This window comes from Strix uralensis, chromosome 5 (genome assembly GCF_047716275.1).
Source record: "Strix uralensis isolate ZFMK-TIS-50842 chromosome 5, bStrUra1, whole genome shotgun sequence".
NCBI classification, from domain to species: Eukaryota; Metazoa; Chordata; class Aves; order Strigiformes; family Strigidae; genus Strix; species Strix uralensis.
The window spans coordinates 84,458,695-84,747,052 of NC_133976.1; the positions used below are offsets into that span (position 1 = coordinate 84,458,695).

Here is a 288,358-nt window from a genome sequence, read left to right on the forward strand (position 1 = left end):
ACCTATTTGATACAAGAAATATGAAATTGTCAGCCAGTTGAAGAAGCCTTGTGAATGAAGAGGCAGCAATCCTTTGCCCATGGTCATAAGGGACAAGAGAGCAAACCTTACCGTGCACAGATGCCAGCAGAAAACGTCTTCACACGAGCTTTACTTGAGCTGTTCTTCACATGACAGTTTTGCAACAAAAGCTAGTGGCAGTGTGTGCTATTCAGTTGATGTATGTTGTTTATTCCGTGGATTAGTGAGAAAGTTTTTATGATTTTTAATTTATTATTTTTAATTTTTAAGTTCTGGAAGGGTACTGCACGTAAGGGGCCTGTGCTAATAGAAGAGTATTCTTCACAGACATGAATCTAATAGCTTCGTGTTACAGAGCAAAGTAACAATTTGGGGATGTATTCCAGAAGAACACCCTCTTCTTCTCAGCTCTAGAAAAACAATACCACCGCCGTGATGCACCAGCACCAACCTACATGATCACAGCAGCAGTGACGTGATCTTCACCTACTCATAGGCTTGGAAAGGAGAATCTGTAGTTACACATTCTCTCTTGTGTTCCAAGCCATATCTGGGCTTCTTCTCTCTTTAGTTCATGGATCATGCCTCCTGGGATGAGTATTTTTAAATACCAGTCATTTCCTTTTTCTCCCCCTCCTACTTCTGACTTGGCACTTCACTGCTTCCCTCCCCAGGAATGTCCCTGCTGGGAGCTGGCTGGTTTGAGCACTGATGGCGATGAAGGTGAAGCATCAAGAGTTTCAGAGCCTGAGGAATTTCAGGATCTTCTCAGGTTACATTTCTTGAGAAAGGAATTCACCCTTTCTTCACAGGCATTAGTGGCTCTGTACACATTGAGGTGGATGATGCAGTTGAAACCCACAGTTACATTAACATTAGCAGCTACATCAAATATTAGCCAAATAAAAGCAAGTGCCTGAGGCTTAGGGCAGGATGTGGCTGCCCTAAGGCAAACTCTGAATGCTTTCACACCAACCTCTGTGCTCAGAATAGGCCCGAGACATAACATCACTCTTGACCATGCCAGGTAACCCCTTAGATTTCAAGGGTCCAAGAAGTACCATCATGTTTTGCCAACTTCTTTCACCATTCTAAGAATGTGACGACTTGTGTTCTGTGATTTTAATTCTCTCTCTAGACACAAGGAAAAATGTTTTGTCCCACCCCTCTGCCCCTTGCATTCCCATTGCTGCTTCCTTTCTTCTGATAATTGTTAAAAGATCTTTTTTTTTTTTTTTTATAATAAAGCTGCTTGTGGTTCCTGTTTGACCCTAGGTTCACAAAAAGGTTTGATTAAATGTCAATTAATTGGGAAGATGTCTGCAGTCTCTCTAATGCATACTATATGCAAACTCTGTTTTTCCTGTTTTGCTTGAAGGCATAGAGAGAAATCAAAGGTCAACTGTTAAAGAAATCAGGCAAGAAAAGAAAGCAGTTGCCCAGCAAAGAGGCATCTTCTTAAGCACAACAGCCAGGTGCAGAGCTGTCAAAGCAACTTCTCAGACCCTATCCTAGAAAAGAAGATCTGCTAAGGCTGGGAAAAGGCAGCTCAAATGACATAGGTCTGTCAAAAGCTCTGCCTTCTGTAAAGGCACGTTATATGTGCTCTGGGGTGATTTGGGGCAAGCAAGGAGAGACTGCTCTTTTGTGAGGGGAAACACTGACAGAACAGGGACTGACGCAGAGAAGCCTCCTCTGTGGCTCTGTGCTTAAAGATGGGAAAGCACACCCACCTGAACCATAGCTAGGTAGAGTTCAGCAGTATTTTGGTGAAGGTCAGCTTGAGGTAGAGACGTAGCAGGCAATGGCCCAAAGCAATGTATGACCAGCAGCAGGAGAATTGCAAAAGCTCTGGAAAGCAAGAAAACCAAAAGAAGTCCAGATATGAGGGAGCAACTACTCGGGGTGTCTGGAGAATGGTGACCCTCTCCCAAGCAGCTGTTACCACCTCATCCTCCCAGCAGCCTCAGGAAATCCAACTCCCCAGTGTTTCCTCCTAGCTGTTCATCCCATTTTAATCTCTCCTGCTTATGCTTTCCCTCAAATTGTGGCCTGGTTCAACCATTCACCTTTGTGATGGCAAAATGTCTTGTGCCAGTTTTACTTTGGCTGTGTTGTCCTTCTTAATATTGCCATGCCGTTACCCTTACCCACGCCCAGGGCAGGGAGATAGGCTTGTACAGGCCAGTTGTGCTTGCACTATTACCGGAGAAACCTTTCTGAGGAAGCTTTGTCAGGGGTCAGGCCAGCTGCATTTCCAAGCAGCTTACTTGGTCTGGCCTCCTGAGACTTACTGCGAGTTCTGTGAGTGGATTTGCTTTTTTGGATGAAGGTTCCTTTGGTCAGTTCCTCGAGGCTGTGCAGCCAAGGTTTGCTGTGGCATGGTAGAGTTATTTTGAACTGCCTGTCCATATGGCTGCTCAGACAAGTCTCTTCTAAGCAACGCCAACATTTACACCCAACAGAGCTGTGCTTTGCACAGAGAGTGCCAAAGGGAAGGGTACAGAGGAGTTCACACATCTTGGCACTCTCTGCATCTGCGAGGATGTTTGTGGCCTGCTTTAATCGATGGGTGATTTTACTTACCCCTGGACAGGTTACTGTGCTCTGACCTTGCTGTCCCACCCATCCCAGTGTCTGCCCCAGGCACAGAGTCAGCTATCTGCAGTTACAGATACCTCCATAAAAAGCCTCAGGAAGAAAAAGGAAAATTCTTCCCCTGAGAAGTCTCTGGCTCCTATGCGCTCTGGTTCCTAGGCTCTCCCATCTGTTCACGTGAATGAATGTCCCAAACGGGCCAGGCCTGTGAGAAGAAAACCAGACAGCTGTCCAAGTCCAGCAGGACTGCAAAAACAGTGTTATCAGGTAGATTCATGCATTTCCCATTCAGAAAGCCAGCAAGCACTTGAATGAGAGAGGGGAGGGGACAGTTGAGAGGTACAGCAGCTGATTTACGAGATGTATCAGGTTTGGCATGGAAAAGCTAAAGGCCCTTCAGAGCTTGGGACACAAGGGCAAAGGCAGCAAAGCAGACTACCCCAGCAATGCCTCTTTTGGCCCCTGTGAGCTCCATCTCCTTGAAATATCCTATATTTTCCTTTTTTTTCAGAGATGGGGGTTCTGTTGTTGTGTCTCTGGCTATTCAGAGCAGTGTTGTTGAGGTAAAGAGAAAACAGGGCCACAAAGAAGTTTGCTGTGCATGCAAGGGCAGTTCTGTTTGTTTGATCTATCTCAAAAATTGCTTTAGAGATCACTCTTAAAATATTTCTTAAAATTTATTAAACACGCAAAACACACCTCTTGTTCAAGATCAGAAGAAATCTGTTTTCCCAGTCATAAACAACGAAGCAAAGAGGAATGTAAAAGAAGTTGTATTTCAGTCATCACTATTACATACGCTTTGTCAGTAGGGGACTGGAAAACTGGGTCCCATACAACCCAGGTGACAGAACGGGGGAAGATAATCTCCTCAGAGCAGCTGCAGCTCTGCTAGAACCAGACTTATCTACTAGCAGAATGGTGTGTCACTGCAGAATAAGTCTCTGCCACTTTCCCTCATAAAGGAATGGTGAGCACTGTATGCCATCCTCTGGCTTTTCAGATTCATGCAGAGATGTTAGATGAAAATGAAAACCAATTCTAAGAATACCCTTCACCTCTGGATTCTTAACTGCATTGCACAGCAGCTCTGCTAAGTAACAGTCATCCTTTTGTGAAGGATGACACATGTATTTCCAAATCTGGTCCTGCCAGGGGCCAAAAACTGTGATGCTCAGGTCACTCTGAGGAGAAAGTAAGAAAAAAAGATGGGATAACAAAGAAGACTAGGGTGAAAAATTTTATTTCAGAGATGTCATTCATCCGTTTGCCTATCTTAGGTATTTCTAAAGTGCCATAGTCTCACTGTAGTATCTAAGCACCATTAGCACGACAGGAATTTACAGTATTCTACAGAGTTCCCTCAGCTGGCAGGAGGATCTGGGCACCAGCTGGTGACCATGGGTTTGGGATGGAGTGTGCCAGGGATGGTCTGCCGAAATGATGGTAGCTAATTACCTTTTGCTTTTTTTCCAGTAGTCTCCCACTATGATCCTGAGGGAGGAGACAGCTGGTAGAGAAGCCAGTGAGCTAGCTGCTGTGAAAGTAAACCTTCTGGTTCCTGACTTGTTGCACATGCTCTGTCTTCTGAATTTGGCTCGTGAGTTGGTGCTGCCCACAAAGCAACTAAATCCCTGGAAGAAGAGGAACATACCCTGTCACTTCTGCAACAGCAAAGGAAGGGTGGCGCCCAGATTCTCCTCTCCAGCTAGATGATCACAAACAGTGAAGGGCAGACAGGCTAGGGGAAGTGAATTATTTCAGCCAAGTGACACTGAACAGCGAAAACTAACAGTGGCTGTGGAAAGGAACTCCAGAAATGTGCTTACACTGGTGAGCAATCCAATCCTAGCCGCTAAGACTACTGCACTGGCAATGTGCTGTGAACCCTAAGGCCACTTTGATTTGGCATACAGTTTTAAATAAGTCCATAAAGATCTCAGAAATAAACGCACGTCAATCCTTTTAATTTATAGAGCACTGTTAACTATACACAGCACTTCACAAGGCATGTAGAAAGGAAAAGAAATGCTCTGAGGACTGCTGCGAAGGCATATTCAGGGCCAGCTGGCTTCTCAAACCAGAATCTCGATGTGAGGGTTTCCCTTTGAGTTGAGCTCAGCTATGTGCAGACCTGGGTTTGATTTTATTGATCTGCTACAGCGACTCCGTTCAGATTGCCAATAGAAAAGCTGCATTCACAAGATGCCTTTCCCTGGCAAACAGGGCTTCGCAGCCAGACAGACAGTTTTAGTGCTGTAGATTTCCTTTAGGAAACAAACTGGAATGGGACAGACCCACACAAATCGATCAGTTCTACAGCTGGACCACAAAATAACCTTTCAGTTCAGTTAAAAATGAATCTACCAACTGAGAGCTGTAGTATCCTTTCCGAAAGTCTGCTAGCAAATTAAAATCTTGACGCTTCTGGAACCAATTAGATGACCATTAGTCACATTTCCGAACCACTTTCCAGAAGTGGAACAGAAATCAAGAAGTCATTGGTTTGAAGCTGTTCATTAAAAAAAAAAAAACAAACCCAAACACAAAACTAAAAGCAAAAATGTGCATTTGCAAATGAAGGCTTTGGTTCCTGTGTAAACAAAGCCCACCCCATTTCTGAAAGCTCCTTCTACTTCCCTGAGCAGCTGCACATAAAGGTGCCTTGTTCCTCTAGGAGCTGCAAACAATTTCATGCTCCTCCCACAGCTCCTTTTTATTAAGCTATATGAAAATAACATTTTATCAGCAGTTGAGTGTCAAGAAGTGGCTTGGGGCTTGCAGAAAGGATGCCTGCAATCCCTTGAAGAGCAGCAAGTTCTGTAGAGCAAGCCATTCACAAGCATCCTTGGCCAGCAGCTGCTCAAACCCATGGATCTTCTTGGCATCTTTATTTCCTTCATCTCTTCCCCACCACAGCTCCAGTCCTTTCACCGGCTTCAGTCTGCATTCCTTTTTCTAGAGACCTACTGAAGCCATGGAGCCAGCTGCAGGATTAGTAAGGTACATTGCAAAACCAGAAATCTTTTTTAAGCTCCAGCAGTGCTGGATAAGCACATCAGTCGGTATCGTCACTAAAATGAGCAGCAGCAAAACAGTCTAAAAATATAAAACAATGTAAAGTGTTGCACTGCAATTCATTGTAGTTAAAACCATGGGGGGCGGGGGGGGTTACATCTTACAACTGCCACTGATATGTACCTGTGTAAAACGAGGGGGAGTGACATTTAAAAGTCATTCCTTGCAACCATAGGGGCCACACATTTTTTATAGATATATAAATAAAGCAACTCAATTCCAGATCTTATACACACACACACACACACAAAGTAATCAGTGTAAAACTGAATGTCCTGGTATGAAAATTCAGATGTTTTGGTACAAATCCCATTTTTCCCAGCTTCTTATTGAGAAATGCAAGTATATACAGTATGTTTATCATTCTGAGAAGTACTGATATGGTGTAGTGTCCTACAGCTGCCCCTTTTGACCACTGCCATGGTGTGTGCACGCATGATTGTTCACATATGAGTGTCAAGATACACTTAGTATAAAAGCTAGTTCATATATATGTGAATACATACACAGATGGTATTTACACACACACTGGTCAAAATGGGGCTTGAAAAATACTGGTATGGAATCAGGTCAGTCCTAGTACACCATTGATCTGTCCTATTTTGCAACGCAGCTTACACCAGCCCACCTGAACCGTATCTGTGAATCCGAATTCTGCAGAAGGAGGAGGCTACCAGTACAAACTCACTGGCAACCTCCATACATCCGTCAAGTTGCGTACCATAGTCTTAGCAGCAGCAAGTATAACTCTGATTATTCTTTTTTTTAAGCCTCCAGGTATGATAGTTTTTCTGCATCAGTTACCCACCAGTTCTGAGATCCCAGAACACGTCCCTACGCCGCAGCTCCCTCGTTCCGACCGACCTAGCAGCATTTGCAGGACACCTTTGCAGGCATGCCTTCTTTCTCTGCTTCAGGGTATGCCTACACGTTCCTTTCATAAGCAGACTGAAGTGGTCTTTGCCGGTGCTTCAAGCTGGCCCACAGGCTGTATGCGCATAACACAGTCTCCAGCTTCTCAGCAGGACTTACTTAGCTTTGACCTTCCTGACTGCTGTACAAGACATGGAGCAGGCTTAGACCACAAGCAGGCTGAGCTTCCACAGACCTGTGCAATATCATATAGGTCACAGCATTTCAGCTGCGAGTGGAAAAAAGCCCCTTAAGGACCCCATCTCCCATCTTATTTCCCTCAACACAACCACACGTACACATGTTGCATGACCAAGCAGCTTCTCATCATGTGACCCGGCGCTGCACGATCCCTTCTCAGGCTCTCACAGGGGGGTGGGAGAAAATATCTGTACCTTGGCCACGAGGCAGATGGCATCAAATTCTAGTGCTGGGGAAAGAGGATGACAGGGCCTTGGGATGCCAAACTACCCACCACAACCACTGCTCACTTTCTGTCCATGCCCGAGGTGCACTGGGAAGAGGAGGTGACTGAGAAGGGCAGCGTGGACCAAAGGAATTACTCTGGTCAGCTGCCTATAATCCAGGGGCCCTGGTGTAGTCACACCTGTGTCAACCCCCTTGTCTCTTAGGCACATTTTGGACAGGCCTGGATCAGAAGCTGCACCCTAGATCACCCCCAGGCCACACCTAGTGATGCTGCCTACCACACGTGCACCCGCTGGTGTGAGACTAAGTAGGAGTTGCGACTGAAGCTCTTCCCACAGTGGGAACACTTGAAAGGTTTCTCCCCAGTGTGGGTCCGACGATGACGGATGAGGGTAGAGTTGTCACTGAAGCAGGTCCCACACTCGGCACACTTGTAGGGCTTCTCCCCAGTGTGGGTGCGACGGTGCTGGACAAGGTGCGAGCGCTGGCTGAAGCTTTTCCCGCAGTCAGGGCACAAGTATGGCTTCTCACCTGTGTGGACGCGCCGGTGGATGACGAGCTTCGAGCTCTCGCTGAAGCACTTGTTGCAGTCAGCACACTTGTAGGGCTTCTCGCCCGTGTGGAGCCGCTGGTGGGCAATGAGGTTGGAGCTGTCGCTGAAGCGCTTCCCGCACTGGGGGCACTTGTAAGGTTTCTCGCCCGTGTGAAAGTTGGCGTGGCGGAGCAGGCCCGAGTTCTGGTAGAAGTTCCTCCCGCACTTGGCACAGACATAAGGCCTCTCGCCGGTGTGGTTGCGCTGGTGCTGCACCAGGTGGGTGCTCTGGCTGAAGCTCTTCCCGCAGTCCTTGCACCGGTACGGCCGCTCGCCCGTGTGGACGCGCTGGTGCTGGATGAGGTGGGAGCGGCGGCTGAAGCTCTTGCCGCAGTCGGCACACCCGTACGGCTTCTCCCCGGTGTGGATCCTCTGGTGACGGATCAGGTCGGAGCTGCGGTTGAAGCTCTGCCCGCACTCGATGCAGATGTAGGGCTTCTCTCCCATGAAGGCTCGCTGGGGAACCACCGTCTCTTTACGCTTACGGAAGCCGCAGCGAGAGGTCTTCTCCGGCCCCGTCTCTGGAGAGAGAAGGTCCGGCCTCGGACGGGACGCTCCCTGGTCACAGCCCGGAGGAGATGCTTCCCTCATGAAAAAGTCTGAAATGGCCCCACGGGGTTCGGCTGCCTCTGGCCCATCTGGCTGGAGATCCCCCTCATTTTCACTCATGCTCCCATCACCTGCTGGGACAGAAGGAGGGTCCAGACACAACCACAGAATCAGAGAATCATCAAGGTTGGAAAAGACCTTGAAGATCCTCCAGTCCAACCATTAACCTCACACTGACTGTCTCAACTCCACCAGATCCCTCAGCGCTGGGTCAACCCGACTCTTCAACCCCTCCAGGGATGGGGACTCCACCACCACCCTGGGCAGCCTATTCCAACGCCCAACAACCCCTTCTGCAAAGAAATACTTCCTAAGAGCCAGTCTGACCCTGCCCTGGCGCAAAACCAACGCGTTTAGTCACGGCCCTCAGCCCCTTCTTTCCCCCGCCCAGCCTGGCCACCGCAGCCGCCCCACACGGCCCCCGGCCAGGTGCTGCGTCCTCCCGCCCGCTCCGTCCCGGCTCCGCCGCTTCCAGGGGAGAGGCGAAGGCGTCGGGACCGGCTCCATCCTCCCTCGCTGTCACCCGCCTGCGCGGCCACCCCCGCCGAGGGGGCCGGGCCGGGCCGGGGGAAGGAGCTGCCGGGAGCGGCGGGGCCTGGCGGCGGCACCCGACCGGCCCTCCCGAGCCCCCGCCGCCCTCCCGCGGGGGCAGCACCGGCGGCGGCGACGCTGCGGGAAAACCACCCCGCGCCCCCGCAGCCCGGCGCCCCATCTCCCCCCGCCTCCCCGAGCCGTGCCCGCCTCACCTCGGCACGGCCCCGGCCCGGCCCCGGCGGGGCGGAGGGGGCGCCGGGCGCAGCCCCGGCTGGGCGCGGCGCGGCCAGCGGCCGCGGGGAGGGGCAGTTCCCCCGACCGGGGCCCGCCCCGCCGGCACTTCCTGCGGCTCCCGGGAGGCGGCCGGCCGGCCTCTATGGCTGTAACCCTTGCGGCCCCGGCCCCGCTGCCGCGGCGGGCCGAGCTTCCCCCCCCACCCGGCCGGGCGCGGGGCTGCGGGAGGCCCCGGCGGGCGAGGCCCGGCCGGGCCCGACCGCCGGTGGAGGCACCTCCCCGCCCGCCGCGTCCCCTCCCGAGCCGGGGCGCGCCTCGCAGCCTCTCCCGCTGCCCGAGGGGTGGCCGCCGGCCTCGCCCTGCCCGCGGGCTGCGGGCCCTGCCCCGTGGCCTGGCCCCGTTCGGGGGCTCGGAAGGAAGGAGGAGCGGCTGGAGCGGGCCCCTGGCCCGGCCCCGTGCCCACACCGGGCACAGAGCGCGGTCTGGCCGTAGGGCTGCTGGAAGCTCGGCATCTGCGCTCGCTCGGGGACCACGGGGCAGTAGGAAACGAAAAGGACGGAGATTCCGTCCTGCTGCCCTGCCCTGCCCTGCCAGGCTGGCAGTGCTGCCCCGCAGCCTCCCCTCTGCTGTGCAGCCCTCGCAGGCTTCCTTCCACTGCCACATTTTTCTGCCGCCTCAGTTGTTCTCGTCACCGAACACTCCCCGGTGTGCCTTAGTGTCACAACTGCCTCCGTTTCCTCCCTCACATTTCTTTATTACGGCTCCAGAATAAAGAGAATGCTCTGGGGAGACCTTACTGTGGCCTTTGCATGTATAAAGGGTGCTTATAGCAAAGATTTGTTACCGAGGCCAGTAGTGACAGGACAAGGGACAATAGCTTTAAACTGACAGATTAGATAAAAGGAATAAATTCTTCCCTGTGAGGGTGGTGAGACACTGGCACAGGTTGCCCAGAGAAGCTGTGGCTGCCCCCTCCCTGGAAGGGTTCAAGGCCAGGTTGGACGGGGCTTTGGGCAACCTGGGCTAAGTGGAAGATGCTCCTGCCCATGGCAGGACTAGATGATCATTGAAGGTCCCTTCCAACCCAAATCATTCTACGATTCCCAAATTCCAACACCTGACACGTTCCCAAACTGCTGTATAAATGAGGAACGGTGGCTGTTTTGATGAAAGGAAACTCAGAGTGCATGGGGAAAAAAAAAAAGAGTTTTGGATTTACCAAAAGGTAAGAAAGAAGCCTAGATTTTCATGAGACTTTCAAGCAGTTGAGTGACATCATTTGAAGTATTGAGTCAACCAAGAGGACAGCACACACCTATTTTTGGCTGGGAATGCAAAGGTTTGCAAAACCTGAACTGACACTATGCTTAAATCCTGACATGAATATTCATTAAAAAATTCACTATGATTGTTAAATAATTGGAGTTAAATGCTAGTGTTTTCTGCAGGTATCCAGGAGAAACAAAATACTGTTTTATACTTTGGTGCCCTTGAACAAACTTACCACAACTTTTCTTTCTGACCTGATACGGTGGGAAAACAGTTCTGTTGTCCCCACTGTGCATGCTGAATTGTTTTCTGATTTATTCCCAGTCCCTTTTAAATGGCTCTGTCTGTTCTGCAGACCTCGTACCCAAATGTTGCTTCATTGAGATAAGTGTTGTTGACCATTGCAAGAGAGAAATTAATTTGTGTAACTAAGAAAATGTGTTCCATGAGATGGAAAAACAAGGGGAAGGATCTGTGAACCATACACCCGCAGAGTGCCTGGTATAGTCAGCTGGAGGAGGAGAAAGCCTTTGCTAAAGTCTTTCACAGGGGCTGTGAGGGAGCACGGTTTACAATCTTGAAAAATAAATTTTAAGGAGCAAGTGGTAAATGGGAAAAACATGGTAGCGATTGTGTTCAGCCTGTTCTTTGCAAGCTGGAGATCTGGTACTTGGGACGTATACCTGGAAAATAATCACAGGTAGGGAAGATGGAAGCTGGGATCAAACTGTCGGGCAGCTGTAGGAGTACAGCACAGAGGAAGGTGACGTTAATACATGCCAATGCAAAAGAAGATGCTGATTCTAGGACAGGACAACATCAACCTCACAGAGGGTGGAGGCACAAAGGAAGTGGGTGTGGAAAAGGCAGAGGACCTATAGTTGTTTGGGAATGTGTTTTTTCTGTCGCTCAGAAGTACTTCCATATCTTCGGAGTGGCATGGCTGAAGGAAATGGTAACGAAGCCAGTCATTCCCTGGGTAAGGAGAAGCTGGGAAAGTGGCCACGGATGCATTGCTAAAAGCTTTGGAACGTAATACTCATCAGAATAACAGCAATAAAAGGCTGGAGGATGTCAGCAGGATGGTTTGTTGTGAATAATTTATAGTAGTTTAATTCATACCAAAATAATTTCTAATAAGGATTTTAATCATAGTTTAAATCACCAAGTGAGCAAATTTGAATTAAGTGATGTTAATCACATTCTGCAGGCATCATTTTTAAGGGTTTTCTTCCCTAAAGGAAAGACTGATTCTCATTGTTTGCTGAACATTCAGAAACCTTAAACTAAGGGTAATCTTTTCACAAAATAACCCTTTTTTTTTGTTAGCAAGGAGACTACATATACACACAAGTAGTTCTCTAAGTTAACATGCATTTAATTATTTATTTAAACCACATAAATTTTCAGTGTCATGATTTTGTAAACTGTTGAATTACACGTCCTATTTAGTAAATAATTTGTTTATTCCAGTCTTGACAAAATGTTTGTGGAACTGGACTAGTGGAAAACAAAAAAATAGATTTTCAATTTGTCTTGTAAGTAAAATATGATGAACAGATCTAAGAAATGCTTTATGTTTCAAGTTGGGATATTTATTAAACAAAGCTTAAGAAACTGAGATGATAATTGTAATAAATCTCACACCTAATGATTATTCAGGTTGGAAGGGGAAATGAAGCTTTCTGGCTTTAATATTGTCTAAGCTTGTGGTTGATTTTCTTTAAGGCCTTGGCAACAGGTATACTGTGCTTCAGTTTATTTTTTAATGTAATATAAGCCAAATTATTTTTATAGATTACCGTAAATCTGGACTTTAAAATGGATGGCCATCTTTTCATGTGTAATTTAAATAGATTTAACTGGGGAAAAAAATACACTCAGGCTTTAAAAAAAAAATATTTCCAGTTAAAAAAACAGAACCTCAGAGAAAATATTTGTTAACAGTTTGGCTGACTGCTTGTGCTTTCACGCTGTTCCCTTCCTGACTCTCCCATTTCAAGTGCTCTATGTCCTCTGATATGTTGACAAATAACATGCAGCCTTCTAGTTTCCAAACCGAACTGTCTTGTTTTTAAGGTAAAGTCTTACAGAAGGACTGGGTCACAGACACTGTGATAGCTCCCCAAGTTCTTCCTTCCTCTCCTCCTCCTTTGAAATGCTGTGCAGATTCCTCCGTCTTCCCTTTTAGCAATTCATACCGTGTCATGTGTACTAGTCCGTGGTGGCTTGCCATGGTTCCCATGGTACAATCCATCACAGGTTTATGGCCACCAACTACATTCAGCTGTGGCTCTCCAGGTCTCACAGACTGTGGAGAATAATGGTCTTCAAACCAGTTTCCCTTTTTTGTGTTAATGGAGAATTTCCTTCTGCCCACTGCAGTTCTCCTGGTTGTAATGGAAGGTGTCCTGTTGGTTCCCTGTAGACTTACACGCCTCATCTCCTTTGGGTCTTTGAGGTGAGGTGAGGGTTGAGGCTTTTTCAGCACTCTTTTTATTTTGGCATGGCCCTATCTCTCCAGAGGTATTAGCTGGTTACTGGGACGACTTTTGCCATTGCCTCCAGTTTTGTCCTGGATTTATACCCACCTCTTGCTCTGTGTTGATTTGCTGAAACTGCTGGTTACTGCTGTGCCTATTTCATGGTTATATACAGATGTTGCTCATCTGTGCGTAGCGTTTTGGGTCTGTTGCTGCAGAATGCACCTTAGATGAGAAACCTCTATCCACCTTGTGATATTGGCCTTTAAATCTGTTTGGATTAATCATTACTCTTTAAACAAAACCATGTGTCGGACACATAATTTGTACATCACACAGAGGAGCAGGAACACTTGCTGCTTACCATAAGGTGGAATGAAAAAATGTGTAATTTTAGTCAGCATCATCCCATGCTGTTTGAGATGTGGAGTCTCCCACATGATAATAATCTTGTCGTCTACAATCTTGATGACTGAGAGTCTTTCTTGTGTCTGGGTTTAGTTTTCACATCCAGAGTTTAGCTGATACCATTATGGACAGATGTAGCTAGTAAATGATTGCCAGCTGTGTAGATGTCTTATGTAGCTTAGGATGACATTTTGATGAGATTTTTGATCTCACAGGCAATGAACACTTTGCACTGGATACATTAGGTCATTTTTTTTGTCGGTCCTTGTCCTTTTTCTTGCTCTGCTCCACTCTGCTCCTGGAACACTCCAGTCTTAGACGTGTTATATTCACAATCTTAGACAAGTTACCTCTTCCCTGGGTGGTAAGGAAATATGATTTTTACTAATATCTGCCTGTGAAACAGAGACTAAGGTCTAGTTGCACCAGTCAGCAAATGGGAGACAGTTAAATAGGAGTGGCTCTGGCACTACACAGCTTATGCAAGGTACCACTAGCAGGGCAGGGAAATGAAGCTGGCACTGCAGAGCCTGGAGGGAGCATCCCAAAACACCTCATTTGTGGATACGAATGTTATTATTAGTGTATCAGTCTGTGCCTTTTCTGTGTGTGAGACCTGAAGCATCTATCAATAGTGCTGTAGTCCTGGAGAGCGAGCCCCCGAGCAGCAATGCTGACATTTGCCCATCAGTAGGGACTGCTAAATGCCTCAGCTGATTTCTGATCCAAACTGCGGAGCAGATCCTAATGCAGCTGAGCAGAGGTGGATGCTGTACTGATCGTTCTGTGAGCAGGCCAAATGTGTGTTCAAATGCGTTTGCACCTAACTACTGTAGTGTTGGATTTATGGGCTTCTGTCTTCATTGGAGAACCCGGGACTGAATCCTACTCTCCCTTTTTGTTGAATAAGTAAAGAGAAGGAATGGGTGGTGAAAGTCAGGCTTCGTGTAGTGTCTCTAAATACCTGTTTAGTGCAGGAACTCCCTCTCTCTCTGTATTTTGGTCCCAATTCAGCCAGATGAAACGGATTATTTAGGAATGAGCAAACTTTGGGAAACATTATCTGGAGAAGCAGGCCTTCTTAGGACTTCAGACCTGAAATGGGGATGCATCTGTTGGATTAATGCTAACAGCACAAAGCTATTTTTTAAATATATATATGTGTGTGTCACAACACATCTTTGCAAATAAGTTACATGCTCCAGTATGCAGGTTCAAATGAAGATGTGTCACTACTTCAGGTGAAGGCTTTGCTGGGCCAGACTGTGGCTTCAAGACTGCATTATCACCTACTCCATCTATGATTCTGTCACCTAAGTCATGACATTGGCTACATCAAAATCAGTGGTAGTTTCAAATAATTCTCCTTTCATTCATTTTCTTTAAGCACAAAAGAAGAAGCTCTTTTGCTTACTCTGACTCTAAATCCATTTATTGGCTTCTTAACTGGGAGTCTGTCAAAGGAGTCATTTTCTGGTCTTCACACTCCTTTTACTCATGTAGCTTATAAATGAAATTACACCCTGGTCTCAGGACATACGGGGTAAGCGTGGGATGCGAGTGCATCCCTGATGAGAAGCCGAGGGATTCTAAAGGCTTTAGATTCCCAGGTCCCACTGAGATTTACCTGGGACATGGGACGACATCTAGATTCCTCTAAAGTGTCTGACAATGCTTTCAACATAAGGGAAATCTTACCCGGCTTTTCAGAATTTACCAGTGTTTTCAGAACCCTCTGGCTTTTCAGGTGGGACATTTCAAAATTATCCCATGGCTTCGGCGGGTTTTTATCTGCCAGCCCTGGCAAGACTGAGAGGGATGTCTGCCTGCGTTTGACTGAAACGCAGTTTCCTAGATTGCCCAGGTGGTGGCAGATTTGGAAGATACTAAATCAGCCCTTTCAACCGGTTTTGTGATGGAACGCAATTGTTTCCTACGTGGGTTAAAGATGCCCTCTTCTGAAATTGTTACTCTTTTATACCTCTGAAGCCATTTAAATGGCTTCCATTTAAAATGGAAAATCTCTGCTTTCAAGTATAATTAGTCCTTAATACAAGTGTTATCTGCTGCTATATTTCTTGTTAAATTTCTAATAAATCAAAGTTTAATGACTAGACTTGTTGGGGAGGGTCTTTTTATTAATTTGTCTACTTATTTAAACTAATGAAATGGTACTGATTTACAGAGAGTGTGTGTGGAGTTAACTCCTGCCTCTGTTGTACCACGCAGAAAACCTGCAGATTGTCTGTCTCAAAGTTTCTGGTGGATCAGGACTTGTTCCTAGAAGGAAGAATCTGTCCATTGGTGTTGGGAATGCTCCCTGAGGCTTTTAAATGAGAACCTCCCATGTGGCCACACAATCTCCCAGCCTCACTTCTTGTTTCTTGAAGGCAGATCTTTCATCTTTCTGCATTTTTACCCTCTTCCTGCTACTAAAGTTTATTCAAGCCTGAAGTGTTCTGATATCCTTTATTTATTAGTGTTTCCATAGATTTTAGGGGGGTACCAGCAAATTAAGTGCCACAGGCCTTGGGGAGGGGTTGGGTGGGCAGAGAGGATGACTGTGATTGTTTGACTTCTTGCTTAATATGTGCCAAGGAAATTCTTTGTATTAGTTCTTTCTTCAAACCCAGTAGCTAATCTGTTACTGCTGTAGTAATTGCCTGAGTAACAAATACGGGGTGAATATTTTGAGTATCTCTGGTTTTATGCAGCGTTCCCTGGTTTATGCTTCTGTGGGTTATGTTAGCCATTTCACTCCAGCATCGCCACCAGAGCTTGTGTTCTGCCGATACTCACCATGGCTTTGAAGTCTTTTCCCCAGTCTGTGCTTCCCATGATAGATTCTTCTATCCTGTAAGCGTGGTTTACAGTCGCCAAAACCCAAATCCTTTGCATTTGAGAAATTCACTTCATTATTCTTCCTTGAAAAACAAGAAAATCCTCAAAACAAGGGAGCCTGCCAAACTCCAAAATGCATCTACAATATACGACCAAAACCAAAATGCATGGAGTAAAAATAAATGTGGTAAATCGTGCTTTAATCCTAATCTTAAACTCCTCTGATGCTTTTCCAATTATTCGCACATTACAATTTTTCAAGCAATTTTAAGTAGCGTTCTTGGCATCCCCAGTTATTCAAATAGCCATACTGTGTATAGCCATGCTTGTGTAATTTCTTAGTTTCCTTGGGAATGTGATGAGCCTTTTTTATCCCGGATGATTTTTGAAAACTGGAATTTAGGCCATATTCCATTATAAAATGGTGAAAACGTGCAATAAATCATGCTAGAGTTTATTACATATGAAAGTGCTTTCCATTTGAGGGAATTGTGTTAATGAGACTGTGGACTGCAAGTTGTTTGTGGCAGAAAACACCTTTTTTTTTTTTTTTGTATTTGTACAATACCAAAGTACAGTCATGTCTTGGTCCAGTACAAGGTCACCAGGAAGCTATTGTAATATAAATATAGTACAATAGTAGATCTCCACCTGCTGGGTTTTTTTGTACATTACAGCTAAAATTAGAGAACCACTGAATTTTAAGAGAGGAAAAAATGATTTGGGCCATAACTTCTGCTTCTTCATTTAAGGAAAGAAAGGACTGCAAATAATACTCAAACTGATGAATTTGTTATCCTCTGGTGACCTGACAGATGCCACTGAGATCCCGGGCGCCTGCACATTCCAAATAGCTCTGCACTGCTGAGATGGAAAAGCAACCAGTTTGACTTTTCATCGGGGAAGATGATGAGTTGCAACACAGTTTTGTCTCTGTTCTCTACTTCAGCTCTGTGTAAGCAAAGAGCAAATACACGGGTCTTTCCCTTGCCATTGTTTTAAGCTTTATGTGGGTAGAAATATAACTGTAGGTTACAGCAGGAGAGCCTGTGGTGGTTGTACTTGGAGAATTATTATGGCCATAATTGTTGGCAGGTCACTCTTGGATCGGTTCTCTGGCAGGGCAGTCATGATCTCTACTTACATGCTGGCTGCTTTATTTCTCCCCTAGTAGGTGTTCACCTTTCAGAAAGAAAGAAGGAGGAACTGCAAGGGAAGAAAAGGCTCCTCTGGAGGAAAGAAGGATTGTCAGCAAGATTAATCTTCCTCTGAACCTCTGCCTTGAGAGTAAGGTGAGCTGGCACCTCCTGGGAGAATTCCTTAATTTTTTCACTGAAGATGAGGGGCGTAAGAGATGTGGTAGGAAGGGTGTGGCATTTAACTCTTGTGGCCTTTGCAAGCAAAACCAATGATATTTCATGTTTTAACTTAAGTTTTGGAGTTACATGATTATATTTGACTCTCAGGTATAATTACGAAGAGTTTGTACAGCATCTATTTTTCTAAAAACTGTTTTAACAAAACCGAAATACTTTTTTGGAATATATCAGCATTGACAAACTTCAGCCGTCTTTTGAAAAGGAACAGCCGTCGAAAGCAAACAGAATATTCTGTTATAACGTGCATGTGGAGAATATTTTGTTTCCACATTCGAATGGAAAGATGCAGCCCCCTTGTTCACTGAGCTCTTGATCTGTGTGCCCATGGTATGGAAATGAAGGTCAGGGAAAGAGAGCTGTGGATATCCCTGGATAAAATGGAGAAGCAGAACTGTGAGGCAATTTAAGCCATGGAAAAGGCCAGCTTGTGGAAAAACTGCGAGTGAAGCTCAGTACCCAGAGAACCCGGGCAAGGAAGGAGAAGAGCCACAGAGTCGCTTCTCCTGCCCTTTGCTGCCGCGAGCCTCCAGCATTACATTCGCAGCGCATGCAAGTCTGTGAAACACCACCCATCATCCGGGCATGATTTGGAGGAAGCGTGTGCTGTTGGGGAGGTATGACTAATTCTCGGAGCTCGCAGGAGGGGTGCGGAGCACAGCACCCAGTGCGGGGCCGTGGTGCCTTCCAACACATTTCCTCACCCACAGCTCTGAGGGATCCTGAGGGCTGGGGAGAGGCATGGGGGTGCCCCAGGAGAGGAGCTGCTGGGTGCTTAGTTCCTGAAGCTCCATGTGAAAGCGTGACCACCTCACAGAATCACAGAATCCTCTAGGTTGGAAAAGACCTTGAAGATCATCCAGGCCAACCATGAACCTCACACTGACCGTTCTCAACTCCACCAGATCCCTCAGCGCTGGGTCAACCCGACTCTTCAACCCCTCCAGGGATGGGGACTCGCCCACTGCCCTGGGCAGCCCATTCCAACGCCCAGCAACCCCTTCTGCAAAGAAATACTTCCTAAGAGCCAGTCTGACCCTGCCCTGGCGCAGCGTGAGGCCATTCCCTCTTGTCCTGACGCTTGTTCCTTGGGTCAAGAGACTCATCCCCAGCTCTCTGCACCCTCCTTTCAGGGAGTTGTAGAGGGCCATGAGGTCTCCCCTCAGCCTCCTCTTCTCCAGACTAAACCCCCCCAGTTCCCTCAGCTGCTCCTCATCAGACCTGTGCTCCAGACCCTGCACCAGCTCCATTGCCCTTCTCTGGACACACTCGAGTCATTCAATGGCCTTTTTGGAGTGAGGGGCCCAAAACTGAACCCAGCCCATCCATCCATCTGTCCGTCATTTCTGAGCTCTCGAGTTTCAGGGCCCTCTCTTTGCCACGGTGGCTGCCGCGTGTTCTCCGTTGCGACAGGGCAGGTTTTCCTCTTTGCCTTCCTGGCTTTCGGACCGTGCCAAGCTGCACCCCACCAGGCACCAAAGCCCGTGGAGAAAAGCTCTGCTTTTACCAGGGCAACCCTGCCCAACCTGGACGGGCTGCAGAGCCCCGCTTGTGCTCCTGCCGTGCCGGCGATGAGTTCAACAGTCCCCCCTCACAGGGGAGGGCTGGAGCAACCCAAGGAGCGAACATGGCCAGAGGACAAGGTGATGGACCCGCAGAGTCACCACGGAGCCCTCAGCTCCCACCGTGTTTTGAGGGGGGTGCCGATACCGAAGGGCAAACCCGAGGAGCACCCGGCGCTCAGGCGGCTCCTGGGGCGCCAGCCCCGCTGCGCCGGCCCTTAATCCCGCCTGGGGGGACGGCGGCTCCCGGGGGGGCCCAGCAGGCGCAGGGTGGGCGATCGGCAGCCCTGGCCGGGCGACCAGCGCGGCCCCAAGGCCGGGCAGCGGCCCTGATGGCCTGAGCCCCGGGGCCGGGTCCGCCGCCCCGCGTCTCCCCCACCTCCCCCGGCCTCTCGGCCCCACGCAGGAGGGGTGGGGTGGGGTGGGGTGGGGTGGGGCGCACCGCTGCCCCGGTGCCAGTTGGTGCCTTCCCCTCAGCGGGGAGAGCCGGCGGCAGCCCCGGGGAGGAGCGGAGCCCGCGCCCCGGGCGCAGCAGCCGGCCTGGCAGCCCGCGGGAGGGAAGGTACCGGTACGGGCCCGGGCCCGGGGCAGCTGCCGGGAGGGGGTCGGGCTCACCCCGCGGCCCAAAAGCAGGCCTGGGCCAGGCTGAGGTGCTGCTCGGAGGGTCTGAGAGAGGGGTGGAGCGGCCCTGGAGGGAAGGGGGGAGCTGTGAGCTGGCGGGGCTGTGCTCACGGTTGGGGAGAAGCACGAGGTGTTGAGGCTGAGGGCAGCGGGGCCCTGTGCCAGGAGCCCAGGGAGCCCTCCGAGAGGGCTCGTTGGTGTTACAAGGGCGATTAAGGTTAGATAACGTCGCTTTTTAGCACGCCGGTCGCCCGATTAAGCTCTCCAGCTTGCAAATCACCAAACTTTAGGTCTTCCTAGCAGACTCGTCTCTCTATTTAAGGGTGGTGATCAACAGCTTGCGCAGGTTTGCCCCTTCCAGGCAGCCTGTGGGTACTGCCGAGATGCACCGCAGCTGTGCCAGCCTCCTCCCATCTGGGTGGGAATGGTTTTACACTCTGGGTCTCCTTTCCTCTTCTAGATGGAGCCAGTAGTAGACTCCGTATTGTTTCTTCTCCAGGAGCCTGGGAAAACTGATATTACAGAATATACAGGTGAGATGTAAACTCAGCTTGTTAAATCCCAGAGAGAAGCTTGAGGTTCCACCAAGTGGGGCTGGGGACATAGTGTTCCTTCTTCTCAGCTGGCTGCTCTGGCCTAGGTTTCTTAGGCTGGGGCAGGGTGGTCAGTGGTATTTTGTGCTTCTTTCTGCTGTGGGTTTCTAGCAGCTGTTTTAAAATAATGCAGTTCATTTGGAAAGCCTGTTTTCCAGGCTTTTTCACAGGTGAGGAATATCTGAGAGGGTTGCGCAGCTGCACCTGAAATGTGTGACTCCCCAGCACTAGCTCTGAATGGGAACGGGGGCTTGTTTGGTTCCCATTTCACTGTTAGAGACCTGAGGTCTCTGCATGGGCCTCTGGGAATAATCAGCTGCTTGGTTGTAGAGCGAGGGAGTGACTGCTCCTATCCTTCTGGGAGAAAGCTACTTCTCAGTAGTAATTCCTTAATGTAAGAGATGAGCCTCCTCCCTCTGTAGGTTTTCTTTTTTGTTTTATCTCTGTTATTTAGATCTTGGCAGTTGTGGCCATGTAAACAGAGTGCATTCTGTCCCTTCAAGGGCACATTACTTGATAATTCGTTTGTGTTACAGACATAATACTGAAATTGCACTGCAGAGTTTTACCTTGAATGTAGAAAGCCTGTTTTTTTTTGTTAGTGGAATAATCAAACTTGATGTGTTAAATGGAAGTATATGTAGTGTAAGTAACTGAATATTTTAATGCTAGATCAGAGATGCTAATGGCTAAGTTCTCTATTTGAATTAATAGTAAACATTTTAAGATGCTTGCAAAAATCAAGCTTGGATAAGTGCACATCAGGTGATACTTATAATTCCGTTGATATTGAACTGATGTAAATATAAAATTTAGTCAGCAGAGTAAGATAATCAAAGCTTACTGCGGGGTGCATGATCATACGTACTCCTTTGTGAAAAGCACAGGTTGCATTCTGTAGGAGAGAAAGGGCTGTGTTTGAATGTTTCCTGTGAGCGTCCTTGGAATGCGATTTATTTAGCTTGTCACTACAAGAAAAGTAGGTGTCATGCTAGTAGGTATGAAAGGGATAGTAATGGTTAATTAGCAATTAGTTTTTGGCAATTTTTAATCAATATTTAACTCCTTTTGACTTCTGATGCATGAATATACAGTATTACTATAATAATTACAACTGTTCTTGTGTTATTTAGGGAAAAAACCTGATGTGCTGACCTGTAAAAGAAGTAATTTAAAAATTTTCACTACATATTAACTAATACAAGTGAGAAACAACCTAAACCTCCCTGTTGATTTTTGCCTAATGAAGGTTAAGGGGACTTTTTTTTTGTGTTAAACCATCCCCACCCAAACAGCTTTAAACCAGAGTTTTAATACTAATTCAGCAGGCTGGAAGGCTTTTGAGCAAAGTCTGTAGGAACAAATAGCTAAAAGTAGATGTTTGTGATGGGTAAGATGTTTCAGCATGTTCCTTCTTCCTTCATTTCGCCAGTCTTCCTTTGCCATTCCCTGAGGGGAGAAAGAACAAGGAAATGGGGAGGGGAAGGAAAAGAAGAGGTAGGTTTCTTACCTCTCTATTCTTTCCAGTGTCACTTTTTCTTTTACTTGTCTTTTTGTCTCTATCATTTATTTCCCTTCCTCTTTGGAAAAGGGGAATCTGGTGCAAGTTGATGCTAGGCCTGAGAAATTCAGTTCCTTTGCAAGGAGCAGTTTAACCTGTTTTGGGGAAGGAGGAATGGCAGCTTGCTCTCTTACTCCATCAGGGGTCTGCGTTTTGAGTGACAACGAGGAAGAGAGAGGCATCCCTGAAGGTCTTAAGGAAGATGCACTGCCTCAGGTACCTGAAGCTCGCAGCCCAGACCGGGGTGCAGCCAGTCTCCAAAAGCAGCAGAGGGGAGCTTATAATAAGCCCCCACACAAAAAAAGAGGCTCCAGAAAACTCGCCCTCATCGCAGATGACCAGAAAGTGCACACAGAAGAGAAACCCTGCAAGTGTACAGAATGCGGGAAGGGCTTCAAGGGGCGCTCCAGGCTCCTGAACCACCTGCAAACCCACACGAGAGCAAATACGTTTGAGTGTGTTGAATGTGGGAAGAGCTTTAGCAGGAAGGCCAACCTGGTGGTGCATCAGAGAATCCATACAGGGGAGAGGCCGTACAAGTGCAAGGAATGTGAGAAAACCTTTAGCCGCACCTCAAACCTTATCGCTCACCGCAAAACCCATGCGAAAAAGAAAGCCTTTTCCTGCACTACCTGCAGGAAAAGCTTCAGTGGAAGCGCAGCTCTCTTCCAACATCAGAGAGTCCACATCGATGAGAAGCCCTATAGGTGTACCGAGTGTGGAAATAGCTTCCGTCTGTGCTCAAACTTCATCAAACATCAACGGATTCATTTGAGAGAGACATCCAGTGAACACACAGCAGGTAACTGAATGAAAATCTGTTGGGTTTTATTTCAAGCTGTACAGATTCGCAGGGGGTGTATTAGATACTGTGGTTTCCATTTGTTCCTAAACACTTCCCCCTCCTTGCTGTGGATATGAGTGTGTTTTGTTTGTTTGTTTTTCCCCTTCCTATGTAATATATTTATCTCTGTCATTTGAAGAAGTGTCTTGAAAATGCCGAAGTTGAAATAGACTTTGCCATGAAGGCTGCCTGGGACCTTACACTCTCTGCAAAGTTCTCAGATCCCGCTAATTATTTCTTCATAGTTTTCCCTGATGTCTAGCCCTAGATCTTCAGAAGTGCTTAGCCAACAAAATCCTGAATTTAGGGAAGTGGAAGGGATTTAGACTGTGCATCAGGGCCTTGGTAATCTCTAGCAGCTAATTTTTGTTACATGTGGATATTAAATGAGCAGCTTTTTGCTGTCTGTAGTGGGAGGTCTCTCCTGGCCATCCCTCTGTAATACTCTGGGCACAGCATAAGCTGTCAGACAAGCTGATCGTTTAAAGTAGGGAGTTTTCTGGATTTCGCAATATCCCATGTTCTAGTAATGACCAGAAACTCTGGGATAAAAACTGTCATTGTGGTTTTTTTCTGTTGTTGTACCTTTACATGGGCAGGCCCTTTATACTTGATCAAAAATGTTTTTAATTTTTAAACTTGGGTCTTGCCCATAGAATTGTTCTGGGTGTTGGTCTTGGCCTCCAGATCATGTAACAGCAGGGCAATTAAGACATGATGCCATATGAGAAGAGGTTTTCTGTGTGTGAGGTTCTTCCATTAAATAGTTTTATTTTGGTTTTCCTCCTGAAAAAAATTTCTGAGCAGGAGAGCCTTTTGTCTTAACAGTGGGAATGATAATGAAGTTATAATGAATAATAATGAGGTTATAATGAAATGTCAGAACTGAATTCCTAAGGTAGGGTTTGAACCACTCAGTCCACAGATACAGAGGTGGCCTAGTAACTCTGCTAATGAGCCCTAAAGATGAGACTCTGCACTCTTAATGCTATTTTTTTTTCCTTGAGGGCTTTTAATAGGTTTTTTTTAGATGTAAGAGTTTATAATTCATAAGAAAAAAAAAAAGTCTCATTTTTACCCTGGCAGTTGGCTGATAGTTAATGTCAGATCAGCCTAATGCTATACCTGCCTCAAAAGAAAGTGTGCAAACTTATTCTGGAGGTTTTTTTTCAAACTTATTAGCTACTGCATCATTGTAATTGAAGCTCCATAATAAAATTGTTTTTATGATCAAACATATGCCACATTGGCCTTGCAGTGTGTGGATTAGGAATGAAACTTGATTTCTGTATCTGATATGATCTCAAGAGGTTTACATATTCATAACTGAAGTACATTTTTACTAAATCTCAGCTGTACTATTGCTTAACAGCTCCCTTGCTCCAGCTTTGCTTCCACCTCACCCCCCCCCCTCACCCCCCCCCCCAAAAAAAGGTATGGGGGAAGCAAGAGGAGGGGGCTATTTCTGCCTAGCCTTTGTTCTGGTTTGGCTTAGTTTGGGCCGACATGTGACTTGAATGAAGTTTTAAGTTTAAAATGTGGGTGAGAGGAAGGGTTGTTGCTGAGCTGCCTTTTCCTTGTGTGAAAGCATATTTAAAATGCCCACCTAGCAATTGGTGATAAAGTGGGCTCTTGACTTACACTGTCTTTCTTTTAGATGCAAACCATTCTGAATTCACCTCTCTGCATCATAAAGAGCAGCAAAGGTGTGCTGCAGAGAAACGTGAGACCGATCACTTGAATCTTGTTCTTGAAGAGTGTAAGTATAAAAAGGCTTCTAAATTGCCATGCGAACCAAGTATTTTTACACAGCAAGCATTAACATTCCCTTCTCTTTGTGCAGTGAAGAAAATGAGGGAAAACATGGATATGCTGCTTCTGAATCAGCAAAGTCAGCTGCAGGTCCTGCAAGAAATTCAGAAACAACTGAATATACTCCTCCCAGGCAATGATCTCATTAATTCAAACGTCTATAGTTTAGGACTTCTGCTAGGACGGCAGGCAGCTGCAGCGGCTTCTCTTTCTTTTCCCCTTCTTAATCCCAGCAGTCTCCTCTCTGAAAATACCAGTCTCCTGTCCCAGTCGTCTGCTCCTGGAGCTCTACCTACCGCTCAGCTCCCAGTCTCTCAATATCCTTCACCTTCTACAACTTGATCAGCTTTGTGCTGTGAATGTATCCAACGTAAACAAACGTGACTCCTGTTTTGTACTGTTTTTTCACTCAAACGTGTGATCTCGATGTTGTAACGTTGAAATTGTAGTAGCCACGAAGATGCTGACTCTAGACTTAGAAAGATACATGCTTCGGATGCTTCAGCAAACAGCAGTTGATCAAATCCACTGCCCATTCATTCCTTGCAGCACGCAGATGTTTTGTAATGTATTTTGTCAAGGCAGCTCAAGAGATCTTTATCACCACGGTGTAGTTAAGTGCAGCATCTATATATAAGATAACGCATAAAACTTAAGCATATTTTTCTACCTGATATGTCTGTAATATCTACTTGGGCAACCAGTCCTCTCCTAATGAGCTGAAGCTAATGATAAAATCATCAGGGATAATTTAAGCAATTCCTGTTAAGTCTGATTTGTATAGAGGTAAGCAACGTGCTTATGTAAAGATGTTCAATTTAACTGCACCTCTATTCCCAGCATTCATTTGCAAAAGCTTCCTTCATTCAGGAAGGCTTTAAATTAGGTGACTGTAGCTGATTCTTAGGTCAGCATCACTACTAAAACTACAAAAAATGTTTTCTGTTTTTTGTTTAAAACAAACAACTCCTTTTTCACCCTACACCCCTGCCCCCCAGTGAAATACCACCATTCAGGTCTACTTTGCTTAATAAGAGTTACGAAGAGTTTGTGAAGAAAAGCTGAACTGGTTTATAGGACTCTTGTTTTTTTTGTTTAAAGGTAAACTCACTTAAGTCTGTTTTTTAGATACCCTGTTATATCCTATTTGGATTATTACATGTTGTTGACTGTTACGTATTAGTTCATTGGGGGTAGGACTGGGGTAGATAATTACTCTGTGGGGAGGAACACTGAGCAGCTCAGGTGCACCATCTTGCGAAGTCTTGAGGGGAGGGAAAATTAATTTTATTTTTCCCCCTGTTCCTGCAGAACTCTGACATGGGATCTTTTAAAGCTAGTAAATGCAGAGTTTTAAGAAGTGTTAATTCCTTCTACCTCCTTGTTTGTATCAGTGACACAGGCTAGTAGCAGTGTCAGAGCCTTTGAGTTTCACAAGTGCAAAAAATCCAGCTGTGATTTACCTTTGAAGGGCTGCTGGGATAAAGAAACTTTGGGGCTTGTACCAGTGCTAAACAGTCTTTCTCTTGAACTGATGTTGTGTTTGTGGGTTGTTTGGTTTTGTGAGGTTTTATGATGTCTTGTTAAAAGGATGCACTGTTAGTAATTAATAAAATATGATGTAGATTTTAAGAATGGGAAACGCTACTTCCCTTAACAAGTTGTCTTGTTGGTGACAGTGCAATGATGTCAGATTCTGGTCCAAAGGTAAAACTCTGTGGGTCAGGGATGACTCTTTATGTGCATGTGAATACAGACTGTGAAAATCACACACTGGTTCTTACTATGTAGGATTTTGTATTAGTCTTAAGTCAGTGGGATATTCATTTAAGCCAAACTGGGAGACTTTAAAGGGTATTCCTTCAATGTGAACTTGTACTGAAATGTTTGGGGTTTGTTTTCCATCGGCTGAGTGTGTCAGAGTCATGTGGCTCTAGACTTAGGAGCTCCAATAAGAGTTGCTAACATTCTAAGGAAACTCTGGGGTACTGTTCATAATTTCTTGGATGTTTAATTTCATTTTGTTTAGAAGCAGAATCCTTTCTTCAAAGCAACGGTTAAACTTTGTATTTTAATGTTTCTTTTAATATGTTCAGTATTAAAATGTTGCATTTTTGTTAGAAATAAATCTTTGAGCTTCTGTTCTTTATAAAAGAGTACCAGTGCTTACACTTTGGTACCTGAACTGGAGTTCAGTTACTCTAATGTTAGTGCTTTCCCTGTCTCCTTCTGCTTTTCTCCCTCTTTTCTCTTCCCCTTTCCCTGCATCTAGGCATGCCCTTACATTTCTGCCTCTGGAAGCTCCCGAAAAAGAAAACACAGCTAAGTCTGCTACTTCTGCAACTTAGACCAGGTAGGAGGAATCTCTTATTTGAGGGCTTAGATAGGATTTTTGCCTGTCAGGAGGGAGTTTCGTAGCTGGCAGGCTCAGGAGCAGTTTGTAGCAAGCCTAAGGTGAGCTACCTCCTTTTGCATTGGTGTTCTCTAAAGTGTTTGTTGGGTCCCATCTGAACTTGAGGATAAAGTCCTGAAACAGCTCTGAACTACAGGTGTGCTGGGGACTGGAGGAAGTATTGATACAGAGGAGCACAAGAAACCATCATACTTCCTATTTTTGGGTTACCTCTCTCTCCTCCTGTGTAGGTGAGAGTGGAAGCCAGAAGTCTTTCTCCTTCAATCCTCCCAAGCACTGAAGTGGTTCTGAAAAGCACCTCTGATGTTTAAAAATATGGGGTGGGGCTTGGGGGCTTCTTGCCCATGTTGGGAGGTATCTAGAATGCTTCTTGCCTCCTTTTCTTCCTTGCAGTACTCTGGCAATGGTGTAGAAGGGTGTGTGGGGCAATATTTGATAACTTGAGATCTCCAGGGATACTGGAGTGCTTTGCATTGTCCTGGAATATGTAAGAGGATGCCACAGGATGCTCTCCTGGTGAACTTCGAGTCTGTGCTCTGTGCAGGTGTTTGGTGTTGGGGACTGGACAGTGCAGACAAGTGGAAGGTCATCTGGAGGAGATGCAAGCTTCTCTGACAGCTGTCAGGTCCTAGGATTGGAGATTTAGTATCTTAAATCATGTTCGTCTGCTCTAAGGCATGTTTAAAAAAAAATAAAATCAAGTATCTGTATGCAAGGAGAGGGCTGGAATTCATTCCGTGCTCAAAATGTTGAAGTTCTGCAGGCAGGAGAACACAGGCCTTTTTACAGTCTGATTTCTGAAGGAAAAGTCTATTAAAACATCCTGGTTTTAGCCATGTGAAGGAAGTGGGAGGCTAACCTCATGTTTATCTTATTTCCATTCCATTTTAAGTTACAGTAGCTCAGGAGCTTGGCACCAGTGAGAAACATATTTGTAAATACAAGTGCTCTCACTGCTCTAGCACTGTTCTGACAAACTGTAAACAGCTTCCTCAAGGCCTGGTAGAGGTGGAGACTTGATATTTTCCTCCACCTTAATCTTCTGTAAGTGACTTGTGTGACTCTGATCAGATCTTACTGCTTCAGTCCTGCAATGATTTTTTTCATCTTTCCTTAAGCTTTTTTCTTTTTCTTTTGTAAAAAATATCTGGTAGTCACATGACATCAAGCAATAAATGAGTACAAATCAAAATTCAGTGCCTAGAAGGGTACAGTGCTGTTTCCAGTAAAGCACCAGAGCAGAGCTGCCACTGGCAGTGTGAATACTGTTGTTGGTGCAGTAGAGAGCAGTACCTAGCTGACCTAAATGTGTATCTGGCCCTGTTTTGTGCAGGAAAGTATAAAATAGGTAGAGGAGTGTCAAGAAGAATGAGAGACTGTGGGTAGGGCCGTAACAGATGCAGAGATATAAGGACAAGAAAAGTACCAAATACTGATACTTTTAAAAAAATCCAGCTAATTACAGGAAAGTGTCTTTCTATTCATCTGGTCATCTGGCAGCTTTCTTCGCTGCAGGACAGCTCAAGAACAATCTCTGCTCTCTGATGCTTATTCTGGACAACTTTGGCACTATTGTTGGCATTTCCTTTATTAAGTCCCATTTGTAGAGTACTAGTAAGGTATTAATACTTCAATCCCATATCACTTTCCCTACCAGCAAGTGGACTTGCCAGCAATCTTAGCATGTTGTCCTCCTCCAGACTGCTTGGAAGTTGCAGTCTTGGGTAAGTAAAGGTGACAGCAAGATCCTCAAACGTGCTAGGTTTTCTCTAGATGCAGAGTTATCTAACAAGGGAAAAAAAAGTAGTAGGTTTAGCCCAAATTGTAAGAGTTTTCTGTGATGGATATTAAGATTTTTTTCTCCACAATTTATTAATGGCACTCTCACTGATTTCATTCCTATAATCTGTTATTAAGAGCTGTGGATAACTTTCACCAGCATTATATAATCCCTTGGTAAATTATCTGGAAATCAGAAATAATGTTAACACTAACCTCACATTATTTCATGTCTACATTTTATTTGTGTTGTTCAGACTGGATATTTTTCACCATACTTAGTGTCATGCTCAGTAATAGTTTTCTGATGAAAGCAAATGTTTTAGATTTTTGTGTCATCTGAAGAAGACGGCTTTTTAGTCCACGTGAACTTGGATGTGAATCCCATCTCCAAGAAAGATGTGCCAAAGTAGGTATTGGATAATCTTGAGGGCTGCCTTCAGTCTTATTTTGTCTAAGATTCGCTGAGAACTGCAACACCTTTTTCTTCAGCAGTGTCTGTCTTTAGGGGTTCTTAGGGGGGTTTTGCTGCTGTCCTTTGTTTTGTTTTTTCTTGAGTTACAAGACTTGATTTCACCTTTATGAATGGCATGCAGGATATGCATAAAAACTCAACTAAATTGGGCAAAATCTTACCAGCATTAAAGTATTGTAGGAGGAAGGTGATGCCTGTCTTATGTTATTATGGAATTTATTCTTTATACATAGTCTAGCTAGGTGTTACAGTGCTTTACTGCTGTTCCTACTACAACAAAACTAGCAACTGGTTTGCCCCCTTTTTCTAAACTCTACAATTACTTGATAAAAATAGTAGCTCTTGTTTGGAAGAGAAAGGCATTCACTATGGGTTTGTAAAAAATCATGACGAAGCAAATCTGGGAAAATGTGTGTGTGTTCATTGTGTGCACAACAAGGCAAAGAAAGGAAGTGAGGGAAGAAATAGGAGAAGGCAGCATAGGAAGAGGAGCCTCAAGAAGCCTCAGCTGTATTGGGAGAAACAGAAGAGGAGATGTACTTGCATTCAGACAGCTGAAGAAGGAAAATATAATGACTATAAAATACTTGGGGTCCTACCAGTCCTCCCACAGTTCACTTGCCCCTTGTGTCCTTCCCCCATGGCATTGCAGCCTGGCTGGTAGCCCACAGGTCCCTCTTCCTACGTTGGGGCTGGCTTGGAAACAGGCTTCAGTGGGCAAAGCTCTTGATTATGAGAACAGGATCAGCTGGGAACAGAAATCATCTGTGTGGGTGCTGAGCTCTGTGGTTTAACCCTGTCTCAGCCTGGGTATTAAAAATCATGCAGAAAACACTTGCAGTGCAGGATGAGTAATCCCAGCTTTCAGCGTTGAAAATCGCATCCTTTCTTCCTCCAGACTGTACAGGAAATCCTGAGGATCTAACTTGTGGAGGGCTCTAGGCAAGAAGCACGCAGAGCTGGAAGTTACATTAAAAAAAAAAAAAAAGGTGTTATAGTAGGCTGTTGGCAGGATTTTATGCATTTAGTTAGTGCTTGGATGCATCTGTTTTTGTTTTCCTGCTGACTTTGTTTCTGTACTTGGAGACTTACTGTTCTCTGAATAGAATTCTCTGGCAGCTGAAGAATTGTTATTTGTAAATACCAATATAGTAGAGACATCTTGTTTGTCTGCTTTTTCCTCCAGGTGTGTAGATCTTGTTAAAAATGCTCCGCAGCTCCTCTTTCAATAATAAGGTTTAATTATTATTACTGAAGTCTTTGAATGCAGACTTTTAAAATTCTAATTTCACTACTCTGAGGGCAAATATTGAAGGGCTATTTAAAAGACTTCCAAACAGACATCTTTTTTTTTTTTTAACTTTTTGTTGAAGTTTACATATTCATAGAAATCAAAACTGTTAGAAACAGTTTAATTTTGATGAATTCCTGTGGGAATGCCAAGAGGTTTCAAAATCTGACTGATTTCTACCAGCGTGTCTCCCTCATGGCTCAGCAATTGTCCAGGGATGTTAAGGCCCATTAGCTCAGAGATGCATATTCTGATGTTCTTGTGTCTTATGTCAGTCTCTTCAGGTCTGTCCAAATTTATTTTCAGATCTTTCTTCCCTGATTATATCATCTCTCTTCCCACATCACTCAGATTCCCTTCTTGGCTCCCTGTCTTGTTCCAAAGCTCTGGGGTCCTTATCTTCGCTTACAAGGTAATGTGGAATGAAATACTCCTATTATTATTTCTCCTTTTTATATACTGATGTGAATCCATGCATGATGAAATCTTTAAAAAGTAATAAGAACTGCAAGATAAAAACTTGTTAATTTATAGTAGTCTTTTGGAACCAGGCACAACTGAAAGAAGCAGGAACAAATAAATCAATAATCCAATAGCAAGGATTGTCCCTTGCAGTATCACCCCGAAAGCAAATAGATCTTTGGGAAAAGACCAATTACTATTTTAGAAACTGGATTTAGCATAGAAGCAGAGCTGAAACAACTCCAAGCTTCAGTTAGGGAAGCTTGGATAGTCATTGGGAATCTAGAACCTTAAAACAGGCAGAGTAAATACTATACCTGATGATAATATTTCATCTGTATGATGTTCCTCTTGTGTGGGGGAGGAGGGTGTGTGTTGGATTTCTGTGTTTGGTTTGTGGTTGGTTTTTTTAAAATAGGTGGACCTTAGGAGTTTTAAGTAGGTCAAATAAAAATCTAATTATCTATTACAGTCAGGTTTCATTTCCTGCAGTTCTTTCATCTCTGAAGCCCAGCTGTTTAGCAACATCAGAAAAAAAAAAAAAGAAAAAAAATCCTTACTTTCAGGCCTTTTCTTAACGATAAAAAAACCAAAACAGCACACAAATCCTGGTTTTATTCTTTTTCTGATTATCTTTAAAGATATTTGCAATTTTTACCACATCATTTACTTCACATAAGTATCATCTTTCAAGAGATTCTTATGCTCTACTTCTGTAATTCTGTTTTGTCACCTTTCCTGTGCATTAATGTTGCTATTTAAATGATCCCAGTACACATTCCTGGTCAGTGGAGTGTCTGTATACTTAGGACTTGGCTATTTCAAAAAGCAAAGCTGTTTGAAAAACACATTGTTTTGCCCATGTTTTAACAAGGGCAAATTCTCAAGAATTTTTCCTTGACTATTTCCAGTGTTCCCATGTTGTGGAGCAGGAGCCTCCAATATCTCCTGTTCAGGTCTGTGTCCCTGTCTCTTTGTCTTAACGCAACTGATCTTGGTTTCCTTCCCTATCTACTTGGGGTTTTTTTGTCGTCATTGCCCTCTTTCCTTGTGTCTTGGTCACCCCGTTTCCCTCACAGGTTCTGAATTTCAGATGTTTTGTCTGAGTGCTATCAGTTGCTCAACTTTCTACCACAGTTTATTTCCTTCTTGTCTGAGCTTCACCACACCAATACTGCCACCTCCAAAGGCTTAAACTGAGAGGTAAGACATGGGCCTTTTGGGAAAGACAGCAGCCTAACTAGGCAGAGTCTAACTAGACTCAGCTGCAGCAGTGGATAGCCTAGAGGACAGGTTATGATATGGTTATGCTCACCAGCAGCATCTTCAGCCTGAAGGACTGATGGCACGTGCTGGTAGTGTGGTGGAATTCCCTCATCAAGTCCCCAAAATGACACTGATTGGGGACGGGGAGGTGGGAGCTTATTTGCTCAAGTGGGAGGCTGCAATTCAGAAGGACTTAGTGAAGCTAGAGTAATGGGTTAACAGGAGCAGTTAAATGAAAAAATAAAAAATGCAGTTTTTCACCTGGGGTGGAGTAACCCCATGAAACAGCAGCAGTGTGACTGGCTGTGTAGAGCTCTGATAAGGGCTTTGCTAGCCCTGGCAGCAATAAAGGATAACAGCTTTCTGGGCCCTTTCAACACAAACGTAGCCAGTAGATGCGGGGAAGTCATTTATACCTTTTTTACTTGGCACTTGTAAGACTGCATCTAGCATGCTGCATGCAGTTTGGGGGCCCCTAGTGCAAGTAATATATTAATGAACTTCTGTGAGTACAAGGGAGGCCCAAAAAAGTGCTCAGCAAGTGATATGTGAGAAGAGTTGAAGGGAACTGGCCTTGGTGAATTGGGGGCAGGGATGGCTTTGGGAAAGACATAGGAGAGACCTAATAGCATCCTTCCACTACCTACAGGGTATTGGGAAGATGAAGCAAGAGGCAATGGTCCTAAGTTGATACAGGGGACATGCCTACTGTATGCAATGAAAATAATATCTCACCAGGATGATAACAAAGTGTAGGAACAGATTGCCCAGAGAAGTAGTGAATTCTCCATCATTTGAGGAGACCTCACTGGGAAAAACTCTGAGCAACCTTCTCTAAATTCAGTGTTGGCCCTGCTTTGAGTCAGAGTTTGGACTAGAAACCTCTTGAGATTCCTTCAACCTGAATGATTCTGAGTCTGTGAAACAGAATGGGAACTCTTCACCTGATAGCTATGGTGTATTCATTATCATAGTATCTTGAGAACCTCTGTAAAATAAACTTAGAGTTTGGACAACATCTTCTCCAGGAGAGGAGCTGCTGCTGACCTATTAAGCTAGTATTGGTGCAGCCATTACTGGTACTGCAATCCTTATCCCAGAGGGTCATTGCCCAGACCCTCTGGGGTCTGGGATGGGCAGGGATGTAATAATTCTGAGGCTATTGCTGGAGAGGCTGTGGGCTACAGAAAATTCCTGACTGATCCAGCCACCCCAAGGAGGAGCACGCCCCTTCTCTCTTCTGCCATGTTAGGGGATGGTGCGCTGCTAGCCCCAGAGACTGAGCATGTTTAGGGAACATTAAGTGTCTGGGTAATTCAATAACGCAGATCCTTGGGACGCACCTGCTCTTAGAGGTAAGAAACTCCTAAGCTGTTCTGAAACTCAATTCAAAAAGACCTCTGGGACAGTACTAGCTGGGTCCTGGTGGCTCATTGCATTTTTGAATAAAGGAGGGAGTCACAGTCCTTATTTTTCAGTCCCACAAGCCCATGTTTGCTGTGAGAGCCTTTTTCTGCCCTGTGGAATCATGTCTGATTCTTACAGACTTTCTCGCTGTTTATGTACAAAACAGGAGCATGATACAGCTCTATGATGGGTATATCCTGCAGCTGAGTGAGTGGTGTTAAGTCCCTTCTGCTTTTAGTAGTAGCCACTCCTTGGTGTTGCTCTCAGCTAAGGTTATTGTTTTGTCCAACTTCTGGTTTCCAGGGCATTTTCCTTTATTTGTCAGGATTAAGTTTGACCTGTGGAGGATGTGGCTTGTTTTATGGCAGTCTTTGGTGCTGCTCATTGTTCCAGCTTTTCCAGGTCCCATTCTGCAGTGGCTAATTCTCTGTGTGCTTTAGAGGATCTAGGTATCCCATTCAGGGCTGCAGATACTAATTTGCAATACGACTGGATTATTTTCCCTAGACTTCATAGTCTACAATATAGATGTTAACGAGCTTGTTACTTTGGACACTATTGTCAGTAGACCTTATGCAGCTTCCCAGTGTAGACTCTTAGAGCAGCTCAAATAAATCACATTCTAGAAAGGTCTGTTCTTCCTTGCAGGAAAAAAGGGAAGCCTAGATTAACTAGCTTCAACATGTCTGAAGTAGGTGAAATGATTAATATTCCCAATAACTAAATTAATCTAGCCTATAGGTATTGCAGTAATGAGTGTATAGAAGAATGAATAAAGAAATTATTTTGTTGGCTTGGCGGAATTTGAACTGTGTGGCACGGTCGCTTTTAAGACCACATGTAGGTGATAAAGATGCAAAAAAGATCTTCAAGAATTTTCTCATTCATCAAGTTCACTGAAGAAACCAGGGGTTCTTCATGGAGAAATGGTATGCAAGTAATTAAAGAGCCTGTCATAATACATCGGTTGGATAGAAAACTTTGATATGGCATTTTATAATTTTGAATTCCTGAGTTTGGAAAATCAACAACGTTCTTTTATATAAAAATCTTTCAGAACTATCTCTGAAATTTGCCTAGTGGGTCCATATTAGGTATCCATGCAAGTATTTTTAATTTGAAACACATAATTTTCACTCAAATAGGACTCCGTGTTCCAATTGAACAGGAATATTCTGAGTTCTAACCTTGCCCTCCGCAGTTCTTGCAGCCTTCCCACCTTGTGGTCAGCTGCAGTTCTGAAGAACATACTCTGTATCCCATCATCCAAATCATTAATGAATCTGTCAATTCCTTCTGGTCTGGGGTATGACCTAATATAATTTCTTAGATAAGTATTGTGATTTTTCTGATGGGTTTGGCATTCATTTTATAGTGTTCTCACCTTAGCTTATTCATGAAAATAATCATGTGAGATAGTATCAAAAATCTTCTAAAGCATAGACTATCTGCCATCTTCAACTCCTCTGTTTTTTAACAATGCCTCTCTGTTGTAAGGGAAAATTTGATGTGACATAATTTGGCCTTGGAAATCTATACTGTCTATTACTCTTTTCCTTTTTAACTTCGATGTGACTGCTAAGTCTTGTTTCAGTATTATTCTTTTTGATGGATGCACTCAAGCCCCCCTTAACCAAACTAGCAGCAGTTTGGTCCAGGCTCCAAAGGAGGTAAAGGCCTGAACTGTAGCTGGGCCAAGATTTCCTCTAGGAAACCCACAGAGAAGCAGAGCAACACTGAGCACCAATCCTGCAATTCCAAGACTCACTTGGAACAAAGTTAGTTGTGAGTACAGGAAGTCTCGTGCATCCCTCTCCCGCTGTATGCAATTTGACTACGAGCCAACTGCTTTATCCCATAAATACGACAGCCTAAGCGAGCCTTCTCTGAGCTCTTGCTGCCAGGCAGCATGGCTGCACAGCAGTGATGTCCCCTTGAGCTGGGATGCCTCTCAAGGTTGCTCCTTGAAGCAATGAGATCTTTTACCAATGACAGGTTGTTGGATGAGCCCAATTTGAGTTCTCCTGGATGGCAACTGGACTGCGAGCCAGGCAACTCTCCCCTTGAGCAGGGATGCCTCTCAACATTAAGAGATATTAGTCATTCATCTTAAATAAGTCAGTTTTAAGTAGAATTAATCACTTAGACTTATAGTGTTGTGTGATTTAGTGTTTGCTTAGCTTTACTTAGCATGAGTAGCTAGATTTGCTGAAGCCTTAGGCTGCAAGCTGTAAACTTTCAGTTAGATTTACTGAACTTGTACTTAGTCAAAAAAGGGGCCTCCAGAGCCACTGTAAACGAGAAGATAAGGAGTCTTCAAGGCTACCACTGTCAACAGCACCTGCAACTCGACAAGATCCCAGATGGCCTGTCTGGAGGCAGTGAAGGAATCCCATCAGGTGTCAGAAGAAGCTCAGACCAGAATCACTATTGGACTGAAGGGTGTGGGAAGAGTGTGTGAGGGGAGGGGGAATAGTCTGTAAGGGTATAACTGCCAGGGATTTCTTTGTTGGAATCCCTCTCCTGGGGACTCAGCTTAAGCTGATCCTGCTGCTGTACCACTCTATTAAATTATTTATTTTATAAGATTTGCTGCCTGAGACTCTGCTTTGGGAAACTTAGAGTTAAAACCTACAGAGTGAACTAGCACCAGACACCCAGGTGGAAGGTGCTTCTTTAACATCAAGTTTTGAGATTCCTTACCCAAGACTAAGAGATCCTTCCTTTACCCAAGGCAGAGATTGGTTTGAATTCCCAAGGTCTAGAATTTTGAGTAAGGAAATTACAGTTTTAGGAAATGTTTCATGCTTCACCTTCCAACCTCACTTCATAGATTTTTTTTTTTAATGTTGAAAACTTCTAAGTCCTTAGAGATATAAAATGGTGTTTCTCATTCTTTAAAAAGTGCTATTTTTTATTTTATTTTTTTTTTTACACAGTGACACAAAGCTTCTGACCTTTAAAAATATCAGAACTAATACTTTTGTAGCAGAAATATGTGGTCTTATTTTATTAAATAAAGCATTTAAGACTAGGGAGTTCAGTGTCTAATCACTACTATACAAGGTAGCATTAAGTTAGGAATCACATCTAAATCAGACAAAATGTGAAATATTGTCAGTACATTTCTATAATTCTGCAAGCTAAGTAATACATTAACTTATCCAGTAATAAATACACATTTCTTTTTGAAAAGCAGCTAGATCTTTAAATGATGATAATTGACTGTTGTCATTGTGCACGTTTTTGTGACAATGATGATTTTGATTTTGTTCACGGAAAACATTTTTGAAAAGCTCTTTCCCACCAGCTATGCATAGCTCTTAAAAAGAAGAAAAAGAGAAGAAGAAGAAAAAACAAAAGCACAATCAGCAAACAAGCCTTGTCATAGGCCAAAGAAGTCATGCCAAATTTTAAGATTCCGGAAGGCATAAATGACTGTCGCATCAAGGACTTGATTCAGTTAATTCTCCTCTGCAGTACGAAGAGGACGGTGAGCAGCCTTTGCTTTGGTGGATATGCATTTTGTATAGCACAGAAACCTAATCCATCCACTGCTGAAGTCGGTGGGAATTCTGCCATTAAAGTGTAACTGCATTAAGTGTACGTGGGCTTCTGATTACTTAGCTGCAATCTGGAGGAAAAAAAAAATCTATCTGACTACCTTTCACTGTTTGTGCTCTTTAAAAGTCCTTTCATTATGAAGTTTGAAAGATCACTTTATATATCTGCTTTTTATAGCAATCCTCTTTTCTGCTGAGCAAGAGAATCTTATTACTGGGATTAAAATAGGACTCTTGTTTAACTCATCTTGTAAGGATGATATCCTGTATTCCTTATCCCTCAGTAGTGCTCTGTATTGCTAATACTCATCAACCATTCTGTGTGTCAGCTGCTGCCCCTTTTCTACCTTATCACGGGAAGAAACAACACGGCATTTTCCTTTTCCGTGGCTTTTCTTGGCACCAATTCAGCCGTGTTGTCCGTTTGCTGTAAAGATGAGATCTAATGTAGGAAATGAGCGTAACTTGATGTGAAAATTTATGGAAATGGGAAGGTGTTTTTCTGTTGGTTTTGTTGTTTTAATTTCAAGCAACTCTCTAAGCAATTTGCTTTTACCTATTCACATTAATTCATGCATGGATTTAACTCATACTCTCACACACATGTACTCACAAACACCAAAATACTCACATGCAAGTGTGACCTGACCCCGAATGTGTGTGTGTGGCTTGGAGGCGAAGGGATGGTGGATATCAAGTTCTCATTGTCTCTTGGGTTCTTGAGCAGAATTGAGGAATGCACTTTTGACTTGCCTTTTGTGCTCTGTGGCAGTGGATGTTGTTTGGGATCTTCTCTCATTATTTTGTCTCAGTTCTCATAAGTAATGGAAAAAATTCTTGAATTTCCTATGAGGAGCGATTGAAGGAGCTGGGACTGTTTAGTGTGAGGAGGAGAAGGCTGAGGGGAGACCTCATCACTCTCTACAGCTCCCTGAAAGGACATTGTAGAGAGGTTGGTGCTGGTCTCTTCTCACAGGTGATTAGTGACAGAACAAGAGGGAACGGCTTTAAACTGCAACAGGGGAGGTTCAGACTGGACATTAGGAAAAAATTTTTCCCAGAAAGAGTGGTCAGAGAGTGGAATAGGCTGCCCAGGGAGGGGGTGGAGTCACCATCCCTGGGTGTGTTTAAGGGTCGTTTAGATGAGATGTTGGGGGATATGGTGTAGGGGAGAGCTTTGTAGAGTACGGCTGGTGGTTGGACCAGCCCTAGGGTCTTTTGATCCCAAGGGTCTTTTCCAACCTGAATGATTCTGTGATTCTGTCTTGAGCTCCTGTAATCTCCTGGTTTATTTATGTGGACATCTGACGGATCCAGCCCTGTTCTCTGTTTTCTTGTTACTTTATCTATAGGTAAATTTGTTCCTCTTTTTTTTTTTTTTTTGCCATCTGTCATTTGCATGAAAGCACGCAGATGGCGCTCTTTATCAAAACACACTAAATGTAAAAGAAGGAGTTTTAAGGACCTAAAATTAAACAAATGCACACAGTTTTTAAACTAATTTTTTTCTAGAAGTGGCTTCACGGCTTGTTACCATTTACATTTCTTTCTCTTCATGATACAGTGGCAGTATTGGCATGTAGCCTCAGGAGTGATGTCAGCACAGAGAATTAAATCTACTACAGGGAATGACAGGTTTTGATGTAGTGATGAGGTGTGCATACTCTTATCTGTTTATCTACATCATGTTGGTCTTCTCTGAACCTGACTGGTTCCAACAAGTTCTTTCTTGCAGCTGCTTTGTGGACAGTACAATATGATGGTGACTAGACAAGAATATCATCATGTCAAAGCAGGTGGATTTCTTTCTCAATACCATTAAATGGCTTGGTGCTGGAGGCAGGAGAATTGGGGTGAGTCCTAAGATGTGGGATGACTCCTGGTACATGATCTGTTAAAATCTTACAGGTGATGGACAAGATAAACATCTACTGTTGTCTTTTCTCTGGTAACCAAGAAGCTGAGAAAAGCCATTATGTCCTGGCATGTAGAAAGAGCCTTGTTAGTGAGGGACTCCTTAAATTATGGTCATAATATTCTAGTTGATGTTCTGGACAGTTAAACTGTGCAGTCTAGGTTCAGCCTCCTGAACTGTGGCCTTCTCAGTCAGCTTTCTCAGCGCAGGGCCATGTTCATAATCAGGTCCATTTTTCTTCCAAGGCTTTTCCCTGCCCTGAAGTGTTTGCCAGTTATAAAGTAGACTGACCCCTTTCCCCTTCCATGAGCAAGTTGGGTGTCATTTGGATAACTGGAACAGAGCAGAGCATGGAAGTGTTCCCACTCCCCTCTGTCACCTTCCATTCATCATGATAAGTGTTTCTGGAGGAGGATAAGAAGATGCAGGTGTCCTGTCTCTGCTACACAGCAATGGCATAAGCCAAGCTGGTGAAAATAGCTGCTTATTCAGGACCGTTATCTGAGACCTGGTCTGACCAGAATTTACTGTCTGGTGGAGTAAGTCAGTTACCAAGATGATCTTCAAGACAAAACCTACTGAGAACTCCACACAGAAAACCTGGACCCTTTGCTGAACCCCTGGCAGCAGAAAATGACAGCAGTAGCTGCACTGTCATGTGTGTCAGGACAGCCAGAAGAGATTGTTGTGGTGGGTTTACCCTCCACACAAGTTGCTGTGGTCACAAATGGAGGTTAAGTGGCTCTGTGGCATAGATGCTTGAAGAGGAGACCTGGGAATTCATGCGCTGCAGTGTCTCAGCTTCCATTCGAGTCTGATGTCTTGACAGGTCACTATAGGGCTTGAAGTGGGTGATTTTTAGACATGCTGAAATGTAGACATGCAACCGCCAATCTCACATCCCTACTCAGCAAATGCCTCATCTGGAAAATGCCTAAACTCTGTAAGAAATCCATTAAGCAGTTATTGAAAAGAATGAGTAACAACACAGTCTCCTCACTCTGAGGTATCTGAAGCACTGAACCACCATGTTTTGAACAATACCTCCATTCTTCCTACTTTCCTTCCCTGCTTTTCCTGTGAAAAGCCTTTCTTTAGGAGTGAAATCCTATCCCATCTCTCACTGAGATGAGTTGAGAGGAGGTCGTGTAAAGTGAGGTCGTTCTTGAAATGTCATTACAGCATCTTTTTTGGGGATTAATTCAGTCTTTAAAATAAATAATGACATTGGGTGGTCCTCAGCATTGGTGAACTCTGTCAGTTGCCTCTAATGTGCTTTATCAGTCCACGACGCGTGAAGTAGAAGCAGCAGAGCAAAAGATGACAGCATCTTCTAAGAACAATTAAAACATTGCAGATTTTTCGCCTAGGGGAAGGATGATAAATTATGTACATCCACTTACCATATTTGCCGTAATTCAGTTCATAATAATTCAGCTTTTTATTAGTGATTAGAGAAGAAGAGATGGGCTTTGCCCTGGAGCAGTGTTCTTCTGGCAGTGAAGTCGTGTTCTTCCTGAGGTTTCCACCTGCAGGTAATAAAAGACTCTGTTTTCCATTCACCTTCACTGATATATGGGCAAGGTCTAACCCCAGCTGGCTATTTATTACCATTTTAAAAAAATTTCTGCATTCAGACTGACATTTTTTTTCCTGGTTTCATTATAACATTAAACTATATCTATATTTTTTTCATGCAATATTTTTATTACATTATTTTGACCTTTCTAGTTAATAATTAATATTTGTAAGTCATATTGTTTAAAGCTTAGTTCTTTGGAATACTTTTGTGTTTGTTTTTTTTTTTTTTTTCCACTAGAACTTTTTCCTCAAACATCTATGGTTCTGAATTTGTGTCAGTAAATTAATAGAACTAGTGCCCAGGTAAGGAACATTTTCTTTCAGCTTTGCTAAGGCCAGGGCTTTAAGGATTGTTCCCTCTTGTTTAGCTGAATAAGAAATTGTGGATTTCATGGAAAAATCATTTAGCCGATTCTCTTTGCCAGGAGGAACAGGTAAATATTCTTCATGATGTATCAAAATGAATTTATGTTGTCTTCATGTGAGATGGAATAAATGTAATTTATGTAAATGTAATTAATGAAAAAATACAAGTGAAACTATGTATATGTGGACGCTTTAGGCAGGAAAAGAAGGGAATGTAAGAATCTGTTATATAGAAAGTTCTGCATGTAAAAAAAGGATCCGAGGCATATGACTTTGATGACATTTTTATAGTGGTGACTGAACTAAGAGTAGTCTTACACTTTCCATAAGTTTTACCAGAGAAATGTGGGGTTAGAATGGGTAATTTGTGCCAGGGATATTTGATTTTTTTATTTGGAATGCTGCAGGCTAAATGATATTGTAGAAAGTCATTAATGTACAAAGATCTTGCAGTTGTGCCATATGAAAAAACAGAAAAGACTTAGGTTGCCAAAATCAGTGTGCTGAAGTGAATTCCACTGTTATTTAGGGATAAATAATTAATTGTTTCATTTTATAATGACAGATGCAGACATTGATGAAAATATATAACCGCACTGCTGAAAGATGTGATTCTGACAACGACAAAATGTCTGTAGGACATGAGATTTAACGCCTGGTTCCCTGGAGCTGTGTCATTCAACCAGGGCAAGTTTTGTGCACCTAGCCAGGGCTAGCCTTGCAGAAAAGGGAACATTCGGTTGTTCCATCCTCCATCAGTCCTGAGTGTGCGGTTCTGTGCTGTCTTGGGTTTGGAGATTGTCCAAGCCATGTTAGCCTGTAATCTCATGTTACTTAGGAAATTCTATCTCATAAGAATGGTACTTAAATATGCACTCCCAATGTGCTGAGAGAAGTATTGTTCAGTTGGTTTTTGCTAATGACAGTGATGACTGGATCTTGCAATATTTGTACTTCTCAGAGCCTGGTTAGGAAAATCTGATCCATCTTCCCATAAAAATGTTATTTCTGTCTCTCTCTGAATTTGCCATGAGATCTAAAACTTTGCTCTGATATTTTAAGTGTAACTGGTGTAAAAAAGGTGTGGGTAGTGAGTATCTTGACCTCTAACTTATGTTCCTGAATTTTTTTTTGGTGTAACTATCTTGGTTCTTTACTTGATCGTGGAAGACTGCCAGTGCGCACAGAGTCAGAGGGTTCATGGCCATTTTTGTTACTGAAGTAAGTAAAAATTATATATGTGTCTCATTTAGTAAAACTTTTCAACGCTTCAGTTCCATATTTATCATAGAACATAGCACTTCCAAATAAAATGCCAATTGCTATAATAAAACAAATCCTGACAAACAGCTTATCAGCAGAGAATTCTTGCTTTACATACCAAAACGTATTTGCTATTTTGTATTGCTCACTGGCTGACTTTATACTGCTTTCTAAGGCTAAAAAATATCTTAGTTAGAAGAAATACTAATAGAAGTTTTAATTTAATGCATGTTAGATTGAGTTAATTCTTTTGCTTTCTTTCATGTTCTTTATTTCGAGTCAGTAATCATGCAAATGAAGCCTCAGAAAAATATTTTTTAACAAATTCTTTCTAGAAATATTAGACTCGCCTTAATGCCAAAGATTAAAAAATAAATAACAATAATAATGTAGCTATTACTTTTATAATCCCACCACTGGGATTGTCTCTCATCAAACATGTAAACTCACATTCTCTCTCCCAGCTTTCTCCTTCCTTTTGTTATTATTTATTAAAGCTTTCCAGAATCTTGAAGATGGAGGGATTGCTTGGTCATGAATCAGGAAAATACTATCATTTTCTTAGTTACATCTTGTTCTCTCTCACTTTCACTTTCTTCAAAATAAATCTTAATTTACAGAACTTTAAGAATTCACTTTCTTATGGTTTGATTTTTTAAACATCGGCTTCTTCCATCCTAATCTTCAGCATCTTTCCATCCTCTTTTGCTCACTGATACACAGACCATCTGATCACTTTTAGCCCTAACAGGGTATATTTTGGGCTGTTACCACTTACCCCTCAGAAGCAGTATTCATAACTGGAACCTAGTAATGGCAATACTGTAGTAACAACAAAAAATAAGTAGGATGTTGCTTCTGATGAAGTTCTGATTGGAATAAATTAAAACAAAACAATGAGAAGTTGTACTACGTTTGGACAAAGCAACTGGAGTTATTTCTGATAAAATGACTTGCTTTACCTAATGGCATTGTACCTATTACATGTTTGGCTGATAATTCCACAGTTCTCATTTATCTGCTGGACCTAAACTTTCACTAACTATTTATTGTTTCATATTTTTTGTAGTGTTAGGCTACCAATCTAGATCTAAGCTTGTTGTAGCTTGGATTTTTTTTCCCCCCTTTTGTTTATTTGTTTGTATCCTTCTCGCCCCAGTGGTGAGCCAAAAACTATGTAAATCGACATAGAGCAAACAGATTTAAGCAAAATCCAGACTGGCACTTCACTTCCTTATTGATGAGTGTTCTCCCAGAGCCTTTAGTCTTGGATAGTTTTGATCATAGGCTAGAAATCCTAGCTTGGGGTTCAGTTTTACTTTGTCCATCTCCATCTCTGCAAACAGTATCTCAGAGCAGGTAAGACTGCAGCCAGTGTGACACCAGAGAAGTTCTCAGAACTTCTGACGCGCAGGCTCCATCCACTAAGGAACTAAGCACAGTGTGATATATTGATTTACAGGCTCTCTGATGAGAAAGCGTTTTGATCCCTCAAACATTGTAGCGAGATACTAGTTTATAGCAATAATTGTCCTGGTAAGGGAGGTATTGGATCACAAAAAGATAGGTAATAATACACAGCCCCACGCCGGTGAGCTCAGGCAGCGTTGCTTTGGGAAGAGGCTCGATGCTTGTAGGGTGAGTGGTGGCAGGAGGGCCAAGGAGGGACGCGAGGTGGGATGGTGCATGTGTAGCTGTGCTGCATCGGAGTGGGGGCGCTGCTTGCACCCACAAACAGCTTTGCAGGGCACCGTCATCTCCTATGGAAGAGAGCAAGGCTTTGTGCTTGGCCCATAGCGTTGGCTATCGGTAGCAGCTGAGCACAAGCTTCCCCATGAAGGACGTGAGGGTAAAAGGGGGAGGATAAAGGAGAAAAGGAGTGTGCGGGGAAATGAGAGGGTTTGGCACTGCCTAGGAGTTTAATTTATGATCTAAATGTTGGAGTACAGTGTGTGCTTTTCAACTTTGTAGATGACATCAGGCTGGCAGCGAGAGCCGAAACATCAGAGGATATGATTTGAATTTGAAATGACCTTCATGAATTGGAAAGAATGCCCTGAAGACCTCAGAGATAATTCAATACAGAGATGCTCAGGCTCGGTGCTGAGGTGGAAATAACGAGCTGCACAGTTCCAGGAGGGGAGCTGAGGTAAGGAGGCCTTGCAGTGGCTCATGGGGGAGAAAGAGTAAGTGTCAAAGCTGGAAAGTGAGTGGTGGAAGGAGAGAAAAAAAACCTGGAAAGGTGATTGCACTGTTTGGTGACTCAGGGTAACCTGAACTGAACTGAAGCTAACTGCTGTGCTTAGCTTTCATCCTATTTTCAACATGTTGTGACCCTGCAAGCTTTATTATGAACGCAAGTGGGGTGGTAGATAAACTGAACATAAACTAAATCTGTAGTTGTTGTTGCACTGTGGATCAGGTTGTGCCACAGAACTCTGTTTCATCAGGGTCTGTTAATTCTCACTATATAAAAATTTGACTGGTTTTACAAAACACAAACAAATATTTCCCTCACAGCAAAGGAGAATCTTTAAGCCTCTGATTTTTTTTCTCCATGGTAATGTAGTTAAAAATATGAATCAAAAACTCAACAAATACAAAAACAATGCAAGATTACAACATATTTTTCAAGACAGTGTACTGGGAATGTGTGTCTCGGACTGCCCCAGAAGCAGCCATTTGACTGACTTGTTGGACTAGATACAAATAGATGTCATTTTCTTTAAAGCTGCTGCCTGGCTAGTTATTATGCACATGAGTGTCTGCTAGGTCCCAAAATTGGCTTGTGAGGTTTGTCTAAGGAGCTTACTATCAGAGGATGCAGCCATATCTTTGGAAAGTCACTTGCAATGTGATGGCTAACCTTGAGTGCTTTTGTACAGGGGACTGTGGTATTTGGGAAATGCTGCCCTGGCTACTTCCCAGGCTGCAGGTCGGTGATGTGGGGTTGGGTCACAAATCAAAAGGGTTGCATGTCCTGCAGAGCTGGAGATTCTTCCTTTCTGCTGCTGAGGCAGGCAGCTGGTTTTCTAAGACCCCAAGAAATCAAAGAAGGTAATGGCTGGAGGGGTAGGCTCCAGGAGCAGAGCAAGGGGTTTGGAGGATGTCTCTTCTTCTTGTCCCTCTCTGTGGCACTGCAGGATACAAAGGTATCTGGGCCCAAAGGAGAAACACGTGTTTTCTAGCTGCCCTTCCTTCACTCGGTCAGCTTGGATGGAGTAACACATCCAAGTTCCCCGGTAGTTCTGGAAGGAGCTGTTCAGCTGTGTTTGGGACATAATGATGCACAAAATTACAAATTGTCCTGTTGCTCTGACTTGCTTATAAATGAGTTGGCTTTCATTTGAAAGCATTATATTTGGGTTAGTGCTCTGCCAAGCCAAGCCAAGGATTTGCTGCCAACAGGGCTGAAGGCTCTTAGCACTGGGCAGTATAGCCAGAATCACACAGCGGGGTGGCCCCGTCTCCCATGGGGACTGTGCTTTCTTAATTAACTTGTGTGGGAGCAGAGCTGTGCTTGCTCAGCTGCTAGACTCAGGGTGGCTCATGTGAAGCGTCGGCAGTGTGACTGTGGAACAAACTCTGTGTATGGAGGTGCACGATGGGTGGCTTCCCAAATTAGTTGTTACTTACCATTACAAAACCCAGAACCTTAAGTGTTTTGTTTGTGACACCTTGCTTACAAGTGTCACAGCTAATAAAAGCTCTGTCGCCTGGCTGGGGTTATAAACTGGCACGTGAAGTCAATCTGTGTTACTTGAGTTTAATAATAAATGGAACTGTAAGTCATAAGTAGTATGGTTGTGTGTATCTGCTTTCTTTCACTAGAACAAGATGAAAACTTTGTTTATTTCTCTCTTTTACTTTGTAACTTATAATTGTTCTCCTGACCTGCAGAGTGTCAAATCCCTGACTTAAGCCTCACTTGCCTTTTCAAGCTGGTTTACCTTATTAGTCTCTTCCCTGCTAAATTTGCCCTCGCTGACTAGATTTTAGTATTTTTCTTGGCATAATCTGACAGCCCTTTGTTTATGAACAAAGTTTCCCCAGAGGTGTTAAGTGGTAGCAAACTTTCCAGAGACCTCCATAGGCAACTGAGGCTTCTCTTTTCCCAGACCAATTGTCACATCAACGTCTGCTGGGAGGGGAGTGCTAAAATGATCGATAATCATGGATTATGAAGACAAGATTAACTCGAGGAAAAATTTCCCCTTAAACTCAGTGTTGCATAAACACAGTCATTGTCGAATAAGTTACTGCCATTCACACTTCCAAGGAGCCAAACTTTTATTTATTACTCTACAATTAAAAATTCTAGTTTTTACTATCTATAGTTGTAATTTTTTCTTTAGTTTCTCAAGTTCCAAAATATCTTAATTTTTGAAGGCCTGAGGCAATGAGAAAGAATTAAATCCACCTTTCTCTGCAAGATTGTGCCATATTACAGCTTTCTATTTTTTGTTAAGATGCAACTGGCGCAGTCACTGGGGTATTCGCCCATTCTTTTGGGGGCCTTTCAGTGTCTTGTACAGCAAATGCTGTCAGAAACAGTGACCAATGACAGTGGCAAAGGTCCAGCATTATAACTAGCAAAACATTTGCCTTGTGTACCCCAAAGCTTGCCTGTTCTCTGATTACATTTACTGATCTAAATACAGGCAAAACCTCTTCCTACAAACCTTTTTACTGGTTTTGCTGGCGTTTTCACCAGCCCTGATTTCTCTAACCAGCTTATATACATTTAGTCCAATTAATTATTTTGCACTTTGGCAGCAGCTTTCCCCAAGTGGTTCTCAAGGGGTTGTGCTCTCGGTAGTGGTTATGAGCCCAAACAGCTCAGTTGGAGAGGAGAAGCTTACAGTGAGAAATGAATCAGAAATACAGAAATCGGGTCACCAGCAGAGGTGGGAATTTCTGTTGAAAGTCCTCAGCAAAGCTCTCTGCATACCCTGTTCAGGGAAAATTGAGGAAGGGTAGATTTTGTTGAGCAGAGGTTTTAAATGTTACTTTCTGCCCTGGCCCTGCATTATGTGCAGACCAATCTCTGTGCAGGTAAGCTGTCACTTGTATCTGTGTGCCTGCAACCCCTGTCAGCAGACCTTCATCTATGATCTTTTTTCACACCGTTCATTGATGATATTCATGATTTGGTGTGTTTTCCCCTTGTGTTTTGTTTTGGCAGCCTATGGAAATCACTACTAGGTAGCTTTTCAAAGGCAGCTTCAGCTTGATGCTGTCTTGCCTAATCTTCATCCTGGGTCATTTTTGTAGAAGATGCATTTCTTTGATGTGTGCTTTTGACGTGGTTTTTACATCTGGGTCTCTGGGTGAAGCTCACATGATTAGCAGCGTAGTGTGTGCTGTTTCCCTGCAAGGAAAAAGTTGCCTCTGAGACTGCAGTGCAGGGAGCTACAGGAATTTGTATCATCAGGTCGCTTCTGTCATGAGAACAGGGGAGGTTCAGACTGGACATTAGGAAAAAATTTTTCACAGAAAGAGTGGTCAGACAGTGGAATAGGCTGCCCAGGGAGGGGGTGGAGTCACCATCCCTGGGTGTGTTTAAGGGTCGTTTGGATGAGATGTTGGGGGATGTGGTGTAGGGGAGAACTTGTAGAGTCGGGCTGATGGTTGGACTCGATGATCCCAAGGGTCTTTTCCAACCTGAATGATTCTGCTGAGAAGTAGTTGAATGTGTGCCCCTCTGATGGCTCTGAATGGGATATGGGTTAATTCAACTGACCTGAAGGCAGCCATTGCTTCCTTCACTTTGGAATCCCGTCCAATAGGTAGGGTGTGAATGCTGGGTCCAGAAATCTGTTTTATCACTGTGCCACTGCACTTTTCAGAGTCAAATAATCCTGATTCAGGCAGTTATGAAGTGAGACTTGCGGGGTCTGTTCTTAATGAACAACAGTAACCTCTGGCTGTCCTTAGTTAAGGGAGACGGGGACGATTGTCTGGGATCCCTTCCCTTGAGACCTGGTGCTTATTCTGTCATCTAAGCCATGATGTATCAGCTAAGGATTAGTTGTCCTACATTAATTACATCATTTTCCTCCTCCCTGTTTTGCTTCACTTAAAAGATGAATACAATTTCCTTAGTTTATTTAATTGATTATTTGGCTTGATAATACCACATCATCAGAATGTCAGAAGAAAATCTTTAAATATTGAAGTCTGCAGGTTGACCTTTAAATCTTTAGAATGAATTTGAGCTTTCTTGCTGATGGCTTTAATTCATTGATGCATCTTGATGGAAAATTGATTTTTTTTTTCCTCCCTAAATATCACATTTACATAAAAAAATGGAAAATGATATTTTAAGAAATGATTTGCTAACAAAATGAATACGATGTCTTTGATGTATGCCCTGGGTTTCACGATTTGAAATAATTTTCATTAAGGAAAGGTTCATGATAATGCTGTGACTTTTTCTTTCATTAAACTCTGCTGCATTGCAAGGAAGTGAGAGTTCATTACTAGACATTATCTATTCTTGATTTACAGAAGACCAACATCATGAGATACGCTCTTTGTCCTTTATTTTCAAAACTAGTAGGGCTGAAAGGCTTAGCCTCTGTTCTCTAAAAACAAACAAGCCCCAGAAACTAACAAGCAAAAAGCCCTCAATGTCATTGTCTTTTCTTACTGGATTAGGACACGTAGTATAAATCTTACAAAGCCTAGAGCGAGACTGGCAAAATGCCATTCTGATGAAAGAGCATCATTATAAAGTCAATACCAAATGCCACTAAAAGTGTCATTAACTTGAAAAGAAGAATGAAAAAATATTTCTGTTGAATAGCATGGGTCAGATTTTGTTTTTCATGCTAAATTCTATTAGGAAAGACTGGAATAAAGTTGTGGTGGCCATACAGTAGCAGGAAGTTTATGCAAAGGTTGAGACAAAGCCACTCCTTTTATCTGGAGTCCTTCAGTGCAAACTGGGGCAGCTCCTTTCTTTCTCTCCTTACCCCTACTTTTGCTTTAGCCTACATCGAACAGTTGTGGACCATCAAGTGGATATTCTGGAGACTGAGAAACATCAAGCTCAGCCCTTTTCCTTCTCCTCTCACCATGAAGCTGTGATGAGCCAGTTTCCTTCTAATCCTGGCCCACAGACACGCCTTCTGGACCCTCCTCTGGGCCTCTCTGGACCCTCCTCTCTTTCTTCCTCATCTCTGATACAGAAGATGTTCTTATCATAAAGGAATTATAATCAGAACATTCAAGGAGATGTGTGTGGGGTGGGGAAAGAGAACAGATTGTGAGGAGAGAGGAAATCTGGGAGCTGCGTGACTTCTAGAAGAATGTGAAAAATGTGACGTTGGGGTAGCAGAAGTATTATTGGGGTTGGGGACAACAGAATGAGAGATGAACTGGCTGTCTTTTGGCAAAGAGTTGCCTCTCAGGAATGTAAGGGTGTGGATTTGGCCCTGCTGGTGGTGTGAGTCAAGTTCCCTTGCCTGCAGCAGTGGATTAGACCTGCAGAATTTGTGGCACCCACACTTTTTATATATACACACGCATATCCAGTCACATACGCACACACATATATATATACACACAGACACAAGTGGTTTTATGTCTATTTAGCCTGTGTCGTTGAAAAGAGGTCGCTATCTATATTTGCCAGCACTCTACATGCTGTACATTCATTCTCCAGGACCACTTCTGCCACGGTGTTTAGGAGAAATCGGCCAACTGATGATGAGTAACAGGCTACTTGCATGATTATTTACATGGCAGGAAGAAAGATTTCTCATCCAGAATTAGTCATATGTGCTAAATACCGCCTCAGTCTTCATGCCTTTTTTTCAGAGTCGGTCTGGTTGTTTCTTGTTTTGCTTTTATCAAGGTATTCTTAGTTTTTCAATAAAAAAAAAAAAAAAAAGAAAAGCCTTTTGGAGAAATTTAAAGGAAAAGATAGGTGTGATTTGGTGAAATGAGTTCAAGATGCCAAACTTTCTACAACAAATATGATTTTTTGGGAAGGAGTTAGTAAAATAATTTCTGACTCTTGACAAAAACATTTTATCAATAATACATGATGGAAATATTTCCTAGTGTGGTTTTTGGTAAACAATTATTTTGAAAACTAACAAATTTGTAAGGTTTTAAAAAATTTTATGATAATGCAATACTTTTTTCTTGAATAGTGTTGGACAGAAGCTGAAAAGTACCAGTCCCTCCACATTTACCACATCCAAGTCTTTGTCACCCATAGCCCCCTTAGAATTTAACAACAGACATTTCTGAAATGCATTTAACTTCTAGCATCCAAAATAATGTCTGGAAAAAAAAAGCTAAAGTTTTGGTCACTAACTATGTATGATTTTAAAAATTAGGTAAGACACAGGTTACTTTTGTACTGAAATTGAGGCAGTTCTGGCTACATATTATGTTGAATTAGTTTCCAATTACATTCCATTGGCAGTGCATAGCATGCCACTATTTATAGCATGCTTTCACCTTGCTACCCTCCTGCTACACTTAATTGTAACAAGCAACATTAAAACTTCATTTCCCTTTCCAGAAATCCAGCTATGCGGGTATTTGCCTCTACTCAGATAGATCTGACCTCTTTCCCTGCTTTCCAAAATTTTGTGTGTGTGTGTCTATGTGCACTCGTATGTTCATCCATAGATGTATATAAATGCCAAATATTTTGACCAGTCCTCTCTTGAGATATATGTGGAAAAAATATATTATTATGGACATATGTATCTAGGAATATACACACAAGATTCAAAGTTTCTGAAAATGAGATTATTGCAAGGCATTGCAGTCACTAGAATTAAAATGGAACTACTGAAACACAGAACAATTACAGTTTGTGCTCAGCACTCGGGGTGTCTGATCGTGCTGTGCTCCCACAGAGCACTGGAAGAAGGTCAGATAATATACTTATGAATCTTTGTGAAGAGCGGTGGAATGAGCCAAGATCCTGCAAGCCAGCTAGAGGAGAGGTGAGTGGACTGGTGGTAGGCTGTGCTGTGCCTGGGCTTTTGGAAACAGAATTGCTACAGCAGCCAAAGGAATGGAGGTGTTTTGATTTCAGGCTCTTCCAATGCCGATAGCTGGAAACATTTACTAGACTAAAGCTTTAATGTTAAAATATAAATACTTTTTTTTTTTCCTCCCCCTGATGACTTGATAGTGGAGACCTTTGAGGGATGTGACATTCTCTTTGGCTACAAATACTCCGACAGAGTGCCTGAACTCAGACCTTGAGACAGTGTCTTTGCTTTGGGCAGCTGGAGATTATTTACTTTTGAAGTTCACAACTGTGAAAAATTTATTTCAGCAAGAAAGATAATTTTTTTTTTAGTAAGAACTGTTCTACTTATAAAACAAACAACTTCCTAGTTAGTCCTGCTCTTTGTCAAGGTGATTTCATTATCTTACTGTGCCACTCCTTCCACATGGCCTTGGTGACATCATTTGAAGTACAGTGAAATGATTTGTCATAGAGTCAGAATGTTTTTGGCAATCCTGAGAATTGCTAGATTAAGAGCTTACCCAACATCCTGGACCATTATTGTGTACACTTCTTGGAAGCACATATAAACGATGATTATTTCCCACCCCCCCATGCATGCCTGTGCAATAACATCCTTAAACATTTTTTGATGTATGGTAGAGTCTTGAAATAAAAGCATACCTTATTCCTCTGGACTTTAAAAGCTCTTCATGCCAGAAGAGAGTTATGGTGTTAATGCCAAGTGTAAATTAAAGTCCTTACCTCATAAAATTAAGAATTTGGGGTAATATTCTCAGGTGCAAATGGTATGTTTTTCAACAGGTTGGTTGCGTTATTACCAATCTGTTCTTGCCGAAGACCTGTCCCTATCACTTTCTGGAGGACCCTTATCAGAGAAGGACCCTTCCAGGATGTACAGTCTCAGTTATTCCTTTTAAAATTTGGGATTTCCCCCTCTGTTTTCCCTCTCCTTGCCCATGCAGCGGGTCCTTGTGCTGGCAGCTGCCTGTAGGTGGGGCTGCCGTTCCACGCAATTCCACGCCAGCAGCTGTGGTACATGTGTACAGATGGGGTACAGATGTGGTACAGAGGTGGTGCAGAAGCTGCCTGTGCTGAACTGCAACGGCCAGCAGGTAACCATCTCCTTTAGCAACTTGAGCGATGCAAAGTGACCGTAGTTTTAAAATATTTTATTGTATGTTTAAAATAACATAAACATATTAACAATTTTATGGCTGAGGTTCTCATAATTTGGGACTTCACCATTTTATCTGATTTGAGAGCTCAAAAGATTACACCTTAACATTAGAAACTTTGTAATTAAGATTTTATAACAGTAAGTCGTCTCATAGCTAACAAGAGAATAGAAATAGCGGGTAGAACTGTATAAATTTGGACAGTGGGAGAGTATATATTTTACTATAAACTGGGATCTGCCAAGATTATGTAAGGACAAGAAACCTTTTATAAGCAGTTTCATGTTAATCTGAACAAACCAACTCAATTCATAGTTGACTTTTAAGCAATAGAGAAAAGTGGGACAGTACATTTTTAATTATTCCCCAAATATGCTTTTTTAAAGTTTTAAAATCCTCTTAAGTAAGTCTGTACCACCTTCACACTGATATTTAGCACCATGTAATGGGATATTCACCACTTATCTTCTGGGGAATGTACAGTATATTATTTACTCTGCGCTAGAATAAAGGGTCCAATTGTAATAAAAGTTCATCCTTGCTTTCTGCAGTAGAACGTCAACGCTGGAAGAGCAACAGCATGCGTTTGACCATGAAGCTGTAGCTTATTTACAAACAAAAGAATGCCCCCCTCCCTCTTTTCCCAGTTGCTTATTCATGATGATGATTTCATTAGTAGTACTACACGTTAGGTTTCCTTTACAGTGGAAATTAGGGTAGGTTTTAATCACTTTGTCTTAAACTGAATTGGAACAGTGCATACCAAACAAGCACAGCCTGGCATTTCAATATAAGCTCCACTGCTTTCACCATCTCTCTTGTATGAGAAGACTGGTGCTGATAGATGTAACTATACACACAGGCATATATAATCGTGTTTTCTTAGAAAAGGTAAAATAACAAATTTCTTGAGGAGGTGGGTAATGGGCCAACAACCTGTAATATAACAGTATGTCTGTTACCCTCCCTCTCTACCAAGGAAGAATTGTATTTTCTTAACAAAAGAAATGGGATGGGGGGGGGTTAAGAAATTTTATTTTTTTGGTAACAGACATGCTGGAGATAAACAGCTTTGGTTGTCAGTCAAAAGGCAGTTTCAACTCAGATTAATTTTAGGGATTTGCGTTTGTTATCGCAATTTAATAAAAAAAAAGATACTTCTTAATTGCAAGCTTCCGCTCATTGCTCTTTGACAGTGAAATGATACTCAGTGTTTCATTGCTTTCGCACAGCAGCTCACAGCGATAGCCTACAGACTAGTGTATATGCATAGTATTAACAAAACATTAGTACGTTGGGTTCAGCGGGGTTCCATGTTATTTCTGTAGCAGCACTGCAGGCTTCTGACGCTGTGAGGGGGTAGATACACTGCAAGTTCATAGGGTACAAACAAATAATCCCATTATCCTGTCGTGTGGCAGACAGTTTCTCTTGTGGCTGTGAAGAATGACTGCCAATATTGTTCTCTATGCTGCCTGTTGGAAGCTGGGGGAAGGATGGAGGAGCCTTTAAGTTCATATGCTTTATTACAAGAAACCAAACTGATAACAAAATGCTGATGGAGCTCTTCCCCCACTCCTTGGGAGGCAGAGTCCTCTGAGTTTGGCAGCTCCAATTTCTCTGATCCCTCGAGTCTCTCTTGCCTTATTGTGCTGGATGCTCTGTGCCCAGCAATGCTGCTGCTGTCTATGAGCAGAGGCTGCAGGAATGCTCCTCGTACTCCTCTCTCCTCCCCATAGCACTGACCGTGCTACCTCTGTAGGGGAGAAAAAGGAGCTTGAGTCCTGCTTCAACCTTACAGGAATTAAAAGCTCTATCCTTTAGCCGTGAGTAATATCCACTCCCGAGTTGTTAGCATTAATTTGTGCACAGTCACCACAGGACCTCAGATTTAACTTGGTAACAACTGTATTTGGTTTTTCTTTCATCAAAAGCTTGTGAGTATACATGAAAGAGCAAGAGAGAGAATAGGGAAGAAAAGAAGTGGCTGTCATTCGGTGTTTTCTTTTAGCTATTTTCCCCAAGGCTTGGGTTTCTTCAGAGCACATACAAAGACACCGAGGAGCACACAGTAAAACATCAAAGATAAAGTCACTGCTTGAGGTGAGAACAAGTTCTTATGCCAGGTCCAGCTCTCCATGACGACAGTCATGACTGGCACCAAAAAGGCCTTTGCCACGCGTCAGTCTCTGCATTGACATTTTTCTGAAATATTTCTGTGGTTCAGACAATCACCTGAAAACATCTCGAGCCACAAGACAATGGATTAAAGATTCAAGTTTCACTGCATGTTATGTCTATGTTAAGAAAAGCCAACAGCTTGATTCCCCCCAGGCAAGGCCAGAGCTCTGGAGCCAGCCGCTGGCGATGCTGCGTGAGCTATGAGAGGTCTCCAGAAGAGCATACACCACCTGCACCTGCTATGTTTCTGCAACATCCCAACATCCCCTCCTGCTGTTTATTCAGGGCTGAGTAGTAGCTTTGGTGTGGCTGCTACCTTCAGCAAAATGCTGAAGAGCTTTAAAACGAAATACCACCATTGTTCTGAGTGAAACCTGAAGCATCTTTTTGTATGTGCAGAAAACAAGTCCGGATATGCTCAGGTGAGCCAAGATACATCTCAGACTTGTTGGGACAATACAGCCTGTGCAAATAACTGTGAATGCCTACAGGCATATGTGAGGAATGCATGGCATGACTAACTTTGGGGAAGAAAAGGCAGGACACTTTACCCATGGTAGAGCTGACTGATGTAGACCAAACATTGTAGGTGTAGCAGGTCTGCAGTATCTGACTTTTCTGAGATTCAAGTTTTTGTCTGTCGTGTGCACTGCATAAAACTTATGATCCCCTTAGCTGTTGCTTCTCTTTGTACATAAGGCAGGCACTTAAAAAGACTTTTAGGATACGAGTTAAAATTCTTTCCTACTTTTTTAATGGAAATTTGTTTCAAAACAATCTGCAATTTTGTTTTTTCAGCCTTTCATATGAGAAGATTGGAAGCTGGCTGTTAACCTGATTATGTACTTGAGGGAACGCAGTCTTTCTAGAGGAATCCTTACAGCAACCTGCCTCACCCTGCCAAGGCAGCCAGTCTCTGCATAGCCACATTAAGCAAGGTATACTGCAGCCGACCTTCACCATATAGACTGCTACAGAAGCACTGTACACCAACTGTCCGGTCCCCAGAGCTCCAGCCCATAGCTCCTGGCTTCCCAGGCAGCGACTCCTTGCTAATGTGCAATGCACAGCTAGCACTGCCCCGCTTTCTGAAGTTGGAAAACACATAGCTAACAACCAGCCTGGTTTCATTTCGAAAGGATGTTTTCAAGGCAAGAGCTTAAATAATTTGCATGTACGTAGACTGGGTGCTTGACCTAATTAAGACATAGATCAGAAGTAATGTGTGAGAAACACAGGGGCCTTTGCTAGGGAATACCACTCTGCACACCATGTTTCTGGTCAGGTTCTGCTGCAGGCATCCTTTGGCAATGGCTTGAAACTAGACCTCTGGGGCATACGGGGGAAGATTAATTCCCTTCACCTTTAGAAAGACTTTTGAACTAGCTTGGAGGCCTAAGATATAAATATACTGTGTCATCATAACTTGCTCTTGCCTTCACTGCCAAAAACAAGTATAATTTTTGAAGAATGCCAGCTCTGTAAATGCTATTCTCAGCTCTCAAAAGAGCAACTCTGTCATTTTTTCTTGTGAACTAGCATTACTTTTTCAGACAGCTAGCATGACACAAGACTAGAGAAATTGGATGCTGCATTGTTTCAAAAACTATCTGCTTTAAAGTCTGATAATCCTGAAGTGCTTATTCAGTGTTATCTGAATAAAAAATATTCCAGTATTAGATTTGATTTTGAAAATATGATAGCATGATAAATTTATTCTTGTTGCACTAAGGCCGTTGTTGCACCAGCTACTTTGAAGAAGGCTCTCCCTTTCTGTCTCCCCTCGCAGGAATTCATATTTCACTAGGTGATACAAGTATCTCCAATAGCCATGAGCGTTAGGAAGATCCTTGGGTTCCTTTCTAAACTGCAATGTAGGACAAAATGCATTGCCTTCACAGTGCATGATTGTTTTAACACAGAAGTCAACGAACCCTTTCCTATCCTCAACAAAAACAAGTTTCAGACTTTTTAATTCCTGCTGACAGGAGAGGCAGCAGAACTGGCCTGATGGGATTTCCTCCATACAGGTCTTTACACTTTCTTTGCCAGTGGAAGTGATCAACTGCAAAGTGATTTAGCTGTAATGAAAGCGTGAAGGGCAGTATCAGGCTGTTTTTGAGCTACAGGGAGAGAAGTTTTCAGCAGACAAATGGAATAGGGAAAAGGTCTATTCCTCAAAAATAATAAAGAGTTTCTGAATTCTTCTTCAGTCTTTTAAGAAGCGTTCTCTTCATTCTCAGAGTAAATACAGCATTTTTCAAGCCAAAAAAATATTCCAAGCAAATATGATAAATGTAAGAACAGGGCTTTTTAACAGACTGCAACCTTAACCACGGAGAGAAAAAATACCGCTCCACAGGAAAGCAGCTTGTGAGTGAGCAGAGTTAACACAGGTACATGAATTCTATGTGTCTTCGGTTATGGCTTGAAAGTATCAGTCCTCAGTAGCAATATAAGACAAGATCTGAAAACTGTTCAGTGTGTTTGTTGGTCTAGTGTAACTGATCTTTATTCCCCCTCTAAGTTTTGAAAAACTGAAAATGTTAAATCATGTTTTTCAATAGGGTACCATTTCACTGAATAAGAATGAAGGAATAGCCTCTTTAGGAAGACCTCTTACAGGTTAATTTCCTTGGCTGGGTCTTCTCTGATGGCATCCTTTTCTTCCAAGGTTGTATGCTTTAAACTTGCTTCTTTTGAGGAAGAAGATGGGATTAAGATAGCCTAGGTAGTGCATGGGAAGACAATGACTTTGGTTAATCCTCACTTTTGCACATCAGACTCTAGATGAATGGTTCCGGCTTGAGTTATGGCTTTAAAAATTGGCCTGGTCCTATGGAAGAAAGACCACCATATATTAAAGCATTAGTTAAAATTAAAAAGGTGAACATATAACAGTGCACAATAAATGCAGGCTGCTGTTGGAGGGAGTGGATTTTTCTGCTACTTTCAGACCCCGATGCCCATAGTTGCTGATTAGAGGAGATGGAGGTCCTTCTGGAAGAGACTGGTTGCTGATGGACGGCTTCAGTGCCTGAGGGTGCTGGATGCCCTGAAGTAGGAAAGGAACTTGTAGCAGAGGCTCACCACAAAGTACCAGATGTTTCGAGCCATCTGTGACCTTGCAATGAAAATACGCCAGATGATCACAAAGAGGGTGATGTTGAATGCATATCGGATGTTCCTCTGACTGTGAAAGAGAAAGAGGCATCTTACGGAGGAAGACAAAAACAACAAAAAGCTTACAGCCTGCTTCATTTACTACAGGTAATTTTGTAAGAAATCCTGTTTACAAGTGGCCCTTGGGCTTCTTGCCATCCTATTTTAATGAAGACACTGTGCCTAAGATGTGCCTACCATCTTGCCAAGGACTGTTGAAGTTAGGGTATAGCAAATAGTTAATGGGATAGGTGGAAGACCTCTATTGCAAGTCTCTCTTGTTCTGTGTACTCTCATTTCAAACCAGAATAGAAGTCATACTGAGAGTTTTTTCTTTATGATAGTCTAGGTCCAATACTTTCTGCTTTGATTTGGTATATTGGCTATTTTTTACTTTGCAGGATTGGTGGCAGGCTAGAGGACCTTTGCGGGAGCTAATGAATAAGGTTCTCCTATTTGGGTAAAACCTTGCCTTTAATGTTGGGAAATCACTCAATAATCATAAACGGTCTTCACTTTTGCAGTACTGCAGCACTGAGGTTTTGGGGGTGGGTGGGTGGTATACACCCTATATTTAAATGCTATTATTGGGTATTTAAGATGCTCATTACCTTGTCCGCTTTCTGTCAAGCAAAAGTTTCTGCAGTTCTCTAATTCTCCCTTTCCCCGTGTCTGACCAAGGGAAGAAGGCTTTGTACCTAATGTCCCCAAGACTGCTTTAATTTTTGTAAGAGTACATCTTTTTTGTAAACTTATCACTGCACTATACCACACTGCCTATTTGGACTGTGAGGCAGTTACTGGCTTGTTAGAGAGGATCTTATAAATCCCCTAAAAATGACCCATGAAAACGAAGAACTTATTTAGGATTCCTTGCTATGGCAACAGACTGTTCTATGCTTCTACCATTTACAGTGCACAAGAATGGTTTTCTTAAAGTAAACAACCAGGTTCTTACTCCAAGAGAGCTGCTCCTTCTCCTTTTGCCTGCAATTCTCAGCAAAAGGGTTGGAGAAGACAGGAAGAGCACAATCTTTAACTGAATAGAATGACAATCTCAAATTGCTCATTCAGACTCTCTTAAACTGACACCAGGGACTGAATGCATAAGCTCTCCACTGATTTTGGAGAATTTTTGCCCATTTCCCCCAAGGAATTAGAAACTTCAACTTTAAAATGAAATATAAAATCATACAAATGCTTAAAGTATTTATGCAATGTCTTTGAATTGCTAAAAACTTCTAGGAGCTTCACAAAATCTAAATATGACCCTTACTTTTCTATTGTAATTCTAAATGACCAAGATCATCTCCATTCATGTATTCCTCTTACACATTTTAATTTCATTACTTGGTCATTTGCTGGGAAGGCATAATATCTAGCCTCTCATCGTTAGTGTAATCAAAAGTCCTCTTTTTCTTACAGGATAGAAAAATGAAATACTGACAACCCTGTGCCATAAGAAATAAGCTATGCTATGTTTATCTCCATATTATAGAACAATAATTATGGCAATATAACTAGAATAATTTTCCTCAAAAGCCATTCAAGGTACCCAGAAGCTCTTGCCCTGGTCACTGGGTATGACTTACTTTCGTAAGTGCTGCTTTGCTGCTGGAATGCCAGACATGTCCTCATTTAGCAAGTACTTCTTAGCACCTAGGCAGTAGCTTTCAATATATTCTGACCAGTGCAGCTGACGAACATCAAAGTTGTATAACTAGGATTTAAAGACAAAGAGCAGAAGTTAAACGCCAGAGTTCAAAACAAGTTCCCTTTAAGCAACAATTCTTCATTGACCTCCATTCCTGACAAGGCCCTCTCTCTAGAGTTCTTAAAGCCACCAAGTTTCCAAGAAGACATGGGCGCTAACAGACTATATTTCACAGCTGTCGATTAATGTCTTACCCAGCTGGGAATCTGGGCAAAGCAAGCAGAAATTTAGGGCTAACTGGCAGAAAGTAAAGAGAAGTTTGTCTTTCGGGTGACAATTTTTGCATAAATACATGTATTTGTACACACACACAAAATCGTGGAAGAAAATGGCATTCCACTCAGGTAAATGGATTCATATGAAAACCTCCATGTGGTTTTTAATGTGTCACTAGAATCATGTGTAAATAAATGAATTGGACATTGAGTCAACAGGTGCCTCTGCATCAGTATTACTCTGCTGTGCTGCATTCTCTCTCAGCAGCTAGAACAACAGAAGTCCAAGAAATGGGTTACTCTGGTGTTTAACATCAAAAAATCTCATTGCAGAGCTAATTACCCCAGTGAATTTCAGATGCTTATACTGGAAAAACTGTAAGCAAGTTCTCAGGCAGTTGTCTGTCTACTAGAGCAAAGAGGAAGAGGTTTTGTTGTAGAGAATTTTTTTTTTTTTAAACAAATGAGTGAACTGCATTTCCTATTTGCAGGTCTCAAAAGGAAATATACTCAGAAAAATACCTTTCTTTCACCCCCATGCCAATCCAGGCCATTTGCTTTGATGCAAGAGCTTTGGTATCAGACCAGCAGTAACCTGAGCAGAGAGGGGTTAGCTAACTGTCAAATACAGTGGGTTAGCTCCCGTGCAGATCCTGGTGTGTCTGTTAGACATGTGTGCTGCCCATAAACTATCTAGCTTGAATACTGCTCGCAATGCAGCAGTGGCAACACTGGATGTTGTGCATCTCACAAAGTTCTCACAAACAGTTTAGTAAGCCTGAAACTCTGTCTAGCTTGCACTAAGTCCTTGATGCTGTAAATTTTTGTTAATCTGCCTTGGATCTAGTTCCTATCATACCATTTAGGTTCCTCCTACATCTGCTGTAGTCACTGCAGTGCCACTGCCCTTAGAAGTTAGAATTTGCTGCATGCACTCCCTCTGCAGACTAGGGAAGAAAACTCTTGATTCTACTACAGGGAGTCTGCAAAACTTTCATGATGTGAGACCAGTTTGATGTGAATCCCTAAGTGTCTCTTTGCAAGGAGATACTGACCAAAGGTGCACTCAAGCTTATCACAAATCTACTCTTTGCATTCCTTCAGTCTTTTGGTTATAATCCCATTCCTAAGCAGTAGTATTTCGAACCTATAAAGACTACAACAGAGCTTAACGTCCTGCAAATTAATTGCTCTTTGGGGATGTGAATAAAACAGGAACTTTCTTCATATTATTCAGGGTAAGACATTATGTGCTAACTAAATTTCCCCATGCAGTACCCATTAAAACCAATGTGGATGAAAATGTCAAAATTGTTCAAGTAATTTCCATCTAGATCACCCACCACAGCTGCCATGCTAGCTGGAAAGACTTCAGTGATTGACCTGTCCCAGAAGAAAGAGCAACACACCTCAGGAGAAAACATTCTCCTGTAATAAATGAAAGGCTCCTGATTATTCAATAAAACAAGGATGAAATAAATTATTTCAGGTTAAAGTCAATTCCAGTCATCTGGATGTCATTGAAAGCTCAACAATGCACCAAAAATAATTGCAGCAATGAACAGAACTGGAGATTAGCAATCCATATTCAGGACATACTTACCTTTTTGTCCTCTGTGTTAAGATGACTCATTAACATATTCATGTTGTCTGAAGACCAATTCCAGGACTGGGTGGAGAAATACTGCAAGAGCATCATAGACTTGTGCAGTCGCTTGACAATCTTCATCATTCTGAAACAGAGGAGGAACGTCAGAGGTGGACAGGAAGTGTGACCTTGTGCAAAAGCTGTTGGTTTGCTCTGTAGGTGTTTTCACCAATCCGGGTGAATAGGCATTGCAATTCCCGATGAGCACTGCACTGGTGCTCATCAAGCTGACAACTTGCTCAGCAAGTCTAACTGCTCCAGCTGAGGTCTTGAGCCTACAGCTAACCAGCTTTTATTGGTGGCTTGAACATGGATGCAAAAATGCATTTCTCAGGGTAGGACCGATGCCTACTTTACTGGCCTGAGCTAAACAAGTGATGGAGGCTATATCCAGGTGAAGAGCCCATCTGAACTAGTACAAACTCTGCACAGCAGATTGCAAAACCACAAAGGTATGTTGCTTGCCTCTCAAGGTGGATACTTCCCTTTCTACCACACAAATTCTCTTCTGTTCTCAAGGCCAAGTTGGATCCTGAAGCAAGGCTCTGAGTTTTGGAGTTAGCTCCAGTACAGAGGTGACTGCATCTGCAGCCTGGACAAGCTTGGAAGTCAATTGCTCAACTTCAGTTTTCAGATAGAATCATAGACTCACAGAATGGTTTGGGTTGGAAGGGACCTTGAAGATCATCTAGTCCAACCCCCCTGCCACAGGCAGGGACACCTTCCACTAGACCAGGTTGCTCAAAGCCCCGTCCAACCTGGCCTTGAACCCTTACAGGGAGGGGGCAGCCACAGCTTCTCTGGGCAACCTGTGCCAGTGTCTCACCACACTCACAGTAAAGTTTCTTCCTTATATCTAATCTAAATCTACCCTCTTTCAGTTTAAAACTGTTACCCCTTGTCCTATCCCTGATAAAGAGTCCCTCACCATCTTTCCTGCAGCCCACTTTAAGTACTGGAAGGCTGCTATACCATCTCTCTGGAGCCTTCTCCAGGGTGAACAACCCCAACTCTTTCAGCCTGTCCTCATAGAAGAGGTTCTTAAGCACCCTGATCATCTTTGTGGCCTCCTCTGGACCTGCTCCAACAGATCCGTGTCTGTTTTATGCTGGAGGCTTTAGAGCTGAATTCAGTACTGTGGAGGGGGGGGTCTCATGAGAGCAGAGTAGAAGGGCAGAATCCCCTCCCTTGACCTGCTAGCCACTTTTCTTTTGATGCAGCCCAGGTTGGCTTTCTGGGCTCCAAGCACACATTGCCAGCTTGTATTCAGTTTTCCAACCACTACTACCCCCAAGTCCTTCTCCGTAGGGCTGTTCTCAATCCACTCATCGCCCAGCCTGTATCCATGTTTGGGATTATCCTGACCCAGGTGCATGACCTTACACTTAGACTTGATGAGGTTCACATGGATCCACTTCTCAAGTCTGTCAAGGTCCCTCCCTCTAGACAGCATCCCTTCCATCTAGAGTATCAGCCACACCACTCAGCTTGGTGGCATGCTTTTCATGTCTTTGGGCTTCTTTGATCTCTTTCTCTCTCTCAAAAAAAATTGTTTTTCTTAAAGGTCATACCTCTCCCTGTATAATATAGTGGCAGTCTGGAGCGTTTTTTCTGTCCTTCCTTATACAGGAAGGGTCTGATAGCATGTGCTCCTGGTGGATGACCTTGAAAATCATCCAAGTCCATTGGCTTTTTTTCTGGGGGGTGGGGAACTGTTTGAATGTCTTCCTGGAGTGTGAATGTCTTGGTAAAGAAGAAAGCTGCTTCAGGGGCACGGCTGCTTAACAGGGACTTTGGAAATGTAGGTTCAGGTCTCTCATGTGTCTTGGCCTTTTTTTATTATTCATTTTTATTAAAACGGGGATGACAGTAATGCTGTCCTACCTTGCAGGATTATTTTACAGTTGTCCCAGTGGTCATGAGTACAAAAGGCCTCTGGGAGGCAGTTGTTTTAAAGCGTGATGTATAATGCTTGGTCAATTTTGCGAGAACACCATGTTCTCTCAGACTGGATAAGGGCAAGAGAAAGCATTAAAAGGCTGATTTCTGTGGAAAACAGAGCTGTTTTCATGAGAAATTTTGAGCTGCCCAGAGGGTAGCACAGTTGCCGTGACAAATAAAAGGAGGCAGTCTGGGGAAGAATGGTGCCAGGCTGGCCTCTCCCCATGCAGATGTGACTGCCACCACGATAAGAACTAAGCACAGCAGAAAGAAAAGAAAAGACACAATGAGTACATCAATTCAGAGGAGAACCGTGCAGCTTACCCAAAGCGAATTGAAAGAGTACTAAAACGTTACACAGGCACTCCTACTCAGAATTAAAATGGCTTTCTTTTTAGAAACAAAGCACGCCATCAGATTAAGGGAACCTTCATTCTGAATAATTACGCACACATTGATTGAATGAAGTTTATCTAAACTACTTTAAAATTACTTCAGATTAAACTTCCTGATTGTGCCTGTGTAGGCAAGTACTATAGGGCAAAGCTTTGTGAATATTTTAATACCTTTTAGGAACTTGGAAAACAAAGCATATGGCTAGATTGCAAAGATCTGAAGTTGCCCCTCAAACTCGCTTCCCAAAAGCCATCAATATCTTTAAAGTGCTTAGGGCTAATGGAATCTGTCAGAAAAAAATGATAAGAGAATCAACTGTGGGTCCCTACTTACGTTTAGAAAATAGGTTATCCATGTGGCCTAATGTCAATGTGGGCAGAATAAGCTCTGACTGTAGATCTACCCAAAGAAACAGTGGCTAAAAGTAAGGGTCAAAAAGAGAAATAAAGCACCTGAAGAGGTATGTTTGAAAACTGTGTTTCATGTTAACTGACTGAGCTCAAATGTTGTGACCACATTCAAAATATTGACTAATTTGGATGAAGGAATGGTTACTGAAAAACATCAGCTGAGAAGAAATATGCTTTTCTTCAGCCTCCGAGAGGCTATGGCAAAGATTTCTTATAGAAAATCTCTTTCTCCACTGTGGAGGAACTGAGAGGAATAAAGCAAGTATTAGCTGTCACTGATAGACTTATTAGTTACACTTCAGAAATGCATCTTGTCTTCTAGAAAACTGTTTACAGCAATGATTTCTTTATTTGCTTTCATACTGAGCCTTGCATCAGCAGATTCCCAGGTGCGACAGATTGCCCCAGGAGACTACTCATGATATAAACCACATTATTTTCTAAGTCATGGATAGATGGATGTGCAGCAATAACAGTAAGCCATTTAGGGCAGTTTTACTAGACATCTGGCAATTTATGTGAAATGAGCTGACACTTAAAGTAAACTTCTCAGTAGAGGCAGTATATAAAAGTCTAAAGCTGAAGGAAATGACTCTTGTACCTGCCCTTTGGCAGATGGGGTACTGCATGTGATAACTACAGGAGGAACTGCAACCTCTGAACTACCCTGAAATTCAAATTAGTGAAGGTCTTAGGCTGGTCCTGAATAAACAGGAGACTTGCAAAACCACAACCAGCTCTCAGTTGAACTATTCCATATGATAACCCATCACCTTATGATGAGTTGAGTATGGATACAGCAGAGAATTGAAGCCTGAGTCTTGGTCCTGGCAAAGAACTTTCTCCTTTCTGCTTGCAAATCTGACATAGGGTCATGGGGAGAATTCACGAAACTGTCATGAAGATGGATTGTACTTCAATAGATGAGGGTGACAAGTGGGAAAAAAGTTAAGCCTAGGTGCTCTCTTTGAAGCAGAGGGAAAAATTAAAGGGAAACAATAAAGCAGGTTCAGTGACACGTTCAATTTTTTTTAATTTGATGTGGTTTACTGCCCTTAGACCATAAAGAGCTGATATTTAGGTAGGTGTGAAAAAAATGAAAGAACAAACTGCTACTGTGTTTTCTACCACATTGCACCAATACCTGGATGAGCTTAAGTAGCATGTAAAAAGAAAATGGGAATGATATTTAAAAAAAAAAAAAAGACTTGGTGAACTCACACGTTCATTGCTGAGCCATGTTTGCTTAGGTTGCAAATCTTAACGTTGAGAAGAAGAAGATATCTTTCTCAGCATGAGTTCATGCTGAGTTCTATTTGAAATTTAAATGCAGTATTGTGGCCAAAGTTCATTGGCTGCTTATGTCAATCAACTTTATGAAAAGAAATGTCAATTGTAATGGCAATGCCAAGATCTTACTGCTGCCTCTTTCAACAGTTTGGAGATTCCAGCCTATTTTTGCTCACATTCAGTTTACCTCCATTTCTAGGGTAATTCTTACCCTAGAAGTCTTTTTATGGACCAATTTCCCTCTGTAGCAGAATGTCAGAGAGAAATCAGAGCAATACATCATCCAGGGATTTCTCTGCAAACAGCTGAAGCCAGTTTTCTAGCTAGCAGAGGAGCACAGAGCAGCTGACATCAACACAGCGCTGGCACACTGTTCTTGTGTAGCACACTAAATTCTCCTCTGCGGTGGCAGGGAGTTAAGGAGGACATTGGCAGAGTTATGTTACTTACACCAGCATTCCTTCCACGTGGGACATGCATGTCACGTGTTCCTCCTAGCCATGACGCTGCTAAGGCTCAAATATCAATCGTAATGGTAAACTGTCCTAGTAAATACCATTCAGAATTTATTCATACTCAGAAACAACTGCTTCCTAGATTTCAGGGTGCTGAGCCAGCGCAACTGCTAATTATGCGTCTGATTTATGGGAAAAAAAATATTAGCCGGAATGTTCTAAACCTTGCCAGTCTCAAGTCCTTAGGACAGATAGAGGCAATCACATCAGAAAGTTGCAATGGTGGAAATCTTGCTATACAGAGGACAGTGTAACTACCGGTCCTCTTCTTCTGTCTTGAGAACCTCTGAAGCGTGTAAAACTGAGTTTAAAAAATGTGCTGTCCCCCAGGTACTGGAAAGGGTGAGAACCCTAGGCTACACTTAGCTATGGCCATGCAGTTCCTTTTCTTTTTGAGCAATCTCCTCAAGACAAGGAGATGGGAAGAAGACCGTGGACTCCCGGCTGAGGCAGCCAGTTCTCAGAACTTGTTAGACATCCGCCCTCCATAACAGTGGCAGGCATGCAGGGGGCTGAAGTCCTGCGGTTTCTTACCTGGGCTTTCTCCCTGTGAGCCTCATGTACAGGTCGTAGAGTATGGCCCATGCCTTGTCAGTGAGATATACCCAGTACTGGTTTATCAAGTAGCTGGACGTTATTTGAGCGCCGGGTGTTCGGAAGGCCTTCTCCAGCGGGTTCCTTTTGAACGTGGACATGGCATATTGCCCTGTAAGGGAACAGGCATTTAACTTAAAATCAGGCACTTAATTTCAGTTGAGTTGGGCACAACCATACCAACCTGCTACAATAAAGCCCAGGTTACAGCGCTCAACATGTTTAACCTACAGTTCTGCGGGTTGGACAAGATCATCTCATGGTCCCTTCTGGCATTAAAATTGATGATTCCATCTATTGCCTATTTGAAACACAGTGTGACTGTGGACTTAATAGTGGCAGACAAAAACTTCCATATCAAACCACCAAAAAGTAACGGAGGAGAAGCAGGCAGTTGTAGCCTGAAACGCTTCAAACCAAGGAACTGCAGTTCTGCTTTCACCTGCAGTAGGTGTAAAAGAAATCGGTAAGTGTTAACATATCTTCAGATCACTGAAAGCAAACTTTGATCTGCTAGCATAAAACAAAAATGACATTTCTAATTTCTAATCAAATTTTCAGAAGGACTGATGTCAGTATTAGTCTGAGTCAGGGACAGGTTGCTTACGCACACTGGGTGCTGCTTCTAGAAAGACTTCATTATATCCTTTCAAATCACACGTGAGCCACAACACTAAATACCTCAGCCTGTTTTCAGAGGAGCTCTGAATGCACTACAGCAGCAAATTGTCTTGCATTCTTAACTGGAAAACTATTGAGAGGGTGGTAATCTTTCATTCCTTTTGTATGTTAAGGCACAAAGTATGTTGGGTCTGATTCTGAGCTCTTGCAATGGCACAGTGCCACATAAGTGCCATCTAGACATGCGTATCTGGGGCATTTGCATATTGCAGAGGCTTAATAGAACTGCAGTAGTTGAATAGAAGACTATCATCCTAGGGACTGATAAACAGATGGTGCTCCTATTCCTGAGTACCAGTGAGCTCAACAAAGAAGAATATGTGGGCTTTTTTTTACTTTTTTAAAAATTAATTTGAGAGTTACAACATCAATCTGTGCTCATATTATAGTTTACTCTCTAAGCTTATGTTACAAATAGAAAATCAGATGAGAATTTGCAAGTCGCAAGAGACATCCAGATCATCCTCAGATAAGCAGACACCAGTCACAATATTCAGACAGTACTCCCATGTATCTGTGGTCAGCTCATTCCTGCACTTCAAGTAGTGACTTTTGCTGTACTCGTTCTAAGTAACAGCAACTAGAGGAGACTTGTTAGCCACTTAGCTGCTACATTTAGAAAACAAAGACTTTTAAAATAGTACAATTTACTTTTAGTGCAAGCTCATTGTAAATTTGTGTGTGTCATACACTGAAGACCAGTTCTCCTGAAACTCATCTTGCATCTGAATAGCTAGAACTGACTGTCATCCTTTTTGTTTCATGTAGCCACACTGCAATTATGTGGTTATCTTGTGGTCATCTTGTGGGCTGTGGTATGGAAATCTTATCCTTTGCAGCACATTCTCTCAAATATCATAGAATCATAGAATGGTTTGGGTTGGAAGGGACCTCAAAGATCGTCTAGTTCCAAGCCCCCTGCTACAGCAGGGACACCTCCCACTAGATCAGGTTGCTGAAGGCTCCATCCAACCTGGCTCTGAACACTTCCAGGGATGGAGCATCCACAACCTTCTTGGGCAACCTGTTCCAGTGCCTCACCACCCTCACAGCAAAAAACTTCTCCCTTATATTTAGTCTAAACCTCCCCTCCCTCAGCTTCCACCCATTACCCCTCATCCTATCATTACAGTCCCTTGTAAAAAGTCCCTCCCCAGCCTTCTTGTAGGTGCCCTTCAGGTACTGGAAGGTCACTATAATGTCTCCCTGGAGCCTTCTCTTTTTCAGGCTGAACAAGCCCAACTCTCTCAGTCTGTCCTCATAGGAGAGGTGATCCACCCCTCTGATCGTCTTGGTAGCCCTCCTCTGGTCTCGTTCTACCAGTTCTATATAATATATATAAAATGGCAAGGATTAGCAAAAAACTCCTATTTAAACTTTCCCAGGTAGTTGGGCCTGACAGGGAGTGCTTGCTGGAGTGGTTTTACTGAGGATTTGGAAAGGTGTTTACTCCTGGCAGGGGAGTGGTGATAAGCAGTTTGGAAGGACGCTGCTGTCCTGGCCCAGCTCTTGGCAGCATTGGTGTCTAAGCAGTGCGTGAGGAGTTTCTTTCCTCTGTGTTAGCAGCATGGCCATTTACTACAATTCTACTTCAACAAAGTCATAGCTGGCTTAAACATAAAGAGAACTGCTCCCAGTTTGGAGGGGGCTGTATATCTGTATCCATTCAAGTAGTCCATGGATCAGGAGAGCAATCCCAAGAACTCTGCTGCTTCTCCCCTTAAGGAAGTTTTCCTCCAAGAGGCACTTTAAATCCCAGTTTATTTACAAATTCTTATCTGCTTAGCAATATTTAAGTTCATTTAATTTCATTTGGTCACTTCATTTCCTAATGGAAACCTATCAGTTTAACTGGGAACCACTGATATTTTGGAATTGTGATAGTTTTGATATTGTCTGCAGCATATATTTATAGCTCTGTTTATTCAAATCCTGATGTTAATATACAGCAGATCTAGTATTCAGCTGTAAACTGGTTGAGAAGGTTTCCCTTTGGAAACATGTTAAAGACATTACTGCCTTCCTTTTCTCTTTGAATTTTTGGCATCTTTGGCCAGGACAGCAAGCAAAAACTAATGGGTAAGTGGAAAATGCAGCCCTTGTCATTTCAGATCATTGGCCATACACCAAATTCACACAAACCAGCAACACCCTTATCATCTTGGTTACTGAAAATGCAGCTGTAGTGAAGAAGATACGGTATTATGCTGTGGTATTACTCAGTGTGAGAAGCACATATGTCAAGAGCAGATGAGATATCTGCTGAAAACTCAAGAAAAATTCTGAAAGACAGCAATGAAAATGGTTTTCTTCTAAAATGCATGTAAGAAGGCAGTGAGACCAACTTGAAAGACTTCCTGGAAAGAAGTTGGGAAAACACCAGTGTTGCATAACTTGGAACTGTTAATGCTATGGGTGTTTTCTTTAGGAACCTCCCTTATGCTGGCTTGCACTGACAGCTCAATTGCTCTGTCTCCTAATTTCTGGAAAGTGTTCAACTTCACAAGTGTAGCAAGTCTCTTATGCTCCAAGAGTTTGTTTTGGAGAGAGAGAGAAAGAATCAGACAGACAGATGGGTCAGACAGGCAGAAAACCCCAAACCAGAAACATATCACCTCTAGGAGCTACTGAAACGACTTAGCAGGTGGATGGTCCTTCCCCTCTGACCACAGCACAAAAATGCAGCAGCAAATTCTACAACTCAAAGGCAGATTTAGTAAGGGGAGAATCAGACCCCAGTCTCGCCTAGGTAGACTGTCAAGGATAAACTGAATTTAAGTTTTCCCACACTGAACACCATTTTAAAGCCTGCTTTAAGGTTTAATTTAAAGCAGGAATTGCAAAACGTACTTCACAAAGTCAGACTAGCAAGACTTAGATTGCAGCAAAGTAGAATATGCTTCTTCAGATTAATACTCAGTTTTCTGACCACATTTTTGTAATAGTGGCGAAAGTAACAGCAGTAATGGAATAAAGTAAAAAAATCCCACCTTATTTGGAAAAGAAATAAATCAGTTAAAGTTCCTTTTAATACTAGAGGTTTGTCTGTATGTGGAGATCTGTAGAATAAACTGGTTTGCAATGGATGCTTAAGCATAAGCTCTTAAGTAGACTTACATATTTTTCAAATAATTCTTCTCTATATCTCTTTCTCCTCCCTCCCTCCAAGCTCAGCACCTCTGTACTCAAAATGTCCCCATCTCAGTCACTTCTGTTCCCTCCCGAGGGCATCCTCAGCCTACTTCAGTCACAATTTCTCCTTTCCTCCTCTCTCCCTGAAAAATCCCTACTCTGTTGTGTTCGCCTGTCATTCCTACAGCTGGTCCTGGTATAAGCCTCCGTAACCAGGTAGCCCACGCCCTCCCCTCTGCAAACCCCACTTTTGATTTGCACTAAAACGCTCAACCCCATGGCAGATGACTCCCATTCCCCACCCTTGTTTCTCAGCAGCTTCCAGTCTCACTCTCACAACCCTCCACCTTGATGACCAGTTACACACACTGGTACACACACCAGTTACACACACTCAGACTCCTTGAACAGACTCTCCTTCCCTCTGCTAATCCTGTGTCTCCTGTATGTTTGCATCAAACAGCTTCTTTTGTGCTGGGGAAAAAGAAAATTTCTGAAAAAGCTGAAAAACCACTGGAGGGAAAGACCTGGCCTCAACTATTTGGACTTGTAAGTTTGGCAGAGCTAAACACAGTTGCAAACAGACTTTTGAAAAGGTGACAGCTCAGTAGCAGATACTGCCCCACTGTGCAGGAGGGTGGGTGCACCTTAGGGGTGCAGTTCGGTCCTTCTGTGCAGGGGCAGGACTACTCAGTGGTAGCTCTTATTTAAGAGAGACCACGGCTCTGGAAGGCCTGTTGGAAGTGCCTGCCATGAGACTGGCTGCCTAGAAGCCAAATAATAGTGAGTAGACAGAGAAAACAATGTGAGTGGGGTGAGAAAGTCTGTCATAAAGAAGATTTTAGAATTGTGTGTATTTACCAAAAAGAAACTGGTAGGAGAATGAATTGAGAATTCAAACTAGATGGTTGCAGCCACAACATCCTAATGCAATAAACCTTTCCCAAACTAATTTCTTAAACCAAGCAACATCTCTAAGGGCAAAAGTTTGCTCTTCAATACTCCATCCTAATTCCTGTTTATGAATTTATACCTAATACCCCTCTGCAGCCTGCTGATCTCTGGAAAAATGTGGATACATGTGGTTGAAAGAGCTCCACAGTGTCACCCAGGGAGAGAATTTTGCCTTCAGTCCCATCATGAACTGTTTATGCAAGCTTCCGCTGCTCTCAGATGATTTCATTGCTAAATCCACAGTTATGAACAAAGTAACAGAGCAAGATCAGTTACAATGCATTAATACATTGCTGTTTTCATCAGTAAAATTACCCTGAAAATGGGCTAAGAAAGGCAATCTTCAGGTAGTAGTGCTATGGTGGCTGCTGCCTGAAGTAGCAGCCTGTGAAGAGCTTTACATTTACTCCTGTGAAAAGGCCACAGAAGATCTGACTTTACACATTATGAAGACTGTCTACATTTTCCAACAATCACCTATGAAGCCTCACCTCTTCTCACGACTGTAACAAACCACAGAATCACAGAATCATTCAGGTTGGAAAAGACCCTTGGGATCATCGAGTCCAACCATCAGCCCGACTCTACAAAGTTCTCCCCTACACCACATCCCCCAATATCTCACCCAAATGACCCTTAAACACACCCAGGGATGGTGACTCCACCCCCTCCCTGGGCAGCCTATTCCACTCTCTGACCACTCTTTCTGGGAAAAATTCTTCCCTAATGTCCAGTCTGAACCTCCCCTGTTGCAGTTTAAAGCCATTCCCTCTTGTTCTGTCACTAATCACCTGTGAGAAGAGACCAGCACCAACCTCTCTACAATGTCCTTTCAGGTAGTTGTAACCACAATGTTAGATCTCTCATAAAAAAAATGCCAGGAACTTGGTGTGATGTTCTCACTGCTCAGCCAATTGCTGAAACCTCTTCTGTGCTAGATCACTCGATCAAATCTCATGGTAGGACACTAGTAGGATTTTCAGACAAGCCTTGTTCTGAAAAATGCAATTACAGTCTGATTCTCTGCTGACTTACAGTTTGCCAATTAAATAATGCAAAGACAAATGCAAAGCACAGGCTGAGAGGTGAAACACCACAGTAGCAATTTGCCAGCGTCCCGTGTTTAAAGCATAAAGATATGAATTAATATATAACAGAAAGCGAATCAGGCCCCGTACATCTGTCCATGAATGTACTGACTGTACGTAGTAGTTCTGCTGCTTCACTTCAGCATGAGTTTTCCACTGTAAGGGTGTCAGGATTTGTCCCCCTTTCTTTCACCACTGCCTCAGAAGCACATCTACTTCCAAGAAGTCAGCCATGAAAATAATTTTAATTCTTCCACTGACAAAATTCATGATCAAAAGGCAAACTTTCTTGAAGTACACCTGTCATTTCAAGGTTTGCCTTCTCAGGTCTACACTAATTATTTCTGTTTAGAATTTTCTTCACAGAAAGAGGAAGAAAGGCTACTCTGCTTCCTTAATATACTAGTTTTCATTCACTACCAATGTTCTCCAAGTGATTTCAAAGCACAAAAACCCCCCACACCCAGAAAAGGAAGATGTCCTGTTATGGCTATGTAGAACATCTCCTCACAGAATTAAAGAGCTGGTTCTCTGTTCCTTTTTCCACCACTTTAACACCTCAGTGCAGCAAAGCACGTACTTTGCTGCGTTGTTAAGTGATTATGCCCACATGCTTTCCTGAGCTGAATGCCCAGCACCAGGAGCTTTTGCTCACAGGACCCTCACCGACTGCAATTGGGCCTCCCACGTGCAGTTTGAATGGCAGATGCTGAATGCCACCTAAATATAGGAGACCGACTTTTCAAAGCCTGGCTGAGGAATACTATTGATGTTTGACACGTTCTATAGGTTTAAATTAGACCTTACTCATTTCTCCCCAGAAGAAAGGGTTGATTCCACCTGTTGTGCAGTTGTACACCAATATGTTTTTTGGTCTGGAAAAGAGAAAAAAGTATTATTTTAAGGTGTGAAGAAAAGCACCCAAAGCTTTATTAATGGAGCATGAAAATGAACAGCCCGAGAAACAATATCAGCTCATAAAAAAATGCAGAAGAGGTCATTTTTCGCAAATCTGAAAATACAGTATAAAACATGATTTTTTAATAATATTCAGTCAGATTCTGGAGAGCATATGAAGTTAATGGGGTTTAAGAAAAATCATCCATATATCACTTATCAAAAATTATAAAAACAATAAGGAAAGCATCCATACTGTCAAGTTTCTCTTAGCATACTATAGATAATTGGCCCACACCAACCTCAGGGACACACTATGTATTTTTCAACCATTTACTTAAAGGATATGATTTGTGCTACTTTTAAACTCCATTTGTTATGGTGGTGATTACAAATCAATCCATTTCAACAAAATTCTCATTTTAATACCAGACAAAGTTTGGTTGCTATTTGGGCGTGGAACTAAACATAGATCATACTGGTTTTATTTCTTCCTTTGATACAAGGCAAAATTAACTCAGTTTTTTTGATCTAAGCCTGCCTTGCCAAGGGTGTAAGTGATGCCATCAATAACCACATTTTTCTCACTCTCCATTAGCAGCTGGAGCCATCTGCCAAAATGCTAAAAGAGGTGAGATCTGGCCTTGAACGGGGGATAGGAGCTGGGATAGGAGTACAGCACCTCAGTGCTCCTAGGGTGCTTGTGGTGCTCACAGCCTTTCTCCGGAGAAGGCTGCCTGTGAGGAACCTTTACTTTCAAAACTCCTATGCCCGAAGATACCAGGAGACACAACCCCTAAACCTGGAATAGGAAAACTTGTACAGCAATACTTGAAAACTGCAGTTGGATAATGCACAGTTTCAATGATGCTTTTTAAAATAATGCTTTGAAATCATGATATTTGACTGTGTGTTATAATTTTTATTAATCCCTAGCTGACTTCTAGGGACGGTTAGGACTGATAGACATGTGTCAAGCTCTGAATCCATGATCTCCTGTAGAAGTCTGATAGTGTTAAACATAAAAATGCTCAGTAGTGCTTAATGTGGGAAACTGCATTATGGAAATCAATGCGGCAACTCACTGAGGACTAAATCTGTAATATGTGCCCATATAGAAAACTCACCTAGTGCTCAGCTACACACACACCCTGATGGAAAGTGCACTCAAGAGAAAGCACAGACTTCCACTTACTCCACTGGGCCAGGCCCATTAAACACCAATGAAGAGGATTTCTCCGTTTTCCCAGCTTCCAGTGAAGTGTCTCTCCTTGGTGGTTTTTTTTCATTCTCCACTCTCCAGCTGAGTCAAAGACCTTGGTAGAATGTAGAGCTTTGTAGAGCTTCTACACTATGTAGTGAAGATTGCAATTCTCTGCTAAGTTTTAGAATCTAATTTCCCTTGGTAATGTCACCTGCCCTGAAGGATACTGACTTTCTAATTAGGTGATTCGAAAAAAAAATAAATTAAACCATACATGCTATTCTTCAAGACAGCAACTAAACCTGAAACTCTCTCAGAGAAATTAAATTTACAGAAGGCTCAGACTCTTAATTTTTGTATACAGATGGCTAACCCTGGGGTTGTGCCCAGCTAGACAAAGCTTTAAATCGAGTTCCACAATTGCTCCTTTAGCCTAATAATTATTTGTGTGGGAACCAGATTAAAACCATGTATCTTTCTCTAATGAAAAGTTAGAAAAAATGGCACTTCTCCTTTCATGGCCAGAGCCAGGAAGTCTACCTGTGTGCTGATCATCAGCATGTGTTCATCTCCTTTTCCAGCTCTATGCACAGAGTGTAGCCCTTTTCATCTGGAGGCTCTCAGTGGGGGGTGTGTAAGGGGAAGCTGTATTTATTTTTCCCAGATCATGCTGCTTTGCCTGTTGCTGATGGAAAGGGATAAAACTGTGAGAAAAATAAATCTGAAAAGCTGGTGAGCTTCCTCTCAAGATCATTTTAGGATCCCTGTATTTTGGTTACTGTATGCAGCTTTTTTCCACCCTCAGCTCAGAGGGCTTACTTTGTCTTTCAGAGTGAAATATTTCTGCCTTTTATTTGCCTGGTATTGATTTCTCAGAGTTGCATAAATCTCCAGAATAATTAATGTGGTTTACTCTGCAGCACTTCCTACCTAACGATTAAAGGTCAGAGCCAGAGGTTCACAGGAGAAGACCTTAAATCCTTAATGTCACTTATACATACGCTTCTCAACAACACAAAGAATGGGATTTTTTTTTTGATCATGTCTATCATATGAGCCCATAATATACTTATACTGTGCGGTGTTTTCCAAGGAAAACATGCAGAGCATTTTCACCAAGAAAACTCTAGAAGCCACTTGAAAAGCAACTCAATGCAGCTGCCTGAGAAAGGAGACCCAAAAAACAGCTGCTGCGAAGCTGCAGTAAAGCCTCTGGCCTTCAGAAAAGTGACTTCTGAGAGACAGACTTGTCAGCTGAGCCTACGTTGTACTGAGAAACAGGTCTCACCTGTAGCTTTGGAGATTTCCTGACTCTAAAGCCTGCCTTTATTGCTTCTGCTACGCTCTAAGTCCTTGTCAGCCGAGAGGAGAAAACGTGAACCAGAAAATGACTCGACCAGGCTCTTGCACAGATTTTCAATTAGCTTCTGGTTCCCTCCAAAGTCCTAGTGCAGGCAGTAAATGCCCAAGCCTGGCAGAAAGAGCCCAAGCCTTCCCACCTGTGCACAGCGGTGTACCACCCAGCGGCGAGGGTGAGGTTGACGGTGATGTCTACTGGAATCATATCTGCCACTGCTTCGTTGTTGGCGATGACAGTCCGCAGAATCCCTTTGCCCGCCTGTGGGAGAAATTAAAACAGTCAACTGATGTAAGGCCACAGTAAGATTTCATCAGCTTGGATTGATGACAGACCGTCACGTTAGTGCTTTTCAAGCCTGGCACCTGCTGCAGAAGAGTATTTGGTTTCTGTGAAAACAAAGATGGACCTTACGTGGACCCCACTGTTCTGCGTTTTCAGAGGAAGTCTAAAACATGATGACGTCTGTGCTGTGTATAAGAAGAAAATCTATGACTCTTATTTAACTCAATATAAAAGAAATACCTTAGGAAAGAAATAGATTTGAATATACCTGAAGTTACATTTTCTTAAATGACACAGGCAGATAGAGGTCTGAGTGTCCCTCAAAGACAGTAGTCACTTTGGAAATAACACAAATAGGCTTTCTGAAAAGTCTCCTCCCTTTCCTTTGGATGTATTCACGCCCTCCTCTTTTCCAAAGGTGTGTCTGTTACGCATAAAGATACAGTCAAGACATGGCCCCTGCCTTGAAGAGCTCACCACCCAACAAAACTTAGGAAATGAATGAATAAAAATACAAAGTACTGACGACCAACAAGAAGAGGTAGGCAAGAACAGAAGATTTTCATTTTGCTTTGGTTGGAAGTGCATTTTTCAGGGGATCGGGCTCCCCAAAATATATACATTCAACCTGAATATATATATATAATTGGTTTCCCTGATGACCTTTGGGTGTTTGGAGGTTCCACGGGAGAGACATGGCAACAGATGGCAATAACATGGCAGACTGAATCAGAGAGGACAATTCAGCAATATAGAAACGTGGAGGTGAAATGGGGTAAAAGAACTTCACCTAGTGTGTCAGGTATGAGGGCTGAACAGAGCAAATAAAAAAAGAAACCCCCAACATCAGAGTCAAGGTTGCAATCAAGTTATGTAGCACGTGGGAAATAAATGCACTGAATTTGAGTTTGATGCAGAAACTGAGGACCCAGTGAAAAAGCTGGGAGGATAAAAGCGCTAGTGAAGCAAGGAAGGAAAAAAGCTCTTATAATTTAGATCCATGCAAAACCAGAGGGAAGGGCTGAGTGAAGGGGCAAAGGAATATGCTCTACAGATCCATGAATATTTAGAAGTTCAGGCAAAGGAAATGTTACAGCAGTTTTTTTTTTTTCCTTCCAACCTGAGAGTCCCATTTCATGATGAAATAGCTCTCCAGCTGCAAGAGATGAAGTTTTACTACAGCAACTAAACAGGAAGCGCCTAGTTGTGCAAAACCCCTTGCTTGCAGTCTGAGGAGAAGAAAGATGTGATGACAAAAGCATTGAAGACTTGATATTAATTTGTAAAGCACATGCCATTATCTGCTGCTCATTGGTGGATTTTAAATGATACTGCATCCCCTGTTTGGGAGGTGTTTATTTGGGTTTTTTTGTTCTGTCCCCTTCTATAATCAATGGGTTTGTTACGTTTCACAGCTTGCAAGTAAGGGAATACTACTTATGCCTGAATTAATTTTCATGAGCCTTAGTTCCTGAGCAGTTACATCTCATCCTTGGTGCAGCTGGCAGAGAGATCATAGACAGAGTCAAACACAGGCAACCGTGTAAGCTTCACCACACGACTCCATCCTCCTCAAAGCCATGGGATGCAGCTAACCTCTGCTGCCCTAAGCTGAACCACAGTTATGCTTAGACATGAAAACCTCAACTTGCAACACCACTATGATTTTTTGCTGTTGTTCCCACTACCGATTTTCCAAGGGGAAAAAAAGCAAAAAGAACCAAAGCAGCAAATCAAGCTCAGCTATGAATTTTCCACTGCTGTGAACCCATGCCCACTAGAAACCACTGTGTGAACAACTATCACGTTTTCACAGGTACTCCAAAGACCTTTCTGAGGTCTCCAAAACTTGGAAGTTTGATGGATGTGCTGCAACCATGCCTGTATTCAGAGCAGCATGTGATGGTCCTATACACATGAATGAATTAGAGATTTCATATATTGTGTATTTAATAAAGACTTCAGGTTTAGGTGTTTTAAGATACTTTTAACATTGGAAATGATTTGGTACTTCTTTATCAGGTATGGCTTGATTTCTATTTATAGTTGCTGACTTTTTTCTCTTTAGTGAAATAGAAGCCACTGTAGCTGAAGCCTCCAAAATAATTTCCCAGTCTGAGTCTGATTTTTCTGGACAGCCTCCCGGCTGAAATGCTTTGGGGCCAGTCACTGTCCAGAACATGAATTAAACCACGGTTCTGCCCTACAGCTTCACTGCCTTGCAGGGAAGAAGGTCTTTACATGTAATACAGAACAGCGAGACAAAATGCTTCAATTACAGTCCAGTGGAAATGTAATTTCATTTTGGTTTTCAATCAACAAAGCTTCTCCCCACAGCAGTTGGAGCAACTCTTGGCAAAAGAAACAATTTGACTATCAAGAACAACTTGAACTCCCACATTTCATGAATATTTAAAAGAAATATATCTATTAGTGGAATGAAATCATCAGACTCAAATATTGTAGTGGTGACTGAGGAAAAAAAAGCCAAACAACAACTCTGCAAGTTTTGGAGTTCAGATTCTGCCCAGATGATCCCAAAGATCATCTGAATCAGATCTGAATCTGGGGGCTGTTCTCCATATAGGATGAGCTTGGGTTAGAAATGGTAAATGAATATTTTAGTGTAGGGAGGACTTAAAAAACCACACAAACACCAAAACACTTCCCTTTTGCTTTTTCCATCCTTAATTAAGGCTAATAAAACTACTTGACTAATAAATACACTTTGAAACACAGTTGGCTGAGACAGCTGGTTGTAATCACACAACTTCCAGGTAATCAAACTAACGTGTAACTCACACGGTCAAGGGTTAATTTTCAAACTACCAAACAGGATTTACTAATCGACCATATCCAACCACATTAATTCAAAACATGTATTTATTTTTTTCCCCCCTCAGAAGACCAAAAGTCTCTTGGGCTCCCTAATAATAAATACCTTTCAATTCCAGAAAACTAGTACCAGTCCAACTAAGTTCAGTAGCCACTGGAGATGGTACAAGACAAATACTGTCTGTCAGCACTGTCAAGCCCCCCCTCGCTTCTCCACAACACAGAGTTTCTGCTCCTGACTGACGCCAGCCAGCACCGCTGCCTGTGCAGCCAAAGAGCCACTGGACACAAGACAACAACCTGGTCTCTACACCCTGCACCTCTTGTCATTGCTCTTTGTCTTTTTCTTGGTTAAGTCTCGATATAGTTACATATCAAATCGAAGTATTTCAGCACCAGAGCTCTGTGCAGACAACAAGAATATCATTGTCTCTTTAATCCTATGCTGAAGAACCTCACAGCTTCCATCCTGAACCAAAAAATACCAGCTCTATTTCAAAACTATTTCAGTACAAGTCAAAGCTTTTATATAAAAGGGTAAGTTATTTACTATAGTGACCCTAGAATCTCAAAATCTTTACTTTCCATAGAGTTAATTTGGAGATAAAGATACAGGCTGGCATCTGTGTGCGAAACCTGTCCTGAGTGAAACCACCGTTAGGTTTGCGGTTGAATTCAGTAAGGCTAGAAATTTCTTGCTTTGAAGAACAGAAAATATTAGTTACTGGTATGAGTGGCAAAGGATAAGCATATAAAATACATGCAAGCTCTAGTGTAAATTCCTAAAGCAGACACTATTAAAAAGAGACTGATACATGGGCAAAGTTTCCAAATACTTAATCATTAGGTGTTTTATACTTGTTGGCAGATGAAAAGGAAAAAAAAAGGAGGGGGAAAAAAATGCTTTTTACATGACAAAAGATTTGAGTGGCATGTTTTTGTGTGGCTGAAAGCGTATGAATTTGGCCTGTGTTTCATAACATACTGGCACACGATACAGGTGTGACAGCTAGATGCTGTAATTTGTTACTGAGGCAATTCATTTGTGGGGAATAAAGAGCAATGCAATGGAACATTTTTGTATAACATCTTTCTTGCAAACCAATTCTGGACAAATCCTTGTGACAGACGTCTTCAATGCTCAAAAGTAATCATAAAAAAAATCAAAACTCACAGATAACATCACAAAAGTTAGAACCTGTCACATGAAAATGTAAGGAGTGGATGTGCAAAATTAAGAACTTTCTTTATCGTGATGATGACAAGATGTCACGAAAGAACATAGAAAACAGCATAAGATGCTGGGACTAGAGCAGAGAGGTGGTACAAGCTTGATGAGCAGTTAGCAATGAGTAAAAGGCAGATAATTATTTTAAAGAAAATGTGACATGAATAGGAGCTCGTAACACTTCATGAACACAAATGATGCATTTAGGGGCTGTTGAATGTCTCTGAAAAGTGTAACCAGGGTTTCAGATAACAGCATTAGCTGGGATACACCCACTAATTTCACCAGTCCTGTGGATTCCAGAAGTAACTGTAACAGTTTCTATTTCTGCTCTACTTCAGGTATAGATGAGCTTTCTAAACAAGATGATATCTGGATTTTATTCTGCTCTCCTATGATTGTAGACTACTAATCCTTTTATACACTGCATCAGGCTGATTACAATATAGTTTTTACAAAGTAATCAAGTTGGATAAATCATACATGAACAAAAATATCTGCCCATAGCTATACAGCATTGTGCATTCACAAATAGACCTGAGGCAGCGATTTGAGTTCAGAAAAAAAAATATAAGCCAGGAGAAAAGGAATGCAACTTTTCTGTTTTCATATGCTAAATTGTAATGAGTGTTTTCATGTTACAGGGAATATTTGATCAAGTTATTCATTATTTATCTTATGGGTTTGTTCCTCACCATTTTGCACAATAGTTATTTACACCAGTGTTAAGCAAGAATATACTGGATTACCCATGTGACTGGCAGAGTCTGCATTGATAGTCATACACATTATTTAGGTGTACTCTGCACTTAAGAGAAATCCTGTATAAAGCAATGGTAAGTGAGACCCAGAATCTTTGTTATTGTGGAGTGGCCACAAACTCTAGCAGTGGACTTAGGAATAATACATACGAAGATAAATGAAAGGATAAATAATGCTTCCTTGTCTTGATGGTACCGTCATCTGGCCTGGAAAATTAAGTTCTGTTATAAGATTCAGGCTTTGACGTTTGTTAATTACTCTAGTTTCAAGGATGTATCTTTTGCCCTTTCTTTGAAAATTTGGCCAAATTTGTCCAAAACTTTATTATTTTTTTTTAATAGAGTTTTTAGAAACTGCAATTCACATTTAGTGAACCAGCAACACGAATACTCTTTCCATGTCCTTTTTTTTTGAGCACAGCACAACTAGACAGTCTTCTGGGTCCTACAGGCACATAGATGTATAGCAAGCGTGTGACATCTTTCCACCAGATTCAGAAAATTGCTATGAACCCGTTTTGCACACAATTTCTGAGTGGGGCTATAGAGTAACTTTAGAGTTGCTATTTCAGTAACTCAAACTCCACTTTAAGGGGAGCTTAAATAGTAACTAGACATACCGCAATCAATATTCCACTTGTCCCGTTGAAGTTGTCAATCCAACCCTGCAAAAAAAGAAGAATGATTACTATTTCTTTCAACGACATGTTGCTTGCACAGGCTTCGAAATGATGAAAGGGCTGTAATGTTGTGGTGTAGACAGAGAAGCAACAAGACACCAGTTAAGATGGATGCCAGCCTCTCTGGGACAGCTGCCAGGAAGCTAACCAGTATGAAGTTCCTAATTGATTTTCAATAAGGGATGTATTGTATGATATCTCATTCTGTCTGCAAATTACCCATCAACAACAGAATCTAATCTTGTTTTTAGAAACTGCTTCTTTCCTGTAATAACCTGGCTACAGGAATAAACTCTGGCTTTGAACACTACAGCGTCTTGGTGCTGTCACACTTGCTGAAAACGGTCAGCGTGTTATATACCCTCCGACATACAACATGCAGATGTCACTGACACTGATTTGGTTACTCCAGCTAATTTCTAAGCCAAGGAAGAAAAAAAAAAACCCAAAACACTCCACTTCTGAATCCCACCCTACTTCAGGTCAGGGAGACTGTCACTTGTGGGAGCTGGAGTTAAGAGCAGTGACGAGCTGTCTGATCTGAAACAGGTTATGACACCTAACAGAGTTCATTCTGTCTTTCAAAGATGGAGAGCTTGGCCCAGAGCCTTAGCTATATCTCAGCCATCTTCAGCATGCTTCAAGCTGCATGAAAGCCAAAGGTGACTTTATGCTGGCTTTCCCATTTGGCTGCAATGTTAGGGCACATTATTCCTACCAGTATATTTAGCTTAGTGAATTATTTCAGTCCAGAAGTACAGCTGCCTTTAATTGCTGTGTGGCTGACATTTGTATCTGCAACAGGCCCATACAAGTGTGAATCCAGTGAATTCAATGACTACCAACATAAGACAGAGATACTAGGTAGCTGCATATAACATTATCAAATGCATTCAAGGACCATGTGAGGTCCAGGGTGCTCATCAGGACCTCATTAATAGGCTGACTAGACCAGGAAAGACTTGAACCAGGATGCATCAGGATTATGACTGATCTTGCGTTTCCCCAGCTAGTACAGAAACTCCCTCGTGTGTCTGTCTGGGCGTGATCCTCTACGTGTAAGACTGTCAGTTGCAAGGCCAGCATTTTGCACCATTATTATCCCAGCTCTTGTTATTATTGCCTAAATATGTTCTTTTCACTGGAGACAAGAGTCTTTCCTTAAGATGCTGGAGAAGTTTTGCTGTTCTACTCCAGCACAGGTCCTCCACCTCTTCCACATGCTTTTCTATGAACTGGAGTACCTGTTTCTCAAGTAGACACTGCTACAAGTTCCTGACAGTACTGCAGCTACAGCTGTATCAAAGGGCTCTCAGTAGGAAATTGCTATGTATTCATGCTTACTGGGAAAGGCTCATGCCAGCTAGCTCCCACGATGGATGGCCTGATGATAGCAATGTTCAAGTTTCCTTTCTCTTGCTGAATCAGGTATTCTGACAAGGCTTTGCTGTAGGTGTAAGTGTTGGGCCATTCCCCAAGCAGCTTGGGTGTGATGTCTTGAATGATAGATTCATCCAACCACCTACAGGAAACAAGGAGAATGTCATTATCTGCCGTGCAGAGAGAAAAGATTGAGGCAAAAAAGACCAGTGAGACAGGAATCCTCACCTGAAACAAAGGATAAGGAAGACAAAGCCATTTAAGACGAAGCAAGGAGCAACTTGTTTGGATTTAGAACAGCTCTGTGGGACAGAGGTTACTTTTGTCTTCAAAGTGCAAGATAACCCCAGTGAGCTTCATGCTATGATGTCCAACTCAGCTTTGGGTATCTACACAGTCTCATTCTAAAGGAATCTCTTGCGTACTTTATGTTGCACTGCAATTTGTAACGTAGATATAACCATGGTCTACAGACTGATGGAGCTTTCCAACCTTGTACTCTCACTAGGTAGCACTCAGCCTTATCCAACACAGTCCCTATATACTCCCAAGTATGCTTCGGGAGATTCCTGGTAACCTTGAGTTACTGAGTTGAGTAGCAATACAAAGGTCTCAAAAGCTAGAACAACGTACTACAGAGATATTATTCCAGTAGCACTATTTACAATGTTAGATGCTTCTTCCTACTGTTTTTCACTGGTTCATGTAGGAAATTAAGAAAATGTTAGTGCTAGCTGCTTAAAAATTAAAAAAAAAACCCCAAACCCCAAAAAGACACCATTTTTTTTTTTTTAAGGTATTCAAGTATCTAATCCATCAGAAGTAGTTACATATATACCCTTAAAAGAGTGGCCCTCACTACCGCAATGCCACAGCAAGGGTCTAAGGCTCAAAGGCTCCTCCCTGGCACACCATCAAGGTTTCACTGGTCCTGCCAACATTTGGGTCTAAAGGACAGGAACTGGCTGTACTTCCAGTGCCCTTCCACATCACTGCCAATCCCCAACAGGCTTTCAGCAGTCTGGTGTTACACCACAGAATCAAAGATTAACTCCTGTAATCCAATTTGTAATTAAGTCAATGGACTTACAGTTCAGACTGACCAGGTGTGCTCTTCCTAGGCGCATTGCAAGGATACTGGTTCCTACAGATCCTTGCTTCACCCCTCCTTATCTTGAATTTCAGAAACTGGTGGAGGTCAAGGGGAGAGGAATGAAGTGGAGACAGTCACACCTGGAGAATTACTTGATCATGTCAACTTAAATGTGCAAACACCTGATAGCTCAGGTGGCACACTGCTTTTCAGATGGCTCTCATTAGACACAGATGGAAATATTACAGGAAAAAGTGCTGCATGAGAAAACATTGATTCACTGAAACTGCAAAACAGTTTGCAGGGGAGGGTTGAATTCAGTCAATCAGTTTTGGAATGAGTTAAAAAGAACCTGACAGTTTTTAGAATATAGTTAGTAGTATTATTATTAGAAGCATTATAATAATTATTATTAGCAGTACTACTATAGTTAAATATTATTTTTTTAAAATAAAAAAAGCATTATGGAGGCACAAACACTTTCCTTTTCAACCCTAGTCCCACGCTTCAGAAACAAGTCAGAAAAATTGTTTAAGCATAAAATATGACGTTGAAGTACGCAGAGGCTATAAGCAGCACACAATATTGACTTAATTTACAAAGCCTGTTTAGGCAGCCATCGAACCCAGCCTCCTCAGGGTCGCAACTAAATTGCTGTTGTTTGAATCTGTCAAGTAATTAATTACCAGCCTACCAAAAGGAGATGTCTATTCCTACAGAGCCTGGAAGAAGAATAAATTCATTTAGGAACTCGGATTAAGCTGCATACAAGTCTTTGTTCCCCTTCTCTTTTTGTTTTCTTTTCTTTAAATAATAGGGGCTTACAGGTTATCATTCTCACAAAGCAAAGACAGTTGTAGAAGTACAAGGAGAAGCCATTTCCCTTTGCCCTCATCCTTCCAGACAGGCGTCTGCATTACTTTAAGTGGTCACTGAGAGGACCACACTCCTGCCTGTCTCAAGGGTACCATCCTACCAGGTGATTTGATCAACCAGCATTACCATCACAGGAGCACTGAGCTGACAGTTCAGCGAAGCAAACTGCTCCTACTCCTCTGTGACCTACTTCTGAAGATTTTGAAATGCTAAATCAAAAAGCTACTGCTTTTGCTCACTGCTGCAATGGCCCCACAGAAACAAGAGATGCAAATGAAACAATTAGTAACCTCTTCTTTCACCACATATATGCACCAAACTACTATGCCATAGGAAAACATAACTTTCTGTGTTAACTTTGCATTAATAAGACACTCTCTTTCTTGTAAATGATGACAGATCTACATTTTCTACAATAACAAAAACAGTCCTGCTTCAGCCCACACTTCACTGTGCGCTGTGTTCCTTACCTCAGCACATCCTTCAAAGCTGATTTCCCTCAGCTTTAGATTAAGGCAAACCTTGCTTGATGTGGCAAGATTACATGTTTCCTCTGTTGGCCTGGCAGCACTTAGAAGTGTGACTTTTGGTTTACCCAGAGCAAGCCTAAGGCTTTACTTGCAGGTTAAATATCAAAATACTGGAAAGCAAGGATATAATAGGAGGATAAGAACAGACAAAGAAACAGCTGGGAGTCCTACATGGTCAAAAGCATCATTAAATAGATCTGTTATTGCATCCAGTTGTGTGATGCACTTAATGCACTTGCAGAAGAGCACAGGGGTTGTTTGTGAAGAGGAGCTTTCACAGCTGGCTGATGCAAAACACAACCTGTATTTCTTCCCCCTTTTTGAAGGGAGTTTTTATTTCCTTGTCTGCTTTTTTCTTCCACCCTTTTTGAAGGTAACATTCTGAGATCTGTTAATCTCCTTTCTCTGAAACCTTCTGTACCCAGATATCCACATATTATTTCTTCCACTTACAGGGTGAATAATAAACAGCACATCTCTCCCATCTCCTTCCAACCTTGCTTTATCTTCTCTGTCTCCCCCTCCAAGTAATTCACTGCTCTTCACAGTTCCTCAGAGTTTTGTCTATTCTGCTCTGCCTATGTCACGTTATCCCAACAACCCAGGGACTTTCCCCATCCTGCTCCTTCACACGCTCTGCAGCCCCGTGCCTCTCTTTCACATACTGCCTTTGATTTGCAGATCACCCTCCACACCAATGATCCCGGAGACAGTGATTTTCAACAAGGCCCACCTGATTTCAGTGCCTTTGAAAGCAGTGGCTGTCTTTGCTGTGAGCAATCATAATGTCACCTGTAAACACTGTAAAGAAGCAGATGCCACCCTAGCTGAGGGCATGCTGTGATTTCTGTCTCACTAAAAGTACTGGAAGGTTTGAACTTCAGGAGTATGGGACATAGAAAAAACAGAAAAAACAAACTGAAAAATCTAGTAAAAAAGCAAGAAAACCCATCTCTAATTATGTGGCTAAGAAAAAACAACCTACATACAACATACTACAAAGACAACATACTACCAAGATAAACACATCAAAGAACACATCTGAAAGCCCATCCTCTGCCACTCAACTTTTCTTTCAAACATCATCCTTCCTGCTGCACATGCAAACTATGATAAATGAATTCCTAGTGTCTTATATGAAGTAGCTGAAGTTGCAACCTATGGGGTAGCCAGGCACTTCTATATGTTTCTGATTAGCATTCAGTCCTTTGCTGAAGTTTTTTTTAATCTGAGCCATGAACACTAATTGTTTCCAAAGTTGCCAGTGATGGTAAGCTTTTTGGGGCAGTGAAATGTAATATTGATAGCAATGAACTCCAAAGGACGTTATAAAAATGAGCCAGTGGGGAAAAAGGTGGCAGATTAGCTTCACTGTAAATAAAGGTAAGGTAATACATTTAGGGAAAAGCAGTCTAAACTGGTCTTAAGAGGTTGATGAACTCAGAACCGTCAGTTGTAGCTCAGCAAGAGCTCTTGGAAGCACAGCTGACAGCTCTGTGAAATCTCCAAGTCAATGAGTAGCAGCAGACAAAAATGTCATTGAAATGTTGGACATCATCAGGTACTGAGAACAAGACCAATGGTGTCCTATGAAGCTATTTAAATAAAACTTTGAGTGACCACACATTGAGTACTGCACGCAGTTCTGCTTGGCCCTTGCACCTCAGGGAGGGAGTGAAGTTTAAAAAAGGCAGAGAGGAAGGGCAACTAAAATCATCAAGGAGACAGATCAGCTGGCAGGTGAGGAGACAGTAGAAATGCTGGGACTCTTCAGGCTGCAGAAATGAAGGCCCAGGGTGAATGCAGTACAGGTTTACAGAACTGCAGAGGTAGTGAATAGGGGAATACTGCAGATACTGCAATGCTGCAACTACGGGACATGCAGCAAAACTATTAGCATGACAGCTTGAAACAGGTAAAAGAAAGCTCATCTTTATGCAGCCGTTAGCTAGCAAACTTCTGGAACTTGCTGCCACAGGGGGTTGCAAAGGCAGAGTACCTGAAAGTTCAAAAAGGGATTAAACAAATTAATGGCTTCAAAAATGGGTCAAAAAATAATAGGATATAACACCCCTCATACTACAGTTCTGGTTTCTGGGAGGCTACAAGGGGAACTGCAAAAAGTATTCAGGCTTGTGTAGTTACCCTAAACAGCATCTCCCAGTGCCATTGCTGAGGGCAAGATACTGGGCTAGGCAGCCCATTAGGGCATTTCTTATGTTTTTATCATGCTCCACTTGCTGAATAAATGATAAATGATAGATGACTACTAGCTGGAAGTAAACATATCCAAGAATATGGGCTACTGGAAAAAGTAATAAAAGAAAACACTAATTTGTACTAAATTGTCTGGAGTAGTTTTTTTGGCAAACAGTTTTTTGATATAAAACCTCAGTGGTTCTCCTGCTGGACATTAATTCATCTCATCCCCTATTACTCTATACCAAGGAGAAGATTTTATACCAGCTCCTTAGGTTACTAGTTCACAGGTCAGTTGCTTATATCACACAAGTGGAATACCACTAGAAAATAAATGAAAACCAAGTTACAGCTGTGGGAAAATCCTTCTAAGGGGAAGGTGTCCTGGCATCTTCAGTAAATTCAGTTAAACAAGCCTTTTTGTTGTTCCCTCAAAGTCCTGGATCCTCACACTGAACTCTTTCTAAAACAGCCTGTTTCTGACTCATCTTCATATAAGTCTGGTTTAATACATAGGATTGTTGAAATAAGTGGAAACAATGTTGGTAAGGTGGAAAGATAAAGAAATTAATATAAGGTATATGAAAAATTTCAGTTCTCACTCAGGTAGCAACAGAGCAGAGTCTTACAGAAGGAAGCATCAGAACTCCATTCCTGATAGCAAATGCACTCGTGCATAACTTACTCAATGCTGGACACTCATGAAATCACACAGTCTTTTTTAAAATAGTGCATGGAAAAATTTAGAGGTAGCTGAAATCACAGTGTTATTAAGTTAGTTTATGCTCTTTTCTAATACCTTTTCTAATAATTTTTCTAACTTTTGTATTTGGAAAAGTATTGTTAAGCTCAACCAAATGTTTATAAAGCATGGCTTCAACAGCTTTCCAGATAAAAAGGCTCCAAAATAGAGTATTTTCTTCTATTTTCAAAAAACCTTAGAAAAGTTAGTTTCAAGAGAAAATTCAGAAAGGACAGACTGACTGGATGGCATTCTGTGGAAACTACCCCTCAAAACCACCTAGAATGAAAGCTCGCTCTTCTCTTGGTCTCACTCTTATTTTGACCATCATTTCTTGCTGGCAGAGTGTACACAGACAAGCCCATACAGCAATAAAAACAACTACGAACAGAAATCCCACGGGACAGGTTATATGAACAATTCAGAGGTCTTCTGCAGAATGAAGCAAAACCAACGTCAGAAGAGGCAATGCAGTTCCTACTTACTCTACTAAATCGAAGAGCTTCTTGGGTTCAGCTGGGGGTGGGTAGATGATTTCGTCTATGCTTTTCCGGATGCAGTTTGCATAGGCGGTGGAGATGTGGATGAAGGCCTCAAGGTTCTGCATCTGCCGGGCCAGCTCTAGGAGCCGCTGCGTGCCCATTGCGTTCAGTTGCAGGGCATGTCTAAAGAGGGCAGGGGACAGAAACAAAACGCATTTCACAGGGAAGAATGTATCAAAGCTGAGCATCATCCAAACCCCAAATAATGAAAAGGCAAGAGAAGGGGCTCACAGCAGAGTGGAAAGCTTCATGAAATGCAAGGGCTAAACCAGCTTTCAGAGGAATGCTGTTGGATTCGCTATTCTGGCCACAGAATATCTCTCAAAAATTTTTACTCAATTCAAAGGGTCAGAGGTAACATTTCACTAACATCTCCACATCTGATATATCTGCCACCCCCTCCTGGAACAAATATTTCAACACACATGACCACTGAGGCATTATGGTTCCTATGGTACCCATTCAACTTTCTCCTTAAGGGACCACTGCTAAACTATGGTTTTAGTAAGCAGCAAAGGGTCCTTGGGCCCAGAAAAACGGATTCATACTGAAAGAATAAACAATCAGAGGTAACAGCTTAAACTCCCAAGGAATGGGGCAGAGAATTGATAAGCACAAAAGAGCACTGGTTAGCAAGGTTGACCTTGAAGCACCCAGCACATAGCTATAAGCTGTTCTAGGGACAATCTGCAGAGGATCTCAGTGAACAGACGTTCAACTTTGTTGCACACTTTGTACTGGGAGAAAGATACTTTCCTGCACAGATGGGAAAAGGCTAAGGAATACACACTGAAGAGAAATTGTAAATAGTCCAGATGAATGAAAATAGATGCTAAGAATGTTTGGATCACAATGTCTAAAGCCAGAGATACTAATAGTTTTTTTGCATGCTGCCATTAAAGAATAGCATTTTCTATAGATTTCTATTTCCTCCTACCCTTCTAGCAGGATGAACACTTCTAGTTTAGCTTCCCTTCACATGAAAGGTACTCTTTCACGTACATTTCTATTAGACTGTATCCCTTCTGAGAGGGGGTGAACAGAATTGCGCTCAGAATATGGGCCCAGCATGGATTTCTGCTGAGATGTTCAGAGTGCCTTTAGCCTTCTAGGGGAATATCATCTAACACTGGTGATTTGTTACTCTTTATTTTTTCTATTTATATTAAAAGTATATTTACTAACATGTCAATATAACACTGTTCCTCAGATTTCTGCCCTCAAGAATTCCATCTTGAGAACTCCCTAAATGTACTGCATGTTGATGCCAGCAATTCATTTAGTTTCTCTTTTGATGCTTTTCTAGTATCTTGATAGCAGCTCCCCTATCTATCGACTCTACATACTCTGTGGTAGGCTTTGGGCTTCTGCCGTGTTTAAAAACTATTTTTATTTTTTGTGTCGTTAGCAAATTGCTCTTCAAAATTTTTATTTGAGCTGCAGTATTGTGCTTTCACATTTAACTTGCTAGAACTTTGACCCATATGATACATTTTATTACTCAGACAGGAGTAATTTGATTTTAACAACCTCTCGTATTTTGCTGTTTAATCACACTGGATTTTCCTTGTTCTGTTAGAAAGACTATGGCACATCACATGCAATCAGCATTTAAATAGTTTCTACACTGCCTACAAGAGGATGCCCATTTTAACTTAAGTTCTTTCTAGCTATCCTCCTTATTAAAAATGTAGTTTCCCTTTGATGTTACATGCCACTCTGCTGTATTTTTATAGCATGTTCATTCGTGCATTGATTTAAGAACGTTTATGGCTATTAATGAAGTACTTTGCTACTTATATCTTGAGCAGGTTCTACACCTGGCTCAAGATTAAATCAGGAGCTGCTTCCTTTCTGGTGGGTTCTCTAGTTGTTGCAAAAAGCAGTTATTTATGGTGGACACAGTGGATATCTATTTAGGATATATATAAGCAAACGAAGACTGATATTAATAATTGTGTTTTCTACTCTCACAGCTTTAGCGTTTCAAAAAACTGAAGATCTGGCAATGCAGATCATCCACCTCAGTTTGTTGACCTTTAGGAATTGCATAGAAGCACTTACACATCTCATCTTGGTTTAGAGGCTTATTTCTGCTGTTCTTTCTTAATGGAAAGCCTGCCTGGACAGGCATCTCAAGGGAGCTCCTTCAGAAACAGCATTTATCGTAAACAATTAATTACACTGAGTGTTGGGTATTTTAAAGTTTGTGATAGGCTATTTTCTTAAACAACATCTCATTTCCCTCTTCAGTTACTCAGTGACAAAGAAAGGCCATTAACACTAGCTTTAGAGACAGACACAACATAGTTTCACTTCAAGCTGTCTCCAGCTAGTTCTGCCAAAACATCTCCCTCTTGACCTAAACCACACTTTTCTCTATCCCAATTTTAGGTCATACTTAACTCCCTTACAATATTACAACCCAAGCTTGCAGTACTTCCTTCTGTTCCCATGGAAATCTGCCAAGATACTTCACTTTTGACGTGCATATGCACATGACATTTTTCAGAGCGTTTACACCGCACATTCAGCGCGGAACCACATGTAGCATGAAAACGTAATCGGAGAATTATTACCGCAGCTATACGGGCGATGAACTAAATGGTGTGTTATGGGCTATCATGCATTCTGAATCATGCTTAGCAAATACAGAAAGCAGGACATACTTCAGGGGTTCATCAAAGCGAACCGTTGCCGCACAGTGGAAGACAATATTGACCCGGGTCAGAAGCTCCTCTTCATCTTCAGCACTGATGGCCAGCTTGGGCTGACAGAGTTCAGCATTAATAGGCTTAATCTTCTCGTGGAAATTAGGGCAATCTTCTCGGACCCTGTCAAAGACCTTGAAGCACAAACAGAGAGAGATCAGGTAGAGAATTAGGCTACTGAGATCACTTTGATTAGTAGCCAGTCTGATTACATCAAACAATGAAATTGGCACAAAAGAGAATGCCTTCTTTCAGAGGGATGACACAAGTGAGATGATAAAATAGTTAATTCACTTGTTCCCTCCCATAGGAAAACCTCACAGGGGAAACAATAAAAATACAGGAGGCAATGCATTGCCCTGAAGAAATGAAAGAATCTTCTCTGCACCACTCATTCCCTAGGATGGCCACTGAAATCCCTGTGTCTCCACATCTCCTGCAACCACTTGCGATTTGACCTCAAAGGCTGCCTGTAGGACCATAACAGGAGCTGAAAAGGAGTAGGGCAGAGTATGGAGTCGGAAAGCCTGGAAGCATTAGACTCAAGCAATTTTCTTGATGGTTTTACAAAGGCCGTGAGGAGAGGCTAGGAACAGGGCACATTCTGGCTCCTCTACTTCCTTTGCTGCTCCTTGCCTACTGTCACTCTTTGTTCATGTCAGATGAGTCCTGTGGGGAACTGCCTTTGGGATGGAAAGATGGGGAATCACAATAACCCATACTGCTAAAGCTGTCGACTGCCACCAGCAATTTTGCATGACTGGACAAGTGTGCAACCTCTCAAGCTGTCTTCCAGCCCTTTTCTCCTGAGTATGATCCATAGCTCTTTCCAATACATGTTTTCTGCCCAGCCTTCTGCAGAATGACAGACTGTGCAGCTGTCCACTAAAAGATCCCTACATTTCCATACACTGTTCTGTCTGATGACTTGTCCAAAACCAGTATTTGATACCCTGCTTTGCCTAAGAGCCAAGACACCCGGTACCCTGAACAGCAAGACAACTGTGCACAAACCTTCTGGAAGGAAAAGGAAACCAACACTGTCATTGCCTGAAAGGTGTCTATGTGAAAACAGCAGTTTCCTCAGTTCCCATTTTCACTCTGTGAGTAGCTCAGGGTCACTGATAACAGTATAGCAGGTCTGGGTGCAGTTCTGTTTGTACCATGAAGGCAGACAGCTACTGCAGGTTCCACCTGGAGATCTTTTATTTGGTAAATCTCACAGGCAAAGAAGATGAAGCCTGAATTTCAAAACACTATGTGAGTTTGCTGGAGTAGGATTTGAAAAAAATCATCTCTAGTTTGAGAAGCATCTGTTCTAAGGGCGTTGTATTGCTGGCCAGCATTATTGTATCTGAGCAACTTCAACTGAAATAATAGTAACAGTTAAGTCCAAAAAGCTCCTTTTTTTGGAAGGGGGGGGTGGGGGGGGGCAGAGTGACAACAAGAAGGGTAGAAAGAATAAACAGAACAGAGAGGCTGTGGGATCTGAAGAGGTATAATCTAGATTTCAAAGGATAACCACACTTCAAAGGTGTGGCCTACTGACAGGAATGACTAAGTACTGGAACAAATTGCTAGTGGATGCTGTGGGCCACCGTCTTTGGAGGCATTTAAGAACTCTTGAGATAAGCATTGCCAGGAAAGGCATGGAATACCTGAACCTGCCTTGGGGCAGGAGGATGGGCCAGCTGGCTTCTCAGTAGCTCTGTGTTTTTTGGGTGTTTCCTCCACTCTTTAGCTTACTCCCCAGCAACACCAAGTTGGTAAATCTTTAATATCACAGCCTCTTGTTTTCCTAGAGATTGTTCTGCCTTTGATTTGCCCAGTGCTTATGTAAGAGTGGATATTTTGTGACATAAATTAAACATGCTAAAAGACGTGAAACATTAAATTGATACTTAATAGCAATATTTTCTTGTTTCACTGCGGGATGACCATCTTTCTGCTTATCTGACAATCAAATCTAGATAAACCTCGATGTTCTTAGGGATAAAGAAGCGATAAGAAAATCATTAGCCTTCACCACTATGCAGCACACTCTGTACTTGACTCCATGTATTCTTCTTTAACACACAGCTGCACATCCTTCATAAACCTGAAACTTTAGCAAGTTAACAGAAGTTAGGACATGATAATATAATTTCATTTCTCTCAGTTGCACCCAACTACATGCATATTTCAGCAATGTAGTCTAGGCCAGAGAATAGATTTCTAGACAGAAAGCTGATTGTGGGCAAAGATGTTGGTGAGAGCCAGCTGGACTGTAGAAATCTATTCCCAATGACTCATTTTCAGAACCGAGTATTAGCAGCATTACTGTCCGTAAAAACCTTGTCTTCTAACAAGAGGATGCTAGATTGGCAGTCCAAATATGCATGGTCTCATGAGAGATCACACACAAGCAAATCCTGATGAGATACAAAATGGAAAGGTTTCCCAGAGAACCCATGTAAGAGCAAAGCTATCTTGTAAGAGTTTTAGGAACAATTCTGCATTCGTTCTATTGCAAAGAGAGTGAAAAACTCCACCCTATGAGAGTTATTTTAGACTTGTTTTACTTTGGCGTAAATAATGCAGAGAAAGAATGAATCAGCTCTTTCTCCATTTCAGTCTTGGTATATAAAAGGAAGAGTAGTATTTCTGCAGTGCCAGCCTTGCTCAATTTTAGACAGTTTTATTCTGCCTACATGCCGTCTCCTCCTGATGTTCCCACTGTAGATAATACCCCCTTCAGTTTCTGTGCCTACTGCTAGGTATTGCCTACTACCACACGCCACTCAACAGCTGTAGTTTTTCACCCCCTCCAGTGATTCACTGCATTTCTCTGAAGGATGAAGGCAATTTCCAAATGCAAGCTCACAAATCAGCATACTGCTTTGGAAACCTTCTGGATCACAAGAACATTCAGTTCATCTCCACTATTAAATCAGATAACAGGAGCAGCTGTTTAATCAAAATCTGCTGCCTCTTCTTTGGCATCTGAAGATTTCAGACTTGTCAGTGCTTTACAGGAAAGTGCAAGAAGATTTAAAGACAAAACAAATGCAGCTTATTCTATACTGCTTCCTATAGCTCAAGGAGTGCTTAACATAAATCACAGAATCACAGAATGGCCAAGGCCAAGTTGGATCCTGAAGCAAGGCTCTGAGTTTTGGAGTTAGCTCCAGTACAGAGGTGACTGCATCTGCAGCCTGGACAAGCTTGGAAGTCAATTGCTCAACTTCAGTTTTCAGATAGAATCATAGACTCACAGAATGGTTTGGGTTGGAAGGGACCTTGAAGATCATCTAGTCCAACCCCCCTGCCACAGGCAGGGACACCTTCCACTAGACCAGGTTGCTCAAAGCCCCGTCCAACCTGGCCTTGAACCCTTACAGGGAGGGGGCAGCCACAGCTTCTCTGGGCAACCTGTGCCAGTGTCTCACCACACTCACAGTAAATAATTTTTTCCTTCTATCTAATCTAAATCTACCCTCTTTCAGTTTAAAACCATTACTCCTCATCCTATCCCTACGCTCCCTGATAAAAAGTCCAGCCCCAGCTTTCCTTTAAAGTACTGGAAGGCCGCTCTAAGGTCTCCCCAGAACCTTCTCTTCTCCAGGCTGAACAACCCCAATTCTCTAAGCCTGTCCTCATAAGGGAGGGGCTCCAGCCCCCGATCATCTTTGTGGCCTTCTCCAGACCTGCTCAAGCAGGTCCATGTCTTTCTTATGTTGGTGGCCACAGAGCTGAACCACCAGACTGCCATGACTTCTCAAATATGATGGATGGTGGCTTAGCCACTTCAGGTTCCCTCAGGACTCGTGGATGCGTCTCATCAGGTCCATGGACTTGTGCACCTTCAGGTTCCTTACATGGTCTCGAACCTGATCTTCTCCTCCAGCGGGCAGTTTTTCATTCTTCCAGTCCCTGCCTTTGCCTTCTGTGACTTGGGCGGTGTGGCTGGAGCACTTGCCAGTGAAGACTGAGGTAAAAAAGTTATTGAGTACCTCAGCCTTCTCCATATCCTGCGTAGCCAGGTCTCCCATTTCCTTCTGGAGAGGGCCCACATTTTCTCTAGTCTTCCTTTTATCACTGACACACCTATAGAAGCTTTTTTTGTTGCCTTTGATGTCCGTGGACAGATTTAATTCTATCAGAGCTTTGACCTTCCTAACCTGATCCCTGGCTGCTCAGACAATTTCTTTGTATTCCTCACAGGCTATCCGTCCTTGCTTCCACCCTCTGAAGGCTTCCTTTTTGTGTTTGAGCTTGTCCAGGAGCTCCTTGTCCACCCATGCAGCCTCCTGGTATTTTTACCTGACTTATTCTTTGTTGGGGTGCATCACTCCTGAGCCTGCAGGAGGTCATCCTTGAATATTAACCAGCTTCCTTGGGCCCCTCTTCCCTCTAGGACCTTATCCCATGCTACTCTAGTAAGCAGATCCCTGAAGAGGCCAAAGTCTGCTCACCTGAAGTCCACAACAGTGAGCTTGCTGTGCATCCTCCTTTCTGCTCTAAGGATCTTGAAGTCTACCATTTCATGGTCACTGCAGCCAAGGCTGCCCTTGAGCTTCACACTCCCCACCAGCCCCTTGTTGGTGAGAATAAGATCCAGCATAGCACCTCTCCTCATTGGCTCCTCTATCACTTGGAGAAGGAAGTTATCATCAATGCATTCCAGGAACCTCCTGGATTGCTTATGCACTGCACTGTTGCCCTTCCAATGAATATTGGGGTGGTTGAAGTCCCCCATGATGACCAGGGCTTGTGAATGTGAGGCTGCTCCTATCTGTCTATAGAGGGCCTCATCTGATCAGTCTTCCTGCTCAGGTGGCCTGTAGCAGACCCCCACTATAACATTTCCCATCCCTGCCCTCGCTTTAATCCTGATCCATAAGCTCTCAGTCAGCTCCTCATCCATCCCCAGGCAGGGGTCCATGCACTCCAGCTGGTCATTGACATAGAGGGTGACCCCCGCTCCTCGTCTCCCCTGTCTGTCCCTCCTAGAGCCTGTACCCTTCCATTCCAACACTCCAGTCATAGGAGCCATCCCACCATGTCTCCATGATGCCAATAAGATCATAGCCCTGCAGGTGTGTGTGCATCTCCAGCTCCTCTTATTTATTCCCCATGCTACGTGCATTTACATAGAGGCATTTAAGTTGGGCCCCCGATGAAGCTGACTTAATGGCTGGAATTCCTTTGTGCTGCTCTTCAGGTACTCTGCCGCTGACCTGTGATCCCTCTCCAGGCTCTGGGCATCTATTGCTGGCACCAGCATCAAGCTGGTAGGAGTGGGATAGATTGAGGTTCCTCGCCCCCAGCAACTTTAGTTTAAAGCCCTCTTCACCAGCTTGGCAAGCCTGTGACCAAAGATGCTCTTCCCCTTCTCTGACAGATGGACCTCATCAGCCCCCAGTAGACCAGGTTTCTCAAAGCGAGTGTCCCATGGTCTAAGTACCTGAATCCCTGCTGTGGCACCAGTCCTGTAACCAACTGTTAATTTGTCAGATTCAACTGGCCCTTTCAAAACCCTTGCCTTTGCCCAGGAGGACTGATGAAAAAACTACCTGCACCCACGAGTCCATTACCACCGCTCTCAGGGCTCTGTAATCCCTCTTGATACTCTTCAGACTGTTCCTGGGTGTATCACTGGTGCCCACGTGAAACAACAGCAGCAGATAATAGTCAGTAGACTGTATGAAGCTCGGCAGTCTCTTGGTGACATCTCTGATATGAGCCCCCAGTAAGCAGCACACCTCTCTAGAGTGCATCAGGTTGGCAGATGGTGCCTCCACACCTCTCAGAAGAGAGTCACTCACCGCTATCACCCGTTGCCTTTTCCTAGTTGTGCTGGCTGTTACTCAGGGAGCAGACCGGGCGCCTTACTCAGCTCCAGTGTCTCTCCTGATGGGATGGGTATTTTCTCTTCAGTCTGCAGAGTGGTGAAGAGGTTCTGCAAAGGCACCTCAGGCTTTGGGGGAAGTTTCTTCCTCCTGCAGGTCCTTGCCATGGCAGCTTCCATTCTTCTGCATTATTGACCCCCCCTTCCTTTCATGTGTGCCAGTGGGGGAGTTTTTGGCAGTGTGTCCATGGGCTGTGTGTCCACCGCAGACTGTGCTTGGAACCAGGTATCCAACTCCTCCTCAGCCTTCCTGATGCTCCATGGCCTTCTCACCGCCTCCCGCAGCTCAGCCACCTGCTGCAGGAGTCCCCCACCTGGGCACACCTTTTGCAGGCAGGTCTGCTGCCTGTCCCTGCCCCAGGGGGAAGGTCTGGGCCCATCCTGCAGCCTGAGGTCTGCACGGCTGCCCTTCCCCTCAGCAGCTCTGTCTGGATGGAGGCATCGGCCACCGCTGGGGTAGATGGTGCAGATCCCCTAGCCGGAGATGCGGCCTTTGCTCTCAGATGAGCGCCCGCCATCCTGCCCTGGGGGTCAGGCAGGATGAGTGTCCTTGGCCTGTGCAGATGGCCACAGAACGATGCCCCATTGCTGGGTTAGGTGAACTTCAAGTCTCTCCACTCGGCCAGTGGAATGTTCCTCCTTCGAAGAGCCGCCCTCCTGTGGGATCTGCCATGCCACCCCCAAATGAGGCACCATGCCCTGTTTTCCCGCTCTGTTGGCAGCGCTCCTGGTCCCTGGCGCTCCCTGGGGCTGCCTGTTGTGGGAGTGGGGGGGTGGCAGCCATTACTCCTAGCCCTGCCCACGCCTCATCAGCTGCTTGTTCTCATGAGAACTGCCAGCTCCTGGCTGGTCTCCACACTCCCCTGGGGTTCCCCCGGCTCAGGAAACCCCTCCTTGCACGCTGCGACCCCCCCCACCCCGCTGTAGAACTGCACCGGAGCTGATCGCCTTGGCAAATTGTTCCTAAATCTCTTACAAGAAGCTTTGGTCTTACATGGGTTCTCTGAGAAACCTTCCCATTTTGTGACTCATCAGGGTTTGCTCGTGTGCAATCTCTCATAAAGATGATGCTTGGTCTGCAGGTAAACAGTAATTGCATCTCTAAATTCTGATTAACTCACCCAGAGCATATATAATAAATCCCCAGTAACTGCCTGAGGCCTAAGGATTGCTTCTTTTCTTTTTAGAAGCTGTCTGCCAATACAAAACGTATTCAAGGGTAGAAGTGGGCTGGCGTGCTGTACTTGTTGGAACCCCTTGAAAACACTGGCCAAGTCACAATACTCCAGAAGTGATATATTAATTACCACAGAATTATAGTGAAGAGAAAGGAAAGATGTTTGATTTCAAGTTGATCAACTGTATCCAGTATTAACTAAGCTGAGAGAAATCACCAATAATGTATCCTGATATCAGTGTCTTTTTGAGCATCCTAATGCATTACAGGGGCAACACTGCTGCCTTGACCAAAACAGAATAAAGGAACCTAACAGCTGCTATTCTCATTTTAAACCACAAAATAGGATGCAAGTTTTGCATAGGCTGTGCTGCCCCTCAACAGAGGTGAGAATTTCAATCTGAAATTTGCTGATTTTTTCTTATCTTATAATCAGACAATCCCACTTCTAATCTAACCTCTGTAGTTTCAATTTACATTGTCAAGCACTTATTATGAAAACAGGACTTCTAAAATTTCTCCCAACATTATATTTGAGTGTGTTTGATGGGCCTCTCTTTCCCTATTCCTGTCCACTTAAGATTTGACCTCCCTTCCCAAAGGACATCTGTGACTCTCTATATTATCTGCTCTAGCTTTAAAGCATGTAATAGTTCAGAGAGATTTCTGCCCATCGATCTTTCAATCAAAAATTTTCCATACCACAAAGACACAAAAACCTCAACGAAATGGCAAATTGCACATCTATGGAACAGTGCTGCTGAAAAATAAAGGAACCACTGAACAATGTAAAATGCCAAAGGCTTTGCGTTTTCCTCAGGAGACATTTTCAGTGAAGCAAATACAAAATAATGACAAGTAGAGTGCCTAAGATGTGGTCAACTTTAAAAATGAACTTGCAGGAGTTTGGTCTTATAACTGCCTTTCAGAGAAGCCGGGGTAGTCATTCCCTTTTTCGGATCTGTCAGTCCTCACCCTTAAAAATCAACTTATTGTAACAGGCACCATCAAGGATGGCACTTCACTGAGAAACACAGCAGGAGAGAAGACAGTTCTCCTGTTTGCTCGGTGACATTATCTAACACTATTTCTTGTGCTCTCCCCTGATGTGAAGGATTCATCTTCCAAAGCGCCGAATGAACATGTCCCAGCCATACAAGCTGTGGTGACAGTGAGCTACTGCTCTTCACCGTGACATCAGCGGAGTCTGTGACTCGCTGTGGATCCTTTCAGCAACAAGTTGTCTCTTCTGTGATAGCACTCATGGCTCTCCCTCTGCCAGACCAGGGCCAGACACTCTGGTGACTAACCCAGAAAGCATCAAGTTTCTAAGCGTGGCCTACAAAGATAACTTTTTTCCTTCTGTGGTACAAAACCAATGATCAGTCGAGGCATCCAAATGACATTATTTTAACCAGATGTTGCCAACTTTATTTTTTTTTCGGTAAGACCAATAAAAATGGTTGTCTCTGGTGCAGAGTGGGGCCAGGTGTGTTTGATAGGTGCTGGATATTAGGCTTCTCAAGGAGGATTATCAAAAGATGGTAACTTACATTATAGTATGCACATTTCAAGGCATTACTGTATGAGAAAAATTAAAATGGAGAAATATCAGAGAATTCCCACAAAATGAATCTCATATATGAGGAACTACTGTGAAGATTCAGGTTGAGAGAGTTCAATTTAAAAAAAAAAAAAAAAAAAAAGGCAAAAAGCTTCTGTCCTTTCAGATAAAGCAGTGGAAGGGATTGCTTAGCATAATTCAGGAGAATATAAGCATGAGTTGCTTCTGTACAGGCAATATAATTTATTCTAAGCAACACATAGGCAAAGGGGTAAAACATTGTGGCAACAGTCCCTTTACAGGATGAGGTATTCATTGGGTGTGTGGAATAATTTTAAAAGCAAGGTGTTTGAAATCCCTCTTCTGAACAGAGCACTGGTGTATAAATGCCAGGGAACAGTCTATATACAGATACACAGAGTAACACCGTGGCGCATATATCCATCCCTCTGCGATTTCAGTGGCAGTATCATAAATGGATGAGTGGCCACCACAAATTTAAACCACTGAAGGTACCAAAGTCATAAAAATAACTCTTTAAAAAACACCTGATTTCTGCAGTTTCATTCTGATGAAAGGGCTTATTCCAGTTGTGTTTGCCACTGATAAAATCCTCCAATACAGTCCTGAAGGAAGGAAGGTACATAGCTACTTTTAGACTTGCCATTGTAGCAAATCTGAGAAATAATTGGGCAGCTTCTTGACACAAAGTAATTAGCCTGCAATTAATTTTTAGGCTGGTACATTTCCAGCAATAAGCATCAGGATTGCTCAGTCATGAAATGTGTGAAAAGGCAGCTCAGGCAGCATTAATGGGGATAGACCCTTTTTTCCCTTGTGCACTCTCTGCCTCATTTCCTCTTCAGAAAGTTGCTTTTAAGTATGGTTCTTCTCAAGGCAAATAAAGCATAATTCATCTAATCAGTTAGAAAGCATGCAGCAGAGTGTTCCTCATTATAGGAAAACAAACGGCTTATGCTTCAATCTAGAGCTATTACTTTCCCCTGAGTAGAGCTAATGTAGTGGAAATACAGTACCCATGACCAACATCTAGTAAACAAAACAGCTGATTATTTAAAGATAAAGACTACAGAAACAAAGAGATGACAGTAAATTTCAATATAGGTCAGCGAAAGCTAATATGTATAGCCAGCTACTTAGGATGTGGTTTTAAACAGCCAATTTCCTTGAAAATTGGCTGCTGACAAAGCCTGCTGTTTTCTAGCAAGACTGCTTGGGTTACATGTCAGTTAATCTGGAACAGTGAAAGGAGCTCTTTTCAGATCCAGGCGTTGTAGACAGGAGCGTTAGGGACTTGACAGACATGGAAAAGCTTTCTGTGGTCTCTAGTACCATCTTATAGGTGGGTGGACAAGTCACAGATAGAATATGGAGCTTTCTTACATTCATCACAGACATCTCTCGTGCCCCTGTGTGGTACTTAGATATCACTATCAGCATTTGATGGTATGCTTGACATTTAAAACAGGGGAACAATTTAAGTGCAGGGAAGGAGGATTGTAACACTTGGAGCTTTTCCTACAGGAAGCATTTAACATGTTTCTTCCCATGCGTTTTCCAGAACTGTTTTCCTTCTCATCCCTCCTTGGTAGCTATGCCCCGGTGTGGACATAGGTGCAAGGGAAGCCATCTGCTAAAGGATGACAGGTGCACTTGGCTACATCCATCTTTCCTTCCTCAATTCCTGCCATGCAGAATTCACTGCCCATTACTTAGAGAATCACTGTACGTACTTGGAAATGTTAGCAAATACAGAGTTATCCAGACACAGGATCTGAATCTGCTTTTCCATACCTGTTGCGTTAATTACAGATCTTTGAAGTTTCACTGCCAGATTTGCTTGGGCACCAGGGAACTTCGGGAGTGTTTGCTGAGTCCCCAGGGCTAACCAGCCAGGAGCAAAGGCTGTGCCAAACACAGATGACTACTTCTTGAAGATATTTAAATAAATGACCAAGAAAGACTTTGAAAGTCATTTAAAGAAATGACCAAAAATTACTTTCCCATTTGGAAGTATGTAATGAAAATCAGGTTGATTTTTAGGAGTCTGTGGAGATTGGTATAGCAGCTAGACAGTGTGATCTCTAATGCATTCTCACTTATAATTACATTAAAACATGTTCTATATCACAGGTGCAGAACTCTGAGGTTCCTCCCCTCTGAAAATATAAGTTTCATGTGTATAGTCACACAGATGGTGTGGAGTGGGGTTTTGGGGAGGTGAGGGGACCACACGTAGGCAGCAGCTGCAAAGCGTGCTTTCAGATATGACTCCCTTCCACTTGGAGCCTTAGTAGGGAGAGACAGGCCAGGCAGAGCTACACACCTGGCTGACCAGGTATGTATAAACTGGGAGATGATCAGAAGGTAATGCAGTTTATGAGACTAATATGAAGAGCAGGAACATTACAAGAAGTGAAAGCACTTGTGAAAAAGAGACTGAGTCCAGTGAAGAAGAAAACAGATAAGATTCTAAGAAAACATCTAAGAAAGGATGACTTAACCATTATAAACTGATTTTCTGTAGTGTCTCTATTTAAAGCAAGCAAGCAAGTAGAGTTACAAGTAATCCTTGATTTCTATCCAAGGAGCCTTCAGCTTAGGGAATTTAAAACTTCTTTAAGAAGATAGAACCATCTGTCCAAATAGTGTCCAGCTACTTACAATGTAGTGTGGCCGAGCAAGGACCACTCTTACCAGAGACCAGATGTACTTAATGCCAGTTTATTATGGTCAGTTCTCAGAAGAATCCATGCAAACCCTTCAGAAATGGTTGCAGAAGCCCACATTCAAGCCCGACAGCTGGATTCACAGCTCAGACCTTCTCTCTGAATCCAAACTATTTGCATGTTATACAAAATATGGACTGCTTTCTGTATTTGAGACCTCTTTTGACAGTGTTTGAATCAATTGGTTCTGCCCATAATAAACATTTTTAAAATTCACCTCTTCCTGGCATGGATATGAAAAAAATATAAGCAATTCCACTGAACTATGTAAAATTATCCAGATGTAAGGAAAAGGCAAATTTGGCCCATGAAGTCCATACCGGCCTTTTCCACTAGCTTGTGTCTCATCAAGCAGGAGGTGTAGTCTTGTTTCAGAATAAAGATACCTGTTGTTAGGAGGGCCATTTAACGTCAGCTTGTGATAGTAACACTTCTCCCAGGAGCAGATGTCGCTCACTTCCCGGTACAAAGATCAGAGCGTTGCCACAGATGGCTCAGTTACACCATGTGAAAATTTTCTCCCTACCCTGTTGTTGCAGTTGTACCCGACTAGAATGTTCTGACAGGGCTGATGGTAAGAGACAAGCCAGATGATGTTTCACGCACCCTCCAAGAATCTTCCTCTTTAAAGCAGTAAAAGATCAGAATGAATTTTGTTTGCAGTAAGAGGTTTTTTTGTTTGTTTGTTTTAATGGTAGAGAAATCCAGATATTTCAGTATTGAAGGAAACACACACTCATTTTGAAGAGGATCAGGAAAGCCATATCAAGTGTCCTTAAGCCAAGCTCAGGTTTTAGCTCACTCTGGCATCTCTCAGAGACTGTTGAAGGGTAATCAACCATTACAAGCCCAACTTACCATCTCTGTCACTCCTATTCATAGTTCTAGCTAAAGCTATAATGTTAAAACTTTCTGATCAGAGGAACTGTGACTCAAGACATCTTTCACACTGACATGCAGTCTTCATCTCACAAAATACCCCAAATACTCTACATCTATTAATAGAAAAGTTACTTTTCTCTGCAAGTATATTTTCAGCTCATACTGCTTCCAATGGAGACCAAAGAGCAGAATTCATGTAAGCTGAAATGGAATTCATGCCTGCCCTGCCCTTAGCTTCTAGATCTAGATTGCACCTGTTAATTTTATGCTACCCAGTCCATACAAGGCAGAAAAGTGAGCACTTTGGCTAATTATTTCAGGTGTAACAAATCACTTGCCCATGTGTCACCAGAATGAGCAATGTTTCCAACTAGGTTGAACAACAAAAAGTTCATACACAAAAGTCTCCCCATCTGTCTGAGTAGGGATTACCGTTAATGATCCTGTGTCCTTGGCCCTAGTCCTACGAGGTTATAAATTCCTTTAATGCTTTAATCTACTGGTGAAAAACCCTGGCTGAAGGAGTGCAAAAGAAACAAGCAGAACATACAACAACCAACTACTCGTACTGAAAGGCACTTCTCATCCCACATAGTGGTTTCACAAATAAGAAATACACAATGTTCTGCAAATACTACTTGCATGTGGCTATACTTCCTAACTCTATATTTGACTGAGGGAAGTACAACTCATTTCTACATTAAGTCTTCACCTGCTCTGCCACATTCATTAAAGGCAGCCCATCAATTTCCCAGATTCCCTAGGAAAAAACCAACAATGCTTAAAGATCTGCCCCAAACTACATAGCCCATAAAGTTAGCATCTTTCGGACATACAGCTTTCTGTAGACACTACTACAGAGTGATAAGGTGTAAGCAGGAGGTCCTGGTGGAACACCAAGCCTCATAACTAGGTAAGGCCTCTGCTGGCAATGAGGAAAGTGATTAAAACCAGTTCAAGGACAACAAGGCTGCATGACCACAAAACCAGACTGTGAAAAACGTGTTACTCTGGTGCTGTGGTATGCAGACTGTGCACAAGGTAAGAAAGTGCTTGTGCTTCATTGGAACTAGGTAGAAGAGCCAAGGCTAAAATAAAATAATTTGTCTTACTGAGTGTACATGGTAAACAACATGATGCCAGTGTGAACTGGATACTGATAAGGGAGTTTTGGAGTGCAAAGTCTTCCAAAGTCACCTGTACCCAGGCAATCATACAAGTAATACCATACAAAGTCAAGATTGCCTAAGTAACAGCACTGAAAAAGCCACCAAACTTGGGAATGGATGCAGCAGAAATGGGACCAACTAGGAAAAAAGTAACTGGGGACAGACTGTTTATTTGAGAAGAGTTTGGATGGAGAAAGACAGGTGCAAGGGTGGTGAAAAGATGCATCCAGAAATAGAAAATGGGGAGATAAGATAGAAAATCAGGTACAGCATAAAGGAGGACAGGACTTTTTGTCAGTAGGAGTGTGGACACCTACAGATGGTGATGAAGACAACCTTTGAATCCAAGTCCACAGTGATGCTGGAGGAACCCCTACTTGACAACCTGCTGGAGACTCCATCACGTCTTTGTCTGAAAGACTGGGTGTGTGAGAGTGAAAAAAGGAGGGAGAGACTTAGAGTGGGAAGGGAGACAGAATTGTGATTCAACAGTAGTTGGGTGTGATTCATAAGACTTAAGAATGATAATAAGTAGCTTCATAGTCGTGTGTGCTTTTAGATTAATTATAGTTTAATTGATTTATTAGTCTCTTAGTAGTGTATTGCTTACTTAAAAAACCTCAGGTTCTTAACTCAGTTATGCCTCAAGGCTGCAATCTGAAGGGGAGAGTCAGACTCATAAAGCAACATACGGCTACCACCTTTGGCTCACCAGCCTGAAAGACCAGCTCTATGCATTAATCAACAGGGGCAGCCTTCACCCCACCTCCAGATGGATGCTCAGACTCCCACCCAACCAGTCTGTCTTCATCCTCCCACCAAATGTCACTTATAATTCACAGGCTCCAAAGCACTTAGAATGAGAAAACATTCATCTTTGTATTCTCTGATTTTCTGTGCTCAGATCACACCGCTTCTGTTTCTTATATCTGTATAGGAAAATGGCAGGCTCACTGTTATATTATGATCTTAAAGAGTTTCTGGAATTGCTTCATGGCGCCATTGTTGTTAACCTCAGGGAACCATGACAGCATGAACAGATCTTCCCCACTGAACTCATAACTGTGATGGAGGGACTCTCATATTCTCTTTGTCCCCTGCCTTCCCCTGTGCTTTCCTTTTGCAGTACCTTTTTCCATCTCTTTGGGACCCCAAGTACCACATGCAATTTGTGATCCCCTGAGCAGTTCTATGGGGTGCCCGAGCAGGAAGGTGGAAGTACTGCTGTGCTATAGCTGCAGAAAATGATCTCTGAGGTGGCCCATGACCTAATGGCGAACTTGTGTCTTGGATTCTCCAGTAGTATGTGGGCTAATTGGCCAAGTATCTCATGTATGGATTCCTCTAACTTCAGAGGTATGCTGTTTTCAAACTCATTTTTGCAGCAAAAGTGTTTTTAACTCACCAGGGTAGTCAGGCTCTGAGGAAAGAACGAGGAATATCCTAGTCTGTATAATTTTTCTTACATTGAACATTTTATGGCAGTTCATCCCCTTCAAATGAAAAGCATTCAGTTTTGGTATCTTCTCTCCAGGGATAACAGCACAGCTATTATCTCCCCGTCATCTACTTGATTCATCACTCGGAGAACTGCAATTTTATCTAATTCAGAGAGAGTAAAAATGTACTAAACCAAGAATATCTTCTTCCCTTTTACACTGAAAAAGATGATTCTCCAAAACTTTGTGTTTCCTTCCCTCCCACATGCCTAAAAGCATCTCCTGATGAGGCTCAAATTATATAATAATATCTGATCAACACTTTCTGAACCAAGAGGATTAACAACTAATGAACAATATACTGACAATGCTGGAGCCATCTATGTCCTATGAGGTATGGAGATCAGCTATGTGCCACTATAGAAAAAGAAGCTCAGGAGATCATCTCCAAGATTAAAGCTCACTTCTGAAGGGATGCTAATCTACGTTTGGGGTTGCAGCCATGGAGATATGCATTTCCTTGCAAACTGCTCAAAAGACCTTGCCAGCTTAGATACGGTTTTACAAGGACAGGCGCCAATTCTGAAATGTTACCACAGGATGTTTTGTATGGGTAGCCTTTAGCTCTGCAGCTAAATATCAGTTATTGTAGCTAAGAATGGTTCACAACACATATAGTCATTGATTTAAAAAAAGGACATTTTTACTGTAATGCCAAATCGAAGTAGAATTAAGTCTCAGCCTGTTTAGTACTGCTTCTGTTGAACCCAAGTGAAACTCTGCCTTGTCTGCATCCTATTTAGTAGCAGCAGCAGAGTATCTTGGACAATCGGTTTATGCATCTGGTTGAGAATTTTCCACTACACTGTGGCCAGCTCTAAATTAAAAAGTTTGCTGTAGATACAGACTTTAAAATAATCTGCCATGAGCTGGGTCTACAGGCCTAATAGACCTAAAATTGCATTTCAGTCTATATAGCGATCAAATGAGACTTGAAAAAATACTGCCGAGTAAGAAGGGGCCACTTATTTAACCGCTTTCAGTTCTCGCACTGATAAAATTGAGATGCTGTTTATCTAATTCCCAGCTGGTGGGATGGTTAAACACCCTGAAAATGAAACACCAACGTATCAAATGGCTGGCAAGGAGCTGTTAAGAGATTACTCATGACTGAGCAAATAGCCCACAGTAGAGAGTACTTCTTTTGTAGGGGAAAATCTCTTTCATGGGGAGAGACTTTAATCCACCCACTCAGCAACCTGGTGTCAGAAATCATTCTGTATTGGTCATGAAAGTCATTATCAGCACCAATAATTAAACCATGACCTTTAAGGATAAAGTATGTTTTTATCAACACTAGTGGACTGAAATGAGTTTAATTGAAGAATTTGTCCATTTTAACTGTATGTATTGGCGGGTCTACAGGATGATGTTTTCTGAAATCTTTCTTTATGCAAACTACCACCTTCCCGGGGAGTTGCAGAGAGGGGCACTTCTAGCCTCACAGGCAGGCAATCACTATCACACCTTTGCAGTTCCCACTGCTCTGCAGCAGGACACATCTGGGACAAACATGCAGCACAGTCTCCTGCTGCTTCCATTCCTCCTATCTTCGAGGATCCACAGTTACCTAGTGAATAGACCTGTGTGGCTGGCTATAGAAGGCAGCCCAGGCAAGGCAACCACATTTGAATCGCTACCAATGGCTCAAAGGTACCTTCTGGTCATCCCAGGTATGGTTTATCACTCTGTTTTTTCTCTGAAGACCTTTGGAGATACCATGTGAAAACCAGACTTATGTTGACCTCCATCAGAAATTCTCAATGGTTTCCTACACCACCTTCAAGTAGACAGACACGAATCTGCAGAGGCAAAACCTCTGCTAGTGCAAAACTCTTTATTTTCATTCTGAGTTTCAAATGCCTGGTTTTCTGCCCTACTGTGCTCAATGATAAATAGATCAGCATTTTAAAAAGAAACAGTTCAGAGAATCCTTTCCATAGGAGAGCTATTAAAAAGCATTTTCTTTACCAGGGAGAAATACCACTGTTATGTATACAACAGGCAGCCTTGCTTCATAGTTCATTTTTGTGTTTATATTATGGTTATCTTTCATATTTCTATTCTTCAGCAAATCAGCTTGATAAGTTAATTCTTTTTTGAGAGTTGGTCTTAGTCACTACAGTCTGTTCACCAAGAACCATCTGTTCCCCAAGATTTCCCTCCCACACACCATGGTAGAATTACGCCTACAACGAGTTTCTTCCATTAGGAAAGAAATAACTACAATGAGCTAGGTGACATGAGTCCCTAAGGAGACAACAGAAGTACTCATGTTGTTGTTCATAATTATTATAAAGCGTTTACGTGCAATAGCCACTACTCAAGGACTGACTCTGGAGGGTAAATGAACCTGTCTACCCTTCCCTCTCAGAGTCAGAATTTAATCCTAGAAACCTCTAAGCCATGGAGGTATCATCACAAGCAACAAATGAGGAAATCTGTCCAACTTCTGTTTGTCAGCCACCCAAAAAACATTTAGGAGAGGAAACACTGTTTTTTGATTGTCTTCCCCTTCATGCATAATGGAGACAGTCTGATCACACAGTCTGTGTTAATGTTTGGTCAGTGCAAACGGGAATACTGACACCACGTATTTCAGCTGAGGACATAGCTCTTACTTTTTATTCATGTGAAAGTTCGTATTGAAGGTTTCCCTGCAGTAAAATATCCACACTTCAGTTAGAGAGGGCAGCTGGCCCGGAGTTTAACACACTGACCTGGGATTTAGATATGGATTTACCAGCTTCAGCTCCCCACTCATATCGATTGCTGATTCCCCCTCTCTTGCTACCGCGTACCAAAAGTTCAAGGCCTGTGCTAGAAGCGGGGATGGGGAGTGAGTGAATGATGTTGTGCCAGTTCTCTTTCTCCTTCGACAGCCCGGGTCCTGATTTCACTCAGTGTGTTTATGTACAAGTTAGGGGTGATGCTCCTCAAATTCCTTCCTCTACCTCTGACATTTTCATGATCGTGCAAGAGTCACCTACTCTTTCTGACTCAGACTCATCCCATCTAGCTAAGTAAGTGGCTGGGAGAGTTTAATCAGATTAAACTGAAAGAGCTAATGAAGGTATCATCTCATATCAAATCCATTACATCTGCCAGGTAATAACAATAAAGTGTGGGCCTTATCTTGGGGGCCTCACCCAAAGCACAGGACGCAGATGACAGACAAGAAGCTAGACTGCAGCGTTCATGCTTCACCAGACACCAGGATCAAGTGCACCCTGGGTAGCTGTCACCTCCACTTATGTCACTCAAGCAAGAAGACAAATTGCAGTGGAGAAGTGAGTAAATACATGCCATGCCTTGAACAGAAAACAATCTGGGAAGGAGTAAGAAAACCAATTGCTGTTTTCAGATCAAAGAAAGAGCATTTCTCTTGCACTTTACCTAAACAGTATTTCCACTCAGTCCCTAAGTGACCTGCTGAACCAACCCCCCAGAGGTGTGCTGCTGAGTTTTGAGAAAACCCAATCTCTTCTAACAAAATGTTGACGTTTTCAGAATAGGAATGGCATTTCTTGGCACTTCCTCTTTCCAGTGTTATATCTCAGGAGCCCTGATATCTTACCAGTGCATTGGCTTGGCTATGCCTTTGGAGCCAAAATCCATCTAGCCTTGCTGTTAGAATGAAAATTAATGAAAAGAAGGGAAAAGGCACACTCAGTAAAATAAATGCAGTGTCTGCCAGAGGACAGGAGCAGAAAACAAGGTGCAAGGTGTAGGCAGAGAAACTATCCAGGGGCACAAGAACTACTGTGCAGGAGCAGACCTAAGGTATATTTGTTAGTCCTCGTGTGACATGAGTTACAAGGGATGTTTCAAAGAAAGATGTAAGTTGTCTGCATCAGGCAGCTGGGAAATCACATCTTCCTACTTAGACCTCATTGTGGTTTACAGGAGGAAGGGATTCATTTAAATATTTAAGTTACAACACTATCTTTCTCTATATATTTTGCTTGTAACATATTTTTTATCCATACAAGTGTTTAGTGCAGCCTGAAGCCTCATTTCATTGCCTCACTAACAACATACACAATTAATTTCAAGATCTAGTTACTCTTCAGTAACAGTCTCTCCTTCTTCAGCACTGAACTTGCTTTTACTTTCACTGAACATCCCCTTTTCTGGACACTGAGTTTATCTTATTTTGGTTTTATTTAATTTTAGCACAGATGTCTTTGGTCACTCTGGTTTCATGTGTTGCTGATGCCAGGGACTCGAGCATCCATTAGTACATGAGCAGTCTGTAGACAAGCACACAAAGCTGACTGCTTTCCTAGAGAGCATCTTTATTTCAAGGAACTTACTGTTTCCATAGGCACATGGCCCACGGAAAGCATATTTAGAGGATGGTCTCAAAGGTATATGTGTGGCCAGGGAATGACACTGATTAAATGTCTCTAAACCTTCCAGATTAGATTTGAGGCAGGAGGGAACGAAGGATAACTAAAGGTCTCCAGACATATCCTTTGGATTAGCAAATAGTTTTTTTGATTAAATATTCCATTAATACCTAACTATTCCGTAGTCTTTTTCTTCATAAGTTCTTTATAAAGAAGAGCCATATAGTTTTTCAGGAGAGGAAACAGACACATAAATTTGAAGTGACTTACCCAAGGTCACATAACTAAGCAGTGGAAGAACCGGGAGGAGAACCTAGCTATTTTAAAGCCCTTTAAGAGGCGATACTCCTTCCTTAACTAAGTGCTTCTTTCCTGAGAGCTGCTATTTGAGTGCCAAATTAACACTAAATTATGGCACTAACTCAAAGTCAAACTTTGTTTAAAAAAAAAAAAACAGCACACATTTTAGGATTAGCGATGTTATCTCTTTGTAACTGGAGCATAAGAAATTGTGTGTAAAAGGCAGGATACATTGGGGTGAATAGTAACAAACTTGGGTGACAGGCTTGTGAAAGAATCTATTCTTTTTGTAAGTACCATGCTCTCTCCTCTGTCACTGTTCATTGCTTTTCGGTCCAACTGCCAGAAGACCACAGACCTCCAGGGGAAATGAAAGGAGAAGAGCATGGGTGAGGTGGAGTAATGCCAGCCCCAGAGAATACCAGCCATTGGGGAAACATTTAAAGGTGGGGTTAGCTGGAGAATGCCTCTGCTTGCCTCCAACCAGGCTGGGAAGGTCACTCCTTCCAGTTCCAAGCTTACAAAGAAAGAGGGTACAAATAACTGCTCTGCTCTTCATGCCTTTCCCTGCCCCCCCCCAAATTGGTTTTGATCCATTCTAATCAGGAGCTAACATTTATCTGGAGGAAAACTGCCTAGAGGCAGCAATCCTAATGCGTCCTGCAGAGTTAACGCAGGAAACGTGGAAATTGCCATTTGGTGATCCAGGGGTTTAATCTAAACAAAAGGAAAGTGGTGAAAACTATCCTCAGAGGACACATCTAAGAGGACCGAGGAGTGACTGATGTGTGACTGAGGCAGACACTGGCAAATGAAATAAATATATGTATAGCAGCTAAGGTAGAAAATCAAAAGAATCTCTGCAATTCATGGATCAACAGAGGCAGCTGTGTCAACTCTCATTTGATACAGTACAGATCCCAAATCAGTGCTGAAGTAGGAGTGTAAAACAGTACACAAAAAACATTTACAGAAACGATCTCAGATCTCAAAAGCCCCTCTTCAAGAGCTTTTCATATTGCCCATTCTGTATAAATGGATGAATAATATTCCATTGGATTAGGCTAAATATATGTTGCTGCTATAAACAGCAGCAGGGAACCAATGCCTTAGGATTGCTAGAGCTGTTTTTTCATGTCCCCTTCAGCAGGAGGTTAATCTTTGTACTTTATTCCAGACATAAGCAAGGCTTCAGTTTAGCCACACCTTTGGGCCTCTGGAATCAAAAACATTTGCTCACTCTTGCAATAGTTGCTCAGCTGCCACCCTCCCCCCCACCTTATGCTAAATAATAAATCAAGTACATTCTCCAAAATTTCTTTTTGGAACCTCTCAAAGAAACTAACCACACATTTTATTTTGACAAATTACATATGAATGCATTTCTTCTGCAACTGATTCAGTCCAGCACAAAGGGTAATTTAACAGCATGTATTTCTGTGTAAAAGTTGGGATTTCTGCTTAAATTACTTGCTTTCTCTTACTGTCTCTGGGGAAATGTTCACCTTTGAGTTAAAGACAATGTACAGATTCACAGAAACATGCCCCCATTTATGTGCACCTACTTCAGGTTATTTGCTGCTATTTAAAATACACAACGGCACACGTGGAGAGTTAATATCACGTACAATTGGCTTTTCAGTTAAATTGAAAATTTAATATGAGAGAATTTGGTTTTCAGCCTGGTTTCCAAGGAAACATTTCCAGCTACTATTGGTGGAGGTTACAGGTTGACTGTCAAGCCCACAATTTCCTTTGTTCCTGGTCCATCGGTTTGATTTCTTTTATAATCTGGTCTTCCCTACTGAAATACATGCTAATATAGGGGGAAGGGCTTGTTAATACATGCAAAATAATCATTATTTCCCAAACAGCCTCCCCAAAAGTGAGACACTCAAAAAGCAGTAGCAGTGATTAAAGGAGAATAAATTAAATGAACGTATTTGAATTAATTTCAAACGTGATATCCAGATTTGTATATGTACAAGTCTGTGCAATGTTGATAAATATCTACTGGAAATAATTTACAATTTTACTATTTATCCCTAACAAGCAGATGGGCTCCCACATTGCCATTTTCAGGAGTACAAACACATTCCGAAAACAAAAACGAAACAAGGAAGAGTTTAAGAATACATATGCAGGTTTTTAACCAAATGTGTCATTACCAAGGTGAGATTTTATAACCCTTTAGGATATCCGCATTTTCTACCATTACAGCAATAGGAGATGATGATGACCGCAGAAAATCAATCACCAATGTCATGGCTTTTTGAAGATGAGGGGCAACACACATTGGAGTGCATATACAGGACAGAAAATAGCTCCACAGGCAGGCACTGACCTGGACTGGAGGCATGCTGCTTTGGTCTGGTGCCTTCCTGGTTTTTGTTCTTACCAAAAAAGTGGCTGGTGCAGAGGAAGAGAGAGCTGCTGGATATTTTCATGCACGCAGAAATGAAATTATATAGACTCAAAGATACATCACTGCTGCTGTTTCTACTTTTATCCTTACTCATGTATCTGCTCTTTCTTTGTGCCTCGGCAAGGAAAAATAATGGGGAATTGTGGTGATTCCCCTCTTCTTCCCAGGTGGAAGGGGGTTGGACACCCTTTTCTTCCCAGGACATTCACATGAGCCCAGACTGAAGAATTTTTGTTCCTCTTACCTTTTCCAAAAGCTCTGTGGCGGCAGAAGGCTAGTATGGCTCTTTTTAGGGACATTATTAATAACATCCTTAGGACGTTAGAGAAGAATTCTAGGAGCTATTCCCTCTCTGGTCAAGGAAGACCAACACCCAGTCTCCCCCCTAAGCCATGTCAGCCATGGACATACAGGAGGGTGTTGGGTTTATTTTCTTTAACAGCTGTAGTTCATCTTTCCCAGGAGTGCAATATGCTCTTCTCCATAAGTGGCTTCACTGCAACTGCCCCAGCTCATGCTTTCTCTACTCCTCTCCTCCCATCTAAATTGCATACTAGCAAACACCTTCCTCTGCTTTGTATAGTACACTTCTGCCTACAGTTGATTAAAAAGCTCAAAACTTCTCTTCTTGGCCATGCACAATGTCTCCAGTGTCCTTCCACCCTACTTTCCAGAATACCTTCAGCTCACGCACCCTGTAACAATCATGGCAACCCAAAGCAGAGATAAAGGACTGTGCTTTATGTTAATAATTGGGTGATGAACCAGGCCTAATAGCCTCAAAATTGGTGAGACATGCCCTGCTTGTGTGAAAGCACAAACACCAATGCTGCCATCAGCTGAACCTGACCTTGTGAAATGGCTGCTTGATTCCTCAGAGCAACATGTACTCTGTGAATTTTCCTTTTAGATGTTAATAATTTTTAAAAAATGTCTGCCATGAGAATTTTCCTCAAACTTATGATCTAATTTTCCATCCTTTCCCTCCTATTATATATAAACAGATTTAATTCCTTCCTCTGTGGTCTATACTGATATTAGGAAAAGAATGGAAGGGGAGAAAGGATAATATTTATTTAATTTCTGCAAAAAGCAGATAAAGAAGTCTTCCTCTGAAGACGTGGTGCCAGACACCGAAGGAAATGCAAACAGAAATGATGGGTGCTCTCAGGAGGATGGCTGAGAAGAAGTGCAGGCGGGAGGTGCCAAGGGGATACCCAATGTTGGCACTTTGTTTCATGGGTCGGTGACAGAATTAGCACATCACTGTAATTCTGACAGCAGAGAGCCCGCCTCCAGAGACAGTGCTGAAGGAAGGCTGCTTGTGACCCTGGATGGGGACCATTTCATGGCACCACTGTTCCCACCCTTTACCCTCCTGATCTGCGTGGGCCCGGGAGACTGGGAGTTCACCAGTCCCACCTCTGGCGCTTGCCCAGTGCCACCCAGCCAGGTCCCTGGCAGCAGCAGCTCCTGCTGAGGCTCCCAGCACCCTCTTGCAGGTGGTTATTGCTTTTTTGTTGTTGTTACAGGACACTCCTCCCTTACTGTACTTGTCACTGCTTTGTTTTGGTGGTAACAAACCCTATTTTATTACCCATTTCCTTCACTGCAGGTGTGTGATGGTGCTGGGAAGGCACAAGAGACTGCACCACAGCAATGATGTGGGGTTAGACATTGCTCCCAGGAATTAAAGGCACATGGTCTTGAGGGAGACAAAAGCAAGGGAAAATATCCGATGGACAGGATGGTCTATGGTTCGCTGAGATGTTGCTTAGAAACCTTTTCTCTTTTAACTGGTGCCTAACGTTATCACTGGCAGCGCATAAAGCTTGATTTGCCCCTGTTTGCACAATGACTTTTAAGTAATCTATGTGGGTCTGGGGGCTGATCTATCAAATTTTGACATGATGCCATGGCAGCATAACTAAAAATGGAGCTCCGATAAATTCTAAGGTTGCTCTAATTTTATTCTAGTGTGAATCCACCTAAACTGATCCAATCTAGATCACATGGGATAAAGGTGAAACTTTGCCAATCATGTAATCCAAACAAGAATGTCAGAACACTGTAAGGGCTCAGCTTCTTCTCCTGAACTAAACTAGGTGGAGATAGTACGATATTATTGAGAAAACTGTGGATAGCATAAGAGCAGTATAAACGTTTGATACTAATCAACACTGAAATCGCTAGAGAAATAAGAAGCTGACATTTTGCTTAAAGCCTGCAGCACAATGGGCTCGGTTGATAGTAAAGTGAACATTATTACACAGGTTCATTTATTTTACGCATTTCGGTTCTCAGTGTGACATGCCTTCTATCCAGAGATGTGTGTTTGCAGTGTACCTCAGGAGACGGGAGCATGTGCATCAACAAATTCCACTGTAGTTTATTTATGGTTAATATTTTACAGCAAATTAACATTGAATATACTCCTCTCTGATAAGATAACAATCTGAGGGTAACACCTTCTCTCTCAAGGCTCCCAGTAAAATGATAACCTTTGAAACACGTCACCTGCCTGATGTAAAAACTGAGAGCTGTCTCCAACAGGCAATTTAACAACTGATCTATATCTTTATGACTATAACTTCTCATATATACTGCCAAAATCACTTTCAGAAAGACGCAAGCAAAAGCGAAAAAGTTGTTCTAGGTCCCCACATGGGGTTAGCTCAGCATATCAAGCTACTGTTGCAGTTCTGCTGGGAAGTCTTCCCAACTGGACAAAACCCAAAAAACATAGCACTACTCTGGTTAGTATCCATGGGCTGCATGGCTACTCTTCCCGCAGTGCACTTCAGCTATGTATTTGACTTGCTGTTTTGTTGCTTTCCTTTCTATGGGGCAGTAAATTTTCCAAGTTCTAGTTCTCTTTTTTCACCCAGAACTGCTAAGGGCTCTCAGACTAATATGGCATTCAGGTAAGTGACACAGCATCTTGCATGAGTGGACTGTGGCCTCAGTGTGCATGTGTTTTCAAAAAAAAAAGCAAGCAATGTTTATCATTTACAGGTAGAAATTAAGAAAATCAGGGTTGGAAGGGACCTCATAAGATCAGCTTCTGTCCTAGTGAGATGCCAGACTCTTGACACTGTTGAATATCAGGTTCGTGTTCCTGCTGCAGTTGGAAAATACAAATGTACTTAAACTGGTTGATTTGTTGAGATTATGATGCTAGTTGAAATCTTACTCTACTCTGAAACATCAATTTGGGTGCTTGTATTCTGTAGTGAAATACATAAAGACAGGAGATAAGTAGTTCATACAGGTTAGGCAGACCCAAACCATAACAATTAAAATAGAAACTAAAAGAGAAGGATGAAAAGGAAGGCGAGAAATAAGTTTCTGTTATGGTTGCCTGGGTACCAGGAAGAGAGGCACACAAAAATTTTACCTGAGGGAGGGAAAAAGGAGAGCAAATAGTTAATCCAATTTGGAAAAAGGGCAGACATTCAGGAGTCAGGGATGTGTATTATGCTGAGAGGGAGAAAAGACATACAAAGGGATATGGAATAAAGGACACTGCTTCCTAAAGGGAGATGGCCTTTAAGGTCAGCTGGCCAGGTTCCCCTGGACATGCTCTTATTGGGTACATATTTGATCAGTATCCATGAGATGAGTTAGCACTGTCTTATAGAAGGTGCCTGATATAGCTGTAAAAACAGTATTTTAAGGCTTTAACAAGGGACTGCTGTTGAACAACTGAGGTAATTCCCCCCCTCAACTAAATGTCTTGCTTTACTCAAACCTCAGAAGATATCAATGAAGATAATGGCTGGCTCTGGCTTTGCAAACTAGGCTATGAAAACCATTATTCAACACTCACCAGGGCATGGGAACCTAACCAAAGAAAACAGTACAGCATCCACAGCAAGGTGGACAGTGTAACGTGTATGGACCAGGGGACAGCACGCTGCCAGGCAGCACATTTAGTGCCACTGCTCAGTCGCCTCATTTCAAGCGTGACATATGTCTGGCCATATGTGCAGAGCACACCAGTTGAGGCAACTGCCAAGTTAAGATATAACCAAACATTCTCCTTCTGAACATCCTTGGCCAGCAGCTGATCCAGCATATCAGAGAGTCAGGAGAACTCTTTGGGGAACCCTTTGGGGCAGACACACTCAGCCTGGCTAGCCCTAAACTAATCAGCAGTGGCTATGAAAACTGTCTAGTCACAAGTCCTTCAGGCAAGCTGCTTTATTTCAGTTCTCTGAACTCTGCATGCAAGCGAGCAAGTAGGTAGGTACAAACTGTCAGCTGTGTATGATGAAGAGCACTCTCCAGTCCAAATCCAAGATACAAGATGTACACTCATTTCTTCTTTCACAACACTCCACTTAAAACTCCATGTTGCTGATAGGGAATAGTGCAGCTCTACCACCCTCTTTAAAGGGTGACCTCTGCAAGTGGGAGGAGTGAGCTGTGGAAGTGTAGGTAGGTGAGGAAAGGGATTCGGGAAGCATTGTTGGCCATCACTCAAATGTGGTGATAGCTCACTTTCAACAGGAACACACAGTTGGCAGTCCCTGAATCTCAGCAAATGCAATCTGCAATGATGTGCTAAAATGGCAAAGAATTTACTTACTGTTGACTATAGTTGCTGAGGTATATGGGAGGGACAGGTGACCTGACAATGCTGGTAGCTGAAGGAGATATGTGAAGAAGGAACTGAGCAGATGATGGCTGTAATGCTCTACAGATCATTAAACAGAAAATAGAAGTAGAGCTGGACACAGGGTTTAAGTCAGAGTTGACTTGGAAATCTAATGGTGCAGCTAGAATTGCTGATGTCAGACTGATGTTGTGATCAAAACTTTCCCTGGAGATTTCTGGGGCTGGTCAAAAGTGGGGAAATGGGTTTCTAGACCCTGAAGCAGCAAACCCTACCCGTCAAAGAAATGGAAGAAGTAACAGGGGAAAGGCAGAAAGAATGATAATCTTCTCACCTTCAAAAAGAAGGGCGGAAAGGAAGAATTTTGGAAGGATGACAAAATGATTTATTGCTTCCATGGCCTACTGAAGCTCAAGATCTCTGTGCTGCTAAGAATGGTTACTGTCCTCTCACTCAATGTACTGTGCACATGGAAAAAACTGACAGAGAAGAATCTAATTACCGTTCCCTAAAGGCTCAGAGACTCTCCATTGATAAAACTCCATCAAAATCATACAGGCACTACATTAACAATTCTGAATTGCAGTAAACTTGATTTATTCTTTATTTCTTTGGCATTCAGGCTGCAGTGTACACAGTCCTGATGCCCTCTGGACATCACTACCAAAACTAGTACACTGACTTTGATCACAGTTTGTATTTCTGCTCACGCTGAAACAGAGACAAGCAAAACCAGCACTCAGGATTTGCAGCAGACATCAAGCTTTTAAAGGATCAGATATACTGGGTTACAAATATTGAATGAAGGTAATATCTACAGAGAACATGCCACAATGTATTTTTAGCACATATAAGCCTTCACATACAAGAATTTTCCCCCCTTCTGAACTTAGATATCTCTTGTGCATCCTTTCTTAGTGTAAATCCTTCAAAATGGATTATATATTAAAGAACTACTTATCTGATGTTTGGAAGAGATGCTAAAGCAATATTTTTGCACATATTTATAAAGTGATTAAAATCTTCTATTTATTCCACACAGATTAAAAAAAAAAGATGGCTATGTATTCTGATAATTGATATGAAATGGTAAGGACTAGTACTTTGAATCAGTGGAAAGATAGGAATCAATACCTGACTGTCCTTTCTTTAATGAACATAGCATGAGCCCTGTGCAGAGAAAATCTCCTCCTTGAAGAACCTGTATGATGACAACATGCAGCAGATGGATGAAACAAAAAGGATGGAGATGAAGAAGACAATCATATCTCTCGGTCCTTTGAGGAAGCCTGCATTTTCTCTGCTTATCTTTCTGGATAGGCCTAGTCATGTTGCACATCGCTCTCAAAATTCTTACCTACAATACAGATTATCTCTGCAGGTTATTTTTATCTTTCCCCCACACTCTTTATGACAAGGAACATTAATAATTACATGTACATGTATTTATGGCTCTCTGCCCTTTTTGCCAACAAAACCCCAAACCAAACCCACCTCAGCTTTTCTACTATCTTGAAAATAATAAATAGGAAACCCTATTTCCACAGAGGAATCCTTAGGTATCTCAGAGAAGGCATGTTGTGCCTTTAGGACTTAGCTCTCAAAAAGACGCACCATTCTCCTAATATCTTGTATGTGGAGAGTGTGTGACATGGTATGTAGCCAAGTGATAATGATGGTAATATTTTATGAAGTTACTAGCTTCACCTCCATGTTCTTAGAAACTTGGATAACTTGAAGAGTGTATGCAGAAAGCTGAGCTGCATCTTGAGCATGAAGTTTGATAGAAACCAGCTGGCAAGAGCATATTTGAATAAGCAGCCACATGAATGAGCTCTAAACACATTCTGGTTATCTTTGACTGTGTAATGTGGAATTATGTGGCTGGGTAAGAGCTTCTACCCACAGCATAGGAAAAGACGTCACAGCTTAGTATTCTTTCGTTGGCATATTCTTCTCTGTGTCTCACACACTTGTAAAATCTTTTCTAGCTTTAGGCACCCAAAAGCTAGGCATTCAGTCTAAAATGCTGCTCAGATTAGGCTACAGATTTAAGAGTAAATGCATGTGTACTTAAGCTACCCTCATTCTTTATGAGAGCCTAAGTCCAACTCCACCTTGCCACTGACAGTCCAAGCCCTGCCTTCCTGTCTGCTGCTACCCGTGTTTGAAGGCCACAACAGGAGCTGAACTGGCACAGGCAGGAGCTACATTTTCAACCAGACAGTGGGGTTTTTTTGGTTATTGCTGCCAGGTTTGGGGGGCTGGTTTTTGGGCAGGGGATGGAGAGGGTTGTCTGTGGGTTTTCAGTCAGACCAACTGCTTACCTGATTTGTTACAGCTGGGTGTAAGTGCTAACAGCAGCATATGGGAAGTACCAGATCATGTGGCATGTGGTGAAACCATCCTTTTTGGTGGAGTTAGCAGGGACTTTGATTGGCTCAGGTCAGTCATGAAACTGCACCCTTTAAGTAAATGCCTCTTTTAGAAGCTAAAGCTAGGGAAGATTAACCCTGCTTTTAAAGGTCTTTGGGTTACAGCCACAAATCAGAACTCAAGAGACAGAAGCTCCCTTGTTTGCTTTCCACTGACAATCTGTGGAGCTTGACACAGGTCAATTAAACCTTGATTCAGGAAAATGCCTAAGCAGTTACTTTATTTAAAGCACGTTTGTTGTATTGGGAACTCACTGCAAGTTTCAGATTAGGTCAGCTTTTGACACACTGGGTGTGGAAGCTGTACATCTGTTTTGTCCCTCATTAAAACAAGGAAAATAATTTATTTGACAGAAGGAGTAGACTGAAATTATGATTCATCTAGATATATAAATAGTTGTCCTGAAGGAAAACTATGAAGTTCTGATATGTATCTTTGACATCTCTAAATTAAACCAGGTGTATACCCCCTTCACTGAATCAGACCTTTAATTACACCAGACCTTTAATCACACCAGGCCTCCAGCATGCCATTGACACTTTTGGTTGGAAGCTACATATTAGAATTGTTATTGGCACTGCATCTATTTTAATCCCTTTGCTGCTAGCAGCTCACTTGCTTCACTATCACCAGTTGCAGTAATTCCTGTGACTTAAAACACCCCACCAGGATGTGTCTGACGCACCTGGAAGCGCTTATCTGACTAAGGTTTGTTTAGTGAGTGACCTCTCGGACACAGAAACTTCCTTGTACTGAACACTGCCCATCAGTGGCAAGAGAGTAAAAGCCAAGAGGTGTGTAAGAAGACCACAGAAAGCTACCAGCCCTCAGGAGCACAGAGATGCAGAATTGGGTTATTCCTCTGTTTCCCCTCTCCAGCTTCCTAAATCAGATATTATTTCTGAAAGCACAGCCAGCTATCAGTAGCCTAGCATAAAGAATGCAGTATAGCCTGGAGATATATTTTTTTTAAGGTATTAAACAGGGCAGGTTCCCAGATAAACCCCCAGGGAATTCTACTTATAACTGGCCTCCAGGCAGAGCATGACCGATGAAACCCTTGCAGTCTGTGGGAATACAACGGAAGATTGGCAAGGAGGATTGTAAACATGCGCAAGTGACTTGCAGCTGGGGTGCCAAAAAAACATGTATCACACTAATTGTTGCTTAGCTTTGTGTGCCTGATGGGTAGAATGTCTGCGTTTAGATAATAGAGGCCTGTGAGAGACTCAGAGGCACCCTGTTGAACATCCTTGAGATTCCTGCCCTGCTGTGGGAAAGATCAAAGCACAGGGGAAAAGTACGCGTGCGAAAATCCCCGATATATACAGGTGAAAGCAGCAGGTCTTTTCTTTCTTCTCCTTCTTTCTTCAACGAGCTCCACGGTGCCTGCGTCCCCACTTACAGAATCACAGAATCATCAAGGTTGGAAAAGACCTTGAAGATCATCCAGTCCAACCATGAACCTCACACTGACCGTTCTCAACTCCACCAGATCCCTCAGCGCTGGGTCAACCCGACTCTTCAACCCCTCCAGGGATGGGGACTCCCCCCCTGCCCTGGGCAGCCCATTCCAACGCCCAACAACCCCTTCTGCAAAGAAATATTTCCTAAGAGCCAGTCTGACCCTGCCCTGGCGCAGCTTGAGGCCATTCCCTCTTGTCCTATCACTTGTCACTTCGTTAAAGAGACTCATCCCCAGCTCTCTGCACCCTCCTTTCAGGTAGTTGCAGAGGGTGATGAGGTCTCCCCTCAGCCTCCTCTTCTCCAGACTAAACCCCCCCAGTTCCCTCAGCCGCTCCCCATCAGACCTGTGCTCCAGACCCTGCACCAGCTTCGTTGCCCTTCTCTGGATACGCTCGAGTCATTCAATGGCCTTTTGTAGTGAGGGGCCCAAAACTGAACCCAGTAATCAAGGTGTGGCCTCACAAGTGCCACTTGCATGCCTGTGCCCAGGCATTGCTGTGGAGATCCCCGAGGTCTCAAGGTAACAATAAATTTGCTCTTCGCATTTCATCTGTGATTTTGGGGTTGCTTCTGTGTCCTGCCTGTGTCAGGTCACACACAGTCTGACTGTCCAGACAGGTTTCTTTTCCTCATCTTGACTCTAACATCCCAGTCTGGATGTTGGCATACTGTTGGAGACTATGTTGAAAGCTTTGTTAATGTCAAGATAAATGATATCCATAGCTTTCCCTTCATCCACAGATTGAGACGTTTTATCACAGTCAGGTTGGTCAAGGCAAGGACACCAAGAGTAAGTCCATGTTGACTATTCTCATTCACCTCCTTCTACTTCACGTACCCAGAAATGTGCTTCAAGAAAACTCACTCCATGATTTTTCCAGGGACAGAAGTGAAAGTGTCTGGTCTACAGCTGCCTGAACTGTGCCTCTTGATCTTTCTGATGATGGGTGCAACATTTGCCTTTGTCCAGCCATAAGTGTCTTCCAGAATCTAGAAAGCCTGGAGGCTTCTCAAATAAATGAAATGCATAGTTTTTCATACTCTCTTTGCCCCTGTGGCAAAGAAATTTGCTGCAAAACAATCACGCATACACATTTTTAATAAAGTCAACTTCCTGGAGATCATAGCAAGGACAGTGGCCTGGGAACTGCCCACATACAATGGGGAGTCAAACATCAGGGAGACAGTGTGCCTTCAAGCATGAATACAACACACTTGGTAATAGAGCAGATTTTTTAAAACGGTTATTTCCTTTGAGCAAGCAACCTCCCCAAACAAAAATCTACACATAAAAGTGTTTTTTCTGCTCAAATTATTCAGGTGGTTAATTCCTTGGCTGTGGGTACACATGCAATGCCAGAAGTAGTACAGCTGTATTCACCTGGTCTTGTGAAACACAAGAAACCTTAGTTCAGGGGCAGCCACCCCAGAAAGCAGTATGATAAAACCTTCTCTTACCCTACTGCACCCTTATTGTATGTTCTTACAGCATAGTTTACACTTGAATACCTTGAATAGTAAGTGGAGTACTTTTTAAAAAGGTTTAAAGAGGTCAGGCTGAGATGGTTTACAGACAGGATCATGAAGCTTTTGAGTGAGAAGTCTACAAGGTGTTACACACCTTTCATAATCAAAATGGTAGTTTAAACTTCAGACTACTACAGAGCCCTCTGGACACCTAATTTTTCAAGATGCTTTCACTATCAAAGAAAGAACCTATATAACTTGATTCTTGCTTGAACTGAAGGGGAAATTTTCAATGAATGAAAAAAAAATTGTCACTGACTCAAAATTTTTTTGCTGTAATTTTAAGCTCTAGTTCCACAATTTTAAAAATAAAAATCTGAAATAATTTTCAAAATAAAAATATTCTTCTGAACCAAAAATGTGAATTGTTATTTTAAAGGAGGTCACCCCAAAATATTTTGAGGTTTGGGATTTTTTTCCCTCTTTCTAGGGCCCTGGTGTCAGAGCTCCACCAAAGCAATCCAGGTAATTCAACACAAAAGTGCATTTTGCTTGTCCTTATTCATGTTTCATTTGCCAAAAACCATTTGGGGGGGATTTTTTTTCCTTCCCTACTAGCAAGATACTGACTGTTCACCATAAACATTTGCTTATATTTATGCAATACTTGTAGTATTATTCAACTGTAATGCCTAGAAATGACCAGCTTGGAGCCAGATTCAGGCTCCTGTTTTGCTGAGCTCAGAAGTAGTATGAAGGCTTGAAAACAGAGTTTAGGGTTTTGCAGATACAAAACCAAAATAAGAGACCTTGTCCCTAAACTAACCTCTGGAACCCCACTTTTAAGACAAGATGGCAACAAAAAGAGACAACTAGCAGAGTAGACAGAGAGAGATGAGAAAAAAACACATGATAATGCAGATCAAATGTACACACACAGTTAGCTAGTATCAAAGGTTTGTTTGGTTTTTAAACAAACAACATGTCATTGTTTGTTTTTGTTACTATTATTTGCTATTTATACTGCAGCAGTGCCCAGAAGTCCCATCCGGACACACCAAGCTCAGTCCCTGCCTTTAAATCTTGGTGCGATCAGCCATGGACAAATGCAAGTTACTGGAATCGGTAATTTCTCCTCTCAGATGTACACCTCCAACAGGCTGGGAGAAAAATGATAACCACAGATTTTTGGTAAATTCTGCCATTCTAGCAACCAACTTTGTTTCTTGTTACCACAGGTACCACGTGCTGTGCAGTGCAGACATATACTTCCCTTGGTCTCTGTCCAGAGCCTTCATCCTTTGGTAATTCCCCTTGGTGCATCCTCTGTCCCTTTGCTATTCTCCATTTCTATGTTTTTATAATTCTGCACTCTTTTAAGCATTGCAGTGTGCTGCCACTGTGGGAGCAGATTAACACCAGCATCAGTTGGTTTCCCAGCTCTGATTTTTCCTTACTGTACCTAACACTAAACAAGTTACCAGTTCTCCACGCTCAAGGTTTTGACCCTACCAATTTATTTTTTGGCACATCTGAACTCTTCCACCACCACTGCCCATCACATGCCTGCTGGGATATTTTAAGAACTGACAGGCAAACTAGATGCTTAAATCAGCGATTATCCCAAAGCTTAATGTATGAGAAGATCATTCTAAATTTTCTCTTTCATATAAATCACACCCATACGTAATGAGCCATACACTTGGCAAAACTCACCGAATTCAGTTGGTATCAACGCAAGACAAGATTCTTTTAAGTCTTCAGTGACACCCACTTCAGCGCAACCTCCTTGAGTTTAGGATAAAACGGACCCAAACTACAGCACAAGATTGACGCACCAGTGAAAGACGCACCAACTTTCTTCAAAGAAAATGAATACTGCAAGGTTTGTAAAATATTTGTCATCGCAATACCCAGACACTTCTTCAGGTAGCCCAGCATCACAGCCTCCACCAGCACAATCCACGTCAGTAACCACAGCAGCTCTAGGTCCTATTAGACTTACAAAGCCACTGTCCCTTTGACTGCTGCAGATTCCCAGCAGATTTGCAGGTATTTTAACAAGCTGTGGTAAGGTGACATAAACATGCAGAACAGTAAAAGCATGGGAAATCATATAATTCCATCTCAGGAGAAGTACAGGCACAAGCTGTGACAGCCAGGTGGGAACAGAGATGCACAAAATCCCCATGAGATGGACATGAAGTGCCACCTGACATGGCGTGGTGCTAGGTGCTGTGATATAGGAAAATATTCAATCCCAAAAGTGCACCTTGGAAGCGGTCATCTTACAGTTGGGATTTTCAAATCGGAAGCTTACAGTAACTAAACAAATATAGGATCAAAAATCAGTCTAGTAGTAATTTTTCACAGAGTGCATAAGGCATGCCTTGGTTTTTAAAATATTTAGCTAATCCAGTAACCCCTTCCCTACACCAACTCCAGACAAGTCTGGTCACAAGCAACAAGCTCTGGACAGCCACCTCCATGGTCCAGAGTGTGGCAGTAAATCATCCCTGTTCACAGAATTAACAGGGTTCCCCTCTGCAAAATCAGACCAGCTCACTCTGAATGTTTGGCTGCAGTCAGTCAGTTGCTGTTCGTAATCACACCATCATTCACATGGAAGAGTTGCTTCGCCACAGCAGTTTTTCTTTCAAGAAGCAAAATTAATTTACAACAGGCTAACACCAATAATACTCTCACCCCCAGCTCTCTTAAAAGAAAACAAAAGGCCTAATACAAGCCCCCAGAAAATTACCAAAAACCAATTTTCACACTTGGGTTCCTTGGCACCATTCAGACATTTTGATTTGTGTGTGCAATGATGTGATTCAGAACTTCATATTTTCTTAAAGCATTCTCCCTAATATACCTGGCAGTCCTAATGGGTTTGGTAAATGAAATAAAAACAATAGGCCAGATTTTCTAGGGTAAACTGCAGTCGAAGGTGACCTTCACCAACTTTTAAGCTGTCTAATCTTTTGGAGGATCAATTTTAGGGTCAATGGCTTGGTACATAATGCAGCAGTCAGTACCTGTATGAACGGATTTATGAGCACCTTCTGGTAATCGTAACATTCTGGTATACCTTGAATTTGTTTTCACTCTTCCAGTCATAGCTCAATGCCAGGGACTGCATGAGCTAGTGACAATTCTTTGCAGGCAAGACACGTAGAAGATCAAATCCTCTGGACTGTGCATATCAAGATGTACCACTGTGTCACAAGTGGGAGCTCTCTCTTAGAGGTCCTAAGGATCAGAGTATTCCCCCCTCATCTCCCCAGTATTCTAACAACTTTGTAGAAGATATTATAGAATCATAGAATGGTTTGGGTTGGAAGGGACCTTGAAGATCATCTAGTTCCAACCCCCCTGCCATGGGCAGGGACACCTTCCACTAGACCAGGTTGCTCAAAGCCCCGTCCAACCTGGCCTTGAACCAGGGAGGGGGCAGCCACAGCTTCTCTGGGCAACCTGTGCCAGTGTCTCACCACTCTCACAGTAAAGAATTTCTTCCTTATATCTAATCTAAATCTCCACTCTTTCAGTTTAAAACCATTACCCCTCGTCCTATCCCTACACTCCCTGATAAAGAGTCCCTCCCCATCTTTCCTGTAGCCCCCTTTAAGTCCTGAGAGGCTGCTCTAAGGTCTCCCTAGAGCCTTCCCTTCTCCGGGCTGAACACCCCCAACTCTCTCAGCCTGTCCTCACAGGGGAGGTGCTCCAGACCCTGATCATCTTCATGGTCTCCTCTGGACCTGCTTGAGCAGGTCTGTGTCTTTCCTATGTTGGGGCCCCAGAGCTGGACACAGCACTGCAGGTGGGGTCTCATGAGAGCAGAGTAGAAGGGGAGAATCCCCTCCCTTGACCTGCTGGCCACACTTTTCTTGATGCAGCCCAGGGTACAGTTGGCTTTCTGGGCTGTGAGAGCACACTCTTGGCTCATAATCAGTTTTCCATCCACTACTACCCCCAAGTCCTTCTCTGCAGGGATGCTCTCAAGCCACTCATCACCCAGCCTGTATTTGTGCTTGGGATTGCCCCGACCCATGGGCAGGACCTTGCACTTGGCCTTGTTGGATTTCATGAGGTTTGCACAGGCCCACCTCTCCAGCCTGTCCAGGTCCCTCTGGATGGCACATTCCTTCTCTCCAGCGTGTCGACCACACCACAGAGCTTGGTGTCGTTGGCAAACTTGTTGAGGGTGCCTTGATCCCACTGTCCATGTCACCAACAAAGATGCTAAAGAGCACTGGTCCCTACACTGACCCCTGAGGAACACCACTCCTCACTGCTCTCCACTTGGACATCAGGCCATCGACTGCAACTCTTTGAGTGCGACCATCCAGCCAATTCCTTATTCACTGGGTGGTCCATCCATCAAATCCATGTCTCTAAATTGGAGAGACAAGGATGTGGTGTGGGACAGTGTTCCAGTGATCAGGTCTGATGGTTTTGACTGGGAAGTTAAAACAGATTAAAGACTCGTCCCAATATATCTAGGATTTCTTCTTAAACTGCAATGTTTTGTTCACAACAAACTTCACTCTTTGCAAGGGTTTCTGACATAACACTGGTTTTAGCATCCATCATTCAGTCATTGTCAGCTGCCAGATAACAAAAACCACAGGTAAGAAAGGCCAGGGTTAAATTTAGGAAAACAGAAAAGCTTTCTTTAAGAAAAAATGGAAAAAGCAGCTGGGGATAGAATGTAATAAAATCAGACATGAAGGACGAAACATGAATTAACTTTATACTTTGTTGAATGACCAAATAGCAAATTCTTCTCTTTGGGTGCTGACTGATAGCTCCATTACCGACCCATTTAAGAAAAAGATAAGCCTCCATTCTTAACTATGATTTGCAGGCCAAGACATTCCCAACGGAGGTTGCCTGAGGTTAGGTGTCCTTATTCAGCCCCAATTCAAAGCAAAGAACCCAAGCCCATGTATGAGCTTTGGTACATGAGCAGCTCCACTGGGTGTCCAGAGTGGTTCTGAAGTGCAACAGCCCAAAAAGGAATCACACCAACTCACACACGTCAAGAGCTAAGTCACAGGCTCCAGCGATATGACAAACATTGTTTAAAAACATGTTTGCCAAAGGCCTTGTTGGTGAACGGGTCACTTGGCAAAATCATGAACACAAAGCCTGCTGTGTAGCTGCCTAAAAGCTCAGCTCTCTTGAGTGCCTGAGCAAAACAGGATACAGGAGAAATCAGAGGGTTACAAAGGATGCCCAACAGGACTTCTCTAATGATGTTGCTCCAGGGCCTTGAAGCCAGCAAAAGCTGATGGGAAATAGCTCTGATTTCTGTTACTGATGTAAAGTCTCGAGCCTGTGGAGTGGCACTTTTCTCTTTAATGCTCTTTGTACTTTTCCTGTCCTCTCTGCAAATGCCATGCTGAAATCCTTAACATCACTCTCTCCTAAGACACATTTCTCCCATACCTCTAATGTACGCTCTCTTGCTTCCTTGACTTTGACCACTTAGGATATGTAGACAGCAGTGGTAGTGATGCTGAAAGCTTTCTGCTGGCAAGGAGACCAACATCCAAAAAGGGACGATTTTCTGGATGGAGAGATCTCTGTCTACCATAAAAAGTGATTTTTGTGGATTAGAAAATCTAAATCTTCCCTTTACTCACTTGCAAAAATCTAATATTAGGATACAATTTCCATTTCCAGCTTGACAGACAAGGTCAAGTTCAGATGCAATCACACGGGCCAAAGAAGTGGATGAGAGTCAGCAGTACCAATAAAACCATTGCTTCTTGGTTTTGGTAGCTTCCAAACCCAGAAACTGCTTAGCTTCCTTATCCTCCAAGGCTTTTAGGCTGGAGTCAGACAGTATTGGTTTCCCAGATATGGAAGAGTGATTAACTGCATTTGCATTCCTGTATCAAGCACTTCTTACTGTGTTTAAATCACTATGATCTGAAGTTGAAATAATGGCAGTGAAATCGTGCTCATACACGCATTTTTTTTTCTATAAGAAACAAAATTATCCAGAGCAAAAAGAAAATCCAACACAATGACATATAATTGAAAGGACAACTGTAGATTACTTCATTGGGCCCATCACCTCTTTGACATCCACCCTTCACGAGATACTCAACCAAACCTAAATGAAGATATCAAGAGAAATTCTTCTGATTTCAGGAACTGGGCCTTGGCTGCAAACCAGAAAGCATGCAGGCATAAATGCAAATTCAACCAATGTTATGAAAATTCTTTAAAGTTGTGACTCAATTGCAATCCGAGTTTGCTAACTCCCTGATGAGATTCCCTCTTTCTTCTGTAAGATACCCTTGCACATTAAAGAAAAAATATTGTGAAGTAGATACAGGCTATAAGTGTCCCAAAATATCACTGGTTATGGAGAACTAAAAATGCATCTCATTTTACATGTGGTAGCAAATGGAGCCTGACTGCAACCTTTAGGCTGTTACTGACAAGAGAAAATCTTACTTTTGAGGGGTTTTTAATTGCATCATTCTAAACGTACTGCCTGCTCATTTGCTTCAAGGGCTGAATCTTTCTTTATTTAGTCATTTATCAGCTGGCAGAATTTTTCACTTCATCATCAACACACAAATCCCTTGGCATATCCACCATTAAATAAAACAAAAAAGGCTTGCTTGAAAGAGTATCTTTATGTATATGTGTGCATTTGTGTGTATAGAAATGTGTATATATTAATTGCACTGCAGAGCACAGTTTTGTGTTTACTGCATAAGAAGCTTGTCCACAGTGTTCCTTGGATAAAATGAGGTCCCTGACCAACAGAGTTCTCAAAGAACTGCATAAAATTACCCATATCTTTACAAAGGTAGAAGAATACTTGAATACTTATATTTAAACTTATGCATAAGTCTCTTGTTAGATAGCTAATGTGAAACAGATTTTTCCTTTCTTTAAGCTTTTTTTTTTTTTTTTTTTACTTTATTGTACTAGCACACAATTGGCTAGAGGGGTTTTTTCTGGAATGCTTATATTTGAGGCTCTGTATTCTCCCCTGGAATTGTTTAGATCATGATCTACTTAACACCATGAAGTGATTTTAAGTTAAAAACCAACCAACAAAAAACCGCTTTTGAAATCTGATGATTTATCGTGATTTCAGTCCAGGCCAAGGAAAAGTCACATGAAACCAAGAAGTAAAGATAAAAATGGAGGCCAGCTTTTACATATTGTTCTGTAGGTGGCAGGTATTTGTGTAGAATGACATGCAAGATAAAAACCATTAACTCCCTTGCTGTTGCAGCTGAGCAAGTAGGCGCATAGAAAGACGAGCTCCAGAAAGAGATCTTCCCTTTGTGTAAGACATATTTTCTGTGCGTGCATCTAGCAAAGCTCACACGCACCTTGCGAAAAGAGGCTGGTAAGAGATGCAGTTTCTTCACAGTGGGGCTGCCAGGCAGGTGGCCCCTGGTCAGACAGTGATGGTGGGCCACCATAAATCATGCTGGGTTGGTCTTGCAAGTGCCTGAGTACCTGGACAAGTATCAACGTTACTGTCATTCTGCTGGTCTCAGCGGACGTGCCCCATCAACACCTCCAACAGCTGTTTTGAGTGAAAGATGAGGAAACTGATGTGTCAGGTTTTGAAGCCAAAGCATTTTAATTCACAAATGAAAGACAAACACGCTTGAAATGAAGTGTGAAGCATTTCTGCTTTCAAGAAATTACTTATTTGAGAATAATTCACCTTGCTTCTACAGTTTCATTTAGCACTGTGTCCTTGTTTTTAATTTAGTATTTTACGCCAATTAAACAATCTTACTTCTATTGTGATTTACTGTGCACCTATTGCAAGTAATGTAAAACTGGAGTATATTGAAAACTGCAGTCTATTTAAAAAAAAAAAAACCACAAGTTGACTTTACTACTGCAAATACCCCCAGGAGCTGAAGTACCGAAGACAGTTTGCAAAGATGGATCATTAAGCTGTGAACTCTCCTTGGCAGTGACAAAACTGAGGTTTGTATTCTGTACAACCTAGCAAAGCTTGTGGCCAGTAGACAAACAGCAGACCTCAAGACTTGTCTGTATTTCGGCAGCAATGCTCGTTGTAATAAAAGACAACGCATCACACGATCAGGTCATAATCCTTTCCAGAGCTTCCAGATACTGTGCTTTTAAGGGACAACATCAGCAGAAACCATTTGATAACACTGGAGAACGGCATCTCTAAGTGACCAGCGACTGATGTTTCAAGGAGAGATTCAAGCAGGAGTACAAGGAAAAGCCGTGTAATAAGGGACCTAGCTTCCCCAGTGGGAAAAGCCTTTGTGAAGGGTCTAGAGCACAAGTCTAGTCTGGAGAAGAGGAGGCTGAGGGGAGACCTTATCACTCTCTACAACTACCTGAAAGGAGGTTGTAGTGAGATGGGTGTTGGTCTGTTCTCCCAAGTAACAAGTGATAGGACAAGAGGGAATGGCCTCAAGTTGTGCCAGGGAAGGTTTAGATGGGATATTAGGAAAAATGTCTTCACCACAAGGGTTGTCAAGCACTGGAACAGGCTGCCCAGGGAAGTGGCTCAGTCACCATCCCTGGAGGTATTTAAAAGATGTGGAAATGTGGCACTCAGGGACATGGTTTAGTGGTGGCCTTGGCAGCACTGGGTTAATGGTTGGACTCGATGATCTTAAAGGTCATTTCCAACCTAAATGATTCTAAGATTCCATGATTGATTCCGTTTAAGAATACCTGCATACAATTTGAGGGTAGGAGGAAGCTGAAGTGTTTTGGTGCTTTTTTCCAAGCCCCACTTTTGGAACAGTCCAACTAGCACAGCTGCTGTGAAGGACAGCAGCAGCAGGACTGCTACCTCCCTGCCGATTTCCACGTTGAAGCACTCAGGGAAAACCATCCCTTCATGGCCCTTAGTTAGGTTAATGGTTGGACTCCATGATCTTAAAGGTCATTTCCAACCTAAATGATTCTATGGTTCTATGATTCTACAACTTATTTGCTTCAAACACATACAGATAGAAAAAAATATTATTTCAGTCTTGGCCTATAGGATACTCTAAAACTCCTTGTGACAGTCTTTTTCTGCCTCCACTGCTACTGTTAAGAGAATCTACAAAGTGCTCTGGAAGACAGATTTAACGGATGGAGTTTTTCTCCTCAGAAAGAGGCACTTCAGAACTGATTAGCCCAACACTTAGCTGCCAGCAACACTGCCCAAATGATTAACCTTCCCCACTACTTAGCACTGGTGAAGCCACATCTGGAGAGCAGTGTCCAGTTGTGGGATCCCCAACACAAGAGAGAGATGGACATAGTGGTGCAAGTCCAGTGAAGGACCACGAAAACGTTGAAGGGTCTGGAGCACTTCTCCTATGAGGAAAGGCTGAGACCTGGGACTGTTCAGCCTGCAAAAGAAAAAGCTCTGGGGGATCTTACCAATGCTTATAAATACCTGATAGCAGGGGATAAAGAAGGTGGTGAAGCCAGGCTCTTCTCAGGGGTATCCACTGACAGGACAAGAGACAAACGGCAAAAATGAAAACACGTGAAATTCTGCCTGAATATAAGAAAACACTTTTTTACTGTGAGAGTGATAAAGCACTGGCACAGGTGCCCAGATTTGTGGAGTCTCCCTCCTTGGGGATTCAAAACCCAGCTGGACATGGCCCTGGGCAACTGGCTCTATCTGACCTGCTCTGAGCAGGAGTTTGGACTAGACAGTCTCCAGAGGTCCCTGCCAACCTCGACAATTCTGTGATCCTGTGAAAAGATGCAGAGAGAGGGGTGTGAAAACGAGTTAGAAAGGAAAGAGATCTGCACTTTCAAGTTTATAAAAAAAATAGCTGAAACTGCAATGAATAAAATTATTATTTTTTGTATAATAAAAGACACTACAGAAGTTTTATCATATTCCCTACTGATTAAAACAGGAGATGAAATTTCCTGGGAATAGCTACTGTACTGTGACAGTATCAAAGACTGATCTTAATTAGAAGACAAGAAGGAGACTTTATTTTCCCCTGACATCAGAGAACAGTACCTCTTTCAGACTCTTGATATGAGTGGCTGGGAGGAACAGAGAATTACTCAGGCCACAGGGATGTCTACACAGGCAGCAAGAGAGAAATGGAAAATTTAACTGGCCAAAGGAAGAAGAAAGAGTTTAGAGCTTGTTCTGCAAAATAAAATATTAGTTCTGCATAACTTTCAGCAACTGCACAGAACAGAGAACAGGATGGGCAGTTCTCATACTTAACCTCTTCTGTTCTGCAATACAATTAAGACTGAGGGGTAGAGAACAACCTCTGTGTAGTTCAACAGATACTCATCAACAAATTACTTTGCCATTTAAATAAATGACCACAAAAAAAAATTAAAAGTAACATCTAAGCGAAAGATGGAAGACTTCTTTTACAGACTGTCTTAAATGAGGCCTAAAAACTCCTCTCTCATGCTTCTAAAAGCTCAGTGAAGATGAACATATTTAGCAAAATTTGGGATAAGCAAGAAAACATTGTCTGATGACCTTGATATAGGAGGAATGATGAATTCAGCAGGGCTATATGACAAGGTACAAGGAGTTTGGCTTTAAATCAGGCATAGTCCTTTCTATAATTCAGAAGTCATGGTGTCGATTCATTCTCATGGGCCCTCCAATTACCCTAAACTATTTCTCTGCTTTCTGCTCATGACCTTACCAGGCTTTTGATTCAGACTGAAAGACTTTTTGGACAAAGACCTGTGCTTGCATAGGTATGGGTCCTGAATGCCAAAACATGACTAATAAAAATTTATCATATATCAGTACCAGGAAAGAAGGTTTCCTCTTCTCCCTCTTCCCTACCAATATCCATTTCTAGTCCTCCATTAAATTTTCCTCCACCTAGCTCCTCAACCCCATTCTCTTCCAGACCATTGCCCTGACTTTTACCAATGATAATGCCCTACTCCTCACACTTTCCTTCTGATGCTTTATTCAGACTCTTTTTTCTCCAAATGTTATCCCTGATAGCCTCTGCAGACGTGCTGTCTTCTTTTCTCTACTTGTTTCTTCAGTATCTCTCCCTAAGTTTTCATATTACTGCAGTTTTTTATTAGTCCTTTTATCTTCTGCATCTGTACTGGTTTCCCTCCGTTACTAAGATTTCCACTGGTGTCACCATTACGTCATAAGCTTATCCCATTATTCTACTGTTCCTGACCCACTTTTCTCTTTCTCTGCCATCTTTGAACTTAGCTGACGTCTCTCTTTTTGGATGTCTTGATGTTCACTGTAACTTCTCATAACCAAAACATAAATCCTTTCTTTAGCAATATCACCAGCTCATTATTTAACTGCTTCCTCCCTCTGTCCCTGGATGGCTAATTTGCATCACAATCCTGTCACCCACATTTTCTCTACAGCTTCATTAAAAAAATGAGGGATCATCTTTCGAGAATGGGGTATAGATACCTCCCCACATTTTTTCATGCCTGCTTTTGTATGTACATAGAACCTTACAGAACAAGTTTGTGGTTCTAAAAAAAGGAGTATGGACACAGCAATGCATTTTCAAATATGCAAGTTTTGTCAAATTGACTGTTCATCTGAGGTGCTTCATTTTTAACATTTCTAAATTAAAGTATCTGAAAGGGAATCAGTCTGCAAAAGGGCACTGAGATGAATCAGACTCACCAGACACACTGGAAATTTTTAGAAAAAAAATACATTATCTACAGAAAAGTGTAGTTAATATTATTTCTAATACTGTCATTAGTCACATAAGTGTAACAAAACACATACAGCAAAGAAGATTATAGGGTTGTTCTAAATAGTCTCTGAATGCATCCCTGATTAACTTATGCAATGTGTGGAGAAATTCTAAATTACTGTGAAGCATCCATGTACGCTAAGTAGTGATGGAAACTGCATTATGACTATGAAACTGTGCGATGAACCTATTTTCTCTGGGAATTGCCTCAGTCACGCGAAGACATTCTTCCTCAGCGGACTGCAGGCTGATTTTATCTGACTGATGCATTGGTGGACACAATTTCAGCTACCACATTTCTTCCTCCTTCCTCTTGTCATGGTTTCTCCTCTGACATCTGAGTATGCATTTAAAAAAAATGAAAAAAACCCTGGCATTTCCACCTAGGTGCACTTCCAGCATTTCTGCAGAATGCAGTCTGTGCTGACAGCTGTGCATGTGCAAAGGAGAAAGGAGGTGTAGGAAACCAAGTTCTGCTGAAGCTAATTGATAAGATGGGCCTCTGTGCTTCTCAGATTCTCATTTAGCCTCCTGGCAGGCTTGGCTTTGCATGCAGAATAGACGAAAGACCAGGTAGGGCTGCTAGATCTCCCAACTCAGCTGAAAGCTGACGGGTGAGATTCTACACCCTGAGTCATGACATGGGTTGGATGTCCATCAAATGAGGAGGAGCTGTCACCATACAAGGCTGCAGCACCCAGAAAAGGCAATGACATTGCACTTTGCTTGTTCCAGATGCCCATGTTCCAGCAGAGCCTAGAGCCAAGGAGCAGCAGCAGCAGCATGGTTGCAAACATCCAAAAGCAGAAAGTGACACCAGGGATGTGTGAATCTTGAGCTCAGGACTAATGGTGGCTTCTTGTTTGTCCAGTATGAAAGGTTATCTTGCTGGAAGCACCAGCTGTCTTGTTGGCCCTTCCTTGTGCTGTTGGAAGCAGGCTATTAGCTGCTAACGTATAAAGCAAACCTTACCAGCCTTCTTCAAGCAGAAACACAAATTGGAGAAGACAGAGAAATGAAATGGAACAAGGCAACAGATGGTGTTAGCTTAGGAAAGAGGAACAGAAGGGTTCAAGACCCTTGCCTGCATTCGTGTCAGTTTTGTTATCACCCTTAAGATTTAGCTCCTCTCTACCACATGGTTTACAAATCACGGGGTCAAGCAAGAAACAAGTTTTTGTTAAAATGACAGATTTGTTCCTTTGGTACACAAATACGAATTTTTCTGATAGCCTACTGACAAAAGCGAGGCAAATCTATATAAATAATAAAACAGAAAACATCTTCAGCTCTGTTTCACTCCAATTAGCAGTTTCCTGACTCTTACTGAGCAAGTGGGATCCCATCCTATCAACCAGAAAACCTCGTTACTCTGATGCAGGTACTGATCCACGCACCACTGCGGTGGTCGCAGCAGATTTAGGGGATGCTGTCCCAGAGGGAGTGATGCTGCACTGGTTTGGCATGGAGAACCTTTACTGCTTATGGTGATGAGCAAGATGCATGAGCGAGGGAGTGTAGAAAGGAATAGTCAAGCGAGGTGGAGAAAGAGAAATCTGGCATGATATGGTAAAATTTATAGGGCTAACAGAGGGTCTTGCTGTATATTTGCAGATAAGCATAGCGCACTTGATGAGGAAATACTGAACAGGCAAAGGTGTCTAACATTGGACTTCTGCTGGTTTTGGTGGTCAGTCCCATCATAATGTGTAGTTCTAGACAAAGCTTTGCAGGGCAGAGAAGAAGGTCTGTACAGGCCACTGTAACTACAAGGGTTAACCATAAGGGTTCACTGTGGTTGGACGATATGAAAAAGCAGTAGCATTTTACAGTATTTCTGGTCACACCCAGCACTATCTGCTCCCCATTTTCAGCAGCCTCACAGCCTCCCCATTTTCTCTCTGAATTATCAGAGACATTAACGAGAGTCTTTTCCACTCCCCACTTTGACTGATCTTTCTAATTAGAAGCACTGAACAAACAGATCTGAGGAACAGCTTGGCAGCAGCAAGCAGCCTTGCTGCACTGCACGCAGGGCATGGAAAAAGCTCTGCTCTCCCAGGGACAACGTGAAAGCTACAGCGCGTGACTCAGCCTTAGCCCAGTAACTGCTCCCCAGGGAATCTGAGACAACCCCTCCAAGCATTCCTGCCTATTTCTGCGCACGCAGGGATCAAACAACAAAAAACACTCCTTGAAACAATTCCATACCTTTGACAAAGACGCACCTCCCATCAACTAATGAGTAAACAGCACTGTGAAGCTTTGCCTTGTGATCCACATCTGTGGACACAGCCAGGCTGAAGCCAATACTGAAATGTGGATTTTTGTGTAAGAGCTGTGCTCTGTGCCATGCAGACATGGCATTTCATTAAGCACAGGGTAATAGCTTGATTCCCTTAGGGACTTGCTGCTGGAAAAATAGAACATCTCCTTTCATAAGTAGGCAAGGTCACCGTGCGCCACACATTCCTCAATGCACATGTTCATTTTGGAGTTGATGCTGAGATAATTGAGTATCTGTTCTTTATATGTTTCATATTAATGTAATGACACATCTTCGTGTAAAACTAATTTTACAAGTTCTGAGGAAAACCAACATTATCGCCATCTGTTTGGCTACTCCAGAATACAGTGGAAGAATTCTGATTTATGCCCAAATTATTTTTTATATTTTACATGTTGGATTCAGAATTTGAAAAATTCCAGATAAGAAACACTTTAAAAAGCACAAACGAAGGCATTTTGTCCCTTCACACCTCAACATCCTTTTGTGACTTACAATTGCTTTTTTATTTAACGGGAGTCATCTTCCAGAAAATTCATGTGAACACACTGTGAACAAGACAGCTCACAAATGTGTCACCTTAAAGTTTAACCCCTGTAAATATAATGATAGAAACCACAAAAATTTCACAGAGATATATGAAGCGAGATCAAAAATGATAGGCAAAAATTTCTTTCAAAATATTAAGTACTACCAAAAATCAGGAGTCCCCAGAGGACCTTACCTGAAGAATCTAAGCATTATGCAGTGCAACTAATTTCTGTCAATCTACTTCTCTGCTTTCATCTTATTTCATCCCAAATACTATTTTTACCTATTTGTTTAGAATATTTAGAAGCTGCCAAACTGTTTTTCTCTATTCCTCTGGTTCCTGGAAAACTTCCCTTCTGGATGTGAAAATGAGAAATTCCAGAGGATAATACTGGGTCAAGGCATAATGTAAAAGAAGAAAGAGTTACTTTCAAAGTGAATGTGTGATCGGGTCAGTAGAGAAGATTACACTGGATAGAATATGAATGTAGAAATAATGTATTTTCTCCTAAAACCAGATACAAATACTGTATTGCATTAAATCCAACAGTTTGTGGGGGAAAAGAATAATTATGCAGTAGAGATTAGAAATTACGTATGCACACATAAGGAAGAGAAGGGATTTTATTCCGAATTTTCCTGTGCTTACTCAAATATACGCATTCTTCGTCAGAGATTATGATCAAGAATGCCAAATGCAAATGTTGCCTGAAGACTTGGAATAAGCTTTTGCTGTATTTTTATTTGTTTTATAGCTCAGAGGTTTCCCAAACTGGAGAATGCAAACCACGACTGTAAATGAAAGTATAGTCTCTCACTTGTGAATGACTGATTATGTGGCTTAAAGACATACAGTAAATTTAACTGGACACAGTTTGCAAAAATGTTAATAATGTTTCCCTTTTCATCTGCCATGAAATTAACAGTTACTGGAATTAACAGTTTCACTTATAGAAAAAAAACCCAAAGGCTGTCAACATTTTCACATGTAAATAACCTTTGAAGAGTTGAGTTTCTGCCTTAGGGAAGTACTTTTGCTTTTTAAAAAAAGAACAACATCAAAAAGGCACCTTCCTCCTTAGGGGGACCTGAATGAGTTGTGATCACACCCCTATATTTTTTTTCTTTTCAAGGCTGCTGCAACCTAACTTAGAGACTTGCCTCCTTCTTTCGTTCATTTGAAACACATTGAAGCAGGCTGTCAAAGGTTCAAGGAGAGGTTATCAAGTCCTGTTTGCTGTTGGCATGTCTAAAACTGCTGACACATGCTAGGAAAAAAAACTACATTTAGTACAGCTGCAACGATAAAACAGCTACTAGGGAACCTCACCTATAGCTAACAACAACACTAAGCTGTGCGGGCCCACTGAAGAGATAAACCAGTAGTATTTATACATGAAATGCAAACAAAGCTTATAGAACTCCTGAAAAATAGCTACGTTTGTCATTTTCTTAGTGGTTTAAAAAAAAAAGAAAAAAGGCAAAACCCCATGCAAGCACACCACATTTGGGATTCTGTTGTTTGATGATGAAAACTATTACCCATAGTCTTCTGCTGAAAGCTGTAGAAGCAGCTGAAAAGTGTTAATTGAAAGGAAAAATAATGAAAAATTGTGCACTTAACAGATTTGTAAAAAGCAACCAAGGCAGTGGTTTCCTTTTATATTGCTCACAAATTTTCCTGAACATGAAAATAACCTGCCCTCTGTTGAAAACACACCAAAAACCACAGCAAAACTCTGTTGTTGAACACAGTTAAAATTTTTCTAGCTTGTTGCCTCAAAACATTAAGAGGAAAAACGCATGTCTTCTCCCAGACTTACTTGTGTCTAAGTCAGTTCAGTTATCTATAGACCTATCTTAATTCTAACTGCAGTAGAAGGAAAAGTACTTTTCCAGTCAAATCTTGTTCAAAGTTTTAGACCAATACTCTAAAGATATGTTGACATTTCTCAGATTAATTCCAAGCAATTCCTTGCCTACTAGGACCAGATCTGTCCCTTCCCCTCATTTCACATCAGCTGTGTACAAATTCACACTAGCAGTGAGCATGAGCTTGAACTCTGGCACTTAACACAGCTGGAGGAGTCTGAGCAAGTTCATGACCTCACCACTGGCCTAAGCTCCTGAGGACCTTGAGGTCCTCAGGCCAAGTCCACTGTAGATAACTGGTCTAGCAGCTCCTCCTTATAAATCTTTACATTAAATGCAGCAAAGAGCTTTGACACCCTTCTTGACACTAGAGATCCGGATTTCCTCACTGGGGCAGCAAGCTAAAAGCTCAACAGAAACAAGCCACATGGGTGGAGGTCATACAGGTCTGTTCTTTAAGTCACAGGTCTGTCTTAGCCTTTGTGTTCTACTGCAAGCAGTTAAACTGACATCAGAAGGTGGCAGATGCCCCACTGCACTGCAGCAATGCACAGCCTGCTATAGGTTGCCACCAGGCTTTGCCTTATGAAATGAATTAAGTGCCCCAATAAGGGCAAGGGGCAGGGTGTGATGGGTTCACACTGTTTTCTTTTTGAGTGCTAATTGTTTGGATATTAAGTTTTCAAAGTGGGGGAAGGAAAAAAGTTCATGAAAGCAAAATGCCGCTCTTGCTAAAAGGAAATTTGCTAAGGCAACATGCTTTTGAAAAAAATAGTTCTTAACAAACAGCAATGCAAAAAGAAAGAAAAACTATTACTTTACTACAGTGTAAAATGCTGCATCACCTATCAAAATCAAACAGATCCAGGTTCATTCACGCACCTTTTTTGTTTGTTTGTTTGTTTTAGACACAACAAAAATATACAACAGTTATAGCAGAAGACGGTATTTTATTTTTCATTAATTGAGTATGTCCTTTGCTTCACCCACCTAAATGGATTTAAGATTAGACTCTAGAATAAAATATAGGAGCTTACCTTGCATTTCAACATGTTGGCCACTCTCTCTTGCATTGACTGTCCAGCCTTTGGCCTGACAAGTATATAAACTGCTTTCACTTCAGGGCTGGAGCGCAGAAGCTTTTCCACCAGTACTTTGCCCATGAAACCAGTAGCTCCTGTGATAAGTACGTTCTTTCCATTGTAATAAGCTGAGACTGAAGACATGGTGCTTTCTCGTTCTGTCCTTCCTCTAACTTTCTGCAGGAGGTACCTGAGAAGATGCAGAAATAAAGCTTTAAGGGCTTTTGAGTCAAGACACAGATCAGTTATTTGGGAGCTACAGTCTGAGATAACATTTCCTAGTCAACTATGGCAGCTCATATTAGTTCAGTCACTAGCAATTTTAAAGATGATTTTTGAAAAAGCCTTTATTATGAAAATAAACCACAAAAATTAAAAAGGTTAATCTGAGAAGCTTAAAAACATCAAGCTCAGTCTTATCCTCTGTATTACACCATAGCTGCACTCAGCAGTCATAGTTTAGAACATAACTTGTGTTGTCCAAGAGTCCTAGCAGTGGATGCTCACTGCAATGTTGAATAGCATTTATCTGCTACACTGTGAAGCGGCAGCCATGAAGATATGCAGTTATCCCTACAAGACAAAGTAGAAACAGAGCTCACAAACACTGCAGGTACAAATGCTGTGTTTTCCACTTTAACTCCACTGTGCCCAGCTGTTGCATTTCTTGTCAGCCATCACTCAGCAATGTTCTCCATCTCTTCCTATTCTCTTGGCTTGGAATAAAACCATGAAGAATGCTCTTCTTCATGGAGGACACAGTGCAACGGCATTGCTCGGCAAGACTGCAATACCATGCTCCTGTGTGTAGGTCATCACCCATTATTGGCTGTTATGGCCAAAATTCATCCTACTTAACTCTAAGGAGCATAGAGTCATACCCTTTCTCTGAAGAGTTTACAGGTTGTTTGAACTGCCCTTTGGAGATCCACTGACTATGTAAGGGGGCTGACATGACCAGGATCCCACATGAAGTGTCCCAGTATTTTAATTAGATATAATGGTTTCAGGCCTACATGTCCACAGCCATCCCATTTCGAACTCTAAGTTGATTAAATGACAAACAAGGTTGGACTGAATCCTCTTAGAACAGCCCCTCTCTCTATTAGACTAATGGAAGGAAAAAAAAACTCCTCCTATCTTTGAGGTGCGGCAGATCATAGCGTGCACAAACCACTTACATTCCAAGGGAAAGGCTTAGGAAAAATATAAATAAATGTTTTGAAAAAAGCCAACTAAATTTGAAACAAAAAGAAATAAGAACAGCAGAATGCTGTCAATTAAGTATTCAAGAACCAGGACAATGATCTTCAGGTACCCCAGAAAAACTTTTTCCTCTGCAGAAGCTTCAGTAGCGCTGTTGGCCATTTCAAGTTTCTCAACATGAAATGAGTCAACTGCATGCTAATAAAATGCAAATACATGCAGCATTTGCACATTGTTGCAGTCTTCCAAGACTCCCTGTTCTCACCAACATTTTTGCATTTCTGAAACCTAAGTAAACCATTCAGGGACAGTGAAGTAGCCTAACTTAGAGCAAAAACTGCAAGCCTTCATACAGGAACTTCTTATATAATGAGTCCTTGGCTTGGACCAACACAAATGAACAATAACAGAGAGTTTAAGGACTGTAAGAATCCTGGTTACATGGGACCTTCACTGCAGGGGACCATGAGAGAAATACAGCTTGTCCTACAGCCCATGCCTTTCTCAGGATGTAGCAAGGTATCTTACCCCAGAAAATTGACCACCAGCTATGTGAATCACAAGAGACCCCACAGAACAACCTTTACAAGGTGTACTGTGGTCACTGCAACACTCAGGAATGTGTTTAGCTGGGCTGTGATCCCCAAGGCATTATCACTCGCAACAGTGAAAAACGATCCACAGTCTGTGTTCGTGTGCTGTCGTTATCTGGGTCTACAGCTGATGCATCTACCCAGACTTGACTTTTCATTCCTACCAATCTGCCAGTTTCCACAATCACTGTACAGCTACATGGAAACATTGAATGTATATGTCTAACAGGCTATAGCCCAGACACATGAGCGACTCAAGCCCAAGAAAATACTGTTCTTTCCCAGTGCTGCCTGGGACTGCAGTACATAGCAACAAACAAATGGAAATCCCCAAATTTCTTTATCTGTAATGAATCATCAGGTGTGCCATCCAATTTAGAAAGTGGGTCAAGCAGAATAACTTCTGAAGGACACTATTTTACAAATTAATAGCTGTGGGTATTCTGGCTCAGTTAATTTGGGTATTAGCCTACTTTCACATATGGCCTAGATCACAATTTAAATGACTGTAACAGGCTTGTCTAGGCCTATTAAAAACCTGTTCTTATCAAAGAGCTGGCCACTTGGGAAGTTAAACAAACAGGTTAAACTATTAGATAATTAACTTATTTATAATAAAATGTCACATCTCATTCAGGTTCAGAAAAACTGAGTGATACTGGAAGACAGGAAGACAGAACCTGGAAGTGTATGAAAGGGTGTGTGGTATTACTTTAGCCAGATGAAGATGGAGGTGACAAAAGACTTCAGAAATTTGGTACAACACATGCCCTGCAAAGCAGAAAAATTAACGGGAGAAGTCCTTAGTCACTAGAGGCCATCAAATTATACTGAACGTAAAGAAACAAAAAGATGAAATATAAGACCACTTCCAGTCACTGGATACTTGCTTTGAGCTTGTATTCAGAAGATTGTATCTACCTAACCTCACCTAACACTCTGCTAGAAAAATGGTACATTTATAAAGTACTTTCCACCACAGACTTGGAAATTACCTCAGTGTTTAACAGGAATTACTCTCCTTCAATAGTACAGAACATTTCCAACCTGCATCACTAAACAGTAGTGCTTTGCATTATAGCTGTAGACTACTGCAAAAATAACTGTTAAGGTTTTGGAATGTGGACACCAATTTCTTATGTTGCTTTATTTGGGTTCTCTGAGTTATCCAAATGGGTCTTTGTTTGTTTTGACCAGATGTTGGATGCCTACTAGACTAGTAAAAAAAAAAAAGTAAAACAATACAATAATAAAAATAATACAAATTAAAAAGAAAACCCACACTATTTAAAGTGTCCCTAAAATTAGCTGTGCAGCCAGATTTCATTAAGTATTTCTGGTAAAGACTGCACACGCGTAACTGACAGTTTTCCTCCATGTAGTGTGAGGCTATTTTGAATGTTTGACTCCAAAAAGTCAGGAAAACAATTGCATCTTTCAAATCATTCTAATATGATGACAATGGAAACACCAAACACAGCCACAGAAAACTGAACTTCTAAAGCAATCTGCGGTTCCTCTTGGTTACTGGCTTAACCCTAAAGGGTTAAAAGAAAGGGTAAGAAAAACCACATCCCTTCTATTTTCTATAATAAAACAGTCCAAGTCAGGCAGCATATAGTTCGCAGGGCCAGTTTCAGAGTTGGATCAGGTTGCTCAGGGCCTCATCCACAATGAAAAGCCATGAGGAATGAGATGGGGTTTTGCTTATTATGGGATCAAATTTATGTCTTCTTGCAGTACTTTTTTTTCCTCCTTTCCTAAATTAGCTCTATAAGAAAATACAACAATCTTGCATCCATCTGATGCCATGCTAGTTTTCAGCAAAGAAAATCTCTGTATTTGTTTAACATGCACAAACAAACTGATGTTTTGAGATCGTGATACAAAAGCCACAATGCTGCAATCTGCTATGTTCAGACAGATCCCTGAATCTCCACTGTCCAAGCAAATTTAAAGAGGCTTTTACTAGGTTCCAAACTCCAAAGTAGTCTCCAGTTTATATTCAGGATTGAGAAGATATTTTTCTTTCAACTTAGGGTATACTGGCTTTTTTGATTTTTCAGAATCATCTTTGTTTTTCCTATTTTTTAAGAGTGTGATTTGATAACAGAATTTATTCTTCTCTTTTTTAATGGATTTTGCTTGGCCTTTCTAAAGAAAGTACTGAAGAAGTTATGGAGATTTTAAGAAACAAGAGGATTTCTAAGGTCAAAGGGTGTGATCCAAGTAATGCCTGCTGACCTAACTCTTTGGATGTCTACTTCAAAATACAAAGAACTATATGCATTCCTTTTTGACTTTTTACACTCAGTCAAATGAAATAAAAATTGTTTCCTGCAGAAGCTTATACTTTGCTTTTCATTTTAAGGAATAAACAGTCAATACTGAGCATTAACTATTTCCTAGCCAATTAAGCTGCGAGGGATTAAGCGTCTGGTAAGAGAAAAATATTGAAAGTCTAAACCATGGTCAGCAGTTGCAGTGAGTTGACCCTTATTGAGGTGAAGAAGGATAAAGATTATTTCAGAGCCTGAGGTTCCTGTCTCTCCCAAAACTGACTGAAGGTGAGAAAGCCACTGAATGTTGGGGAAAAGTCCACACAAGGGCTTCTTGAAGCCCAGTTCAAAGTGACTAATTGCAGGCAACTCTGACAGCTCGGGCACTAATCAAAGCAGGAAAGTAATCACTGATGCCATCTGAATTACTGAACACAGCATCTTTGCAGCAGTATACATCTCTCTGATGCTGACTCATCTCCAACCGTAGTGTAAAAAAAAAAAAAACAACCACCACCTTTTGGACAGCCAGCCAGGAATCACACTGAGCATCTCTGCAGACACAAGTATACGAGCTGCTTTAAGGGTAAAGCTCTGTTACTGACGCCTGTAACAGTCTCCTCTGGATCAGATATAGAGGACGATCTACAGTGCTGCATTACAAACAAAGCCATGATCTTGTGCCAGAGGCATATGCCAAAGGACAAGCAAAGGGAAAGGTGGGAATCCTACCAACCTAATACTTTCCTCCTGATAAAGAAAACCATCATATCCTCAACAGAAGAGTAAAGAAGAGCTTTCCCCCACCAAGAGCAGATACAACTGAGTTGATATTTAACAAAATAACTAATATTCTGTCCTCATCTTCCACATACTTCAGTGATGCCAAATCTGCATTCAGATTGCAGTGGTGTAACGCCGAGAGCTTGCTATCAAAGCCATAGCCATGGAAGAGAAATGTATATCTGAACCTCATTGACTGCTGCTACTGCCACCGCCCAGAGCAGGTTCACGGCTGCAGGGTGTTAACAGGAGATGGCAAAAGGGAGCACGAGCAATGAAGGATGGGGAGACGAGGAGGTTAATATTTCACTACGGTTTGGACAACTACCAAGATTTCCACGCCCTACTCAACTAGAAGAGTGGCCATTTCAGAAGCTTATCTGTTGAGATATTTGCCTTTTCAACTCAACAGCACAAAATGGAGAAAAAAGAAAAGGAAAAAAAAAAAGAGATTTTGTGCAAGAGCAAAGGACCATATGCCTGTAAATATACATCTAGATTCATGCACAGCCTTGCTGGCATCTCTTTCTACTTAGTCTGGTTTTGATGAGTTTTCTCATGTCTGGTGCATTTTCACAGCTCTATGCAGGATGTAATTTCTGTAAACAAGAGGGTCAGACTGTGCAGATGAGTCTTTTAGACATCATATTAAATATAATGAACCAGCTTCAACTAAACTTACAATTAATGACAAATGACATTTTTTGAAACAAAGCTACACACAGCAAGAGTCCTTTGAGACAGAATAATTTTTGCCACTTTCTGAATATAATTTTTTAATCTTGGGTACAAATATCCAATCATACATAAACCAGTTTTCTTTAATCAGGATTCTGGAGGAGTCATAATTAACCTGGGACATGCACAGAAAGAAATATTCCTCTGTTGCTTCAGAGACCTTGTACAGCTGAGGTCAGAAGAAGCAATATAAAGTGGTCACAGAGTATTTCAATCTCATCAATTTGCTTCCTCAGCCTATTAATTATTTTCTGAGTTTAGAATGGACTGAACACTGGGGATGCCTGAACAATGTTTTGTCATACAATTATTTTCTTTTTTAGTTTTTGCCTCAGGATGTGTGACAGAGACTTCACAAACTATGCACATAATTACAATATATAAAAGCAATTCTTTCTAATGTGTGTTCTTTGCCTGAAAGCATTTGTGTATCATTTCTTGTTAGTTAATCATCAGCGAGTAAATAATCCCATGGCTATAACTGTAGCAGAAACATGATCTCTTCACTTTGGTGGCCAGTAGAGGTGGATACCTGAACAACGAGCAGTTTTCCTCCAGTGCTAATGTATATACAACAGTTGTATGGTTTGAAGCAAATCAGTATAATTCAAGGAGAGCGTGTACATGGATGAAGAGGCAGGAATAGTGTTAAAAATTCAACACCTGCACACCACCTCCTATTGAGCAAAGTCCAGTCTGAAACAAAGCAACTTTCCAACCTTCTGATTCCTGGAGTAACAGAATACTCCACTGCATGCTTAAAGAATAGAACTTAAAAAGACAAAGGGAAATGCAATGGGAATCTACATGTTTCATGCTGGCACTAGAAACATGGGATATAGCAGCATCTGTCAATTCACAGTGAAATCTCAGGCGTATGCAGGTGCATTAGTTCTGCACGCTCTGTCATTTGAGATGCTTTATATGGATGTCAAGGTTTTGTTGAGCACCAGGCTCTGCTCCAGAGATTTCACAGATTATTTTTAGCCCCAGGACATCTGGAAGTAATAGAGCATGCTGTGGCCTTAGAGTCACAGAGCAGAGTCCCACAGCATGCACACTAGCAATAGCTGAAGTAGTGACTTGCTTTTCATCATAGTGACTTAACTCCTGGCTTCTCAGTAACACCAGGAGAAAAGCTGATGTCACTTAGCTCCATTGATTTGATTTACCGAGCCAAATTCACAATCAGGGTAGTTCCACTGCAATGACCAGCGCTTCAATTGGGATTAACATGAATTAGCTTAGATTTGAGCCTTTAAAAAATTTTCTGTATTTTCAGTAATAAATAACACTGACTCAGAACGGAAAAGGGCTGTAGTTCAACACTGCACAGCATTTTTGACAACAGCACCGCTAACATGATCAAAGAGATAGGACCAACAATGATGCACCGAAGTTACATAACACATTTTCAAAGGTCTTTAGGCACATAAAGATTTGTGTAGTACATGTTTGGGAAGAGGTAGGGGAGAAAATGAAGCAAAGAGGATGTTAAAATGGCTGATCTAGGGACAAATTAAAAGCTCCTTATGGTTTGCTAAACTTCCATAGTTATTTAATAGCACTAACAACCTAGCAACGATAACAAACTGGCAAAGATAAACCTTCTCTCACTTAGCTACAGAATTAAAAGGAAGGTCATAATCCACCCTTTGTACAGGCACTATGGATGCTAATACAGCTCAAAGAAATAAAATCCTGTGATTCAAAGATGGGCACTTTTACAGCCAGACTGAACTCAAGATGATAATCCTCTTTACAAAAGAGATTTTGCTCCAAGCAATTTACACCAAATACAAATGTTGCTGCTAGCAGTCTGAAGGTTAAATCACTTTCCTTCAGCTAATATATTTCAAATAATTTTTTGTTTGCCGTATCGACTCAATTTCGTAACAGAATACCCAAGTAGCGACAAGCAAGGAGAAACTCTCATTGCCTCTGAAAACCCGTCATGACTTGAAAAACGACACCAGTTTTGCAATCCATTTCAATTTATAACAGTTAAATCTAAAGAGACAGTGCAGTGTGACAGCATAATCAAGAGCTTGAGACAAAGAGCACCGTGCACAGTGGGATCCTGAGAACTACTGAACATTACATGACATGCAGAGAGGAGCTCTTGATCCTTTGGAAACTGCTGGGAGTTGTGGCTTCTGGGCTAGAGATCTGCCCACAGAACAAGACCCAGATGTAGGGCAAAAGCTTGAATTTCAAGATTTGGTCATTGCTTAAGCATTACCTGTACAGCTTCACAGGTCTTCTAACTCTCTTAAGAAGTCCAAACTGTTTGACCACCATTACGAATTAGAGGAGAACGAATGAAGCAGAAGGGCTACTGATGTAATAGAAACCAGGAGGAGCCTCTTGATTTTTTTAGCGAAACCTGTTAGTTTCACACAGTCTCACTACGTTCTCTCTAAAATTGATGAAAACGAGCCTGTAAGTGTTTTAGAGCTAAGACAGGGCAACTGTGCTAAGGACATACCTAAGTGTGGGATTTTAAAGAACAAATATTTCTCAATAGCTCAAGTATGGATATATTGTGCCTCACCTCTATTTAATTAGCCTACTGGTAAGAACAGCAGCCCTCAGGGACATCAGAAAATCAGCTTCTGCAGGCTCCTTTCTGTATCACACAGGTCAGCATCTGTACCCACTCTATTTTTTTTTTAGCAGCTCTCACTTAGAGCTAGTTGTTGCAAAGCCATTGAGCAGGGTACAGGATCAAAGCTTAGGTGCTGTGCATGTATCAGGACTAGAAGAGAGTTTTTGCTCTGCCTCAGCATAATTAAATGCAGACATCCTACATCAGAGCATTTCTGCAGGTGATCCTTCCCCTTCTCTTTCCACCAGTTCACTCTTCACAGCCATTATTACTTTGCTCTTTCTTCTTTAGCTGTGACTGGGATCTCTACAACCAGCACCCGTCTCACAAACCCCTAAATCAAAACCCTTGCCATACCCATTGCACACCAATCACACGGCATCTTAGCACAGCAAAATGGAGGTCTCTCAGTGATTAAATCAAAGGTCTATAAATCTCTCTGTGATATCAGGGTGGTCTTGAACATTTGTTTTCTTTTAGAGTTCTCAGCTGATGGCTTTGTATTAGCATCCACCATGTCTTAGCACAGTATGCAAAGATTTTCTGTCCTTTTCCAGCACTAGCTCTTGCCTCTCATCAAAAATAGTACCACTATCATTTTTGGCATTTGTGGGAAGAGTCGGATTTGGAGACACCAAGTTGAGCGGGAGTGTTGATCCGCTTGAATGTAGAAAGACTCTACAGAGGGATCTGGACAGGCTGGATTGATGGGCCGAGGACAACTGTATGAAGTTCAAGAAGGCTCAGTGCCGGGTCCTGCACTTGCGTCACAACAACCACATGCAACGCTACAGGCTTTGGTAAGAGTGACTGGAAAGCTGCCTGGTGGAAAAGGACCTAGGGGTGTTGGTTGACAGCCAGCTGAATATGAGCTGACAGTGTGCCCAGGTGGCCAAGAAGGCCAATAGCATCCTGGCTTGTACCAGAAATGTGGTTAGCAGGACTAATGAAGTGATTGTCCCTCTGTACTCAGCACTGGTGAAGCCACACCTCAAATACTGTGTTCAGTATTGGGCCCCTCACTACAAGAAAGACATTGAGGTGCTGGAGCACGTCCAAAGAAGAGCCACGAAGGTGGTGAAGGCTCTAGAAAGTCCTGTGAGTTGTGGCTGAGGAATCGGGGTTGTTTAGGCTGGAGAAAAGGAGGCTCAGGGGAGACCTTATCACTCTCTACAACTACCTGAAAGGAGGTTGTAGCAACATGGGTGTTCTCCCAAGTAACAAGTGATAGGACAAGAAGAAATGGCCTCAAGTTGTGCCAGGGAAGGTTTAGATTGGATATTAGGAAAAATTTCTTCACCACAAGGGTTGTCAAGCACTGGAACAGGCTGCCCAGGGAAGTGGCTCAGTCACCATCCCTGGAGGTATTTAAAAGATGTGGAGATGTGACGCTCAGGGACATGGTTTAGTGGTGGCCTTGGCAGCACTAGGTTAATGGTTGGACTCGATGATCTTAAAGGTCATTTCCAACCTAAATGATTCTAAGATTCCATGATTGATTCCGTTTAAGAATACCTGCATACAATTTGAGGGTAGGAGGAAGCTGAAGTGTTTTGGTGCTTTTTTTCCAAGCCCCACTTTTGGAACAGTCCAACTAGCACAGCTGCTGTGAAGGACAGCAGCAGCAGGACTGCTACCTCCCTGCCGATTTCCACGTTGAAGCACTCAGGGAAAACCATCCCTTCATGGCCCCAAAATAGACTGGATAACTAAAACTGAAAGTATTTTAAAACTGCCTGCATTTCTGTAACAAATGAGAAAAAGGTAGTGATTGATAGTAGTAATGCAAATATTCATGTGATTATAGCAACCATGTTCTTCACAAAGGCACTGTCATGACATAAAGAAGAATGGTGTTCACTCAGGATTTTGAGTCAGCAGCAATATTGATCCAAGTAGAGCATTACCTAGTAAGCAAATGTTTGTCATGTAATGATGGAGAGACTACCTTCCTGAGGGATTCCTCCTTTATCCCTAATTCTTCCAGCTCTCTTGCCATGTAAAAACATAAGCACAATATTTAAAAGCCTTAATGAAATCAAATGGAACTACATTTATGTTTTCATAACAAAACCTAAAAAAACGCAGAAAACCACAAAAGAAGAAACTGGGTACAACGTACCAAGAACGTGGTCAAAGTGATGACCCCATGTTTTTAAAAAACAAACACTTACCTAAGCCATGCTACCTTCCTATTGTTATAACTTTTTTTACAGCTACGTCCAGTGGAAGCTGTACATAGAAAAGATGAGTAGCTTTGTAGTCCTGTGCAGATTTATCAGAATACATACATATTTTTTTTTTATATTAAGCTCAAAACCAAATGCAAATTAGTTAATAATTGACTGACAAGCAGTAGCTGCACGAAAGAAAGAAGGGGAAAAAAATGCTGTAGGGATTCAAATGTACACAAGCTTACCCTCTCCAGTTTCTGATGACCTTAGAGTCCCTCACATTCAATCTGTCTGGATCTCCCAAAGCATACAGGCTTTTAGTGAAGATTTTTCTTTAGTAATGTGTATGCACGTACTTGTGTATGTACACGCACACATGCACAGAAAACCATTTCTAGACACAACAATCTGTTAACTGCTTTTCTCCTTGCGTCGCAACCACTTTTGGGTCATCAAGACCACAGCTATCTTTTACATGGTAGCAGCTAGAGAATACCTCTTATTGTAAACTTTTACAAGCTGTCACAGAACAAATACTCCTTTTCCTCCATCCCTCCATAATGTCTAAATTTGCTAATACCTTCCCTATAAGACTGAGGAAACTACTTATCAGCTGAGAAGCTCTTGACACGTTGTCAGTGAAACCTCTCGATGAGCTCAGTTAATACAGTAGCACGGTGCATACTGCTTAACAGAAAAATGTGGTGACGATATTAAGAAGTCTAGCAGCCCCGTGACAGCGAGCTAAAATGAAATTTCACACTTTAGATCTCAGATCTAACAGAGTGGAAAAAATCACCTGCTGTGTTCAGACTCAGATTTAAGGTTAATTAAATAACTGTAATTATTTTTCTTTCCAATAGAAAGTTAAGCTCAGCAGTCTGAGCAGTTTTATATTCAGGTTTTATTAAGGAGTGCAGCCTAGAACCCAACTCCTGCCTCTGTTGGGGCTGAAAGATGAAAATGCTTGGAATATTTCCAACCAAGAGAAGTCTTCTTAAAAAATGACCAGATGGACTTGAAAGCCTAAACTATTAATTTGATAGCAAAGCATATACAAATATGATTTCAAATCCAAAAATTTAAGATACCATCATGTCTTTACATATTGAAACAGGAAGCATCATCAATGGAAATACCACAGTTTTGCCTGTACATCTTTTACCTCATCATTGCATCAAAACTCAGGTTAAATAGCAACAAAAAGTTAATTTTTTTCCATTGCTCCCACATTTCTCTATTATTCACACTTAGAGCATTTGATGGCACCTGGCAATCCATCAGACAGGAGCAGCAGTTTCATTTGTTCTGTCCAGCTAACGAAATAAGACAGAAGGCATCCAGGCTTCTGCTATGCAAAATTCTCCTATGAAGTGAAGTTCTCAGCAGACAAGGAAGGATCAGGCCCTTCAGAAACAGGGAAGAAATGCAGCCAAAGCACATTTCGTTCCAGGAAATCCACAGGGAATTTTACGCTGCTTAGTGCATGCTGCAAGCTGGCTTATTCTGCAACAAGCCAGAAAATCAGCATCGGTGACCAGCTCTCCCCTGCATCCCCTGTTTTGCTGAAGACAGTTCTGGCACTACCTGAATCAGAACCACGACACACTGACATATTTGCTGCCAGAGTCCTTGCACTAAAATAACGACCTCGCATGGGCAGCGTAAGGGCACATACTAAGGCAGTTCCAGTTTGGCAGGTTGCTGCCATGTCACAACTCTCGCTGTGCAAATGTGATCAACTGAAAAACATCTCATTCTCCCTTTGGAAATGCGCAGAAACTACAGTGAGGAGAATCTAGCAGGCCACTTCCTCCTACAAGGACCCATGCGTGGAGCGTTGGGAGGGGGCAATGGAGACAGCAGTATGGGGCTTGCCTACTTCTGAAGAGAGGGTGAGGAAACACAACAGCAAAAAAAATTTAAAATTTATATATAAAATGTAGAAAGAATATAAAACATACTAGTTCTCAAGACAGAAGTCAGTGAGACAGAAGGTACTGCAGAGAGATTCAGTGGTGTTTCTGCCTCCCGTTGCACCTCACCATTCTGGGTAGACTTTCCCCTGCTTTCACAGAATCACAGAATCATCTAGGTTGGAAAAGACCTTGAAGATCACCTAGTCCAAGCATTAACCTAACATTGACAGTTCTCAACTACACCATATCCTTAAGCGCTATGTCAACCCGACTCTTCAACCCCTCCAGGGATGGGGACTCCACCACTGCCGTGGGCAGCCCATTCCAACACCCAACAACCCCTTCCGGAAAGAAATACTTCCTAATATCTAGTCTAAACCTTCCCTGATGCAACTTGAGGCCATTAACTCTTGGCCTATCGCTTGTTACTTTGTTGAAGAGACTCATCCCCCCCTCCCTGCACCCGCCTTTCAGGTAGTTGTAGAGGGCAATGAGGTCTCCCCTCAGCCTCCTCTTCTCCAGACTAAACAACCCCAGTTCCCTCAGCCGCTCCTCATAAGACCTGCTTTGTCCAACTGTCCCTGTGGGGATGCACTCCCAACCTCTTTAATCCTTGACCTATTGCTTCTAGCAAGTCGAGAGAAGCATGGTGTTACAATGCCCAGCTGATTCCTGCTGCTCCTCCCGAGGCTGTAGGATAGCTTGGGGCCAGGGGATAAAGGCTTCAGAGCCTACCAGTGCACAGCAAGACTACTAGTTTTTGCCTCTGCCCCTTCCGACAGCAAATGTCATCTTAAGAGTTTGGAAGTATTTTCCTTGGGATCAATAAACACAGCCTGTGGGCAGCGTGAGCGAAAAGGCCTCCTTCTCTGGAGACTTGAACAGAGAATACAGAAGCAGCTCAGCTAAGCCAGAAGCTTCGCTAGCCAGACGAAAACAAGCAGTGTGTATTAATAGGTAGCTCCAAGGTAGCAGCTAGGATTTTCAACAGAGTAAACCAGTGTTTGATCAAAGTGGAGAACTGAAGGAAAACTACTCAGCATGGGTAGGCTGAGGGTGAACATATCTTGGATGCTAACTGCTACCAACAGAAAGATGAGACTGCAAAATGTATCTTCTTTTTAAAAAAAATAAGACAAAGCAAGACAGCAGCAAAGAGAAGAGTTTGTAGGGCGCTCTGTGATTAGTATCTGAGTCAGTCTGTTTATGGAGGACTTCCCATTCAGTTGCTACCAGTAGGCCTACATCTCACAATGAACTGAGTGTGCAAATTCAAGAGACTCCTCACCATGCTGTAGCCAGAATTACCCGCAGCAGCTTAAAACCTAACAGTAGTTCTGTGATCTCTAAATGCACCGAGCCAAACTACTCCTGGGTGATATCCTAGTGACCTTCCATGCTGATGACATGGAAACTGAACTCTTCCAAAAAATAGTTTCCTTATGACTGAAACCAATAGCTTAAAGAAATGAAAAATAACTTACAAGGGTCTCCTCATGTGCCTTGGAAAATTTATACTCCTCACAGAATTTGCCAGCTGGCATGCTATGGCTAGCTGGCAACGGAGTCTGCTAACACGGGTGCTGATCAAAGCTTGTAGAGAAGGTAGGCTTTTGTCGAGCAGGAGGTAGTTCAGTAGGAAATGGGCTGAGAGCCTCTCATTTCTTGATTTCTGACAGCCACTGCCATAATATTTTGAGATATAGTTTAAAGGTGCAGTTTGTAAGAAGGTATCAACAAAACACTGAAATCATGGTCTTACTTGCTCTTATAAATATATTAAAACTTATTTTTCTACCGCCATCAGCTCTTCTGTTACTTGAAACCCAGCTATGAGCAAGCAGAACTCATTCTACTCACAGTGAGAACATTTTCACAAAATCATTCATAATACAACTGATTGCATTCTTGATACTAAATATTACCTTTACTTAATTTCTGAGAGTTTAGTTACTTTCAGCGGGTCGTTTTGCCATCTCCTGATCCTCATCAGATGGCTTTAAGGATTTCCAACTCTTCTAATTAGTACATCTTTCCCTCTTCCACCAGTATAAACTGACTGTGAAAACAGAAATAAAACTAAAAAGCAAATGTTAAGCGAGCCTGAGTATGCTGTTTTAAAATACAGGCATAGACGCAATATTCTGAAATATATATGCCTCCAGCAGAGACCACAGATTTGCTGCATCTCAAGCTCTTTGGGATGGGAACTATGCCAGTGCAACAGTACCAGTCAGAATAGGTCTCTGAACACAGCTGAAGTTATCCAAGTAGAAATATTTTTTCTGGATTTGTATATGTAAATCAGCAATATAGCAAACACAGTCATAGCAAACACAGCATAGCAATGTTTACCCTTCTCTTTTGCTGTTAAAAACTCTCTTTTATTGTATTAGTTTATTCACTCATACTCTGTTTTATACACATCGACTAACGATCTCTGAAATACCCCAGAGAAACAAAGTAGATGTGTATTTTATTATTCCCATGATTAGAAGCAAGGCAATTCACAGGGGCTGTTAATGAATTAGAGCTAATGATGTAGTGCCAAGCAGCCACTTTTTTTGCTCTTTTTGAGAGTTGTGTTTAGTTCTTTGAAATTGTTTAGCTCATACTCAAACAGGGATCAGAAGTAATTTCTATTTCACAAGCCAAAGAGTACAACAGCAAGAAGCACCATATATGCTGCAAAATACACTGATTTTATAAAAACAGTTGTGGCAGTATTGCAATTTAATTGGTACCATGGGCATATGTAAATAAAAAGAGTCTTTAATTTTTTGTTTGTTTGTTTTGGAGGGTTTTTTGGGGTTTTGGGTTGTTGTTTGATTTTTTTTTTTTTTGTCATGCAGTTATTTCTCTCACTCAAGTGCACACAGACCAAACTGCCGATTCAGGAGGGAAATGATAATTATATGTGAAAAAAGCCAAACTAGAAGATCAAAATAATACCCTTCCGAATTAGATTTGCTTACAAACTGCAAGGAAAATACGCTCCTTAAATCTCCTCACTTGGTTTCTGTGGAAGATAGGCAACACAGCCTGCAGATTTCTCTCCCCAAAGTTCTCCAAGAAACACAAACATTTACTCTTCAGATAAAGGGAAAAAAGTAGGAAGAGGAAACTAAAGAGAATTCCCTGGAGTTACTGAAAGCTGCATTAAGGAAATTTGCTCAGCACATCAGCGGCTCTGAATAATGAGGCAGCAGAGGGCTTTGCAGCACTGGGAGCCTTTGAAACACACTTCTCCAGAAAGAAGAGACAATAAAATGTAAATAGAAAATGCCTCTTGGCTGGCATGTACCGGCGCAGAGAAAATTTTTTCTCCTTTTTCACATACAGGGACCAATTTTTTTTCTTCCCCCCTTCTCCAATATTTAGAAGACAAGCTGATGGGAGATGACAAGGCACATTTATAGAAGTTCATAAAAATCCAGTGCTGAATAAAACATGAGTGCAGCGTCAGAAAAGGATGGTCAGGCTGTACTAATGTCTTCTAATACATCCTCTGTGCACTGAAATGCAAGGAGGGGATGGAAAGAAGTAATTCAATGATGATTTGGTTCTAAACATTCGAGAAAATTTTGAGTTAAGTTTAAAGCACTTGAATAATCCTGTTGTAATCAGTGCCAGGTTCAAATTAGCACACGTGTTTTCCTGAATCACAAATAACCTCCTTGTCCTTAAGAAGCTCTGCATTCAAAGTTTACATGCTCCTATACCAAAGAAAGTTTTTCATTACTTTCTTTCTTTTTTGAAGTGACTAGCAGTTAAGTTCCGAATTATCTGGTAAAGAAAAATATCCACAAATTTTGCAATGCTGGCTTCCCCCCACCATCTCATCCTACCATGATCTATAAAACAAAACGTTATTCCTATTTCTAGGGAATCCTACACAGTCCTCTTAAAGTCAACCCACAGTTTAAATTTTGGAATAATTTTAAATTAGGCTAGTTACAGACCCAGGAATACATCCTGAAAATGAGGTATGTGTGCTGACTTCACACGGCTCATGAAGTACAACCCTGTGGACCAGCACACAGCAAGCCTCCTGCCACTACCATGATCTTCGCCCCTCAAGCAGGAATCTGGATTGATGAATACGTACCTGCCCTCAAAATGCACACGACCACACAAAGTTGGTGTACTAGCATAGCTTCGAGTAGCACAGAGAAATACAGAACTAAATATGCAAAGGCATATGACATGTTTCAAGTGAAGACAGGTATGGTCCCAGATTGTTCTGTGCAGCATCCAATCTACAGCTGTGCTGAGCCTTACAGCTGGTCTGTCAAAAAGCGACAGTTTTCTCTCTGACATTAGTCTTCTTATAACATCAATGTGGCTACTGATGTTTCAGAAAGTTATTAACAAAATATACACGAGATGCAATATCTCAAAATAGATGTAAGTCAATTAATTACATTATGCTTTTATAAAACGCTGCAGTAAATGCTGTGCTATTCTGTGCCAATGATTTCAAGCTTAGGTACAAGTACAGAGTGTTGGCAACACCTGATTATTTTTATTATTTTTTTAAGCCTTTTCCTCTCTTGTAGAGACAGGAAATTGTTATGTTCCAAGGTAAAGGTATTTAGCTGTGTTATGACTATATAAGCATTCATGTTTGATCAAACATAACAGTAGAAATAAAGGGCCACTGAGGACCCTTCTAAAAGGAAGGATTTACCCATATCATTTAAGAAAAAATAACTTATGACTCAATTCCTGTTTATAACTTTTTTATTATATTTTCAAAAAAATTATGCTCTGACTTTTGTATGACCTCATGATCTTGGAGACAAACCTTAGACAAAGCCTGAGGTTATAAATATCAAGCAAACGTTACTAAATCTGAAACGCTACCAAGGTGCTTTGCTGCTTTTAGCTCCGTTGCACTGAGACACCCAAAGCAGGCTCACTCTATCTTACATCTCACTATTCTGCACACTTAAAATTTTCATATTCAGAATAAGCTCAACCGCCCTCTCTTAATTAATTTGTATAAAGCAGAACACAAAAGATTCGCATCTTAAGTCAGGTTTCCCAGGCCCTGGATTTTCGCAATGCATTGAAAATCCCACGCGGGTTCAGAGTCTGCCCACAGCCCAAACCCCAGAGATACTGTGAAAATAAACATTAAGTGACTTGGTGTAACAACATATGTGCATGGCAGGATACCTCTCAATAAATAAACCATTATCAGTCCCTGCTTCTCTAAACTGTAGCCAAACGGTGCAGTGTCCTCCTCCACCAATTGTATTATTGTTCTGATTCTTCGGACACAAATTATTCACCTCCAAGCCTTGCAACATTTGTTGGATATCCCCCACCTTGGATTTTTTTACTGCTAATCTTTGGTCCAGATAAGAGTCCTATTAAGAAGGGTTGAAGTGAGGTACATGCAGATTGCCAGGCGGGAAATTCTTTGCCAAAACACACAGCTTAATTGGGTGGGGACAGAATATGTAGCATGTATCCGCACTAGGCTTGCCACAAGAAAGAAAAAAGTTGTGTTATTAACAGCCAAAACACACACCAACCTTGCCAAAATGTAGTCTTTGAGGCAGAACACTTCCTGCAATACAGAGATATTTACCAAAATGAGCGCACAGAAAGATTCCTGCTCAATTACACCTCTTAAGGAAAAAAAAAAAAAAAAAAAAAGAAAGAGTAGTAGGGAACAAACATGCCTACAGGTAGTAGCAACCATTTTTTCTCTCCACTTTAGGAGAGAGTTTAGTGGTATAAAAGTGATACCACTATGTTGCTTGTGAAAACAAAGCAAAACAAAACAGAAGAGGTGTTTCACTCTGCTCAAAATTTTATTTCTTGGAATCTCTGTAGCACAACATCCTACTTTAGGAGAAACTTTTTTTACCCCTGGCAGTGCAAAACAGACCAAAACTCAGCATATTTGGCTTCCTGAGAATTTTTCCTGGCTGAGTACTCACAGCCTACAGAGGCTCTCTGTTACAATTTTTGCCAATTCCCTTTCTTGACCCCTTTCTAATAGGATGACCAGAGAAAAAAGGTGGCAGTCAGACAAATGGTATGACCCAAGGATCCTTGTTTTATTAGAAGGCTGTTTGAAGCCAATGAAAAACAATGCACTGAGGCAGCCTTAATTTGCACTGGAAGCCAATGTAGGTTTTGGGAGATTTAATGGTTTTGCCACCACATCCATCCTCTTTGATCTTATATTGAACACACGTCAAGAAATCTGGATCTTAACAACCGAACGGCAAGAGATACAGACCTATATAACTGGAGGGGAAAGAAGTCATGCTTGTGAATATAGTGTGTCTTTTGACAGAAGGAAGCTTAACCATAGATACCGTGGGGACATGGTAGGCGATTCATGCTTGGGGGAAGAAATTTAATTTAGATGATACTTACTTGCAGATTAAGTGAGGTAGTTGAAATCTTCTAATAACACAGAGAAAAAAAAAGCTGCTGTCAAGACATACAAGTTAAGGGGCTGAAGAATAAATGCAATACAGTGATCCTGTGTACCCAAAACTCAAACAACATAAAGAGACCACTTCTAAAGAGACTGGATGATCCGTTTCTTACAAATACAAATCAGGCATTTTTTTAGATTTTCAAGAACTTTAGAAAACTTCAGCGTTCAAATTCAGGTTAGAAAGTCACAGTATTTAGCGGGAGAGAGAGAACTTAAATTGAGTATTTCATAGACAAGGAGATCATCCTTAGAAATAGTGACAGAAAATGAAAACTACGCGATCTACAATCTAAAAGACAAATGACAAAGTGCAAGGGAAAGTAGAAGAAAGGCACCTTTGCACTGCCAGGCTTCCTAGCTGTCTGTGAGGTGTCAGGTTTGCCAGGTGTCAAATGCTCCATGGAAGTAATTAGCACCACTAATCACTATCTAGCACAGAGATGCCTACAGGTGATACCAAAGCTCTTAGATTGTCTTTACACTATAGAACAAATTTTTTTATAGCAAGTTGATCCTTCCAAATTTATAACACCTGAAGTTTAATTCTGAGGTACTACCTGGTCCAATTAATTTGCTAAATGTGAAGAATCATAAACCTTAATTGCAACAGTCTTCAGTTCTGACAGTAAAACCAAGACAATCAATGCAGTGTATTTCACAGGGGAAAACCATTGCTGATCCTCAGCTGCTCTCTTTCATGAATCTCTGGAGTTGCTAAAATGCAGAGGTTTTGGCAGCAGCTTTATTTTCTTTATAAATTCTTACCTTTAGCAACTCAGGCCATATTTTTCTTGCCCCTTCACTTGTGCAGGAAGAATTCTTGCGGGATCAAGTTGTGAGTTAAACAAATTCACTGGACTGGTTTATGATGTGGCTTGAGAAAGAGTTTTATCAGCACCGCTGAGGGCGTTGTAAGACTGGTGGGATGAGAGGCAGGGGCAGGAAAAAGTAAGAATTCGTTTGTCCTGTATCATTGCCAAGGCCTTCACCCTGTGAAACTCCGGCCTCCCAGCAGGAACATTTAATCTACCTTTCTTAGGAAGTACTCCAATATTAAAATTTAACAATTGTAACAGTTACAAGCAACTTTCCCCAGGATTTTCAAGTCTCACCTGAATAATTTCAGGCCCTCTCTCCAATTTCTCATGGGTGTTTTGCCCTTCAAAGCCCTTCTCTTCTTTCCCCTTATTTATGCTTCAGTCCAACCTGCAGTGTTATCTTCTGAATCAGGAAGCTTGTAATAGGAACAGATCCTCCACAGCCACCAAGCACGGAGGATTAAAACAAAACCACCATCAGCCTTAATCCACTGCTTCTATGAGAGAGTCCCAGCTGAGCAGATGGTCATGGAGAAGTAAGGACTTGGGGGGGATCACTTAAAAGGGAAAATCCCAGCCCAAGCATGGAAGGGAAGGTCTAGCACCGCTTACAGAGCAAGGATTTAGGAACTTGGCTTACCTGAGAAAATCAGCTCTTACAGAAGCTTATCTGCATGGAGTTAGTTTAGTCAGGAAAGTCAGCCAAACTCTCCAGCAACATGGGAAACTTTATAGCACAGGAAGGGGACCAGTTAGTCCCTCCTTTCTATTTGCTATAAGGGAGGTACTGTAAGGTTTGCAGGAAGTAGAGAAGCCAGTAGTTATTAGGAAATAAACGTCTACACTGGATACATTGGACACACAGAGTTATGGCACGCTATAAAACACTGGAGAATTGCAACAGATACAGACGAGTTGATACAATAGCTAAGATGAGCCAACATGACCAGTTTTTTATTTGACAGCTATTTGTAGAAGATATAGCCTGTTCTTTGCGCAACAGGTTTACCATTTTGGTTAATTTGCCATTGAATGGAAAGATGAGTCACTTTATCACAAAACAAATTCATCATAACTCAGGTTTCAGCCTGTGAGAGCAGAATGACTGTGCACACAACACAATCTATTAAGACAATTTAGCACTCCTTTCCTAATGCCTGGGAAAAAAGACTCTCTTTATCCCAGAGTTTATTATATCTTCATTTTCACTGAAATACCCTTATATGATGCTTTCATGCTTTTCTCCACATATAAGAGCAGATTTCAGACTGTAATTCTTCCTCATGCCCTATCCTAGAGCAAAATCAGTCAGCCCAGCAAGAAAGCAGAAGAAACTCACAATAAAAATAAAAATTACTTTCTCTCCCCACAGAGGATACACCTTTCTCAGCTGTATCTAACATATTTTCTTGAAAAGCCTGGAAAAATACAAGTGAAAATACGCATGTTTTACTCATATAACTTGTCCTCTCGCTTACAAAGAAAAATATTGACATAGTTAAGACACTGTAAAAGTGACAAAATCTTTTTTATATAAGGGCCCTAAACCACAATCCTAAGCAAACAGACTGAGTAGCTACTAACCTCCTATTGAAACAAGCCTTCCTTGACTCACAGGGGGTTGTAGGGAGGAAGATGGGAGGAGAAGGGCATGAACCACCTTAAAAAGAAAGGGGCTCAGTGATCTCCACCCTGGGTCTCCTGTTTGTGCTCCCCATCAGCGTGGGGAACCTCCCCACTCAGAGACCCAGGAAGGGCCCTGGTTTCCTATCACAGAAGCACATCAAGGTTGGAAAAGACCTTGAAGCTCCTCCAGTCCAACCATGAACCTCACACTGACTGTTCTCAACTCCACCAGATCCCTCAGCGCTGGGTCAACCCGACTCTTCAACCCCTCCAGGGATGGGGACTCCCCCCCTGCCCTGGGCAGCCCATTCCAACGCCCAACAACCCCTTCTGCAAAGAAATACTTCCTAAGAGCCAGTCTGACCCTGCCCTGGCACAGCTTGAGGCCTGGCACAACTATGGGGCTCCCGACAGCTGGTTGAGCGCTGGTCCACGCGAGCAAAGCCGTCTATCGAGGGACCAGCTCTGACCTGCCTGCACTTCATTATTCTGTGTCCACCATAACTTCCATTTCTCATGCAGGAGACACTTTAACCCACAGGCTAAAAAAATAATCAAATAACAGTTCAATATCTTTGCAGCACAACACCTGAAGTGAGCTAATTGTTTTCCTTCCTGTTATTGTGACTCTTACAGCAGGTGTTTTATAGACTGCCAGTGAAAAGAGAAATTCGTGCGAGCTACTATGTAGGCCTTTTCTCCCTCAAAATTACATAAAGACCATCCTGATTAAATACTACCCCACATGAATACGGCTTTCACAGAAGTATTCATTGCAGGGTAACAGCTGATGGCTGTTGTACAGCCAACAGATGAAGTACACCTGCTGATCTGGAGATCTTTGTGACACAGCTGAATTAAACCTGAACTTTTTATTAAGTGTCCTGCTTCTCTCTCTCTAAAACCTACTTTCCATCTCAATAAGCTTCAGTAAACTACCTATTTTCCTTTGAGAGCACACACAGCTTCCTCAACTTGTTATATACAATATCAAAATATTCCACCATGTCACAACATACAATAACTTTGCTGATGTTACATTTACATGGAAAAGCCAGTTTAGGAACTGATGGGTCATTTTATCTCTTTTTTTTCTTTTTCCTCTTTAATTTACAAACATATTTTCAGTCATTTTACTGAAATATCTATATTTCTTTCCATCAAAAATACTGAAGCAAAATGTTTCTCTTGGAGCCAAGGTCACTCAGAATCAACTGCCATTTTGTCAAATCTTGTCTCATTTTGACATCGAACTGCATCCACCTGTATTGCCACTACATCAAATGACAGTTCTAGCTCATGTAGGTCTTGCTCGCATTATCAGTATCAGTTGGGCCTCTTGATGGACTGTATCTCCCAGGAGACACACACTCATGCAAATCCTGGCATATGCTGCGACCTCCACTCCGCTAGAGCTCTTTGGATGCAGAGCGGGAGGCACATAAATGTGATTCACCAGGACAAAATAGCTCGGTCAGTGACCCCAGCTCATAGCGATCAATGAAGACATCTCTGACTTGTCACTCCCAGGACTCATCAAAAGCAGTGGAGGAAGACATAATGCTGAATTGGTCTTTAAAAAAAACTCCACACCATCCTTTTGAAAACCAAAATTTTTCATAACCCTCCATTCTGGCACAAAAATGAGAATTTTTTTTTTTTTTTTTTCAATTCCTATCCAGCATAAAGATAAATGCTGAAGTTAGCAGAAACCCCTGAGGGAAGGAAATACCGAGCTTTAAATCAGCTCTAGTTACTTCTCCTCCTCATTTCATCTCAATCAGTGCTTGCTATGTATTCTACTATTAAATTTTTCCTCATATATCTTTCCCAGCCAAATCTTTTACTTAAGCTGTTCTTTAAAAACTCTCTGGTTTGCTGACTGTTATGAGATAGATGAGACAGAGCATCACAGCTGTCCCTCGGAGGAAAACATCACAACGTCTTTGCTCCATTTCACATCTTGCTCTCCGTAGCTTGGGCACTTCTCCTGCCCTGTTACCACCGAGCTGCATCTGTCTTTTTCTCATCCCTCCTCCCACTCTCACCACCATGTCGCAAAGCTGAACTTCATTTTCCTACCCACTGTCAACCCTTAACTTCTTTGGAGTGCCTGCGTAGGAAGTAAAATTGTTTTAGGCTGCTCATAAAATCCACTGCTCATTCTCTCAGAGCGGCATCTCCTCTCTCACGGCAGATTCATACAAGTTACAGAGACTGGAGAATCCTAGGGCAGGAGATGCTCTGAGCACTGCATTCTCCTGGCCTAGTGGAATCACTGAAGTAAAATTAGCCTGAACTGCAAAGGAAGATTAAGCTATAAGTCTTCACTTTGGAAGTGGAAAAAAAAAAAAAAAAAAAAAAAAAAGCTTCACAAGCCTTTTAAAACCAGTTTCCTGAAACTTCACGGTCAAATAAAATTCTCCATTTTGCAAGCTTCTTTAGACCAATTTCACACAGAAATGTCTATATTTAAAATACAATATTTTAAACTGCATATTTTTATAGAATATGGGAAAGTACACCTAACATAAGAGGTCTTTTTCTAATTACCTTTCTTTTTTGTTTCCCCATTTCCCCTTCTACCTTCTCCTTCTCGTTTGTTTAGGCACTGCGGCAACTCACCCATTACATTCCAGTGTAATGGCAACCTTTCAAAAAATCTGATGAAGCAACAGCTAGTCTTGTCCAGTTTGAGGAGAATAACTCAGGTTATTTGCAAAAAATGCCAAACCCTAACGCATGGGATCTGAGAAACTGGGGTTCCATCACTTTATTCTTTTGTTTCTTGCTTAATTACTGAAGTCCTGATGATCCTACACAGATATTTGGATAGCAAACCTTTACTTGCAGATTCTGACCTCCCAAGTGCCTGTGTTTCATGGCAGAGTCTGGGGCAGCAAAGTGTTACCCCTGGTAGAAGAAAATGGAGTGAGGAACCCAAGCATAGCAGATCTACATAGCTCTGTGGGACTGGATGGGATGCATCCAAGGGGGTTGAATGAACCTGCCAGTCTCATCAGAATAAAATAGTATTTTGGGAAGGTCATGGAGACTGAGAACAGACCCATGGACAGTAAAAGGCAAATGTTGAGACCATCTTCAGGATGGGCAAGAAGAAAGAAACTTCCAAAGCTGGAAGATAAACCATTCTATGTTTCTATAATTATTGATTACTATGGCTATAACCAGATTTCATATAATTTTTCCTTTGAAAAAGACAAAGAAGAAAACAAACGAAAGGGGTAAGGGGAGCTGAAGATTAGTTTCTTTGCTGTGCTGGCATTCAGTTTTGCTTGCTGTAGATGGTATGCAGACCTCTGGCAAATATCCCTGTGTGCAGGCCTTGGAAACAATCTTCATTAACACTTGTGATGATGATGAAAATAATTAATAACCAAAACTCAATACAAATTATCCTGTAGTTTAGGTGTAAACAATTTAGACATTATAGATGGACATAACTGCAGATAATTGTTCCAAGCTATATAAAGAACTCTTTACAGAAAGAAGTAAAAAAACCTTCAAAACCAGAGTTTCATGGAGTTATGCAACTTCTCTATACATTTTTTCTTAGTGCACCTAGCTTCTTAGTACAACAAATCCTGGGTTTGGACAATAGATTACCATGGAGCCTAATAATTATTTTGGCCAGAGAGGCTTTCCTGAGATGTCTTAGTCCCCTGCCTCAACCTGCTCCCCAGAAAACAATTCCTCTTCATCAAGGGAACACTGCCTGCTTAATGACAGACTTGTGAAAACTCAAATGAAACATTTTTATCTTTCCAGCATCAGGAAAGCCTCCAAATAGCTACCGAATGACTAAAATCAGGGAGTGTCCAAGCATGGAGGTTGATTCAGAATGAGAAGGGCTTTGCCTTCACTCTCTGGAAACCACAGCCTGTGAGCTGGTTTGTTCAACTCCTTTCATCCTGGGAGCAGATTTTTACATCTTTCTGAAGTGCTGTTTTATCAGAAGATAACCCAAAATGTACTATTACTTCTCCAGCCATGTTTCCGTGCAGGTTTCTGTGGGAAGCTGGGATGAGAGGTGGCTCCTTTGCATGCACAGCCAGTGCTCTTCCTTCTCCTGGCTGCCTGTGTCAATAGCTCTGCTTGCTCCCTCAAGGTCAGTAATGGGGACAGCCCCCAAAATACAAAAAAAGACAACAGCAAAAACCGATGGAAAGAGACTCTGCCTCTCCTTGTTGGATATTCCTCTCTCTCCCCACTCAATATAAGCGGAGCAAGAACTATTTGGCCCTTAACTCTGAGGTGCCTCGGATGCATGGGCAGAGTGACTACATTATACTACTATACTGTTACTGACACTGGCCCAAAAAGGGCCAAAAAATGAGAAGGAAAGAGTACACAAACTAAGAAGCCAGGACCTCGAGGCAACAAACCATCCCAGATCTGTGAAAGACAGTTTCAGCCAAATGGCATTCAAGGAAGTTTGTCTCCCCAGTTCTGCCTCAGCTTCTCACCAAGAACTGGGAATGAAGGACCATTGCTCCTCACTGAACATGTATGTTGAAAAGGAAAGATCTTTTACTGAAGCCGAAAAAAGAACAAATGTGATTTGGCAGAAAGGCAATATTTTATATAAAGATAATACTAACAATAAAACTGCCAGCAAAACTGATCTCTAACTGCTAACAGAAGAAATGCATCACTTTTGTCCCACCTAGAGCAGAGAGATGATTAGAGATGGATGAGAGGTTCAGACAAATACTATATAAGTAAAAGGTTTAATTGAAGATTAGTCAAAAAATGTCAAAAAAAAAAACAAAAGCAAAAAGGTATTGGTCAGCAAGTTTTTTTCTGAGTAGTCCTGAGAAGTTTTTGTAAGGGAGAATATTTTCCTCACCAGTAAAAGATAAATAAGATATTTTGTCTTTGCTTTGTGAAATATTTACTAGTTGTCTCGGTTGTTCTCTTTCTACTGGTCATCACACTTCTGCTGCTCTGGGCTTCTCTCTCCTTTTTTGCAGCTCTCTTTTCTTCTTCCCTGAGTGCTTTTTGCCTTACCTCTGTAATATTTCACTTTAAAAATAAATATAAAGAAACTGCTGCTTCCCTAGAGGATTCCCAGGGGTAGTTATATAGGAGTTTCGATAAAATGTTGCTTCCTGGGTCATCAGCGTGACCTTTTTTTTTTTTCCTTTCATTTTTACTTTTCTTCATAAAGTCAAACCAGAAAAGATGCAACATTTAAAAGCTGTAAAGCGGGAAACCTGCATAGCTGAAATTCAGAACTCTTGGATTCTCAGCAAAAGAAGACTGCAGAGAAATGGTACCACAATAAATTATGAAGCTGAGTTTCCAGGTAGTGTGAATAGCTTTGGTAAACTTTAATTAAATTACCTTAAAATGCACGAAAAGCATCTTTGTGGTTAAGAAGTGCAACAGGACATATACACTGGAATGAGGTTTACATAAAAACTATTTCATATCACTCCACAGCTTCAAAATTTCACCATTTGACTTTCCCATGTATTCTGAGGAATTTCACAGTTAAGGAAGGTATGTCCATCTACTTTCAGAACTGTTAAAGGTGCAAGATAGCTGGCTGTATTTATTACAATATACATTGTAATAATTAATTTAACCCTATGATACGGGATTTTACTTCAAGAATGGCCTCTGCTAGACTAGATCCTACAATAACTGGGCTCTAATTCTATTCATTGCACACTTTCTGGACAATCTTACACAAAGCCAAATCCACAAAATGATTGTGATTTTTACTAACTGCTCCCATATATTGCTCTATTTCAATCCAAGCAATGCAAAGCAGTTTCTGGCTCATTGTAAGGTGGGAAAATAGTATTGTACTTAATTTCGATTTAGACACTGGAAAATTAAGGAATCTGATCAAAGATACACAGAAATAATCCAGGAGACAGTTGGAAACCAAATGGGAGAAAATGGAGCAGAAAAGATCTGCTACAGTGAATTTAATTCTTCCGCAGGATCCATTCAGTGCCTAGTAATTCAGGCTGGAATGAGGATGCACGTGGTTTTGGGTGCATTCCCTCTGATTTAGTAGGAATACTGTAAAGCAAGAAAATTCTGCAAAACATATGCAAAGCAATTTCTTAGTTGCTACCCAAGGAGTAAATCCTCCTTTTTTTGCTGCTCAGAGAAAACAGAGAAAATGAAAACAGCTGCTGGAGCTGCTGAAGATGCTGAGGAATTTTTGGGTAAAGTTCTGATGGCAATTAATAAAATCAGATCATACAAAATAGTAGTCAAAGTAAATGTGCTCCTCTACATCTTTATTCCCAGACTACAGCTGTAAATGGGATCCACAGAAGATATTTGAGATCAGGAAAGATAAAAATTTCCAAAACTGGCTGTAGAATCAGCTCCACACTGACCCCTCATAGTGACCTCTCACATGTCTCCAAATTTAGGCAGTGTTTTTTGTTATTATTTGTGATATTAATAAAGGAAGGAGCTTGTTATTTCTTCCCATACATATCCTAAATGCCCACTGTGTCCTTTTTTTTTTTTTTCCTACATATGACTGAAGGAGGCCACCTTTGGTCAAAAGGCCAAATGGGCTTTGATTCCCTTACATCTTCTATAAGAGGATGGAACCTGCCCTATTAGTAAAAATCTTAACATGCATTTTCCAGTTACTGTAAATCCAGGCTTGTTGTTATCTGTTTACAGCCCAGACAGAAGACAGTGACAGGATCTGTGAATGTGCAGGAATGTGCAGCAGTAAGGAATGATACTGCAGAAAAAAAAAACTTGTGGACAAAAACTGAGGATAATATCCTACTGGGGGGGGGGGGGGGGCGGGGGGATGTGGTGTGAAACCTTTGGGCGAAAAAAGAGCCTGGTGTTCAAGAAATGTGGTTTTACGGAGGGATTTCAGAGTAAGCTGGAGGAGGAACAAATCTGGAGTGAGAAGCAGAGGACAAGGAAGTGTTAACAGGGCAGACAGTTTAACACACCAGCTGTGTAGTTTGAGGAGCTGTGAATAGAGAGGGCAGAAGGCTACAGAGGGAGGGAAGAGGAAAATGAATGCAGGCAGAGCTTGCTGGGGACTAAATGAAGCTCAGGGGTTAAGGGAGGGTAAGTAAAGTCATTGACCTCTGAGGAGTCTTCAGAAAACAAAGCATTTTTCTGTGCGTTTGAAATACTGATTTTCTAATTGTACAAAGACCAGTTAAAGAGCCTGTCCTGCAAAGTTAATAAGCTCAAAAGGCGTCATTAAGCACGCAGCTTCTTATCATTTTAGATCTCTTTGGAGGGAGGAAAACGGGAACAGGATGATAACATGACTCATGACTTTCCAATATTAGGTACAACAATTCTGTAGTTGCAGAGGCTGAGACTTGTGTACCCTACTTCTAACTCTGAAAGCGAAATAACCACAATTGCCAGTGCAGCTGGACAGGGTATGCACTGGTTTGTCCATTCTTTCCCCAAAGACACACTTAGTTTAGAAAGGTAGCAACAGAGATTGGTGTTCAGCCAATGGCATCCTGGCTTGTATCAGCACTAGCGTGGCCAGCAGGGACAGGGAAGGGATCTTACCCCTGGACTCGGCACTGGTGAGGCCGCACCTCGATTACTGGGTTCGGTTTTGGGCCCCTCACTACAAAAAGGCCATTGAAAGACTCCAGCGTGTCCAGAGAAGGGCAACGGAGCTGGTGCAGGGTCTGGAGCACAGGTCTGATGGGGAGCGGCTGAGGGAACTGGGGGGGTTTAGTCTGGAGAAGAGGAGGCTGAGGGGAGACCTCATGGCCCTCTACAACTCCCTGAAAGGAGGGTGCAGAGAGGGGGGATGAGTCTCTTGAGCCAAGGAACAAGCGACAGGACAAGAGTGAATGGCCTCAAGCTGTGCCAGGGCAGGGTTAGACTGGCTCTTAGGAAGTATTTCTTTGCAGAAGGGGTTGTTGGGCGTTGGAATGGGCTGCCCAGGGCAGGGGGGGAGTCCCCATCCCTGGAGGGGTTGAAGAGTACGGTCAACATAGCACTTAGGGATATGGTGTAGTTGGGAACTGTTAGTGCTAGGTTAATGGTTGGACTGGATGATCTTCAAGGTCCTTTCCAACCGAGATGATTCTGTGATTCTGTGAATAATCATAATCTGAAACAGGATTTCCTCACCTGTCCTTCTGGTTAATATGCCACAATCAAACAGCATTACACACACACAGACATCTAAAATAACATTGATCTGCAGCTCTTCCTACTCAGGGAGGCTGTTTGTACTCCCAGATACTTGGTATACAAACAGATTTCCTCAAACTTAGCAGTGGCAAAAGAAAAATCTGTAGATACAAAAAAATAACATTAAGGCAAAGAGTGATGTTTCCTTCAGCCCGCTCATAGCGTCAAACCTGTTCTCAGGCTGCCCCTCTCTTCAGTGAGGAATGGGATGAATTTAGCCGGGCATCGGGAGGGAAAAATCACTCCATGTTGCAGCATGAATCCCTGATACTACATTAAGGCTGTGGAGGGGGAAAGGAGCATGGAAGGATAAGGAGAGCTGGCTGCAAGGTGGGGAGATACATGACAGAGAGAAAATAAGAGCAGTTCAACAGCATTCACCTGGAAACTCAAGAAGGCTGAAAAGCCTGACTTTTACTGCCTGTGAAGCTGCTCTGGAGGCACTGATCCCAAACTCCCTCACATGGCATGCCCCCATCCAGAGCTGAGCTCCAGGCAGGCCTAGGAATGCTCCCGAGTCCATCGCTCCAACAAATCCAAGACTAGGCTTATGGTTCTTGTAATTCAGAGTTCAGAAACGCATATATTTAGAAATAAGAATTTGCTGGATAACCACATCTGGCAGAATCTGTGAAAAGCCTCAGGTGGCCTTCACATGTGTACTGAAGGTAGGACTGGAGAAACTAGGCTTTTCTTCTGTCATCAAGTATATATTAAAAATACTGGTTTCAATCTTTTGGCAGTATTAAGGGAACCTTTTTTGTTAATGGCCAGATTCATTTAAGGTTTTATACGGGAACAGTTAAGTAGGGATTTCTCTGAAAAATCTGATATAAATATTTAATCCTTAAGTAAATCATTTGGGCCTCGCTCCACTATTCTCAAGCCTAGCATCTACCATATAAGCTTGTAGAAATGCAACAACAGGAGTTACAAAGTTCTGTCCCCATTCCTAAGACAACAGAGGAACTCCTCCACAGGCCAGGTGTTTAGCAAGCACATTCGCCGACAGCAATACACACGGGAGGTTTCGAGTTCAGGACTCTCTGTGCGCATCAGCAATGGTTACACTCACGCACAGACATCCTCGGGATGCAGGGGATGAGATCTGCTGGTCAGGATTCACTGCAAGGGTTTGGTCAGTGACAGCATGTTTAAGCCAGTGAGGTATCACTTTTATTATTACTTTCAGAGATAGACAGGATGCAGACACGACTGCTTTTAAAGAAATACTTCAAACATTGGAAAGCTTAAAAAATTGACTTCATAACAGTACAATATTTACCATTTCATCTGAACATGTATTCTTAATCTTTCTTTGAATTTCTCTACTCCAAATATCACTACAAAATAAAATAATCATTACCCTATTAAAATAATCCTCTTACTGTGCTTGGAAAGGGATAGAAATAGGATAAAATCCTATGACAGGCCTGTCACTTCTACTGATTTAATAATTGGGTGCTTACTATATTTCTCACTGATTAAATTAGAACAGCAGAACAGTAAAGGTACTTTTTTCCATCTCAGAAACGTTGATTTCTCTGACATGAAAGTTAAAGCCATTAAACATGGTGATCTGGTCGTACTATCTGTTCAAAGGGGCTTTCCAAATTTGTTTGTGCAAAGGAACATCTGTTCAGGCAAGGCAGCTTTCCAAATTTGCTCATTTATCTGGCTGCCATAACAGCTACATTGTCATCTATCACCTGCCACCAAAGCTGCAAACGACCAGGAAGTTCATGAGAGAAAAATGGTCTTATCTTACATCTGCCTGTGGACAATACTCAACTGTAACTGAAAATATTTGCAATGCTTTCTCTTCCAGTCCCTTCCTGAGATTAACAGATGGTGAAATACACAAAGACACAAAAATCCTGGCTCTGATGCAGTCAGTGGTGAAGGACTGCTCCTTTGAACAGAACCGAGGATTCACACCGTATCTCCAAGCCACCCGACATTTGTTGCCACCATGAACTCCTCTTCAGTCTTTTGCAATAGCCTTGGAAAAAAAGGCGTGGATTTGCCTGTTTTCAGTTGCAACAGTCTAATTGGGAGGTTACCTAAAATCTTTGTTGCCCAAGACAGCTCATGTGGCATTGAAGGTGTTACTTCCTTCTCTTCAGCAAGGCTCTCGACCCACTCTGAAGTGGTCTTCTGCTGGTGAACGTCTCTCTCTTCTCATGCAGCGGACGTGCTCATTTTGCCGAGCACCAGCTGTGCTCTTCAGAAATCTCATGTCACCGAAAGCAGCTGAATTGCTGTGATTCTCTGCAGTGAATCAGCTGCGGTCCCTCACACGCGAGGTACGGCAAGTCCCGTTTAACTGCATGTGAGCAACCATCATGTTAACCATTGGGTCACTGGCCAGTTTTAAAATCTTTCATGCAAATAGAAATGCAGCCATTCAATCTGTCCTCTTGATGCTGGTAACTCTGCCTCCCTCCCCCTACCTATAACCTTCCTCCTTCTTTCCCAGCTATTAGGCTTTTTTATCTGCCCCAGCTCAAAACGCAGTGGGGTGTGGAGCAGAAGTAGCGGGAAGGACCCAGGAGATCTGCGTGACTGCAGAGCTAAGAAGGAAAGCATGGAGATCTCTGGCAGTGAACAAATAATATTCTAAAATATTTCTGGAATATAGGAAGAAAGGAACAGAGAAGAGGGATGAAAGCTGACCTTGCTTCTTCAACTGAATCAGCAGATTGCAGCTAGAAAGGAGGGGGATGTTTGTTTTCAAAACAATAAAATATAACCAGCACACGTCATTCCACATCGACCATCCTTAACAGCACTCTTCACACAATGCTCTTCTGTTACGCACTAAAAACAGATCCTTTGTTTTTTTTTAAGAAAAAAAAACCCCACCAGTGTAAGAAAACAACAAACCAACCCCAAAAGACAATCCTTTCTCCCCACAAAACAACAAAAAAGCCCAAAGGCTATCGCAATATAGCCAGTACTCTAAAGACACGATCCACTCACCAAAGCAAAACAGTTGGCTTTCTGTAGAGCTGTGTTTACAAACCCTTTCATTTGTAGCACCTGAACCACCAGCCAAGCCAAGAACGATGGCTACATCCCACTGAAATGACCACGAAGCAGACCTGCTCCTTGCAGCAGAGGACTGCAGCGATGCCCTGGTCTAGCTGTGACCAAGCTGCTTCCAGAACTGGGAGTGATAAAATCAGCTCCAGGCAGTGCTGCTCCTTTCTTAATTAACTTTGCTCCCGTAACCCACATGCAGCGCTGCCAGCTGACACTTTTGAATGTACCTTTGCAGATCTAAGCTCCTAACGTCCCACGGCGCTCTGTGACACAGACAGAAGAACCAGCCCAGTGACGTCCCTTCGCATGGCATGCCATTGTGCAGCACAGACATACCCTTAACTGACATCACCTCTTAGCTGTCTTTTATTATTTTCATCTTGATCTAACAACAATCTCCTTGCACAAGAGACGGAGAGCACCTCCGCCAGCACGTGTCACAAAAGTAACAGACCTGGAGCAAACTGATCCTCCTGAAGTCAAGCAGAGCAATGGATTTGGACACACGGACAGTCATTTTGGATCTGCGTGAAAAATATCACGGCACAAAAACAGAACAGACATGATTTGAGAGAGAGAACGTAAACGTGAATATGTGCGTGCAACTTTTCAGGCTGCAAAAGACTCAAGAGCTGTGGGCAGCACGACACTATTTTGACTATTTTACATTCAGGGAAATTGGTCTTTGCAACAGGGAGATGATTTCTCTTCCTGACCAGGAAGATCCGTAATTTTTATTTCTTATTTTATTCAAACCATACTTTAGCTGGATGAAACTATGTTACCTGATGAAGGTGTCAAAACAAACTCCATGCCTCTGTCATTTCCTAGGCCTACCTGTTGAATGTCAGCACACCCTATTCACCAGCAACACCAAAGAGCAAATTTTCGCAAAGATAGTTAAAAAAACCCCAAGACACACACACACAAGACAAAATCTTGTCAGATTCTACCAGGAGTTTGTCAAGCAAATTAGGGGTGGTGGTGTGGTGGCGATGTTACCTCCTCTTTGCATTGTCAGGATAGATTTTGTCAGCAATTCAGAGAAAGTTTAAATAACAAAAGTTCTTTTTGCTTAGTCACAGTTTTATTTGAATCCAGCAAATGTGCTGATGAGGAAAAGCATGTAACTACCCGGGTAAACTGTGCCCACTAAGAAGTCTTTCCATAAGGGTACCAATGTTTGCAGTGGCAATGGGATGGGAATGAAATATTCTCACAAGGAAAACAAATGAAGCTCAGTTAGGAGAAACATAGCTGGGAGAAAAGATGCAATTATAATAACATCTAGAAGGGATTTTCAAACAACCCGGTTTTACTCAGTGTTCTTGGTATTTAGAGGATGTTGGAAAACCTGCCCATTACCTTTGTCAAAGTTTATGGTATTTTTAGGTAAAACTATCAGAATTTTGGTGATTTTCTCATCACAAAATGAAAGGTAGACGTTTTGTTTCATTTCTGGGATATATATTTAAGGGGAGTTTTCCCATTCTGAAGGCTGCATTCCAGTTACCAGCAGTGTGAGTGGTGTCAGGGCATTAAGCCCAAGATAATGTCTATTTACTGTCATACCGAGGGCACGGTGACAGGGATGTTAAACCTTGTCACTACAGGTCAGACCTCACGATGAGGGCTCTCCTCAGATTGATTCACCTGAAAACAGGTATCTTAACGATTGAGTCAAACCTAGATGGATATGACCTGATTTTAGCTGCAGAAATTAGAGTGCTTTAACCATTCCAAACCAATACTTTACCAAAACTGAACTAGGATCTTTTTCCTAGATCAGTCCATACAGAACTTTAACAGACTGCTCTCAGGAACTGGTGCCCTTCTGCAAATAAAGCAGGAGGGATCCCAAGCAAAAGGGAGGGGAAGATGAAGATATAATGAAGTTTTGCAAGAAAAAGGGTGTAGGAGCAGGAAGACAGCTGTGATGCACTCTGTAATGAAACATCACTCAGGTGCAGGGAGTGAGCATATGGTCTGATTCTCAGTTGGCAGACAAACATGTTTCCAGCCCTGAGGGTTAGGACTATGTTTCAAAAACAGCTGACTGGCTATATAGGACATTTTCCTAAGGTGAGAAGAATTTTCTGAGAGCTGACTGAAGTACAGAATTGGTGCTCCTTGTCATCTGCTGGGATGAATCTGGTCTACAGGCTTGATTTAAAGCAAAACCTGGATGATGGATTTACTAGGGCAGCTATGGCATTGTCCCAGTGTGGAAGGTAGACAGACCAACCTGTGATGCTCCCACAACACTAGGTATCTGCTCCTCAAGCAGAAACTGAAGCAAACCAGAGTAGATTACAGAGCGGATCTCAGAGAGTCACAATTTCACTTGCAAAGCCAAGACAGACAAGCATCTAAATTGTCATTGCAATCTCTGTAAAATAAACAGATATTCTCAAAAATATCTTAATTATGTGCTGTAGGTTAAGTACTCCAGAGTGATGAAGACTCTCAAAGGCTAGGGAGAAGGAAGATCTTACTAAGCAGATAATCCTAAAATGTTGTGTTGGAAGAGGCCCCTGAGGGACTACTAGGGACGGGCAGATGCGGCAGATGAAGGGCTGCAACACGGAGATACACCCCCTAGTCTTCAGCCTTTCCATCCCAGATTTAGCCCCTGATGCGCTCATCAGAATACACCTTCATTGTGTGAAGCGGGCTGCTCATGCAGTGTTGTTTCCTTGTGGTACATTAACTGTCAGACACGATGTGTTGCAGACAGCACAATATACACACACCTTCAAAAGGCATCATTGGCACGGATCTCAAGCACCTTAAATGTAAGAGTAATCTGATGCATCTACTGACTTTTACCCTATTTTTTACTGAAGTTGATAGGAAAGTGCTATTAGAGGTAAACAAAAACTTTTTGCTGAAAGCTTCTTGGTGAAAAATGAAGATCTCGGTGATGTCAATGATTTTAGAGTTATGACAGTTTTGGTATCAATTTCATGGAATTTTGGGGTAAAAGAGCCTAAATATTTTACCTAAAATTTAAAAATGAAACAGCTTTGCTTTAACATTTATCACTTTTGTTTATTTCCTGGGGGAGGTGGGGCAGCAATCTGAACAGTTTATTTTAACCAGAACAGTTTTCCTCCTCAAATTCATAGGCCAGTGATTTTTCCTCACTGATTTTTCAGAGCTAGCACTGATCTGAACATGGATTAGCCCGAATTCTTTAGCAAGAGCAGCAAAGAGTCATCCAACAACTGCACCTTCATCTGTACAAACTGCCCAGAGATGAGCCATTTTCTTTCATGTTTTAAAATACAGCAGAAAACCACCCTAATGCTTGCTTAGAAAAGGAAAAGAACAAGAGGACTTACAGAAGTAACTCCTTTTCGTTCTGCCCAGCTCCCATGTGCACACACAGACATTATCAGGAGCAAAACGGGGTGTACTGGCCCAGAACAAGGGATGGAAACATTTCCAGCCTGCACCACAGCCATCCACATCTGAGTTGCATTGTGTTCTCTCCTCCTCCCCAGATGGGCATGAAAATCAAAACATGAAAGAACTGCTTGGGCTCTGGCTTCTCCCAGCTCATCCACATAGGAATTCAGCCTCTCTATTTATCTCCAGGCTTTTGTTATCTTCCCATGGAAGTATTGTGGTGTAGCAAGGTGGAGGACATTTAATAGACATGCTATAATGAGCTGCAATCTTTGAAAAATGCTAATAAGAGCAGAGACTCTCCCTTTCTGTATCTCCTGTGTTAATGAAACATTCCTTTAGCCAACAGAAAATGTAAAAACTGTATACTATTGCTTCTGCCATTTTAGCTTCTTGAAATAATAGGCTTATATTATATATGTGCCTTCAACTCTAGTTTAAGATCGTGGCTACATGCAAAAATGCAATAATTTTAATAAAGCTCTGTTAATCTTGACTCCAAGGATATATCCTTAAGTATTATTAACATGGCATCAGTCTACCTCCTGTTGCACAGGTGGCTATAGGCACTTTTCTGCTCCTGTACACCCAGCTGCACGCTTTGTTGTTCTGATGTGAAATCCATGATGGCACAACTCACCTGAACCTTCCTTGCCTGTTAACGCCTTGTGCTCAATTATCTGAAACCCAGAAACCTTTCCTTCTTAGAATTGACTGAGAAATGACTGCTGATTATCTCCGAAATGACTGATCTATAAAGAGAACACTCACCAAACACACATGGGGATTCTCCAACATGTATTTACATAGTGACTAAATTGCCACCAGTTGCACCCAACTTTGCTGGCAAAAGTTTTACACCCCTGCCCGTCACCCAGCCCCTCTAACAACATGCCAAGAGTGACTGGTTATGTTACTTTATTTATATGGAGAAGAGGAGGCTGAGGGGAGACCTCATCGCCCTCTACAGCTCCCTGAAAGGAGGGTGCAGAGAGCTGGGGATGAGCCTCTTTAATCAAGTAATAAGGGATAGGACAAGAGGGAATGGCCTCAAGTTGCGCCAGGGCAGGGTTAGACTGGTTCTTAGGAAGTGTTTCTTTACAGAACAGGTAGTCAGGCATTGGAATGGGCTGCCCAGGGAGGTGGTGGAGTCCCCATCCCTGGAGGGGTTGAAGAGTCGGGTTGACCCAGCGCTGAGGGATCTGATGTAGTTGGGAACTGTCAATGTTAGGCTGATGGTTGGACTGGATGATCTTCAAGGTCTTTTCCAACCTAGATGATTCTGTGATTCTGTGATATGGGCATAGTTGCACAGACTAGGTGGTCTCCATGGGTAAAGACAGCCTCATTCATGCAACATGAGGATGCTCCCAGTATGGTCTGCAGCAGAGTCCCACACAGAAGAGCCTCTGCTGACCTTATGCAAACGCTTCTGTGCTGCACTACCAAAAGCAGGGAGGTGGGGAAATCCAGTTCACAGCCACCTGAGAGGCTCCAGGTGGTCTTGGCCATGTTTAACAGGTTTTATTAGCCAAGGCAATATTCTCAAAGCCGTCAGCAAAGAAATGGCAGCGATGGCAATCATGCCTGCTAGATACGAAAAGGATGGAGAGAGTAGGTGGAAGGAAAACATAGAGGGACAGAAACTGAACCTGTTAAGTACAGAACATAACCAATTTTCTGAAGTAATAATCAGACAAAAGGAGGATGAGACTCATCTCCACCGGAATGAGATAAAATGTTACAGCTACCTATCCACGGGCACTCATTTTGGCTTGTACACTGTGGCCAGTGGTTTAGCACACCAGAGGAGAAACTAATTTCTGGTGTATCCAGCTGAAAGGCAAAGTACCTGCTCTCAACATCTGGGAAGCATCTGCTGAGCAAAGTGGTTGGCTGGCTATAGACCATCAGAATACAGGTCTCCCAACACCCTTTTCCTCACTTGGCCTCCGCAGCCTAGGTACAGTAACAAAAGGAGTATTGCCACAGGAGGCTGTAGGAAGAAGAAAATGCTGGAAACAGGTTCCCTAGTTGCGTTGCTTCACCATGTCATCATGCTGGTAAGAAAATACTGGATCAAGTTGAACCCCTCACATTGCACGTGGAAACATGGAGCAAGAGGATGATTGCAGCACTGCCCTGAAAAGTACTAGTGAGCACAGACAGTACTCCAGGCCTCACACGAAGTCTATGAAACTTGTTTGGTCTGCACTATCTTACAGTATTTGTTACATCCTCCAGTGTTTCACAAGTGCCCTGAATTATGTTAGGAACTTTGCCTTATTATGGGCGTGTGCTGCTGCTGCACCCACAAAAAGTGGATAGACAGAAAGGCAATTTTTTTCCAAGCAATCCCAAGATGGGTGGACTGAATCCATGCATCAGTGTCTTTGTAACGTAGAGTTTATAGCACACAGCCCAATTATGATAGCCTGTCGTGCTGGGGTGCAAGGATGAGCAGTTTCTTCCCGATAGCTACATCTAGATCACTTTCTCCCTTTGTGGAAAAGCAGGATAACAAACCACTCCATCATATGAGGCTGATGGTTGCTGTTACAAGAGCTACCTTGAGGCTCCTGCCTCAAGGAACTGCTATAATCTTCATCTATGCTAGCATGCCTCTGTACTGAAGCACAACCCCATGACATGCACTGTTCAAAAGGAAAGCACTGTGCCGTGGAAAGATGCAAGCAACCAATACAACAATATCAAAGCTGCAGATTAACATTCTGAGGCTGATATAATGGGTGTGATGATAGCAGCTGATAGAGGGATAGAGTGGTAAGACCATACATAACAAAGTGATGCGTATGGAAGGGTGGAGGATGACAAGATGAAGGGTTTATCACTTTGTTATTGCTGTTGTCTGACACCAGGAGGAAAAAAAAGATGGAAGAATATATTATAGATATCTGATACAGGATGTATAGTTTCCCCCACCTTACACAGCCTGCAACCTTCATTCTTAATTACAGTCTTACTAGTAGATTCATCCAGTGGGAAAGGAAGAAGAAAAATAGTTGGCAGGGAGAGTATTTATACAAACATGTATCTACCAGTATTTTAAGAAAAAAGGACAAAGAAAACAATGGAAAGATAGGGCAGCTAAGCACACTAAGTATTAAGCATAAATGTGCTTTTTCCCCAAGGAAGACCTTTAACTTGTAGCCTCCTCTTGGAGGAAAGAGAAACAACTTAAAAGGAATTGGTGCTAATAATTTTCTCAGTGATTTAAGAAGCTTCCCTTCTAACAGTTTGGTGTACTGTGTCCATTTGGGCTTCGGTACCTAACAAATGGAGGTCACTATGAATCAAGGTGATTTAGGACTGTGATTTCTTTATAGACACATTTACAGGAGTGAAACTATCCCTTCCGGGGTGAAAAGGTGAAGTTCTCAGCCCAGCTAAGAATACACACAAATCCAAAACCAAAGGAGATGGCATTATGGCTGGCAGAAAATGAAAACCCGTTTTTCTTCAGAGAAACAGTGTTTTTCATTCTGTTAACCTGTTTCACAAAGTTTATCTGTTTGGTGCAGAAAGCTGATTAAAAACCCTATTTTCCAATTCTCATTGCTAAGTTGCAGCCATGGGCCCAGAATCCATCACTTAAGTCTGCACCAACATAAAGCAGAAAGACCGTTCTTGACCAGAAGAGCCCAACTGTTTAAAGCAGTAGCTGGAAGGAAGTTTTGACAGTGAAAGCATGCCTATCTGGAAGAAAATACATTCCAATTAGCTCTACTTAACACCTTATAGCAGGAACAATGATATCTGTATGGCAGCTTTTGTAATGAATTGTGTGCACCTATTTGACACACCCAGTGTGACACAGTATCGCAATGAGCTTTCAGAATAGCTACTTGGAAAAAAAAAATCAAACCTGTAAATATCATGCATTTGTAATCTTCTTTTGCTAGCAGGGAAACATATATAGAAATTAAAAATCTGTTTAATATTTGCTATTCGATAAAAAGAGCCACAAACTAGCAATCTACAATACATAGGCTTCCACTTGGTTTGGGACACTGGGGGGAAGGGGGAGCAAAGGAAAAACTTTCTGTAAATCTCATTTATGAAAAATATGGCATTACATAAAAAGCCAATCACAGCAGAATTCCTTCCGTTTCTCAGATACCATGAAATACTTGTACCTGGACAGGGAGAATTAGGCAGTCACAATAAGAGTTATTTTTAAGCAAGATTTACAACTTGTTAACAACTTCTAACTAAGCCTCCAACTCTTCTATGGCATCGCTATGAAACATCTTAAACCAGCATTCAACAAATGCCTCCAGCTGTCCCTGTCTGGCTGCTTTTTAGGCTTTATCTGTCAGAGGTACTCCAGCTGCTATGGAGAGTAACTTACTTTAGCTCTCAAGTTTAAAAAAGCAATCATTCATTTTCCCTTCCAGCTGATGGGCAGACATGATAGGTGACTGAAACAGGTCATTTCTTACCATCTCCAGCAGCTAGATGTGTTACGTGCACATCCTGCACATTAATGACAATAAAACTCTAGGCAGAGATCGCCTTTGATCTGCAAAATCAACGGCTCTGAAGGACCAGCCAGGAAAGAGGCAGCTTCCCTGCTGGAAATCACTCTGCATATCTTACAATAAGGATGTTCCTGTGACTATCGAATTAGCATCTTCTTTCATGACATCTCTTTCCTGGTTCGCTGCCACTGATCCAGATGCCCTAGAATGTGGCCAAAGACTACTCCTAAGTTAGTCTACGAATGACTGTCAAAATCAAGAGGTAGAAAGAATATATAGATGTATATATCTTAATTTTCACAAATCAAAAAAAGTTCAGGAACGCTGCTTATGCCCATTTGATCAATTTACTGGTTGGGAAAGGAATGGATTCATACTGTGCACCACACTAGGCATTAGATTGAAAGGCAGGGAGAGTAACATCAGATACCAATCTGAAGATTTTATAGATGCTGGGACTTTCTGCTCTCTTCCACGTCATCCTAGCTTGGAGCAACATGAAACACATAAAACGGCCAGTAAATTGAGTAGACGATAAGTCTTGGCACTTATTTGAACTTCCCGTGTCTTTGCCCTTAGGTTTGATGTTGTAATTCAAGATTGCTCTCGTGTTATCACTCCTACATACTCTATGTAAACATAACCCCCCTGAAGTTTTCATGCCAGCATTTATTAATAGAAACAAAGGAAAATATTCTAATTTTCCTATTTTGGTAGATGCACAGTTTAGAGAGAAATATAAAATAAAACCAGAGTCCAAGATCAAAAAAAAAACAAACCACCCAAACAGCTACCATTAACTAGAAACACAGTTATCTTTCCAGGCTCTCCAAGAGAGAGGTCACAACAACTTTGATGTGTTACCACCACTGAGACACAAGATGAGGTTGCCATGGTGTTCCTGTTGCCACAAGTGGTTTGCTTCTGTTGAGCCTCATGCTGGGATGTTGCATACACATTAAGAACTACTGCTGTTCACCAGAAAGGTAAAATACCATGTTTAGCAGAAGCTGAGGCAATTCCTACTGCATAATGCTTAGGGCCAAAAAAAGTACATTATTCACAGAATCACAGAATCCTCTAGGTTGGAAAAGCCCTTGAAGATCATCCAGTCCAACCATTAACCTCACACTGACCATTCTCAACTCCACCAGATCCCTCAGCGCTGGGTCAACCCGACTCTTCAATCCCTCCAGGGATGGGGACTCCCCCCCTGCCCTGGGCAGCCCATTCCAACGCCCAACAACCCCTTCTGCAAAGAAATACTTCCTAAGAGCCAGTCTAACCCTGCCCTGGCGCAGCTTGAGGCCATTCCCTCTGGTCCTGTCGCTTGTTCCTTGGCTCAAGAGACTCATCCCCCCTCTCTGCACCCTCCTTTCAGGGAGTTGTAGAGGGCCATGAGGTCTCCCCTCAGCCTCCTCTTCTCCAGACTAAACCCCCCCAGTTCCCTCAGCCGCTCCCCATCAGACCTGTGCTCCAGACCCTGCACCATCTTTGTTGCCCTTCTCTGGACACGCTCGAGTCATTCAATGGCCTTTTTGTAGTGAGGGGCCCAAAACCGAACCCAGTAATCGAGGTGCGGCCTCACCAGTGCCGAGCACAGGGGTAAGATCCCTTCCCTGTCCCTGCTGGACACGCTAAATTCCTTATTTTCTTTTCCTTCTCCTCTCTATGGTGGAAATTCTTCAAAAGCCAGAAAAAGAGGGCATTCTTGTTGATCATCTCTTATGCTCACCAGTACAAAAAAATCCCTTAATAAATAAAAAGATCTCAGGAAACACAAGACATAACAAATATGAAACAGACCCAAATGAAAAAATTTGCATACACCCTTCCTGGTTTATTCACCTTTGACTTTTGTAGCAAGTACACTTCCATCCCTAAGAACTGCTAGAGAGAAAAACATGTGGGAGGATAACAGGACAATTAAAGTTTTATCAGGATTTTAAAAAGAGATGAAGCAGTATGCCCCAAATTGCATGATCACTGCTAAAAAACACGTCAGCCTGAAGTCAGTCAGAAGTAAGTCACCCTGAATACAGAGTCATGCCTGCACTGCAGTTAAGTGGTACATTTCTCCCTAATTCCAATAACCATTTAGAGTTAAAAGCAAGGGTTAGTAGCCTGGTAGGGCTGTAAAAAAACCCACTTTCTATCCTCTTATAGATGTCACACAGATCAGGAAAGAGCTGTTAGCATGCATGTAGGTACACATACACATTGTATGATCATGCTCTATTCAGTCCTCGTGTGCAACATTACTCTGCTCCTGTAGGTGGATAGTCAGTAATTCCTAGAAAAAGACTTTTCTAATTATTTGTAGTTACTATTTTTATCAGTATTTGTATTCAAAAATGCCACTGTATATTCACAGCAAGATGTAGGGAACACCCAGCAGCTCTCAGCCACGGTGCCCTTCCAGGAAGGCTAACACAGTGCCAGGCGCAAAACAACCCCCACAACCCTTTAAAATTAAAAAAAAAAAAAAAAGGACAACAATAACCTGAAAACTTCTTAATTATGCCAAACACCTGCCATTTCAGCTTTTGTCTCAGTCTGCCCCTCCCAAGAAAACCCCACAAATATCTTCATACGCAGGTGAAGGATCCTCAGCAAGGACCCCCAAAGCTCTTCGCTCCATCCCTCCAGGTGGGGGGATGTTTGCAGACTCGAGGGCTGATTTTGTCCCTTTCCCTCCCTATGATAAACAGTCGAGTGTCTTGGGGCATAAGGTGCCAGCACTGCCCACAGAGCAACAATGTTCAGGTGCTGCGGATCCTTCAGAGGCAGGCAGAAGTGTGCCAGAGCAGACAATTTGCAAAACTTGTTTTATTGGAATTTTTCCAACTAGATCTGATTATCAGCTCTTCTTTTGCCTTATATGTAAATGTACTGGCTTAGGTTGTAAAACACAGCACCTGGGTGTGCAGCCAAATGTCAAAACAGTTTCAAAGGCACCACTTTGAATAACAGTGACTTTGAAGTTAAGGTAGTTGTTTTGATTCTCCCTATGGGGAGTGGGTCTTGGTCAAATGTAACGTATGACAAGGAATCGCCTGATGTTTATAAATTCAGAAATTGTTCAGAGTTAAAAATCAGGAAGACAGCACAACAAACCAAGTTACTATATTCTCTTGAAGCCAAACTGAAAACTGGCCTTCCTAAGGAATTTTTGCTTCCGCACAGTTCCAGTAAAATACAAATTCCTAACTTTTCTATCTCTATTCAGAGCCTGACTTGTGAAATGAATTTTTAACAGTAGCTGTAAATAACTGTTCAGTTGTCTGAAAGGAAGCCTGTGAGAGATATGACTGTGTTCCATAATGTTATTAGGCTTTAGCTGTTCTCATTAATCACAGAAATAATACAGCAGTGCTCAGCTTCAAAGCCAGTTAGGAATTATGGAGAGGGTGCTGCCCTTTCAAATTTCCAAATGCACATTTACCAGGTCTTGTGGGCCTTTTACAGTCTAGTGAAGTTTTAATTCTAAAAGATACAGACGCATAGCTTAGTGGAAGTGGCATCTTCAGTCTTTCTCTGTTTTCTTATCTCCTCAAAAACAGCTTAGAGAGCTAAGCACATGGATTCTGCAAAGCGCTGTGCTCTCATCTTCAATTTATATCAGCTGTTCAGCTTTGAATAGCAGTTTGGTATTCGCCATGTCAGCAGAACTGCCCTCCAGGAGTTGCATCTCTAGCCAAACCTCAAAAGAAAGAATCACATCTTGGCACAGGAGGCTCCTCCAAGCGTGCTCTGCTTCCTGCCAACCGCTTTCGGTGGAGCTGCAGCCTTCAGCACTGAGCGACAGAAGATGCTGCCGGCAGGAGCACAACTGATGCTCTCGACCCTTACAGTTCCTCTCTTGTCTCAGAGCCATATCCAGAAATAGCTGCAAAGATCTGTGCTGACCTAGGAGAAGAGCAGCTTGTGCTCTGGTAGGATTGTTAGGGCTCTCATCAACTGGAAGGCATCTTCTCGCCGTCCCTTGACTTTTGCCTTGGAGGGAAATGCTCAATAGAAGCTGGTTGCTTTTAACACCCATTCCACAACATTGTGGCACCTGAAGTTTATTAACTTAACAAGCACAGTGCAAAATTGCTCTCTGTGGTCAAGCTTGACTCAGATCACACTGAAGTATGTTTTGCATCCAAGTGTAGAAGATCAGGGTAAAAGTGGTTTTGCTTTAACGCACTGCTTGGCAAGGAAAAAAAAAAACCCCAAAACCCAAAGCAAACCACATCAGAAACTAGGCTTAACTGCAAATTAGCAAGGACAGCTGAGTGGCAATTAGTGCAGCCATAACTCAAGGTAGGAGAGTCAATGGTTCACCAGAGACTCTCCCAAGATACATAATTTTGTAATTAATGAAACTGTTCTCTGAATTTTAGGGTAGAGTGTGTATCACCCTTCCTGGAGTGAAACACGGGTTTTGTTTTGTGGCTTTATTTAAGCACATTGTTGACCACAACTACAGGACAAGAAATTATGCATATACATTTCCTTTAAACTAATATTTTTGGAGAATTCTTCCAAATTTCCCAATTGCCAGGTTAACAAATCAAGCACTCAAAGTAATTCAAGCATGCTATAGACTGTATCCTACGTAACAGCATGCCACTTACTAGAGTAAAACCAAACCAAAGCAGAAAAACCTCATCATCAGGTTAACTCTGCTTCCATGGGAAGAAGACAGCAGAAGCAAAGGGGTGAGCAGCAGCAAGCTTATCTCAGGAAGGCTGGTGAAGGCCTTGGGGCATGAACTGGAAGGATGTTTCCAAGTCCACTGTGAACTTCTAAGCTTAGTGATAATAAAAGCTCACAAGCAAATGATGAGGAGGAAAAAAAAAAAAAAAAAGAAGAAAAAGTCAGTTCATATGGGAATAAAGCCCTAGGTCTGTTGAAATGGGTGCTGGTGGTCTATGGTTAGAGTAGTACTGAATTCCCACAGGTTCAGCTGCTGCACCAAAATCGTAGCATCCCTTCACCAGCTTGGTAATACCTTCTTTCTCCTAGAAATGGATGCCCTTTTATTATTTCTGGGCAGACTGCCAATCATCTTTAAGACAGGTGACATTATACACAGCTGCTGTAAATGCTCCATAACTAACTGTTAGGATGACTTTCCACTTCAAATATTATTTTCTGCACTCATTTCTTTTAAAGGAAATAATGTACCTGAATTTCCTACATCCGGAGTCCATGCTAGAGCATAATTTTTTAAGCTTTCTATGAGCATGAGGTGTTTAAAAAATCATTACAGAAAGGACTCTGTTGCTAGGAAACCTCTTCAAAACAATTATAGAGAAATTTCATAACACTCATTTTTGGCACATACTTTCTCTTTGCTCGACTACACTTCACAAACTACAAATTGGTTTAATTTCATTGGCCTCATATCTGAAAAATCATTGCTAAACTTTCAGAATGAATGAGCTAATAAGAGAATTACAAGGGCATACACGTGCCATAACATAGCAAGGAATAAGTCAGGATGACCTCATTAAATCCATGATTTTTGAAAGTGTTCCTGTTCAGGACAGTATCTGAAGCACATCTTTCAAATGGAAACGAATTATAAAGTTCTAAAAGGTTATCACTTCAAAGAGATTTAGAATTATATGTACCCATTTAAACAATAGGACTTTACATGAATATGAATCAGAGGTGCAGACAGAAGACACAGAATATTCAAAAGCCCAAGATGCTTAAACATAAAATATTAATAAATGAAACAGAATGCTGTCTTCAACTCCTATGATAATTTGCACTTTTAATGAACTTCAGCATCTTTGCTCTTCGCAATCAGATATAGACCACGAGTACCTGCTCAAGTCTGCATGAAAAGAACGACATTGACACTCTAAATGGTTGCTGTTGTGCATTCCCCCCTTTAGTCCTTTCTTTTCCTGCTGATGAATGCATGTCTGCTTTCTCTTGGAGGAAACTTGTCAGACAGCAAAATCAAGATGTTCCAAAACATTTCATTTCACTCAGGCTGTGGCAAATAGTCAAAACAAAGATTACATCACTACATACCAGTACAAATTTGCAAGTATAAACCATTACACTCAATGACTTTTTTAATGAAAAAGAAAATGCAGATAAATTGTTTTGTAAATCAAAACACTAAATATCAGATGTGGATGTTCTTGGAACAGGGACAATAAGCATTTCCTTCTCAAGAAAAAACCCAACAAAACAAACTACTCAGGAGATGCTTCCATATAGGATTGCTAGATCTTAACTTCAAAGTTCACCATGACTCTGTTGAAACACATGATTCTAGGAGCTGTAAGATTAATTCAGATGAAATCAGCAGCAGCTAAATCGTGTTTATAAGAAAATAAAATTGCACAATGTGTACAATCTTCCACTGGAAGCCACATAAAGTTCATCTGGTTTGAAATGTTAACTGCCTAGACTAAATTAGCTAAAAGGTGTTCAGACCTATACTTCTTAAATCTGAAGTCTACAGATGATTGTCACATGAGGCTGAGTAAAACTTGTTAACTTTCCTTTTCCATCCTTGGCACTGTTCAAAAGACAAGCTCAAAATGAAAACTGAGGAAAACAAGGGGTTGTAACAAGACTGGTAAATTAAGATTCTTGCTCATACATGAAACAGTTGGCAACTAGCTCTTCTCATCCCTTTCTGCTTCTGACATATAAGAAACCAAAGTCTAGGGTGCAAAAGAGCACTTGCATACCACCAAGAATTCAGTGTTATTTATAGCATTAGCATTGAGCTAACACCAACAAGGAAAAGTACACTGTGCTCAAAGGAAACAAGGTGCTTAAGTTTCCCTAAATCAAACAAACCAAGAAGATCAAAATGAAAACTATGCAGGGTTCAGCTGTCCCTTGTCATGATCTTCTTGGGTGAGCTGTGATTGTATTTTGTGCCAAGAATAACCCAGAAGATAAAATAAGCTATGTTTTCTGGCAAGTTTTGTACCCATAGCATAACAATTTTTGCAATAAATTAATTGTTACATGGCTTCAGTGACTTCTGTCACTGAAATAAAAAAAAAAAAAAAAAAAAAAACAAAAAACCAAACTTTGCCTTGCTTATAAGCAAAACGAATTGCCAGCTTATGTATGGAGAAAGTTGCACAATATTTAAGAACTAGTAGACATCATCTAACATAACACATACTGTTTTTAGCTATAGCAGAGTATGTGCTACAGACCATGCCCATATTATAATATTCCTGTCCTTAAGCAATACCAGAACAATCCTTGCAGTAGCATTTTTGTTGAATAGCCAGTTCCTGGACTCACTGATTACACGTGAATTCTGCTTTTACAGACTCAATTATCGCAGTGAGAAGACTAAAGATCATGAATTCAAACAGATTTGCTCATTTGTCCTATTGTTTCCTTATTCGCTACTTTCTCACTCATGATTTATGTTTCCTGAATAGCCAAGCCTGGCAAAACTAGTGCCCCTTGAGGATAACAGAATCCAAGAAGAATCACCCCTGAAGCTAAATCAAAATGTCTATTTTGACACAGAGGAAGGGTTCCAAGGTTATGTGCTCCCAACTCATCTTCTTGGTTTATAGGCTTCGTTAAACAAAGCTAAATTTACAGTGGACAAATTTGAAAAGAAAAGTGACATTTTACTGCCCAGTTGTATTTACGCAGCATTTGATACACTTCTTTAAGCTAGGAAATGAAGCATTTTCAACAACTTTAAAAACCCCTGAACTACTGCAGTTGGCAAGTTTAATATGTGAATGAAAACCATTCACTTGAGTCACTTAATAAAGTCTCATCCAGTACTGTAATGCATTTCCCTTCCAGTCTGCAGCATACAGGAGCTATTACCTACCAGCATTTTGAGGAAATGCAAGGCCGTTTTGAGGCACCAAATCTATCCATTTAACTACCAGTAGGACACTACACTCCCTTTACTGAGCTTTTGAATTATTCTGGCTCATAAAAACACACTGACTGCCTTCACAATTAGGAGATTTAATAAGACAGTACAACAAAGAAAATCAATGAAAGTTTTGCCTTCAAACTTTGCCAAATAGTGTGTCTGCAGTTCATTGCACTTGCAGTGTGCAGACTGACTCCATTTCGTGGTAGGAGGCCACAGAAACGCAGATTGCTGGTCTAATAATGCTCTGCGGTTTGGGTTTTTGCTGTTGCTTAGCAGTTATGAAAACAATCCGTTTGACAAGGTCAGAATTCATGAGCAAGAAATGTGGCGAGCAGAGCAAAAGTTACATATACAGCCTTATCTTTTGAAGTATGAGCTAAGGGCTTAGAAAGAACATTGCTATAGTCATGATATTAAAGTTAGAAATACTGTATTCTCCAGTAGGAAATCAGAACAAACACTGACACTTGCTTGTTTCCCTAAATCATCCTGCACTGTTGCACAAAAAAGATTTCTGTAGCCTGGTTATCAAGTTCTCTGCAACTGTAGTTTTCTTAAAACACTTTTTTTAACCACATGAAAAAAGTAAACAAAATATCTTCCTCTACCATAAACCAATGCAGATCATTCATTCTGCTGAACTTCCACTGCAGATCTAATCTATTACTCCTAAAATGAATAACAACATATTACATGATGTGATCCAGGTTATTCCAACACCAATGTGAAAGACAGACTCTGCACTAGCATAGAGAAAAGATGGGGTTTGGGCCCCTCACTCCAAAAAGGCCATTGAATTACTCGAGCGTGTCCAGAGAAGGGCAACAAAGATGGTGCAGGGTCTGGAGCACAGGTCTGATGGGGAGCGGCTGAGGGAACTGGGGGGGTTTAGTCTGGAGAAGAGGAGGCTGAGGGGAGACCTCATGGCCCTCTACAACTCCCTGAAAGGAGGGTGCAGAGAGGGGGGATGAGTCTCTTGACCCAAGGAACAAGCGCCAGGACAAGAGGGAATGGCCTCAAGCTGCGCCAGGGCAGGGTCAGACTGGCTCTTAGGAAGTATTTCTTTGCAGAAGGGGTTGTTGGGCGTTGGTATGGGCTGCCCAGGGCAGGGGTGGAGTCCCCATCCCTGGAGGGGTTGAAGAGTCGGGTTGACACAGTGCTGAGGGATCTGGTGGAGTTGAGAACGGTCAGTGTGAGGTTAATGGTTGGACTGGATGATCCACTAGATGATTCTGTGATACATCATGGTCCTGTGGTGCATGCGTTGTTTTCAGATCGTGAAGAATGTAACCATCCAGTGCCCAACAGCACACTGGTAGAAGCTTTGCTGGGAGGCAAAACCTGGCTTGCACCACAGTCCCATGTAATGATGCCTCTCCAATTCCACCAACTCTCTCCATCAGGTATAGCCATCCACAAACACTGAATTTCACGGAAGAGAGACCAGTGGACTGAGTCTTACACATAAAGCACAAGACTTGACAGACCTGTGTGATACATGGCTCACTGCCTTCAGGTATGTTTTTGCACATAAAAAGTTTTGCCTACAAATGCCGCATTATACTTTGTAATCACATGCTGGTGTTTATATAAAATTTCTGTTATGAACAGTGTTCCAGATATGGAGCAGACTGTATGCTTATTATATGTATAAAGTCTGTGCAGACTCCTGTGATAACTAGCTTGCAACTAGCCTAACTACAAGATTTAGAGACATTGGTGTGTTTCTGACGACTCTCAGATGTCCATACGGTGCTGCCGCTAATCACACAGCAACCAGCTTTGTTTTAAACATTTTCAGGTTCCAAAAAACATCTGTGAAATGTGATGCTCCCTGATGATAAAGCATCAGCCGCATGCTGCACTCCTTCTCCTTCCCTCCTGAGACACAAGTGGTTTTACTTCTACTCTACATGTTTTTATGGCATAACAACAGTCTCTTTTTTTCGTTATGGACTAGGACACTAAGGCACATCGAGAGAGGTATTACCGGGGCTCTTCTGCAGGGGCAGTTTCAGGAGAGGAGCAACTAAATTACAGCCTGAGGTTTAGATGAGTCTGTTCTCAGTAACTTGTTGAAAAGAGGCAGGGAGATGTGGTGGGATCATATCAACTGTCACTTTTGTACAAGGGGCCCAGAAACACTTGTTCTTACCTTTACTACGTAGACAAAGATCCTTCAGTAAACTGTATTCACATCCCAGCTTTGAATCTTTCAAATAAAACCCAGTCCAAAGTCTAAGCACAAAGTGGAATTTAAACCAGCCCAAACTAACCAGCCATATATTGCAAGACAAACAGGAATAAAAAATGCAGGCGAAGTTACAATTTGTTTGAAAGCTACGTGCCTATCACTCATGACTGCAAACCCAACTGGGATTTACCAGCTGGGCCGCTCAGAGGTTGAAGAAACAACAGATCGTACCCAAGGAATTAAAACAGGTTTATGCTTTTGTTTTCATAACAATGACCCCTCAGCTTCAAGGTTAAATTGTGATTACATGCTACTGCACTCTTACCTTGGCTGCTGTCACTGTGTATTTTTTAAGTTCTTTTCATAAATGCTCTTGCATAATGGATGGGGCTTAATCAGAATTAGGTTTATAAATTCCAATTTCTAGGGGCTTGGGGCTTTATACACGTAGCCTAACAATGAGATTCAGATTCACTGGCTCCCATCAAATATAGTTCACTTTCAGGCAGCATATCCAAGATGATAGGTAAAAGGCATATTAGGGACAACAGTGCAGTCACCCAAACAGCAGGAGAGGCAGCACAGATGAACTAGCAAACCCATCCAAACGCAGGCTGACGCCTGCTGAAGTGACTGAGCTGCTCCCAGCTCTGACTTAAAGACACTTGCCTGGATGTAGTGCCAGCCCAGTGTGGTGGTGCAATTCCACCCCGCCGCCTTGCTGGATGCTTGGTGTGATTCCAACCCCCCTCCTGGGCCACATACCAACCCAGGGAGGTGTGGATTGCGAACGCCAGCGAACCAGAGCATTAAGGCTCCTCCTTGACGTGCCTGGCTCCCGCTTTCCCTACCACTCAGGAGTGGTAATAACAGTCCATCACCTCCTGACAGCCCAGTACATCTGTACCTGGGATGTGGGCGAGGCAGTGTGATAAAAGAACCACACATCCAGCAAATCCTGGGCCTGCACAACTGGTGGGAAACACCAGAATATTTCATTGCTTGAGTTGGGCCGGAGTGGAAAAGTACCTGACAGAAGTCAATTATCTTGGACCCTATAAACAGCAACCCTAAGTGAGACCCTTTGGGCTCTCCTGGATCTCAGCGGGCCTGTGAGCAGCATCTCCCCTGGGCTGGGACACCTCTCAGGTATCAAATCCTCGAGGTACCATCTGCAGTCAAAGCCAACAAAGGGCCAGGGCGAAGTCGACCCCTCGAGTCTCAATTATTGCCTATTGAGGAATGTCGATGCATTGTATTTACTCTAAACTCAAGAAGAAGGAAATTTTAACTTTGGGCTAGCTTCTCTTTCACCCAACTCTCTACTTACCGATGTGTTTGGGTATATACAGTTGTTTTCACAAGTGTGGGTACATAACTATTTCACTAAATCCAAATACTTTTGTCTGTGTGTTTGTACAACTTGTGTTTATGAATATACACACACATACATATACTGATTTAGGATACTTTACAGTAAGTTAGTGTGAATCTGTAGATAAGTTGCTATTTTAATCATAACGCATTTTACTGAATTATTTTTTAAATCCTTAAATTGGTTAATGATTAATTGCTGCTAGTCATTAATAAATTTTGATTTGCTGCTAAATCATTACCGTGTTAATATTTCCATCCATGACAGCCAGACACAGCCCCAAGATATTAAAGCCCCCAGGGCCCAGATCACACTGGAAAAAAGCCTGAATTTTGCTGGTTGAATTTACTAGTCCCCACTAAAGGCTGATGACATGTGGGTTAATACAAAATAACCGGAGATCTTCTGCATTTTGCCCCTCATCCCTTCTGTTCTCATGCCTCGTAGTATGGAAACGCCCCAGCTGGCAGAAAGCTCTTGGCTCAGACTGCAGGGGAAAGCTGCAAAGCTGCGTTTGGGCTAGCACTGGCCCCGGGGGTTGAAGAGATACATCAGCATGGCACCGCGATGAGGTAGCACACCCGGGAGCCAGCACGCCGCTGTGGCACGGTTCATCTGAAACCAAAAGCTGAGTAATGCAATCTTCAGAGAGGGTTGTTTCATGGCACTATTTGTATTACGACAGCAATGCTGAAGCCTACAGGAAAACAGACATTTCTCAGCAAAGTTACCACTGCCCAGGCCGAAATAAGAACATCTGGAAGCCCCAGTGAAGATCACCAGAACAAATCTAATCTCTTGGTGCTGATTTGCTTCCCACACTCTCTATTTAGACAGCTCTTGTGCACACACTTACTCCCTGGTTGCTGCTTCTACTGCTGGATTGAAAACAAATACGAACATACACATCCTCCCATTACATGAATAATGAGATTTAAGATTACACAAGAAATGTTTGTCAGGAACATATTCTCTTTGAAATATATTTTCAAGATATTCCACATATAAATAATTTCCTTTTTTTCATATTTGCCTCCTCAGAGATCTCAACTGTAATTACCCTCTTGTGAAAATTTATCCAGCAGAGGCAGAGACATTCCTACCACGAGTCTTTCCCGTAGAACTGCCACAGCTAATGCTCATGCTTAAACTAAGCTGCAACAAATTTTATTAAATCCTGAGAGTGAAACACTGTGTTCACATCTAGCAACGACTTCCTGAAAAACTGCCAAAGGAAATTTCCTAAAAATAAAATTATTTTTTTGAAATTAAAATCAAGGTTTGGTGCAGGATGAATAGGAAAAGCAAGTATTTATTTCATCTGACATTAGGATGTTCATTGCTAAATACAGATATCATTTACCATATATAAGATCAATAGCAACTTTTGTAATTATAGTCATGGTTTGGAGGGAAGTGTTGCTATAGCAATACCAACCATAGGAAGGAAATCCACATCTACTCAGAGCATTATTTCTACATATCATTATTTTTTATAGCATAGCACTCTAGCAGAAAAAGGTACAGTAAATCAATAGCAATGCCTACTTTAATTACATAGGCATAGTTTGAAAAACTATTTCACAGAAACATACTGAACAAGGAAATGAAAGACCATGACCACACATTAAGTAAGGTTTTATTTGTTTTAGTTACTTGAGTGTTGTTCCTTTAATCAGCTTACATCAGCTAAAGTCAAGAGTTTAAGGCCAAGCTTTCCCAAACCGACTCCTCCTGATTTCAGAACATAAAGTGTTTTGGGTTGTTTTGGTTTTTTCCCCCCTGTTCTCCACGTAATCACAAGCAACCTCAGTGAGACCTGATATCCCTTAAACTGGTTTGACTCCCAGCAATCCCAGGTCTGCAGGGTTTCTTGGCTCAGGCATTAAGTGAAAGAAATAAAACTGGTTTGGGACTGGAATCAGCCCTAAAGTGGTATTGCCATATTTGCATGTCCCTACCCCTGATGCAGATAGCATCGCTGTTAATCTGGGAGTCAGAAAACTACAAAGGGTGGCCAACATTTGACTGCAATACCTTTCTCTGGCCACCCCCAAGGGAGGACTGGTGCCCAGGGACACTCTGTGACATTCCCACCCACAGGCTTCCAGCAGTGGGACTTTGGCTGCGGGCTAGAGGAATCGGGACTTTGGGTGTTTCTTTCTTTCTTGTGCAAAGGTTGACCCCATTCTGTCTGTCTCCACTCCTACCCTGGATTATTGATAAAATCATACTCCCAATTATCCTGGCTTTTAGTTGACTACTTTTTCCTCCTTCCCTGAGTTGGCTCCATCAATTAAATCTTGCAGTGCTCACAATCGCAGTCAGATTTAAAAGAAGGAACCAACTCAATTGAAGACAATCATCAACACTGATCTATGAAAACAGATCTATTATGATCCCGACAGCTGATTTTCTCACATTTGTCTTTCTTATTTTTGACAAATCAGTTTGAACAACAGACTTCTATACATTCCTACAGCTCCTAGCACACCTAGGAAGAGAGAAGGAATGGCTAAAATAGAGGTAATTCTTAATAATCTTAATTCAACTGAAATACAAATTATTTGGATTCACGTGAACATTGTGGTTTTCCCAAAGGCATGTCAAAAGAGCACAAAACTTGAAAGTGGCTAAGCAATATAAAACCACACAATATCACAGAGAGTCAAGGATGCCTTGTACATGGATACAATTCAAGCTGATGGTAGGGAGGAAATGTTTGTAGAAGAGGGGCTTCCACTGTCCACCATTCCAGATCCACCATTGGGGCCATACAAATGTCACAACCTTACAAAATTCTCCCTCCACATTGCACATCCCTGCCGTCCTGGGCAGACTCTAACTTCTTTGAAGTTAGAATCACAGAAAAGCTGGTTGGAAGGGACCTCTGCAATCACCAGCTCAAATCTCTCCCTGAAGAGGGGCTGTTACCCATGCTAGATGAGGTCATTCCCAGATTGATCCAGCTTGAGTCTTGAAAACCTCCAAGGAAAGACTCCACCACCTCTCTGGGTGACATGTTAGAAGTCCTGTGCTACTCCCTGGTGAAAAATGTGTTTCCTAATGGCCAGTCTGAACTTCTTAAGCTGCAACTTGACAGTTGCCCCTTGTTTTTACGATCTGCCACTAATAAATGTTCAGCTCCACAGCCACTTCAGGAAGTTACAAGCTTCTATGAGATTGCCCTTAGCCTCTCTTTTTGGTCAGACTAAACCAGCCCAACTCCCTCAACTTCTCATAGTTTACGGGTCCCGTGGCTCAAATCACCTTAGTAGTCCTCTGTTGCATCTTCTCTTGTATCTTCGCTCCATTTTTAAAACATCGTCCTTTTCATTTGAGGAACCTCAAAACTGACTGGCAAACCACAGTACTCAACAGTGCTGAAGAGGACAGTAACTTCCCCTGATCTGCTGGCCATACTTTTCATGTAGATCACTATGCTGTTTGCCTTATTTGCAATGAAAACGCATCACTGGCTCATTTTCAACTTGGCAGCAACCATAATATCCCATCTCTTTCCCACAGATGTTCTGTTCAGCCAGTTGTTTCCCAGCCTGTACTGTTGCATGGAGTTAATCTACACAGGCACAGAACTTCACAATTATTTTCACTGAACTTCATGAGGTTTCTGTTGGCTCAAAGCTCAGGTTTCTCAAGGTCCAGCTGAATTGAATTTCTACCATTTAGTGTATTAAACTCTCTCTCTTGCCAATTTAACATGATCTATGACTTTTCTCAGGGTGCATTCTGACTCACCATCTAGGTAATTAACAGAGATGTAACACTGCTGGCCCAATTCCTCACAGGCCACTTGTTATTTGTCTCTAATGAGACACTGAGCTATTGAAGACTACCCTTCAAACCCAGATATCCACGCAATTTTCAATCAGTTTAACAATCCATATCTCCAGCCTGTACTTCACCTGTGGCCCAGCATATTTTGTTCTCATATCATGCAGTTCTGGTGGTGATATATTAGTATAATTTTTATGTTTATCCTAAGACATCAGAACATATGTTCCCTTGCTAACACTACACCAGATACTTACTTGCAATACATTAAAGAGATGAAACGCTCAACACAAAAAAGTGGATTCTACAGTTGTAGATTTACAACTTACAAATAGGAGGACAAAGAAAACAGAAAGCTGATCTATTTTACCTTATTTTATTAGATTCTTTCAGAATTTGCTTTTTAAAGAAAAGAAGGTAATTTTCCACAAAGTATGGAAAACATGGAATTTTAAAAAGATAAAGCAATGAAGTATGACCTTTTCGTCACAGAATTATAGCCATCCTTAATGTATTTTCCTGGCCTTAACCTTCCTGAACCCTCAAAACAAGTGTCAAATAGATGCAATACCTCTACTGGTGCAAGTGGGAAGTTCTGGTTTGGTAAGATTTTGGCACAATGCTGTACAGAATAAAAAACCAACTACCTATGGGACACCCTAGCGAAAATTCGGTATTTAATTTAAAGGAAGTGCTGCTGGCAATTATAAGCACTTTAGATTAAAACTATCCCAGACACGATATTTTGGGCACTATATTTTGCATGGACAGGACACAAGGTTGCACATAGCAGATAAGAATTTCAAAGACAGAAAGACAGACAAAAAGAGAGAAAAGGAGTGCAAGGAGGTGCCCATTTTATCTTATGAGTCAGCAGTACAGGGTGATATTTATACAAAGCTCCGTGGAGCAAAGCACCAAATGCTGCCAATGCTACTCTAGAGTGAAAATATAGAAAACACACTGAAAAAAATATACGTTTAGAGTAAAAATACATAAAAGGACTTGCATGCATCACATGAAAAAGAATGTCTTGATTACTTCCACTACGAGACATAAACTTAGCTTACTCTTGTTACCCACAAGACAAGATACAAATTTCCTGCTATATATCTAGGAGTGCTATGAGACCTACTTCTATAATTCCACTTTTTATTTGTATAGCACTTTAAGGGCTCGCAGTCACAATCACATTAGTCACATTAGGTGTAGGCGTATGTGGAAAATAAGAGAACTACTCTCTTTGAAGGCACCCAGTCATTTAATGAAAGAGAGCTTTACTTTTGGAGTATTGTGACTGTTTTAACATTTTGAACACATGAATCTTAGTTCAGAATCGAGTTCCTGTGAAGGGCTCCAGATCACCTTACTTCATCTACCAGAAGAGTTACATAGGTTGCCATGGAAATTAAATGTTAGTGACAAGTAGAGTAGTTGGGTTTTGATAAATGCAGATTATGTTGCTTCAGAAGGCAAAAACTTCCACATCTTCAAGGATGCAATCTATGGTCAGCAATGGAAACTCTGGCATTGCATATTATTTTTTCATTTTTCAACACAACTATCCAATTTTTAGGGTGAAATACCAATAGTTAGACATGCCAGCCTATAACATTTAAGACTGGAATCAGTCTTAAGACTTAAAATCATTTAACTTCAAGAGCAAAGCAGAGGCAGTCACAAAGCAACCTGTCCTCCTACATATGTCATCATCCTGGTCTGGGGGAAATCCAGCCTTCCAAAAAAGACAACAGAAGTATGTTCAGTATTAATGCAACTTCAGCCTGTTTATGATTCACCAGCAGAAAGGTGGCTATTGAAATACCAACCATTTAATACTTGAAAACCAAAGCTGCAGTAAATGTAACATTAAGAGGCAAAAGATTTCTGAGAGGAACCTGAGAAGTAAGACCCCCCCCCCTCCAAGTGGTGTAGTATGAGCAGTTAATGCATCTGTACACGGTGACTGACCTGCTGTCAGATCAGAGTTTAGTTTTGCATATGCAGTTGGTTCAACAGTATTACTCTGTCTGTAGAGTCCAGAGACCTCATCTTTAAATATGGGGTGTTATCATATCATCTTGGAAAAAAATAGTTTCATCTGATTCCTGACTTGCTTGTTTGAAATTCTCTGTGGGCGAGTTCGTCAGCAGTAAGCAATGCCTAATCAGTTCTTGAAAACCCTTGAGCCAGCCAAAGCGATAGACTTTCCATTAGCAGAGAATTCAGCATTACTCTCTGCAGATAAACTGCTGGCATCACAGTTGTATGTGGTCCGATCCAAACATTGAGCAGAAAAAAAGTGATAGACCAAAACATTTGATGCCCCATGTATGGAGCAGGAACTGAACACCTTCTTTTCAACTGACTTGGACCCTGTAACAAATGGCAGCACGTAGGATTTGAGCCTGTAAAGCACTCACTTTAGCATAAATACAGCTTCAGAACATGGTGGAGACTGGTTAAATTCTTTTCTGAGCCACAGGGATTAACACACAGCTAGCAGCTTGCCTGATGCTACACAGTAATGAAGGGTTAGCAATAGGCCAAAATTAAGGTGAAGTGATACATCTCGGGCATGAAATCAGTCTTTAAGGACACAGTTAGACTCCTGATTTCCTCTGTCAGCTTAGTGATGGCAGAACTAGGCAAAGGAACAAAACAAAATGCCTGGGAGAGAACACGGTGATTAGGAAATAGGGGAGATGAAAAAATATTAACTGAGAAATGCATCAAGATCCAACACTTCCCATGAAACCAATGTATCATTTAGGATGCCCTGAAACCTTGAATTCAAGTATAGTAGAAACCCACAGGCTGCTTTGAGGATAGACAGGACAAGGCAGCAGTCACTGAACATAAACATAAGAATGAAGAAAAACAGTGTTATGGCAAAAGTTACTGGTTATCTGCAGAACTCCAAAGGTTTTCCACTGAGTCGACTGGTTTCACTACGGCATCTAGGTACAAGGTTTGACGACTGTTTTGATACATACAACAGAGCACGGCATAAACACCCTGCTACCTCTCAGCTCCTTGCCCTCCCCTCTCTATTACAGCATCATCAAGTTTATTTCAGACGCAAACAAAGGCACAAAAAAAGTGCAGAGGGGATCACTGACATTTTGTTCCATACTAGGAGTGTATTAGCTTAACCACTTTTCTCTGGAATATCCAATACAGAGAGCAGCAGTGGGGGCTTGAAGGAGGTCACCAGTAGAAGATATTCAATGTCTGTAATGTCTTGATCTGGGATTTCATTTTTTTCCCCGCGGATGGCAAACTGAAGGGCTCCATGGGGAAGTACAAGCAGAACCACATCAAAGCAATAACGCACGTTACTGGAGAAAGGATCACAGGGCACGTAAAGAGCTAGGCTGAGAAGTACCAGCTGCAGGAACAGAGTGGAATTTACTGCATGCAACGTTAGACTACATGACTATCAGAGAGACCTCCAGGTTTGCATAAACAGAACTTTTGTCAGAAAAGCAAGCAGATTGTTTCTGTGCAGTCTCCAGGATCAGAAAGGAGTAAAGCATTGGGGTTGCAGTGATATGAAGCGAGGGTTAACTAAGGGTATAATTCTGCCTGTCACATTCAATTTAGAAATGTGAATACACAAGAGTTCGGGTGTCTTATTAATGGCCTGGGGACCAACAGTCTCAGTCTCTTCACAATTTTTTTGTCCAACAAAGGAGTTGGGTGCTTTACAGCAATGACATTCAATTCAATAGCCAAAGGAAATCTAGAAGCAGTCCGGGACTGTGATGTTCCCCTTGACTTAAAGGTAAAAGCAATGAATAAGCTGATGACAGTGCATGCAATAGAAGTTTTGCTAAGGGCTCATTCTATAACAAAATTTCACCCTCAAAATTGTCCTTAAAATTAGGTTTAAGCAGAATCAAGCCATACATTTCAGACCAGCTGATAACAAAAATAAGTCCCATTGACAGCACTGTGAGTGTGTACAACATCAGAAAGGGTTTTACGTTGGGCAGGCAAGTCCTTTTCCCTTTCTCTCTCTCTCCCCCCCCCCCCCCCCCCCCCCAATAGAGCACTTCTATAGTCCTGTACTTGAGCTATGGGTATATAATGAAGGAATTTCAGAATAAACCTATTTATTTTTATATTAAAGAGAAAGATTTTTAATACTAATGCCCAGTAAGACTGCGTGTTTTGAATAAGCAATGACAGGTGGTAAAAGCAGATGGTTTTGAAAAGATTTGCGGCAGTCTCTGGCTCCACTGTCCTAGCAGCTCTGCAGGATACTGGCAGAGAAAGCAGTTCCCCTCCTCTTCTTTCCTTGCTTCACTTGAGAAAGCCAGCAGCAGCTGACCTCACTGGCTGCCACAAAGCCGGGATAGGACTGGCAAAGCTCGCTCGCTCACGTTCTTCATCCCAGCTCCAAACTGCTTCTGCCTCGCTGCAGAAGCCCAGACCATTGCAAGCCACCAATACTGGCTAACCAGATGGGTGGGTGCTCATCTGACAGGAGCCATAAAACCACCTCCATGTTAGTTGGGCCCAACCAGGAACAGAGTGGGCAGAGCTCCTGGTTTTGGCAGTCTAGCACTACAGTTATTCACAACAGATCATGATCACTTTGCTTCTGGGGGTTGCTTCTGAACACATTACTTCTGATCACACCAGTGGAGGGTATCTAAGAGCGAGCATCACCGAATGCGCCAGTGCTGAATCCAGGCACGAGCACCTGCCTTCCAGTAGAGATTTCTGCCAAAAGCACTAAGTCTTGTTTCTGAAGGCCCTGGTGATGAAGGAGGCATCTCAGATACTTCAACCCTGCATAACCAAAGCCAGCAGTGTGCTCATGTGGCCAAGAAGGCCAGTGGTATCCTGGCTTGCATCAGAAATAGTGTGTCCAGCAGGGACAGGGAAGTGATCTTACCCCTGTGTTCAGCACTGGTGAGTCTGCACCTCGATTACTGGGTTCGGTTTTGGGCCCCTCACTACAAAAAGGCCATTGAAAGACTCCAGCGTGTCCAGAGAAGGGCAACGGAGCTGGTGCAGGGTCTGGAGCACAGGTCTGATGGGGAGCGGCTGAGGGAACTGGGGGGGTTTAGTCTGGAGAAGAGGAGGCTGAGGGGAGACCTCATGGCCCTCTACAACTGCCTGAAAGGAGGGTGCAGAGAGGGGGGATGAGTCTCTTGAATCAAGGAACAAGAGCCAGGACAAGAGGGAATGGCCTCAAGCTGCGCCAGGGCAGGGTCAGACTGGCTCTTAGGAAGTATTTCTTTGCAGAAGGGGTTGTTGGGCGTTGGAATGGGCTGCCCAGGGCAGGGGGGGAGTCCCCATCCCTGGAGGGGTTGAAGAGTCGGGTTGACCCAGCGCTGAGGGATCTGGTGGAGTTGAGAATGGTCAGTGTGAGGTTAATGGTTGGACTGGAGGATCTTCAAGGTCTTTTCCAACCTTGATGATTCTGTGAAACTTTCACAAATGGTGAATAACTTTGTGTCATTACTCATGGAGAGATACTGCAATAGGGAGCAGAGCTCAGAGAAGCACAATTATTCACATTATGTCTCAAAACAGAGAGAACAGGCAAAAAAAATATTTCATATGTCAACAAGAGCAGTAACAGAAAAGTATTATTTCCAAATGAGTGTTATGTGTTTGGCCAAAACAGTGCCAACTCCTGCAGCTACAACCTCCTCCAAGTTACTGTTACTTGTGCTTAGGGAGCAAAGATCCACTACTAATGAGAAAACAGTGCTAAGCTTCAGGCTGTCGTTTTCTGCACACTGCATCTGCTGCAGCACACCACTACTTAAAGTCAGTTGTAACTCTCTTTTGAGATATCACAGTACACCTATAAAGATGACTCAGGCAATTTCATATACCACCAATGAATCATTAAATGGTACCACCTCTGGCTACTATCAAACCCATCTGTATAGCCCATTGTTAACTCCATGGTACACCCATCTCAAAGAACCTTTTAGAAGACTACTGTGCTCTGTTAATACCCAAACATTTTGTGAATAAATTAAGGATCTCACTTTTAGGATTTACTAAGATTTATTGTAGGAATTACACTCCTGGAAAGGGCTGGTATCTTTTCTACACAGCATCTCTGCTTTTCAGATTTTCCTCAGAAACAGGTCTGATTGACTCAGTGTCAACGTAACACTTATTCTTGTTTTCCATTTCTTTAAACAGTATAAATGTATAGCTTTGTAGAATCTTTTCCTTATTGTTCATCTATAGCATTGTTTAAAAAATCAATTTATATTTTCATAATTTCACTCACAGTATCAAGGTAGCTTCTGAAGGAATATTCTAGAGAGGGTTGTAACACTACAGTGTATTTATATTCAGCATCCTCTGAATAAGAAAAGGCCCTCCTGAACCATCTACCGCAAAATAAATCCACCTTCTTTCCATGAGATCAGGGGAACTTTATTTCTTTCAATCAATGGGGTTTATAGGTGCTTTCTGGAAGGTAGAACAAATAAAATGAGCTGTCAATCCAGCTGGCCCCAATTTCATGCAACATGGCAGAAACGGTAGTGAAAACTGAGTTTGCTATAGAGGTGGACACAGCCATGCAAATCTGGAATCAAAACCTTACATTTGTTTCCAGAGAACACCCCATGGTAAAATTGCTTCTCACCTTTGGGCACAATAAAACCTGGATCTGGGCTTGGATAAGGTAAGGCTGAAAGACAGCTTTAGAAATTAAATTTTAAGCATCCAGGTTTTTGACCAGTCCTGTCATTCTTGCATGTATTAAGCAGCCATTAAATCCTGTGTTTGTTCTGTTAACCCCACAGGACAACTTACTGCTTCTCAAAGCAGACACAGGTGATGGACACTGGCATAACAAGTTAAAAATGAAACGAAGCATGAGGAAAACCTATAATATGCATCTCTCATGGGCACAGCTGCTCCACAATTATTTTCAGGAAGGAGAAAACATTGAAGTTAAACACAGTAGTGTATTTTTGTGGCACAAGGTATCTTTTTCTGTGAGCATGGGTGGAAGAACAGAGCCCTGTGCAATTTCCAGTCACTTGAAACTGCCTAAGCATAGGTACACACAAAGAGAAACTCATGTACAAACAACTCCTGCAAAAGACAGCTAATATAAGCTCAGAACTGAACACAATTGTAGTCGAATTACAGGTATTTTTGCCAAACCTTCAATATAACTCATGCTTTAACAAAAACAAATGTAGCCAGAGACTTGAGGGAGGGGGGATTTCCAGTTTCCAGTAATTACCAATAGAACATTAATTATATGCCTACACACAGGATCCTACTATTGACTCTTTCACTGTGTAAAGACCTAATTAGCTGTAATTTTAACACTGTATATCACCCAAAGACAACCACATTTGCTAAAGAAAGCCTGAAAGCATTATTTAGATGAGAACTTGAAAAAAAAAAGAACCAAAACACAACAGACAAAACATCTACCTCAGATGGCATTAAAAAAATGAGTTATAAGCTTACCATATAGGCTAACAAGCAGTAGGACAAGAGGGAATGGCCTCAAGCTGCGCCAGGGCAGGGTTAGACTGGCTCTTAGGAAGTATTTCTTTGCAGAAGGGGTTGTTGGGCGTTGGAATGGGCTGCCCAGGGCAGGGGGGGAGTCCCCATCCCTGGAGGGGTTGAAGAGTCGGGTTGACCCAGCGCTGAGGGATCTGGTGGAGTTGAGAACGGTCAGTGTGAGGTTAATGGTTGGACTGGAGGATCTTCAAGGTCTTTTCCAACCTTGATGATTCTGTGATTCTCTCAAAAATTGCATGGAAAAAATATAATAAAAGACAAAGCATCCGCTGTAGTATACTGTTTGCTGTGATAACAAATGAAAATGAACTTTTGCCAGACATGGCCGCCTATAAAGAGGGCTGAGATGCTATGAGTGCATGGGACCCCATGGTGGCACTACACAGCAGCCCATGGGGATTGATTCGCAGAAGTCCTGGAGACCTCAGAGAGAGAACAAACTAGGGAAATACTCCCCTGTGACAGCTCCCTATGGCTCTGACCATCCCATGCAGAGAAATTTTTGCTGTCGATATCATCACGAGAACAAAGAACTCACACCACCAACCTGGGCTTTATCAACACAGGCCATGTGTAAACACAAAGAGAGACTGTAGGTAAAGTATTCTGCAGTTTAAATACAGGATAGGCAGGCTTAGAAGCAACAGGAGTGGTGGTGAGGATATAAATTGGGTGAGTGGCAGAACTGACCCCAAACCTAAATTCAGAGCTCTACATCCTGAGCAGGGGGAGGTAATTTTTTTAGCATGCCAGAATAAGGCCCCACCTCCTTCAAGAATACAGGTATTTAAAACAACTTTTTGCCCTTCAGGTTTTGTCTTTCACTCGGTTCATTAGGCCCTTGAGTAGGTCTACACAGCTGACTGGAGACAGACAGGTACCTCTCCTCACTCCAAACTGGCCAGGTATAAGCCAAACCCAGCCTGGAAGCCATGCTGAAGTGTGAACACAGCACTGAACAAGCTCGTTAGGTCCATCATCATTTTAATCTGGTTCAAATGGGACTCCTACAGAGTGTGATGAGGATCAGCTCGCTCTTCCCCCAAGTGCACGTCTCTGCAGACTTCTCGGTGCATTTTAGTCATGCATTGAGTCAGATCCAGGAACTCATCCAACTGAAAACCAGGCCAACAGCAAGAACAAGAGCAGATTTGCATTTGGCCACAAGTGATAGTGCCAGCACAAGAGAAGAGATCAAGAATGTGTAGCCAGAGGTGAGGCAGGCAGGCTGACCCTTTGGCAGGAGCCAATTTATGGCAAATTAAAATAATTGCTGAACCGCACCCTTTACTTTGCGGAGGGGCAAATTTTGGTTAGCTCTAGCACAGCTTCACATTAATATAGGTGACCAGCTCCCGGACAAGGACTGCCTTTGTGTAATAGCTTGTCAAGCCAGGGAAGTAAACGTGCTTCAGGTGATACTTATTTCTAGGCACGTCTGGAGATGCCTAACTCTTCCCATGACCTACCGCTAATAACTTAGATAATGTTAATCTCATTGGACAGCATTGCAATATTGAAACTTTCATTTTTTAAGTCTCCTTTGTAGACCCAGGACACTTAGGGAATAAGAATGCTATAATTTTTAATAGAAATAATGCTAACATTATCCCCTGCAGTAATTATTCCCAACATTTTCCTACAAACACAGCAAAACCAAACCATACAAGATAAGCAATAGTCCCCAGATGAGTTGAGCACTCATCAATCAACAATCAACCAACCAGTACTTTCCCCAACCCCACTGAGTTACTCTCCACTGCCCTTCAGCTCCTATGAACTACTCAAATCTGTGGTATCACAAAAAAAAAAAAAAAAGGGCGCTCTCCTCCCCATTTCAAAACGTACTTTTTTTCTCCTTCCCCATGCCCTCAATTTACATGATCTGTCCCTTGTATAGATCAAAATTACTTGTCATTGGGAAAAAAAAAAACCTGGCAAGTTGATCAGAATTGGGAGCTTCCTACATGGAACGTAAGGAAAAACAATTGAAAAATTTTTTTACAATAACAATCTAATGCTGTGGACTGTTCCCTTGGAGCAAGGATCTACACTCTGCCGCTGAAATCATCAGTATTTGAGAGATTTCTGAAGACATTGGCCATTCATTTCTGTTCCTCTACTGTATCATGCAGACCAAATGGCAGTCTCCATGCCTTTGGCCATATTACCATATTCCCTGCCACAATCCTTCTGTCCTGTCATTACCGATGTTCTCCCTGCCAGCACTCCCACACCTCCCCAACCTCCCCCACCCACCCATCCACCACCCCAAGATCCAGCTCTGTCAGATTTGAACTGACTTTGAGGAAAGCGCAGGAAGTTTTTCAGTCAAAGCTGCCTCCTTACCAGAGCCACAAACTCTGTACCTCTGTTAACAGGCCATTCATTCCCTACTACTTTCTGGCAGTCTATCTCCAGATTCATCTTTTTTTGCCCAGCTGACATGCTACGGGTTTTATTTGATCAAGCTTTTCTTACATGGTCTTCAAGATGTTTTCAAACTACATTTCCTCACCACTAATCTAAACAAGCCTTAGTAGGGATTAGAATTGAAACCCAAACTGGCAGAATCGAGGAATTTGCAGCTTTGTTACAGTATCAGATGCATCCTTGAACATCCACTAAATCAAGTAAAAGGCTGGCCTAAATCTATTACTTCATGTTTAATTCAGATACCGTTGAGTGAGTACATCTCTCCCCTCCCCCAATATTCTATTCTCATCACCTATGTATTGAAGTTTATGGTGACTAACCTAGACAAGCACGCCAAAACACTGAGGAAATGTTTTAAAAACTTGTTTCTACAAAACCATAGTTTATCAGAGGGAGAGAACACAATAGATCTGGAGATTAAAGCACCACATTATAACAGGCATTTTACAACTTCTCTAGAGCAACTATCAGTGTAATTCTTAAAGTATTTAGTTACTTTGAAGAGAAGATGAGTACATTATACAGTAATGAACAGAACTTGCACTTTCCAATTCAAGAACATTACAGGTAAGCAGGAAGTGATGATGCTTTTGATACAGCAGATGCAAATGAAATACTCCAGTAGCAGATCTCTGAACTGCCATCAGCTTCTTATCAAGTGGAGATAAAGGTTCCCAGAACGCCAGCACATGCAGAAAGTCCCACTCTAAAGTAACGTGCCAAAGCAACGTGAGCTTGTATTAAAAGCTTCTGAAAGGCCATGCATTTTGTTATACGCTTGGGATCACCTGATAGTTCAAATTTACACTTATTTTAATACAAATTCAAGTGAGCCAGGATTAGAGCAGATGTGGATTTTGGAGCGCATTTTTCTAGCTTAGTAATGACCTTCAGAGACAGCAAACTCTCAGGGTAAACGAGGGTGCAAAACTAGTCTTTTCACAGAATTTAGAGTGCAATATTTCTGGGTGAAGCAACTCCCATTTAGTTTTACTGCTTCCACTGCAAGATAATGGTCTGTCATTACTTAGTCGTCCGTCTAGTTATGCCCTTAAAAGGCTCCGCGGCCAACATGTAAAAGCAAATTATTCTGAGTAACAACATTACTGTAAAGGACTGTATAAGACAAGACAAGGTCACATGTCTCTAGTTTCTAGAAAACCGAGGATATCCTCACAGGATCCTGTAACAAAACGGGGTTGAATCTTTGTGGTGCTCTGTGGGTGAGTGGGCAGCGCGGGTATCCAGTAATTCCCCAATCAAGAGACAGAAACCAGCACCTAGGCTCAGGATAAGGAGCTCTCCTCATACTATTAAAGCTCTATTGCTGCCTAATACTACGCTTCTTAAAAAAAAAAAAAATGCACGGGTCTAACAGCAGGGAAAACAAAAAGACAAGCGTCCCCTAAAATTACATTAGATCTTGCTATTTTATTATTATTTTTTTATATAGCACCGCACTGAGGATTACCCCTACCCGGAGCAAACCCTGCTGCGAAACCGAGGAGCCGCTCACCACATCCTCTCCCCATTCTCGGCGCTGCACCCCGGTTCGAACTCTCCCAAGGAGAAGCCGAAGCTGCCCCCCGGGGCACCGCCCAGCGCTGGGGGGTCCGGCCCGGCCCCCCGCTGCCCCGGTCCCAGCCCGGCCCGCTCCCGGCGGAGCCCCCGCCACCCGGCCCCGCCGCCCCGGCCGCCTTCCTCGGCATCATCCCTCCACAGCGTCGCCTCCTCCTCCTCTCCCCCACCCCCATTTTTAAATTTTTTTTTTTTTTTTTGCTTCTCCCCCAATATCCCCCAGCGGGTTATTACCTTCAATTACCGCTTTCCCGATCAATTCCCGTCTCCAAACAGCTGCCCCCACCTTCCCTAGCGCACAAGCAACTCCCGGCAAAGAAAAGGAGGAGGGAAAAAGAAATAGAAAGAAAGAAAAAAAAAATTACAAACCTCTCCTCCCCCTCTGGGTCTGATACTATATATCCGGCCGGGGGAGGGAGGAGCAGCGCCTCTGTTTTGCCTTCCCCTCCGCCGCCTCTAGCACCGGGCGGCTGCGGCCCCGCGTACCGGGGATGCGGCTGCCTGCCTGCCCGCCAGGGGATGCGCCTGCCCGCCTGCCCGCCCGGGGATGGGCTGCCCGCCCTCCCGGGGGTGCGGACCAGCTCAGGCCCCGTTCCCGGGCGGCCGAGCTCCGGCTGAGCGGCCAGCGGTGCGGCTCTGCGGCGGGAGCCGCCGGGCACGTCGCGGGTGGGGGAGCGCGGCCACCCCCGGTAGGACTCCCCGCCCCCCCCCCCCCGGTGTGTGTATGGTGTCCCCATCCCCGCCTCAGGCCGCCCCTTCTTCCCCAGTCCCCGCCGCTGCCGGCACGGCCCCAGCGAGGCGAAGGGGCTGCCCCCCCCGCCCCCGCGCAGCCTGTCTCCGCCGCTCCCCCCGCCAGCCCTGCCGCAGGGTCTCTCGGGGGGGGCGCTCGGAGGGTCCCCTCCCACGGGGTTCCTCTCCTTACCGGGCTGCCGGGGCTCCTCTCCTCCGGGCTCCCCAGGGCCGGGGCGGCGGCTTCTCAGCGCCTCGCCGAGCCCCTTCCCTGCCCTCGTCCCCCCCCTCCGCCGCCGCCTGCCAAGGCGGGGGGAGCAGCAGCGGCAGGCGGGGGTGCGGGGGGAGGGCTGGGCTGCAGCCCCTGCCCGCGCCCGGGAGGGGGAAGGAGCCGGCCGGGGAAGGGGGAGAACCGAAAGCGTTCGAAATCCATGACGAAGAACAAGGGTAGGTGGTCCCTCGGGTGCCCTCCAAGGTTATTACACCTCCTTCACTCCCCAGCGTAAAGCACAATTTACCTCTGGGTTTTAAATAGTCAGGAAGAAGGTTGAAGACAGAAGCAGAGTTATAAAATCGGCGTATGAAGTTAATGACACAATTTGCCTTACAAGCATTAGGGAAAAAACCAAGACACGCAGCATACCTACTCAGCCCCAAACACCTACCTTTGCCACAAATATCAATTTTCTCACATCAGCCATAGAAGATTAGAAAGATCTTTTCAACCCAACATGAGAATCAGCAAGATGTTGTGCTTTTATATCTTCTTATTACTCTTACGGTATGTACAAGCATTAATTAATTTTACAAGGTTGTGTTCATCTAATTACCATCTTCACTTTATTAGTGCTGAAAGAAGCCAGGCTCAGTGAGGTTGGGTAAGATGCCCACTGATGACTGAATCAGTATCAGAGCTGTCAGCAGAACTCCACGCACAAAGGGATTAGGTGCTACACCCACAATTGCAGTTCTCCAGCCCCTAGCTCCTTTCTTGAGAAGCTTAAAGGCTACAGGTGCCTGCCATTTCTACATAAGAGCTCCCTGTTTGCACACCTGGGCGCTAGTAGTTAAAGCCTAAGACTAGGTGGAGTCTCCAAAGCCTTCACATTTTCACCTCATTCTGTCTGGTGTCCTTATAGCACCCGTCCCACCACCTGGGCATGGGGCTCTAAGACCAATGGGGACCATAAAAGTCCAAATTGGGCAGGACACCAGATCTATGTCAACTGGGGTCCACCCTACACCTACAGAGCTGGAGTAGGGTTATATGCGTGGGGTCAGATAGAGCCGTTTGGGAATTCATCCCACACAAAGGGGTGGGATGTAAAGTACAATGACTTCGTCATTTGTATAGGTGGAAGAAAGGCTGCTGCCCTTGCAAATACCTAGGTGCTTTCTTCATTGACTGGAGCACTCAACAGGAGAGTGGAAGCTCCTACAACTTCTTTTACGGTTGGACTCGATGGTCTTATGGACTTTTTCCCAACCTAAATGATTCTATGATTCTAGCAAAGGCATTCAGATTCCTTCACTGGAAATGTAGCATGAGGGAACTTGCAAAGAAAGAAACCACAGAAAGTGGTTCTTACCCCAGGAAGTCTCATCTATTTGCAGAGCGTGACTGATGGTTGCTGGGATAATTCTGAGTACAGAGGGTTTTGGTTGCCTACATCTCAGGCATGTTCTTTAACATAAACATCTGCCTTGACAACAGACCAGCCAGGCCTTTGTCTAAACTGAAAAAGCCATACCTGAGCTGAAGGCGACTACTTGGCACCAAAATGGGGAGCAAGCAGACAAAGATGTGAGTTAATAGAATAAGCAGTCAGGGGTGGCTTTGTTCAAAGTCCATGATCTTGCAGTCTGAAAAGTAACCAGAAGGAAAGTTTCTGGGAAGCACAGAATGAGAGAGAACTATTGCTAGCATTATCTTTCAGGACATTGAATAGAGAGCTTGATAAGCATCGGTTCTTGCAGAAACTCTTTCAAGAGATACTACACGGGAGACAAAGTACATTCAAATCTACCGACCTATAGAAATTCCTTTGTGAAGTTTCGAAAAAGCAAGCAGGCTTGAAGAACAGTTCCCAACTATGACCCAATTAGGACATTAAAGGGGTAGCGTGTCAGAGACAGTTCGTGACAGCTTCCCAGAAATCTCTAGAAAAAAGGCAAGGGGATAATTTCGTTAAGGAGATAAAAAAACAAGAAAGAATTATTAAAACACCTTGAGAAGGCTACCCTTTGAACCGATGAACTGAAGGTAGTAATGCAGCTCTCAAATGTGTCAAGGGCTGGGGCAAGTCTAGAGGCCTGGCTGGAAAAAATGCCTTTTAGCTAGTTGAAACAGTACATCACAAATGCTAAAAAGGAATAAAAAATGTAAACTCTCCAGTGTACTCTGCCCTCACGGAAAAATGAAAGAGATTAACCTTCAATGTTCTTTCTTGAGTAACCCCCTTAATTCCGTCATTAATTGCAGTGACTAAGCTGGAGAAAGCGCTGTTGCAGGCCTGGATGAGGGATGAGTTTGAAACCGACCTTGCTAGAGACCACATACCCCTGAACTTCTATCTAATGCAGTATAATAAGGAAGACGTGAAAGCAGGAAAGTTAAATTTTACATCAAACTACCCTTAAATAATTTAACGCAAAACTGTTTAAGGGAAGTTGCCTGATGAGGGTTCATGAAGCCAGTATTGCAAGAATTGGAAGAGCGCTTCCCTCACACCCTTTGACAATGTGCCTTAACTCTATGTCTAATGGATTACTGAGGAGCAGAAGATCAGGATGAAAGAGTTGAATGTTTGAAACACAATACCAGGTATCTTTGGGACAGATTAGCCTTAGTACAGAACCCCTCATCTTTTATGGATGATGAACTAAGGAACTTTACAATTGCTTCACAGAAAATAGGAAAGGTTGAGCAGCTTAATTTCTCTGAGGTCAGTCGATAATCTTTCTGTTAATTGCAGATCTGCACCAGATGCAATGATGCCTTACTGTAACCTGTTGGCATAGTCTTACCCAGTGTCTCAGTTCAATGCAGGCCAAAGCACAAACACCACCTGGTGAGGACTTGTGGTTCTTTCCCCCTTCATATGCCATATTCAGGAGTATGGTTTAGCTCTGAAAAGTTTTGTTTCGAATAGCCTATGGATTCGAAATGAAGTGTACCTCTTTTGCAGGTTTAACAATACATACTGTCTCCTTAAAAAAAAGGCCAAAACCCAGAAAACTAAGTTTTCCTCCATCCTGATTTACAGACTTTTACATCATTAAAAAGTTAAAGACCTTAAGAGAATGTCAACAAAGCCTTAGGAGCACAAACCCAAGGAAGCACTTAAACAGGGCAATAACTTAAATACCTAACAACAAACCTCAAGTCATTCCCAGGCTGTTAGTGAAAGAATCCTATCCTAGCAGGGATATAGGTTCATCTAAATGCAGAGTGAAGTGCTTAATCTGCTCATTTACACAAGAAAATAAATGGTATACAATTTCTTAAGAAATTATTTTAATTTGTAGTCAAGTAACTGACCTAGTTGCAGTTTATCTGTGGTATATCTTAGTTCTACCAGAAAAAAATCCCACAACAGCTGATTATTTTAAAAGCCACTCTATGACACTGATGTCTTTTAACAGATGAAGCACTGAAGAACTTCATTGCTGTTAAAATAAACATCACTGGCATGATGTATGGTGCCCACACTTGATTGAACACCCAAAATCAGTTTAGTACTCATCTCAAGTCTTAAAAGGCTGAATAGAACATTTGTGACCTGCTCTTGAAAAATGTTATTGCTTATTTTGAGGTTAGCTGTTATCCTGAACACGGAATTACTATTAGCCACAAAAAGGGAAATAATAAGCACAGATATATGGTTTTGGATGTTCGTTTGTTTGTTTGTTTTAAATACGAGGAAAGCAGCTTAGTCTGGAGAAACAGTACGATGGCCCAGAAGATCTATAAACTGGGAAAAAAAAAAATCCAGACCCTTAGGGCTATCAATATATCAGAAATCTAAGGGAATCTAAGAGTAAATATTCAGCAGCCATTTTAATATTACTGTTTATTTTTCTAATAAAAATTGCTAAAGTTGTCTGACTGCTGAAATTTATTTTATCCCTGCTTTTTGGTTGCACTCAACCTTCTTCAACAACTTCTTTTAAGCTTGTCTTTTTCATGCCTCATTTCAACAGAGGAAAATACTTTTATTTTACTGAAAGCTCGAGGAAATCTAGTTGGATCATTCTGGAAAGTGTGTCTACTCTCAGATACGAGTACTTCACAGGTTGAATTAGGTGTTATGGACATGGGCCTCAAAACCAGTAGAAATTGGGGTCTTCATCCTTAGTTTGTCAGGAAGATCAGATGCCCTTTACACCAACCAAGAAAGTAGTAGCATTGACATTCCTACTCATTAATAGCTATCTGAGTCCTATTTTTTACATCTGAGTTTGTGCTGCTTCCCCTATCTGAGACCAGACCTGAACAGGCCTTAACTTTAACAAGAGCCTCATCAACTCGAGAAATGTAAACTACTTCTCTTCTTCCCAAGTTCAGCTACATGAGGGTATGAAGGTAGGTCCTCAGTTCAAAGACTTCTCTGACTCCTGGCTTTAGCTGCAGGGCTGACCAGCATTCCTGGTTTACCACAGACATTAGAGTAACTACTTTGGCTTTTGACCCACAGACGGAAAAATGTTTTGCTTTGTCTGGGCAAAGATATGTTCTAGTTTCCCCACTTGAGATCATGCTTGCAGGTATAATGATGCTGTCTTGCTGTGTTGCCACCTCAGCATACACTACTCACATCAGGAAAGAGCTTAAAATGTTGCACATTTTGCAGGTTTAACAACTATCTCATAGAGAAGTTCACTGTCTGCTAGTTAGCAGATGGAGAAATCTGGGGTTCACATACCCAGCAGCCCAAAACTAAACATCTCTTCATTCTGCTAGGGCACACTTAGGAAAAGCTCTCTTAATCAGGATCAAGATTGAGTCAACAACATTCACAGCACAACCCTCTGGGCAAGAAAGAGGCCACACGACTCTCAGATTTCACAGCCTGTGTGAAACACCTTTCAGTCTTTCTCCAAGCAAATGGAAAAAAGACATTGTGCTAAAATTTCTGGTTTCATACTTGCTTGAGAAAGTAAGCTTTAACAGAGTAATGAATACGTTGGTGTTCACGAGGAATGATTCATAACAATTTTTTAAGAAATTATTTTCTTAAGGGCATTTGATAATTAATTTTGTGGCCTCTCTTTTAGTGGAAAGGACTCATTTAACAGTATCAAACTTACGCAATGAGTACCATCCCAAAAATACCCTTTAAGAGAATTCTGTGTCAGGCTTTACCTTGTGCTTCCATCAAGGTAAGTTTTAATGCACCCTTCCTCTCTCACGTCAAAATGATTTTCTTCAAAGTCTTCAAAGTCAAAGCAGAACATGGAGAATAACTCAGAGGGTGTTGTGGTTTAACCCCATCTGGCAGCTAAGCACCGCACAGCCGCTCGCTCACTCCCCCCTGGTGGGATGGGGGAGAGAATTGGAAAAATGAGAAAACTTGTGGGTTGAGATAAAGACAGTTCAATAGATGAAGCAAAAGCCACACACACAAGCAAAGCAAAACCAGAATTAATTCACCACTTTCCATCAGCAGGCAGGTGTTCAGCCATCTCCAGGAAAGCAGGGCTCCATCATGCGTAACGGTGACTTGGGAGGACAAACACCATCATTCCTAATGCCCCCTCTTCCTTCTTCCCTGAGCTTTATATGCTGAGCACAATGTCATACGACATAGAATATCCCTTTGGTCAGTTGGGGTCAGCTGATCTGGCTGTGTCTCCTTCCAACTTTTTTGCACCCCTAGTCTACTCGCTGGTGGGGTGGTGTGAGGAGAAGGAAAGGCCTTGACTCTGTGTAAGCACTGCTCAGCAATAACAAAAACATCTCTGTATTATCAACTCAGCACAAATCCAAAACATAGCCTCATACTATCTACTGTGAAGAAAATTTACTCTATCCCAGCCAAAACCAGCAGGTCCAGCCACTGCTCCTGAAGTGTCTCCATGTGTGGCAGGGGGTCTATTCCCTTTCCAGGCCAGAACTTTTCTCAGTGCTAACCGATATAGCTCTGCCGATTCCCTTTTACTGACGTAACAAAGAGAGAAGGAAGAAAGGCAGCCAGCAAGACATTTGCCGTATGAAAATAAATTTACAGAGACTGGTGCTGCTGTCATAATCATACAGTTCCTGAAACAAGACCATCTCCTGCAGGAGGGTCCAGGAGATGCTAAGCTCAGTGCACACGTGCAGTCCCTCATGTACACACTGTTCAGCATGGGCTCGTTAGGTTCACAATTGAACTTTCCCAGCTGGCTGTGGAAAATCTTTTTTAACCAAATGCTTAAGAGGCCATGTCTGAAATATTTGTTTCAAACTCAGTTTTCTAGTCATGATTGATATAAATCACAAAGTTTATTGCTTGCTTACAAAATTACAGCATCTGTAGTAGCACTGCCTTATTTTGAGATTGTATTTCTGACTAAAGAACCCCAAGAGAGTTTGTCAAGTTCTCAGATAAGGTTGTTTCACATGCACTATCAAGATGCTGATCAGCTTGAGAAGCAATAATAATCTGTCTGAAGTCTTGTGGGACTGTATAGAAAACAAGTGTTACATGCTTTTTTTAGGTAAGATGGACAAGGATGAACAGCATGAGAACAGTACGGAGTCAAAACATCTGCAGTTTCCTCTGAAGAGGACTGCAACTACTTTGATACACTGGGAAACTCAAGCTACAGGTTCTCAAAACTCACCCCTGAACATTCATTTTTTTCTTGTTTTGTTTTCATTTTATAAAAGGATAAGCTTTCTTTGGCTCCTTCACAGACGTCAGTGTTTCCCTGAATTCTTGCCAATGAGAATGATTCAATCTTTGTGAGGTACTCTGAGCAAAGCAATCATTTTCCATTAGGCATCCAGATGGGAAAAGAAATAAACCAGAAAGCATACAAAATTAATTAAACTTGGTTTTTCCCCAAAAAATTTTTACCTGTAGCTTTAAAAAGTTGCAGCTTGACCTATGATATTTATGTTGCTTTGAGGTTGAAGTTACCCTGCAATACAGGAAGGGAACTTCTGAGAAGAGCTAATTTTAGGTTTAATTCTACACTTATTTTTCACTTGCACTTTGATAATGTACTGCTTATTCAGATGAAGATTCTGAACCACAGCTAGCAGGATCCCCTGCTCCAAGAGCACGTGTATAAAACAGACTGCAGAGCAGCACAAATAGTTTAGCTGTCGTGAAAAAACTAACGGTGGGTGGAGGCCTATGGGAATAATAATTACAAAAAAGTAATCAAATCCAATAACTATTAAGTTTATTCTAAGCCCTGTGTAATGAAATCATGTCTTCATTAAAATAATTTCAACCAGATACTCCTGCTTATGGCTGCCCAGCTTCATTGATCTGAGGGAGTGATTTGAAATTTCTTTACGTAATGCTTATTTAGCAACCAAATATTAAATGAATACCTGTTGTCTCTATGGCTTCCAGTACACAGTTCTGGTATTTTTGGCTTAGCAAGTCAGCTTGCCCTCTAATCTTTTCTCCAATGTGGTTGTTACTCTGGATTTAGAAAGGGTATATCTTCTGCAAATTTTATAAAACCCACAGTTACAACATGGCCGGTGTGCACACACATTACACAAAACTATGATCCCACCAGTTTTTAGAGTGCCATTAATACCATTTTTGTTAGGTCAGAGTCATTATCCGTGTTGCTGGGTGATGGCACAAATGAAGCAAAACGAAGCAAATAAAACTTGACTCAGGACTTTTTCACCTAATTTCTGCTTTGTTGCTGTCCGTGCAGGAGGCTGGAAGCAGAGAGTTGCCTGCACAGAGCTTCCAGCGTGGTCTTCTTTCAAGGCTGTGGGGACTTCAGCCAACCTGTCCTCACGCAAACACTCTCCAGGTTGTGGCTACGTTCCAGTTCCACTGATGTGACAGCAGTCACACAGATGCACAGCCCTTCTTACCTACCCACGATCAGGTAATCTGAGATAATCTGTCAAATAATCCTCAAAATTCACACATGCATCACTACACCCCACCTAATACCCATCACTATACCCCACCCCATCTTTACAGCTGGACTCAATGACCTTAAAAGTCTTTTCCAAACTAAATGATTCTATGATTCTACACTATACACCACTATTTTTCTTTTGCTTGGGGGAGGGATGGAATTCATTAATTTAAGTAATGATGCTTTTATTTTCTTAATACGAGGAATCCAAATTTTGCAGTTTCCTTTTTTTTCTGATAATTTATTAGCCTTCACCCAAGGTACAGGTGAAGATTGGGGACTCTGAGAAGAAACTCAAAAATTAAGCCTACAATTAATGTTTAAAAGTAAGATGATATTAACAGATCTTGTCACCTGTCTGCTTGATTGAATTTAATTCGAACCTGGTAGTTATGATGAAGGAAAATCATAGCTATGCAACGGAAAGCTGCCAAGAGAATTTGGACAGGTTGATTTCTTAAATAACAGTAATCTAACCCACTTGCATCTTCCTCATGTGGTCATAATACCTGAGGAGATGGAGAAGATGGCAAGCTGTTGAGTGCAAATTAAAAAAAAAGAGAAATGTTGATTTTTAAAAAGAATCCTAGTAGAGCAAGAACTGCAGTGCACAGAAGTTTAAAGGTTAAAAAGTTTCAAGGAAATCATAAATTTAAGAAGGTCAGACTAATGTACCATGATGCATTGCTGCCAGCCACACTATTTCTGATACAAGCCAGGATGCTGTTGGCCTTCTTGGCCACCTGGACACACTGCTGGCTCATGTTCAGCCGGCTGTTGACCAACACCCCCAGGTCCTTTCCCACCAGGCAGCTTTCCAGCCACTCTTCCTCAAGCCTGTAGCATTATATGGGGTTGTTGTGACCCAAGTGCAGGACCTGGCACTTAGATTGTCCCCCCGTACTTGGCACTGGTGAAGCCACACCTCGAATACTGTGTTCAGTTTTGGGCCCCTTGCTACAAGAAAGACATCGAGGTGCTGGAGCACGTCCAAAGAAGAGCCACGAAGGTGGTGAAGGGTCTAGAGAACATGTCTTATGAGGAGCGGCTGAGGGAACTGGGGTTGTTTAGTCTGGAGAAGAGGAGGCTGAGGGGAGACCTCATCGCCCTCTACAACTACCTGAAAGGAGGTTGAAGCGAGGTGGGTGTCGGTCTCTTCTCCTGAGTAACAAGTAATAAGACAAGAGGAAATGGCCTCAAGTTGTGCCAGGGAAGGTTTAGATTGGATATTAGGAAAAATTTCTTCACCACAAGGGTTGTCAAGCACTGGAACAGGCTGCCCAGGGAAGTGGCTGAGTCACCATCCCTGGAGGTATTTAAAAGATGTGGAGATGTGACGCTCAGGAACATGGTTTAGTGGTGGCCTTGGTAGTGTTAGGTTTAAGGTTGGACTCCATGATCTTAAAGGTCTTTTCCAACCTACGTGATTCTATGATTCTGTGGTTTGAAATTAGCTGCTGTTTTTCACCAATTCAGTGTCAGCACTGAATACTGAATAGACAGCAGTGAAACGTCATGGTGCTGCAAAGAATTAATGAAATACCTCATGTTTTCAGGTCAAATTATGCCTAAATAAATAATGCTCTGTGCATGTCTGAAATGCCTTACATCACAAAATGTCAAGCCACTTCGCATGAAGTGATTGATGCCAGTCAGTAGTCTATTTGTCACATGAGCCTTAATCATGCTTTTTTTAACCATAGACCTTATAATGTTTGTACTGTAATCTTTCAAATTTTTAATAGGAATGCAAAGGTGGAATTGGTTATTTCCTGATTGGCTGATATGTAAATCTGAAAATCTCCAGGCAACAGACACAGGATAGCAATTTTCTACTATAGCATACTTTTTATTACCGTCCCAAATTATTTTGATCCTTATCCAAAACAGTATGATCTGGAAATCAGATTAATACTGCACAGAAATATGAGCTGACAACACCCCAATATTTCCCGTGTTTCAGAAATGAAACTGAGCTTCAAAAACCTTACAGAAATCAAGCCAAAAAATCAGTCTTTTACAAGGCTTTTTCATTTTATTGGACTTTCCCATCCTTGAATACAATTAGATACATATTACAGGAATAAAGTTACTATGAGAGGACACCTAGTGGTATTTTGCAGAAAGTCAGAGACGTACACTAGATTTTCTGAAGGAACTCAATTCTTTCTATATTTGAGATCATGCTATTCCTTATTCCTTACTGATATCTAGGTTATGGTATGGAGTACCAGATATTCCTTGAGAATATTAGAGAAAGTGTCAGATACCTTGGCAACTAAAGAGAGCTGAAACCCTGTTATTCATGTAATTACTACAGAATATTGTATCATTCTGTTCACACCTTTGGGGTTGAAGCATTATTCCGTAACCAAACGGCTTAGTGTGGAAGGCCACTACGCACTGGTAAGCAAGACTGAGCCTAGCTATGAGAAAGCCACACAGAGCAAAGGCAAGACAGTCTAACCTGTACTGAGCTGCTGTGTGTGCTTTGTAGTTCCACATTTGGAAGAGCAACAGTGATGAAGCTGAAGGCAACTGTGCAGTGGTTCCATATTTAGACAAGGAGGTCTTCGGCAGTGATGGAGCTGTCACCCACTTCAGTGCAGTGGTGTCTAGGTAAACTAAATATATGAACAACCCAGAGAGTCAAATAAAGGAAGTCAGCAGCAAGGTGCAACAACGCAAACAAGTAGATTGTAGTCCAATAAGTACTGGCATCAAATCTGTGAGGCCTAGGAAGCCATGCAAGATGGTTTGAAATCCCCTTCTCAGCTATTTGTAATATCTGTAATGCCATTGTAAAGCAAGGGACAAACAAGAGTAAATACTAGCACAGAAGACAGTTAAATTATAAAAAGAGAAGATATAGCAGATGTCTTGTTTGAAGCTTGCCAAGAAAGAGTCTGGTCAACCAGGGAGTGAGTGAGTCAGTAGAAAAGTGGTCTAAGGGCTAACTGCTCTTGCACATTTGAAATACTTCTGCTAGCGATGATTCAAATTAGTGTTAAAAAATCCAGATCCATATCAGAAATAAGGTGCTCTAGTGCAATTTAATATACAAAAGAGAAAATATTTAACACGTTCATTAATCTGATTTCCTGGTTCTCATTCCTGCCTCTTTTGGTAGTATTAACTTCTTACATGTGCAGATGTTTTGTCTTTGTGCAGTTTGATAGCACAGACTCCTCCTTCAAATATTTTCTGTTCCTTATTGACATTTCTTCCTGATGTAATCCTTGCCATAAACTGTCTCGGCATGAGTAGGGAGTTTCAGCATTTCAGCAAAATGATTTGAAGTGTGACAAACTCTTAGTAAAACACTAGAAGCGGGGTTAAAAACCAATTATCTGGTAAATATTATTTACTGGGCTCCAAAACACCTATAAAGTTCCAGAACAAATGACTGCTGCATGATCTACAGCACAGGAGCTCACCTATACCTGACCATTAGCCCTCTTCTGAGAAGCATGCAGTCTATGACCTTGGCTAGCTTTGGAAAAAGGATTTTTTCGTTGAGCTGTAGAAGAGCATTCCATGCAAGATAAATAATTAGAAAGAAACACCAAAGTGAAATTGAGACAATGATAATAACTCAAGAGAAAAAATAACAACTTGGAAAAGTCTCAGATCTCAAGATAAACCATTGTAAATTCAGAAGGTAACTCAGGAAAAATAAAGATGATCCTGTTTAAATAGCACAGGCCAAGGGTTTCCCACTGAATTGTCAGCTGCATGGCTATCCATACTGCTAGCGCTTAACCTAGTGTCACAGTAGTTCTAGATGTCTACCTTGAGTATTAACGAAGAAATAGTTGATGTGTACTTGAAAATATAGTCCCGTTTGCAAGGACTCTGTACATACTAAAAGATGCTCAAATAAAAGTGACCAGTCAGCAAAGGTTACAGCAGGTTGTGCTACAGAGAAAACATTTTTTTTTCTTTTCTCTGGTGAAAAATTTTGGTAAACTTGATGAATAAAGGACTGAAAAATGAGAGGTTTTTTTTCTGGTTTAATAGTTTCCAGTTTTGTTGCTTTGATTCTCAGGTAACCTTCTCAAGAAGATTTATGTGATTCTTTTCGCTCTGGAGATGTCTATTCCCAGCATTTGCCCAATCTAACTCTTCAGTAAGAAGAAACAGAGAAAGAAACATGTTCAAAACAGAGAAAGAAACATGTTCAAGTAGATCACCGTCCTTTTGTCAGTGACAAAAAAGTGATCTAAATCAGTGAAAAGGTGTGTGTGTTTTAAGGGACAATCTGAAGCAGCCCTGCTCATCATTTACTTTTCTTTAATGGGACAATGGCAACTGCTATAAATCACATTCTACACATCCCAACAATCGAATCCTTGGGCTGTCTGAAGAACTTAACTACATAAAACACTTTAGTAACAAATGATTGAACCTAAGGAGTCAAATTTTCAGGCAGCTTAAATTGTTCTGATAAGCTTCCTTCATTCATTGTTTTCACTGCAGTAAAAGATCCAGTCCTTGTGCAGATCACAGTAAACACAGCTGAACTAAGATAGCCACAGTTTAACAAAAATGGACCTTCAATTACTAATTATACAGGACTGTGGAAATAATTTGTCAGGAAAAAAATAGAGATCAAAGGTTTTTCAGTTTTCAATTTTTCAGAATTCTATAGACCTCTCAGCTATTCTCTTTCAAAATGCTCTAGTTTTGAATTGGCAAAAATAAAAATAAGACGACCAGAACAAGACGAAGAAACCATATCCAAGCAACTGTGCAGCTGAGACAAAGATCAGAAAGCTCAAGTACCAGGGGTAATTTGGACAGTTGGTCTAAGATGCTGAAGAGATGACTGGATTTTGGTTTGTCTTTTTATTTACCACTCAACGGCAACACAGTGAGAGAAAGAATATATGTGTAAACACATTTAAATCCTACACACTGCATCACAGACACAACGTTCTCAATTCAATGGGATAATAGCTACAGTTATCAATAATTCTTTCTCACATGCTACCCAGGATCTTTTTTTTTTTTTTTCTTAGTCTGGTAGCAATGTTTTCTATCATACTGACAAATCATTATTTTGCCTGCAGAAAACATCATTGATAGCATACAGTGACAGCTCCATTCCAAATCAGCTACTTCATTCTCTTCTATATTACTGTATTTAGTTACTGCAGCATGGCTAGGTATTATGAATTAATGAAAGATCCAGCCTTTGGTATTAAAAATTAATTTGTATTTGTACTAGTTAAGCAATGAAATATATCTACAGAAAGGGGTGTTGTTCCTCAACAGATATCCATATATTCTATTTATTTACACTTGATGGCAATTTTTCTAGTGCTGCACAAAGTCTAGTTAAGCTCTTATCTTTCTTATCCATTTTGTGGGGGTGGGATGGGGAAGGAAGAGGGGAGAGATCCTAGGGGTAGTCAATATTCCGTTAAGAATAAAGAATATTTATTGAAGCATGAGGGTCAATGGCTTTAAAACTCATTTTGAGACATAAAGCAAACAAAACAAGGTGATGTGATTCATTTCCATCTCAGGCCACCACGTGCACAAGGGAAATAACAGAGCACTGAGCCCAAAATAGCTCAGAAAATCATGTGTGTGAGGACTTCCAGCAATTCAGTTGTCTACTAAATCCTACCATCTCTTTAGCTTCCAGTGATGCTGATCAGATTTGTGATGAGCTTTGTTACTCAAGCCCTTATTTTGACTATGTCTTAAAATGTTCTGCTGTAACATTTTGATATTGATATATAGGAGTTGATAGGATGGCACATCGATTCAAGATGCATCAAACTTTGACTAAATCAGTTGTTAGTGGGCAGCGTAGCCAGGCACTAAGGAGCCATTCTCACATGGCAAGGAGAGAGAAATGCACTGGCCTCCCCTGTACATAAATTCTTTCTTACCAAGTGCTTTATGGACTATCAGGACGCATGGCTCTTGCAGAAGTTATACATGACTGGAAACACATTTACTGATGACTGTGGTGCTTGTCAGGCTTTACCATTTAAACCGTACAGGCATGGCCACAGGACGTTGCTGTATGTAAATGTGGATTGAGTTTTAGCACTTTGAAATGAAAAAGCTTCAAAGCAAAATAAAATAAAAAAGATGTCCAAACTGCATGTGTGATTTTGTAATTGGTTACCGAGGATGCCCACCCTATCCCTCTTACAGAAAAAGACGTTTGTACATGTGAAAAAGAATGAAAGCTTGAGAGCATTGCTTGCCTATCATCATACAGAAAGACAGAGAGAGGAAATTAACTTTCAGAAATTACAGATAAGTATGGAAAGCAAAGAAACCAACAAAGTGATAAGCTTGCACTGATTTCACTCTTAATGATGTTAAAAACACAAAGAAAAAGTACATTTGAAATTAAATTTTAAGAGATTTTGTTGTTGTTTGCAGCTCTTTTGAGTTTAGAAGCCCTTATATAATGAATTGTGGACACCAGAGGCAATTTCAGCAATCCAGGCTTTTTGCAGCATTACTTTTCCTACTTCTGAATCAAGTCTGGGAAAAAAAAGTCAGATTTCATAACAAAGATGAATGTATATACAAATTTTGGGAGGAAAGGCAGTACTTGAGCTGAATTACTCCATCATGTCCAAGAGGATGCTTGGGAAAAAACAAATCATCAAAAATGCAGGAAATGCTGTTTGTGTGGGAAGTAGGAAAGGCAAAGGCTTTAGATGCACAGGTGTGCTTTGGTAAAACAAGTGGGTTTTTGAATTTTACTGCAATAACAGCCAGAGACCTCAATGATGGATCAAGGGTTTACTGCGTGAGGCACTGGACAAAGCAAGCCCCATGAAGCTCACAGTCCCCTGGAAGACACTCTGCAGTAGTAAAATGCTGAAGTGGATTGCAAGCATGGGGCATGGTGATATTCATTACAACTATATGACATTTTGACATATGGCATTAAAACTATATGACATTTTATTGGGTGTAGGTGGCAAGCAGCGGGGGGATGCAGGGGTGGTCTCTGTGAGAAGAGACCAGGGGCTGCCCCATGCCAGACACAGCTTGTCCCAGCTGGCTCCAACGGACTGTGACCATGGAGGGACACAACATGAAGGAGTCTTCATCACAGCCGTGATTATGTCTCAGCTTCTCTGCTGTCATTGACCTGCCCACCCTCTGAGCTCAGACCTTGCTCTTCCCCACAGAATGGGGGAGCATCTTTCCAGATTCTAGCTCAAACCAAATGGCTCATACTTTAGACTGCCCATCCTCCAGTGGGGGTGGTGGTAAGAGTTTAACTTTCTCTTGCATCAACTTACATTGTACCAAGAAGACCAATGGCATCCTGGCTTTCATCAGCACTAGCATGGCCAGCAGGGACAGGGAAGTGATCTTACCCCTGTACTCGGCACTGGTGAGGCCTCACCTCGATGACTGTGTTCAGTTTTGGGCCCCTCACTCCAAAAAGGACATTGAATTACTTCAGCGTGTTCAGAGAAGGGCAACGAAGCTGGTGAAGGGTCTGGAGGACAGGTCTTACCAGGAACGGCTGTTGTAATGGTGAAGAGCTGGGAATATGAGTCTTCAGGACATGTGCAAATGTCCAACGTTTATTGGACCTCCAAAGTAATAAAAAGCATCGTTTGAATGCTCCTCATCGTTAGGCTGAAAGGAAGGGAAGTCCTGATGGAGACAGATGACAGCTTTCCACGCTGAAGAGGAAATTTGCTTGGCAACAGAAGCCTCTCTTTTCCTGGACTCCTTGCAATCCTCATCCCTGTGTCATCTGGCATGGGCTTTGAAACATCAAGTCATCATTATTCACTGTATTCCTAGCATGACATTTTCTTCAGCAGAACTTCATATGGTTTCTGTGGCATTTTGTTATTGTTTCTTTCATGAATGTTAATAAGATTTTCTTAAAGGAAACTGGAAAAAAAGAAAAAGAAAAAAGAAATTTTGCTTCTGAGGTAAACAGAAAGGAATAAAACGAAAAAAAAATAATAAATAAATCAACCAAGAAAAATATCTCTAGATTTTATATAAAAAAGTTCTATCTTCATCTACTTAGAACTAGTATACTAAAAGATTATCCTAGCATCTTACACTTGAAATGTTAATATGGAAGAGTAGAGAATTAGTATCATGTTGACAATGTAAGAAATATAAGTAACTGAAAGATTGTTAAAATATTTAAAATTAAGTTTGTCTTTCTTTATTCATACTACTTTCAAGATTGAATTTATATGCATGAAATGATACCACTGCTAAATTCTTATTGTCACTATTGCTTCAGTAATAATGTGAGTTTTCAGAGTACATCTGTAAAATGCTGCAGTCCAAGGAAGAAAGGAAGGAAAATCTAACAAAATGCTCCTGGGACTTTTGAGGGAAGAAAAAAGAGCACTCCTGCCATGACTTGAAACTGCAGTGAAAATATATGCCTACTCTATTTGTCACTACGAAGTTCAAAGCCATATGAAAAAGAAACCTTCTAAAACCTTCTGCTTATAAACCAGCATTTTTCATTATACTACGGTAAAGCAAAACCACATATACACAAGAGTGGTTTGTAAGTATACATCAGGTAATCATATGATGCAAGATTAAATATGTTTAGTAAGAATTCTGCTGGTGTTAGTTCACTGGGGCAGATGTACTTCTCAAGCTTTCTGCTGTTTCCAAAGCAGCGTTTCTTACATTTCTCTGGTGATGTGTTGTCAGTGTTTGGGGCTGCAAAGTAATATTGTCTTTGTGCTGTGATGAAAATATGCCCTTGGGGTAGGCATGCTCACACTGAATTGCTTCTAATATACCGTGTCTGACTATTAGCCAAAGCTTTGGTTGTTCTTGAGCACCGAAGAACTTTTTATATGGTGAGTGCAAAGTATCTAGTTGTTATTTTTATATGGTGAGTGCAAGTGTCTAGTTGTTATTTTTGACTGTTTACTATGATTTCTTTGCTTTGTTTCACCTAAACCTCAGTTTCTCCCTCTGGAAAATGAATATATTAAAACATATCAGCCTCATAAATGTGACAGGAAGATTAATCGATCTGTTTTCACAAAAATCCTCGAATGGCACATGAGAGAATAGGAATTCTTGAAATTGTGTACTTCCAGAAACTTTTTTATTTCTTGGCTGCATACCATTTTCAAATACGCTGCTCCAGCTTTTGAGAAACACTTCTTAAAGCTGCAGATAATTTAAAGCAGAGGAAAATTCTAAAAATACTCTCAATGTGTGAATATAGTCCCTCAAAGTTTATTTTCTTAGCTGTATTTACTAAAGCCATAGCACTTTGGGAGTGATGTAAAAATATACATGAAGACTTGCAGACATTTTTCTGACATATACTCTTCCTGACAAACAAAAACTGTGAAACTTTACAAGTGTATTAGCTAAAACTGTACAGCTAGGTGCAAGTTCATGTGGATTTAAAGGTCTGTTGGATCAAGGTCTAAATTATTTTTGAAAACATATGTTGCTACAAATAAGCAAGATTACCTCTGTTTTGTAAGAATAAAATCTATGCATACACCCAAGCAAGAAGACTTCCAGCATTTTGCAAAAAGTGTGAAATATCTTGTTTACATCATTCTTTCTGAAAATCAAAGGAATTTCCACAGGAAAGACTATACATAAATGGACATGCATGTCCCAGCAAGACTCTGAGGAAAGCTAGGTAAAAATTATCTTAGATGTCAGTGGAAATATTAACAAAAGGTAAACCTTGGACATGATTTTTAGAACTGAGACTTTAAAATCATGCCTGGTAGCTCTGGCAGCTTGAAAAAGAAGACAGCTCAACACAGAGATCAAAAATCCTGCCCCAAACTCATTATGAAATAGATTAAGACAAAAAAGAATAATAAATCTGTACATCAAGAAAAAAGGCCTGAAAAATCCTCATTGGACACAAGATACCCACATTTCCTGACAACAGGCCCTGAAAAGAAATACCAGATAAAGATGTTTCAATTCTTGCTGTGAGTGCAAGGGAACAGTTACCAGAGCAAGTTAAATACATCACTGTTAGTGATGATGTTTAAGGCATAAGTTTTGGCAACCTCCAGCTACCACAGACTGCATCACATCCTCAGAGTCAAATTTAATATCTTGGGTTGGAACATCTTCTGCCCTTGGAGCCCCATTCTTCCAGATTCTGTAAGGAAGGCACTTTTCTCCTCTAGATCAATATTTTAACAGAGTTTTAAAAAAATTTTTCTGCTTGCTGCTGTGAGTTAGATTGCCTGGAAGAAGAACTTTTGTGACTTGATTATTTATATATTCTAAGCAGAGGTGGGGAGAGGGGAAGGAAGTCGCATGAATAAAATATAAAAATAAAATGCATTGCTTTGTCTGACCTGCTTGAAATGGCAGATTAATGTCTGCTTGATTTAGTTCTTTTTTTTTTTCCCCTGCTCATCTAACAAATAGTTTCATAGCACTGTGTTGAACACAGTTTATTTTTACCACTAAAGCCTTGGATCCCAGTAGGGGTTATTAGTACTATGACATGAGTTTTAAAAGCTCAATACCATGAACGTAAATCTATTTAAAGAGGAAAGATTTCATGTGCATCACTCCTGAATCTATATAACTCTAAAGCACCTTCCCTAAATTGGAATATGTTTCCTATTCATTTCTTGAGCTATTGTGTTTAAATAAAAGCTTCCTCATGGTCCATTTAGTTTTACTACCTGTACTCTAACCACTAGACCAAGAAACACGAAGACCTGGAAGTCATGATGCCTGCTTTCTGTACCCAGCTCTGCCATCCTCCTAGTGAGCCCTGCTGTTTCAATTTCCTCAGCAGAAAGGGAAGGGGTGATAAAGCTTTCAGATATTTAAAGCAATTTATAACAAGTTTGTGCCTGCTATTAAATTCTGAAAGGTTGGCTTGTATTTTATAACTTATCATACCAAACTCCAGCGCAGATCTCAGGACATTTTACAAGTGATAAGTTTATTGCAGCTTTTCTGTGAGAAAAAAACCTAGAAGGGATCATATACTCTAGCTGTATAATAGAGAACTCTGCAAAGATTCATTAGTAGAACTGATTGAAACTTGGATTTCTATTTTCTGATTAAGTTTTGAAATTTGTCTCTATTCAAATTTGGAATGAAAACCAGTCTGTGGAACCAGTTTTCCTTTGGTTTTGTTTTGCAGGGCTAAGAAAATGTCATTGAAGAAAATTGCTTTAGGGAATTTGCCACTTTTAAAAGTGCAATTTGAAATATGAAGTGCCAACTAGAACATTACTTTTAAAAACCAGTATTATTATTTAATGGTTTTCATTAGTAACAATAACAACATTAGACCAGTAGTACTGCTGATGACCCAATTTGATGTGAAATAAAACAATAGAGAGGGTTTTAAGCATTATGGATGATTGTCACTTAATGATGACTGAAATATCTTCTTCTCTAAATCAAATAATAGTTTATTAGACCAGTTGTTACTAGTATTACTACATCATAAATGTGCAAGTGTTTAGAGGGAAAAATAAGTATTTCACTTGGTCCTAATTAGCTATTGTATTTAATTATCTTGTGAAGAAAAGGAATATTCCAATATTATAAAAAGACATTGAAATGTTGCAATACATCATTAAGATACAAATCATGCAAAGGTAAAACCCCATGCAGAAACAACAGCGCTCTTTCTGGACTGAATATTGTCTATGTTAGACAATTCTTTTGAAATACACACTTCTCCTCTTTATCTCGTTTGCTCAATCCTCTTGAATCACTCCATCCATTCTTCCCTCTCACTCCTTGTACAGAAAGTTTCCTCAGCTGGAGTATATGGCATTCCTATCCAGGTTCCCATGTGTAATTGTCAAATATATCTTTCTAAGTTGGAAAGTAATAACCCAAAATGTCATCCAAGCCTCAGTGCAGCCACCTGATCTCATCTCTGAATCTCCATTCAGCCTTTCTTTATGCCTCTTACCACACTGACTTTGTATGGAGACAAATCTGTCACACTGCAGAGCACTGAGAAAATAGCAAGGTCACCTTTAACTAAACATAGTTCAGGAAGGGTTTATATATGCTTAATACGTGTTGTAAAACATGACTAGTCAAGAGAACATCTTCTCCAAGTGATTTAGGTGTCCTATGTCTGATCTGAGTAAGGACAAACAAAAGAGAAAAAAAAACAAATGGGAAAACCAAAGTAGGATAAGCCTCCTCACCCTCTTCTCCCCCCAATATTATTCATTAGATAAATAAAAATTCGCATGTAGATAATCTGTGAGCAAGTTGTCCCTTTTCAGGAAAGGAGAGGGATGGGAGTGCTGGTGGTGTGCATGTGTGCGTGAAATTTCTGTGAACTGCAGATCATGATTAGAGTGAATGATTAGGATAGTAAATTATATATTTAGTCATCTTTTTTTTTTTTCCCCCACAATGGTTAACTTCAGACAGAGCAGACCTGTCTACACGTAGCCCTTCTACAGTTAACGAAAAGAGGGAGGCTCCTCCAGAGGCTGGCACAGCACATCAGTTCAGTCCTGAATGGCACGCTAGAGCAACTTCTCTCTTTTTCCTCAATCGTAAGGCAATAATCTCATCCTGTGATCCACAGATACTTCTAAGAGTGCTGCAAGGTGTACCTAAGAGCAGCAAATCTTTTCACAGTATATTTGAATTCAGTTTACAGGATTTTGTGCCTTCAGTGAAAAATTATCAAGGACTGCAACTGAAAGAAATGGAAAATCACTGCTCTAGATACAGCTTAATGAGATCGTCCTTGCAGATCTAAAGTTAGCTGCTGTGAGAAAGCCTTATGTACTGTTTTCCATTTTCAAAGCTGTGCAAACATATAAGATTTAATCAACTGAATTCACTCTGTTAGGTGAAAACTTAGATCATCCTGCAGCATTGCACTGCACGGTCCAATGCACTGACACAGTAGTTCTAGGATGCTCTCGGTTACCAATGCCTTCCTTTATAGGCTGGTTTCAGCTTATTACCCTGCCATGCTTTGGTAGACTGTCTCTCTCCTTTTATTTTTCCTCTTAAAAGGATTCTTTGCTGCCATCTACTTGGCACAGTAAATTACAGCAGCCCAAAATGCTACTGAAACAGAATAGTAGCATCTAACCTCCACTTGAATAGGGTGCAAAGCAACGGTACAGAATATTTTCCTCTGTTCTTTTTCTTTCCTTGAACTCCTTTTAATTACTGTCAAATTCACTCAGCAGAACACTAAAGTGACTATACTGCTGCTGTATAGTTCATCAAAAGCGATTTTTGATAGAGCTGGAGCAGGGCACACCTCCTTTGAAACCTGTTACAATTTATGGTTGCTTTGTGAGTTTTGGTCTGGGGACATTCATCTTCCATTTTGCTTTGTTATGTTTTCAAAGCAAGGTACGCTAAGCTGAAGTGAGGTACATTAAGCTGCACTGCGACCTGTTTGCTTAGATTTTATCACAGACAGAAGGCTCAGTGCTTAAACCTCCCAAAAAACAACTTTTAGGTGAGGATATACCTCTGAGCCACAGTACTTGTGCCTTTGCACATGCAAGAAGGAAACCCAGTATTATAGTAAATGCAGGGTGTATCTGAGCACGTATGAAGAGCTATTTCTTCCTAAAGCTAAGGAGGATACATCAGAGGGGTTAATTCACCTTATTCACCAGCATAGAGGAGTGTAGCCACAGTCTATGCAAAGGATTTGCCAATGAACCACTTTCTCCATCATGCAGCCCTAAAGGTGCACCCAGGAAATGCTTAGGAGGGTTGAGAAGGGTGATAACAACTCCCTTATTCTGTCTAGTTAACTTAGTTCCAGCCCAGACAGATCACTAACCTTCCAGCTCCCTCATCCATCATCAGCACAGCTGGCTCTGCCAGTTTTTGCAGTGAGGTCCAATTAATCTATTCGTAACAAAATACAGTAGTTGAGGAAACAAAGGCATCTTTCCCCTTGCTGGGTCTATATTTGCAACACACAGGGCATGTCAGAACGCCCTGCCTGATGGCTGTGGCTTGTTCTGCGGACACAAGAGGATGAATGAAATGTGTGTAAATCAGAGTGTGGCTACTTTACAACCCAAATCAAATAAAAAACCCAAACCCAAATAACAAAGGGAGGCGCTCATGTTAGATAACTTATTAGCCAACTCATGTTAAAGGACAATGATAAGGCAACTCTTATTTTATCTGGGGTTAGAATCTTGAGCTGTCACAATTAATTTGATGTGCTTGATGGGCAGGCCTGGTGAGAGAAGAGGTTGGGCAACCTCTTCCCTATCATGTGACACACAGCATGCATCCCACCAAATTATCCCAATGGAATAGAAGGGGCTAACGTACCTTTTTCACATACAAACTTTGTAGCTGATTGTTCCACAAAAGTAGGTGCCTTTCAAGAGGAAGACAGAACTCAAACACATGGAGAAGAAAGGGAATTATTTAGGGGTCTTTTAGGATTCTTACAAGTGCAGAATCTCATCAGTCCTCTACAATGATGTTCAGAAGATTGCTTTTTTCAACAATAACTTGTAGCTTAAAGAACAAGAATAACAAGAGAGCAGTATCACATGCGCTGCCTGTATTGCCATTACCTATTGTATGCGTTACCAGGAGTGGATTTGATGAATGCTATCAATAAATAACACCAATGACAAATAACCATTTTTGGGATGTTTTGTCTATGCAGGAACTTGAGGAGTTAATCTTGATGCTCAGGGCCTGCCTGACATTCAAGCTAGGTGGATTAATAGTGGTAAGTCTTGAAGAAAGCCAGCTTGCCCTCCAGAATGATACACACTTCCTCTGCACAACCTCAGTGCAATGGTTCAAATAAAACTTGCAGGGTTCAGCCAATGTTTTCATCTGCAAGGCTGGTTTGCTCGCTTGGCACGAGCATTAGGGTTTCTAGCACACAACAACTTCAATATCTGTGTAGGTACGTATGGAACCTTGCTCTTAGAGGGAAACTGCTAAGATTGCCTTAGGAGCCATAATAAAGCTAAGATATGCTTTTTGGATGGAAATGAGTAGCATCATTTACTGTACTGTCTTCTCCTGGTAAGTATGTAGACAAAAATAAACAAAAATTTTGGAGGACAAAATAAAATCTTATGCTACTGAATAGTATGGAAAGAAACATATTTCAGCTTAAAAGTGCAATTTGAAGTCATTAGTATCATAATTAGAAGGCTCCATTCTTTATTGGCATACTTTTGGGGATATTAGAAAAATAGTGTAAGCTAGTAGAGCACAGATAAACATTTGACTTGGGTTTGTGTACAGCAAAAGATGTACATTAAACAAAGACAGACACTCTTTTTACCATTTCTTATAAAAAGACCAAGCCTCAGTATTAATTGAAAGAAACTGGACAAGTAATTAAGCTTCAATGATAGATATACCTCTGCCCCCACACCCCACCATATAACAAGTGATGAACAACATGAATAACAGGCACCGTACCTTTCAGCAACCACTTGTAAAACACCCTGAAAGTGAAACCAACACAATTACGTCAATGAGAATTTGCACATCCCTTGTGGATGCTAATAGACAAGCCCTGACACGGAGCCCAAAGCTAAAAACTGTCAGCTGCTCTCAGCATCGCTTCAGCAGGAGTCCCACTGGCAAGGTACCCAGAAACAACCTTCCCCTTGGAAGGGATAAGTAGTTCTGAGATGCAAATGCTAGGGCAAACACAAAGGAGTCGTGCTGAAGGTTGGACGACCCCCCTGTCAGACAAGCAAGGGGAAAAAAAGAACAAGATGGTAGTAAACAAAATGCTACTAAATGAACATAATGTTATGTAAAGCCACTTTTCTGCTTCAATTATCCTCATCTCTGTAAAATCATCTCAGTGTTTCCCAGCCACTGGCAATCAGAGTCAATTTATTCAAATACTAATCCTATAAATGGAAATGGAAAATTAAATCCCTTAAGATTGTAAATAACTAGGGTGCTGCATCCTGAAACATGAAATATTAAGCAATAAACTGCCATTTCCTGGAAAAAAATAATAATGGAAATTCTAATTTGAGCATTAAATTCTTCCTTTTAGAATTGCTTAAAATGTAATCAGTGGGTGAGATGCTATTTTGCAAACGTATTTCTAAGTGGAAGAAGATTCCTGGCCTTGATGCCTCGAGGAGCTACAAAAATAATAAATGTTAAATAGTAATCAGAATCTGCATAAACAAATACATCTGTCATTAATTGATAGCCCAGCAATGGTACTTGGAAAAAAAAAAAAAAAAAGAGGAAAAGACTAAGACATAAAACAAGAGAGAGAACAAGATGCCACAAAAAATGATGAAAACCATATGTTCAGCCAGAGATTTTTACAGTCTCTTCACATCACAAACAGGCATTGTATTGGGTGAGCCAACACAACAGCAGTGCTGTCAACTAAAAAAAAAAGAAAAAAAAAGAAAAAAGAGAATGGGTCCCTGTATCTGTATTTATTTTGTTTGAATGCTAAAGTGCCTCTTCCTCAGAGGCCTTTTTGTTCTGGACTTGTCTTTCTTTTCAAGAGGCATCAGGGTAGAGGCGTGCATCCAGCTCAGTGAAGACACGCTCTTAAGTCAGAATGAACAGAGACTCAACTCTGAATTCTAGCACTCACCCAGGAGCACCCAGTTTGCCAAATAAACCCAATGCCCTTATGCTAGATTGTATTGGGTTTGCATGGCAAGGTTTTTGGAGTGGGGGAGGGGAGTGCATAGTGGGGGCTACAGGGATGGTTTCTGTGAGAAGCTGCCAGAAGCTTCCCCCATGTCCGATAGAGCCAATGTCAGTCAGTTGGACCTGCTGCTGGTGGTAGTGCCTCTGGGGAAACGTATTTAAGATGGGGAAAAAAAATGCACATTTTGCAGCCAGAGAGAGGAGTGAGAATATGTGAGAGAAACAACTCTGCAGACACCAAGGGCAGTGAAGGAGGAGGGGGAGGAGGTGCTCCAGGTGCCAGAGCAGAGATTCCCCCACAGCCCATGGTGAAGACCACGGTGAGGCAGCTGTACCCTGCACCCATGGAGGTCCACAGGGGGCAGATCTCCACCTGCAGCTCATGGAGGACCCCACGCTGGAGCAGGTAGGTGCCCGAAGGAGGCTGTGACCTCGTGGGAAGCCCACGCTGGAGCAGGCTCCTGGCAGGACCTGTGGACCCATGGAGAGAGGAGCCCACGCTGGAGCAGGTTTGCTGCCAGGACTTGTGACCCCGCGGGGGACCCACGCTGGAGCAGTTCGTGAAGAGCTACAGTCTGTGGGAAGGACTCACGCTGGAGAAGTTCATGGAGGACTGTCTCCTGTGGAAGGGACCCCACACTGGAGCAGGGGAGGAGTGTGAGGAGTCCTGCCCCTGAGGAGGAAGGAGCAACAGAAACAATGGGTGAAGAACTGACTGCAACCCCCATTCCCCATCCCCCTGTGTCACCGGGGGGGAGGAGGTAGAGAAAATTGGGAGTGAAGTTAAGCCTGGGAAGAAGCAGGGAATGGGGGGGAAGGTGTTTTTATGATTTGGTTTTATTTCTCATTATCCTACTCTGATTTGATTGGTAATAAATTAAACCAATTTCCCCAGGTCAAGTCTGTTTTGCCCATGATGGTAATTGGTGAATGATGTCTCCCTGTCCTTATCTCAGCCCATGAGCCTTTCATTATCATTTATCTCTCCCCTGTCCAGTTGAGGAGGTGGAGTGTTAGAGCAGCTTGGTGGGCACCTGGTGTCCAGCCAGGGTTAACCCACCACGTAGATATAAGGTTATTGTCACAAATGGACACCAGACACAAATCTCTCCCACAGCCTTTACAAAAAGTGATGATAATCATCCAGAAGTGAGAGCCCAGGGACTGACTGGTCTGTTTGCCTTCACTTAGTTGGATGAAGTGGAGGTAGTCAGACCTTCCCGCAAAGGCATGGCATATAAAACATCACAGGAAAAAGGCAGGGAATTGCTTTTTAAGACTGCTCAGTCACACGTGCCACACCCGCTACTGCTAACTCCTCCAAACACCTAAGCAAAAGGAATTATCTTCAGAGAAAAAGCTGCTTATGTCCCACGTCTCCCACCTAAAACTCCACAGAGACGTGGTATGCAACACCAAGGGTCTGCATCTGCAACAGCTCCAGCTCCAGCTCCAACCCATGCAGGAGAGTCTAGAGAGGGACAAGAGCAGAGAATAAGCAAAGCACTTCATGTGATGTGGCTCATGTTATTATTACCAGCTAGCTACCAGTGATGAGGCTCCTAATGAGTTTGGGTTTTTTTTTAAAATCAATTACAATTTTCATGATACTTACAAAAACTATATTATCCTGTCTTCTACTAATGAAACGGCTCAGCTCAGGATCTAGCATGTGCTTGTAGCTGACATCTCATCAGGATTTGTCTGTGGGATTTATTAGCATGATAGGTAGCTAAGTGAATATTCTTTGAGACAACCAAGACCCTGAAGTTTACAATTTAAATGTTGAAGTATGGTACCAAATAGCTTAGAGCTTACTACAAGGGGGATTGGACACTTCTGCTGGGCACTGCTAGAAAACATCTTCTTTAGCGTGCAAAACACTTAAAGCAAAGAAGCACTTGACTTTGGAGCTCAAACCTCATTTAGGTTAAGAATACCACAGACTGCTATTGGTCCCATTTTGGGAAAAAGCTGTGTTAAATTTGTGGCTTGATTTCAGGTTTTATACAGAAAGATTGCAAATAATATAGTTTTCACTTCCTGTCTAGAGCCTATATGCCAGGTCAGCACCAGAAGTGCTTTGTTAACACCTTCATACACAGCATGGAGGAAAGGGCTACCTTTAGGACTACTTTACCTCCTGCATTCATGTCATCCAGTTGACACAAGTTCCTCATGTGCTGTCTCATGCCTTAACATTTCCCCATCTGTACCTGTGGGTCAATGCAGCTGCTTTACTTTGTTATTGGGGACAGACACAACATTGTCACGTCACCCTGACAGGCCAGTTAGTGACTGGTGAGAAGCCACAGGGACCAGGCTCAGGAAACACTGGCTTTGTCTAATCTTGGAAGCTAAGGAAGCTCAGGCAAAGCTAATACCCAACATGCATCATCTGGGAATCTCAGTTAACATAGGCACCAAGTAAGGAGATGAGATTCAGCACAGTCAGCTTCACCTCCGTGCCTGGTAAGATCATGGACCAGGTCCTCCTGGAAGATATGTTAAAACATACAGAAGACAGGGAGGTGATTAGAGACAGTCAACATTGCTTCACCAAGGACAAATTGTGCGGACCAACCTAGTGGCCTTCTACAGCAGAGTGATTGCATCCGTGGACAACAGAAGAGCTATGGATGTCATCTACCTGCACTTCTGTAAGGCCTTTAATATGGTCCCCCATAAAATTCTTGCTTCTAAATTGGAGATATATGGGTTTGATGGATGGATTGTTAGGTGGATAAAGAATTGGCTGGATGGCCATGTCCAAAGAGTTACAGTAAATGGCCCAATATCCTAGTAGAAACCAGTAACATCCGATGCCCTTCAAGGGTCTGTACTGGGATCATGACTGTTTAATATCTTCATCAATGACATAGGCAGTGGGATTGAATGTACCCTCAGCAAGTTTGCAGATGGCACCGGTTGAGTGGTACAACTGATTCACTAGAGGGAAAGGATGCCATTCAGAGGGACCTTGATGGGCTTGGGGAGTGGGCCCGTGCAAACCTCATGAAGTTCAACAAGGCCAAGTGCAAGGTCCTGCACCTGGGTCAGGGTAATCCCCAGTATCAGTACAGACTGGATGATGAATTGATTGAGAGCAGCCCTGTGGAGAAGGACTTGGGGGTACTGATGAATGAAAAACTGGACATGTGCACTCGCAACCCAGAAAGCCTATCACATCCTGGGCTGCATCAAGAGGATTGTGGCCAGCAGGTTGAGGGAGGTGATTCTGTCCCTCTACTCCACTCTCATGAGACTCCACCTGCAGTGCTGTGTCCAGCTCTGGGGTCCCCAGCACAAGAAAGACATGGATTTGTTAGAGCAGGGCCATGAAAATGATTAGAGGGCTGGAACACCTCTTCTGTGAAGAAAGGCTGAGAGAGTTGGGGTTGTTCAGTCTGGAGAAGGCTCCAGGGAGACCTTATTGCAGCCTTTCAGTACTTAAAAGGGACTTATAAGACAGACAGGGACAGACTTTTTACCAAGGCCTGTAGTGACAGAACAAGGTGCAATTGTTTTAAACTGAAAGAGGGTAGATTTAGATTGGACATAAGGAAGAAATTTTTTACAATGAGGGTTAAGAGACACTGGAACAGGTTGCCCAGAGAAGTGTGGATGCCCCATCATTGAAAGTGTTCAGAGTCAGGTTGTACGAGGTGTAGGGCATGAGAAGACTTTGGCACGATAACCCAGGATAATTTGCCTCCCCCATCTGAGTATGTAGAGTCCCAAGTGCATCTTATCTTGTTGTCATGGTGGCCCAGGATAGTTCATTTCCCCCCATCCACACAACCCTTGCACAGGCGCCAACGTGACGGCCAGCAGATCTCAGAATTCGGACAACAGCACCTGAATTACATCAGTGAGTTTGCTAATGAGCAAAACAACACACTGCATATGTATGATATGTTAATTAGCACATGTTTTATTGCCAACCCCTGCAGTGCTTTCCCTTGATCTTCACCCCCAAGAAGGGTTCCGCAGCATCAGGTCACCATTTTTACTAGTGTCAGTGTCCTGAGGCTGCCACTTTAGTAATGCTACACTTGCAATAAAGCCAAAGCTTTCACTCGCTGAGCATCATGCCTCTTCCCTGAGGGATCTGCTTTTCACTCGTAACATGGGGCTTTGAGTAACCTGGTCTGGTGAAAGACGTCCCTGCTCATGGGAGGAGATGTTGGACTAGATGATCTGCAAAGGTCCCTTCCAACCCAAACCATTCTGTGACAAGGGGATTTTGTTGGACTATTGTCAGAGTTTGAGAACTAAAGAAATGTGGACACAATAGTTTGGTGAAAGATGAAAAGCCTGAAGAAAGCCCATTTTTCTCTATCAGGCATGCACATTTATTTTCTGAATGACTAAACTGAGACAAGTACTTCACTGATAGCTCCTTTAACTTTTAAGATGAAGCCAGCTTTTTTGAAGTTACCCAAGAATATGGAAAACAGAAACTGCTTCTTTTTGTTGCTGGGTTGTACAAACAGTGGGACGCTTTATATTTTTCTTTGCACAGAACAATTCCTTTTGTATAAAACAGAATTATGCTTAGTGGAAAGCTAGCAATAGCTTGTTTTTATGACAGGCTCTCTGTCAAACCTCACTTTAACTGCTATCTTCTAGAAAAACCATCACAATTCACAAACTCATATTCTTTTCCTCACAGAACATCTTTTCCATTTTTCTAGCAGTCACACAGGGAGCGCTTGCTCTGCCTACAGGCTATCATGATTTGCTGATTTGTCTCAGTTGCTCCATCCCTTCAGGACTCCTCTGGACCCCCTTTTGTAGAGCCTTTTCCCTTGCTTGTCTTTAGACAAATCTACCTCTTTTCTGCTGACCTGCAGATTTAATATTGCTGGGGAAAAAAAAAAAAAAAATCAGGTTCTTTCATGAGCAACAGAACTAATGAAATGTGGTTTCCTATACCTTTAGTTTCAGAGACGGGTTCTCTGGTGTTAATAGAGTGGAAAATTTGAAGCTTCTTTTAAAAGTGTGTCCTCCTATGTTGATTCTCTAAGGTCTCGTAGGAACTCACAGCTGTTCTTTCAGTGGGTTCTCGAGAGGCTGTCCTCACTCTTCCCAGCCATTTATTTCCACAGCTTTCAGGCTCTTATTCCTCTGTCAGATTTGTTTGACATGGACAGCACGATCACCTCATTTTCCTGGTTATTTTTGTGTTGTTTTTTGTTTTTTTGTTTTTTTTTTTTTTTTTTTTAAATCCTCACCTTTACCTGTGTACTTTTTCAGAGAAATATGCTTTTATGGGCATAATAATAGTTACAGAGTGCTTTTGTGCAGAGAGTTTTTAAATTCAGTGTATGGTAGCATGCTGTTTGGGGCTGGGAGGCAAGAGGGCAAGTCAGGGATCTAAAAAACATTGATTTCAACAAGAAATTTGTTTTTCCTGTTGAAAGTTGGAAAAAAATGAATTGCTCACACTATTTTTATTGGAAATGGTGTTTTACTTTTAGGTTTTATTGCTTTAGAAAGCCTAGCAGAACAAACATGAGATCTTTTGGGGTGAAAGTCTTTGTACTAAGCACTCTATACAGACACAATTGTTCCATTTTATACTTCTGTTGTATAGCTGCTCCACATAAACAGAAAATTTCTGGCTGAGTCCTTCCATCATCCTCTCCAAAAGACAGTTAGGTAAAATCCAGGGCAGAAACCTAATCACGAAGTCGTTTATGCTGAAATACATACCTAATTCTAATGTTGTTTTGGGAGAGGCTGCTTGTTGATTACATCTTTTTTTTTTTTCGGTTGTGAAATTTGATTTGCTACTCTCTGTAACACCTGTATGGTATTGCAAATAAATACCTCATTGCAACCATTAAGGAGTAATTAGAAGATGAGAATGTTTGACTGGATTACAGGTGAATGCATTAACTATGAGCACATGGTGACTTCTCTGATCATTATGGGAGGGACAACGTGTTCATTTTAGCTTTTGAAACCTTTGTTCCAGGATTAAAATTTCTTAGCCAAGTATTTGTGTGGCATTTTGTTGGAAAAACATTGTAGAATTTGTACATCTTTTTTATGGAAGACATTTGCACATCTTATTGTAGAAACAGAATACACATGAGGAATGGCATATCAACAACACGCTCTAAATTATCCAGAATATTTATCAAAGGACTACTGCTCCTGGAAAAGGATAGCATACATCTAGTATGGCCTGCTTCCTGAGCTGCATGGAGCTAAATTCTGTGAAAGCTGCATCCACAGAATGACTGCGTCACAAATACCCACATTCTGCAGGCCGTAAAACATTTTAACACTTCTAACCAAGCCAGTCAATTCACTACAAAAGATTCAAATCCACAAACATAATGTTTCATGGAAAGAGAGCAAGAGACATTTTGGGTGTTGTAATGGCCCTCAGTCCTTTTAATACCATGGAATTTTTCTAGATGAAGATGTTCATCCAGATGATGTCCACATCCTTGTGAACAGTGTTGTGCAATTTGGTATACTACTGATATAGAACTTGTTTGGCATAACTTGCTTATTATTAGTAACTAAATTTGCTGAAGCCTTAGGCTACACTCGGTGAACTTTCACCCAGATATGTTGAACTTTTACCTAGCTAAGTAAAAGGCCCCAGAGCTGGTTCAAGCTGGAAGATAAGGAAACAAGGAAAGCCGGTACAGTCACCAGCTGACACTGCAGCCTTGGCGATAAGAGAAGAAACAGCCTGCCTAGAGACAATGAAGGGACCCAGTGAAGAAAGGGAAGAGCCCAGACCTTAATATTATAACTGGTTAAAACTGTCATGTGAAGGGTGGGGAACTCTAGATTGTAAGGGTATAATTGCCCAGGGATTTATTTGTTCAGGGTCCCTCTTTGGAGGCACCCAGCTTGAGCTGCTCCACATGTCAGATAAATAAACTACTTATTTACCCCGTGGATTGGTGACTCGTCGTCTTCGAGCAGGAACTTAGGGCTGAGCCCTGTTGACGGTGGCATGATTCCTGGCAGGTGGTGTAATTGCCTCAAGAAACAGACTAAGTCAGTGGACAGTGAAGTGAATTAAAAACTGATGAACTACTGAGCTCAGTGTTTTGGTCAGTGGCACAAAGTCCACCTGGAGCCCAATCACTAGTGGTGAAGCCTGGAGGTTGATACTGGATCCAGTACTGTTCAACATCTTCATTAATGACCTGGATGATGAGGCAGAGTACAACCTCAGCAAGTTTGCAGGTGTTGCAAAACTGTGAGGAGTGGCTGATACAACCAAATGATTGTGCTAATGTCCAGAGGGACCTTAACATTGTCTGACAAGAATCTGATTAAGTGTAACAAAGGGAATTTCAAAGCCCTGTGCCTGAGGAGGAATGACCCCATGCACCAGTTCAGGCTGTGGACTGATGAAATGGAAAGCAGCTTTGCAGAAAAGGACTTGGGAGTCATGCTTGACAAGTTGAACATGAGCTATCAAAAGAGAGGGCAATGATATCCTGGGCTGCATTAGGAGGGGTGTTGCCAGCAGGTCGAGGGAGGTGTTCCTTCCCCTCTACTCAGTGCTGGTGAGGCCACATCTGAAGTGCTGTGCCCAGTGCTTGGCTCCCCATCACAAAAGAGACATGGATGTCTTGGAGCAAGCTCAGTACAAGGCCCCGAAGATGATTAAGAGACTGGAGAACCTGTCATACAAGGAGAGGCTGAGAGAGGTGGGGTGTTTAACCTAAACAAGAGCAGACTCATGGGGGATCTTATCAATGTGTATAAATACCTGATGGGGCGATTAAAGAAGGTGGAACCAGACTCTTCTCAGGAGTGTCTGGTGATGGGCAAGAGCAAAATGGGCATAAATTACAATATAAAAAATAATCCATTGAAACATAAGACAAAACCGTCTTTACTGTGAGAGTGGTTGAGTACTGGCACAGATTTCCCAGAGAGTTTATGGAGTCTCCACCCTTGGGGATATTCAAAATGTGACTCAACATGTTCCTGGGCAACCTGGTCCAGCTGACCCTGCTTTGAGCAGGGGTTTGGGCTAGATGATCTCCAGAGGTCCCTCCCAATATCAGTAGTTCTGGGATTCTATGATTCAGATACACTTGTAGGTAGGTAAAGTTTATGCAAATGATCTAAGCATTAATAAAAATAAACAGATACGGAATTCATTTACAGCCATTCTACCAAGCTTATGTGGTATCATCAAGAGCTCATTGTAGCAATCATTATCAAACAGTTTCTCAGCTCCACTCAAAATCTTAGCAAATTAGATGAAGCTCACTGACTCATCTGTTTTTACTTTGAAACAAATAATCTAAAAAAAAATACTTGGAGGCAAATCAGACAAAAACAGAACAACACACCAAAAATAATAAATAAATGTACTCCTCTGAGCAATGCATACCATTTTAAAGTCTCTCTCTCTGATTTCTTGGCAGGAAAACTATGTGGGCAGCTGGCTGTCAACCCTCTTCTGTGATGGCAATAATCTTAGAAACATAGAATCATAGAATGATTTGGGTTGGAAGAGACCTTTAAAGGTCATCTAACCCAGCCCCCAATCTTCCTCAAAGACTGTTGGCATCCATTTCTGAGGCTCTGTTATCTACCCCAAGATGCGTACTCAGGGAAGATGTCTGCCAAGCGCAATTCCTCCTGAATTGCAAAGCTCCTCCAAACTGCAGTTTTCTCATGAAAGAGGAGTTAGCTGCTTTTCTTCCTTACAAAACATTTTTTAGTGGGTTTCTGCTCCTCAGTAGGAGAACCACCACATACTAGATCATTCACAGTTCTTACTCCTCTCAGGAAGCTTAGACAATTTGCCTCTTCAGTCACTGCTCTTGCTGCTGCTGTTATGATAGATGAGGGTGACTACTCACCAAAAATACATTTAGACCCGGCAGGTTTGCTCAAACTTTTATAACTATGAAACTATCTCAGACTTATGACCTGATTAATTTTATTAATGTAAAATAAAGTCACACAAACATTTCACAGTCCATGATCATTTCATGACCAGTGTTGGTGCAAGCAATTTGTTGATTCTGCATGAAAGAAAGAACTAAAGTCACCTCAGGTTCGTGTCAGTGCAGAGAACTCACGAGGAGAATACAGAACAACAGTCACAATGACTAAGGATGAGCTCTATTGCTGAAAATTCTCATCACTGGGATGCTGTCTGGTGAGATGTCACTAGAACTTACTTTGTCACTTTGGTTGACTTCCCTGATGCATTATATGGTGGGCCAGATATTCATCTGGTTTCTATAATCTGAGTGCGCAGACCCACCATAGCTGAGGATCTAGTTTATAACTTTTGAACCATGATTATAACTCCTGAAAGTTGATGTATGCTTTAGAAGAAGGGGCAGGAAAGAAACTCTGAAAACATTTACAGCGAATTTTAATATTTTCAGCCAGTCACGAGGGAGTGACTTGAAAATACACTAATTAGTATCCTCATTTGCCTCTGAAATATTCTTTAGCTTATTTCAGTCTCACTTCGTCCTTTTCCAGACTCCGTTTGTTATTGTTCGCATGTAAAATCCTTGGAGTCTTTCGACTGTAAAGAAAGAGGAACTAAAGGTTGACATCTGATGATTGCTTCTTTTCTCTTGAAAGACATTTTAGCACATGAAGCAGTGATTTGTCCACTGGATGGAAGATCAATTGGGAACATGTTAAACCTAAAGAAGGACATACAACAGCGCTCTCTCCCACAGAAACTGAAACACTAACATCAATAGCTAGCAGACTCAGGGAGTCACAACAGCGTGCAATGTGGAGAAGTTTGGCTGACTGAGGACAATGTGTGGACGACTCCTGCTCTTTCATTTACCACCTCAGACTGGAGCCAGCAGTCATTCCACTAGTCGCTCCTGTAGGTCCCCACAGGACCACTCATTCCTCTGGTCCCTTCCTCTTTATTCCATTCTGAAGACGTTGAAAAGCATTCAAGGCATTTCTGCCTTGAAAATTATGAGATGCATTATGGCAGGTTTTGGTGAGGGTGGTCCCTACTCCATGTGCCTATAGTCTGCCTGATGAAAGGGGTATGCCATCTGTCCATTAGTTTACCTAGAATAATCTTGGTCAGCCTCCAGGGTGTGTGGAAATGCTGGATAAATGTCACAATTTATTGAATGTCTGTCAGATATGATAAAACTTCAAGGGAGCTAAAACATTTCCAGGACACTTGCTTGTGCCTATCTTTGATTTGCATATCAAAACAAAAATAGATGAGTGAAAATACTGATCAGAGACACCACTCCAGCTTATTCTCACCTTTGCTTACTAGTGTCCTCCACTGTATCATCCCTGCTGCATTAAATGAATAAGTTGTTGGTAAGGGAAAAAAAATCTAGCTACAGAGAAGTATAGAAGAACATCTGCCCAAGTCATTTTTATGTGTGGATATTTCCTTAAAAAAGTAGAGAAACCATCTGCTTGGTTATAAATGCAACATAAAAAAAAAAAAAAGAAAGAGAGAAGAAATTCCTTTTGTTTTTCTTTCCCTTACTACACAATTGTATCAAAAAGTTAAAGATGGTTAAGGAAATGCAAATAATAAACAACGGAGTTCAGATATGGGTCCATAGTACTTAGCCACTTAATTATTTAATTTTGAAGTCAATGTGAATTAGCTATTTTATGTTTGGGGACCTGGACTCCAGCTCTGGTTTTCCTGCCACATCACTGCCTACCTTTCACTCTAGCAGACTCCTCAGCACCAGACCAGTGGTGAGGCTGGAAATGCTTTGCAGACGGTGTCCTGCCCTGAAAGTGCAGACCCTGGGTTCTCTCTAGTCACCACATGGTCTCTACTGTACAAATACCTCTAGCCCCGCTCTTCAGCCACAACCTACTGTGCTTTGAAACTGAACTGTGACACTGAAACCAAAGATCCAGCTACTCCACTGTCCTGTTTCTGACAGTGTCCCACAGTAAATACTTTGGTAAAAATCTTAGACCAGAGCAAGGACAGAGGTACCACTTACCCTGCCAAACTTTTGCAGCCTACAGCAGGACGTGTTTTAAGGGATTCCTCAGTAGAAGGTTAAAGCTGGAGCATACCAATTAAATTGCTCTTTAGGGGTCTATTCTTCATGAACTTACTTACTTTCCTTTTTAACCAAACTACACTTTTGGCCTTCACTACATCCTGTGTCAATGAAACCCACAATTTATGGTCTTTGTAAAGGAGCATTTCCTTCTGTTTGCTTTGGCCCCTGGGCCTGCTAATTTCTTTGGGTGTTCTCTACTTCTTTTACTATGAGAAATAGCAAATAATAAGTTCTGAATTACTTTCTTTTCTGGAACCATTAAACAGGTATTTGTCCTGTAGTGTCTCCACCTCCTTTCCCCTTATCTCTTTTTCAGGGTGAAAAACCTATTCTGTATAGTTTCTATACATATGTCCTGTGTTTTAGGTCTTTCTTTCATGACAACTGGAAGGCCATCATGTGATGGTCATATATCACAGGCTTTCCTTCTCATGGTACAAGTGCAGCTTTTCCTGTTAAACTTAACCAAGTACAGCATCCATAGGAAGGTGTACAGAATGGCTAATGGAGAAAGATACACAATAGCCCAAATGGGCCTAGTGGCCATGGAAGTCAGAGCCAGGATTTGGGCCATTCTTCCTGCCACAGGCCAAACCCTTCAAGCAGCTTCCTCTGCCCTTCCTCCATGCAGCCAGGAACTTATGCCCACCTCTCCATTGCATTGCCACATTCTCCTCCCCTGCCCCAACCCCCACATTCTGCACCTTCCAGATGGTGTTATCGAGCGTGGAGGGAGAGATGTGGACACAAGTGCAAGCACTACTGCAAGACAGGAGTGATACAAGTTGTACATATTGTGAGGATGTTGCTGTCAAGGGCATCCAAATGCTGCTTGAAGGAAGACCTCCTTTTTGTTGTTCTCTGACAGCTGATGCCTATATATTTTATTCTTTTTTTTTTTTTTTTTTTTCTCCCCATCCCTCTAACATAGCACTTCCCTGTGTACAGAAATTGCTCCCTCATAGCTTTTTCAGCAGTGACGTGGGAGCATTGACCCAATCACATTTCTGTTTGGGAGTCCAAGCTACTCAGTTAGATCTTGGCACTATATCTGATGGATAATCCTATCAGTATCCAGTAGCTGCTGCTAAAATTTTCTCAGAAGGAAACACAGGGTCATCGCCTGCTTTGCCTGGCTCTGCATACCTCCCCCTGAACTGGGGACCCTACCTGTGCACCATAAGCTGCTCCTTAAAAAAATATCATCAGAAGTGCAAGCTTTCCCATAGGAATTTTGGATATATCACATTTATAAGGCCTCCACGGGGTCTGGGCAAAATATACTTTTGGTCTGGACTTAGACAAGTGCTGTTGGAGCAGTGCTGCCCTACAGCCTAGCTGGATTTTTCAGACGAGCCATCTTTCAGTGCTGTACAAATAAAGAACAGTGGATTCTACTATTTAAGTGGCCTACACAACTCTTTGAGTGATGTTCACCCAGTATTATTATACGTACCTTCTCTCTATGGACACAGATGCTAATGTTTATGTTAGCTGGTCTAAATTTTCTACTACCATTTATCAGGAAGTGAGCACTAAGCTAAATTTGGGAGCAGTTCCAAATTCAGCCAAGGCAGTTTATTTTCCGAAGAAAACACTGTTGACAATAGAATTGGAGTTTAGAGACTGGATCTTCTAAATGCGCGGAGAGGTTCAAAAGCTGCTCCCTAAAATATGGACCAAGTACACTAATGGCCTCTATATACCATCCTAACACAGGCTCTGTGCATTTGTGTACATTAGACTGTACTTTTTTTGGTGCTTTTGAAAAAAGACTTGAGGTGAGGGATTTCGGCAGTTCACAAAGTTTAATGTTGCATGGCACAGTCTGATTTTTTGCAGGTTTATATTGGCCAATATTTATTGAATTTTATTGAAGAACTGTATTTTGTTTACATTCTGGCTGGGATTTTGAGATCCCTTCGCCAGACACCCACAAATACCTTACTACTTCTAAAAGTACAGGTTGTACAAAAAGAAGTAATAGGCAGCCTGTCAAAACCACGTTAAAGGGAACAGGCCATTACTGAAACTCAAAAAGATCCAAAGAGCTCTCCAACTTTGCAGTTTTGACAGCACTGATGGGGCTTTGCAGTATCTGCTCAGCCTTGGTTATTTAGCACAGGCTGTAGGAGAAAGACTATTCAGCTTTCTGAAGTCTCCAGGAGCACACAATGGCAAAGAAAGAGAAGGAAGTACGGGGCTATAGCTGGGGTGAGACACCTCCTTGCCACAGCAACAGTGCTTGCTCTAACTTCACGCCCAATACCCAACTCACAAAGAACGGCGAAGAGCCCATCCTACCCTGGAATCTCTCAAGGAACAAAATCATGGCAAAACAACAAAAGGAAAAGAGCCTTAAAAACATTTTCTTATTTCTTAAAATAGCTCTCCCCCATGTGCCTGCTCCCCTGCCCTCCTCACCATTTTTGGCAGGGAGCTAGCTGTAGCAAGTAATTAAAGAGGGACTTTCAGGCTGGGACAAACATGCAGAAATGAAAACATTTTACATTTTTCTTTGCCAGTAAGTACATTTCTGAGTAAATATTATTAAAGATACTTGCATGAGCAACAGAGCTTCTTCTCTCGGGAGTCAAATGACTTTTTCTGGTTTTGTTCTACAGTTAACAAGGTCACGTCTAATCACAGTTATACCAATGGAGTAATTATTCCCTGGTAAAATTATAAGGCGAGGCTTCTTTTTACAATTATCTATGAAAGGTGGGAAGGAGGTGACATTGCATAAATCAGAAAGAGCATTTGTCAAATGTCAGTCACTACGACATATTGCATGGAAGGGAAAACTGGCTTACACTCAAGACTTGGCCTTTGCATTTTCATTTTGAAATCATAAATAATTGACACAAAAAATTACAGTTTTAGAAGACTTTTTAAAGCAGCATATATGGCAATAATCCTTTCCAGAAAGAATTTTGCCTGGACAAGAGAATCAGGACCAGTCCTGGTTGGACTTGTGCCAAACCCCTTCAGAATCATTAGTCTCCTCAAAGGATTTCCTTTATTTTCATACTGTTAGAGCACATCCCAATCTTCCACTTCAGTTTACTGCTTTTTTCGTGATGGGTAGCTGTCCTTACACAACAGCATCAACAGCCATAATTTTGTAAATATCAATCGGCATAATCAAGATTTATGGTTATAAAAATATTTATACTTCCTCCTCTCTGTTCAGAGAGGAAAATTATATTTTATAATTAGGCACTGGCAACAAACAAGATGTGTAATTATGTTATTAGCATGTGTGAATTCAGAATAGGAAGCCCTGTGAAACTTTGCTTGGGAAAAAAATGTCCTGGGCTTGCACAGTAGGTGACTGTTAACTTGCCAGCTATTGCCAGTCTCAAAATACCAAGATTTACCATATTAGTTCACTACGGGCCAGATTCGTTCCTCAGCGGTGGACACTTAAGCATTAGTTAAGTTTCACTGAAGCCTCTGACAGTGAAACATCAGTGATCCCTAGGCCTTTTCCATGTGAACTCCTTATACATGAACTTCTCTTCCAGATATGTTTGCATAAGAGTAAAGGAAGACATAAAGGAAGAAAAATTAAAACATAATTAAAAGAAAACAGCATTAAAGATATTTTTATTTATGTATCTGTACATATATATTTGTGCATGCATTTATCCACAACAGGCAAAATCTTATCTTCACTGATCTTCACAATTAGGTTTACCAAAGATGCAAATTCATGAACCCAGAGAGATTAAAATATCTTCCAAAACATTTATTTATAGATGATTTAAATTTTATATCATTCAATATAACACCTACAATTAGAGAAATGGTTCTACCTGATTATCGTCATGTAGTGCTGCACACCAGAATTATTATTTCGAGCATCTAAGATAAAAGCAGGTCCTTTACATTAAAATTCCTGGACACAGCCTCTTACTCAATAATTACACTGAGGTTCAGTCCTTTGGATGCTGCTACCTTGAATAAGGAAACTCAAGTTTGTTTAAGCTCTAGCTTAACCAAGTGATTTTCAGAACATGGTCTGGAACCTGCATAAAAGTGGGTGCTGGTTAACCAGTGTGTACATTTGCAGTTGTGGCAAGATGTGTTACTTCTGTTCAAAAGGCTTCTTGTTTGGTCATTAAAATTTAACAGTTTTGTAACTTTGGATGCAAATATTCCAAAATTCCTGTCCTTTCTGACTTTGAAGAGATGCTTTTGAAGTCTTCCTCTTAGTGAAGTATCAATAATTAACAAATGTCTGTTTCAGTTAAAACACATCCTCGTTAACAGGATACAGCCATTACAGTAGTTTGTGCGTAACAATGCAGGCATGAAGCCACCACTCTTAGAGAGTGGATTCATGACAGCTTATGTGGTTTTAAATGTGTGATGCTCCCAAAAGGGTCAGTCCTGCCCTCCCTCCTCTAACAAATACTGAGAAAACTGTATTTCTTGTGGGATTATTTTTCTGCACCCTCAGCTGACAAATATCCTCCCGGGGTGGCCAGAGCTCTAAGTCTCCAGTGCAAACCCCAGAGGCAGACCATAACACCGGGAGCTGTGACAAAAACAGCCACTGTGGATTCAGCAGAGAATGAAACACCCTAGAGACCCCCGTCCAATCACTCTGCGCGACTTGACGGGTAATTATCCCAGCTGTAAATCCGGTGAGCGCTGAGTGAACTGGGTGGGTGGCAATTCCTGAACCCCAAAGAGAGTTTTGCTCTGGCTGTATCTGCAGTCCTTTGCCATGTGTGACCATCTGAGCCCCCCTTGGCAGTACCTGCATTGACACCCGACGGGAGGCAGCTGCCAGACAGCATGACCACTGCTGGGGGCTCTTGCCCTGTGTGCTCTCTTGTAACTTCTCAGCCTGATCTGCAAATTCACCACACCAGCAGTGCGGGATGGCTTCAGGCCCAGTCAGGCCATCTGGCTCTCTTAGAGGCTTCAAATAAGTCCTGTAAGTCCCACATCAGCTTCGGGACAGAATTCTGTGCAGGGGCAACTTCACGTATAGCATTCAGCCTTCCTCTGCAAGCTGGTTCACCTTGACGCTCCAGGTGCACACAGCCTTACCCTCAAACCTTTCAAATAAACAGGAGCAGTGGCTCTGTGCTTGCAGTCAGACTCACACAGGTGTAAATGGCTTCAATGTTCAAGGTTAAGCTTAATTTGCTGAGTTGTCATGGGGTTGGTCAGGTTAAATTTTGTGATCTGCCCAACACAAGCAATATGTGGTTGGCTTGTCCGCTAACATTTAGTAGCTGTGTATACATGCACACTCATACTGCACACAGAGACAGGCTTCTTTGATGACTACGTTGCTCTCTGCTTGGACTTCAGCACGTTTGTGTTGACTCCTTTATCCTGGTGAAAAACATACTTCTAAAGAACTACCACAGGAGGGCTCCCACGTTTAAGCTTTCCAGATACAAACGCCTGTGCGCATTGGAAATAGGTGCGAGGGGTTTATTTCCCCCGTTCTTCCCTTTAGCATTAGTGACATCTTGGCCATGCAAGTCAGGGTGACACTCATAGTGGCTACTATGAGTAATTAATGTGCTAGGTCACACTGAAGCTTGCCCTCCATGTCTTTCCCATCATATCATCATTCTCCTGACCTACAGCATTTCCCAACATTTACAGGCTTGAAAATCTTCAGAGGTAAGTTGGATGATGTTCTTAAATAAGTGCATGATGGGGGCCTCTAAAATGAGTTTGCCTAATTCACTTTCACTGGCCCAAGCAATTTCTTTGCCCCAGGCAAATCAAATGCTAGTGTTTTATCCCCCCTGTCACCCCATCACATAGGACTGACCGTGATGATCACTCCAAAGCAACCAAATGAAGCAGGAAGGAATTCCAGAAATGCCGCAGCCCACTCGTCTGTTCAGTTGAGCCATAGGATAAGCGAGCTCAGCCACACCAAAGGCTCTAGCCCAGGGTCCCCACAATAAGGCTTAGCTCCACAGAGTGACTTCATGAAACAGTTTCTCATCCAAAGACCTTCTTTTGAAAAGACCCATTTGTTTAAAGACTAGAAGACAAAAAGCAGAAGAAAGAGATGTGGAAATGTGAACTTTTGCCTGTTCTTTTTCTTCTTCTTCTTTTTTCTTTTTTTTTTTTTCTTTATGAAAACTTCTAGCACATCTTAAAACCTCTAACACAAGAGCTTTTTCATTTCTTTCTCACTAAGTCAGTTTTTCTCTACTCAGCAAAACAAGCTCTGTTTATTAATGTAAGCTTGTCCCAAGATCTGGTTTTGCCAAGTCTTGAGCATTAGAAATTCCCTAAAAATCCTTTCCTTCTCATCCATCCTCCTAGCCTTCCTCTCCCACAACATACACAAGGCACTTCCTTCAGGTTTGCTCTGAGATCAGAGTTTCCTCAGGATGTTCAGCCTCAAAGCTTGAGAAACACTGCAACACATTAGTCACCTCCGTCACCACAGTTCCCAAATACACCAGCAAGCCAGACTTCCAGCTGATGCAATTCATCAGCATTATACTGTCAATTTTCACTGGAGACCTGATCCACAGTGTCCACCACAGCAAATGACTACACCACGGCCACTTGCCGGCCTCATTTTGTGGGTAACTTGAGAGGCACCATGACCAAAACAAAAGTGTGGGAAACTCATCCCTTATATTTAAGGTCATCTAAATATTGAGTTTTTGCTCAGAGTCAGATGCAAAGAAGGGAACGTGTATGCCTGTTACTGAGATTTGTAGAAATGTGAAGAAAATAGTACTATTCTACAGGAATATCTATTTGCTTTTTGTGTCCCTCGTCTAGTGAGAACATAAACATGTGCACAAAAAGTCAGCACCAAATAATATTTACTCTACCATAATCATATGTGAGAGCTCTGTATTAAATATAATTCATCCAAGAGGAAATTTATTATTTTTTTTACCTCATGTCTTCTCTAGATTTCCAGGTTTTGAATGACACTTGCAGCAGGACTGTTTGTTCAGCAGATCTGTGGTGTCCCAAAGCAGGGCAGCTCCCACGCCTCATGGCACAGGCCAAAGGGTACTGTACGTTTTGCTTACACAGTGACGATACTCATGTTCCTCTAAGTAACAACACATTTGCATTCACAGAACACACCAAAAGATAACTCTAATGCTGTGGTAAAATAGTATCCGAGTCCATTGTCACCTGTACCAGTACAAGCAGAGAGTGAAATCAGGAGAGGTGCATCGGGGTAAATCTAGTGTGAGTGAACAGGGAATCATGTCCTTAAAAATTCTAATCAGCTTCCGAGTTGAAGCACAACTGAGTTTTCTGCTCCTGTTTTCCTCACTGGATATGCAAGTTAATATATTTCTAAATAATTTTCCAGAGAAGTTTTGAGTTTTTTTCCACTTTCACAGAATGGTTGAATGGATTTTCCTCAGACTTTCTCCCAGAAGCCATTTGCTGAGCTCAGTGATGGAAAATTTCAGCCTAGAAAGTAGAACCTTTCAGAAACTCGGAAGCAAGGGAAAACACTGGACTTGGAGCAAAAACTGTTTTGCAGCCTTAACTACAATACTACATCAGCATCTACGTGGATGCTGTGATACAGACACAGCATTGATTTACACATGCAATTTTTGAAGCTGAGGCAGTGTTAGTTATTTTATTGACCAGTGACACAAGAAAAACAGAAGATGCACACAGCTGGGATGTGCTACTGGCCTGATTTGACTCACCAGACTTTCTCAAGAAATACTTGAGCATGTTTCATTCAGTAGGTGCAGCCGGCATGCCTGGACATAGCACATCTCTTCTGTTTGATGTGGTTTTGTAGGGCTTGCACATCCTTTGTATCACATTGGCTTGTGGGTGCTCAGGGCAAAATGAAATTGGCTGATGATTATTAAATGGCAAGAATATGCAGTGGCACCCTTCAAAAGTCCTCTGGTACTATAAGAACGTACAAATCAGGGCCCTGGTGACAAACTTATTTCTCACAGTTCTTAACCCCCTGTAACCACATGATGGCATAGAGGATGAGAAAGAGCAAGTCCAAGGCAAGAAACTTCATAAACACTCATAGAATTTATTTATCGGCAGGGACACCATCATTCATTTTCTGTATGAGAATCAGGAGACATCAACCTTGTAAGGGCAGGCAGCAAAATCATTGGGAGACATCCTAGTTGTGTGACATAGCCTTTCTGTTTTGCTTTTCACCATCTGTGAAACACTTCGGTTGATATGTAGGACAGGGCTTGCTAACACAGCCTTAGCAATTTGATTGCAGCTCACACTGAGCACCTACACCGGTTTGTATGAAAGAAGTCTGTAGACTAATTGTGCAAGAATAATTGCCTACTGAGTAGCAATTACTGTGTCGTCTCATGCCGTGTGCCAATTACTGCTCCCTTAGAGCACCAGCAGCAGCTCAGGAGAAACCAATTTGCTGCTGATGCAGTTTGCAGAAGGAAAAGTAGCTAAGCTAAACAGAAGCAACATAAAGGTGGACTCTGAGCTCCTCAGCGGCCAGAGCTCCTGTGTGAGCTTACAGCTGGGACCAGAAGATGGCAAGATGCTATTCAGCTTTTCAGGTTGGTGAAGTGTTTTTGGATTCTGAGTGGTGGTTACTTTTCGTGAGCTTCGATTTGTGGTGAAAAAAATTCTTCTCCATTTTACGTTAAAAAGGGCAGAATATCTAACCATTCCTCTGAGAACAGGAGGGGAATTAATTCTTCCATAAAGGTTAGCATAAATACTCAGAGAAGAGAAAACATATGTTCCCTACTGTAGCTGCCTGTGGTCGCTCTTTCCTTCTCATTTCCATTAGAGGGTGCTCTTGTTTCAGAAATTCCCCAACCCAGGGTTTCTGTCATCAAAGAGTTGCCTTTAAAGCAGGTCTTCAAGTTAGGTGGTCCAGTCCAGTTACTAAATGCTAAGCAAGGTAGGAGACAGCATGATTAAACAAGATAGCATTACTTATTTTCCCTGCTGTACAAGTCAGGAGCACTGCAGACATTAAAGATCAAGAGGCAGCAGCTGTGTAGAAACTGTTCTCCTTGGAGTCTCTCATTACACGGACCCTGCACAGAGCCTCACCAACAAGCTAAAACCACTTTTCACAGTTTCGTTCTTTCTCTCTTTTAAAAGGGAAGAGGCAAAAGGACTGTTTACACTTGCATTTTAAAGTTCATTTATACAAAAACCTTCCACTCTGTATAGAAGATTGGAAAGAAGCTGAATCTGATTTATAAGACTTTACAACTAGGTGCATTTTAAACAACCCAAATAAAGCACAAACAAGCACAGGATAGATTTTTCTACTGTCACATTGACAATGATGACTCAATGCAAGCTATTCTCTGCTGGAAGAGGAGATGCTTGATCTCTGCAGCTGTCCCTCCTGATAGCCCACATACGATAGCCTCCTTCCCACAGAACCTTCCATCTAGAAGGCAGCAGGACATTACTTGGGGGAGATGCTGGCATTTGCACAAAAGGCACAACACAGCCACTATCCGTTCCTCTCTTCACTTCCATTCTTCCCTTCATTGTTTCTGGAGATCATGAAAATTGTCCTCAACTGTCCTCAATAGCTGCCCTCCCTCTTCACCCCAGCACCTGGTCTCATGAAGCCTGTAGCCCAGCTCCATCCCGACAATCCGTACAGATGCCTTTAAGTGCTTAAACTTGAATGATTTTAGAAGAAGATAGCAACAATAACAACAGGTTCCTGGAAGTACAGTGTTGGCTAAGCACTGCCAATACTTGGGAATCTGACAGCTAAACATGTCTGCATCTGCCTCGGAGAAGAGACAGTTGACCCTTAAGGCGCTGTGGAAGGCTTCCCTCCCCCAGCCCCCCCGGCCCCCCAAGATCCAGCTGCAGACTAAGGAGAAACAAAACTCTCCCACCACTTCAGTCACAGGCTGCTGCATTTGCAACTGACACTCCTGGCTATGATTTCTACTAGCGTTTAGCAGCAGCTGTGCCCCCAGCTGGGAGCTTTCACTTTCTATTTTTAAAATCAGTGAAATCAGGAGCATATGGGGCCTATAATTTACCATGTATTTTTAATAATAAAATCCACTCAGCAGCGTATCAGACTGTAATTCTACCGGAGATGCTTTGCTCCCTAGGAGATCCTTTATCAGGGCTTAATATACCTGATTATATTGGGTGTGTGACATTCTCCACAATTTGCTATCATCAAAGCGTGTAGTATATCACACAAAAGCCAATGCCATACAATGTTTGTTCCCCAGGACCAGGCTCTGAAGCAAATAAGTGACAATAACTTCTCACTTCAGTGCAAAATTGGAAATCATGCATCACAGCCAGTTACCTCCAAGATACCTTCTTATTCCTGTGTCATGACAATAGTGAATACAATATATTTGGATTCATAGCACATTTGTGCATGTAAGTGGTTTGTGAATTCAAGTGCATATGTATTTTAAGGAAAGTTATATTTTCAGGAGGCAACTATTTCCAGCTAGAAGACAAAACTAAATAGAATAATGACGAAGAGAAAGAATGTGAGTAGTATCTAGCTAGGGGTGAGAAGAAACCTGAGATGGATGGCAAAGGAATAATAGAGGTGATATAATTTTTGCTTGGCATAAACAAGAAAACAAGTCTTTGGGAATTACAGAGTCAATTCATATTGTTGTTTTTCCCCTTGCCCCTTAAAACCAAGACCACTTTTTTTCATTTCAGTAGAGGTCTAAGCTAAACATCCTACAGCTTAATCTGGGTGTCCATCAGAACTAGGCCTACCCCTGGCTTAGGCAGCTCTAATCTTTGCATTGAAAAGTTTTGATTTTTTTTTTTTTTTTTGAAGTTGCGAGAGTTACACTGAAGTATAGCTGGTAAGAAATGCTAGAATGGAAAAGCATGGAGGTCTTGAAAGTAAGGTCTTGAAAGAAACACAGCAGTTTCACAAATGTGCTTTTCAAGCACCTTTACACAAACAGGTAAGCAACTAACTATTCAGCAAGCCTCTGGTGTTCCCATGTGTGTAAAGGCTTTTTTTGCCAGAGGACTTTTTTATGTTAATTGCCTTTCACGTGTGAGCTTAAAAGGCCACCCAGAGCTTTCTACATTCTGTCCCATAGATGCTTAGAAAGCCTAAGTAGGCTTATGATGTTCTGTTTATGAATGATCTCTGACTTTCAAAGAGTACCTATTCTTCATTCATTTTACCTTATTATGATCTGGTAGAATCAGGTAACACTTCAACGTTTCCTTCAGGGACTATCCATCCTCCTTTGAAGTGCCAACATAGACAGAGGAAACACACATCCCTGAGATGCCTGTGACCTGTGAAGACGTCAGCTCTTGCACAAGCTTCTCTGACATTCTATATTTGCTCTTGGACTAAGTCTTCAGCCTAACAGCTTTCCTCTTCCTGGAGATACTATGTAAATTAAAACTTGGTCAGGTCTTCATCACTGGTGTACTTGATGATCGCCGTATCATCACTAATAAAATGAAGCTCAGCTACAGTTGGTAGTGATCTACTTCAATGAAGTTGTATTAAGTTTCTCAGTAGCCTTTGTATTACACTACTACACTACATTATAGTTGTTGTTGCTGCCTGCGATGGAGAGTGGAGAAAGGAATAGAAGAATCCTGCCTACCTACCTGTGTAGAAGTTGTTACTTTTCTTATCCCCTTTATAATTTCACATACTACATTGAAGGTGACAAGAATAAATGTTCAGAATGATCATTTTAGGGCCTTAAAATCTAAGGATTTGTGAAATGATCACTTTGACTTAGTTGCTTGGGGATGAATGAGATGGGCAATGAGTTCTGTTCTCAGGAGTAGGATGTCCTGGCAGGACAGCCAGGGGAAGCTGCTGCCTAGCTCATAGGTATAAAGAGAAGCCAGCATCTAAGACAGAAAAGCCAGCACCTTTCAACAGCTCTAAATTCATGTGAAATAAAATTATGTCAAATAGAAAAGCCCGGATCCTGTTGGCAAACATCAGGAATGGAACAAAACCAAGGAGAACAATGTGGACAAAACTACTGAGCTGAATACTCCTAGTCCTTGGAGCCAGAATTGTTTTCCTAGTGCAATCTTCCTTGCTGTGAAGCTTCTATGAATGCAATTGCTGACTGGTTTAACCCAAAATTTCACTGGTGTGAAATAAACAAATCCTCATAACATCATATTTGGCTTCTGCTCAGTCATCTAGTTCTGTTTGTGTCTTATTCGCTTCTCCTCTCAAACTATTTCCAACTTCATTGTCTTGCTTTTTTGTTTGTGGTTTTACCTTATATACTCAGGCAGTTATCTGTAAACCTCACCACTAATAACTATCACTGTTTAGGGCAACACCTATTTACAAGGGCAGCACTCACCATCCACAGCCATCTCATTAGCTGAACTTAGTAAACAAGGCTCTGGAGAACCAAGCAAATGTTTTAGCTTTTAGATCATTAGACTGTTCTCTAGCATTATCTGATGTAGACACAATCATTGACACAAAAGACCAAACTGGAAACTGAAAGGCAGCTTGGCTAATAATGTCCCATACTTGAACCTGCTTTGGCAGTGGGATAGATAAGATTACTTAATAGGGCTTTTCCATCTCTGGTTTCTAAATTCCCCATTGATTTCAGGAAATGGTGAGTCAATAGGTTAGCAGATACTTCTGTTTGTCTGTTTTACTGGCTCCTTTATTTACTCTGTATCTCTTGGTTACTCTGGGAATAAAAGAAAATCCTAAAACATATGATGCAAGCAGGGAGACACAGATGTCAAAGCCAAATGAGGTCAAATAAAAATTTCTTATAACACATTTCAGAAGGTAATGACTTCTGAGCTGCCCTTTAAGTTGTCTAGGGGATCTGGCTCAAAGATTATTTCTTCTTCCTGAACCAGATGCATGGTTCAGAAACAGAGTTTTCACCCACGTCAAATGCCTTCCATATCAAGGCAGCAAATTGACTGGCTTTCAGACCACAAAGGCAGCATCCCACCCATAGCTGAACATACATGAGGATTGTCTGATTTTTATTAGTTAGGACAGGAAAGCGAAGGATTAGCAGTTGGAGTAAGAGTTAGTCAAAGTCCTGGGATAGTTTGTGTACGGAGATACACACAACCTTGCCAATGCATGAGAAGCTTTCTTGTGGTGTTTGAAGTCCGAAGAGGTTACCAACTGGTTTAATTTCTCTGACGAACACAAACCTACTAGGAGCTAAGAAGAAAGTAAGCTAGTTATTTTCACTTTTTGACCTAAGGTGGAAGTTCAGCTCATGTTCCTGGCATTGAATCAGTCTCAAAACAGCCATCTTCTGTGTCACATTGATAGTGACGTTCCAAGAATAAAAAAAGACAAAAGAGCCCACTCATCTCATAAAACATGACTTGGAGGTGATTAAATCCTCTGGTAAAACAGAGAAAGATGGCTCAAAGTCATGGGTCAGAAGCTTCCAAATGTCAGAACTGCTGCTACAAAAGAAAGAAACTAGACCAATGCACCTCTTTCTTATCTCCTCCTATGCCAGGAGAGACTACTGCTCAGATGAAGCAGTGGAAGGGCAGAGGTATTGAGGAGACTCTGAGCAAAACTGTGAATGTGGATGTCTGCAGCAGGCAAGGCAGCACACGGCAGAAGGTGCCAAGCCGCTCCTGTCAAGCTGGCACATCCACATGGCACAAAGCCTTTCTGTGATACTAGATCAGGTCCAGGAGTACGGCTCAGCAGCCCTACCTCTCCTTCTCGTTCCATGGCGCGGTGAAAATAAACCCATTGTACTAGTGAGGCTGAAATGCTGAGCCATTATTTTTTTTTCATAATGTCCGTTTCCAAGCTGGCTATGTTTCTGTGCCAGGTATAATGTGGGTAACATTCACTGTGAAACACTGGCAGCGGGTGGTTTTCTAGGAGGCTTCTCTGCTCACTGGCAAAGAGAAAATACCTCCTTCACACCACGACGCATGCCCTACCAGAAAAACAAAGAACAGACCAGTGCCTTCTCCAGACATACACTTGCCAGGTCATTCCTTTAAAGGGCCTGCAAGTCCCTGGGAGCACCCGAAGCACTGCCTTGATCACCATATATGTACCCTAGCTTACAAGATGCATCCATGCATGGATGCATGGTCCTCCCACCAAGATTGTGTGCCTGCAGCCTCTTCTGAGCCCCCATCCCAGGAGAAAACTGGTCCTGGGCTGCATGCCCAAAAAGAGCCCTGAACAACACAGGGTGACCTTGCCAGGGAGCACTGAGAGTGTCACTGACTGGTTGTAAACTGTGAAACTGGAAAGCAATATCCTTCTTTCTCCACATTACCACTTCCACCTCTGGCTCTGACCGTGGTATCATCTGATCAGAAGCCAGTTAGGGGAGCTCGGTGAAACAGAGCTCTGAGTCTCACAACACAGGCTGAGGAGGGAGGGAGATGCTCTGCATGAAGCCTGTTTAGAAAGATTAGAGAGAAAAAATATTAGGATATTTTGTTTCCCACCTCCCTTTGTGCAAGAAAACGAGGTCTAAATGGCTCCAGAGAGCAGACAAAAGACCTCAAATGAAGCACTTTCCAGAAAGTAAGCAAGCAAGCCCCCCTACCCACTCCCCTCCCCAAGTCTGCCTGTTAATGTAAATTTTCGAGAATTATCCTTTTAAGAGATAAAGGGGAGAGAAGGAACAGAGAATATGATTGTGCCTTGCAGCCAATTTGAGAGGGGAGTCGAGCTGGGTTTGGCATAATGCCAATTTGTTGGCTCAAATTTCACCTGTAAAAGCCCTGTAGACATTAAAAAAGCATTCATTATCCACCCAGACACAAAAAACTCATTATGCTCTATTTTTCCAATCCTGCTAACTATGCATGAACTGTTCCTGCTGAAGGACAGTATTACCTGCTTCCTTCAGATTACTTGCCGATCACAGCAGCTCATGGGGTTTTGTTTTTAATGAGATGGAAGGTTCTTTGACTGAGCTTCTCCCAAAAGACCATGAACCTTCATGTGTGGATTCCTGGTTCCTCTTTAAAAGGCTCAGCTACAAGCATGAGACCAAGGCCTGCCCGTCTCTCCCACTTCTTGAGACATTCACACACAACAGTCAAGTGACTTGTTACTCGTAGCCATATGAGTTCAACCAGAATCCAGTTGCCCCTGAGTGAAGCATTTTCCACCATTTCTGTATATAACAAACCTTGTGCTGACTATCAAAGGATACTAAATTTCTTCCATAATATATTTAGGCATTTTTGTACAGATTTGCTTTCTGCATGGTACAGAAAGGTCTATCTTGAATTTAATGATGAATGTAGATATCCCTGTTAAAAGGCTTAGTTGAACCCTACAATTAGATTTACTTCAGTTCCACATATACTTTTATGAGCACTTTGGCTTCAAGAGGAAATATGTTGCAGCTACCCTTAGCCATGCCATCACAGCTGCTAGCACAGCAATAACCTCCAAGCACCACAGTTAGCGCTTTTCCCTAAGTGAAGGCAACGCTTGTACCTGGTGGTCAGTTGCTAAGATAAACTTTGGCAGTGAACTAGCAGGCTTCATCACGCAGTTTCTGCACTGGGTATGCTCCCTGCCAGTTACTTCCAGGCTGAAACCAGGATCCTTTTGATCTGAAGACATCAAGTCCATCAGATTACCCAAAGGAGTGTGCGTGCAGGACCTTATCTCAGCTAACACCTGGCTCTGTTTTGGCTAGATGACTAGTAAGAAATTTCCACCCAAGTTATGCTATTGCAAAATGCCACCAGTTGTTCTGTGGCTGCTGTGCAAAGCCCTTACACCAGGGCCTCACTAATAGGAGAGGAGTAAGCGTGCGATATATGGCAATGAATTTCCTCTGGGGCCGGGGTTCCCAAAAAGGTGACATGTTCTTATTCTGTGAGCAGCCAAATGCCTCCTCCTGCTCATGCATGTATGTAATAGCCACTGCCTGTTCTGTTACCAGAGCCAAGCGCTTTTGGGAACCCTCGCTCTAAGGCATGTTACAGCTTTTCCCTCAAGACCCAAAGATAATTTGGGACCCCTTTTTTTTCTAAGAAAGGTTACTTCAGCTTGCAAACACTCTTCTGCGCAGCCCTGATTTCACAATAGCAGGCACTGGCAGTGAGCAATGCTTAACAAAGCACCTAAACACTATCCAGGTTCTTGCAAAGTGAAAGCACAACAGAAACAGATGGGTAGGGCAGGCTTTTCTTGCCATGGCTAAAGGCATCCTGCACCGAAGGGGTTTTTCTCTCTGTGGATTCCTTGGAAGAGACTAGGGTGGTAGAGCCAGAGGGACACAGTCTCGGTAGATGAATCACCTCTTATTTGGAAACGCAGGTCCCAGACTGGACGGTTGGCAGGCCAGTTGGCTCCATCCGGTTTAAGAGGGTCCCAGAGCCAGAGAGAAGTTGTAATGTGACGGTAAGTGAAGTGCCAGCCCTGCAATGAGCGGCTGTGAGACAGGAGCCGGCTGAGTGGATCTTCAACCAGAGACTGTGAGACTTGGCAGGTCTGGGATTGGCACTGTAATACTGTTGCAAAACTAGCCTGAGGTGACAGCGGGATGTATAAAGAATCTTGTACTCCTTGTGCTTACAAAGACTACTGAGAAACCATTAGCCCCAGGCTTTCTTCAGTTCTACAGTCACTTGAAAACTATAGCAAAGCCGTATTTTGAGGCAAATGGAGGAGATCTAATTGTTTTCCTGCAGCTTTTGGTCTGTGGCTCTCCAACAAGGTGACTGAATTCTTGTTAAAGAAATAGCATGGCATATCTTTGCATGTACATGCATCATGTGTGAGGATTAAAAGAAATGCTCTTCCATCCCACGTTTATTTCTCCAGAGGGCATGGAGGGAAACGGCAAGAAGAATCTTGAACACTGGGAAGTATTTGGAGCTGGATCCGCTGCAGACACTTCCAAAGGTTCTTTCCCTCCTTAGCTTCCACCTTCTCCCACACTTGGCCTTTATCTGTTTTTCCTCTTGATCCCTAGAAGTCTTTTTCACACAAGTTCCCATGCTGTATGCTTACAATGCTACAGTTCAAGAGTAGAAGAGAATTCCTATTTTTAGTTCCAGTATATAAAATGTTATCTAGGGACAGGTCATTTTGTTCTAAGTGATCAAGCAGAAAAAGGATATAGCAACAAATAAAACCTTAGAAAGGATATTCATGTGGTTAAGGCATTAGCCTGTTAATTCTGGAGATTTGTGTTCCTTTTCTGGCTCTCCTACAGTCTCTTTATGCCCCTCATGGGTTAATTTCTGTTCCTCACTTCTCTTCCTGTAATATGGGGATAATGATAACCTATCTAACGGCTTGGTGCAATGAGGATAAATTAATTACTGTGTGACAGATTTTCGAACACATTAGTGCTTACTGCCATAACAAAGCCTTTTATGTAAACAAATACCCCTGGGAAAACAAAAAGCTGGATTTAAAGGTTTCTCTTGAGGTAAATTCCTATACCAGCACTCCCACCATGGGCACACACCCACACCAAAGGAAAAAATAGGACAAATGTACGGTGTCATGCTTTAAAGATCTTGAAAATCAGCCAAATCTGTAAAATGCTAAGGAGACTTAATGCAATACTTGCACATCCTGGGGCTAATTCTCAGGAATGCTGAGTACCCTCTGCTCCCCACTGACTCTGAGTTGTGGGCACTCAGCAAATTCAAACGTAAAATAATCATTTAGTGAACAAAATGCATTTGAATGAAGCCTTATTCCTCAGCCTGCATATTTTCAGGAATGCAAACACCCCTACCATAAGAAGTTCCACCAAGCTCAACTGCTGTAACATCTACATGCTAGGTGCAGAACTTGGAGACCTGTAGCTTAAAATACCAAAAAATGTAGGGATTATCTCTTTCTCCCTATCTGACTGTTCCCCCAACCTGTGAAAATGTCCTTGTGTGGATCCCAAGAACGCAGCCAGGAAGGAAAAAGGGGTGAGGATTTTGCCATTACTTTCTTCAGTCTCTAGGATGGTCTTGGGCTTTCACTTCCCTCTCATATGCATCCCTGAGTCTCAAGAGCTTCAGCAGCATGTGAGTGCACTTCAAAAAACCACTGGCAGATGGGAATCCTTCTCCCTTGCACCAGTTTTTCTTCCTAAGGTCCTCGGTGAAGAGCATTATTTTCCACCAAGTCAAAAACAACATGACAGCTTTGAACGGGGGAGGTATTTGGTCCTTTCTCAGAAAAGCAGATGGTTTGTTTCTACTTGAAAATGGAGCTTAATTCCTCTCTGGGCTAAGACAGCTTCTAAAACTCAATTAACAATAACACCTGGCTTTTGGGGATGTGATTGAACCAATGCTTCCCTGTCTGAAAACACTTTGCCTTTGAGGAAGTTAACATCCAGACCCGTGCTCGGCGTATAACCGTAGTTAAATGCTTCCTTTGAGGGTGTGTGGAAGTTGGTTTTTATAGGTGCAGAAGAGGCACCAAGGTGCAGTGGTGTGAACTGCTACCCGGGGAAGCAGTGTGCAACTGGACTTGGCCACATAGAGACTGGTGGGCCAGAAGGCCAGCGCGACACCACAGGGGGGTGCGATGTGTCACCACTCCCCTCACCGGCAAAGTGTCCAGCCAAGCCCAGGTGGATCAAAACCTGAAAAACAAATCAAAGTAAATTCCAGCCTGAAAGGCACACAAAGCTCGTGCCCAGTACGCGAGCCCCCATCCTTCATCCACGCATCATGGAACATTTGCTCGTAGCAGCGCGTGCCGAGCGCGCAGCGCGTTGGAAGGGAAATACCGGAGGGGCAGTCAACACTGCGGTCCCTGTTTGCCAACCGGGGCACACTCCTTCGGGCTTGGCCGCGTCACCGCTCCTCACTGGTGACCAGCTTCGCCTCAGACCCACCTCAGAGCTCTCTGTTTTTTTTGGCGGGGCTTGCGACCCCGGGCAACCCAGCCCGGTGTTTGAGCCTTGCCCGGCGCATTGCAGAACGGAGAACACATGTTTTTTTGTTTCAAAGATATTGCTTAAAATAACTCCATCTCTAGAAAGTTGAAGTTGGATACTACCCCCACCGCCCACCCCTTTCCCCTCGCTCTTCCCTCTTTGCACAGCTGTGGCTCCCATGAGGACCCAAAGACAGATGTGCCATGAGGATCTGGTTATCATTCCTCCTTTCCACCCCCCACCAAAAAATAAATATATATATATATATATATTTCTTTCTCTGGGCTGCTGGACAACAGCAAGCGTCTGTGAGAAGAAGGGGGGAAGGAAAGCATTGGCTGAAAAACATCCCCTGCTCCCTCTCCCCCCTCCCTGTCATCCTGTGCTCTCTTCAAACACATTTTTAAACATACCAGTTTTGGTCTGGTTTCCTGGATGGCACATCTTCATGTCTAGCTGGGCTCCATCCATTACCTCATGAGACAGGGTAGGACCAAGGTTGATGAAACATTTTGAGTGAGGGGAATGGGTGAGGAAACCATCCCAGGACAACACTGGAAATGAGGCGAGGGGGCACTTTTATATTTTAAAGTCTTTGAGCAAATCTGTTTCAGGAGGCAAAAGTTAATTTATATTCTAGAGAGATAATTTGGCATTCCCTCTTGTTTGTCCTACCAAAACGATGAACTGACTCATTTCATTTTATTTTATTTATTTTTTATTTTAAATTCAGTACCTGAATTTGTCCATGTTTCATTTTTTTGCGGTTTGGAGGGGGGTGAGTTAAAATGCCTGCCTTACCTAGAGTTCAGAAGTAACCAAGTTACTTCCACTTCTGGAGGGTCCTATATTTTATTCCAAATTGGCATAAGATCTGTTCAGTTATTCTTAGCCTTCCTGACACCTTTTTGCTTTTGTTACATTAATGCATGGATGTGAAGAGGGAAGGGACTCTGAGTTCTGGATCCTGTTCCACTGAGCTGCTAATTCACATTAAGAAAGGTCAAGTCTAATAGAGCACTGCCTTATGTTGAGGCCAAGAGGAAAAGGAATTCATATGAAAACTCACTTTCCAGGTGTATTAACCCCTTCAAGTGCCATTAGGCTGCACACATGTCACAGCAGCAGCTCTTTTATGGAGGACCCCAGATAAACTGGCTTATTACTCAGCTTTCAACTCCAATTCTGTATAGCTCAGATCACAGCTCTGCGAGGGTTCCTACTGCTGCTTAATCTCACCTTGTATCAGGCTGTTGCCTGCCAGGAGTAAAGACACTCCTCTCTGCTAGGGTGTAGAGTTTGTACATGTCTGTTTATGTATCAGGGCATTCTATGAAGAGTGAAGAAGTCAGCAAAAACAACTATACAGGATCATTTAATCAAAACTTTTTGGTTTTTGTAGGCAAACACAAAGATACCCGCACAGGTGAAGGGGAAGACTTTTGCTTCTTGGGGAAAGATAGACGGGTGGGGATCTACTATGTAGAGGGGTTTATCTTTACTATGTGTATTCCAGCTTGATGTGCACTAAAATACCTGAGTAGCCTAGAGGTACTGGCTTCTGAGGAGTGTCTGCCTGAAACCTCACATACATGGCTGTCAAATATGAAGAGGAAAGAGAGAGGAAGGCTAGATGGCTGCTCAGAAGGTGCTCAGGGAGACGAAAACAAAGTTTCCCATTTGCTAGCTGATGGACAGAAACACCTCTGTTTATCTTGAGCAAGGGTAAGAGGTATAGGGAGTGGAAGAAAATTTGCTTTTGTTAAAACAGAGAAATACAGATCATGGTATTTGGCCACATCACAAAACCTGAAGCTCATTTGAACACTTTAAGAAAACAAAACTCTGGGCTCAGCCTCAAGGGAAAGAGTAAACAATTTACTTTTCACTCTGTCTTAGTTCAGACCGAGTTAATAAACCCTCTCCTATGACAGGGGCAGAACATGATGAACAAAACAAAGCAAATCACCACTACCAGAGTCTGGCTGGTTCTATGCAGAGCTTGGTATTGACCTGACTTCTGCAAAGGGAGAGCCCCAGGCCAGTCTAGTGAATGTAGATGCACAGCCAGCATTAACTTGCAGTGCCCAAATTAACTTGTTAAAATGCAAAAAGACTGCAGAAGGAAATGAAAACAAAACAAGAGAGATATCCCATCTGTGTATATTCTATTCTTTCAGGATGTCAGGGACTCTTCTTCATTAACCTCAAACCAGTTCATTTTCAAATCTTCTTTTTTGAAGAGGAGCTACTTTAGCAGTGGATTTTTCTTCTAAACATACTAATTTTAATTTAGGTCCCCAGTGAGACTACATGTGTGACATAGGCCAAATTTTTAACCTGTATTTCTATGCACATGGAAACATGACAGTTCCTGAAACATTTAATGAAAGCTGTGTATGATCTCTTCTAAAGCTTCTCTGGAGAGTGGGATCTCAATTAAAGCATAAAGCTAGCACTAGCATTGACAGAGTACACCAGAAAAGCTGTGCCTTTCTTCCAAGCAAGGGCAGGAGAGGAACCACAGAGACCAGATGATATGGTGGGAGGCTGCGGAGGTGTCGCTGGAGAGCAAAGGGATGAATCCCCAGCTGGCGGCACGCTGCGCTCTCAGTCGGCGCTGCCCTTTTCCAGGCACTGTGACGCCCCGCGAGGCTGGCAAGCACCCTCCCTCCAGGAGGGGAACTCCCTCAATGTTGGCTGGGAGAAGAAATTCAAGTCTTTGCCCTGTGTCCTTCGAGAAAACAAGAATCTCTCAGTTTGCGTTTATGAGAAGATTTCACATTTCATTCCAGCTGGAGGGAAAAAGAGAGAGAAAAAACACACCCTTTTCTTAGCCAGCCTGGAGGTTGTCTGCACACACAGGCTGGGACTGTAGGTTATTCCACAATGGTTTGAGTGTACCCCACTTCCCACTCCTGCCGAGAAAGTCTCAGTTCCAGGCGAAAAGCAGCACATCCTATGGTGTAAAGGCCTCAGAGGTAGGCAAAGTGCAATGTCTGGCTGAGGCAGGTTTAGTGCCGCTCCATTTGGCACAGCTAATGATAAGGTTCCCCTTTGGCTTGCCAAGAGGGGCTGTTGCCTGCAGAACACCTTCAGCGTGTAGCTCAACAGTGATAATGCACCTATTTGGAAAGTCTGTTTGGGTCTTTCGTCACCGGTTATTAGTTACGCGAGGGTCAAAGTGCTTTTGCGCAGACTCAGAAATCCTAGAAGGAGTCCCAAAGCGCAAAGTTGTTCAAGATCTGAACTATTTCTGGGGGAAGAGGCTGAGTTCAGGCCATTACAGACTGAGGATGCCAAGTCTGGATCCAGACGCAGCTTTCTGGGAAGGATGCTCAGGTCTGGGACTGCAATCTATTCCCTGAAGGAAATAAGGGTGAGATACGCAGTTCAAATTTTGCCACACCTTATATAAATGTGAAGCTCCAGGTTTGACCTCTCTGCTTAAATCAACCAGGGACTCCCCAGGTGCAGGGACAAGACAAGAGCCAGTGGTCCAGCTGCCTTTGCAGCCCTCTCTAGCTTTGAATGGCAGGATCTGCTTTGGAGATGAATGGGAACCAAGATGGGAACAAGACGGAAACCAAAGTGAACACTAACTCTGCGGGAGTGGGAGAAAGCAGAAGCGTCCAACAAAAGCTGTCCTGAAGTCCCAGTTCTCCCTAATTGTCCTTAACGTGCTGCTGTGAGTAAAATACCTGGAAAATAGCATTTTGTGTCTCACACACACACACACACACACACACAGACCCCGGCATCCCTGCATCCCTCCTGGGTAAGAAGAGAGCATCTGTTACAGCAGTCGGGGCTGCACTAGTGGGTGGGTAAGTGGTTTCATGCAACACCAGCTGTGGGCTCCATCAGGATTGTGTTTAAACTCCTGTATGCTATTTTCTCTACCTTCTGTTGTTATCCTACATTCTGCCGGGGCCTGCGGCAAGGGCAGGAGGAAGGCAGGACAATTAGATTCAGAGCAATAATGATCATGATAAGAAGAAGAACCAATGCTGAATGCAATTCCCATTTCTCATTACTATGCTACTGTAGCTATGGTTTGGCTCTCCTCCTGGCCTTGGCAAACACGATCCACTTCATCTCCTGCTTCTCCTGTTGGCTGGGCTCCCATCCTCCTCTTGGCTCCTGCAGCTGAACTCCTGGCTGGCTGCAGTAATCCCACATAATATTTCACGCAAATTTATATGAAGCCCGTTACAAAGCTCAGCAAGGAGACACTGTTTCTTTTTCTTGATACAATTAATCATTTGTAGCTCTGCTCCAAGGACCAGGCTGTCTCCCATGTAACTGCTCCTTTCTGTCAAGAAGGCTGAGAAAGTGCAGTACCCAGGGAGGGCAGGGAGAAACCCGGCTTTCCCTCCCTTCTGCCACACAACCCCAGGTGAAATCCTCTTGCAAACCCCGCCGTGCCTCCCTCCTACCCGTCTTCCCCAGCGTCTTGCTCCGGGTGGCCTCCTGCCCTGCAGCCCACCCTGCCTGGGTTGCCCTTCTGTCTGCAGACGTGGTGAACAAACACTCTCCAGCTGCTCCCCTTTCTCACCCTGCCACTGGGAATACTGTACAGGATTGCTCTTGCCTTCTTCAGTTCCCGTTGCTTTGTACCATCTAGTTAATCTTTTGGTACAACTCCCTCTTCTCCCCTCCTCTCCCCCTGCCCCCCCACTTTTGAAGTATTTCTAGTGTTGTGGCTGTTTTTTTGGAAAACAGAAAGCTAACCCACAGTATAATGTTTCTGTGGCTAAACAGGAGACCCAAGTCTCTGGGTTTCTCAATGCAGGACCTCACACTAGTACTGAAATTCAGAGAAACAGAAAAAGGGGATCTCTTTTCTGCTTGTAGCTGTGGGTGTCCACCTCTTCACTCAGTATTTTCTTGCTTGAGTCCATCTGGCACATCACCCAACTTCTCCTCTTCCTCCTAGTCTCAAGTATAACATCAAGAAGATAATTAAGAAATATACGCTTTAAAACCCCCTGTAACCCCCTTTTTAGCATTAGGCACAAAAAGGGGTTGAAAGCTGCAATCGGGTTTAAGTGTATTTTTTCTGATATTCCTACAAAATTCATGGTAGTCTGGTTCAATAAAGGACAGCAAAGGAAAAAGTAGTTTGATTATGTGTTTAATAATTCTTAAGACAAATGCTAGAAGAACTGGCTTTACTTATTTCTTAAGCTAAGTACCCAGAAGGTCCCATTTTCTCTCCCAGAGCAAACTCAGGCCATGTGTGGTAAAAGAAGGAAACCAAATAAGAAATTGTCCTTTTTCTCTTCTTTCCCACCCCACAGTTTCATTATGTTGTATTTTCTGAAGCACAACCACTGACTGCTGTTAAGTGAATTACTCTTGCCCAATAGCTGCAGTTCCTTTCTGTTCCGAGCATATTTCCCAGTTCCCAAGGAATTTGGGGAACAAATTTTAAATCTATTATACTCCAGAAATCTTTTCCAGTTGTAACAGGCTTACCTGCCAGATAAGTATTTCTTCTCAGCAGATAGTTGTCTTTCACTGGGTCTCCAAGTTGATGCATTTCAGGATCCTATTTGCAATCTGAGATTAGAACTATAACCAAAACATGAGAAAGTGAGGTTGCACTCATACCTCAAAGGTAACAGCATTTATGAAGGTCAAAGTTGCATGACAGCTTTCTCACACCATTTTTGAGATACAGTCATTTCCTTCTAAATTGGTTCAATATCTGAATGGCTGAACAGGCAGCAATGGTTGGTAGCATTTCTTTATAAATTGTATCATCATGGTGGATGTAAGGTAGACAGAACAGGCTGTGGAAGAAAGCTCTAGTATGAATCTGATATTTCGTATCATTTTATCCTCTGATCAGGAAATCTTCAAGCTGTTGGCTTCCGGAGGATGGGACAGAAATATGCACCTGTTTCTTATACCTTTTTTGTAAGTAGATACTACTCCACACTGCCAGAGACAAAGATACTGGGACTGAGGGACCCTTTTGGCCAGTCTCATTTTCTTATTGTCAAAGCTACAAAATCCTTATGTATGTGTGCTTCAACTTTTTTTTGTTTTGTTTTTTGTTTGCTTGTTTGGGGTTTTGATTTTGGTTTGTCTGTGTTGTTTTTTGGGTTTTTTTTTTTTTTTTTTTTTTTTTTCAGTCAGCAGCAACATACTTTTCTGTCAGTTTAATTTTTGTAGTTATTAAGCATATATTTAATTCACACCATTTTCAAGTTTTGCAAATTTGAAAAAAAAAAAAAAAAGAAAGGTAACTGCTTTTCAGCTTCTATCATGTCTTTGTAAAGCACTTTTTACCACCTTCAGGAATGGCCTACACTGGAGACTTTTATTTGAACAATTAGAGAACTGAATTTTCAGGTTAGTTTTGATAAAAGGAGAAGGAATTAAAACCAAGACAGAGTTATATACAGTGCTGTATATTTTCCCCAACATGTTTTTGGAGGATAGCAATTTCTTACCACTCTTTTAGTAAAAAAATACCACAATCTTTTACTTTAGACTTAGACCTGACCAAAGTTAGGATTAAACTGGTTGTGACAGGACCCCGAATCAGCCAGAAATTTGAGGGAGACTTGCTTGTATATTTTCCTTAGAGCAAAAATCCCCCCAGAACACCAGAAGGAATTTCAAAACTCTGGAGCTGGGATTTATGAGAACCTAAACTGAAGTAGGGATCTTTTTACAATGTAAAATAAAATCTTCAGGTTAACTTGAGCAAAAATAAAGGAATTTGACAAGAATTCTCCTTGCTTTTGTGCGAGGTGACCGTTTCCCTCAGGTTTGCTCACAGCACAAGAGTGTTTTGATGTGCAACATCTGTGTCGGGGGATAGAGCAGCTCTGCACAGCCTGTCCCTAGGAACAGTCCTGCTCTATCACCTGGGAGGCCTGGCTCTCTGTCTGCTCCATTCTCTTCTCAGCAGCCCATGATTTTCTCCCCCACTCAGAGTTGATGCTTGCAGTCCCCCTACCCCAGGATGTATCGGTTCAGATGCTCTCAGGGAAGGAGCAATCTTCCCACTTTCTTGTCCAGCAGTCAGGACAAGGAAAAGAGGCAGTTCTTTCTATTGCCCAACCACTCCATCTTAAAGATGCATGCCAAGGGAGACTATCTTGTACTCAGAAATAACAGACTGCCAACAAACAAAACAGAAGCCTCCTGTCACACAATAGAAAAAAAAAAAAAAATCCTCATTTTTTTATTCTTATAAAATAGTATGATCTATATAGAACCCAATTTGGTGTCCCCTCCCCCTTCTTTCACCTTCTGACCAATGTATCTTACTCTAAATAGTCAGATATTTGCAAGATAACTGCCTGGTAACTATTTTATATATCGGGAAGTTTTTCAAGTGAGAAAATTCCACCAGTGTCTGTGTCCTCCTGTCTGGTGTCAGATGAAAAATTGCAGTGACATGCTATGGCAAGCTGCTTTCCTGCACCTAGGCACTGAGGGCTGCCTCATACCCTCTCAAGGATGAATCGCAAGAGGTCTGATCATCAAGAAAGATTTTTAAAGGTATCATTATGATATTTGACTTTTTTTTCTTCTTGTGTGGTAAAAAGAAAGATAGTCTTGCACAAGAAGCTGCTGATCTCTCAGCTGCGAAGGAGCAGTAATTTTCTTTGATCACCATGGTTGGGGCTCCTTATTCCTGGAGAGTGAATATTGCCAGATGTGCTTGACCTGGACGATGTATAGAGAAACTGAGGAGGGGCTCCTGAATGTAAACCAGCCAGTGCAGCGTGAGAGGAAGTAGTTAGTCCAGCCTCTATTTTTGAGCCAACTGCGTGTGATTTCAGGGCTACCTAGAGATTTAGCTTAAGTGCTGTCTTCCGTACATCAAAGGTGTGAATCCTGACTGGATGATATAGAGAGCCATTGCCTGCAATATGATATACGCATCCACTTCAGACATGCCAGGAAACCCATCTGTTAACTTTTTATAAAAGCAGTTGGGAGGAAGAGCTTCTATTTCACTGGGGAGTTATTTTATTTATTTATTTATCTGCTCATATTTCTAAAAATAAGTACAAATAATGTGAAAAAAATATCACTCTTCTGGTAACAGAAGTTATCAAAATAGTCTTTCAAAGAGCAGTGTGTAGCAACAGTAGTGACAGTGACACCACTAAGAACTCAAAGCAAAACATAACCCACCACTATTTGTTTCTAGGGAGTTACCTTTACAAACTGCACTTTCTCCTTCTTTTGCCCTCTTCCTTCCTTGAGGCCATCTTTTTGCCAAGACACAAGCTAAGATTTCCCAGGTTTCTACGGTGCTTATAAACAGGATATTGGGGGAGACTGGAAGCAGAGGCACCCAGCATTTCTCCAAGCAGAGGAAAGCAGAGGAAAGAACATCAGAAAGCTGTATGTCACGGACTGTATCTGATGCCAAGTCATTTGGTGGTGAGGGACCATGGTAGTTCAGAAGATGGAGGGGAGGTTCAGGGGACATTGGCTGCAGAGAAAGCTTCTGACACGACTTCTCAATACTTTCTAGGGCAGCACATCACCAGCTGCAATGCTGTGCTACCCTTTTTTCAATATTCTGGGTGCTACAGGCTCCATTTGTGACTTTGGGCAGTTCACTTAATGCTGTAATGTTTTAGCATCCCATCTGTCTCTGGACACTGACAGAAAAGTCCTGTGGGCGTAAGCTCTGGCAATTTGAGATGCTACTTCTCCCATGGATGACCTATCCCAACATGAGGCGTTGCTGCTCTGTGGCAGAGGTAAAAGAATGGGCTACAAGTTCTTGCCTCGCATCATCTTCATTAGTAATCTATTATACTGCAGAAGAAGGAAAGCTTGCACTAATATTTTGGACCCTGAAAGGAGTAGTTTGAGCCGTGGACATATGTCCTATCCCACCACTCCCTCTACTTGGCAGCAGACTCTGCCAGATGGCCACGGCATGCTAAAGCCATGAGTGCACGTGAGTCTGTGCCTTGAATAACCAAGCGGTGGCAGCTGGCTACTGCACTGAATACACCATGACAGTAATAAAACTTTTAATGAAACAACACACTTTTCATTATATCAGAACTGTTTTGAATAGCTTTTGGGGAAAAGTAAAAAAAGGTTATTGCCATCTTTCCAGTAAGAAAAGAAGGGAGTTCATTTGTTGAGGTGTAACAGAATTTTGGCCAGAAAAGAAGCTGTAGTTATTTGTACAATTTTACTTGTACAGACACTCAGGTACAGAGGCTTTCATGGAAACTCTGGCTACATAACAGTATTAATTTTGGCTGAGTCCTGAGACTATTTTCAGAAGCTTTCAGAAATTTACAGGAAGTACCTTTCCTTTTCATTTATGTACAGTGTTATTGTTATTTTTATGTATTAAACAAATAAACAGAGATACTTTTACTTTGCTTCTACTAGATTTCACGCTAAGAAAGGAGGTGTGGTGGAGGGGAGAAAAATCTTGGCTTAACTAGTTCAAAAACAAAGCTCATGGCAACTCAAAAAGTTGCATGCTCTTTCTAGAAAACCTGGTCTTAAGAGCAATGGTCTCCTCTGAGACCGCCTGCGCTACTGCTTGTGTTGTGGCAAAATAAACAAACAAACAGAGTAAAGTAAAGATGAGAGGGTCCCCTGAGATTCGGGTCTTTCGCTGTCTCTTTCATGAGTAATGAATGGGGTGACCGCACGGACTTGGAAAGCCCTGCAATGCCTGAATCCACTGCTGACTTTCAAGCAGGCAGAGTGCAGGATTATATGGGATTCACTGGCAGTATTAGGGAGTCAATTAGAGGGGCTTCAAGGTAAACCAGGAGTTTTTATTACTCACGCACAGGGCGAAAAAATTTAACAGCTGCTCTTTACTCTCACTGGTGGTATGTAAGCAGAAACTTGAATTATACAAGAGAGTCCTAAGAAACTCCTGAAAAGGGCGTCTCTCCAGCTTGGGTGTCCAGATCTGCTGTCTTGAGACCCTTTTATGAGTATGAATTCAATTCTCAGCAGCAGTAGGGAAACTCCTGTTCAGCGAGCCCACCTGAGGTGACCATATATCCCAAGGTACTTTCCCACTTACCTAGGTGGTCTCAGCTCCCTGAAAGGAAAACTCTTTCTACTGAGAAATGATACACAAGGTACATGGAGCACATGTTGGCCAGTATAATAATACAAGGTCCACAAACATAAAGACGCTGTTACACTGATCGTGGCTCTTCATTCTGTTTTCTCCCTGAGTTCTCTCAGCCCGTTCTCAGAGCTCTGTAATTAAGGCTTTAAGGACTTACTGGAGCAAATAAAATGGGGACTTTCTTCCAAGAGGAGTAATGGGAAGAGCTATTTACTAGGCAAAGGACATTTAGTCCTGTCCTCTATGAGTACCACAGAGGACGAGAGAGATCCTTTTAACTGTATTTTGTGGCTACAGTACTGGTTCCCCCTTTGCTGTTGGTAAATTACTTGTATAGCCTCTGTTTCCCTATTTAAGTTCCTTCTTTTCTGCTTCATTGTCTTTCAGGGTATCAGTAAAACTTTAAAGATCATACACAGTCTTTGGGTGTTTCTTTGTAATTAATCAAGACCTTCACACACTCTGTTCATGAAGGTAAAAGATACTATCCTTTTCTTAGCACATGGAGGATTACACAGTATTTGAGGTAGTTGCGAAGATGGAAAACTTTATAGAAGTGCCTCATGCTGTAGAATTTGAATAGGTACTCTAAGGATAGCAGCAAGAGAAGATTTCTGTCTCCAGTGCTGTCATGGTCTGGTACCTTTCATAAGCAGCAAATACATTTTTCAAACCACTATAAAGAATAAAAAGTCAAAGATGATAAACATTTAAAAATATACTATGAAAGAAAGCCAGTGTTAGAAACACACCATGAAAGAAATCCAATTCCCTTTGAAGCAGGCAACGGTATCATAAAGAGGGAAAAGTATAAGAAAAATGGAGAAAACTAAATCAAGTAATTAATGACTAAAAGAAAACCCAACCCTAGAGCTGAAACAAAAGGAGGCTGCATGCTGAAAACCGTACACGTTAAAAGAGGAATTAAACCAAAACCAAACAATAACTTTGCAGTCTTCTCTACCAGCACAGAGCTTGTCCTGACCACAGTGCTCTGTGCCTGGTGGGAATGCAGAACAATGGATGACTTTGAAGATTGATGGTTGTTAAAGTCAGAAGGGACTTGTTGGACTTTCCACAGAAAATAAGTTATGGATCCTCAGCCAGTAAGAGGCCACAAAATGTCACTCGGTATCAAGCCTAAAATATAAAGACTGAGGCCTTAGATTTGTTCTGTTTTCAACTAACTATAGGTTTCCCAAAGGAAACTAGATAGCTAGATATAGGAAATTTACAATAACCAGGACCACTATTTATGAAGTGAATCATAATGACTAATCCTGAATCCATTAGGCTGGTCTTAGTCTTTTTTTCCCAATTGCAAATGAAAAGGATGTTTTTTGTTTTGTTTTGTTTTTTGTGGTCAGAAATATTTGGCTTTCAGAAGAAAATCAAAGTTGCAGACGGTCATAAAATGTTGAGACCAGATTTGTTTTGTTGAAGACCACATCATATTAGAAAACAATTTTTTGAAGAGATTCTTTTCCCCCAAACAGTTTCACCTCACTAACTGATGAACCTAGATGAATATCAGCTAAATCTCTCAATAGCTTAGAGATAACTAATTATTCGTGTCTTCTGTAAAAGTAATAAGGAATAGTGGATCTGCGCATTATTGTTTCATGTTGCCGTCAGGAACACCCTCTAACTGTAGAACAAGGTCATGGAATTACATACATGCTTTCAGCTCTGAAGGGCTTGGGAGAGAAAGAGAGTTTGCTCATCATAAATCTGAGCAAAGACAGAAAAATAACCAGCTTTCTCAGCTTAATCAGCACCTATTCCCCTGAGGAAGGCCAACAAAAGTCCTATACGAAACGCTGAGGAAATTCTCAGCAATGTAGGCACCATGATGTGACTCTGAGTCACAGGTTCTCCCATTCTTGCTCCTTCTTTGTCCTGATAGAGGTATGGGCTTTAGGGTGCTGGCAACACTGAACTCTAGATGGAGATGGCCATGGTTAATCTGCGCAGTGATTTGCAGAGCAGGAGGTTACATGCTGGGTGACAGTGAGCAGCAGTCAGTTGCTGGGTGCTCTGGAGGATTAGGAGCAGGTATAACTGTGGCAGGCTTCCTTCCTTGAATGAGGAGCTGACATTCACCATTAGTAAGAGGCTCAAATGGTCTCATTTCTGTCACTAGTCAAAGGTACAGTACAGAGCAGAGTCACTTTTTCTGCAGTGTTTCTATGACTTTCTGCTCTCTGAACCAGCTGAATTCAGAAAAAGAATGTTTTATGTTGTCTGGCATACATCCATTGTCCACTTTCAAGAGAACATCTCAGGTGTGGATGATTTTCTCTGAAAAGTGGGATGTAAGTTTTATCCTGTATCACATGCACAAGGCTGGTGTCCATAATACACAACATTACTGCAAATTGGAAAGGAAACAAACTTTTATTTCTCAGAGCTTGCCGACTGCCATAACATCTTGACTTGTTTCACACATTCCCTGCACTGTACACAGAGCCCTGAGTAACCTGACACAGTGTCACAAATCAAAATAAGAAATACTGCTTTAATTAAAACACTAGAGTGAATTTGTTCAATAATTAGCAGTTGCATTTGTCAAGAAGGTGGTAGGGTCTACTATGTATGTTCAGAAAGGGACCACAGGCTAACATAAACTATGTCCCTTGAGGACATGAAGTAAATTGATTAAACAGTGCCACAGGTCGCACTAAGATTTATAGCTAAGGTCTCTAATGTGTTTTTTGAATGAAAGAGTAATACCCCTATGGTTTTCACTTCAAAATTTTTGGCAAGCTCCCTATTAACTCCACTCACATGCCAGCATGGTGGGCAGTATTGGGAGGGTACTTTATTCTAAGGTACTAAAATCTGTGATTAGGGAATGATTTATGGCTTTCCTTAAAATCTGAAGTGACTTTTTTTAATAGGAGTATTTTTGGCTGGGCTAATTGAAGTAAAAGTTGACTGATTTATGATTTAATTTACAAAACCTTTTGCCACACCTTTAGTGATGAAACCTCCTTCTTTTTTTTTCCACTGAGGCATATTTTCCATTACTGCTATGTCAGTATGGCATTAGAAAAGCAGTTGCCATCTCAAACATCACTGAAAGGCTCAATTTTTTCTTGGAAGCTGTTTAAATTATATATTTAAACTCTTCTTTCCTCACCTCCCTCTCCCCCTAAATTGTAAAAAAAAATATTCCTAGAGCATTTAAAAAACTTGCATGAAGCCTTACCTTCTATCTTGCATAGAGTAAGTCAGTGAGATTAAGGCTTGTTTTATTCTTTTCTTTATAGAACATGTGAACTTCTCATGCTCTGGTATGCACACCCAAGAGCCTTAAATCATAGAATCATATCATAGAGTCATAGAACGGTTTGGGTTGGAAGAGCCCTTAAAGCTCATCTAGTTCCAACCCCCCTGCCATGGCAGGGACACCTTCTACTAGACCAGGTTGCCCAAAGCCCCGTCCAGCCTGACCTTGAAACCTTCCAGGGAGGGGGCAGCCACAGCTTCTCTGGGCAACCTGTGCCAGTGTCTCACCACCCTCATAGAAAAGAATTTCTTCTTTATATCTAATCTAACCTAACCTCTTTCAGTTTAAAACCTTTACCCCTCATCCTATCCCTACACTACCTGATCAAGAGTCCCTCCCCATCTTTTCTGTAGCCCCTTTAAGTACTGGGAGGCCACTATAAGGTCTCCCCGGAGCCTTCTCTCCTCCAGGCTGAACACCCCCAGCTCTCCCAGCCTGTTCTCATACGGGACGAGCTCCAGTCCCCCGATCATCTTCATGTCCTCCTCTGGACCCACTTGAGCAAGTCTATGTCCTTCTTATCTTGGGGGCCCCAGAGCTGCAACCTCTTTAATAAACCACTTCAAGATGTTGTAAATGCATAACAAAACTCTTTCTTCTCCAAAGCCGGTTTAGCATGGTAGTCACTATGTTATGGTCATTTAATGATTCCCATGGTGGTATTTCTGAAGTGAGAGGAGGGCACAGGCATGACACCAGGCTGAAATTTGCCAGTTCCTTTGGTCTACAAATGAAGCTCTTGACAGTCAGTCTTGATGTGGCAAGTGCTCTACTGGAGAGTGACAGTGACTCATCCCTAACCGTCTATTTTCCTGGAAGCTGAAGTGGAGGAGGATGACATGGAATAGAGGATGCAAAGATTAAAATCTCCTTCTCCCCTCCTTAAGTTGTGTCAAGTCCCTGTCTTTTGAAAATCTAACCAAACCTTTTGGAAACCTACCCAGTTTTAACTATGCTACAGGCATTTCAGACACCATGGAATGCAATTCTACTGTTTGACAAACTTTTCACAGTTCAGTTCTTACTGCTCATCAGCATTCCTGCTATAACCTTTAACATCCACCATTCAACCAAGCAACCACAGGGATTCGCACTTTTCAGAGACTCTGACCTAAATTTGTTAGTTATATTTTGCAAAGGGATGTTTTGCACTGCCTGTAAGCTAGCATTTGAAGCAGAATTCAGTGTTGGGTAATGTATAATATCAGCAGTAAAATTAATTGAGTAATTGAATAATGGAGCGACTCCGGTCAAGCCAAACTCTCTAAGGACAACTGACAATATTTTGAAGAGCACCTTAGTCTGTATCTGTAAATAAAAGATACCAACCATAGAGAGACGCTCAGATGATAATCTGATTTTTGACAGTAATTACTTTTGGCGTACTTGCTGTTTTCAGTAGTTTCTGGCTATTTCAGAACAGTATTAAAGACATGAAAAAGGGAAGCACAAGCAAAATGTTTAAAAACAAAACTATAAAACATGTTGTTTGACTCCCCTAGGGAAAGCTCCAAAGCTGTAAAAAACGGGCCTGGGGGAGTGTTGAAAACAAAGATTTATGGCAGAATGCCTTGCGGAGCTTGTCAGAAGTCACAAAAATCAGTAAAGAGAGCTTTGACACACATCGCAGTCCAAGGCAAGGATCACTATTTGGAGAAAGACAAAAGGAGTCTGAGAGATTTCACTGTCAAAGATTCACGTTCATCCGACAAATTGTTCATAGCCGGGATGGACCGTGAGCCTGCAAATGAAATTAAATTCTTTTTAATGGTCCAGACAGAAAGCCATTCTATCTTTGCCATAAAGCTACAAAGTAATAGAAGTTAAATAGGTGAAATTATAGACTAACCCACACTGAAGAATATCAACTAAAAGTAAGTAACTTCATGGAAAAAACATAATTTTTAATATTGCTCGGGGAAAAAAAAAATGAATGAGTTTAAAAAAAAGAAGTGACAAGGCTTTTTTTTTTTGTTGAGGTTGTGTGTGTGTGTGTGAATTTACTGAAGTAGGACAGGGAAGATTTTCTCTGAAGAGTGTAGACAAGAAAGGACTCAGGTCTCCCACGTTACGCCCTGTGTGACTGTAAAGGAAATATAAGAAAGGTACTGTTGCAGATAAGGTCATTTTCTGGGAATCAGAGAACTAATGGAAGAATCTGCAGAACTGATACATAACCACATAGAAGAGAACAGAAACCTTAGTTTATGTACAGATGTAAATAACCTAAGAATGCAGCCCTCTATATGAAGAAATACAGTCTTTGGAGAAAAGTCTGGCACCAAATATTTTTCTGTCTTCTGTGCATTTCTGTGCTAGCTACTGTTCTTTGGAAAACAGAACATCCACCAGTGTGCACATTAAGTTCCACTTTTGGACAGTATCACAGAGGCACTGTGGCAGTAAAACACAGAGACAGAACTGCCTGTGAATATTTCCAGAGTTAGCACAAATAGAATTAGTAGATTTACTAATTCCTTCTGTCGGACAAAGATATTTTAGGGAGACCTGAAGGCATACACAACAATGCAAGATACTAAAGAGTGCTGGCTGGCTACTTAGTTGACTGTATATAAACATCTGGAAAATCATATAATGTTAATTTTTATTGTTAATTACTGTTTTTGTGACATTTGGCCTGGAAAGAAGTATGTGAAGACACTGCACCTTCCCAAAGCATTGATGCGAAATTTTTGGAAGAATTCATGGGAGGCTCCTAAGCACAGAAGAACAACTACAGCTCAGACACTGAGTGAGACTCCCAGTCTGTGTTTACTTTGCGGGGATCCATGTATCCACCTTACGGTGCGTTTCTTAGCTGTAGTTGTTATGAGCTCAGTAAGAAAGGTAAAACTCAAGACCAAATGAACCGAACAACTTAAAGAGCTATCTGGCTCATCAGTGTTAGTGGGATTTTAAAATCAGGTTGTCTGGAAAGAGTAGTCTCAATTACTACACAATTATGTGAGAAAACAAAGTCAACAAATCTTCAACACCTATATCCCTTAATTAACATCCTCAGAAAGTGCATCAAGGATAAAGAATGGAAATGTCTTACTGTGTGCATTCAGATAATCATCTTTAACTCTCTTAATCTGATAATAACTGAACCATTTTCTCAAACTTGGCATTATTTACAAAATTAGACTTTAGAAAGCAACATACCTTGAAGATTTTTGTTTCAGTCATTTTAAAAATTCTTTACAGAGTTAGGATAGTCTCTTTTCTATGCTTTCTTTTGTGTAAGAATTCAAGAATGAAGGGATGGAAACACCTTTATTTATGTCATAAGTTTTGAAAATTTTTGGTCAGACAAGAAACGTATGAGCATCTGAAAAGTAATATTAGAATGGACTTTGAAACTTAACTAGAACAGATGTTCCCTTCACCTGTTATATTTAACAAAACCAGATTTACGTTAAAGTATTGTGTTTACTTGCTGCTTCTATTTAGAGATTATTCTGTGTCATTGCGGATATAGGTTGTAGGAGGAAGAGGGAAGTACAGAACAGCCGCATTGCGGGTGTGAGTCAAAAAGGGACCATGCAGCTCAGGATGTTTTGGGGACAAAAAAAATGTAGTGCTGTTGCATAGAAAGCTTTAAGCTTTCTCTTTGAGAAGTCCCATTATCTTCAGTGCTGTTACAACTTCACTCTTTCTAGTCAACGGCTATGATCAGGTCTCAGATTTTCAACATAACTTTTGCCCCAGTTTGGTTTGGTAATTTTGAAAAATTGTTGCAGACCCTGTGCAAGACAATTTCTTACATATATACAACAGTCATAGTTTTCTAGTTCACCCATACAGCAGTCAAAGTTTTCTAGTTGCAAAGGAACAAAGATTATTCTTTTTTCTTTTCTTTTTTTCTTTTTAAACAAAAACCCCACTTGCTCTAAGGCCTAAAAAAAGTTATATTTAGTCAGCTGTTTTCCAGGTCTTACTAAGGATATCAGGAAGACTGCATAGAGTGAGAAAAAAAGGAGAATTCTGATCATCAGATTTTTTTTACTGGTGACAGGGAGAGATGATGATCAGTCACTATTTTCACAGGAATTTACCTCCGGTGAGTGGAACAAATCACATGTTTTCCACCAAAGCAATTCAGTTTAGGCTTTTAGGGAAAACTTTGTGTCAAGTAAATGAAAGTCTTCATCAGAAAGTCATAATAATTTTTTAAATTTTTTTTTTTTTAAATATAACTCCAAAAAATGAAAGCTTCTGGAATATTTGCTGAAAGTATCTTAAAATCTTCAAAGAAAACAAAAAAAAATTCTTTTTTATCTACACTTTTCACAAGAGTCATCTCTAGTAAGAGGCGTTTTGGGCATTAACGCAACTACAGTGGCGTACATCCCCAACACGTACATTTGGGCAGGCACAGGCAGATATAGCCGTGGGCAAGACACACATTCATATCAGAGGGCCACAAGAATGCAAGAATGGGTAGTGCTGCAGAGCAAGAATTACAGTCTCTCTGGGTAAATTGACAGCAAAGCTGTTTTGTACGGTGTGGTGTTTGATGACTCTTTAGCTGATAAACCTTATCAGTACCATGTTTACCTGAAAAACTTCCTCCAGGATATCTACAAGCCTGTGGTTACAGCAGATAGACATTTCTTTCTCATCTAGACTTTCACTGGTCCTTGGAGCACACTGACTGACTTTTCATTTCTTCTTTTTAGTGTGGGGCCTGCTTACGTTGTTGAAGATTGTGCCCAGATGCTGTGAAACAGATGTGTAGCGAAGGGAAAATCAAACAGGTAGTCACACAACAGCAAAGGCATTTCTATGTATTTGCAAACAAGTGAAATCTAGATGAAGTCTTCTTTGTAGGCAGCTCTTCTGTAAAGGCTTTTATAGTTTTCCAGAGGAGGACTAATTCAACAAAGGTTTTTATTCCAGTTGCTTCCATGCTTTATATGTGTTTGGTATGAGAATTTGCTTGAAATCTAGAACCTGCTTTAAACGTTTTAGCTGAATATGATTTACTAAAAGGTCTTCCTGCTGAGAAAGCTCAAAGGTGTGTTCCCTGTTGATTTGTTAATACTATTAGCAGTTTTGAGGGCTGTAGCTAGCAAGGCAGGCCCAAACAAGGCAGTTTAGCAATCTAGCAATTTTAACACGCTGTAATTCATTCGAAGCCCATTTGTCACAGGGGATGAATGGTCTGAGGTGAACCGGGTTTTGTCTTTAAGCAGGACAGCTAACTTCCCATCTCTAAGCAGATGGGACTCAGAAAAGAGGAAGGGAAATGGTCTCAGGAATAGACAAGAGGTCAAGCAGGGAATGGTCCAGTACAGAGCTCTCCAGCTCAAACAGGAAGAACAGCCATGCTGAGAAATGCTTTCCTTCCACTGACACATCTCCAGAACCAATTCCCTGTGCAATTCTTATTCTTGCTTAGCAAAGCATCAGACCATGTACATCACTGTTAACTTTCACTGGTGGCCTTCACTGTCATATGAATTCTTGCAACTGAAGAAGCGGGAGAGTTTTTAGTTAAAAAGATGATCGCATTGGCATGAAGTCATTGTATGGAGATTAACTAAAACCATAGAATAAAGGCACTCTGCGATGCTCCCAGTATGACAGAGAACACTCTTCATACAAGATCTCTCCATCACAACCCATTATTAGAAGCTACTCATTTTTGATTCAAGCGTCAGTGAGCTTTCTCATTTAATTTCTGCATCTTCCTCCTCACACTCTGAAGAAAGAATTTATGATTCCTATTTTCTAGCCGGGAGAAAAGAGAATGCCCCCAAAAGAGATCTGGATCAAATTTTGGATAGGATCTTTCAGAAATGCCCAATGTTGAAAGTTAGATAGGTGGGCACCTTTGAAAATGTTTCTGGCCAGTCTGTGCATAGTTATGTGACTGGATATTCATAAAAAAACTTGGCTTGAAATGAATGGACTACCATTGTACAGAAAATCTTTAGCGGAACAAGGCAAAGAAAACAGGGAATGTCCCAAGTCCACAATCAGTTGTCTCCTGATGCTGTATCTGACAAAAAAGCAGAACATTTAAAAACATGGGTATGTGTATCTATCTGCCTGTATCTATGTCAGTAACCTGGATTTATAAAATCTTGTTCAGAAAGTACTGAATCAAATACAGCCCTGCTATATTTTATGGATAGCAGAGGTTGCACAAGGAATTAATCAGACTCAATAAGCTCCAAAACATGTATTTTATTATAGTTTTAAAGTTTTTTTCTCCAGATTTTAATACAGTCTGGAGATGTGTCAGCTTCTTGCATTTGTGCAATTTAAAGACTAAAAAATTTCTAGGATTAGTGGGACACTCCCAGCTAGGTCAGAGCATGTTATTATGTGTCAAAGTCTGAAGCAGCAAGGAGCAAAATAATTGCTGAGCTTCGACTGCATCCTGTCTACGCTCTGGGCGGTTGAGGGTGTGTATACGTGTATTTGTTTTATGCATGTCTGTCATAACTTGCTTTAGGGATTCAACCAACCACTTGTCTGCAGCCTGGCTTAGCAATAACTAAGACAGAGGAAGGAGGGGGGCGGGGGGGGGAAAGGTAAAACTCTACAGAAGCTTGTAAAATATAAGCTAGACGGAAAAGAAATTACTTAGAGGGTTTACACTGTGGAGTAATAGGATTAAAATCAGCTGGGAAAAATTGATGAGAAATAAGGACAGTATTCCTGCAACCAAAATGACATTTACAAACTGCTCTGGACAGAAGTATTAGTAGATATATAGTATTAAGCCAGTTTAAAAAGACTGTCTGATTTTCTTATGCAGCCTTTATTATAATTATGGAGACCTATGTTGAAAACGAGAGATTCAAGGCCTCTTTCTTTCTCACAGTCAAACTACTGTCCTGCAGTTGTGCGATTGCTACATCATCCAGCTTTGCTTCATCATCCAGCCTTTACACATGGCATATTTGCCCGTCAATCCATCTATGGAAAAACACTGGCTAGCATCCATCTCTTACCTCGAACAAAAAAGGCTTTGTGGTCTAGATGTTTTCAAACATGCATGAGGCATGGAGTAAGTGTCCTGCATTATTGTTTTTCTGCTTGCCCCAGGCTTGCCCGAGGGTTTTGTAATCCCTCTATCTGTGTCACGGCCTCTTTTCAGCTGGGCAGCTGCCGTGCTCTTATGGCCGCTGCTGTCCCTTTTATAGCCCTTCTGGAAGAGCACAGGAAGGGTCTCTGGGGGCAAGCAGAAAGCATGTGTGTCCTATTTCATGAACATATACTGATGAATATCTTGGTTGCCAGGGGGCCTACCCCTTTGTTCATTACTGTATGCAATATCAAAATAAACCAAGAGTTTCTAGTGGAGTTTGAAATCTGGGTGAACAAAAGAGCAGGCACAGCAACTCAGCCAACTGGCCTGGTATCTTGTCTCAACCAGCAGTCAAACTAGATGCCTAAGGAAGCGTATAATAGCACAAATGCAGTGACATTTCCTCAGAATACGCTCTTATGTCTCCAGCAATTTGTGGTGCAGAGGTCTCCTGGGCCAGAGGCAGCGGGGAATGCAGGAGCTCACAGCTTCTCTTGGAGATCCTGCCAGCAGAAGTGACAGTGATGCACCACAACTCCCCAGGCACTCTCATGGAAGTGAGCACTGAGTGAAGTAAGGAAGAGAAAACAGATGTCTTTCCCTACAGCATGCAAAATAAATAAAATCTGGGGAGATAGATGGGGGAAAAAGATGTGAGAAATTGTTGAGCTTATTTGCATTTCTTATTTTTACCATGAGATGTTTAAAATTTTAGCATATTCACACATATAGTAACTGATTCTTTCTATAACTGTTCTTGATTTTATGCTATCTTACCTGCACCTTCACACATAAAAGAAAGCGTACTCACATCTTTTAAGCATATAAGGGTTATGCTTCATTCTTCCTGCCTGAACAGTGCTTTATTTGCATCATGTTATTCCCTTTATTTCACAACTTCACAGAACAGTAAGAAATTTTTATTGTCTTTTGCAAGTAATAAAATGTGCCTGTGTGAAGACTAGACCAAACGCAAGCGAAGGGTCACTCAGTGGAATTACAAAGTGGAACACTGCATGGGTTCATCCCCTTCAACTATAAACACTTAGCTCTGGATGTAACAAAAGCAGTCATGGAAAATTTCAAATCTAGGTGATATCTTGGCTGCCTGAATGATCGAGGGCAAAACTCTAGCTCTAATTTATCAGTTATGTGAGAAAGGTGTTTCATGTTCCAAGCTGCACTTGTTACATGTCTATATTGAACCAGAAAATTTCAACCTCTGGAGTAAAACTCTTATAAATTAATGGAAATAGCCACAAGAACCTGAGAAATGCTGCTAATGTCCTTCTAACACAGGCTTATGGGACTCATCTATTTGTTATGTTAGGAGACTGTGCCCTGAGCTCAGAAGTTCAGCCAGCCATGGCGAGAAAAAGCAGAAGAGAAATTAGCAAATGTTTTAGCTACCCCTTAATAGCTTCAATAAAGTGTTAAGCCCCCTTGTTTATTCTCCAGCTTTGGCCAGGCAGGTTGCTCCTAATTTTCAGATATTTGCAAACACTTAAAATAAAACTACACGGAGACTTTAGTTTTCTTCACTTGAGTAAGCATTTGACAGCCTGAGAAGTGGCAGGTGAATATCATTGAGGAGGAGAACTAGATATTCTCCTACAGATATGTTTGCTGGGGAAAAAATTTCCCATGAAAACAGACTGCAGCAATTTGAAACTGAGAATACTTGGGCTGAAGCCAAGATGAGATAAGTGGTGCTCTGTCCTGATCTGGGGGTGAGTAGTTTTCAGGGCCTGGCTGAGGTGTCTGTCAAGCATGGGGCAAAAGATTTAGCAAGGTGAGCAGCAGGAAAGCCAACACTTCAGTCTAGGATGCAGAGTCAGATTTAATATAGAATTTAACTCTACCCACAACTTTGCTCAAAACGCTTTAATATATCAGATGCTGAAATAACAAAATAACAGTCAAATTTATTATCACTTATTTCTGTCTACATTGGCTTCTTTGGGAGGGCACATTCAACCTCCAGTCATACTGAGTCATTTCCTAGGAACTTTACACCAAGCATAAATAGATCCAGATGGTAGGTTTAAGGAGGGCAAGGGGAATGTCTTCTTATTTCTACTGTGCCAAGAACACTTTGGGTCCTACCTCCCAATAAGTAAAATAATACCTAACAGGATCTTAGGTTTCCCAACAAGCAGTTGTAGGAACCTGGGTGTACACAAACCTTTGCTGCTGTTCTATGTAGCATGGCTCACCTTGATGCAACACCTTAGGATGACATTGCCTGAATGGCCAAACTGTCTGTGAGCAGCTGGTTGGCTGGCTGGACCCCAGCTCTTACTCAAGCCAAGCTCAATACCAGTCAATCATCACTGCAAGTATCTTTTCACTGTCTTTAAACTCGTGGACATAGATGTCATGATACAATGATGGCTATATCAGTCCTGCTAAACGTTACCCCATAAAACGTGTAATTTTCTTTAAATATTTAACAGAAAGAACAGTTAAGAAATTAAGAAACATCACAATGAATCAGTGAGTTTTTCTTGTCTGTTGTCTAGGCCAGAAGTTAAGATCTAATACTGCATTTACTATCTATTCAACCCTCTTGGTTTAGGAGTTAGATGTATCGCTGCTATGCAATGTGTCTTCTTTTCATAAAATTATTTAGCCAGCTATAGAAAATAAAGACACAACATTATTAAAGTCTTCCATATAATAGACAAAGAATTATCAGCTATTATTTCTAATCTTCAATATATCATGGTGAACCTGCCAAAGTGCAGATACTTTATTGGTGCCTCCCCCCTACCCAGACGAATAAGTAAGCAATTTTGTTATTAAAGAGTAAAGCAAAATTCCACAGACTTCCTGCACTAATATATCCTAGATTATTCAAAGCTCTTTAAATCAAAACTCAGATATTCAATAGTGGGTAGTTCATCATCATCAAAATGATTCTGTCTGCACTGCATAATTTCTTACATTACACCAATTAAACTCTCAAAGACCTGCCCAAGCATGCTTTGAACTTCATTAGTAGAAAACGAGAGGAATTCTCTTGAGGGGCAATCATTTGTTTGGCTCTTTCAAAGTCACATTCAGGAATTAGAAGGGGATATATAGTAAGCATTGTGCTTAGAATAGGAAATAACCATGTAATACCGACTGGCAACCTATTTCTGAGGCACAGTCATGTTGTGGGAGCGGGGAAACAGAAGATAAGCAAGCAAATACTCTAATATGGATTACCTTCTACCATTCCAGCTGTGGTGTAATGTAACATTGATGGCTCTCTTGGGCTTCAGTACACTGAACCGATCTGCAAAGAGTTCTTTACAGCTAGCCATTGATTTTCCTTTTTTATTTTGTTGGTAGGGAAAGCAGGAAGGATAAGATGGGGGAGGAAATAGCCAAAAAATTCAGTTAATGCAAAATTGAATACTTCTTTAGGGAAATGCCTAATTTATTGTAAGTTCTATCTTTATGCTGGTACCACTTCTTACAGTTCAAGGGACATGAAACATTGACACAGCACAACAAAGTTCTTTTAAGACTGGCTCCACAGTTAGGCAAGTAATGAAGGCCAAGTACCATGTGTCCAACTGGTATATTCTTTGCTTCTGTGCATGTTAAAATACTCGATATGCCACTGGCACAGGCAAAGCAGGTTTGATAGCATCCGCAGGAAGGAGGCCACTTATTTTTTCATGCGTAATTTATCACCACAGGTATTTTTGCCTACCTATGTGTCCTCTGCTTAAACTCATGGTAGCACGTACGTTTGCAGCTGGACGTGCTGTTGCTGTAGCAATCGTGCTCCACCCTTCAGCTCACTGGCAGATCCTGAAACAGGATGTCAGCATGAGGTGCCTCTCTGCAGAGCTACTGTCTATCAGAAAGACACAGTCTTGAGACACCCTGTGGGGTATTTTTTTAGAGGAACATGGGTAACTACTTAGGATATTTAAGTATAACATTAAATATTTACTTCTCCTGAGAAAACATTTAAAGTGGCAGTACTTTATACGATTCCAGCAAATGCAAACTCACAAGCTTGGCCGGGACATTTTTCTCTCATTCTTCATAAAAGTAAAGTTCCACCTCTTATTTCACATATATCTACATTTTTAAAGTTTATTGCTTTTCACTAGCCACCTTACCAAATTACATTTTTTGTATAGCAAAGAGAACAGCTCTGAAGCCCTCTTTTCATCCCAGACTTGAACCTGTTTGGCAAACCTCTGCAAGCGTTGGGGAGTTTTGCTTCTGATCCACACGAGAAGCTTTTCATTCTCTTTGCTTTAGATGTAGACACATGCACTCTATAATTATGGCTGTGAAA

The 288,358-nt window shown here is 42.0% G+C and overlaps 2 protein-coding genes across 8 annotated transcripts; both read right to left on the reverse strand.

The window, feature by feature from the left end:
* Window positions 1–3,844: 3,844 nt before the first annotated feature.
* Window positions 3,845–8,458, reverse strand: LOC141944833 (uncharacterized). Its single transcript, XM_074872049.1, has one exon. It carries the CDS (start codon window positions 8,297–8,299, stop codon window positions 7,313–7,315), a length of 987 nt encoding a protein of 328 aa, XP_074728150.1. The 5' UTR covers window positions 8,300–8,458; the 3' UTR covers window positions 3,845–7,312.
* A 43,861-nt stretch (window positions 8,459–52,319) lies between these two features.
* FAR2 (fatty acyl-CoA reductase 2) lies at window positions 52,320–209,233 on the reverse strand. Of its 7 annotated transcripts, none has more exons than XM_074872051.1 (13): window positions 209,161–209,220; window positions 208,473–208,544; window positions 141,037–141,271; window positions 91,540–91,715; window positions 88,814–88,993; window positions 82,853–83,030; window positions 81,449–81,493; window positions 75,862–75,980; window positions 73,069–73,136; window positions 66,347–66,518; window positions 61,216–61,345; window positions 59,276–59,403; window positions 52,320–57,714 (listed from the first exon to the last, which is right to left on the reverse strand). In XM_074872051.1, the coding sequence occupies exons 3-13, from the start codon at window positions 141,223–141,225 to the stop codon at window positions 57,552–57,554; spliced, it is 1,548 nt and encodes a 515-aa protein (XP_074728152.1). In that variant the 5' UTR covers window positions 141,226–141,271; window positions 208,473–208,544; window positions 209,161–209,220; the 3' UTR covers window positions 52,320–57,551. The 7 variants fall into 7 exon arrangements, with proteins under 7 accessions (XP_074728152.1, XP_074728157.1, XP_074728153.1 ...); XM_074872056.1 differs by lacking the exon at window positions 209,161–209,220 and having other exon boundaries at window positions 52,320–57,357; window positions 57,612–57,714; window positions 208,473–208,593; XM_074872052.1 differs by lacking the exon at window positions 208,473–208,544 and having other exon boundaries at window positions 209,161–209,233.
* Between the last annotated feature and the right edge of the window lie 79,125 nt (window positions 209,234–288,358).

Coding starts and splice junctions, on each gene's coding strand:
- FAR2 (XM_074872052.1), bottom strand. CDS start 141,225: ATGTCTTCAGTCTCAGCTTATTACAATGGAAAGAACGTACTTATCACA. Junction 59,404..61,215: donor TTAACACAGAGGACAAAAAG/GTAAGTATGTCC, acceptor TTTAAATCCTAG/TTATACAACTTTGATGTTCG. Junction 57,715..59,275: donor GCAAAGCAGCACTTACGAAA/GTAAGTCATACC, acceptor TCTCTTTCACAG/TCAGAGGAACATCCGATATG.
- LOC141944833 (XM_074872049.1), bottom strand. CDS start 8,299: ATGAGTGAAAATGAGGGGGATCTCCAGCCAGATGGGCCAGAGGCAGCC.